The sequence below is a fragment of the Astyanax mexicanus genome, chromosome 1 (genome assembly GCF_023375975.1).
Source record: "Astyanax mexicanus isolate ESR-SI-001 chromosome 1, AstMex3_surface, whole genome shotgun sequence".
In the NCBI taxonomy this organism is placed as follows: Eukaryota; Metazoa; Chordata; class Actinopteri; order Characiformes; family Acestrorhamphidae; genus Astyanax; species Astyanax mexicanus.
Genome location: NC_064408.1, coordinates 9,365,170 through 9,577,476, shown reverse-complemented (window position 1 = coordinate 9,577,476; position 212,307 = coordinate 9,365,170). Strand labels below are relative to the sequence as shown.

At 37.8% G+C, this 212,307-nt stretch overlaps 1 protein-coding gene across 1 annotated transcript; it reads right to left on the bottom strand.

Moving 5' to 3' along the window:
* Positions 1-39,432: 39,432 nt before the first annotated feature.
* On the bottom strand, positions 39,433-160,996 carry trabd2a (TraB domain containing 2A). The gene is made up of 7 exons (XM_022668810.2): positions 160,392-160,996; positions 156,781-157,341; positions 116,399-116,545; positions 115,378-115,552; positions 61,034-61,124; positions 52,012-52,260; positions 39,433-41,202 (listed from the first exon to the last, which is right to left on the bottom strand). The coding sequence occupies exons 1-7, from the start codon at positions 160,497-160,499 to the stop codon at positions 41,007-41,009; spliced, it is 1,527 nt and encodes a 508-aa protein (XP_022524531.2). The 5' UTR covers positions 160,500-160,996; the 3' UTR covers positions 39,433-41,006.
* Between the last annotated feature and the right edge of the window lie 51,311 nt (positions 160,997-212,307).

Genomic DNA, 212,307 nt, shown 5'->3' with positions numbered 1-212,307 from the left:
ATCACTAATCCAATTTTTCTTAAACTCTGTAGAAATCTGTTCCATGTTGACCCAAACTACAGCATTAAGATTCAGGTTCAAAACTGACCTGAAATCTTCAGAAATTTGTTTAAAATTGGCCCAAACGTCATGACAATCTATTTTTTGCGTCAAAAACTGACCTGAACTCTACATAAATCTGTTCTCAAATGGCCCAAACCACATCACTGTGTTTGAGAAACTTACCTGAACTTAATATAACAAAATATCCAGTTTCAAAATGATCTTGAGCTTAAAATTCTAAACTAAATTTTAAGATCTAAACTGACATTTAGAGTTCAGTAAGTCCAAAAGTTTGCCTGAAAAGATCTCTCAGATCAAACACAACGCACATTATTGATTCCAAGGCTGACACAAACTTTACAAAATTCTGTCCAAACATGACCCGTGTCAGGTTCTGGAAATTTTAGCTTCTTTAGTTTTCTGGAATCTTGGAGCTTCTGGGTAGGTGGGGAGGTGCTTACCAATAGGGCTGCAACGATTAGTCGATATAGTCATCAATGTTGATTATTTAAATTTGTTGACTACAAATTTCATTGTTGACTAATTGTTCATTTGTAACAGTACCGCATTACACAAAGTGCTGGGGACAGGAGCGCAATAGCAGATGGGTAAATGGCTCACTCACACAGTTTATACTCAACTTATAGTCTCAGAAGTGTCTTCAAAAGTGCTCAAACACAACAGATTACATATTTACATTTAAATGGCTTAAAATAGCATGTTCAGCTGTTTCTGTCATTTTTACAGATGGAGAACATGACAGAAATAATCGTTGACTAATCGTCTAATCGAAAAAATAATCATTAGTTGTAGCCCTATTTACCAAGCATCTTAACCTCACTTATAGTGCTTTTTCACCAAAAGAACTCTGGTTCTTGAACCAGTTCTGTTCAGACTTGCAAGAACTGTGCTTTTAAATGAACCAGCTCATATTTCACCAGTTTTATTGGAACAGTCAAAAAACTTCACATATAAGTCATCAATAGAGGGCGCTACACAGCGGTGGTGCTCCTGTATAAATAGCCACGCACACAGATGTTGTCACGGTTCGTGCTTAAGAACCTAGTATGCTTTAGGTCCCGCAGTGAACGAACGTTCCAGGTCCTGGAGCCTACATTTGTTGGTGGGAACGCAGCAAACTGGTTCAAAATTAGGTTTGTGAACCAGACCAGTGCCGGTTCCAGGTTGGTGGAAAAGCTCTTTACCCTGAATGCAATAAAACCCTCACAGCAATGCTCTAAAATCTAGTGATGTTCGATACCACCAATTTCCTTTTCGATCCGATACAGAGTAAAATTCAGGCTGGTATCGGCAATACCGATCCAATACTTAGTGCAAATACACCTAATGTGTCTGGTAATTCTTAAAATTTAGTATATTTCAAATCATAGCTTCATAAAAAATAAAAGATATCCAAATTCTTTATTAATTTATTTTAAACTTAGAAGTGTGATTGGGGTTTTCTGCATGGAATGCTTAGTCCTTTTAGTACCTATATACAAACACATGCTGTTTTATAATACTGGGAGACTCAAATTGAAATTTCCAGTAAATATTTTAATTAAATAAATAAAAAAAATGCCACAATAACAATCAACATATTTTATGAATACCAAAAGTTCACCATGGTTGTTTTATCACAATTACTATAATTTAATGACACCTTGTACATGGATATGTATCTAGTAAATGATCAATTCTTTAGTAAACCTTAGCTAAAAAAAAAATCTCAGTGATACACATATTTTTACTCTAAGCTAAACTTTCACAGCTTTTTGTTAAAGCATGTATTTATTACACTATTTGTTTCATAACCATATTGACTAATTTGGACAGCTCTAACAGTGACAGTGCTCAGCACCGCTTAAAGCATTTTCTCCACATTTTCTCCCTCTATACCTGGATACAGTGCCTGAGTGAGTGACTGAGCAGCGTGACGCAGTGCTTACGCATTATACACTGACCCAGGCGGAAGAAAAAGTAGTTCCCACCAAGTAAATAGCATTTAGACAAGATCTCAATAGTTTAGTTACTTTCCACTGTGTTCCCTTTAGTGATATATATTGCCTCTACTGACTGAGGTATCAAAAGTATCAATATCTTGATTTGATAATCGATCTTAGAGCATAAAGATCTGGTATCTTTTCTGGACCAGTAGAGACAGTTACTCCAACAAAAGCCAGATAAACTCTCTTTAGTTCCCTTGATTTCAGAAGAAACCATGAGTGAGTAGATCTCCCGGATGTTCTGGAACTAATGGGTCACGGACAGTATGAAATGACAGAACATCCCATCTTCTGAACATCTCCTCCATGAACAAGTCTTCCCTCCATTAGCTAAATGTAGCACAGCACCGTTAGCATCCGCAGAGCAATCCCCAGTAGTGTTCCTGAGCTAAAAGCTAAATGTTCTGCAGATGAAGGCCCACCCGTTCCTCTTCCCCCCGCTCTGATTACTTTCACATGCGGTGGGCGGCTGGTCTTCATCAGGGACAGGTGTCCATGCCTGACAGAACCGTGACCTAATCATCATCTCCTGCCAGGTGAAGATGAGCCGGCTCTGATTAAGGGGGGGCGGCGGGTACACAACCAGAGCTCGACCCCGGGATCCGCGGGGGTCTCGCTGTAGCGGTCAGTGAGTTTCATGTGAGGGGTCTGAAATGTCAGTGGCTACGTGACCCGCTGAAGATATTTAGCAGCAGGTCAAGCTAATTACACCTGAGCTTCATTAGTGCAGGGTCAGATCACCTGACTGACTGAGTCACTGAGTCTCCATTCATTACACTCAGGAACAGCTTGTGGACATAGAAAACACTGTTCAAAAATATAGACTCAATTTAAACTGCTTAGGATTTAATTTATATTACAACCTCTATGGAAAACTGAATTTTCTAATTTATTGAAATGTAATTAATAATTGTATTAAAAATAATATATAAATAGCATTGTATCTTCAATATTGTATCTTGTATCTTTACATTCTGATACAATGTAAAGACCAACTTCAAGATTTGAATAATGAAAAAAAGGACAAGTTTTTTTTTGTGCAACAGTGACAATAAAATATTTCAACTAAACCCAACCTAACCAAACCATTCCAAAACCAAACCAAACCCAACTCAACTTAAACCAATCCAAACCCAACCTAAACCAATCTAAACAAAACCCAACTTAACTTAACCCAATCCAAACCCAATCTAAACCAAAAACAACTCACCTCAACTTAAAACAATCCAAAACCAACTCAACTCAGCATAAACCAATCCAAACCCAACTTTAACCAGTTCAAACCAGACCCAACTTAACTTAAACTAGTCCAAACCCAACCCAAATTAAACCAGTCCAGACCCAACTCAACTTAAACCAATCTAAACCAAATCCAACCCACCTTAATTTATAATAGGCCAAACCCAACCTAAACCAATCTAAACCAAACCCAACTTGACTTAAACCACTCCAAACTCAACCACAACACAACTCAACTCAAATTAATCCAATCCAAACTCAACCTAAACCAAACTACAACAATCCAAACCTAACCTAAACCAAAACAACCACAACACATCTCAACTCAAATTAAACCAATCCAAACCCAATCTAAACTAAACTAAACCAGTTCAACACAAAACAAGAGGAAACCCTAACAGGTCTGCACACTTGTTAACTGATTAACCACTCGTTAACCAGACAAGCGCAAACCAACACTAGGTGTGAAGCTACCTAGATATGATTCTGTTGAAGACGAGTGTAACCTGACTTTAGTCTGCCCTCACTTTCTCAGCCTCAGCGCTGATGTAATTTCAAAAACACACCAAACAAATTAGCCGCCGTCACTCAGAGCACACGGCTAACGGTTCCTCCGCTGCAACCTGCCGATCAGTGCAGCCCGAGAGAGACGGAGAACATCTGACCACACAATGCGCTCATTTATGAAACGCATCAGATTTTAATTTCAGACGACCTGCAGCCTGATGACAGCACAAAGTGCTCATTGACAGGGTTTCCTGAGCTGGACAGCCTGAGCTGGACCATGACTGAGCTTAGCCCGGACGGCCTGTCGGTTTTGGCGAGGCTTTAATTGGAAACACAGGTGATGCTGATGGAGCCATGGCAGAATTCACACCACCAGACTGTGGTAGGGGTGGAGGGAGGGGGATGCTACTGTTATGGTGTGTTTGAATAGTATTTGTGAGCTTATAAAACAATCATAACAATTATTGCTATTCCTGGATTGAATTAAAATTTAAACATAATTAAAATAGGGGCTCTGAGAGTTTTTTAGCAATAGCACAAATCGGGACTGTGCAATCTTATCCACAAAGAAATGAATTGGCTGCAGATTTCATTCTAAACAGTTAGCAGCACCTCTGATTCTATTTATCTAATCAAATCTTAAGTCTTAAAACAACCGGTACCATGAGCTTCTGCTTGGTTGGAATGAAAATCTGCAAACAATCTGACAACTTTTTCAAGGGAATATACTAGTGCATCTAAAAAAAATGTACTATCATTGAAAAGTTACTTAATTTCAGTAATCCAATCCAAAATGTGAAACTCATATATTATATATAGATATATTACACACAGAGACTCAATTAAACCAATTCAAACCCAACTCTACTTAATGTTAACCAATCCAAACAAAGTCTAAACCAAACCAAACCTACCTAAACTTAAATACAGCCAAACCCAACATTATTTGAATTTAACCAATCCAAACACAGCCTAAACCAAACCATATCCAACTCAATTAAAATCATTTCAAACTCAAACCCAACTCAGCTCAATTTAAACCAATCCAAACCTAACCTAAACAAAACCCAACTCAACTCAATTTAAACCAGTCCAAACCCAACCTAAACAAAACCCATCTCAACTCAGTTGAAACCAATCCAAACCCAACCTAAACAAAACCCATCTCAACTTAATTTAAACCAATCCAAACCCAGCCTAAACCAAACCCAACTCAATTAAGTTAAACCAATCCAAACCCAACCTATACAAAACCCAACTCAACTCAATTTAAACCAATCCAAACCCAGCCTTAACCAAATCAAACCCAACGCAACATATTTTAAATCCATCTAAACCAAACCCAACTCAACTCAATTTAAACCAATTCAAACCCAACCTAAACCAAACTGAACCCAACTCAACTCAATGTTAACCAGTCCAAACCCAGTCATAACCAAACCAGACCAAACCAAGGCATGTGCTATGTGCTTCAGCAGGTGGGTATAGGTCAGGTGCAGGCTTCAGATTAGTGATAATAGCCAGGGGAAATTAAATGTTCATGAACCCAATGAATGGAAAATCAGAATTACTGCCTCTTTCACAGTTAAATTTGTACATCAGCAACCTGATGAATTTGTTAGTAAATAATATAAAGATCTTTGTGCAGCTCTTCAAAGATCTGCTTTCTGAACTAGGCAACACACCACTGAGCACGACAGAAATAATCAAACGTACCAAACAGTGCTGGTTTATTTTGATCTGGCAATAAATTACAATTATGAGAAGATTATTTCTGAGGAAGGTGACTCACTTGTTGAGCGGCGTCCAGTGAACGAGTGTTTGAACAGCTGTACATCCCTCACGTAGCAGACGAGGCTAGAGTTACCGCCGCTATAGGAGTAATCCTGATTAATTGGGATACCTCTGCCTCACCAAACACAAATCTATCAGGAGAGGAGAGAGGAATGTGTAAAAGGAGGGAAAACAGCAGAAAGAAGAAAGATGGAGGAAAATTCAGTAACACGTCCAGACATTTCTGCTCATTTATTTCGTTAACCCAGACACAGCGCTGAAGCAGGATTGGTGTTTTATTGGCTTTAAAGCACTTTATTAGGTACACCTGTCCAACTGTTTATTAATGCAAATGTCGAATCAGCCAATCACGTGGCAGCAACTCAATGCATTTAGGCATGTAGACATGGCCAAGACGATCTGCTGCAGTTCAAACCATCAGAGCATCAGAATGGGGGAAGAAAGCTGATTTAAGGGATTTTAAACGTGGCATGGTTGGTTGTTGGTGCCAGACGGGCTGATCTGAGTATTTCAGTAACTGATACTGATCTACTGGGATTTTCACACAAAACCGTCTCTAGGGTTTTACAGAGAATGATCTGAAAAAGAGGAAATATCCAGTGAGCTGCAGTTCAGTTCTGTGGGTGCAAATGTCTTGTTGATGCAGGTCAGAGGTCAGAGGAAAACAGCCAGACTGGTTCCAGCTGATAGAACAGCAACAGTAACTTAAATAACCACTCGTTACAACCGAGGTCTGCAGAAGGAGAGCATCTCTGAATGTTAGCACAACACAATGTCCAATCTTGAGGCGATTGATGATGAGCTACAGCAGCAGAAGACCAAGACCACACCGGGTGCCACTCCTGCAGCTAAGAACAGGAAACTGAGGCAATAAAAGATTGGAAAAACCTGATTACCTGGTCTGATGAGTCTCTGATGATTTCTGCTGCGACATGCGGATGGTAGGGACAGAATTTGGCATTAACAACATTAAAAGAAGCATGGATCCATCCTGCCGTGTATCATCGGTTCAGGCTGGTGGTGGTGGTGCTAAAATGGTGTGGTGGATATTTTTTTACTGGCACACTTTGGGCCCAATTGATAGTACCAATTATGCATCGTATCAACTAGAGAAGATTAAAAGATTACTTGAGTAATTCAAGTTACTCGATTAAAAAACATTGATCGATTATTTTTCTGTGCCTCAAGTAATCGTTTAATTAATTTTAAAATGTAGAGCACGAAATTTAGCGCAGACTTTTAATGTGAAACAGCGCTACGTTAGCATTACGTCACCCACAAACAGGAAGCAGGAAGTGGAGGAGGCGGAGGTTTTTAGAGCGGAGAGCAGGTAAATATAACTCATAACAAATAAATAAGATTAACATTAATGTAGCTTAATAACAGAACGACAGCGCTGTGCAGTGCTGAATATTATTAATACTGTCTAATGTGTGTGTGATTAGTTTATAACAACAGAGACAAGTTCTAGACTTAATACAGGCTTTATGTAATCAGTAAACACAGCGCTGTGGAGTTTATAAATAAATACATGTTAAAGTTAGCTGGCCATGAACTTACTGTATTGTCATTTAGCTAAGATGCACAACATAAAGTCAATGTTTATGCCTTTATTATTGATTAATGCCCTATATTTAATGCTTACAAGAAATCCTAAGTTGATTTTTTTTTTATTTAACTTAATTTATTAAATTATTAATTATTAAATTATTACTTGTGATATTTATGTCTATTTTGTGTATTATTTATTTCTATTTGTGTTTGCAATGTGGAAATGATTTTTGTGAATTTAAAAATTAAACCAATTGGTCATTTATTATTAACCAAAATTTCGGTAACACTTTATTTTAAGGAACTCAAATTAGGTGCTTATTAATGTCTTATTATTTGCTCAATAAAGCCTTAATTAGACATTTGTAAATGAGTTATTCACTACTTATTAGGCTTCATTCTGTGTTAGTGGTCTGTACTGTGGAAAGGATTAATAATGGCTGTATTAGTTACTATGGTGCACATCTAACAGAAAATAAAACAGCTTGAATTGTTTTCTGTTATTTCATTAGGACAACAGCATTTTTGACATTGAACTTCTATACATGGGAAGTCAAACACATTTCTTTTTAGTGTCTAATTAGTGATGAACTGAACCTCACTTTAGACTATGATACACATCCTGGTCTATTAGTGACTAATTAACCCCTTATTAACTCAATATTAATAAACTCCAGCACAGCCATAACCTTACCAAACTCACATAGATCAAACTGCTACCAATTATAATAACACTAATAACATATAACGTAGAATTAGCTAATAGTTAATGCTTAATAATCTGCTTAACAGGGTGCTGACATAACTGTTTATTGTGCACTATAAGAACTAATACAGCCATTATTAATCATTTCCACATCATATACCCCTAATTAAGCACCAAAAACACTTAATAACACAGAATAAAGCCTAATAAGTTGTGAATAAATCATTTACAAATGTCTAATTAAGGCTTTATTAAGCAAATAATAAGACATTAATAAGCGCCTAATATGTGGTCCTTAAAATAAAGTGCTACCAAAATTTCTTATTTTATGAAATCTCTTATTTTATGTTTTATCCGATTAATCGAATCGATTTTTCAGTAGAGTACTCGATTACTAAAATAATCGATAGCTGCAGCCCTAGTGTAAACACCACAGCCTACCTGAGTATTGTTACTGACCACGTCCATCCCTTTATGACCACAGTGTTTACCCATTGTTTGATGGCTACTTTCAGCAGGATAAAAAACAAATAATTCAGTCTTATCCCTATCCCTGTCTCCCATCTAGTTCAGAAAATGGCTCTGCAATTTTTTAAGAGTAGTAGAACATTTCGTAAATATTGCAGTGAAGACTAAAATTGCATGTGAATCCAGGCCTTTCGGTAAAGCACGGAAAGCACGCCTTGTTCCAGCTTGGCACTCTAATATAAAAGAAGGCCATTTGTGATCAAGCCCTTGAGGTCATAAACTGCACTCATCCTCTCCTCCTGTTTGTCCTTACTTGCCTTCTTCTACCCATCAGCATGTTTTCGCTGACTTTATTTACTGTGTCCGTTCCCCCGTAAATGCGCCCGCAGAGCGAGGAAACCCAGGAAACTGAGGAAACTGACTGCAAGGCCGCAACCTGATTACAATTTCAGAACCTTAGCTTGGCTGCAGACCACGGCGTTCCTCAAGCTGAAGTATGGGAGTGCATTAGGAGTTGCATCCTTGGCCCCTGGTCCTACCGAGCTTGTCGTCTTCGTGCAGATTAACCAGAAAAATAATGGGCCTCGTGGCCCAATTCTGTCTGGCCGTAAAGTGAGTCATTGTGTCGGTGGGAGCTTAGAAATATATGTGTAAAAAAGACTAATGCTTCCCACCGACAGCCTCTGGGTTAGATGTATGGCAGCCAAGGTGTGGGAGAGTCCTGAACGGGAGGACAGAAGAGAGAGAGTGCAGGATAAAGAGAGGATGAGTCAGATTTAGTTCTTCTCTAGACTCTAGGCTAATCTCTGTGTACACAAGGGGTGGGCAGTACAATGGTATACCATATATCCAAATATATGTGGCATGGGCAAGTGGGGTAGAAACCCCCCAGCATTGAGCTTTGAGAACTGTGTTCCATCCAGTAAATTTGGGATGAGTTAGATGGTGATCATCCAACATCCTAACCTCACTAATGCTCTCGTTACCGAATGCAATCAACTTAAAGTACCTTAAGAAACCTACCAAAGGTTCGACTCACAGAGACACTGCAGAGTCTTGAGACTCAACTGGAATTTAAACTCAAGAGTGAACTCAGAGACTCAAAACTTAGAAACTTGATACTCAAGTTAAACTAATACCAACATATTAAAGACTGACAGGTTTGCACTTAAAGGTTTCAAGATTTAGCACAGACTCAAACCCAGAGGTTAGACTCTAACTCACAATCAGAGCCGCAACTTTTAATTCAGGCCGACACACTTGATATTTAATACTTACTGCATACTCACAATCAGAGACCCAAGACTCACAGACTCACAATCAGAGACCCAAGACTCACAGACTCACAATCAGAGACCCAATGTTAAAAATCTGTGGTGTGATTCAGAGTTGAGTCTTAAGGATGTCGGTGTGAGTTTGAATTGAATCTGAATTCAGTCTTAAATCCTTGGGTTACAGTCCGTATTGAGTCTTGAGTATCAAGAGTGTAAGTTCCAATTGAGTCTTCAGTTTCTGAATGTACGTCTGTATTGAGTCTTGAGTCTCTGAGTGTGATTCTGTACTGAGTCTTAAATATCAAGGGCGTCAGTTTGAATTGAGTCTTGAGTTTCTGAGTTTGAGTGTATTGAGTCTTGGGTCTCTGAGTGTGAGTCTCCAAAGACTTAATACAGACTCACAATCAGAGACCCAAGACTTAATACAGATTCACAATCAGACCCAAGACTTAATACAGACTCACAATCAGACCCAAGACTTAACACAGACTCACAATCAGAGACCCAAGACTCACAGACTCACAATCAGAGACCCAAGACTTAATACAGACTCACTTAATACAGACTCACAATCAGACCCAAGACGTAATACAGACTCAGTTAATACAGACTCACAATCAGACTCAAGACTTAATACAGACTCACTTATTACAGACTCACAATCAGACCAAAGACTTAATACAGACTCACTTATTACAGACTCACAATCCGACCCAAAACTTAATACAGACTCACTTAATACAAACTCACAATCAGACCCAAGACTTAATACAGACTCACTTATTACAAACTCACAATCAGACCCAAGACTTAATACAGACTCACTTATTACAGACTCACAATCAGACCCAAGACTTAATACAGACTCACTTATTACAGACTCACAATCAGACCCAAGACTTAATACAGACTAACTTAATACAAACTCACAATCAGACCCAACACTTAATACAGACTCACTTAATACAGACTCACAATCAGACCCAAGACTTAATACAGACTCACTTAATACAAACTCACAATCAGACCCAAGACTTAATACAGACTCACTTATTACAAACTCACAATCAGACCCAAGACTTAATACAGACTAACGTAATACAAACTCACAATCAGACCCAAGACTTAATACAGACTCACTTATTAAAGACTCACAATCAGACCCAAGAGTTAATACAGACTCACTTATTACAGACTCACAATCAGACCCAAGACTTAATACAGACTCACTTAATACAAACTCACAATCAGACCCAAGACTTAATATAGACTCACTTAATACAAACTCACAATCAGACCCAAGACTTAATACAGACTCACTTAATACAAACTCACAATCAGACCCAAGACTTAATACAGACTCACTTAATACAAACTCACAATCAGACCCAAGACTTAATACAGACTCACTTATTACAAACTCACAATCAGACCCAAGACTTAATACAGACTCACTTAATACAAACTCACAATCAGACCCAAGACTTAATACAGACTCACTTAATACAAACTCACAATCAGACCCAAGACTTAATACAGACTCACTTATTACAGACTCACAATCAGACCCAAGACTTAATACAGACTAACTTAATACAGAATCACAATCAGACCCAAAACTTAATACAGACTCACTTATTACAGACTCACAATCAGACCCAAGACTTAATACAGACTCACTTAATACAAACTCACAATCAGACCCAAGACTTAATACAGACTCACTTATTACAGACTCACAATCAGACCCAAGACTTAATACAGACTCACTTATTACAAACTCACAATCAGACCCAAGACTTAATACAGACTCACTTAATACAAACTCACAATCAGACCCAAGACTTAATACAGACTCACTTAATACAAACTCACAATCAGACCCAAGACTTAATACAGACTCACTTAATACAAACTCACAATCAGACCCAAGACTTAATACAGACTCACTTATTACAGACTCACAATCAGACCCAAGAGTTAATACAGACTCACTTAATACAAACTCACAATCAGACCCAAGACTTAATATAGACTCACTTAATACAAACTCACAATAAGACCCAAGACTTAATACAGACTCACTTAATACAAACTCACAATCAGACCCAAGACTTAATACAGACTCACTTAATACAAACTCACAATCAGACCCAAGACTTAATACAGACTCACTTAATACAAACTCACAATCAGACCCAAGACTTAATACAGACTCACTTAATACAAACTCACAATCAGACCCAAGACTTAATACAGACTCACTTAATACAAACTCACAATCAGACCCAAGACTTAATACAGACTCACTTAATACAAACTCACAATCAGACCCAAGACTTAATACAGACTCACTTAATACAAACTCACAATCAGACCCAAAACTTAATACAGACTCACTTATTACAGACTCACAATCAGACCCAAGAGTTAATACAGACTCACTTATTACAGACTCACAATCAGACCCAAGACTTAATACAGACTAACTTAATACAAACTCACAATCAGACCCAAGACTTAATACAGACTCACTTAATACAAACTCACAATCAGACCCAAGACTTAATACAGACTCACTTAATACAAACTCACAATCAGACCCAAGACTTAATACAGACTCACTTAATACAAACTCACAATCAGACCCAAGACTTAATACAGACTCACTTAATACAAACTCACAATCAGACCCAAGACTTAATACAGACTCACTTAATACAAACTCACAATCAGACCCAAGACTTAATACAGACTCACTTAATACAAACTCACAATCAGACCCACGACTAAAGACAGACTAACTTAATACAGAATCATAATCAGACCCAAGACTTAATACAGACTCACTTAATACAAACTCACAATCAGACCCAAGACTTAATACAGACTCACTTATTACAGACTCACAATCAGACCCAAGACTTAATACAGACTCACTTAATACAAACTCACAATCAGACCCAAGACTTAATACAGACTCACTTATTACAGACTCACAATCAGACCCAAGACTTAATACAGACTCACTTATTACAGACTCACAATCAGACCCAAGACTTAATACAGACTCACTTATTACAGACTCACAATCAGACCCAAGACTTAATACAGACTCACAATCAAGATATCCTTTTGCTGTTTTCCCTTTTAACACCCAAGACTTAATACAGAATCACACTCAAGAGGCCCAAGACTCAATACAAACACAATAAGGAATCACACTCAAGAGGCCCAAGACTCAAGACTCAATACAGACTCACACTCAGAGACCCAAGACTCAATACACTCACACTCAGAAACTCAAGACTCAATTCGAACTGACGCCCTTGATATTTAAGACTCAGTACAGAATCACACTCAGAGACTCAAGACTCAATACAGACGTACATTCAGAAACTGAAGACTCAATTGGAACTTACACTCTTGATACTCAAGACTCAATACGGACTGTAACCCAAGGATTTAAGACTGAATTCAGATTCAATTCAAACTCACACCGACATCCTTAAGACTCAACTCTGAATCACACCACAGATTTTTAACATTCAACACAGACTTCCACATAGAGACTGAACCTCAAATTTGAACTTAGAGACTTAATTCCTGAAGCTCAAATCCCAGAATCTCATGGTTTAACTTGCATTTGCCAGGATCTTAGACTTACACCCAAAAACTTTATACTTGAACCCAAAAATGTATTCAAAGACTTACATACCACAGATTAAGATTCAGACTTGCACTTTAGTAGCCAGAATAGACTTGCACCAAAATACTTGAGACTGATTTTGGGTTTAAATTAAAGAACTTAAGTCTTAAATAAGACCCAAAACCTGAGACTAAACTTTTTGCGTCTCAAAAACTAAAAATGTAAAGTTTGCTCAAACTCTGTAGCTGTGAGAATCACAACCCGGAGACTTAAAACTCACGATTTACCAACTGCATTTATGCATTATAAGGACAATTTGGATCAATTATAGGATGCAAACAACTATATCCAATTTACAGTAATTGCATTAATCATCATTGTAGCAAGTAGCTAATTGGACATCAGTTAATTTTGACTTTATCTCATATTTGATTAAATTATTTTAATCAGGTTTTTCCTCCTGTTCCTTTTTAAATTATTTACTTTTCTGCAATATTCTGACACCCTGCACTCAGTTTAATTCCCAAGTCCAAGCTCGGTCAATTCGTCTCCTCCCTGTACTCTTTCACAGTTTTGCAGCTTCAGCTAAAACCATAATCGGACACTAATTTGAGTTGAATTTCAGCTGTTACGATTCTGCTGATGCCCAGACCGGGCCTGCAGCCAAGACTGTCTATACAAGAAACGGAAAACCTGCCATAATAACATCCCAGAATCCTTCCGACAGCACTTTTATTATCTCATATTTATTATTTCACCTCATCCAGCAGGACACGCCGGTTTATTTTACCTTTCCACAGACATGTGCCTGACGGACCCACATCAGAGAGAGCTGGAACATGTTCTCGGCTAACGGTCCTGTATCCGGTGTTTATGGGCCGGTAGCGCCGGTCAGAACTTCTGAAAGGGGAAGAAAGAAGGAATAACGGGCAACCCGGTCCAGATCGTTCTCGACACCTCCAGAGCCGGTCTGAATATTGATCCAGGAATTTCTCCTGGCTTCCCATCAGCCGTGGTTGCCAAATCCCATGAAACCAAGCCTCGCCAGATTCCCACCACTGCGGGATCAGGCAGGAGGAGACGGCCTCCTCCACACGACTGCCCATCTGGCCGAACTGATTCAGACTGCTTACTGGAAGCCCGTTTCATGTGGTTGTCGGGGTCATTGTGGAGGTATGAGCGTCCGTGCACTGTCCTCGCGTGTAAAATATCCCTCATTTATCTGGATGAGTAATGTTTGGGTAATGCTATTCTGAGCTTTTACAACCGTGAGCTGCCACTCCCCATAGAATAACTCAGTTTGAGGAGTTAATGCTCAGCTTCCTCGACTAGACCTCAAACCATGACAAAGCAGATCTCAAGATCACATGATCACAAAATTAACCCTTGCAGACCTGAAGTTATTATTTTGTATTTATATTTTCCCAAAAATCATCAAATATGAATTTTACCAGTCAGGTATTAAGGAGGAGTAAAGCCACTCCGCTTATACAGGAGTATCAGTTTTGTTCTCCAGCACAGAGGCTGCAGTAGTATTAGCATTTGCCGCTAACTGCTATTTTCCCACTTAGAGGTGAGTATTATTGGTCTGTAGCCTGCTAGCATTAGCTGCTAACCTCGCTCTTCCTGTAAATAAAGCAAAGACCTTTACTCACCCAAATAAACAGTTTTCAGGAGTGAAATCTGTGTAGATTAACATCCAGAGCTTGTTTGTCTTTAAAAGGAAGTATTTTTTTATTACAGTTACAGGATCTAATACAACCATTAGAAACAACAGCATCTTATCAAACAACTTATTTTAGATCGAGCCCAAATTTCCAGCCTGACACAGCCAGAGCCTGTGCACGTCATTTTGCGCCTGAGCCTGAATTAAACCCAACATTTTTTGAATAAGTAGAACATTAAAACAGAGCTTTTAAATGAGTTTTGAATGAGCGAAATCTCTTCAGAATTATGTTAATTAACATTACAACCCTAAAGTAGACCTATTATTTAAAAAAAAAATAATAATAAGAACAACATGAGCAATGCAAACAATGATCCATCCATCTATCTGTCTGTCTGTCTGTCTGTCTGTCTGTCTGTCTGTCTATCTGTCTATCTATCTATCTATCTATCTATCTATCTATCTATCTATCTATCTATCTATCTATCTATCTATCTATCTACCAACCAACCAACCAACCAACCAACCAACCAACCAACCATATCTCAAGATAACAAACTCTTATTGGTCTGATGTTCTTATGCTGTTTTAGGATCAAATGCAACCATTAGTAACAACATCATTGATTTTGACCATGTATTTTAAATCTGTATTTTATTTTATAAAGCATTTATTCCATGTTTTGTTTGCTTTTAGGGTTATATTTTAATTTGCTCTTATATACATGTGTACATATATAGTGTACGTTAATGTGGACTTATATAGGTATATACATTTTAGTGTTGTGACATCAGATTTTTGAGCTTAACATGCTCGGAGAAGAACCCTCCAGTTAGTTACATAAGCTAACAGATGCTCCCACTGTACTTTTTTACAAATACGCATTTTATTTGTTAATTATTCTGTACTCCACATCATGCATTTATTATCTATAAATATGTAGATATGACAAAACTATTTAGATTTAAATGTTGCTATACTGTTTCTATTTAAGTAAAGATTTTGTCTTTTTCTACATAGTTGCAAATTTGGAGCAGGTTTGAGTTTTTGTGTGATGATCAGTGTAAAAAGATTTATTTCCAGATAATTTTGGAGCATTTCTTTTGGTTCATTCATCATGAAATTTGGACACAATGTAAAGAGCAATTGGCAAATTCACATTATGACAAAAAGCGAAAAAACAATGTTTTTACATGGCAGTCACGATATCTAAGTAGCGTATTTTTCGCATAATAAGTTGCACTTAAAAGCCTTTTATTTTTCCAAAAATCATCAAATATGAATTTTACCAGTCAGGTATTAAAGAGCAGTAAAGCCACTCTGCTTATACATGAGTATCAGTTTAGTTCTCCAACACAGAGGCTGGAGTATTATTAGCATTAGCCGCTAACGGCGCTCTCTATTTCCCCATTCAGAGGTAAGTATTATCGGTCTGTAGCCTGCTCCTAACCCCGGCTAGCATGGATGGAGCAGCATTAGCATTAGCCGCTAACTGCGCTCTCTATTTCCCCATTCAGAGAGGAGTATTTTTGGACTGTAGCAGGCTGCTAACCCCGGCTAGCACTGCTGGAGTGCTTAACCGCTATTGCTAAAGCTAATGCTCTAGCCTTAGTGCAGTAGAAATTTGATCAGCTAAGCTTCCTGTAAATAAACCAAAGAGCTTTACTTACCCAAATAAACAGTTTTCACAAGAGAAATCTGTGTAGATTAACATCTAGCGCTCGTTTGACTTTAAAAGAAAGTCTTTTTTATTACAGTTTTGTTTACTAAGCTTAGCTTTACTTAGCTTAGTTAGCTACCCCCCACCACTACCAATCACTGAGACCTGGTGAATTAGAAGTTGCTTATAGTGTTTCTTAAAATGCACCTTATAATCCAGTGCGCCTTATGTGTGAAAGTAGACCAGAAAAAAGACATTCATTGATTCAGTGTGCCTTATGATATGATGTGAAAAATACAGTATATAATACTATAAAACATTTTATACCAGTTTATATCATAACATGAATCTGGGAATTGGGCATCTGTAGTTTTGGTAGAATTTCTCTGCTTGGTTGAAGATCTCAGATCTCAGCTCTGAGAGATCAATAATTAATATGAAATTCTGACATGCTTTTTCATCTCCAGCAGAACTGGAGCTTCTGAGGGTGAGCCGCTGTCACTCTGCATGGTCAAACAGTGTTTAGAGAGTCAGTGAAGGAGCACATTTCTGCGCCTCTTGTTCCTCAGCCATGAGGATCAGCAGGGCTGTTTTTGCTTTGATGTATTAATATTCATGGTAACGGAATAGGCCCATAACTGAGGCGGCCTCCTCCTCTTCTCACCCCCATGCTGTGGCAGTCCTCTCCTGCGCCGGCTTTGAAGGGAAAGCCTATCCGCCTCGGCCCTGTTAGCGTGCCCGGGGCCCGCCGACGCTGCCCGGCACTCCTGCCGTCTTTTGGCCGCCACTTCAAGCGGCGCTGTCGGAGCGGGGGGTTAAGTGGGAGCGTCCTGCTCGGCGAGCGCGAGTGGCAGGAAAGGCCCGGGCCATGCGCTCCCAGAGCTTCAGAGACGCTGACATTTCCCTCTCAAAGGACCCGCGGAGGCCTCGGGTGGAAGCTGGAGAGCCGATACGGACTGGAGGGGTTCTTTCTCTACAAAGAAAACCAGAACAACATGCTGGTGGAGGTTCAGAAAACAGGCTGGAACTGGAAAACAGCCGCCTGGTTGCATGAGAACCGTTTGCCGCAGTAGATAAGACTGTCTTGGGGTCGTTTACATGGACAGATCGGATAAAAGAAAAGGATCGCTGCTTTCATAAGAAAACATTTTATCTCTTTTTTTTGGTAATGTACACCTGAAGGTAAGCCAGATGCTCTCAGAGCAGCAGGATTTGAATAGCGAAGCTTTCAAGCCTTTTTTAAAGAAAATGTTTGGTTTGGCATCAAATCAAATATACACAGTCTTCCACTGATTAAAACTATCTCCTGATATATAAATATATATAGTTACTGTTCATCTTATCAACTCCAGTGTAGTGTAGTTCTATAATTACTGTAGTAAGACTGTAGTTAATATTTTTTATTTTTCTCTGCAAAAGATCAGATACAGCAGTGCTGCTGGAGTTTACAAACTAAGAATAGTTTACCAACCAGAAATAGGACTAAGGGCATTAGCCCTATTATGCACCCTGCGCAAGACATGCTCTTTGCTATCTTACACCCCGTCAACAGTCTATTTTCACGCCTTGCGTCCATGCCATTTAAATAGCGTCAGAGTTCAGGAATAAAACTACACTGATGGTCTGGTGCAGTGGTCTGGAAGTGAGGTGTGTTCAGGTACATTTCTGGTGTGTTTATATCTTGACGTTGGAAAATACAGCTGCATCACTGACTGATTAAAACCCTGACAACAGTCAACAGTCAGCCGCCCAATCCTATCTTTGCCATGCAGGAGCGCTATGTGCACACTGTGCACCCTCAGTGTGTGTACACCCTTTTTGCAAAGCAATTGAAACAGTGTTGGGTAAACGGTGAGGTCTAAGTGAATAATAATTAAATGTAAAAGGTACAGATTTGAATAGGCTGCAGTTCCTGCAGAAGCTGCAAGTGCGATTGCAGAGCCTGGTTGCAGATTGCAGAGCCTGGTTGCTATTGTGTTGCTATGTTTTCTGTGTTGTTTGCTTTGTTGTTTCTAAGTGGTTAAAGGGGGGTTGCTAAGGTGTTGCTATGGTGTCCGTGGTGGTTGCCATGGTGTTGCTAGGTGTGGTTGCTAATGTGCAAACACTTGTCACGACTATGGATGCTAGTGTGCTCTGGATGTGTGGGGTGTCCAGACTATTGAGAAGTAGCTGGTTTATCCAGCAGCTCCTCCATACAAACACAGTACTGAAACCCCAGGCACACAAGGCATTCTGTGCACACCTTCAGCTGGTGTGTGAGACAGAACGTTGGGCCCCCATTCATTCCTATGGTGCAAATTTGTACAAAAATTGTCATATCATATTGTTTTTTTCATTGTAAGGTCTATAGGACTTCCAAATTAGGTCTTGTACATTTATTCCTATTCATTTTCAATGGACAAAAAATGAGACATTTATGAAGGTTTAACGAAAAACGTATGTCTAAACGAAAAGCTGTATAGAAGCCTACCATTCCTTATAAGGACACGCGTTTTTAGTCTATATCTCGCAAATTTTGGCCCAAGATAACCCGACAAAAAAATTGGTATTGGTTTCCTAGACAGGTATTAAGCCTTTTCCTGGGCAAAAAAAAAAATATTTTAATGGGAAATCTCCATTTAATTTCTGTATAGTACAAGACTATACTTAATCCCTGTTTGAGAAACCTCCCCAAAGTGTCCTTCTCAAAGGTATACCTGAAAAAAAGGTGGTTGAAAGTCTAAAATGATCCTCTTTGCTTGCTCTATATTTGCGTGCACTAAATATAAATGAAATTTACTGAGTGAAGAGATGTTCCAATTATCTTTGAAGCTCTTTAAGGGATTTATTGCGAATATAAACACCTGTCCTCCACTTTGCTTTTTAATTGCTTCACAGATCTTGAGTCTATATTGAGATCTCTCAGTGATATAATCAGTATTAGTAACTTTGCTGCACTTCAAGGAGGTGCTCTGATGTGAGTTCCCCAAAAACATGCTAAAGATTTTACTGGAGATAAACGACTGTCTCACAAACTAAGACTTTGAACTGTGTCTCTTCCTGTAATCTACAGTCATCTCCATCCTTTCTGATGTACCGAGCCGGAGGTCACAGACAGACGTCTGACTGCAGTCGTTTCCAGTTATTGCTCATCACAACACTCTGATTGCTTAATCAATGAGAGAGGAGAAGAAAGAGGAAAATAAATCTTTTATTTAAACTCAGCTGTGCTTATCGAGGCGTAGCACTTTTATATACAGCATATTCACCATACACTATTCACCATTCAGCAAAAACATTAAGACCACCTGTCTATAATTGTGTGGGCGGCCTTGTTTTGCCACTGTATCTGCCCAGTTAACAATTTTTGGTTATTAGAATGTTTTATGAATGTTAGAGTTAAAGTTCTTGGAATGTTCTGTCTGTCAAGTTTCTGCATTTTATTTAACATTTTTAAACATTCTGATAAAGTTGCTGCTATGTCACTTGTGTCAAAGTTTATATTTAAAATCTAAAATTTACTGATGATCAGTGATGGTTTGGAGAGACATGTCATCTGCTGGTGTTGATCCACTGTGTTTCATTTCAAGTCTGATATAAAAGTGAAAATCTTACAGCACTTCATGCTTCTTCCCTCTGCTGACAACATTTATAAAGGTGCGGATTTCATTTTCCAGCAGGACTTGGCACACTGCCCACACTGCCAAAAGTACCAATTGGTCTTATTTAATATTCTAATTTTCTAAAACACTGATTTTTTATTGGCTGTAAGCCACAATCATCAATAATAAAAGAAAATAAACGCTTAAAATAGATCACTCTGAGTGTAATACATTTATATAATATACGAGTTTCACATTTTGAACTGAAGTACTAATTTTGTGAAATGCCCTAGTGTGTATTTCTGTCCACCTCTTTGTATTTTTTGATGTTAATCTGAATTCTAATCACAGATTAAACCGAGTTTGTGTCTAAAGCAGTTCTGGACGGTGGAATGTGGACCAGGCCCGGCTTTATTGTTCTGGGAAAGCGTCGGTAAACTCTGAAGCGTGCGCCAAATGATGACCCTTCATGCACTATAAACAAGAGAACATATGTTTTGCCTATTTACTCTGGAATACATCCCGACAGATTGGCGGGGAGATTGGGGCTTGATGAAGATGCTCTCACATCTCTGCCAGTGAACCGTCTCGCCTGCCTTCACCGTAACAAAGACGGATTGACCCGAGGTTACACTCTGTTTGCGTGTGCAGATTTGTGAAGTTCGTTTACGTCCACCTGGCGTGTTCACTGACCCGTTTTACTCGGGTTTTGAAGTCTTCAGTGGCCATAAAGCAGTTCCATGTAAAGCTTTGTGGTTAATATACAGAACAGATGTGATCTGCGTATGAATTAAAAGTTCAATGATTCATTTATCTCACGATGGATGAAAGGAAAACAGGGATTCTGAGCCTCAAAGGAAGACGTGTAGTTTTTGATGTGTGTTCAAAAAAGTGAGACAGCACCAATAACATCGTAAATCGGATTCGAATCAGATAAAAAGCTATTGTGGCCTATTCTGTTTAATTTAATTAACATACAGCTAAATTTTACACTTATGTAGCCCGTGGAGAAAGAGAACATCCAGGACACAATATAAAATGTTGGAGTTCTTTTATTTGCAAGTTACTTTCAGGTGGTGATGAGTAACTCGTCCTTTCTAGCTTTTCTTTAGAGCTGAGCAGAGTAAAATATAAAGAAATAAAAATAAAAGTTTACATCAAAAATATACGGCAGTGGGTGAACGACTGTAAAACACAAAAATATAGAGATAGAAATTGACATTAGAAATTAAATACACAGCCATTACATCCGACTTAGTTTACAAAGTTCTGAAATAAAATTCAAAACTCACATCTCAGATCCCTTAGAGCACATGTGTCAAACACAAGGCCCGCGGGCCAGATGTGGCCCGCCACGTCCTTTTATGTGGCCCGCGAGACCTTGTAAGATCTTAGTGTCTATAATAAATAGGTCAGGAGCGTTCTTTGACCAAAAACTACATTTCCCACAATGCTTGTCGATTGTATTACCCGCAAAGTTACGGCTCTCTCTATGGCTCTGACTGCCACTACACGGCAGTGTAGTCATTGATGTGGAAAGGCGTAACTTCGCGGGTGGAATTGAGACATATAAATGTTTATCCCATAATGTCCAGAAAAAGAGAAGTTGATGCAGACGGACGGCTGTGCTTCAAGGCGAAAGACCGGTATGCCTTTTGTGTTACGAAGAGTGTTACTGACCAAAATAAACGCTTTTTAGGAGAGATATAAGTTATGTGTAAATATTTATAAGACAATACCTGACAAAATCTGTTTTAATGACAATAAACATCACTGTGACAGCGCTAGTCGCAGTTTCACCTCAGCAAAGTACGAGGACGTGAATCACTTATCTAACCAGCCTTTACTGATTTCTGCCCCCAATAACCCTTTCAATAACCTCCAATAAAAAAATATGAGGTTAGCAGCGCGCTAACTGACCTGTTTTTAATGTAATTCGAGCAGTGATTCCGTGACGCTGCTCTAAACTGCTGCTGTTAGCTGCTTGGGCTGAAAGATGAACTGCAGAGAGCTGTATTATCCGGTTAGTGGGGTTAAAAATCTTTATTTCATACACAGAAGAACTTAAACATTTTAAAAACGCTCCAGACTGGCTCAGCTGAGCTCTGTAGCCCGTGGCTGGCCTGTAGCTCTGACTTAGTAAAGACTGCGGGCTTGTGCTGCTGCTGCAGCTCCGACTAGTGGTTGGATGAGGAACTGCTATATTTATTAAGCCTTATTTCAGTATCAAACGTTTTGATCAAAGTTAATATAACTTGATGTCATTTCTATTCACTTGAATAGTTTGGTTCTTGATTGATGGAGTTTTTGGATTTCATAACATGACAAATTAAAAGGATTTATGTTAATAGAGCAACAAGCAAACATTTTTTCCATGCAACTGTAATATTTGATTGAATAAATAATATATTGAGAGTTATTTAACATTAAGGAGTAATTACATTCATTTAATATTACATTTGGTTACATTTTATTACATTTATAAGTTACATCTGGCCCTCAGAGGACAGCCAATATGCCAATGTGGCCCTCGGCCAAAATTAGTTTGACACCCCTGCCTTAGAGACTCCCCAAACACACCAGGCCTCTTTAGCCCTCAACCACCTGCTTACAGGTCATCTTCGAAATAAAATATAATAAAATAAAAATAAAATACAGATACACATGAATTTCGAGTTACAGTCTATCTTCTGTTTAAAACTAACACACTGTATCTGTCTCCAAAGATTCTATGGCTGAATGCAGCCCGCATGGCCTCACATTAAATCTAAATGCATCTTTGAAAATAATGATCAATTCACACAAAATATGGTCATCCTCAGTTTATGTATACTTTTAGGAACAGTTTTATACCTATATTAGAGATTATAAATGAAAGATGACTTATTTACCACAAGATTAACTTTTCTCCAGCCAATCTCTGCTCTGCCCAGGAGAACTGCTGCTCACAAAATGGCCTCAGATAAATAAATGGGAAATATAATCCCCCACAAGACCACTCCCTTAAAGAGACAGCATCCTTTTACCCAGTGCTTATATAAATGCACAGAAAATAAACATTTACACATTTTTAACATAATACATTGCTTGGAAACAAATGTATACATATGAAATAAACAAAACAAATAAAAAAACTCTCTTTAATAAACAAAAAGAGAACTTTTATTGCCACCTGGCTACACTTATAAAGATAAATTATTGATAAATTAGACAACAGTGATCAGCCTTATTACAGCAGTAACATTAGCACCACCTACCTACAGCAATGGATTTAATGCAGGCCCGTCTTCCAGGTCCTTTAAAGGTCTCCTTCCACTAAAATCCACTTTTTCTTTCTTTGTGAAAAGCTATAGGTCTCTCTGAGTTGTGTATGCATACAGCTTGTGAAACTCTTCCTCAGCCTCCATTTTCTGCAGTAACTAGTAAAAGAATATATTCAGAAAAAACGAGTCGATCAGGAAAAGCACGGTGTCTACATCAACCAGCGAATTAGTATTCATGGCCCCGCCCACCTTGGCTTGCGACCGCCCACAGGAAGCCCTGAAGCCGTGCAGCGACACCATCTCATTGGTAAAAAGATTTAAAAATTCAGTAAACAGTGTAAATTAGCTTATTAATACATTTTCATTTACTTTCCCTTTATCTCAATGTTTTATTATTTACTCATGAAATCAATGAAAGAGTTATTTTTAGACTAGTTACTTAGCTACCTTGTGTAAGCAGAGGTGAGAAGTCCAGGTAAAATCCACCGGAGATCCTATGTAAACCTATAGTTATGTAGACACGAAAGTAAAAATCCCTCCCGGGTTTTTGTTGGCTGAGGGGTGGATTTTTACTTTCTGGACCTGGGCTACCCACCTCTGTGTGTTTAAATAACTATAGGTTTACATAGGATCTTCGGTGGATTCCGTGTTTTACAAAGACTCTAAGACTAGGCCAGTGGCTGAACTGCACTTAGCAGGTAAATTAACATATGACATTGCAAAGACTGTTTTTAGTGTTAAAATGTCTTTATTTTGAAATGTTTCTAACTGTTGACCATCTCGCTGCCTCCTGGTGTCACATTGCTGTTAGCCAATCAGAGGCGATATGTTCGCATGTATGAATATTCATGAGCAAGAGCCAGAATCTTATCTTTCTTCCCCGCCCACTTTTTCACCGGACTAAAGCAGCGTTTAACCGGATCACCGGAGCACTTTTTTTCTATTATATTATTACACCATTAATAAGCTCATATTAGCTCCAGACTTCATTGGTAGAATTCTTATGGCACTGACATTTAAAATCAGTGGAACTGAGAAGTTTAAAAGTACACAGCATATTGAAATTAAGTCTTCATAAATTGACTGATTGATGAGGACAAATGAAACTACTGCTGTTAAGTTACGTAAATACTAGCATTAGTTTTGGACTTGAGTTTGCAAATATTTAATATACAGTATAATACATTATTGTTGCATTTCCACAGAATTATTTAATAATTTTTTTATCTGTTCCCCTCTCCTACTTATTTATTCACCTCATTCTGAAAAAAAATCTAGTAGAAATGATAACTGTGGTACCAGGTAGTCCAGCGGTCTAAAGCGCTGCCACTATGATCGGGAGATCGCTGGTTCGAATCCCGGGCATGCAGCTTGCCATCAGCTGCTTGAGCCCTGAGAGAGCACAATTGGCCATGCTCTCTCTGGGTGGGTGGATAGAGCTCTTTCTCCCCTCATCACTCCCAAGGGTGATGTTGATGAGCTGATGTATAGGAACCGAGTCGCTGTGCTTTCCTGCGAGCGATAGTGCTGTGATGCTACTCTGCAATGCTGCATCAGCAGCAGCTCAAAAAGAGGTGATGGCTGACTTCACATGTATCGGAGGAGGCATGTATTAGTCTTCACCCTCCTGGTGTTGGGTCAGCACTAGTGATTGGAGGAGTCCTAATGAAGTCTTGTAAAATGCAAGATACACCATTTTTAATACCCTTCTTCTTCCAGAAGAAACAGTAAAAGAGCAGGTGTCCTGATACTTTTGTCCATATACTCTATGTATAAATGAGACTCTTTTTTCTCACTATTGGGAGCAATTGAGGAATGCTAAATTAAACTACAGCAAAATGTGTCTTAAATCTTAAAAACTGCCATATATTATCGGCTTCACACAAAAATGGAAATCCATCATAAGTAGCCGATAACGAATGATGACAGGCTGTTCACAAATCAGCGGCTCATCTGTAGATGCTTTTGGACATTAAAGCTCCATACTGGTGCAGGTGTTTGCACTCAATCCCCTTCAAACAACCCCCAAACACACACACACACACACACACACACATACACACACACACATGCTCCTATTCTCTGTGTCTGTCCTTTTCTGGAGGGAAACCACTGGTCTGTTAACGACCATCACTTCATAGGGCCTTTGAAGTCCAGCTGTGGCTACAGGTGAAGAACATGCGTCCACAAAGAGGCTTGAGGTCCAGAGTAGGAGACTCTGTTTCATCCCACCATACAAATTTAAAGCAATATATATACAGAACAGAAGCCTTATGTTCACCATGACCACAAGCTCCGCCCACTTCTCTACTACAATACAGAGTTACTATATTCACTAATACCACTTACAACAGAAACATCACACCATGGAAACAGTGCATTGTGGTCAGGTGATTTCATTATTCCAGGAGGAAATAAACCAAGAACAGAAAGTACCATCCAGACTGTTATCAGCAACAGTTAAATCCAAAGGCCAGGGTCTGAGATCTTAGAAAAACATGAACTGCCTTAAAGATGACATCTTTTTTAGGAATATCTATTTTTTGATGATTGGGATAGCATTTGGTATCCTCAGTGCCAAAACATTTTTAAGTGATGTGAAAGGGAATGGCAACATTAAAAAGTACAGTAAATCCTTTGCTGTTCCATTTTGGTTGGAATTTGTGCTGTAAGTTAACCAGATGGATGAAATATCTTGGGGTAATCAATGGAAAAAAGCCTAACAACGACCCTCACTGACCCGAGATGCACCAGAATCAGCACAGTTCTGACACTCATTAGTGGTGTGGTACAGTGTTGAGTGATGGGGTACAACTTTATTAGAAACCCCTCCCTCTCTGATGTAGAGTTTAAGACTTTAGCTCATCTGCCGTTGAACAGTTTGTCCTCTAACCCGTCATCAGTGGTCAGTTCCAGACCACGAAGATGCTCTTGGCAGGACACTTTGTCTATTTTGGAACACATTCCTTCTGATTGATGACAATGTATGTATGGAAACATGAAGAGTGAGGTGTCGGGATGCAGAATCTCTGAAGACTTCCAGCAGTTTGGGAGCGGAATGTTCTTTTCCACTAATTTCCGTAACCAGGATCAGCATTTTTGTGACTTTCAAGTTTTGTGGACTTTCTTCTCTTTGGTTTTCCTCAGTAAAGTACCTTAAATACCATACCAAGCTCTTTCCCCTCACCACTCCTAGGGTGATGTCGATCACCACAAAGCATCTGTGAGCTGATGTATCAGAACCGAGTCACTTCACTTTCCTCTTTCGCTTTCCTTTATTTCATTTCATTCATCTCTTAGCTTTGATTGCTCTTCAGTGCTCTTTATTACCTTAGTATAATAAACTATACTAAATTCCTTTAGTAAAGTACAGGGGTTGTACAATGAAACTGAAACCCCTGTCATTTTAGTGTGTGAGGTTTCATGGCTAAATTGGAGCAGCCTGGTGGTCAATCTTTGCTAATTGCACATTGCACCAGCATCTGTGACCAAGACAGCAAGTCTTTGTGATGTATCAAGAGCCACGGTATCCAGGGTAATGTCAGCATACCACCAAGAAGGACCAACCACATCCAACAGGATTAACTGTGGATGCTGTAAGAGGAAGCTGTCTGAAAGGGATGTTCGGGTGCTAACCCAGATTGCATCCAAAAAACATAAAACCACGGCTGATCAAATCACGGCAGAATTTAATGTGCACCTCAACTCTCCTGTTTCCACCAGAACTGTCCGTCACCACAATAGATTATTGTGGTCTAAAACCAGGTGTTTCAGTTTCATTGTGCAACCCCTGTAACTATATTCTGATTAAATACCCCTCAGAATCAGTGAATGAGCTTTCGGAACTACTACCATCATGTTCCCATCAGAGAGGAGCCGACAGCAGTGACCACACTAACACTTTGCCTGTGTTACGACAAGCCGCACAGTGTGTCATGTGACTCGTAGGGAGTTAATAAGATGTGGCTTCGAACCGAGACCTACAAATATCAGTTAGCGTAGCTTTGAGGCACACATCGTCCATAAGCAGCTAATTACACGGCTCCAGATGGAATCCCCGGCTTAAATGGAAACAGAGCGGCGGGCTGGGGCGGGTGGGAGTCGGGAGGGGAGGCGGGGGGTGGTTGGGGGGGCTTGAGCTGCACATGATTTTTGATTCAGTGCAGACCTTTAACATGAGCCCCATTCAGCAGGCCGGTCCACTCTGCTCCTGATTACCCATCTGCTACGAAGACCAGGCCTGCTGGAAACGCCGATACATGTATATTCATCTTTTGTATTTTTCCATAGCCTATCAAAATAAACCCTGCACGCGTGTTCTGCAGCGCTGCCGAGCCGGCGCTCTCGCCTCCAGGAATGTAGCTCAAACAAATACCGAACACAACCCGCCGCTTCCCCCAGCCCAGACGCGAGCGGTGGCCCTCAGCAGCGCTAGTGCCACAGCACATGTGCTTTTGATTGATTAGAATGGCAAGGCTGGAATTAAGCTAAATGCAAAAACAATCAAGGCCCGGTAATTTTATAGCCAATTAATTATGTTATGACATCTGTAGCTCTGAAAAAGGAGCCGTGAGCCGGCCCTGTTGTTTAACTCTCCCGCCGTGAAATATAGACCTCGCACCCAGACCTCTGAGCAGAAGCAGAAAACGCTCTCTTTCAGCATCGCCATGCTCCACATCACCTCGCCGGCCAGCCACTCGCATTCAATTAAACCACCGAGATTCAGGGGAAAACTCAGCGCGGCAATGAATCTTAAATTCGCAGCCTAAACACACAGAAATTAATATTTAAATTGCCTCCCTGCTCTATATACCCTTTCTGTTGACGAACAATTAACAACTTTCCCACCAATTGCTCGATGATTGTTTCACATTGTACGCTTTGACTGAACTGGAGGAATAAAACAATCACAGTTCTCACAAGAAAACAAACAGATTTTAATAACAGTGCTAGAAAATGCAGACTGATCTATTCTACACTGTGTGAACGCTGTGAGTTTCATGTGGAGCAGAGTTTTAAATGAACTGTAGAAGAGGATCAGAAAACTGTACAGTATCTGTATACTGTAGTTATAACTGAATGAACTGTTATAGCTGCATAATAACTCCTATTTAGTCTTATATCTAATGCAAGCTATTATGTGAAGTGCAAAGTGAATGAGTGAGAAAAAAGTGGTAAATGAGTGAGTGAATAAGTGAGAGTAGATAAACGAGTGAGTGAATGAATGAGTGAGAGTGGATGAATGAGAGTAAATGAATGAGAATGAGTGAGTGAGTGAGTGAGTGAGAGTAAGTGAATGGGTGAATTAGAGTGAGTGAATGAGTGAGTGAATTAGTAAGAGAATGAGAGTGAGTGAATGAGAGTAAGTGAATGAGAGTGAGTGAGTGAGTGAGTGAGTGAATGAGAGTAAGTGAATGAGAGTGAGTGAGAGTGAGTGAATGGGTGAATTAGAGTGATTGAATGAGTGAGTGAATTAGTAAGAGAATGAGAGTGAGTGAGTGAGTGAGAGTGAGTGAGTGGGTGAATTAGAGTGAGTGAATGAGTGAGTGAATTAGTAAGAGAATGAGAGTGAGTGAGTGAGTGAGTGAGTGAGTGAGTGAGAGTGAGTGAATGGGTGAATTAGAGTGAGTGAATGAGTGAGTGAATTAGTAAGAGAATGAGAGTGAGTAAATGAGAGTAAATGAGAAGGAGTAAATAAATGATAGTGAGTGAGACTGAGTAAAAGTGAATAAGTGAGTGAATGAGAGTAAGTGAATGAGTGGGTGAAGGAAAGTGAGTGAATGGGAGAGAGTGAATGAGTAAGTGAATGACTGAATGATTGAGAGTGAGTGAATGAGAGCAAGTGAATGAGTGAGTAAATGAGAGTGAGTAGCAACATTAGTAAATGAGTGAAAATAAATGAATGTGAATGTGTGAGAGAGACAATAAGATAGTGAAAATAGTAAATGAATGAGATAAAGAATATGCATCTGTGAATGACTTAAAGTGAAAGAGTAAAGGTGGGTTAGTGAAAGTGAATGAGTGATAGTGATCAAATACTGTATGTAAGAGAGTGAGAGTTAATGACTGTGAGTTTTAGTGAATGAATGAGTGAATAAGTTAAAGAATGAGTGAGAGAAAAGGTTATACAATCCAGATTCATAAAGTTTTTTTTGCACCTTCAGTTGGTATAATAACATTCGGGTGTCATAAACCCATGATTTATTGGATTTAATCCATGAATTAAAGTTAAAGCTTTTTCATCCCAGATTACCCAGTATAGGAAAATATAAGAAAATTACTGGAATGTGTTCGATACCAACGTAATCATTACTGGACATTATTCCCACAAGAAAAATGCATTAGTGTGTGGACACCACTAATGCATACAGTACCAGTCACAAGTTTAGACACCTTAAACACCTTAAAACCTCAGTGTTTTTTTTTAATTATTATTTTTATGATGAAACTGGCTCTCATCAGGACCGCCCCAGGAAAGAAAGAGCAAGAGTTCCCTCTGTTGTACAGGATAAGTTCATCAGAGTTACCAGCCTCAGAAACCACAAATCAACAGCTCCCCAGATAAGAGCCTCGAAAAGCTTCATTATGTGTTCCTTTATAATCTGGTTGATGTTACTATTCATTTACAATGTAGGAAAAATAAAAGTGAATATTGGAATTATCTATATACAGATTATAATCTCTACAAAGAGATGGACATTTACTTTTTGCCAAAACTACATAAACTATAAGACACAATTAAGTGCAACTTCCTCATTTCTAGTGTCTCACGTATGTTAAAGTCAATGAATCTCTACAGTACATTGCAGGATACTCTACATGGGAATGCTCTGATCTTCCAAAGTCAACAGGCTGACCACAGTTTGAGTCATGTGCTGTAAGATGTTTGCCACCGATTCTCCGCGCATTACCGCCGTGCAGTACTCCGGCCTGCTGCAGCGTAACCCGCTTGGCATGCACTGAACGCTGGCCTCCCGACCGACGATACGGCTGACTGATCGCTTCAACACCGTTTTTAATGTTTATGAGCGAGTGGTGTTGGCATCGTCTGCTCCTTTGAACTCCAGGGCCTCTGTGATTCACCGCGCTGCAGCCGAAACGGACGTCACGCGCTGTCCTTCCCAGCAAGGCTGGAAAAAAAGAAGAAAAAAATATGATTCAAAGCTCCTCTTTCTCCCCCGCTACACCATTCATCACTCAACAAGCGCCGCCATTTGGCCCGCAGCCCTCGCCGCTCCGGGCCAAGGCGCGAGCATTCGTGAAGTGCTCAGCAGTAACTGCACATCAACACGTTTACGGGATTGACGGGATTTCTCCGGTGGAAACGAGGGGCGTTTCATATTCAGAGGAAAGCTTGGCGTCGCTAATAAAGACGTATGTGAGCTGTTACGCCAGCGGACAAGTGATGTATGTGAGCGTCTGCAAATTTGCCCAAAGTAATCACGCCGGCTTTCTTAAGCAATCTGGGGCACGGCAACGCAAATAAACAGCAGCAAATGAACTCAGTCAGTCCGACGGCCGATATGAGGGATATTTGTGTCTGGTGATAACAAACATGTAATAAATGTATCAGCGCCGCCTAATCAGGGGTAGGCCATGTGTTATAGAGGCTAGTAAACATGCAGTAAATCATAGCTACATGCCTCCTTTCAGAAGCTCTAACACTCTATTATACATCAGAACAGGAAAAGCAGGACAAGGCAGCTCTGTACATCCAGAAAATGCTGCAAAATGACCTTAATACTGGGTCAAATACAGGCCAATGAGCCTTATTCACCTCATTCACAAGCACAGTCCTAATAGTATCTATTCTAAAAGAAAAAAAGGAATTAAACCTGAACCCCAAATAAAAAAAAAGTTGGGACAGTATAAAAAGATAAGATAAGACAATCCTTTACCAATCCCACAATGGGGAAATTTGCAATGTTACAGCTGCACAGTAAAGTTAAAAAAAATCTGGTTTGTTTAATACTTTTTATTTACAGAATAATTAAGTTTTTGTATTTCTCTGTAGCATCAATATAGTCTTTATTATTAAATTTACAATGTAAAAAAAAATCATAAAAAAACCAAAACAAAACACTCCTAATGAGAAGAGGTGTGTCCAAACTTTTGACTGGTACTGTATATCCATTTTTTGCATTTCAGGCCTGCAACACATTCCACAAAAAGTTGGCACTGGGCAACAAAAAGTGGGAAAAGTAAGTTAGTTGGTACAAATGAAAACAGTACTAATAAAAACAGCAGCATTGGGAGCAATCATTCATTATTATAGAAATTATAGAACAGTTTTAAAAAAAAGTGTTTCTCAACCCAAAAGTGTGAATACTTTCAGATATTAAATCCAACTACAGTAACTTAAGATCATAAAAATATTCAGAGAATCTAGAGAAATCCCTGTGCACAAGGGACAATTCTATCAGTTAATAAAGGTTGCTGGTGATCCTTGGGCCCTCAGATGGCATTGTACTGTTTTTTTCAGACTATAAGGTGCATCTAAAAACCTTTAGTTTTCCCAAAAATCATCAGTGCTCCTTATAATCCGGTGCGTCTTATGTATGAATTCTACCAGTCAGGTATTAAGGAGCAGTAAAGCCACTTCACTGAAGTACAGTGTGATAAGGGAGAGTTTTCAGTGAAGTTTCTCCAGCACTAAGGCTGGGTGCAGCATCATTAGCATTAGCTGCTAACCACAGAGCTAGCTCTTTCGGTATTCAGAGGAGAGTTTACAGGACAGTAGTCTGTGTGTTTGCTGTGTTTAAACAAACTAAGTGGTACGAACCGCTAGCTGCTAGCCCTATCAGATGGCATTTTGGTCCTGCTGGCACTGAAGTTAGCAGCTAATGCTAATGCTGCGGCACCCAGCCTTAGTGCTGGAGAAACTTCACTGAAAACTCACCCTTAGTCAACATATTGGAAATCTAAGCTTACTGTAAATAAACAAAAGTGCTTTAATCATCCAAATAAACATTTTTCAGGAGATAAATCTGTGTAGATTAACTTAGAAAATGTGTAGAAAATGTTTTTTTACAGTTTTTTTTTACAGTTTTGTTTACTTTAGGTGTTACCTCCAGCTTCTCCATTAAAAGGGAAACATGGCGACACCCTTGCTCACTTCGATGTAGACATCCTTACTAGTGTCGCTTAATGTGCCTTATAATCCGGTGCACCTTGTCGGCACGGTGGCTTAGTGGTTAGCATGTTTGCCTCCCAGCACTGGGGTCTTGGGTTCAAGTCCCTATCTGGGTGGAGTTTCCATGTTCTCCCCATGTCTGCGTGGGTTTCGTCCAGGGACTCCGGTTTCCTCACACACACAGTCCAAAAACATGGAGATCAGGTAAATTGTTTACCCAGAAAAATACAATACTCTAAATTGATCTGGTGTGTAGTGAAAAAGTGTGTTGTATCTATGTAAGTCTGTGTGTGTGTAAATGTTTGTATGACTGGGTAAATGCTGTAGTGCCCGATGCAGTCCCCCAAGTGGACGGTGGTTTCCGGTTGAGAGTACGCTGTGTGCTATTGGCTGCCGCTTCTCATCGGTGTGTGGATGAGTGTTAATGTGTAAATTGTAAAGCGTCCTTGGGTTTCTAGAAAGGCGCTATATAAGTTGAATTTCATTCATTAATTCATATGAAAGTAGACCAGAAAATAGACGTTAATTTATAGAGCGCCTTATAATCCTCTATTATTGTATGCAATTTATAAATTATTATATATAAGTTAAATCTGTGTCTTGCAGAGAAGAAGCCGTAAATCAGCACCATCCAGAAACTCTTCTGTGTTCTCTTCTCCAAACTCCAGTGTTTAGGTTTAGTGATAATGGGCCAATTACAATAATTATGGTATTAAATTATCGTACAACATATAGACATGACCTAAATACTTACGTTTAGCTGATCTCAGTATTATCCAGTATGTTTATCTTAGAAAGAAAAGACCATAAATGTGAACGAGCTGATCATGTTAACTTGTTTTATTTCATTGGAATATTTAAATATATATAAAATGAAGTCTGTCTCATCTTTTCTGCTAGGAAGTGTGAATTCTGCTTGTATAAATATATGCTGGATAAAATTAGAGCTCTAATGGTGCGTGAAGTCTCGCTCGGATTCTCTGCTTATCAAATGATTTCACTGCGTCAGGTCCTGCCATCATAAATGTTGAGAGATAAAACACAAATACATCATTCCTCTTTACCCATGATCCCATCTGGCAGCAGCCCTCGGTGCTCTTTAGTTAAGATGAATATGTGGTCATTTGTGTTTATTATGAGGGTGTTTTAGTGGCCGATTCCCATTTTTTTTATTGGCCAAAAGCAACAGGCAGCAGACAGTAAGAGTGTTTATTGGAGCTTAACGTGGAGCTCACACTCTGAGGCCTAAATGAGTCACTAATCACTAATAAACACCAGAGCAGAGGTGTTAAAGTCCAGTCCTGGGAAACCACTACCCTCTGCAACTTATATGCACTATATGGATAAAAGTGCATAAGTGCACAAAGTGCGAAAGTGCACTATATGGATAAAAGTAACGGAACATCTGCCCATGCATTGTTTCTTCTGAAATGAAGGATATTAAAAAGAGTTTATCCTGCTTTTGTTTGAGTAACTGTCTCTACTGTCCAAAGAAGACTTTCTACTAGATTTTAAAGAGTTTTTGTTGTAAAGAGTGGATTGCATCACTAACAAGAGGATTAGTAAGCTCAGTGCATCACAATGGCCTATAACATGCCTATTTGAGTGTGTGGATGAGTGCTGAGTATAAATGGTTGTGTGTAAAATGTGTAAATTGTAAAGCGTCCTTGGGTTTCTAGAAAGGCCCTATATTAAACTTGTATCAAACTTTTTGTTGTTTGATACAAAAGGAAAATATAGATGTTCTCATTTATCATGGCATACTTATTTTACTTCAGTTTTCTATACATTGAGTGCATTTTTAATATGATTTCATGCTGGATAATTTAATTCTGGTACAATCTGATGAAAACTACTATATGTTTGTAATAGTGCAATACATATTACAGTATCCTGCAGCCCGTGTATGTCTGTACACTCAGATATGAATTGGAACTGGCTTGAGTCAGTGCCTTAGTGCCCGATCCAGTCCTGCAGGTGGAGGGTTGTTTCCGGTTGAGAGTATGCTGTGTGTGATTGCCTCCTGCTTCTTGCTGGTGTGTGTTGGTTGAATGCTGAGTGTGATTATTAAGCATTCTAGGGAGTCTAGAAAGACACCATATATGTGTAACTTTATTACCATCTTAATCACCATCCAAAGAAGCAGGAGTTCAACTGAGAAGGCAATAGAAGCATTGTGACCACAACAACACTCTTGCTGCTGAAAAGCAAATACTCACATCTAAAAAGACTTCTTTTCCTGGATGGTAGAGAAATTTACTTGAACACAATTACTAAAAACTTCAACAGTCTATTTTCACACCTTGTGCCCCCGCGCTGTTAAAATAGCGTCAGAGTTTAGGAATAAATCTACATTGATGAGTGTGGTGGTCTGGAAGTGAGGTGGCTTCAGGTACATTTCTGGTGTGTTTCGATATATTTTGGTGGTGGAAAACAGAGGAGCTCCACTGACTGATTAAAACCCTGACAACAGTCAATCACTAGAATGCATTCCTATAGGTGCTCCCCAGCACTCGTACACTCTCACTCATTAAACACTCACCAGAGCACTATAGACTGCTAAAATAGTGCCCCTGGTGTCCCAATACTTTTGTTCATTATACAGCTTTGTAAAAAAAAAAAAAAGAGACTTAAAAGACACTTAAAATTGACAAGTTTCTTTGATTTTACCAAATTGAAAACCTCTGCAATACAATCAAGAGTAAGATGGATGATCACAAACCATCAAACCAAGCTAAACTGCTTGAATTTTTGCACCAGGAGTAAAGGCATAAAGTTATCCAAAAGCAGTGTGTAAGACTGGTGGAGGAGAACATGATGCCAAGATGCATGAAAACTGTGATTAAAAACCACCAGGGTTATTCCACCAAATATTGATTTCTGAACTTATAAAACTACTTTATGAATATGAACTTGTTTTTGTCTTTGCATTATTGATTATCTAAAAGCTCTGCATCTTTTTTTTTTTGTTATTTCAGACTTATCTTATTTTCTGCAAAAAAATGCTGTAAATTACAATATTTTTATTTGAAATTTGGAAGAAATTGTTGTCTGTAGTTAATAGAATAAAACAACAAGGTTCATTTTACTCAAACATAAACCTATCAATAGCAAAATCAGAGAAACTTGTAAAGTCAAACGCAGAGTGTGTGTGCTTTGCTGGCTTACTTTCTATTGTTATAAAATTGCAAAAGCAGTTAAACGTGTCGACTGATCAGATCTTGAGAGCAATAATCTGGCGATTCTGCTTCTCGGATTCTTCTAGTAAAGCTGGCTGTAAAATTTCAGCCTCAGCTCTGTGTTGTCCGTTAGGTCAGAACGGTATGGCAGCCACATTTACAAGGGCAATGAAATGTTCACACATTACAGTGCAAACCACTGAGCCTGGACCTCCAGCTTGTGGTCAACAGGACGCACATGTCTCAGCGTCCACCCAAAGTCATACCCAATAAACCAGGCTGACCTAGAGGTATTCCAGCAGCTCTAAATCACATCACTCTTCCCAGCGCTGCCCGGGCGCCAGCATAACCCGCACAGAGAAAACATCTCACGAGTGTTGGTGGTCGAGTCTCAGGCACCCTACCCGGGCCGAACCGCGAGCTGAGCGGAGCGCTAAACCCAGATGAATACCTTCCCTTTTGGACTAAGCAGCAGATTATTGAAATGTACCCATAAAACATTATGGAGCATGGTTGCCAGATATCAAGTCCTTTGCATCATTTGCTGTCGGGAGAGCGAGTGGAAGAGTGTTTTTGAACAACATCTGGGTCCTCGTCTCCCACAAGCGAACCATGCAGAATGACTCGGGTTCTGCCGGGGAACGAAATGCGAGCCATCTGGTGCCTACCATCAATCCGTTAAACGTGCTGAAAATCAGAGCCGAGGAGCGCCGGGCTCCTATTCCCACGTGGAGAGAACTCAGAGCCCGGAGCGAGCACTCCGTGTTTCAGGGTTGGCTGAAGAAACCTGTGAAAAGTTGCCAGCGACATCGCTGTAAATCGTGCCCTGATCCGACACCTAGGGTGGCAGAACTATAAATAGGCTGAGCAGATGTTCACCAAAAAACACCCTACACCCTTTCGGATTGTCTACATTTCATCAGTGTTGGGCACGCTACTTTGAAAAAGTAATTAATTATAGCTACTAGTTACTTCTCCAAAACTTACTTACTGATGGGTGTGGTGTGTTCATTTAATTTTCTTGTGTGTTTCTATTTTGGTGGTGGAAAACACAGAAGCTCCACTGACTGATTAAAACCCTGACAACAGTCAACCACCAGTGTGCTATAGATTGCTAAAATAGGGCCCCTGGTGTCTTAATAGCTTTGTTCATTATACAACTCTGGAAAAAAATACGACTCCATTTCGACATTATGAGTTTCTTTGATTTGACCAAATTGAAAACCTCTGGAATATAATCAAGAGGAAGATGGATGATCACAAGCCCTCAAACCAAACTGAACTGCTTGAATTTTTGCACCAGGAGTAATAAAGGCATAAAGTTATCCAAAAGCAGTGTGTAAGACTGGTGGAGGAGAACATGCCGCAATGCATGAAAACTGAGTGATTAAAAACTGAGGTACTCCACTATAAAAGTAACTAGTTACCAGTAAAAGTAACTATTATGTTACTTTTGTGTTACTCGCCCCCATAACCCTCAACCCCCGGCCCCCACCTTCTCAGAGCGTGTTTTATAAGCCAGATGAATAGAGAGCACGACCTCAATGAGTTTGAAATAGTGTGGGTATTTCCATCTGGAAAAGGCTGTTTTGCCACTGGAGTCCTCCTCACTCGCCATCTCTCGCTATGCACTGTAAACACCCATCATTATGCATGCGCTCTAAACACCCACCAACCTACTCTCTCTGATTGGCTGAAGACGTAATCTTACTATACCTAAGCCAATCATTGCTTAGGCGGTTATCTCATCCTCCTCTCCCTTGTGACTCACACACACAACGCATACACACACACACACACACACACACACACACACTTGCGCCTTTGTCTGTATGCGCGAAGTAAAAAAAAAAGTTGATTGAGCGGCTTATAGTGACAGTCAGAGTAATTAGTTAGATTACTCCTTACTGAAAAAAGTATTTCAACACCGTTACTCCCATCACTGCATTTCTGCATTCATTTGACCTAAAACTGCTCCAGATTTTCACACGCAAGTTCTTAACATAGATGAGGAGAACAAAAGCAAGCAAATAAGACTATATAATAAAATAAAATAGACTTGGTCAAGTAATTATTGAGTAAAATGGTCCGATATTACATAAAAGAAGTAGAGTGTTACGTATGGGAACCTGATTACCAGATAATTTGAGTATTAAATTAAAATTAGATGAATTTCTTTTTTACTTAAAGAACCTTTTATCTAAAAAATTTGGATTACACCAATCCGTCAAACAGACTTTTTTCAAACAGAAAATGGAGGAAATTTAAGACCAATAGACATCTGTAAAACATGGTCGTGGTAGTATCATGTTTGAGACTGTTTTGCTGCATCTGGGACAGGATTGCTTAACATCATTGATTCCATCAACATCAATCAATTCTGAATTATATCAGATAATTCTGAAGAAAAAAAATATCAGGAAATCTGTACATGGTGGGTCACGCGCCAAGACAACGACCCTAACAAGTCATTCTACCACTAAATAGTCAAATAAGAAAAAAGTTAATGTTGTTTTGAAATGGGGTCAAAGTCAAAGTCCTGACCACAATTTGAGCAGAAATGTTGTGGGAGGAGCTGAAGCAACAGTTCATGGGAGGAAACCCACCAACATAACAGAGCTGAAGCTGTTTATTTATACAGAGGAATGGGCTGAAATTCCAGATACCAGAAATGTTTAGCAGTACTTATTGCTGCACAATGGAGACCACATACTCCAAGATATGTAATACTGGATCATTTTCCTCAATAAATAAATGACCATGTATAATATTGTTTCTCGTTAGTTTAAAATAGTTCTTCTTATCTGCTTTTAGGAAAATCTGATGAAGTTTAGGTCAAAACTTATCAATATATTGCATTACGTTCTTCTTAGTAAGAAGAGCACATGAATGTGAATGGGCCTGTTAATTGACGCTTTACAAAGAGCAGTTTTATTTTACTTTCGTTTTATTTATTTATTTTAAAAATATGAATATTTTATTAGCATTTTCAATATTATAATAATAGTAATAATAACATTATTTTACAATTAAAAAATTATTCTTGTGACAGGTGTAGCATTAAATAAACTTAATGGGCATACATAAGTACATAAAATGTACTTAGCTTCAAAATTATTCTGAAGTATTTATTTTGGAGAGATTCTATTGGTCCATTCTTTAATGCTCAACAAATATAACCCCCCCAAAATAACGGTTCTGTTATATTTTACCAGAATTTTGAAGACAAATTTAACCTTTTTGAAGATTAAATAACCATAACATATGGACCACATAAGGAAATACACTTTCAGTAATTATCATTTAAAAAATTGCAAAAAAAAAAAAGACCCATATATAACGGTTCATTAGGCCTCAATAATTTAAAACATGCTTGGGCCCCTGAATATTGCCGCTGGAAGCTCTACTTATTATCATTATTGCTGGTTTTATTGTTTTTACCTATACTAATCTTATAATATAACATAATATATAACATAATATAATCCTATAACAAGCGATTTTGGAGAAATATCATTGGTCCATTCTTTAAAGTTCCAACAAATATCCACCACCCCAAAAATAAAGGGTCTAAAATATATTTTACCAGAATTGTACAAAAAACAACTGTGACCTTTCTGTAGAAGTGAACAGCCTCAGATCTTAGTCATCTGATCCGCTCAGTAAACACCACAGTTCACTTTTAAACCCTTATCTGCACCTCATCCGGGAGCCTTCAACTAGATAAATAGTTTATTTCTTTAACAGCATAAACAAATCCCATGACTTTGTGCCACATACATGACTGGAATGCGTGCTAATGGATGACAGTGATAAGAGAGTCTTTTAAAAGCACAGAAAGACCCAGTCAAAACAATCACATTCCATAAAGAGCTGTCAAAATAATCACACTTAAAACAGGCTAAACGCTATATATTTAATAAATTAAATGAATAACCTCTATGTAATACAAAACAATTCAAACATATTAGGGCTTATTGACAATAGTGAGCATAAAACAAACCATTGTTTTTCCCCCATAAGTGAAATTCTAACACTTTACAATAAGGGTACATTAATTAACAGTACTTGAAGCTTATGAAGCTTTTTTCTATGCAATTTCTATATTAGAATTATGTTCACTTGGCTTTTAATAAACCTGAAATATGTAATGCCATAAATCATACTATTCAATTTGAATAGCTTTTCGTGTTTTTTTTTTATTTTAGGTGATGAAATCTGCTGTTGAAAATGAAAAAAAAAAAAAAAAAATATATATATATATATATATACATTTAAAAATAACTTTTATAGATTTTTAGACTTAAAATTAATATAAATTTACTCAAATCTATTACTGTATTTCTGAGTATTAAATCAGAAATAGATTTAAATGTATGAATCTGATTTGTATTATGTTTTAAACATTAATTTGGAACAATTTTAAGTAAAAAAAAACAAAAATAGCATTATATAAAAATTCTAATTTATGAATTACCCTATTCAATATTTTAATCAAAGTTTAATAAAAAATTAAGTACATCATAATTAGATTTAAATATATAAAATTCAGATTCATAACTTTTGCCAGCTTTTAACCTCTATATGCTCATTATTAATTGAAACAAGTTAAGACATTTTTTAATCATTACAACATTTTTTTATTTAATGTCTTAATTGCACTAATGATAATTAACATTATTTACAACGTATTAAAATGTATTAATGTTTTAATGTAATAATTAAACAAAGTCTTAACTAGTGTCATTTCATTACTGAGACGTATTCATCCTATAATGAACATTTTTAACAATGTTTATTACTACTAAGTGATGCTATAAGCTATATGTCAATTGATGTGCCCTTATTGTAATGTGTTAACAATGAAATACACGACAAAAACAATAGAACAAAACAAAACAAAACATTTGTTAGTACCTGATTTAGTCACAAAAATATAGTAAATCTTATTTACTGTAAATATATATAAAAACAAACAAAAAAACATAATTTTTTTCTTCACTTTTCTAAATTACATCTATGATACATTTGATATTTACATTAAAAAAAACATAATCTGCACTATAATGCAGTGTAGAAGCACAAATCCTTCAGGAACTGAAGAATATATTTAAAAGTTTAGATTTACAGTCTTTAACAGTCTTTTTTATATAAGGTTTTTCACCAAACCCACAGGCATAAATTAGCCCGCGGCGTTTAGTGTTTTAGTGGATGACCTCGGCACCTTCTCCAGTCCTTTTAAGCAGTTCAGGAGGTCCAGGGGTCGAGCCTGATGTCACACAGCTGGTCTAACGGTCAAGCAGCCACTGCATGATCATTCGAACCCACAGAATTAGCAGGCTGACAGAAGCCACGCCCCTGAAGGGGGCGGAGCCGGAGAACGTCCTGTCGTGGCTGTGCTTCCCGTGCTCGTGTGGGTGAGTCTGGACCGTGATGTAGCCGTTGATGATCCGGACGACGGCCGGCGCTGGCTCCACTGTGGTGCTGTGTGGAGAGGAGAGAGGATGGAGAGAGTTAATCAGGTCTGAGTTATGAAGGATTTATCAGTGTTTTGTCTGTGGTGGAGATTGAGAGACCCACACACGTCCTGCCTTTACAAATCATCTCACAATAGAGAAGAATAGCAGGGATGTGGGTTAAACAGAAACATCAGATAATCAGATAAGTTCAGCTCTATGAGGAGCTTCAGAACAGCGTGTTTGTTTAACAGCTAGAAGCGGGTGGTTACTTTTACTGTTTCTACTTTTCTTTCTGTGTTTCTTTCGCGTGCATGGCATGTTTTGCTATTACCGTATTTTTCATACTATAAGGTGCACCGGATTATAAGGCACATTTTAAGTGACACTATAAGGAACTTCTAATTCAGCAGGTCTCACTGCTGGGTGGTGGCAGTGGGTGGGGGATTAGCTAACTAAATTAAGTAAGCAAAACTGTAATTCTTAAAAAAAGACTTTCTTTTAAAGATAAACGAGTGCTAAAAGCTAATCTACACAAATTTCTCTACTGAAAATGTTTATTTGGGTGAGTAAAGCACTTCCGTTTATTTACAGTAAGCTTAGATTCACAAAGTTTCCCAGCACTAGTGGAGTAGGTTTACTGCTTCTTGATACCTGACTGATAAAATTCATACATAAAATGCACTGGATTAAAATGTTAGATTCTTCAAAGTAATGCCTCTTGCTTAGATTAGACAGTTTTGAACATCTTAGCTGGATTTTCTCAGTCAGCTTTATGATGTAGAGTCTCCTAGAATTCAGGCTTTCAGTTAACAGCTGTGCTGAACTCATCAAGAGTTAATTACCTGAATTTCTTGTCTCGTAATAAAGTGTTTGAGAGCATCAGTTGTAAAGTAGTGAAGAGGTGGAGTTACAGGTATACAGTGAATAGTGAATATTTGAGTAATGTTCTAATCCAGATTATGAGAAGCAAGAACTACTCAACTACCGTATTTTTCGGACTATAAGGCGCACCGTATTATAAGACGCACTATCAAAGAACGCCTATTTTCTGCTATTTTTCCATACATAGGGCGCATCGCATTATAAGGCGCGTTAAGTGACACTAGAAAGGGTGCCTATATCAAAGTGAACAGGGGTGGTGCCATGTTTCCCTTCCCCCACCGGGGGTGGTCGCTTGCCGGTGGAGCGTCTCAGTATACAAATCTAGCTATTTCAAAGTCAAACGAGTGCTGGATATTAATCTACACAGATTCCTCTCCTGAAAACTGTTTATTTGGGTGAGTAACGTGCTTCAGTTTATTTACAGTAAGCTTAGATTTCCAGATGTCCACTAAGGCTTGCTGCACCAGCGTTAGCATAGCTATCCGCTAGCACGCTAGCTAGTCACCTAAACTAGTAAAGTTAACCCAAACTTAAACGACAGCGTTACACTGAGTAATCCTGCGTGTTCTGGTAAGACAGTGAGATATTAGATATTCGTCCCCCGTAGCTTGTTTTAACACGGTAAACAAGCAGATTACAGGCTGATAAAACTCACCTCTGAGAGAGTTAGCGCTTAGCATCTAGCTAATGCTAGCCAGGCAAAGCAGCACAGACTTACAGGCCGATAACTCACCTCTGAACGGTGAACGCTTAGCGATTAGCATCTAACTCTAATAATACTGCTCCAGCAGTATTAAAAGTGCTAAATTTAGAAAATACTGATCTCTGAACAGTGAAAAAGCTAGCTAGCTAAGCGGTTAGCATCTAGCTAATGCTATTGCTGCTCCAGCCTCGGAGCGGCACGGCTCTGCACGGAGTGTGTGTTTACTGCTCCTTACACCTGACGGGTAAAATTTAGATAATACTGATCTCTGAACAGTGAATAAGCTAGCTAGCTTAGCGGTTAGCATCTAGCTAATGCTATTGCTGCTCAGCCTCGGAGCTGCACGGCTCTGGACTCTGTATAGCACTGAAACTCTCTATAACGCTGCACGGAGTGTGTGTTTACTGCTCCTTACAACCTGACGAGTAAAATCCATACAAAAGGCGCACCATATTATAAGACGCACTGTCAATTTTTGTGAAAATTAAAAGTTTTTAAGTGCGCCTTATAGTCCGAAAAATACGGTAAGTAAATAAATTAAGGTCAGTCAATTTGAGATATTTTAAGAACTTTATCAAGAAAATATTAAGTTCAGTTGCAAAGACCATCAAAAACGTTATGATGAACTGGCTCTCATCAGGACGGCCCATGAAAGGAAGAGCAAGAGTTTCCTCTTTTGTACAGGATAAGTTTGTCAGAGTTACCAGCCTCAGAAACCACAAGTTAACAGCACCCAGATAAGAGCATCTAAATGAGTATTTTGGTTTGTTTAACACTTTTAAGTTAAAAAATAAAAATATTGAATGAGAAGAGGTGTCTCCAAACTTTTACAAACTTCTGACTCTACCTACTTGGTGCCTGGCATTACTTTAATTGTATCACATGACTGTTTTGAAGTGACTTGTTTGGGTTTAGGAAAGGAGCTAAAGAAAATGAGACATTATTGGGGCTCCAATAACAAACCAGAGCTCTCACAGACATGAAGAAGCTTGATCAACAGGAAGTTGATCCCTCCTGCCTTTCGACACATGATATGAGCCCAACTGGCCAAGGTCAAAAGGTCAATTTGTGAAGCACTTGAAAAACACATTAATTGAAGGCCCCTGATCAATAACCACAACATATGGACCCTTTTGAGTCAATAAACTCAGACTACTTATCTTTTATCTTCTGTTTGCAAAAGGAGGCCCCATACTGTTTCATTAGGTCTCACTGAACTAAAGAGTGCTTGGGCCCCAAATATTGCCATTTGAAGCTAGATTTATTATCAGTACTGTTATTGCTGGTATTGTTACTTACAATAATTATGTATCTACAAGAAGAATAAATTAATCTCATCACTCGTCTGGCATTAAAGAAAAAAATAAAAAGAAAAACTTTTCATAAATACAGCTCTGGAAAAAAAATGAGACCACTTAAAAATGATGGGTTTCTTTTTAATTTTCTTGAATTTTTGCATCAGGAGTGGCATAAAGTTAACCAAAATCAGTGTGTATGACTGGTGGAGGAAAACATAATGCCAAGATTCATAAAAACTGTGATTAAAAACCACCAGGGTTATTGCACCAAATACTGATTTCTGAACTCCTAAAACTTTATTAATATAAACTAGTTTTCTTTGCATTATTTGAGGTCTGAAAGCTCTGCATCTTTTTTTTCAGCCATTTTTCATTTTCTACAAATAAATGCTCTAAATGGCAATATTTTTATTTTGAATTTGGGAAAAATGTTGTTTGCAGTTTATAGAATAAAAAAACAATTTTCACTTTATTTAAACATATAGCTATACATAGCAAAATCAGAGAAACTAATTCAGAAACTGAAGTGCTCTCTTAATTTCTCCAGATCTGTAAGCAATTTTGATTAATGGATACTTTGAACTTAATAAGTGCTTGAGCCCCCACATATTGTAGCTTAAAGCTATATTTATTATCAGTATTGTTATTGCTGTTGTTGTTACCTATAATCCCTTTTCTATAACTAAATTAAATACAATTATGGTCTTTTAAACTGTTTTAACTATTCTTTTTATATGAATGAATGAAAAGTTCTTTCACCATCTGAAATACTTTATACTTTGAACTTGTAATAATAGGGCCTGGTGGTCAGAAACATTGTCCTGAGGTTATCAGGCGTATAACACATGGTCGGGTTTGGCCTCACCAGACCCAGGCTGTGTTTCCAACCACTGAGCGGAGAGGTAGAGCATGGAAGGAAAAGGCATGGAAATAATAGTGTGATGTGGATACGTTTACAAAGAACCACATCCAGCTTGAGGAAAGAGAGAGAGAGAGAGAGAGAGAGAACAGGAAAGACTGTACTGGGCTGCTTTAAAACCAGCAAGCAAGAGAGCACAAAAATCAGCTCAACTTAAACTTTTAGAAGTGTAGTTACTGTCATTTACTGTCATAAACAGCATCACTGCAGTATTTAGCATGTAGTTAATGGTATAATGTTTTTATAGTTTTTAGTGGTTTTATATCTCCTTAATATTTGCTTTTTTCTACAAATCAATATATTTCAAGTTTAAATAAAGTTTAAATAACTGGTTGTAATGTAAAAAAAATCAGAAACACAAAAAATCACTTTCTTGTGACAAATCAAGACTGTATGGACATATTTCCATCAAATCCATAATATCATGATAAAATTATACTTTTTCCTTTTAAAAACTTGATATGGTTTGAAATAAGTATATTAGAATTCACAATTTTAACAGATTTATGTTTTTATTTAACTGATGTGGTGGTGAAAAAAGTGACAAAAAACATTAATATGACATAAGTCATATGAATATTTAATATAAAATCAAACTACAGCTCCAGAAAAGAGATAAACCCCACGGAACCCTTTTTTAATGGAATCAAGAGAAAGATTGATGATCAAAAGCTGAACTGCTTGAACGTTTCAGGCCAGGAGTATAAGGCATAAGGTCACCCAAAAGCAGTGTGTAAGACTGGTGGAGGAGAACCAAGGCGCATGAATGCTGTGATTACAAATCAGGGTTATTCCACCAAATATTGATTTCTGAACTCTTAAACATTAGTATTGTTGTTTCTAAATGAATTTGAACTTGAATTAATGATTTTTTGCATTATTTGAGGTCTAAAGGTGCATCTTTTTAATTACTTAGTTAATTTCTCATTTTCTTTAAAATTTAAACGTCTTTATTACAATAATTTAATTTGGAATTTGGGATGAATCTTGTCAGTAGTTTATAGAATAAAACAAGTATGTTTATTTTATTCAAACATAAACCTATAAATAGCAAAATCAGATCAGATCAGGTCTCTTACAATTTTTCAAAGCTGTATATGTTGTTTTTTTTCCTGCTATATAGTCTCACCCCACCAGTTTGCCCCCACATTCACCCCTCTACCTTCTTTCCATCCACCTTTCCTTCTCTCCATCTCTCTCTCTCTGGTTAATGCTGGGCCTCAGCCAGTAAAAACATTTCTACTGGTTCATTCTCTGCCTCCTGATTAGCTCCAGCAGACGCGACTCTCCTAAAAAACTTAGTTCTGTTTCTAAAGTGCATCCTGATGCCTTCATTAGCAAAACAAACAAGTGGGACCTGTGCTCTTAGTGTTTGATGTTTGAAATGAATTAGATGATAGGATTGAATAAATAGGGGACGGAATAAAGTGGTGGCCATTTATAGCTATCAGGCCTTCATATCTTCGAGGTGGGAAAAAACAAGCTGGGAGTTCAAAACAGGCTTGAATATTTGGGGGAAACCAGGCACGTTAATTTTCATCAGGCACATATGCTTGTAGTTAATAATATTTACTTTGCATTGATTGGCTTTGGCTGCAGAGAAGTTCCAAAACTTTCAAAGCTTATTTTCCACTTTTCCCTAAGTGTCTTTCCAATGTTTTCTCTTCTATTTTTCCCTTTAAAAATCTTTAAATCAAAACTCTGAATGAAAGTTTACTTAAGCCTGACCTCCATCACAAAATCATGCCAGGGAATTCAAGAGAAAGCCTCTTAATGCCCTCTGACAGACAACATTAGGCCATGCATCAAAGAAACGACGGAGAAAAAACACTATTTAACACCATCCGCCTGCAGACCACAGGGTTTAAATGGGTGGGTGGATGGGCCGAACGCTTTCGGAAGAATTCACCATATAAATATGCTGAGAAAAAAAAAAAAAAAGCAGAAGAAATTATAGCATCAAGATGATCGAGCAACATGTGCAAGCGTTCAGCGCTGACCTTGGTCAACAGTTTCCAGCTTAAATGTTTATAATAATCCGTCGTAGCGCTGTCAGGTTTGTGGACCATCTGAAATGCACGAGTTTATAAAATCTGCAGGCACAATAAACAGGCGTACGCATGCAGAGAGAGGAGGGGGGGGGGGGGGGGGGGTTGGGTGCTGGTAGAGTCTGGCGTGAGTCGAGGTTAGACAGATCTATACTTCAAGAAATGAAGGAAAATTACGAATAATTAGTTTCATTGTCTTTTTTTGTCCAAAAGTGAAATGACATCCACTTCCTGGAATTCTAATCTCCAGTTAGAGCTGGGTGATATTGTAAAAACTTAAAAATGATTTTACCAAATTGAAAACCTCTGAAATATAATCAAGAGGAAGATGGACGATCACAAGCCATCAAACCACCAAACTGAACTGCTTGAAATTTTGCACCAGGAGTGAAGGCATAAAGTCATTCAAAAGCAGTGTGTAAGACTGGTGGAGGAGAACATGATGCCAAGATGCCTGAAAACTGTGATTAAAAACCAGGGTTATTCCACCAAATATGATTGATTGAATATGAATGATTTCTGAACTCCGAAAACTTTTTCCTTGCATTATTTGAGGTCTGAAAGCTTTGCATCTTTCTTGCAAATAAATGCTCTAAGTGACAATACAATGTTAATTTTATTCAAACATAAACGTATAAATAGCAAAATCAATGAAACTGTTTCAGAAACATGAGTCACAGAGTCATTCTTGATTACGATTTTTTGTTCATACAGCACAATTTAAAATGATGCACAAGCTATTGTTTCCTTTACATTGTTTTCTACTTACAAGTAGTAAACCCCCTTCAACCATACACACAGCTTTTATATTAAACCATTATTTATTTGCAGAACATTAGAAATGGCTGAATAAACAAAAAAAGATGCAGAGCTTTCAAACCTCAAATAATGCAAAGAAAACAAGCTCATATTCATAAAGCGAAATTAATATTTGGTGGAATAACCCTGGTTTTAGTCACAGTTTTCATGCACATTGGCATGTTCTTCTCCACCAGTCTTACACACTGCTTTTGGATAACTTTATGCCACTCCTGGTGCAAAAATTCAAGCAGTTCAGTTTGGTTTGATGGCTTGTGATCATCTATCTTCCTCTTGTTTATATTCCAGAGGTTTTCAATTTGGTAAAATCAAAGAAACTCATCATTTTTAGGTGGTCTCTCTAGCTATTAGAGAACCTATACAGGGTTCAACCTTCGTGCTTTACCGATGGAACAAAGCATTGCTTCAGAAAGCAGATGGAACGGAATCACTATCTTGTCCGTGTGTGTTTTTGTGTGTATTTGTGAGACACGATAGTGAAGCTCGTGTAGCCTCGAGGAGCATCAGACAAAGTATCACCTCCGCCTGAGAGACAGTCCTTTCCGGTTTCCGCCGCTTCACCAACCTGCTGCAGCCTCAGGCTACCCACCACCCATCCATCCAGCTCCCCAACACTCTACACCGCACCGCGCTACACAACCCCGCTCACAACACCGACCCTGCGGGAGGAAAAGTCCTCACACCTGGAAGCTGGAACCTGATAGTGGACTGAGATTGTGTCACTTGCTAATGAAGTCTAGGACGGTCAAAAGGAAGGAAACTCTGAAATTTCAGCTGGAGGATTTCCAGAAACCTGTTCGCTTGTTACCCAAAATAACAAACATCCTGAAAGCTGAAGGTCTGAAGATGATACGTGCTATGCTTCCTGTAGAACATTGGATTCAGTCAAATGAAACTGTTTTGTTAGATGTTCTGCTAATTTCTGTCAAAGCCTGACCATAGACAGTGGAGATCATCACCCAGAACAACTGAGAGAAGAAAGACAGGTGAGAGCTCCTGAATCTAATACACTTCTGGAGTCTTGGGTTATGTTCATCTGATTACTGTATATTTTGTACTATAAGGTGCACTCATAATCCTTTAATTTTCCCAAAAATCATCAGTGGGCCTTATAATCCAGTGCTCCTTATGTATGAATTCTACCAGTCAGGTATTAAGGAGCAGTAAAGCCACTCTGCTGAAGTGCAGCGTTATACAGAAGTTTCAGTTTAGTTCTTAAGCAATATTAGCATTAGCCGCTAAGCATGCCAAGCTTACTAGCTCTTTTGTCATTTAGAGTTAAGTACTATCGGCCTGTACATTGAAATCTGGAAATCTAAGCTTACTGTGAATAAACGGAAGTGCATTACTCACCCAAATAAAAAGTTTTCCGGAGAAAAATCTGTGTAGATTAACATCCAGCGCTCGTTTGACTTTAAAGATTTTTTTTTTTTTTTTTAAGAATTACAGTTTTGTTTACTTAGCTTTATTTATTTATTAAAATAACTATCTGCACATGGTAAGATCAGATTTGGGTGTTTGGGAAAAAAAATCATTTCAGGTTCTACCTAATAAAGCCAGCTGAGAGAATTAGACAAGAGTGGGCAAATTTGGCATTAAAGAAAAAGATGCTACTTTGATAAAATATTAAATAAGAAGGGGCATGTAAACTTAATTTACATTAATTAATTAATTTGAGCGTCCAAAGCACCCAGACAAATCTGAATGCAAATGTATGTCAAATATCTTCCAAATGTGGTTTGGACCAGATTAAAAATAAAAAATCAATCTGGATACAATCTAAATATTTAAATAACTGTACCCTTATACCTGGGATGGCAGCCTAAATATAGTTTTTGTCTGTACAAATGTGGATGGATACAATAGAACACTAGCAGTTTACCTTCAAACATTTTGCAAGAAAATATATATAAAAAGAGAAAAAAGGTAATGCTTCCATCCACTAAAGTAAAGAGAAGAAATGTCTGTTGATGAGATTCACTATGATAAAGAGCACGTCTGAAACAGCAGAATGGAGGGGTTTAACTTGGTCTTTGCTTTCAGCAGAATCATCTACACAGAAACTAAGGGCTGAAATCTCCAACCCAACTAAACTGGGAGCACAAACCCACCAGACAGTTCTGGGAGAGCAGAACAGAGACATTTTTCAGACAAGCTACAGATTAGCCACTAATCACGCTAGCTCCTTTGCTGTTCAGAGGCGAGTATATCGGACTGTCGGGTGTCTAATGCTTTTACTCACCCAAATAAACAGTTTTCAGGAGAGAAATCTGTGTAGATTAACATCCAGCACTCGTTAAACTCGTCTGACTCGTCTGAAATGTTTTTTTTTTTTTTTAAGAATTACAGTTTTGTTTACTGTTTACTTAACTTAGCTTTAATGGATGCCTTATGTATGAAAATAGACCAAAAAATAGATGTTTATTGATCCGCCTTATAATCCAGTGCACCTTATAGTGCGAAAAATACGTTAAGATGTTTTTTTTTTCATTTTGAAAACATGCAAAAACTCAAAAACTATTTTTTTAGCTGCTGATCCCAGCAGGCCACCAACATCAATGTACATTAATTTCAGGTTAAATGTTGGTCATGACGTCAGATGACTAACATTTTATGTCAGGGTAATGTCTAATACTGTTACGTGCCTGCAGGGATCTTACAACTTGCCTAAAACGGTATGTTTCCAAGCATGAAAGTGTCTACTGAGTAGGCCTGGACAATAATTCGATATCGGTATTTATCGCGATAAGAAATGTTTCAATAACGGTGATATCAGTTTTGTGGTATATCGATATGTATTATTTACAGAATCACGGACAGGCGTTTTTTACTGGCGTCAGCTCGCCGCAGAGCTCAACACATTCAGCCCCCATAGCTGGGCTACGTCAGTGCGTGATGACGTAACCACACAGGCACGTAGCCAAACAGGCTAGGCTAGGCAAGGCTAGATTAAAATGGCTAGGCTCGGGTCCGCTTCGCTACGCAGCAAAAATGTCTCGCGCTGGAGCCAAACGGAGCCGGGACGAGCGGATCCAAGGCTAAGGTAGACTCGGTTCGGTCGGCCCCGGATCCTCGAGGCCGGCCGCGGGTCCGCTCGCTCGGCCGTGGGTCCTCGAGGCCGGCCGCGGGTCCGCTCGCTCGGCCGTGGGTCCGCTCGCTCGGCCGTGGGTCCGCTCGCGGGTCCTCGAGGCCGGCCGCGGGTCCGCTCGCGGGTCCTCGAGGCCGGCCGCGGGTCCGCTCGCTCGGCCGCGGGTCCTCGAGGCCGGCCGTGGGTCCGCTCGCGGGTCCTCAAGGCCGCTGCGGGTCCGCTCGCGGGTCCTCGAGGCCGGCCGCGGGTCCGCTCGCTCGCTCGCGGGTCCTCGAGGCCGGCCGCGGGTCCGCTCCCTTGCCGCTTTGCTGCAAATTGTGCCGGAGAGTGCAGCCGACCAGCAGCGGTAATGTTAATACATCTAATCTGTTCCACCACTTCAAGCAACTCTTGAAGCAATTTTTCTTATACTGACTCAAGCACTTTTATAGCTTATGTTGTAACTAAGTTATTCATAGTTGATAAAGCCTGTAGGTTTGTTTATTTGACGGGAAAATCTTGTTGCTTTTATGTATATAAAGGCTTCTTGTATTCTATATCCTAGTTGAAACACTTTTGTTTTAATCTGTTAAATTTGTTCACAAAGAATAAGAAGTTCTGCCTCTGTTGTAATTTATATTTTTATTGGTAATAGTTATATAGGCTTATGTTTGACAGGGATGTCATGTTATTATTTTGCTATATGCAAATAATATTGAGCATTGATTTATTTTGACTACTTTTATTTCTAAAGTATTAAAGTTTTTGTGAAAGGAGGTTTCAAAGACTTAAATAAAATTTTCAGACAGTAGTAGGTACAGATTTCCATTAGATAGATAGATAGATGTGCATATAATGAGGGTATCTGATGCCAGCAATACAAAAAGTGCAAATACACAGTTATATAATAATTTAAATCCGCAGTGCTGCAGGGATTGCAGGGCTTCTTAGCAGTTTTCTGAGGCCTTCAAAGTATTTATATCAATATCGAAATTATATCGTATCGACCGAAATTTAAGGAATATATCGTGATATAAATTTTGGCCATATCGTCCAGCACTACTACTGAGTATAATAAAGTAATTTATCTCAACCAACCTTTCCTCCATGCGAACCCAGAGGTCGTTGAACTGCCGGTGGCGCTGCTTCTTCTGCTTGTTGCGCCGTTTCTTCTTCAGCTTGCGCTCCACCTTCTCCAGCAGCTCCAAGCTGTCCGGGAGCAGCAAGTGGGGTAGAGGATCCTCCTCCTCCAGGGGGCGCCACTCTCGATCTTCATGCAGAAACTCTTCATTTTGAGACTCAGCATCAAACACGTCGCCCTCCTTGTTCGGGTTAGACCTGCGGCCGCTGTGGAGGGTGATGAAGAAGGATTAGAAACAGACAGAAGCGCTTTCAGAAGGTTTCAGAGAATGGGTTTTCCAAACAGAAATGAAGCATGGTCCTGAAGCTGATTACGCAATCACTGGGAATTTTCCTGTGGAAATCCTTTTTAATCTGGGAGTGTGTGTAATTGATCTCTGGAAAAAACTGGCATGGTATGTTCCAGTGTAATTGGAGTTGGTTGAACAGGAACTAGTTGAAGTGGAATGGATGGGGTTTGTGCAAGAGTCACTTAAACTACAGGTCAAAAGTTTTAGAACACCCCCAGGTCTTTTTCCCTGTTTATTTTTGCCATTTACACTGTTCAGGTAGAATAAATATCGTTGCTGTCCAATGAAAAACAAGTAAAACAGTAACTTTATAGGAGAGAAAAAAACCTTCTAAACTTTCAATGAAAGTCAGTGTAAAAAGTTGGTCCTTATCAAGAAATTTTGGAATTTTTGGAATTTTGGTTGGATGGTGACAATATTCTGGGATGGTACCAAATCTAGTGAATTTATATGGTACAAAAGTTAGCAGTAAACTTTAAAGAAATTATTTTACAAATTGAAAAATGAACTTCAAACGGCAAAAAACTGTACATTGTAAAAAAAGGCATGTTTTTTAGGAAACGAATCTAAAGGTATTTAACAATGAAAATGGACTGAGCTTTAGAAATGGATGAAAGACTTTTGTCTATTGTCTACTGCAGCATTCACAAACAGCACAATTTCATTATCTTTCATCATCATAATAACCATAAAAACACACAGAGAAACACAAAGAACTCTGTAACTAATAGAAGTAGAAGTATTTTCAGTGAGTACTGTTTTCTACACCTTTAAAAGACTCTTGGAAACTGGAGAAGGAAACTTCTACAGGAAGAGTCACGTCTGGCTGACCCACATGGAAACAGCTTTAGCCTTTAGCTCAGCTTAACATGACTGGACTAAGACTCAGTTTCAGGTGTGACAGGTGAAGTTAAAACTGCAATAAAGACATTGTTAAGATCACAAAATAAAAAAGCAGCAAAAAATAGGGGTGATCTAAAGCTTTTGACTATGGTAGTGTAGTGCGGTTGAGTTTCCAACCAGATATATATTTCAGTATTATTAGTTTGAGCGGAAACACTGAGAACATTCTCTCTCTTTCTCTCTGTCTCTTTCAACAATGCTGTGTGAATACGGACAGTATTATCTATTTTCTCCATTAAAAACATTAAGACTGCCTTAATTCTCTGAGGTTTGTATATTTTTACGCAGCGGGTTTGATGAAGCGGAATCTTGGTTTTCTGGAGATAAAACGGGAGCATCTGTTTCTGATGAAAGCTCAATCTGGCTCTGATAGACGTCTTCAATGACGCACATACATGTGGCTTCAAATAGTGTCTGAAACATTACAGGAATCTATTATAGCAGCAATGGTGCAAATAAGCTGGGAAGCCAAACCTCCTCCTCCGTCTTGCTGGTGCATTTTTATAATGGAACTTTCCGGACCTCAGGCTTCTAGTGTCTCCTCCAATCTGGCAACCCATCCATTTCATAAATATGTGTGTGTGTGTGTGTACTATATGTGTGTGTAATGTGTGTATGAGTAAGAGAGGGAGGAAAAGAGAGAAAAAAGAGAAAGAGAGAGGTGAGGTGAAACAGCCCTCCACCCTTGTCCACTGCCTGCATATTCTGCAGTATGACGGTTTGATAAAGTGAGAAGATTGTTTTTCTCGGGTGTGTAATCTCTCTGGCCTCCAGGCATATTGTGCGCGTGTTGATGAGCGAGGGGGGGATGAAACGGAGGAGAAAGCAGAACGGAGAGATGAACTGATTGCGTTATCTGATTACAAGGCAGAGATAGCCACCCAGAAGCAGGGAGAGAGAACGAGGCAGAGCGTGCAAATTCTCCCCAAAACACAAATTCCACGGCTTTACGACCTCCGAGATTTAAAGGAAGGTTCATGCTCTAAATGATACACTGAGATTTAAGCATCGCGCCCCAGTGCTTCCACTACTTTTTACGACCTTTAAGGACTTCACATTAAGATTTATTTGTTCCTTGTTGTAAACTTTATTTCCAGTGTGTAACAGCGGCTTTATTGTGTGAGTTAGGGTCTGTAGCCGGGTGCACTAAACCTGTCGCTCAGAGGGAGGAGTGAGAAACGAGATACGGCAGATAGAGCTGGACATCGCGTATAAGAAGGACATTGTGACAACCTTAATATACTGTATGTTTTTTTTTAAAACCTAGTTTCAGAATAAACAGCATTTTGAATGGAGAAAATTTTAAAGATTCAATTAAAAGAAAAATATAGGCCTTTCCTCAATACGGAGTACAGAAGTTTGGACTCCTATACTTCAACTCTCGAGGACAGGAAGACGCAGGACTTTTATTGTGTTATTGGAACAGCTGCGTACTTAATGACATCACTCTTTCAGGGGAACGAAAAGTGTTGTTCCAACAACATAGAGGCACATTTTAACATAGTCGCTTCTTTAACAAATAAAGCACATATCTGAAATTGAATCACTACATTTTGAAAATTACTTCAAACACCTCAGTGTGATGCATCAAAGTGTTTGGCTACTCTGTTTATATATATATATATATATATATATATATATATATATATATATATATATATATATATATATATTTTTTTTTTTTTTTTTTTTTTTTTTTATTTTACATTATTTTTGAATTTACATGATTTTAGAAGAAACTAGGAATAAGCAGGTGTCTTGGCAGGTGTCCACAATGTGGACAAATACCACATGGACATACCAATGTCCACATTGTGTCCATGTGTAATATCCCACAAACACTGTATCAACTGTTAAGCTTGGGGGTGGTAGTTACAAGTTTTCAGGCTCACCAGTTTTGGAACTGGTAGATAACACAAAATAGGTGTAATAATTTAAGTAGAAGAACAGATTTAGAATTATTCATTTATTAACTTCCAACCATCTGTTAGCTCTTGCTGCTAAATGAGATCAAATCCTCACAGTTCCAATGCTCAGAAAATATTTTTTAACCCTTGTGTGGTGTTCATATTTTTGTTACTCGTTTACTTTGTTACTTGTATTTAATTCAGAAAAATTAAGCAATTTTATATTAAAATGCTTTACACATGCTTGCTTTACCTAACTTGCAAGCAATATAAACAGCTTAGATGGTTAATATTTGCCCTTTACCTTTCTTATGTTACATTTCTTTCAAAAAGTGCTACTCTTTTTTATTAGTTTTTTAATAAAATGTAAAAGAAAATGAATTAAACTCAAGATATGAGTAGAAAATTTGTGTAGTTTCAAATTTACAAACGAAGCAATGTTTATTAGCCCTTGGCCAAACATACTGTATGTAATATAAATGTGCGTGTGTGTGTGTGGGGGGTGGGGTGTACAGTGTGTGTTTATCAAAAATGTGATTTGATATATGTTTTTCACAAAAAAATGAGCCAATGCCAATGAGTTTGAGTTAGAAAAAATATTGTGTTAGTATCATTTGATGAAAAATGAAAATGAACACCACACAAGGGTTAATCCATTTTAATGCCATTGATTTTGGAAGAAACAGTAATCAAGCAGGTGTCCCAATATTTTTGTCTATATATGTAACACAGCTCACAATGAGCATCCATCCCTGTCCTTCTGCCTTCTTTCCAGCATCTGTTCAACACAGAATATTAAAGTTACCTGCTAATAGATGCATCAGCTGCTGTTAGATCTGTAAGATTTACAGTAAAAACAGTTAGTAGTGATGTTTAACGACCTCCGTCCCTCACAGTCTGCCCTTTATTCCCCTGCTCTAAAATCAAGCAGCACGTTTCAGGTTGTGAAAGCTTTGTAAAGGAGTTATTGCGAGCGCTGTGCACAATGGCTCCATTCTGGCTCAGCACTGGAGACCCTGGGGACCCTCTGCAGTTGATTATGTGGACCGGCCTATTCAGGCAAGCATGGACTTGCTGGTCTGTACCCTCTGCCCACAAGGAGGCATTTTCATCCAGTCAGAGAGCGAGAGAGAGAGCGAGAGAGAGAGAGAGAGAGAGAGAGAGAGACTGCTGCCCTGAACCTGAGCTCACAGGGACTGTTTCAGGAGGGACAATAGCTCATACGAATATTAAACACCTAACATGTTAGAGACAGTTCAGAGCGGCGTATTAAACTAGTGTAACTATTAAAGAGATTAATAGAAATGTATATACAGTACTATGTAACTGTTTTAGGCACCTGTGGGAATTTCAGTAAAAGGAAAAGCTTCTTATATGTGCAGTAAGTGTTTATTAGCTCAGTAAAACACTAACTCAGCCTTACAATAAATACAAACAGCAATTTTACAAAAAGCAGACCTTTTACAGCCCTGTTTTCCTTAAAATATCTCCTAATGTCTCCTCATCTGAGTTTAATAGAGTTATTTCTAGTTCTCATCATATTAATCAACAACTGGTTTGGTAAATTGGTAAATCAGGTGAGCTGCTGATGGAACTGAACAGATACACATGCTGACTGAGGAGCATCCAGGAGAAATCTGGAACTACACTTTGTTCTACAGCTTCACAGGCTCACAGGATATAACATATTTAGTTAAAAATGAGAATTCCTTGTTATGTTTTACTGTATGTATGTTTTTTTGCATCTGTTCAAATCATATGTGATGCTTTTTTCAGGTTAAAACACTCATAATGCTGAGATAAATGGATTAGTATAATTTGCTTTGGTGCCTAAAACTTTTGCACAGTACTGTATATATATATATATATATATATATATATATATATATATATATATATATATATATATATATATAGTGCTGTGAACAAGTATTTGACCTGTTACAGATTTCTGTACCACTTTAAATGAAGACTATGTCATAAAAGGTTCATAAATAGTTTATAGAGCAGTTTATTAATGGTTGTAAATACTTAGTTGGAACACTTTTAATTGGCAACAGTGAGCTGCCATTCACCAAATAATAATTCCACATTCATTTATACTCCAAAACCTCAGGTTTTTCTGGATGCTGATCTTCCTTTGTCTTTTATATCAGTCAGCAAGTCAGCATTAACATATCTAATGAAATAATACGTAATCAGCCTGTTTAGTCATTTAATATGTTAGTATACACCACATTATGATTGCTGTGTAAATAAATAACATTATTAACAGATATGTTAATGATGACTGATGGGTTGCGTATCGTGCAGCTGGATCTAGGGCATGTTGGTGCCCTAGATCCATCTTTGATAGCTCAAAACCCACGAAAAGGCATGTACTAATTATCCTAAATAATCATAGGTGTGTTTTGGGCATAACATGAAATAAATCAGTGTGTCACTTGTCATTCTATTTAAGAGTCAGGTGCATCTGACTTTGGCGCTTTTGTATATTAACAGCGCAGCGCTTTGCCCGTCTCAGTAGGGTATACTGACCTGCACGTTCACGCTGTGAACGATGAGTTATATTTTACTAGACACACCCAGCCCTGATTACTGCCAGACCTGTGGAATTAAAAATCCCTTAAATACAACCTTTCTTAATACATGAAGAAGATAAAAGATCTCAAAAAGCAACTCAGTATGCCCTGATCTGAAGAAATGCAAGAATAAGTGAGATCTATCAGTCTGGAAAAGCTTTGTGACTCCATGGTGAACCATGGTGAGAGCTATTGTTTGGGACTGTCTCTTTAAGGTCAATCGTAATAATTCAACAATAATAAAGAAACTGGGTAAAAATGGTATCTATTAGAAAATACCAAGGCAAAAAACACAGCTCACATTTACCAACAAACAACCTGATTATCTCCAATAATTTTGGGAAAATAGGTTGTTATTAGGTTTAGGGGTCAATTTTCAACTTTCTCACATAGGGGCAGGTTGGTTTAAATAGCTTTTTTCCTTTAATAAATCAAATAAATAATTTTTTAAACACTTATTTGCTTTTTATATTTACTCATATTATCTTTGTCTGGTATTGAAATGTATTTGATCATCTGAAAAATGTAAAAATCTGTAAAAAGACAAATATTTTTTCACAGATCTGTATCTGTAAATGTCTATATGTCTTGCTTTGAAAAACTAAAAAACGTGAACTGTTGGCTATAAAGACTCTTTAAAGAAGTTAAACTCAGGCCCAGGACTCTGATCTCACTCTATAAATACTGCCACCCTGACACGCGGTTTATTTATGCAGCCGTATCTCCACCATCGCAGGTCCAAATGGCGCAATTAGGTGATTAGCGGATTACAGTTCGCTGCTGCCTTTAAACATTTGGCGGTTGACTTGCTGACTGGTCGACTCGAGCCAAGCCGGTTCAGCGAGTAATCGGTGGATCCAGCTCTGAGCTCGTCTTTGATGACGGACGGAGATGTGGACAACCGCGGAAAAACAAAAAGGGGCTTATTATCAGGCAAATTTTTCAATTATTCACAGGCCAAACGTTCTTCAGGCGAGCCTGAACATAACTCAACATCTGTTTCGGGCCTGCGGGATGAAATCGCATCAACATCAGCGCACACTTGCTCGCAAAAATGATTTCCATTTGATATCCAGTCGGCGAGGACGGAGAGGGAGGAGAAAATAAATAAACAAACTCGCAGGCCTTCGGGCGCCAGCTAGCAATGTAGTGGCACATGTAAGCTTACACCTTTTTTACAGGGATGAAATATGCCTGGAAATTTCACAGGACTAGATTTATAAATTAAATTTGTGGCATAAGTGTGGCTGCCCTCTTTTCTCCACCTCATTCTTTGTGCATTACCGCTGTAACAAGAGGAAGATGCAGTGCTCTGGATATTCTGTACAGATTTAATTGGCTAAAAACTATGAAGATGAATAAGTGACAAATTGAAAAGTAAAAACTACCATGAAAAAATGCATTGTATTCCCAAACTAACACGCAGAACAAGCGCCAAAATGAAATGCAAAACCACCATTACATTACATTTCACTGCACTTGATCTCTTTATTGAAAAACAATACACAAGAATTAATATTTTCCAATTTTAAATTACTGAATTGTGTGAAAATTGCACAGAAATTCCTTAAAATGCGATCAGCTCAATTGCATTGTATTCCACTGTGTGGCACTGTGAATATTCAAAAGCAAATCACAATGCACAGGATTGCATATAATCATGCATTTGATTTTAAAAATGTAAATTCTTGTTTATTTTTTTTCAATAAAGCGATCAAGTGCAGTGAAATGTAATATAATAGTGGTTTTGAATTTAATATATAAATTCTGACATGTATTCTGCATGTTAGTGAGGAAAAGTAATGCATCTTGTGGATTGCATTTCCTTTTTTCCATGATAGTGTTTTTCAATTTGGCACTAGGGGTGGGCAATATTATATCGTATACAATATATCGTGACACAGAAATATCATGATATTAAAAATCCATATCGTGATAATAGGGCTGTTCTGTCTTAAAAGTAGTCTATTATTTACTGTGAAGCTTTAGGTGTATTTAATGTATAATTGTTTCAGTTTGCAGTTTATATGCATGCACTAAATATTCTGCAATATTATTTGCTGCATTATATTATTTTATGCTATATTATTTATTTTGCCACATTATGATTATTCTATTATACTATAATCCTGAAATTAATTAATTATTTTAGTTTTCCTATATCGCCAGTAACATCGTTATCATACCCTGAAATATCGTGATATTATTTTAGAGCCATATCGCCCACCCCTACTTGGCACTAATTCCTCTCCATGAAAAAACACTAACATAGAAGCTCAACAAAATAGTATCAATGCTGCTCATACTGTTGCATCGTTTTTCTATAATATATGTTTCAGCAGTGGTGACAGGCCCACATTCACCCTCCCTCCTACTAATAAAAATAATACCATCAAGGAATCCAATGAAATAAAGTGCACATCGTGCTCTGTAAACTCAATTTAATCAGTTTATTACCTTTACACAAACTAGGTTACCCACAATGCTAACAGCCAGGCTCAGTAGTGTTGGAGCCTTGGGCTTGGTAAGGTTGGAGTGGGTTAGCCACTGCACTAAAAGTTTGGCTTAGTAGGGTTCGAGTCAGATAGCCAGTATGCTAACAGCTGGGCTCAATAGGGTGGTTGGAGCATATTAGCTGTGATGCTAACAGTTGGAATCAGCAGGGTTGGACCTGTGATGCTAACAAACACGGCATCTGGACTCAGCAGAGTTTGTAGCGAGTTCAATTGTACTTATAATGCTTGGAACCGTCTATTTTTCATCTTATGGATACAATCTGTACAGGACTACGATAGTAACATGAGCTTACGTGAGATCATTTGGCTGATGCATTCGTTTGTTCGTCAAAATATTGTCTGCCTTTCTCAGTGTAAAGTCTTTCTGTGGTCTCTAGATGCTTTTAATGTTATGTAGTCAGATTTCATGACATTTCCTTAATTGGAAAATGTATGTAGCGGAAAACGTTGTGCTGGAAAACATAAGAGCACAGCATGTTTGAAACAGCATACTCCCACTGCAGTGAGTTTAGGATTGGGACTTGGAACAAAAGCCAAACGCGAAACAAAGAGTTGTACAAAAGGGCGAACTTCAGGAACATTTGTTTTTAGCCCTGGAGCGCTGTAAGTGGAGGTCAGTAATAGGTGCTTTTCTGGAGAATATAACTTACATTAAAAGAAACCCATAGGCAATTGAAAAGCATACAGTGTCTTTAGAGCACCTTGTGGTGGTGGTGGAGCTCTGAAAGTGTGAGAGTGTGTGCGTGAGTGTGTGTATGAGCCGAGCGGTATCTCATTATTACCTGTAAATGGGCTGTCCGGCCGGTGTGTGCTCCACCTCATAGCCTTCGCTCCTCAGAACATCAATCACTGTGTTGTTCCCCAAGAAGTGACCTGCAATACAAACACTGTCCTGGTCAGTTTTCTTCTTTTCCGTACTCAAGAACTCCAACACACACACAAACTCACACACAAATAGCCTAAAGTGCACAAGGCGGCCCTGGCACGTCCTCTATTCCCCTGCGTAACTGGATACAGTGCATGAGCGATGACACACATTGGCTCAATATTTCACAATCCCGGCCTTAACAACCAGCCTGAATAAACACACGTTTGTGCTTGTCACTGTACAGGAAGTGAGTGTTTGACATGGGCGCCACAGTCAGAGCTGGCTCTAGCCTCCGATTCTCCTGGATACAATGGAGCAGGTAAATAACACCCAAAGCCCTTCAGCCTACCTGTCCATGGGAGATTCCCTACAATTCCAGCTATAGTATGGAGTAAGCTTTGTGTCCTTTTTAGCCAAATCCGGTCATACTGCAGAGAACGCAGAAAATTCACTTTTATAGTTAATATTCAATACCTCAGGTTGATATCGTTCATCATAGTGCTTAGGACAGTAATAAATATCATTATATGGTTCATTAATGTCTTAACTAATTATTAATTAGTTAATTAGACACAAGTAAAGACATTATTAGACATTACTCAATATAATGAATGGAGACATTCATTTATTAAAAAATATGTCCAAAATATGTCCACAAATTTGTGGACACTCCTTCTGTGAATGCTACATTTAGCTACTTTCAATGGCACGCATTGTTGACACAGATATGCTACTGCACTCACAGTTTGAAAAAGTCCATACTAGGCATGCACTGAATATTTGGCAACCAAAATTATTTAGACAAACATAGAAAGTGTTTTCTTTGTTTTTTTGCTTTTATTTAGGTTAATTTAGGTTACAGTGGTTGCAGTGATTGGTCTACAGTATTGACAATGTTGATTTTAAACATTTGTCAACTCCAAATTTCATTTTTGAAAAATCTGCTAATTCTGTTGGGGACAGAAACAACAAACTTCAATGGTAGAAAATGTGTCAAAATGAATAAAATACCTGGAAAATACTGTGTTTGCACAGTATCAATACTGTATCAATATAATACAATATCAATACTGCAAAATATTGATATTTGGTGTCCAGAATTTTAATTACGATGCATCCCTAGTCCTAGTCAAAATAACTCAGAACTCAGATAAACAGGAGTGTGTTATGGGTAATAAAACTGTGTTTTCTAGAACAGGGGTTCCCAGCCTTTTGCAAATATTTTTGCTGTTTAAAACCAAATACAGCAAATCAATCAGCTTCATAGCTTTCCGTTTCTGCGCACGTGAAGTGCTAGTAATAGGTACTCGCTGCTGTATTTTTTTTGTTCAGATTTATGCTTAATTTCTCGGCTTACTGTCAGAAATACAGTGGCTTTTAGATCCAGCTTTAGGTCTTTTGTTGTCAAAGACCCTGTTTTTAACCATTTATTATGTGTAAAATGAATAATACAGAACAACCATATTAATTCACTCAGACTCTTATTAATAATGGAACTAGCTTGTTAAGCTCTTGAGACCCTGTGTCCTCATATGTGTTCATTACATTCTTCCTCTCTGCACCATGATACCTAATTTTTTAAACGCTGAGATACTGGCCTCATATAGAGACACTGCCCGTACATCTAGTGGTCACATGACAACATTACACTCAATTGATTAAAAACAAGATAGTGGGAATCTCAGTCAAAAGTTTCTACAGCCAGTCTAGACCAAAACATGCGCCAGGTAAAAATTCTCTCCAATTTTTTATGTTTGAAACTAGAATATTTACTTACTGTAGAAAGACCCAAATGGCAAGAATCATTTTACAAAGGGTTAATGTAGGTCCCTCTAATCAGAAATAGCTACGGAAAATTTTAATGCACGCCATGCAAAAGTCAGAGTCTCAGGAGGTTAATCTACTAGCTAGCCTGCTCTGCTTGTCATGTGACTGAACTACACCAAACTAATCGATGAAAAATTAACTAAATGTCTGTCTTACAAAATAGAAAACAAACAAATAATGAGATACAGCTGCAAGTACTTCTAGTACTTTTGGGCTGAGTCTTTGGGGAGTTGAGGATAAGAAACATCTCAACCTCATTAATGCAATCAAATCCTTGCAGCAATGCTTCAGGATCTAATGAAGAAGTAAAGACAGTTACTCCATCAAAAGCAGAATATACTCTTTTGTTAATACCCATTTTCAGCATGTTCTTTTTTCGATTAGTCAACAATTATTTCTGCCATGTCCTGCATCTCTAAAAACAATAAAAACAGCTGAACATGAGGTTTAAAAGGCATTCAAATGTCTATACTTAGTTTAAACATGGGAAGTAGTAAATGTAGTAAGTAAATATGTAATCTGTTGTGTTTGGGCACTTTTGGAAACTGTGTTTAAACTTTTAAACTGTGTGAGTGAGCCATTTACCCATCTCCCATCGCCCTTCTGTCCCCAGCACTTTGTATATATAATGCAGTATTTTTACGAATTAACGATTAGTCGACAATGAAATTTGTAGTCAAATTTAAAATCAAAATTGTCGATTATATCGACTAATCGTTGCAGCCCTATGTAGATGGAGTGTTTAATTGCTACACCTTAAATAACTAGCGTGTGCACATATGGACATTAGAAAGAGGAGCAGAAGAATGAATAATACACTCAGACAAGTCAATTTATCTGAATAATAAACACCAGCCTAATCCCTGAGGGAAATAACTGCTGGTTTAATAATAAGCAGAGAAAGCTGTTTACAAAGCTCTACAAAGCTCTGAAGCTAAATCATCTCTGAGCAGAAGGGCCGCTGTGGCCCCGGCTGCAGTCTGCAGGCTCTGTACGGGGACGGTTCTGAGGGCCCGGCTGTGGCCCGGTTTGCGTGGGTCAGTCGGCAGGCCGGATGAAAGACTGGGCTTTTGTTTTCATGGCGCTGAGATGCACGGCTGATCTGCTCTGAACAAAGCAGCCCCCTTTCCTTTGTGTGGAGAAGGAGGGAGTGGAGACCCCTCCACACGGCAACCTGAACCCACAATGCATCACTTCACCTTGTGGAGCAACCGGGGGGGCCTTAACACAGGCCATACAGACCACTGGATTTACCCAACAAAACTTTCTCTCACTTCTTCTCTCTCTCTCTGTCTTTCTCTTGCTCTTCATTCTCTCAATATGCTTCCTTATCTTTCTTCTACTCTCTTTTTCAGTCTCTCTCTCTTTTCCACTGTCTCCCGCTTTCTCTCTCTACTCTCTCCCTATCCTTTCTTCTCTCACTTCTTCTCACTTACACTTTTCCATTACTTCTTCTCTCTATCTTGCTCACTATCTCTCTCTCTCTTTCAGTCTCTCTCTCCCTATCCTTTCTTTTCTCACTTCTTATCACTTACAATTTCCCATTACTTATCTTCTTTGTCTTGCTCACTATATCTCTCTCTCTCTTTCAGTCTCTCTCTTTCTATCCTTTCTTCTCTCACTTCTTCTCACTTCCACTTTTCCATTACTTCTTCTCTCTGTCTTGCTCACTGTCTCTCTCTCTCTTTCAGTCTCTCTCTCCCTATCCTTTCTTCTCTCACTTCTTCTCACTTACACTTTTCCATTACTTCTTCTCTCTGTCTCTCTCTCTCTTTCAGTCTCTCTCTCTCCCTATCCTTTCTTCTCTCACTTCTTCTCACTTCCACTTTTCCATTACTTCTTCTCTCTGTCTTGCTCACTGTCTCTCTCTCTCTTTCAGTCTCTCTCTCTCCCTATCCTTTCTTCTCTCACTTCTTCTCACTTACACTTTTCCATTACTTCTTCTCTCTGTCTCTCTCTCTCTCTCAGTCTCTCTCTCCCTATCCTATCATCTCTCACTTCTTCTCACTTACACTTTTCCATTACTTCTCTCTGTCTCTCTCTCTCTCAGTCTCTCTCTCCCTATCCTATCATCTCTCACTTCTTCTCACTTACACTTTTCCATTACTTCGTCTCTCTGTCTTGCTCACTATCTCTCTCTCTCTTTCAGTCTCTCTCTTTCTATCCTTTCTTCTCTCACTTCTTCTCACTTCCACTTTTCCATTACTTCTTCTCTCTGTCTTGCTCACTATCTCTCTCTCTCTCTTTCAGTCTCTCTCTCTCACACTCTCTCTCTTTATCCTTCCTTTTTTCTCTCCCTACCTTTCTTGCCCTATTCTCTCTCCACCATCTCACTATTCTTTCTTATCTCTCTCACACTCTCCTCCTCTCTCTCTCTCTCCTATTTTCTCTCTACCGTCTCACTATTCTTTCTCATCTCTCTCACTCTCTCTCCTCCTCCTCTCTCTCTCTCTTACTCTCTCTTGCTCCATACCCCTTATTTTCTCTCTCCTTCTCTCTCTCACTTTCTCTCCTCTCTCTCTCTCTCTCTCTCTCTCTCTCTCTATTTCTCAAACACACACTAATATTTGCAGCACTATTACAGCTCTGCTGTCCTGTTGACTGACCCACACCACACAGGCCACAACCTGGCTCTCAGCTCTTCACCCTGGAGCAGAGCGCACTGTGATGATGTGTGTCTAGAGAAGTTAGTGCTATTATAGATAAGCAAATATTGAAATCTTTAGGAGCTTTTAGTAGGACTGGGCAAAAAAAGCTTAAAAATATATATTTTTTATTGTAAAAAGATATAGAAAAAAACATATAGAAATGGTTGAAATATGATTACTCAATTATTGAATATTATACTAATATAATTCATTAGCTGATTGATTGACTATCATTAGGATTACAGTTTTGCCTCCTTTTCCTTTTCCACCACCACCATTCTAATTTGTTGTATGAAGCTCCATCCAGTACTTTTGGAGTTCAGGATGAGGTGGGGTTTTAAACAGCAAAAATTTTGACCTTACTAAAAGCTTATACACACAAAGTAAGAGTCTGACGTATTTTCTGCCTCCTGGGCTCTGTTTTTCTCCAAAATGTTGCCTACTTCATGCTCATTTGTTTGGTCTACAGAAATAATGGAAGATAATGGAGCTCTGATTCATCAGTCTGACGCATCTGGGCAATGGAGAAAGAGCAGGCTCAGATTTTGGTCAGTTTTGGACTCAGTGTGATTAGGTCTTTGTGCTCTCGTCACTGAGTGCAATCAAATTTTCACAGCAATGCTCTGGAATCTAGTAGAAATTCTTCTCTGGTCAGTAGAAGCAGTTACTCCAACAAAAGTTGGATAAACTCTTTTTTTTTAATACCCTTGATTTCTGTGGAAACAATGAATGAGCAGGTGGCCCAACAATTTTTTTTGTCCATGTAGAGTATTTTAAAGTTTATTGCTGTGTTTCTAATCACTGTTGCATAAGAATTCTACTTTTCTGTGTGAAATTCTGTATCTCTGAGTATTTTATTTTGTTTATTTATAAAATACTGTACAATGTAAAGAGTAATATTACACTCAACAACCACTCATACTCTGTTTTTAAAATGAATATATCATTTATTGCACATTTTAAGTGTATTTTCTATTTTTATTTTACTTTATGTTGTGTATATTCCATGTTCTTTCTGTATACTTATAGGGATCATGCAAGTTTTTAATATCAGTGCAATATTGCGTATTTTCAGCTGAGGGAACATTGAGAGATAAAGAATAGAGAGATAAAAACAAGAATATGGGTAACTCTCTCTCTACACACGGCAGCAAGAGATACATAGAGAGGAGTTGATGCAAAAGGGGACAAATAAGACCACAATTAACAGTATTTTTTTCCCTTTCCCATCTCTACTGCTTTCCAATACTACTGCTTTTAATTTAAAAGAGACAATCTTAGGTACTGCTGCTTTAATTACACAAAACATGCTGCGATTTTTTTCCCACAAATCCAGTGTGTGATGTTTATAAAAAAAGACGCTCCTGCTGCAGGTTTAATATCTGTATCTCGCTGCAGTTTGATCTAAGTGAATAATGAATACCACTTTCCCCCATTATAATGAGACTATAAAGTATTTGGGCTCCACACGCAGAGCACAGCTGATGCTGATTAATGAGGGGCTTTAGGTGAGTCAGACAGAAGGGAAGCTCCGAGCGTTTGTGCTTTGAGACTTATCCTTTAAGCCTTTTCTCTGTTACTGATCACTGACTGCTAGACCTCACACTTGCATTCCTGCAGCTTTCCCAGTGACAGATCAGAACAACACTATTCAAAGGCTGTTAGTGAAAGCTGCTTTTATAAGAACAACAGTTTGGCTGATTCTTTTATAGTAGTTAACATTAGGATTTGGGCAGCAGCTGGAGCTGGTTTCGGTTTAGTGCTGTAACACTATAAAAGGGCAACTTTCCACCTGAACCTACTGAAGGAGTCCAACGATAACACTGCTCATATCAAAGCATCACAAGCTACAATCTTAATCATTGTCACGCTTTTTCGGTGCTCATATTGGAAAGGCCCCTCGGTGACAGATATTTGGCACCAAATATCACACCCAAACCTTTAGTACATCCCAGAGCAGAAAGCTGATCTTCCATTAGTGAATAACGCGGGTCATGAATTCAACCGTTCGCTTTTTCCACTATTAATCTGGACACACAGGCCAAAGTGGATGGGTTGTTGGAGTGAAGGGAGGTAAAAGGGTGCCAATCAAAACGCTGCCTGTAGGGGGTGACAGAAGAGATATTTTCCCAATCAGTGGGAGCCTGAACTCGGCCACCGCTCACTCAACTATGACTGGCTCCTCCACGTTCAACACGCTCTCAGCTCCATCCAGGCCCATAACCAATAACCAACAAAGAAGCAGATACTGATTTCTTAGGCCACTCCAGGACTTCTTCCACTCTTCAGTCACTTCCATTCGTGTGTAACAACTCAGCTCAGCTTTGCATTTACTCAAAAGGCAGTGAAGGGTCTTGGAGTTCGTCTAGGACTTATTCTTCTAATCAGTTCTAATCAGGGCTTGAAATATAGTTTTCAAACTCAAATAAAGAGACAATTGAATCAGATTTGAACCTTATGGTTTGATATGCATATGATACAATGAAGGAAAGAACAGAACAGAACAATTCTTATAGAATTTAAACAGAAAGTTTAAATGAAAGCTACAATCTGCTCCATCTAGCACTGTATCGTGTGGTAGTGTTAATTATGCTACGTTCAATTTAGCAAAGTTACAAATCTCAGTTACAGGAGCATCTCAAAAAATGTGAATATCATTGAAAATTTTACAGCACTTCATGCTTCCCTCTGCTGACAACTTTTATAGAGATGCAGATTTCATTTTCCAGCAGTAGTTGGAAAACTTCCCACACTGTTAAAAGTACCCATTGGTCTTATTATATATAATATTCTAATTTTCTGAGATATTGATTTTTCGGTTTTCATTGGCTGTAAGCCATAATCAACAACAATAAACTAAATAAACATTTTAAAAAGATCACTCCGTGTTTAATACATCTATATAATATATGAGTTTCACATTTTGATCTGAATTACAGAAATTCAAATTGACTTATAGAAACAAATTGACAGAGATGGAGCATTTTCTAATGGTCAATTCATAATAAATAAATTTTGACACAATGTAAAGGTCAGGTCACTCTCTCTACACACAGTAGAGTCAATAAATACACTGTAAACCCATACATTGTTTGAACTCATTATTTAAGTCTGTTTTACATAAAATTGGATATTTCTAAACAATACTCAACTATTTTTAGTTAGTTAAACATTTGTGGGCACATATTATACTTTCAAACCGAGATCTTTGAGTTGAACCAACTTATAATAACTATGTGTCAAGTTTAGTCTGTTGCCATTGGCAACTTATTTTCCATTGGCTTCTGTCACAATCTATTTGCATACTGGGTGTGTCCAACAGTTTCTGACTAACACTCACCATCAGTGTGTAGTGATTCCCATGGGCTACCTTAGAAATAAGTCCTTTTATATCCTTTTAATATAAATAGTAATTTATGGTAACTCAAGTTTTCATTTCTTATTACTTAAAGTTAAGTAAACTCATTTTATCTGTTCTTACAGTATAACAAAAATAAAAAAGTTAAATCAACTTCCCCTTTAGTTGTAATAACTTGATGTTGTAAGTTATGCCAACTTAATTTTTCATTACCCATTACCCACTTAACTTTTTTAAGGCAACCGGTTTCCTCAATCTTTTTAAGTAAATTCAACTTATACAGCACCCTACAAAGCACAGTTCCACTTATTTAGCATGTAGGTCAATCTCTCTACACATGATAGCAAGCGTATATAGATACTACAAAGACTATAGAGGCACGGTGCTACAGTAGAGCACCCGACAGAGCAGCGGTCTACCTTAAATTAACACAGTCAGCTCTAATATTCAGCTGCTTCCACTCACATCTGATTAGAGTAATCAAGTATCTTCTTACACCAGGCTCGTAACTGAATAACTCTGCAGGGTAAATCCCCATGAACAGTGACTGCTGCTTTACACAGTCAGACTCAATCTGGGCCTGGAGCTCGTGAGTGTGTTTTTTAGGGGGGGAGCGTCTCACAGACACTTATCCGTCAGTAAACAGAGCAGAAGCCTTGGCACCAGGCTGCCCGGTAACACTCTGGAGAACCAACACTGTCACAGACCTCAGAAATGTGCTCGTCCTGGTGAGGAATGTGTGTATTATTAGGGGTATTTGAGATATATGAGTCAGGAACATTAGCGCATAATGAAACTTATTAAGTGAATTAGTTGGGTTTATTAAGTTACGCAGCAGAATCAGCTCGGTGACTCAGTTGTTTTGCTCAGGATGTAGTTTAGAGTGTATCTGAGTGAAACAGAGCGAACTGTCTGGGGTTTCAGTGCCGGTTTGACTCACGTTTGATTGTGGTGATAGTGCTGCAGGAGACGGGCCTGTGAACAGTAAACTAATCTCTACTGTTAGCCTAAGGAGACAGCGGCACTCCTGGACGTCTGGAGCCAGGGAGTGACCTGTAGGGTGACTCCAGCCTGTGGCTCCAGCCCATTACTGCTGAATATATTTTTATATATGTGTGTGTGTGAGTAGTTGTGTAGTTTTTCAGACCAGTCAGTTCAGAAATGTTCATATTTTTCAGTTAGAATGGCTAAAAAAAAGCAGATACCTGACAATATTTGCTTCTACAACCAACTATATGTGCTCTATTTTAGTGATCTTTAGGTAAGCCATTTACTGTGTGCCATGCAGCTTGATTTATGGAGTGTCAGTATGTCTTTGCTATCATAACGACAGGAAAAGTACACCTTGCGCATCGCAAAAGCCATGTTCTAATTCTCTTAATTTATCATGGGTGTGCTTTGGGAGTAACGTGAAATAAACCAATCAGCGTGTCTCTTGCCATTCCCTTTAAGAGCCATGAGTGCTCTGACTTGGGTGGATTGCTATTTTAATGGTGCAACGCTTCTGTGCTTCTTAGTAAGGGAAACTGACCTGCTTGTTCACTCTATCATTTAAGGAACAGCAATCCTGTTTTATCTTGTATTCTGTTTATCGTGGATGTAGAAGTTGGGTTTGTGCACTGTTCATTGTGCGATACAATATTATCATGATACACTTCTCACGATAATGATGATAAAATAATACAAAACTGAGATTCTGTAATACTCATTATATAACAATTGTCTAGGATGTTTATCAATTGGAGATCATGTTGTAAAATGTGTTTATTAGTATTTACAAATATGTTAGGAACTTTTTATTTGTTTGAAATGTAAAAAATAATAGCTATTAATTGTTAGTTAATGGTATATTAATAAAAGTTGTTCTAAAGTGTTACCCAACGAGCAAATTTTTCTAGTTAGCAGTGTCTCACATGACTCCTGATCTGAAACGAACCTGTACTACTACTACGTATCACCCAAATAACTACAATGAGGTCTTTCTTATTCCCAATAATACATCATAACATGCTCATAAAGTGTAACCACAGTCCAAGAGCAAGTATAACGCACCAATGTGTCAAAATCTATCCATATAAATCTATTCAGAAGCTCCTCACACACAATGGCATTCTGTCCTGAGGCTTGGACTCCCAGGCCTGAAGTGCCTGAAAGGCAATATTGATCCGTGACCGACTGCACTAAGTGGGCTGTTGACCGCTCGCCAGAGTGGGTCTAGAGAAAACACTCTCATGTGCCTGAAATCTGCAGAACCCCGGACCCTGCCCCGCTGCGTGAGCTTAGATGCTGGAGATAAGATCCCGCTGGCCTCCTAAAAGCTTTTATTCAAAACTTCCTCTGCTCTGGCTTTTAGCAGGCCTGAGCCATGTGGACACAGTTGTTTTCTTAAGGGGCCGCTTGCTGTACGCTTACTGAGTGCTATTCAGCCCGTCAGGTGCCCTGAGCTTCGTAGCACCCCGATTTCTTCGTTCCCTCTGTCCTTCACACTCTCACACACCCACCAGGAGCCCAGAAAGCCGCCAGTGTCCTCCAGACCCTCGCTCCAATTATTAGCGAGCGAGTGGCACGTCTTAAAATTGAGTTTCTTTTCCATAGCGGTGTAATATTTATATTAGGGCTTGTGAGCAGGGACTTAGAGAGCCATGCTAAATAAATAAACGGGGGAGCGGCGGGGGTGGCCTGCTTTTCTGGGTGTGCAGGCCAGCGCAGCTGTTTGTGTATACGTCTCCCTAACAGACCTGGACTCTTGACAGCCTATAATCGCCTGCTCCTGCAGGAACGCACTGCAGCCAGGGAGAGAAAGAATGAGAGATTTGTTGCAGAATGGTTGGAGTTGGAGAAAAGGGGAGATGAGGTGTAAAAAGGGTAAATTTAGAGAAATGTATGGGAGCATTGGCTGAGAACTGGCATCAGCCATGGTTTTTACTTGGCAACCGGGGTGTTGGCACTTGTAGCTTGGGCTGATTCCATATTACATTCAGCAACCGGGGTGATGGCACGTGTCTTGGGCCAATTTGCATATTATACTCAGCAACCGGGGTGTCAGCACATATGTCTCGGGCTGATTCCATATTATACTCAGCAACCGGGTTGTTGACACATTAATATTGGGCTGATTCCATATTATACTCAGCAACCGGGTTGTTGACACATTAATATTGGGCTGATTCCATATTATACTCAGCAACCGGGGTGTTGACACATTAATATTGGGCTGATTCCATATTATACTCAGCAACCGGGGTGTTGGCACATGCATATTGGGCTGATTCCATATCATACTCAGCAGCCAGGGCGATGGTACTTGAAGCTCAGGCTTATTCCATATTAACTAAGCAACCAGGCTTTTCCACAAGTAATGTAAATCAGTATTTAGTTAAATGGTTTACATGTGATAATTCCCAGCTCATAACAAGGCCATTATTGTGGTCTAATTTTGCATTTTTACTCTTCGCTTTTATATTCTACTGTCACAACTAAGGTCAAATTGCCCAAAGCAGCATGCGGATAATATATTTTCACATATTATCATACCTAATAAACACATTAAATAAAGGTGCAAAAAACGGTTTGATGCTCCAAAAAATAAATATGACCAACAACGTAACAGGACATCTCCTGTAACCGGACATCCCTTCATATCTTAACACTAAGTGTCAATGTGCATTTCTATTGGTCCATTAATCATGAAGACTTGACACAATGCAAATAAATACTGCCAGATTTACATTACTTCAAAAAAAGTAAAAAACAAGGTGTTTGCATTACAGTGATACTGCTGTATTGTAAACTATACAACTATACAGCTTTAGCTGTGCTGACTGTTTCTGTAACAGATGTATAGTGAGTGCGTCTACAGCTGTAATCTAAGCAGCTATTAGACGCCTATATTTTTGCTGCCTTTGCTGGAAACATTTCCTCTGTTGGAAGAAGGAAATCCACAAAAAAAGCTCTGAAATAAGTGTTGAGTGTGGAGGGAGGAGGGCTGAGGTGGGAGAGAAGCACAGAAAGTAGGGTTTAAGAAAAGAGTAACATTTATTATTATTATTGCTTCAGAATTATTAGTAGCCTAGTTTGAGCTCACTATTAAATAATTTAATGTAGTTAAATTACCAGCTTTACACCAAAGCGTGAAGGCACATTTATACACCTTTAATTACTCTGATTTTACCTTTAATCTTCTTTAATCTGGAATGAAGTAGAAGATGCTTGAACCTTTTTAAGTTCATTCAACTTAAATCAGTCAAGTTTTTATTTAGATTTGACTTAGTTAAGTTGTAAATACATGCAATTTTAAGTTTATTCAACTTAACTGACTTTTGTTCACACAATAATAGTTTAAGTTTTTAAAAGTATTGTGGTCTTAAATAATTTTGTTTATTTATTTTATACATATATATATATATATTTTTTTTTTAACATATTTAGCATATTTTTATAGAACTGCTAATACTGACAGCATAATACTAGGGCCGCATAAGAGTGCACTCTGTAAAGAGTGAAAATTGTAGGTCCAAGCCAGCATATACTGTCACAGCTAGGAACACAGAATAAAGGTAACTAGCTCTAACAGCCTACAACACTGAGACCTGGCAACCAACACATATATCACACTACTGCACGCCCAGGATAAGGTAGCTTTGGGCAACAGACAACACGAATATGGTAAGTAAGGGAGAGGCCACACCCAATATGCAAATATATGGTGCCAGAATCCTTATAGGAAAGCTGTATGATCCAACACTGTAGAGAAAGAGCATTGACGTGTAGTATACAGTACTAAATTTTGGTTCAAATCCCATTTTTTCATTGGCTCAACAAACATTTTTAGTTTTTTTAGGTTAAAAGGTTTCTGAACTCATTTTGCTGAGTTGTTCTGGCCAGTAAGTTCACTCCATAGACTGTATATAGCTGGACAGAGCATCGTCTCTTAAAAGTGAAGCCACCACAGGTCGGGCGCCCCCTGCTGTTCGGCTGCAGAAAGCTGCGTAACCCCACCCATCCCCATAGGTTTCAATGGCAAAACAGACAACTTTCAATCACGTTTTTTTCTAATATACTGTAATTCTACCTCCATTATTTAAATGCAGCAGCTAGTGTAACCTCTGCTTATATTGTTAAATTTTTATATCCCCACAGAATTCGGTTTTTAAAACTTTATTCAGCTCTATTCAAAAAAGGTGTGGTTATTGTAAAAGGGCTGGTTATGGGCGGGACCAATAACAGACCGTCAGCTCCGCTCCGCCCCGCTCTGCAGTCTGTGACCGCAAGGCAGCCCTCAGGGGCGGGGTTATTCAAATGAGTAGGCGGTCTCTCCACAGCCTTTCTCCCTCCTCTGGTCTCTACTGCGCAGACTCGGGTGTCAGGATCGCCAACATGGCGGAAGATTTTGGCTTCATTTTCATTGAATGAATGGGAACGGCGACACGGCGTCCATCTTTTTTTACAGTCTCTGGTTCACTCAAATTAATACTATTAGTTCTCCTGACTAAAACCCAAACTCACTTTTTACAGTCTGTAGTCTCTAATCAAATGAGTTGCTAATCTGAGTCATTGACAGTACTCCTCCTCTGTCCTCCTCTGATACTGGGTGACATGCTCACACACAAAGGCCCTGAGGCTGGAGGGGCCAGCACTTGAATTGGATTCACTTTCTGCAGGGGCCCCTGGCTCTGGAGGGTCAGCGGCGTCTAATCAGAGACCTGACGACCAAAAGGTCAATGAGCTCCCCTTCTGAGAGCAGGAGAGCTTGACAACTGTGTAAACACACTGAGAACACCCGCCTGTCCTGCTCAGTATCAGTACATACTTTTGGGTGTGTGTCAAAGAAAGTGTGTGTGTGTTTGGGCGGTCGAAATACTCTGAATACTTTTGACATTTGTTGCTGTAACTTTTAAAAAAGCGCGTTTTAATCTTCATTAGCGTTAAATAGTAAATTTACGACTTGTTTAGCTGTTGTAATGTTTAAGGCACACATATATTTTACTTTGGTTCCACTTTACTGAAGGGTTCTACTTTACAAAGTACTTGACTAGAGATAAAATAAACTACATTTATTTTCTTTTGAACAAAATTAAACATTTGGCCAAATACTGAAGATGGTTTTTCACAGGTTGTCATGTCATTCACAAAAATTAACATAAATGTATTTTTGTTATTTTTTCTTGAATTTTTAAAAGCAATTATATTTAAGTCTTGAAACCGAGTTGAAGTTACTTAAATTTACATGAAATTAAATTTACTTAAAAAAAGCAAATGCAGAAAGTTGTGAATTTTTTTTCAGACTACATAACCTAGAAATGTTTTATTTTTATTTTTTGTTTATATTGTTTCTATTTTTATGGACTCAATTTGTGAGAGAAAACCGTCTGTTAAGTTTGTGTTCAATGATTTTGTCAAATAAAACTTTATTTTTTCATTTTTGAAGTTTTCTTTAGAATATTTTAAAATCTCGTCTCGTGAGATCAGTGTCTCGTCACACCCCTATTATACAGATCACCCACATAAGCTTTTTACAGCAACTAGAAAAGGCTTATTTGATCAAGCACTAGCTGCAATAATATCAGCATGTTGAATTAAGCCTTTATAAATGTTTACATGGTTGTTATGTCAGTTATCACAAAAGGCTTACTTGGTGTTGCACGGCCTGTTGAATGCTGCTCTTCAGTAAAGCGTTATTCTTGTTTTGGTAAGTAAGTCTTTGTGCAGTGTAGGCTAAAGATGATTGATATATCCATCCCATTAACTCCAACTCTACTGCTGCACCAGCATTTTCTGCTACAGCTGCCGCTTCTGCAGCCCAGAGTGACGTGAAAATGAGTGTGTGTGTGTAGAAAGAGATTGTTAAGAGTATGTGTGAGTGTGTGTGTGTGTTTCTGGCATCTACAGGACAAAGGCCAGAACCAAAGACCTTCCCACACTGCAGGAAAACGCAACACAGAGAGAGCCAAGCAGAGAGATGAAGACACACACAGCCTCACAAACCCATGATTCACTTCTGTCAGTTTTACTGCCTCTTCCTACTGCTCCCACTTGTGTGGAATATACAGCCACATTTTCTTCAGCCTCTTATAAAGCCGGACTTGAATGGGAAGGATTTGAAAAGAGAAAGAAGGGATCAATCATAAGACCATGAGGAACTAATAGCTTCTGTTTTACCCATACAATACGGGTTAAACCCGCAAAAGTCTACTGAGGTATTGTCTGTAATAGCGGAAGCATGCTGTAATTCTATATTACTGCAGACTCAGACTATTATAAACCGACTTATTCCTGTCAAAAGTGGAAATTCTAAAATAACGTATTTTTTTGCACTATAAAGAGCAATTAAAATCCTTTCATTTTCCCAAAAAATCATCAGTGCACCTTTTGTATGAATTTTACCAGTAATTTATTAAGGAGCAGTAGAGTCACTCCGCTGAAGTCCAGCGTTATACAGTAGTTTCTGTGAAGTTTCTCCAGCACCAAGACTGGAGCAGTATTAGCATTAGCCACTGACCATGCTAAGCGCTATCTCTTTCGCCCTCCAGAGGTGAGTATTATCGGCCTTTAGCCTTCTGCTAACTACAGCTAGCACTGCTGGAACAAGACATTCAGAGGTGAGTATATTGGACTGTAGCCTGTAGGCTTACCGGAACACTCAGGGTTCCCTTAGTGCAGCGCTGTTGGGTGGCATTAGCTGCTAACCGTGGCTAGCGCTAGCACTTAGCTGCTAATGCTAAAGCTGCTGCACCCAGCCTTAGTGGAAATCTGGAAAGCTAAGCTTACTGTAAATAAACTGAAGCGCTTTACTCACCCAAATAAAGAATTATAATTTTGTTTACTTGACTTAGATTAGCTTTACAGGTGTCACTGACCAGCGGCTAAACCCCTGTTCCTTACTAGTAACGCTTATTGTGCCTTATAATCCAGTGTGCCTTATGTATGAATTTTAGCAGTCAGGTTGTAAGGAATAGTAAAACACCTCTGCAGAAGTACAGCCTTATACAGGAGTTTCAGTTTAGCTATGTATGAAAATAGACCAGAAAATATAGGTTATTAATAGTGTGCCTGGTGCACCATATAGTGCAAACAATACTGTACACTGACTTAACAATTGTATATCCAGGCAGGCATATTAAAACAGCAGAACACATTTACCTCAGCAGTGCTTTTCTAATCGCATATTTACCTCAGCAGTGCTTTTCTAATCGCATATTTACCTCAGTTGTGTTACCTCAGTCATAAATTTACCTCAGCAGTGCTACTCAAGCCACGTAGGTGAGTCTTCTGGTAAACAAACAAATGCTATGGCTAAGTTAGCTCAGATACAGCTCTTTTTTTTCAGATGGAAAATTAAAAAGTTTGTGAAGAGCTAATCAACTGATACCAAGCATGATAAGCGATGCTGAACCCCTAATTTTATTTAATTCATGTGAGTGGGGCTTTCAAATGAATTGAAACATACAATTTTTCTGATTGCACTTTCTGTGTTTGGCATGGGAGACAAGGGAAAGATGAATAAATGACTAATTTATAATCAGGTTATATTGTCATATTTTTTCTACCCTTATATTTTTTGAAGCAGCAGTGGCAAAACAGCTAAAAATCATACTGTTCGTTATTTGTTCTTCAGCCAAATAATTAATCTGTCCAAATTCAGTTTTTACCAAAAGTTTTTATTTTGGTGCATCACTTATATGTATTTGTCAATACAAATACAATACAATTGGGTCCCAACATTAAAAATACAAATTTCTTGCCATTTTCTCTTCTCTAAATTATTCTTATGTTTGTCAAACAAGTTTTTGCACACATTTGCAATATCGCCTAGTATTAACCAGTAGTATCACATCATGCCACTCCCACCCCTTCATCCACCTCTTCATCCAACATCATTCGGCATAAATATAGCCACAGAACTCTCAGAACTTGCAGAACAAAATCTCTTTTCCTACTTCAATCTGTATTTTATCCTCTTCCTCCAACACAAATACCAGAGTAGTTCTCATCTTTGGTTGACTGCAGACTCAATGGCTACAGATTTGTTAGGCTGTAACTTTTCATCATCGCTTCAAATCCTGACAGACATAATCATAATCAATCACATTCACTCTGAACTTGAGGAAGAAAAATGGTTTGTGATATCTGTTTCATGGTGACTCAGTTTTAAGGTTGCTTTCAGATCTACCTTGTTTGATCCAGACCTTCAGATTGAAACAGCATGTTTGAAATGTACCTTGGACCATAGTCCGGTCATAGAACAAATGACCAGAATTTGGTCTGACCACAAAACAAGATAAATTGAAGCACGGTTGGGTTCGCTGGCAGTGTGATTTCTTCTTTTTCTTTGGTTGTTTAAATTTCCAGACCAATTACAGGAAATTGAGGTGGGCTATCATCACCCAATAAAGCCAGCCAGCAGAAAAAGAACTGGAAAGGAGGCAAAACTGAGCAGGAGGAGAACATATGGGAGGATTTTATCTGTTGGTGATGATGGAGATACTGCAGGATGGGCATTTGTTCACTTGGTGAATTGAAAATGGTCTGGAATTCTGTGTTTGAAGCACAGAAATCGTAATATTAGCAGTTTAGTTTAGTAAATGAAGCCAAAGCCAGCTGAATCTTTAAATGAATTGACAGCAGACCAATATCAGAATCAGAACCATGCTTCTCGACAAAGCAGCGTTAAATACAGGGGGATTTTTGTTTAAGGATTCCTTCGAGAGGTTCTGACAGATGGACAGCGCTAATCGGTAGCTTAGAAACCAGCTGAGAAACTCATGTGTCAGTCAGAGCGTAATAACAGGCCAGAACGCATAGGAAATGGAGAACGTCCAGAACGTGTAATTGAAAAATCACTGCATGTGCTGGGAGCGCACTGACAGTTAAGAAAAGGTATGTGTTAAACTGGTATTAAGCAGATGCCACTTATTGTAATGGGTATTTTGGTACGTGGCAGAGAAACAGCAGCGAGGCCTGTTTTATTCATTGCCTTACCACCCACAAAGAGGGATTTCCAGCTAATGCATGTACCATGACTCCGCCGCCATCCCATATTCAGCCTCACGCTTACGGGCAGATTACGGACTTACTAAACCACGGCCGCTATTTTTCTTCACTGATGGACAGCTAAGGCTTTTTGAAATCTCTCAATGTTAAATTTAAGCTGTTGGAAAGCGAGGGATTAGAAATGACATGCAGGGGGGAATAGCTGTCCAAGATCCCCTGTCCAACAATCGGGAGAATAATCACATAAATAACACCTCCTTCTGCTTGTTCTGTCCTGGTTTCAACACTGACCAAATGTAGAGCTGCAGAGCTTTCAGACCTTAAATAACGCAAAGGGAACAAATTTCAATATTTGGTGGAATAACCCTGGTTTTTAATCACAGTTTTCATGCATCTTGGCATGTTCTCCTCCACCAGTCTTACACACTGCTTTTTGATAACTTTTTGCCTTTACTCCTGGTGCAAAAAATCAAGCAGTTCAGTTTGGTTCTTGGTAAAATCAAAGAAACTCATCATTTTTAAGTGTTTTTTTTTCCAGAGCTGTAAATACAATATAAATGTAACACATATTTATTATTTAAATAGCAATATTACATTAATATTGTTACACCTCAGCCCATGTCTGTCCTGTGTTTTTCCCTCTTTTGGTTTTCTGTGCTCCTGCCCTGTTTTCCTGTCTTGTGTTTCCAGCCATGTGCTTTTTTGAGCACATGGCATTGTTTTGTTATTGTTCTGTCTCCGCCCTAGCCCCGCCCTAGCCCTGCCCAAGCCATTAGTGTTGTCACCTTGTGTCTCATTTGTAACTCCGCCCCTCATTACTTCCACAGGTGTCCCTAGTGTGTGCCTGTGTATAAATACCTCATGTGATCCATTGTTCTCTGTCGCGCTTTTTGTTTGACCTTGTCCCGTGTGTTTGTTATTTTGGTCTACAGTTCTGGTTTGTTATCTTTATAGTGTTTTGTTCCTTGCTTCTCAAGACCTAGTTTATCTTTTGTTTTATAGTCTTTAAGTGTTTACTTTAAGTGTTTTCTTTGTCTCAGTTTTTGGTTTGCTTTTTTGTTATGTCTAAAAATAAATATGACTTGCATTTGCATCCGGCCTCCTCCTCCTTGTTACAAATATTACATTAATAAAGCTTGTATCCTTCAGCTGCAAAACTACAAAAAAGGCCAGTTTTTCGGCTCCCTGCCAGCTCTCTCCCTCACTCCCTGCACTGTATATCACAGCACTCAATTTTACAGGAAATACTGCCTTTTTACTTATTCCAGTTACCAAATATTCAGTGCATTCCTAGATCCAACATATGATGATCTCCGTATTGAAAGTAGTTTAATTGGTTCTGCTATTTTTCATACTAACTGCTGTAGAACTGCTTGGCTGCTCTAGAAAGTTGATACATAAAAAAACTGTGTGATAAGTGAGTGTGATAAGTGAAGCTGAATGCTATGTTTAGTTTAATATACGCGAGTATAGTGTAAAAATGAACTTAAACCTGTCGTTTTTCGGCTCCCTGCCAGCTCTCTCCCTCACTCCCTGCACTGTATATCTTATCACATCACTCAGACATGCAGCATACTGACGATGCTGAAAAAATCCTAATGTTTGAGCAAATACTGTCTTTTTGCTTATTTCGATTCAACATATAATAGATTAAACTCTTTACTGAAAGTAGTTTCACTGGTTTTACACCTCCTTCTGCTTATTTCTTTACCCCTTTTCCACACTCACTGTTATAGAACTGCTTGGCTGCTCTAGAAAGATGATACATAAATACATTTATTACATATTTATAATAGAGTATTAGATGAATATTACATTAACAAGGCTGGAATTACCTTTAAACGTGATCAGTGTTCCTAGCACTACCGAGCACTACCCAGTCTAAGAGGTCAGTCTTTGATATTTAACAGCTTGGACTGTCTGGCTCCTAGCTTAACCCTTAACTGACCTGGGATCAGGCTAACGACAGGTTGGAGGACCACCCGTCAATGATAGCTGGGCTAATGGGATATTATAGCCAGAGGAAACTAGCCACTAGGTCAAAATGACAGCCCTGGTGTCTGCACAACATACACTAATTGTTAGACCTCAGACAAGTGGGTCTGCACAGTCTACAATTTACAGCTTTCTAACTCGAGTACTTACGCGCTGAGGGTTTTTATTATTTAGGATTCGGCTGCCCAAAAAAAGGCATAGGCTTTAAGTAGCGGGCTGACGGTTGTGAAGGAACTCGGCAGAACTCAGCAGAAGTTGGTGGAACAAGGCTACAGAGAAGAGAGATCAGATTTATGTGCTTTTTTGCACATCCAACATCCACTTAAACATCTCAGGGAACTTGAGAGTACAAAAAAAATCAAGTCAAAGTCAATTGCTGTGCTGTTTTCGAGCTCCAGCCGAGCTAGACCAAATATTAATACACTTGTCGATTATGTTTTCCTGGGCTTGTATGACCGTGGAATAACAGAGTAGCTTCTCAGACTGGGATAGACTGAGGTCACCGTCTGAACAGATACTAATAATGAACTTAATGAAGCAAAATAAATCAACTTTTAATGCATCGGACTCACTCAGGCGTTATTAAGTTACTAGAATTAATACGATGCTATGGAAGAAGCTATCTCATCACCGTAAGTGGGCCAAGATGTGTATAAATCCAATAAAGCTCTATACAGAGGAAACGTGTGAGATACTCGCAGCTTCCAAAGCCACACCCACAGTCTTTGTGCTGCTGACTTTAATGGCTTAAAATGTCTTGTTGTTGTTGGAGCCTCCAGGCCTGGCATAAATATGATTTTTTTCTGCCTTGGCTTATTAGGAGTGTAGAGGTAAGCTCTGTACAAAGTCCAACAAAGAGCTGAAGCCAAAGAAACAGCCAAATAAAACCTCCTCAATGTTGTTTTAGTATTCTACTATGCACTCATTAATACCCTTTTGTGTCCCTGTCCAAATCTGAAGTCATGATTCCTTCAAGTAACAGGAAATTTCATAAGGCAAGGAGCATTTGAAATCTCATTACTGCAGAGCAATAATGCTTAAAGATACTTAAAACAGAGAGGAGAGAGGCGAAATGAATCAATGAATCAGTCGGGCAACTACTAGGAGAAGTAGAAGACAGGATAAACGCAGTGCAGAGCAAATTAGCCATGTGTTTATCTAATCGAGATTTATTTGTGTTGGCCTCTTACTTGTTAAGTATCTCCTGAACGGTTAAAGGAAGGAAATCTATCCTTGCTAACCTGCAGTGGATGGCGGTTAGCTAAAAAAAAAATAATAATAAAAATGAAGCGTTTTTGCAGGTCAAACAAACCACAGACAGCTCTGTGGTGTTGTGGTGTAAGCATCTGAGAGATCCTGTTTCTGGTTGAAAAAAGGGCTACAAGTTAATAATTCAGCTTGAATGGAAATGGAAGAATTCACAATAACTTGCATAGATCAGTAATGCTGTTCCAGTCAGTTTTTTGATGAAAAAAGGAAAATGCTATGGCTGAATCAGCTTAACGAACAACACTATCCCAGCCCTGCAGAAACCAGCTTGTTTGTTAAATCGTAGCACATGGACACTAAGCGTTATAAGTGATGCTAGATGCTTTATTTTGTTTAATTATTGTGAGCAGAGCAGTGCTGGGCAGTATGACCAAAATCATGGTATTTTGCAAGATCCTTCAAGCTACCGTGTTAATATATTTAAACAGGGCTATAGTTACTCATATTGCAAGTAGTAGCAGCAGAAGCTCCAGGAGTTCTGTTCGTATGTTTCTCCAGGCAGGACAGCATGAGGCTCCACAGAGCTGTGTTAGCTTGTTTTAGCGTTAGCTAGCGAGCTCTGCCACTGTGCTTTTTTGGCAGCGCCTCTAGCGGTATGACGGTTTGTGAAAAATGCGGTTCTAAATTCCCCTCTGGTATACCATGTGAACCGGTATACCGCTCAGCACTAGAGCAGAGTGTAAAAATGAACTTAAACCTGCCGTTTGTCAGCTCCCTGTCGACTCTCTCCCACACTCCCTGTATTGTGTACAGCAGCTCCGTGCTCCGATATACAGGAGAGAGAAATAGGTTTGCCAGTGACAAAAAAAATCCTAACATTAGAGGAATCACAGCCATATGACTTAAAATAATCTAGTCATTGTTCGGTTTAGGCCTGCAACTAATGATTATTTTGGTAGTCGACTAATCTGGCGATTATTTTTCCAATTAGTCGATTAGTTAACGGTTATTTCTGCTATGCCCATCTATGCTTGCTGTGGGCATGGCTGCTGTTTCTGCCTTCTCTGTCTTCACTTCCCATCGATAGAAACAGCTGAACAAGGGATTTGAATGCCCTTCAAATGTCCAGAACATCACCCTTTAAATGTGAAATGTGCTTCTATTTAGCCCTCCTAATTTCTTTGTGGTCAATTTAAACCCATGTAATGTTTAAAGCCTCTGAAAATGGGTTGACATTAGTTTTTTGATTCATATTTACTGTCTTCTTCTAATTTGATAAAGACAATAAGTAAAACATAAGATGTTTCAAATATATCAACCTCAATGTCTGTTTTATTTGGCTGTTTTATTGGCGTAAAACATAAGAAATCTCTATATTTTACACATATTTGTGTGGTAATAATGTCCAGTTCACTTTTACATTCAGTTGTATTATTTTTCTCTAAATTTACCTTCAGTTTCAGTCCTAATGTAACAACATAATACTTATAATACTTGTATAATAGTAATAAACCAATTATAATAATACCAAAACCACTAACAATTAGTCAAATAAACATAAAACATTTTTTGGAGGTACATTTAAACATAAAACATTTTTGCTGGGATCATACTGACCCAGAGAATAAAGGGTGTTACTAAATTGGAGCATAGCAGGAAGGTTAGTGAGGAAATGTTTTACTTGACTTTACTTGAGCACTTTTGGGGACTTTTTGGAGGCCAAAAAGTTGAGTGTAAACTGTGTAAGTGTCCCCAGTACTTTATGTAGTGCTGAAAATTAACAATTAGTCGACAATGAACATTTGGAGTCGACAAATGTTTATAATTGACATTGTTGCATCCCTAGTTTGGAGAGTACTGAAAGTAGATAAACTAGTTTTTGCTGAGAGACCTGAACGTTATAAATTTCTATGCAGAAAAAAGCAAGAAAATAAATAGATTACAACAAACTATGTAAGTAAATTCCTGCAAAGCTGCTCATACGTCCATTGCTCTGTCGTTGCCTGAATATATTTTTTCTTTTTCTCCTCAGAAACGCAAGGCAGAGAGCAGCAAGCTCAGATAGCATCTCTACACAATGCCAAAGCTAACCAGAGGTGCATTCCTTCCCCTGCCAATAAACAGGTTGTGCCGGAGAACCTGTGCCATGTCTGAATCCCAATGAAAGGCACAGAGAGTTCCAGAAACCCAAAGTAAACCCTGGGAGCATTCACTCGCGCGAAAAGCCTCAGTGCAAAAGCTGAATGTCTCAATCCTAAATCAGGTTTTTATCAGAAATGGCGACAGCTAGTAGTTCACCACCTTTTTAGCCCACTGATCCGTCCAACGCCTGCATTTTACAGCCAGTTAAAAAGCAAAAAAGATGCTGACAGGCTTTGATTTGATTTGGATTCAGTGGACGAGAAACGGCGAACAAAAGAGGGGATTTTTCTGATGCCAGAACGTGATATGGAAGTGCAGGGCTGAAAGGGAGGTCGATTTTTAAACTAAACACTCAGAAAGGACAAGTCAGACTTTACCTGGGCAAGATTTCAAACAAGAATCCGGCTAAAAAGAGGCAGCTTTCAAACAGCAGCCAGTATGAAAGGCAAAGATTAATTAGTGCACTTCCACTGAGAGCAAAATATCAAATGTCCTTCACAGGATTTCTCTTCCCAGAAAGGCTTCAGCATGAGGTTTCTCGCTGTGCCAGTTAAGTTTAAGGTCACTTGTGCGGTTAGTTAGAGTAATTACAGGCTTCTTCTGATGCTGCAAAAGGAGACGATGACTAATGCCAAAGTTTTAGAGCCACGGCTGCTCATCTTCAAACCACTATCTTCTTGGTTAACCCTTAGACTTTGCAGTTATTGCAGAAAAAGTACATAATAATTTAATTTGAGGCGTTTGTCAGCCATAGATGTACTGGTTTATAAGCTTAACAGTGTGTTCTGGGTGAATCTTACAGAATATATCAAATTGTAAAAGCCATTTTAGAGCAAATATCTGTTCAATTAAATCCAATGATCTATGCTTGACCATTAGAAATGCTATAGTCTGCTAATTAAACCTACAGTAAAATATTTTATCACTTTGTTTTATTTTTCAACTTTTAAGACTATTGCATTGCTTTTTATGCACATATTTCCAAAATTTAAACAGTCTTTTAAATACTCTTCTAGATTTTGGAATATTGCTGTGATTATTTGATTGTATTCATTGCATTCAGCAACAAGAGCACACATGATCTCAAGATAATCACCATCTCACCTCATCTCAAAAGGATTCTGTTTGATAATCAGCTCTAAAGTCTCTAAAGACCCTATCTGATTGGCTGTATGTCCCTAAAAGGACAAGACAAGCTGTATGTGTGTATTTGCACACCTGTGTCAGCAATGCATTTATTACTGGGGGTTCTTCACAAGCATTTTTTTACATACAGTAGTGCTGGGCGATATGGGAAAAATCATATATCACGATATGGATTTTTTTTTTTTATATCACGTTAACGATATATATCATGATATAGCACATTTAAGTATGTTTTCAGTTATTCTTCGACAAAATTCTTGACAAAATAATATAATTGCTCACTTTTTTCCAACTTTATTTCAAAGTGACATTAAACCAAACTTTCACAAATGAGAATTAGTACCTTTTAATGCAGCAATATATATGAATCAAATGAAAACAAATGAGGTAGATGCAGTAGCTATTTTTTTAAAAAATTATACAGGTATTTAGTTATCAAAATAAACTCAATTAACATTTTTTAAAGTGTCAGTCAAATAACGTAAAGCAGCGTCATGTCGCAAAACCACATTATGAAGCTTTTTTTAGGAAGATTACTTTATTATCACTTATATAACCCGAGTAAAAGTGACCACGCCAATACATTTCATCATATCCCACTTTATATATTTGCCTGAATAATTATTGAAATTACTGTAGAAACGATAGGGACGATAGAAGGTAAGTAGCACAACAGACACTTTTCTATCATCCCCATGATATTTATCATCGTATCGCACAACACTGACATACAGTGTGGGGATATCTGTGTCTGGAAGTGTGTAATAAAGCTGTGACACTGCAGTTGTTTCTTATTCACTGCAGACATTTTCACCGCTTTCTTACCTTGTGAGAGAGAGTTCATCTCACTGCTGCAGGCTGTGAATAATGCTGGGATATAGCGGCTCTACCACAGCAGCTCAGCATAAAACAGAAACATGGAAAAAGGTCGGGATGTGGATCAGGCTTGAAATAGACGCTACATGTTCTATTAAAACATGCACTGATCAGTCCTAAGGCTGATCCACTGGTTCTAGTAGAGCTGGACGATACAGAAAAAATTATATTTTTCTATATATCTCTAATTTTTACTTGATATAATCAATAATATATGCCTTTTATAATATAAGTTTCTGCCCTTGAACTTATGCCCTGTAATTAAAGTAATGTATTGACTAATGCTGTAAATAGAACAGGTCCTTCTCAAAAGAATTTAAATTTCATTGAAAAGTTACTTTATTTCACTAATTCACTTCATAATGTAATGTAAAGTGTGAAACCTTTTAATATGGGAAGCATGCTTCCCTTTGCTGAAAATGGAGTTGTATGGAGTTGCAGATTTCATTTTCCAGCAGGACTTGGCACACTGCTAAAACTACCAATTGGTCTTTTTTGGATCAATTTGATTTTTGGGTTTTCATTGGCTGTAAGACATAATCATCAACAATAAAAGAAAAAAAAAACACACTTAAAATAGATCACTCTGTGTTTAATACATCTATATAATATATGCATTTCACATTTTGAACTGAATTACTGAAATAAAGTTAATTTTCAATGTTATTCTTATTTTATTAGATGCACCTGTATGTTTAATTTTCCAGGAGATCCTAGTCTTCTCAAAACTCTCAAAAATATATAAAAAAATAGACATTCGCCAATTTGAAATAAGCCTGCTCATAAATTTGGAGATCTGCGCAAGTGTAGCAGCCATACCAAGCCAGAAAATCATGTATTTTTGTGCATTATTTAGCCACACACAACAAACTAATCATGGTCTTTTTATCAGATTTTATCAGTGATTTAAAATATGTTGTTTAATTAGAGCTTAAATTTAGATTATTTAGCTTTTTCCCTATTTAAACAAATGAAAGCCTGGTCTTAAATATGTTATGTAAGTTATTTAAGATATAACTGCCCAGTGGTGCTGTAAATATGACTGTCACATGAACAAACTTTGAATAGCCACAATACTAACAAGCAGCACTGTTGATGCTGTTTTTCCAAGCTGGATTATTCACTGATTGTTGCTAACAAAATTGTCATTGTACCTATTTATCTATGCTATTAGATAGGCTACATTCTGCCGTTTTATATTATCTGTGTATTATGTTTATAGTGTCCAAAAAACATATCACCATCATTGAAATGGCCCTAGTCACTACTGCAAGTAGTTGTATAATAATCATATATATATATATATATATATATATATATATATATATATAGAGAGAGAGAGAGAGAGAGAGAGAGAGTTAAACAATGCAAGGCTTATGCCTTTAGGGTTAATATCTCTACTCCTTCAGTAATGTGAATGTGTGTATAGCAGTAAGCGTGCAGAGACAGGGGTGTGAAGCCCTTGCTTAAATAAACTAAAGCGCTGCGAGTTTGCAGTGGCAAAGGCTGCTTTCTGAGTCTTTGTGGGATTACATATCTCTGGCACACACACACACACACACAGACGTGTACACACTGTTCTTCCTCTGCCAACCAAAGCAGAAAGAAATACAGAGCACAGTAAATGGAACGGTGGTCGTGGTGGAAGAGAGATCAGAGGAGGAACTAGCTCAATGTAAAGCATCCAGCACAAATAAACCAAGCAATGCATGCATATGTGTGTGTGTGTGTGCGCCGTCTCGTGTGTCAGCTCGTCCTGAGCCAAGGACATTGTTTTAATCAGCTTTAATCTCAGTTTCAGATCTGCAGAGTCAGGCTGATGGTGGCAACAGTGGTAACTGGACTCGAGCTGATGGACATAAATTCCATACACACTCAGGAAGCTGCCTTGGGTTTCCCTTACTGTCTGTGTGTATGTGTGTGTGTGTGTATAAGAGTATAAGAAAGTGTGTGGATATACATGTTTCTCCTTTAATACAGTTAAAACTATGAAAAAACTAACAATACTTGGCGAATTGGTACTACTTTATACTAAGTGCTTGTAATAACTGTGTAATTAAACATTAACAACCATCTAACTACAATGCAACTATGACATTGAACAGCATCAATTGTGATTACACATGTAATAACTTCAGACTTGTTTAAGTGCACAAGTGTATGTACCTCAATAGCTGTAACAAGAATACAGTTATATAAGGATATTCTTGTTACAGCTATTGAGGTACATACACTTGTGCACTTAAACAAATAAATACTGAAGTTACCTTATTACACATTTATAACCACATGAAAATGAGCATGCTATTACAGCTATTAAGATACAACTCTGTAATTAAAAACTGGAGTCAAAACTGAATTAATTTGGCACCTATGAGCATTAACTTAGGATCTGTAACAATCAAACCCTATCAGTACTTACTCTGTTGTTGCAGTTTAATTAATATGTAATAATGCAGTTATTACAGCTATTAATATAAATTGTGACAAAAAATATAATAAACATATTTGTTTTTTTAATTTCCAACTTTAGTAGTACAATACTTTCATGTTTGATTTAATACCAATGGAAGGTTTGATCTTCAGTACCGTATTATATGGACTATAAGCACACTGGATTATAGGGCGCACCGAATTGTAAGGCGAATTATAAGTGACAATAGTAAGGAACAAGGTGCCTAAGTAAAAAAATCTGTTATTCTTAAAATTACTTCTACACAGATTTCTCTCCTGAAAACGTTTTTTTTGGGTGAGTAAAGTGCTACTGTTTATTTACAGTAAGCTTAGATTTCCTGTATTTTAGCCATGGTTAGCAGCACTTAGTGCTAGTAAACGCCGCTCGACAGCGCCACACTGAGGTACCCTGAGTGTTCCAGAAAGCAAGGGCGATATCAGCGAGTGGTTTGTCCCACGTAGCTTGTTGTAACACGGGAAACATGCAGAATACAATCCGCCTCTGAACCGCAAAAGAGCTAGTGCTTAGCGTGGATAGCTGCTAATGCTAATACTGCTCCAACCTTGGTGCTGGAGAAATTACGCTGTATTTCAGCAGAGTGGCTTTACTGCTCCTTAATACCTGACTGGTAGAATTCATACATAAGGAGCATTAGATTATTAGGCAAACCGATTTTTGGGAAAATTAAAGGATTTTAAATGCAACTTATAATACCAAGTGACAGAGTGTACGATAAGAAATGTTCTGAAACAACAAACAACGATAGATTTCATACAAGAGACCAGGCTTTTAAATTGACATTCTATTGCAACATCAGAAATGCAGGTTAGTCCATTAAAAAAAGCTGTTACTTAAGAATCAAACGAAATGTATTTGCCTTATATGGCAAAGAAACAATAGATCTGTGGGTCCATGTTCTGTTGGAAAGGATCACAAAATATCACAAAGAATTTCCAGCACTAATAAAACGGTTAGTTTGATAGCAAGCAATTGAATTGCTGGATTGACCAAAAAAACAAAGAAAAGCTCAAGGAACTTGATACAGATCTGATAGAGATGATTAGATAGCTGTAAACAACTGCAGAGATCATCCAAGATCAGGAACAGTTAAAATTGATATTGGAAGCCATAGCTAGTGCTTTTCACCAAAACAACTTTGGTTCTTGAACCAGTTTCTTTCAGGCTTATAAGAACCATGGTGCTTTTCAGTGAACCAGCCTGCAATTCAACTAGTTTTAGTGGAACCGTCAAAATGTCACATCATATGTCATTAACAGAAGGCGCTGCACGGTCACGGTTTGCACTAAAGAACCTGTTTTCTTCCAAGTTTCTGCTGTTAACGTACGTTCCAGGTTCCAGAACCTACTTTTCTTGGTGGAAACACAGTGAACCGGTTAAAAATTAGGTTTGTGGGGCGCCGAGTGGTCCAGCGGTCTAAAGCGCTGCCACTATGAGCGGGAGGTTGCAGGTTTGAACCCCCGCTCATGCAGCTTTGCCATCAAGCTGCCGGCGCTCAGAGGGAGCACAATTGGCCCTGCTCCCTCCGGGTGGGTAGATGGCGCTCTCTCCCCACATCACTAAAGGGTAATGTCCACAGCACAGGGCGTCTGTGAGCTGATGTATCAGAACCAAGTCGCTGCCCTTTCCTCCGAGTGCGCTGTGATGCTGCTGGGCAATGCTGCATCAGCAGCAAAAGAAGCGGTGGCTGACTTCACATGTATCAGAGGAGGCATGTGTTAGTCTTCACCCTTCTGGTGTGTTGGGGCATTACTAGTAATAGGGGAGTCCTAATGAGTGGGTTGGGTAATTGGCTGTGTACATTGGGGAGAAAATGGGAAAAATTTGAAATAAAATTATATATATAAAAAAAAAAAATAGGTTTGTGAACTAGAACAAAGCTGGTTCCACATCGATGGAAAAGTGCTAATCCTGGAGAAAGACCCAACCTATCACCCTCAGCTTAGAGCACATTGCTTCAGTTCAGCTGGAAAAACCCAAGAACCACCAAAGAACACCAGGGTCAGTGCCTACAGTCCAGCACACTTTCCATCATCACGTTCTGAGAAGCTGCCATCTAAAAAAGAAGCTCCTGCTCCAAAACCGACACCTTCACGCCCATTAAAGCCTCTAACTGCCCACAGGGACACAGAACAGACCTTCTGAAGTAGGAGGAGGACTGCCTCACAATTCCACACACAGCCTCAAACCATCAGCTGGAGAGACTTCAGCTGAAACTTGGACACTGTTAAGTATTCCAAGAGTACAATGACCCCAAAACACACTCGCACAAAAAACGTGGCTGAGGAATTCTTGTTTTTATCTATTAACGATGTGTGCTGTAACTCATTCTGCCCCAAAAAAAAAAGAGTTCAAAGAAATCTCTGAAGATCCACTGTTGACCTGACATGACCTTCATGACCAAGAGGACTGTACGTAACCTTTTGACCACAGCTGTAAACTAGAGGCTATATAGTAAACCTAGATTGGGCCATAAATATTTAATTATGCAATAAAACAGTAATATTAGAGTATATAGCAATTTATACAAACATTAAAAAAAAAATGTATTTCCAAAGAACAAATGCTATTTTCTGCAATTGTTACATACATATGGTAACACTTTACAGTTAATACAATAATTTACACACGCATATTAAGACATTATTAATCATTCGATTTTTTAAATAATGTCTTTTATTCATTATTACGGTACTTACAAAATTCTCAAGCGTTAAAATGTTATACTGTCGATTAATTTCTTAACTAGTGGCAATTAATCATTAGTTTAGACATTAGTTAACCATATAACAATATTTTTTACTGTTGTAAGTACTTTTACTTGTCACACTTAATATATTTTTGTCTTCCTTTAATAGAAAATGTCACTGATAGGCATTTTTTTTGTTTTTTGGTTGCAAAATATTTGATGCATCCATAAAAACGAGATGCTACAGACTAGTAGCTCTCCAGCCCAGAGGGTTGTTGAACCCAATTGCAGAACAGTTGATCTTAAAGCATCTCAAACGCTCCTCACGCGGGATCAAATCTGCGTCATCAGGGTCAAGGTCCAATACACTACTGCTGCTCCGGCTAGTGAATTGAGACACAGCCAGGAAAAACCGTCCTTATAAGGATATAGGGAGCTCAAGAACAGGCGGAAAAACGAGAACATGCAGAAACTAAAGTCACGCCGAGCGCGACAGAGAGAGACAGGGGAGGAATGTAAACAAAAGCTCACCAGAGAAACATTTTATTATTTTATTATCTTTCATTATAGTTCAAACAACCTTACAGGCCAGATGTTTTATGCTTAAGGGCCACATCTGGCCTATTGGCCACCCCTGCTGTTTAGCTTTAATGTAGTCTTCAATTAATTAAATTTACTATGTAAAAAATCATGCTTGCCTCTAGAATGACCTGGTAGATCTACAGACGGCTCCATGGCCCAACAAGTACAAGTACAAGTCCAATGATCAACTGTATCAGAGGTGAAGTTTGGGGAAAAACTATCCATGCAGGCTGTAAACAGTGCAAATTATAAAGCAAAACAATACAGAAGATTGTTATGGCCACACTCTACGCTGCTATCTGCTTCCAACTTTCCAAGAGAACATACTTTTCTCATTAGGACGTGACTGTTCTGCATCCAGACTGGTCTGTTTTACTTTTGTTTTTGTACAAAAGTACAAATCTGCCCTCAGAAACCTCCATTATTAACCCTGCCTAACAGCCCACCAGCAATACATTCAGACTCCTGGCTTTATCCTTGTTTTACATATTCAAAAATAAGAGCTACTATCATATAAAAGCTATATATTCTGAGCAAACACAAGCATAATAATAAAGCAATTTTCTGTAGAAGCCTGATATGGCGAATTAAAAGATAATTTGTAACAGAACTTGAATATAAATCTTATTATTACTGGAGACGACTAGATCAAACAGCAAAAAAGGCTGTTTTTGCTCTCAGTAATGGAGGTTAACTAAAAAATAAATTGGATTGACACACTGTATTTATCTCATACAATGTTTACCATCAAACTATTCAAATCAATCTAAAAACATTTACGTTATTGTCAGCCTTTTCTGTTACTCTGTAACATCTAATAGCTGTCATTCTTATTCAATAATACAGTGATCTTTAGGTTAAACCCTTCAAACTTTGAAGATTAAAACTTTCACACTCTATTCCTATTGGCTCCTGGAAGCATCAATTTGCATATTGAGCGTGGCATGTCTTCTAGTCACTGATACTCATCGTCAATGTGTAGTCATTTCCCCATAGGGTCTGCCTTTTGTTGTAATGGTTGACTGCCAGCTCTCAGTGTTCAAGGCTGTAAGAGCAAGTTACCTATGAGTGATCCTATGTTGGCCACAACAACCTCTCATACACTGATGTAGAATTTTGCCAACAGAAAAGAAAAGGTAGCATCTGTTAATGCTTCGTCATTAAATGTCTAAGCGATTAGTAAACCCTAACTTACATCATTAAAAAAGAGCAACTACGCTTTCTGTAACTATTGGTGTGTACCGTATTTTTCACACTATAAGGTACACAGGGCTATTAGGCGCATTATCAATAAACGTCTATTTTCTGGTCTATTTTATACATAAGGCACACCAGATTATAAGGCGCATTTGACATTTTATGCAACACTAGTAAGAAACAGAGGTGTTGCCATTTTTTTCTTTTAATGTAGCAGGTGTCACCTGCTACAGACCTGTAAAGCTAAGCTAAGTAAACATTTTTTTTATTTGGGTAATTAAAGCGCTTTCGTTTATTAACAGTAAGCTTAGATTCCCTGATTTCTACTGAAGCTGAAGCATTAGCGGCTAACTGCTAGTGGGTAATGCTATTGCTGCTCCAGCAGTGCTAGCCAGGGTTAGCAGCAAACTACAGGGCAATAATACTCATCTTTGGACAGCCAAAGAGCTAGCGCTTAGTGTGGATAGTAATGCTAACACTACTGGACAACTAAACTGAAACTCCTTTTTTAACACTGCACTTCAGCAGGGGTGTCTTTATTGCTCCTTAAGACCTGACTGCGAAAAAATTCACAACGGATTAAAAGGCACACTGGTGATTTCGGGGGAAAATGAAAGGATTTTAAGTGCAGTAGTGAGAAAAATATAGCAGTCGTTCTTTCAAAGGCTACCTTCTCTTAGGTATACATGTATATCTTTTATACTAGTTGACTAGTTTATACTAGCTGGCCTCAGTGTTCAAGGCTGTAAGAGCAAGTTACCACTAACATAACTATAAAGGAAAAGCATGACAAATAAAAAATTTAAACCAACAAAGTTTGTGCAACCTAGTTTGGGGAACATCTACTTTTTTTTATTTATTTTTTTTTATTGAAGCATTAGTTTGTTTTTGCATGACTGGATAAAATGCTCATCACTATTGCATATATTAACAAACTTACAAATGAACACAATAGACAATATCACGATTATCAAAAATTGTTGAGAGCATGTCCATTTATTGTATGATAAGTCGATAATGTAATTATCGTGACAGAACTAACCTACACAGTATATTTCACCTGAAATTATAATTTGTTGTCTAAAATAGTGATTTTAATTACTCTGTCCTATGACAAAAAAGCATCTGAATAAATAAATAATCACTGTATACAGTTTTTTAAGCTAATTAAATTGTGCAAAAGTGTAATTAACTAGACTAAAAAGCATTGGTTACAACAATAAACACAATCTAATCCACTTTACCTGATTCCTTGTTTAAAGCAATGTAAACAGCTTGATTTTACAGTGTATCACCCACTCCTCATACAGTCATCTAATGACCCCCAAACTTGTTTCTCCAGCATTATGAATGTAACCCGAGCCTCTCCTCTGGACCAAACTGCTGGCGGGAGGGAAAGAAAGGGGTGAAAAGGTCTCTGCCATGTAAACAGGTCATAAACAGCTTCAGGAGCAGGGAGGTATAAATCACAGGGGTGGTGTTATCACACTGCTTTCCCCTCGCAGCTATTCAGCCCCCAGTGGCTGGAGACTTAAAAGGATCTGCAGGATCATTCTTCTTCCCCCGAATCAACAGTGGGCCACTAATAACTAGATATGCAATTCTTCCCCTCTTTCATAGGGGCTCAGCTATTCGGCAGCACAGTGGAAGTTGGCCACAGGCAAAAATATAAAACCCTGTTCCAGGTGCGTGCAGCCACAGTTACGGGTGGCGCAGGGGTCAAAGTGCATAGCTGAACTGGGTTCAGCTCATTCCATTTATCAAAGGGGATGTTGGGGCATGCTAGCTCTGCATAGTTTCACTGTTAATATAGTATAGTACCATGATGCAGAGGAGGTGTACGCAAGATCTGTGATGTGGGTGAATAAATGCTGTAGCCCTCACTGGAGGACCAATCAAAGTGGTGAACTATTGTTACATACAGAAGTAGTGTGTAATGGAGTTGCAGAGGTTCCTAATGGAGTCCATCCCATAATAATCCATCCCATACAGCTCCAATATTATCACACAGAATGAGTTGTTAATATACATATATATATAGTCCTCCAAAAGTATTGGAACAAGAAAACCATTTATTTCTGTTGTAGACTTGAAACATTTGGCTTTTACCTTAAAAGATGAATATGAGATAAAAGATCAACATTTCAGCTTTTATTTCCAGGTATTTACATCTGGATCTGATACACAGTTCAGAAGATTCAGCACCTTCTGCCTGAACCCATACATTGTTCTTTTGATTAAAGGTATCAGAACAGATAAAGTTGGTTTTCTTTGGTCTTCCTCCTGTTCATCATCTGTTATGTAGTACACCAGTGACGACTTTCTTCTTTAGGACATTCCAAATGGTTGGACTAAAATCTGAAACTTAATTAATGTTCCAATACGTTTAAAGGGCAATGTATATATGTGCCATATCGTATCGTACCTGATAGTATCGCCAAAAATTTTGAATATCGTGAACGATATTACACCCTGAAATATCGTGCCATATCACCCACTTCTTTTAGCTAAAGAAAAATTCACACTGTTCTCATTTCCCATTATATATCTACTAGAGACAGATTATATCTGTCCAGTATCATTTATTTTACTTTAATCCTGAATATATGGAGATATATGGAGTGCATTTTTAGAATCATGACTTTCTGGATCATTGACTTCTGTACAAATCTGATAATTTATTTTTTTAAATATATTAGTTAGCCATATCTTATTGCATGCAATAATAAAATTCAAAATAATTTTTCTAATTCAGTGTTTTGTAATATCGCTGAAAGTATCGTTATCGTGAAAATACCATGAAATATTGTGATTTTTTTTAGAGCCATATCGCCCACCCCTACTATATATATATATATATATATATATATATATATATATATATATATATATATATGATATTATCACAATACAATTTCCCTTGATAATGATATCAAGTAAGTCAAATTAGGAGAATTAAAATTCTGTGTTTAAATAAATTATCCATATTTTATACCACAAATTGCTCACAATATTGATATATTGTCCCACGTTCTAAACTCCCCCAATTTGACTTACTTGATATCTTTATCGTGGAAAAAGTATTGTGACAATATCATATCATTAGATGCCCTGTGATTCCCTCCTCTAGTACTGAATGCATCACATCTATATACCGAGCCCAGAATTGTACATGTTCAGACACAGATACCCGAGGCCAGTAAAAGACAGAGAAACCGTGACCCTGTTGGCACCCTACTGGCACCCCATCGGCGCCATGTTGCACCTTGTTGCCGTCAGTGGTGGGAGTGTTTCCAGGCTACGGCTGTCTGTACGCCGCGCTCATAAACGGTTTCACAGTCATTCACACAGCGATAAATCACAGCGACACAAAACACCTCCCCTCGTAAAGAGCCCGATCGCTGCAGCGCAGTGCAGCGCTGCCCCGGACCACTTCGCTTTAACGTCCATTTTGGGTCACTGGTGCGTCTGATGAGTTTTAGGACTACTCTAAATGCAAAGCCAGTGTGTGTGTGTGTGTGTGTGAGCATGTGTGTGTGTAAAACAGTTGTTTTGACATCTGTACCAGGTTTATGTGACAAGCTTGAGCAAAGCAGTTATAGAGCATTGTTTTATGAGGTCAAATGCTGAGAAAAGAATCATTTTGGGCTCATTTTCTTACCCTGGTATTTTAATATATAAAAGGGACACATAGCCTTGTTATAAAATATATACTTTTCTCATTTTTAACTATATGCCCAATCGTTAAATTGTAGAGCGTTGTAAGAGTACATTTTCACTGAAGTTTCTCCAGCACTAAGGCTGGGTGCACCAGCATTAGCATGAGCCGCTAATTGCAGCGCTAGCTCTTTCACTGTGCAGAGATTAGTATATTGGACTGTAGTCTGCGTGTTTACCATGTTAAAACAAGCTACGTGTGATGAACCGCTAGCTGAAACTAGCTGCAGTCTAGCGCTATAGACTTAGACTTTATTTATTTTCATTCTTAAAACACTCCTGTACCCAGAATGAAATTTCGTTGCATTGACTCTCAAAAATACAGAGAAAAAGAATAAATATAGCGTGTAAGTACGAATACAAAAATATATGTAAATTTAGCAGCATAAATATTAAGTATAGATATATCACATAGATACACAATGTACATCTTCAAAAATATACACACCTCTATGAAAGAATCATAAATATCTATAAATAAAGTGACTTGTGCAGTTAGGAATATGTAGAGTGTAAAAAAAAGTAAATAACTAATACTCAGTCAGAGTTTCCTTAAATTGACCAAGGTTTTAGGAGTTTAACAGTCTAATAGCTTGGGGGAAAAAAACTGTTACAGAACCAGGTGGTCCTGCATCAATGTTATCAATCGGCATTTACGTCCCGCTAAAGCTGGGATTAGCGGCTAATGCTAATGCTGCTGTACCCAGCCTTAGTGCTGGAGAAACTGTACTAAAAACTCACCTTTATACAAATTATTGGAAATCTAAGCTTACTGTAAATAAACAAAAGCACTTTAATCACCCAAATAAACAGTTTTCAGGAGAGAAATCTGTGTAGATTAAGATCCAGCACTCGATTAACTTTGTAAGAAAGTGTTTTTTTTAAGAATTACAGTTTTGCTTACTTAAGCGCTTCCTCGGCTTCCCCATTAGAAGAGAAACATGGCGACACCCATGCTCACTTGCTCACTCAATGTAGGCATTCTTAATAGTGTTGCTTAATGTGCTTTATGATTCGGTGCAACTTATGTATGAAAATAGACCAGAAAATAGATGTTCACTAATAGTGCACCTTGTAAACTAAATGTATAACTTAATTTATAACCAATAATAGACTATTTATAAACCTATTATAAAGGTGCCTTATTTTAAAGTGGTACCTTAAATCGTGTTTAAGACTATAATAGGGCTGCAACTAATGATTATTTTGGTAGTCGACTAATCTGACGATTTATTTATTTATTTATTTTTTTATTAGTCGATTAGTCAACGATTATTTCTGCCATCACTAAAAATGATAGAAACAGCAGAACAGGAGATTTAAATGGCATTTAAATATTTGAATGTCTGCATATGTAATGCAGTAATTTTACTAATAACGATTAGTCGACAATGAAATTTGTGGTCGACAAATTTAAATAATCTACATTTTCGATTATATCGACTAATTGTTGCAGCCCTACACTATAAGTTATCAAAATCTTCCCCCAGTCTGTATTAAAACATTATTACACATTATTATAAGCCAGGTGTCCCCCTGTTTTCTCAGGCCAGGTAATTGCAGGAGTACTCGAGTATCAAACGAGACCACCATCAAACGCTGGACCCAATCAGTAGAGTCTCTTTCTGCTGCTGTAACCCACCAAACCCACCCACCGACATGTCAAACTCCTGTACACTGCAGAAAGCCTTCAGCCAGCACCCCTGCCAGAGCTAACCAAACCTCCAGCTTAGCGCGTCCTTTGAGCCGAGATACCAAAGGGAATTTAATTGTGTGTGAAGAGAATAAAACATCCAAACGTAAACACTGGGGCTTACAACTGAAGTCGCAATTACACGCCCGCAAATATTTGAATTTGCGGTTTCGACTAAGCAGTCTGTGATGGAGCGAACAGCTGCGGAGCTACGCTCGCGTACGAGCGTGCCGAGAGCAGCCCCGAATAGCAGGACTCGGTAATATGTAAACAGATCGTGTTGGAGAGAAAACGAGAAATTAAACGGAACCGAGCCGCGGCGCAACTCAAATGAATGTGAGTATCTGCGCAGGTACCTGTATTGAGTTACTGTGATCTGCGCCAGGCCTTTAAACGCTTCCACATGTTCCTCACACACTACCATTTCTCAGCCATCAAAGCGCATGTAAATTAAAAAAGGCTAAAATAGTTTTAGTGGGTAACACTGAGGAGGCATGAATGAGAGCATTGTCAGCTCAGAGATGAAGTTTATACATGCTGCAGGATGTATTTGTATATGTATGTGTGAGCATGTACGTATGTATGTATATGACACCATTTCTCAAGTTATCTAAACAATCAACCAGTGTGTCCTTCATAAAAGGGCAAGAGGCCTGTAATTATTATCTAATAAATTACATCTAAAGTACAGGGTGAAGATAAACAGCTACGCAGGTCTAGGAAGCTAAGAACAAAAGAATGACTGCTTAAAAAGATGTAACTGGATTTAACTGTTACTAATAGTTTATACAGCCCACAGTAAAGTTGTGCCACTTTGTACAAGCTGGTCAAATTTCCAGGTGCAGACTGTACAGGGCTAAAGAGTCACATGACTATACATTTAAATGAGTATTAACACACTTGTTTTAATTAATAATAATGAGCATCATGATTCCAGTAAAAAAAATTCTGAAAGTTGGTCTCAATTCATTTTGCTACTGGAGACTTGGGTGAATGTTAGTTGAGTTGATTCATGTCTTGACTAGAACTGGGGTGAACCCACATAAAGTTTGCTAAATATTAAGTTGCGGCTAATAAAACTGGATGGTGGATATCTAAGTGTAGGAATATTTCGACACAGACAACTCAACTAACCGTCTCAGTCGACTCAATCAAAAAAACGACTTGGTTGACTCAACTAAACGTCTTGGTCAACTCAATTAATCAACTAATTTGACTCAACTAATCAAACTGGTCAACTCAACTAACCGACTTGGTCAACTCAACTAATCAACACAGTAGACTCAACTAATCGACGCAGGCAACTCAACTAATCGACTCAATCGACTAAAAAAAATTGACGTGGTTGACTCAGTTAATCATCTTGGTCAACTCAACTAATTAACTCAGTTGACTCAACTAACCAACTTGATCAACTCAATCAATTGACTCAGTAGATTCAACTAATCGACTTGGATGACTAAACTAATCAACATGGTCGACTCAACTAATCAACTTGCACGATCCAACAAATCGACATGGTTGACTCAACTAATCCATTCGGTCAACTATAATATTTAACTCGGTCGACTCAACTAATCAAACTGCTCAACTCAACTAATCAAGTAAGTAGACTCAATTAACCAACTCAACTGATACAATTAATCGACTTAGTAAATTAAACTAATCAAAAAATCATTGTTTCATTAACTGAGACAGAACAACCATTAGATCCAGCCCTAGTCTTCATTAATCAAATCTTTCATAAACTCTTATACGTGCCAGGTAAGGATGCACACTCACACATAACAAAAGCAGTACAAAAGAGATGGTGTGATTGGTTAAACTGCCCACGTTTATGCTACAGTTGTGACACTTATAATACAAAGAGCAATATTGCATATTTTTAACACCAATATTCTCCTATCATTCTACCATTCACATTAACTGTCACATTAAAAATCCTGTTTAAACCAGCTCACACTACTGCAGTTCTCCAAGGTTTGGCCACAAGCTGAGTAACTGAGATACTACTTCATGCACATTCGGGTGACACTGCGGACTGCTTCAAGTGAATGGTAAGATCTTTATATGCATGTTTGTGTGTGACAGATAGACAGACAGACAGATAGAGAGACAGACAGAAAGAGAGAGAGTGGAATAAAAAGCAGCAGAGAAAACAACCGCATTGGTTTTCGGGTTGTGCTGACTATCTTCAGAATGCATCATGAGAGAAATTCCAATGCACAAATAGCTCCAAATACCCAACAAATTCCATATTCATACGACCACAATTCCCATTATTTACACTGGAGTAAAAAGTCCGAGGCTCTGCTTACGTTCCCTCATGTGCTCGTCTTCTCTCTCTGTGTCAAATATGTATCTTTAATTGCGACTGGCGATCAGATAATGTGTGAGATGAGACTCTGGCTGGAGTTCAGAGCCGGTATGAATACTGTATGAGATTATGTGCAGACTGTGAGCTGAGCAGATTGGACGAGGCAGAGCCGCGAGCCGCCTGAGCGTGTCAGTGTGCTTCCGCAGATACTGGACGGAGTTCAGCTGATATAAAGAGTTTGGCACTGAAGCTGCTAGACATTCCAATAAGTAAAAATAGCCAAAATCATTTTACATGAGCTGAAGATTGAACAGACTGCAGTAGTTTTAGTTAAAAATGCTTTACTGGATGAGTTGATCGTTCGCTGAAAATTGTTAACTGTCAAATCTGGTTGTCAAATTTCTCTGATATATAAAAAGTGCTGTGGATGTGAGCTGCCTGGAACTTAACAGGATAAATCTAGTCAAAGATGCGATGTCTCAATTTTGTGTGAATATTCCTAAATGTTACAGGGTTATTCAACTCATTTCTAACTATTTGAAATAGTTATTTTAAAAAGTAATTTAACAAAGGTCGACTCAAACAATTAACTCAACTAATCAATTCTGTAGACTTAACTAATCAAATTGACCAACTCAATTAATTAATTGGGTCGACTCAACTAATCAACTCGGTCACCTCAACTAATCAAACAGACCATCTCAACTATCTGACTCTGTCAGTTCAACTAGTCAACTCGGACGACTCAGCTAATCAAACTGACCAATTCAACCAATCAACTCAGTTGACTCAACTAATTAAACGGAGCAACTCAACTAACTGACTTGATCAACTCAACTAATCAAACGGATCAACTCAACCTCAGTCAGTTCAACTAATCAACACGGGTGACTCAACTAATCAAATGGATCAACTCAACTAACAGACATGGTCAACTGAACTAATTAACTCGGCTGACTCAACCAATCAAATTGACCAACTCAACTAATCAGCTCGGTCACCTCAACTAATCAAACTGACCAACTTAACTAACTGACTTGGTCAACTCAACTAATTGACTCGGTTGACTCAGCTAATCTAACAGACCAACTGATTTAATCAACTTGTTCGACTCAACTAATCAAAAGGACCAACTTAACTAACTGACTTGGTCAACTCAACTAATCCACTTGGTCGACTCAACTAATCAAATTGACCAAATCAATTAACTGACTTGGTTACTTCAACAAATCAACTCGGTCGGCTCAATTAATCAAACTGACTGACTCAACTAATTGACTTGGTCAACTCAAATATTTAACTCGATCGACTTAACTAGTGAAACTGACCAACTCAACTAATCAACTCGGTTGACTCAACTAATCAACTCAGTTGACTAAACTAATCAAATAGATCAACTCAACTAACTCACTTGGTTAACTCAACTAATTAACATGGTCGACTCAACTTATCAAATTGTCTAACTCAACTAACTGACTTGGTCAACTCAACTAATCGACTTGGTCGACTCAACTAATCAAATTAGGCCATATCAGCTTCCACTAGTTTTTAGTATTGCAGCTGAATGGTTCAGGACGTATTTCAGTACCTGTGCACATCCCTGTACTGTAATCAGTGCTTGTAAACTGAAGCGGTGAGCTGGTATAGTGAATGTTAGTGCATATTTCTCAGCACTGTGAAAGAGAGAGAGAGTGTAAAGGAGCAGGGCTGAATCAGGATGCTATGCTTCAGGGCAAGTGGGAGGAGATCACTTTCCCTCACCTCTCTCTACCCAAAGCCTTGTAAAGAAATCCCCACTGGAGGAGAGCATGAAACGTAGCCCTTGTTAGGCCTTTGGAGCAGCAGGCAGGGACTGCCCTATTAGCCCTGTCTCTGTTTTCACTCACACACTTCCTGTAGCCACTGAGCTCAGCAGACTGTGAAGCTCTGCTGCTACCGCCACATCTCACACACATAAACACCAACACACACAGATGCCCTCCGTGCAGGCATGCCCACCAGCCACCATATAAAGATACACACAGCCATACGGCAGCTACTGAAGCCAGAGCGGGGACACCTACCATAGTTGTAGTTATATGATATATAGTATAGAACAGTGTTAGTGGTAATCGTGATTAGCGATGTTAGTGTTAAAGAGTTTATGCACATGATTAACCGTGGAAAATTTAACACTTTACTTTTTAAAATGTATTTTAAAAGCATTTTTCCCATTTTAACCTCAACACCCTGCCATAAAGCACCATTTTTACAAAGACTGATAAATAATTAGCGTTTTGTTTCGTATTTTTAACAGCTTTTCCAGCAGTATTTGGAGTGTCTAGATCTGGCCAATTTTTTTAATTGAGTGACACTTTCTGACGTATTTATTGTATTGTATGCCAGAAAAGAACCAAGCGCCATTGCTTCTACAACTGGTCAACACTTTAAAATAAACTGATTTATTACAGATCTAATATATATTACTGACTGAACCATTGTTTAATTTATCCTGTAAATTTTAAAGTAAAAACTTGTGTAATAATTGGATATCGGCACCACTTATATTGGTGCATTCTTAGTATTTAGCCATGTTCACTTTTATCAGAAGTTCATTTATATTGAAATATGTTTTAAATATATTCATTCCCCACTTCTCTCTCTCTCTCTCTCTTGCTTTCTCACACATGCAAACATATTGCTTCTATTAATAGTTGTTTCAATCTAGTTGTTTTTATATAATTAACTGCATTTAGATTGTTAAAAAGAGTATAAAAAATACAAAAAAAGTCATAAGAATTAATAATGCTTTTTACAATAGCTGGCAAAAGCTGAAGTATCTGTCATGCCTTAAATTAGACAAAAATTAACTTGTTACTAACTTATTTTTACTTTTTACTTTAATAAGGTATGATCACGTAAAACAAGTAAATATAAGTTTTTAAAAATTAGTTAATTTCTTATTTATCTTTATTTTACAATAAATACATATTTCTATAACTCAAAAAGAAGAAATAGTATATATTTATACCGCATTTAAGAGAATTACAGTTGCTAAAGCATCAGTTTTGTGCTTGTATGTTAATGTTGCACTCTCCAGTCTGTTTACGGAGAGTCTGTCCTGTCTTTTCTACATATTTACTGTACTGTTTCTTTGCTCTATTTATAGATTCACACTTCATGCAGTCTTGTGTTGAGCTGTAAATGTTTAAAATAACAAATAAACCTAATTTCAAAGCGATATTTAGTATAAAAGTTCAACAGAACATGAATAAACCTATAACTGTATGTTTTTTAATATATTTTTAGTATGCTCCTATTAAAAATGTAATAATTGTAGTTAAAAGCATTATTTAAGACAGTAGTTTAATATAAAAGAATAGGAAAAGACTGAAAAGAGGGAAGTTGAGCCACTCTGGCTGCTCCACAGTCGCCTACTGAGTCTGAGAAAGCGTGCAGCCTGCTTAAACACCATCAAACCACTTTACGATTTCCTCACTCCGTCATTTTCCCTCTCCTCCCCCTCTCTAAATATCCCCTCCTCTTTATATCTCTCCTTCAGCTGCTCCCTCCATCTCTCCCGTGTGTTTTTCTCAGAGTCCTGAAGGGCGCTAAACTCTCCTCTGCACACATTCCGGCGTGACAGCGCTGAATTAGGAGCTTGTTATCCGCGGCTGCTTATCAGACTCTTACTAAATCACACAGTCAATTACTAAATCACACTGTCACACTAATCACACTAAATCTGACCCGCAGGGTAACTGGCCTCATAGCTCACCTCTGATTGTGTGCGGAGTCATCGGCAGGTCAGGTTAACCTCTATTCACACGCCATCACTCCTAATCCCAGTCCTAATCTCACACCAGTTTAACTACAGTCACTACAGAGAGGTCAGACTGAGTAAACCACTGATAACCAGCTGATACTGACCACTGCTCTGCTTTAAAGCTCTTTAAATATACTAAATGCTTCTTATAATGGTTAACAACAGCTGAATTACCAGTCATACCGTAAATTAGGCAAAAATGTACTTATTTCTAACTTATTTTTTAGTTTTTAGTTTTTGCACCTAAACCTAAAAGTCTAACCTTAACCATGAATCATCTCTAAAACCTAACCCTAACCCTTAACTCTAAACCTGGTTTTAATATGTTAAGATTGGGTTTGGATTCAATCTGGATGTAGAGTTACGTTCAATACGTCCAATCATTTACTCTCAACTTAAGAATTAAGTTCATTTAATAGACATGCAATTAGTTGAGCATATATGAGGCATATATAATGGACCAAATAAAGTGATACTGATATTTCTCATTTCGAGACTATGAAAGTAATATTATATGATTTAATAACTGTTTTCTTAATATGTTTTGATCTTATTTCGTTTTACTAAGAATTTTCACCTTGTAACTTAAAATAAACTAATTTGAAATAAGCACAAAAAATCACCAGTCAAGTTATTCTTATCCTTGTGTAAACATTTTAGAATTGATTTACACATTTTAAGAAATCTTGGGACACTTTCAGTAGATAAAATGTCTTAAAACAAGAAAATAAGATGGAAATTCTGATCACAATGCAAAATTGAGAAATTTAACATATGTGATTTAGAAGCATTCAAGATTTCAATTTTATCTATTGTCATTTTGCTTCACATTTTAACTGGATTGAGAATTTTAAATACTCACTTTTATATTTATATTATATTCACTAATTAAAGATAATTATAATTACAGAAAAAAAGGATAAAATGTAAAATTAATTTAAAAACTGTAGCCCAGAGATAAAGTAAGCTGTACTTTATCTCTGGTAATGCTGTAGTGCTTTGTGTAGTGCAACAATTCTATTGGCCAATCTGTAGAGCTTTCATATGGTAAAAAGTCTCAAAATGTGTAAAGTAAGACTTAAATCAAGCCAAAATCACATTTGATTTTATTTAATTGTGTTAAATTTGGACAGAATAACTTAACTGGTATTTTTTTGTGCTTATTTTAAGTCAAGTGATTTTTAATAAGGTGAAAAATCGAAGTTAAACTGACTAAGATCATTATTCCTAAAACAACACTTAGTAAGACAAAAATACAGATAAAAAAAATGTATAACCTTGAAAAAAGATAATTTTACTTGAAAAAATATCGTTTTTTTGCAGTGCACTATACAGTAAGCATTATACAGCAAACAGACACAGATTTAGCTTTTGAATGAACCATCTGGAACATTAAACACATTCCCAATTTCTACATTTCTACACAGCTACTACAGAAATACACTGAACCTCAGTCTACTCCTCACTCCTAAAGGGACATGAATGAGCCAGTGTCCTCACAGATACGCTCTGGGTGTGTCCCTAAAATCCAATCATGTTTACGGATGCCATTCTCCTTATCTCTGCCCATTGAGTGTCAACAGCCCAGGTAATGTGACAAAGAGGCGTAATGGCTTCACTGAGGAGGTGCTAACAATATCTCCACTGACGAGGTTCACTCAGGAGTTCCTCAGCGTTTGCTTATGTACACAGAGCTTCAGAAACACGCTCAGATTCCTGCCAGAGCTCAGTAATGAGGCAGATCACCCTCAGTGATGGTGTTCGGTTACATCGTCACCACAGCATTCCTCCCTGTCTTCCACCCGGCATCCGTAAACACGGCCCGGCCTCTGGAGGAGTGGGGGCTTATCTTATCAGCGTTTGTGTTTCTGCAGAGATAAACAGATGCTTCAGGGGGGAGATGCTCAGACTGCCAGGCTGACCGCACTCTGAAAACTGGGAAATCCCAGAGACAGAGCAGAGCAGAGCTGCACAATATATTGTTTCAGCATCTGTATCATATATTATTTTATTTTTGAGCAATATCAAATAAAAGTTTTTATTTTAAAATTACTTAATACAAAGAAAAACTGACATTGATCTCATGTAACATGAAAGTATCTACCAGATTAATGATTATATATATATACCATTTTACTCAAATATTCCTGATATTTAAAAAATATCAGGAATTTTTTATTCAAGTTTTACTTAAATACTACCCCATTGGCCATTGGAGTCTTGTGTTTAATGCGTCTATTTTTTATATACTGTATTTTACAAGCTATAAGGCGCACCATGTCAATGAACATCTGTTTTCTGGTCTATTTTCATACATAAGGTGCACTGGATTTAAAGGAGCATTTTAAGAGACAATAGTAAGGAACAAAGGTGTCACCATGTTTTCCTTCCTAAAGCAAAACTGTAATTAAAAAAAAAAACATTTTATTTTAAATTCAAATGAGCACTGGAAGTTAATCTACACAGGTTCCTCTCCTGAAAACTGTTTATTTGGGTGAGTAAAGTGCTTTCGATTATTATCAGTAAGCTTAGATTTCCAATATTTTAGCGCAGTTAGCTGCAATGCTAGCTGTGGTTAGCAGTGCTTAGGGCTAGTAAATGCCACCCGATAGCCGATAGCGCTACACTAAGGAACCCTGAGTGTTCCGGTAAATCCCACGTAGCTGGTTTTAACAAAAATGCGTAGGCTACAGTCCAATATACTCACCTCTGTACTGTCGAAAGAGCTAGTGCTGCGGTTAGAGGCTAATGCTAATACTGCTCCAGCCTTGGTGCTGGAGAAACTTTACTGAAACTTCTGTATAATGCTGTACTTCAGAAGAGTGACTTTACTGCTCCTTTATACCTGACAGGTAAAATTCATACATAAGGTGCACTGCATTATAAAATAAAATGATTTTAAGTGCAACTTATAGTGCAAGAAGAACACGATTTCCTTGCTTTTATAATCAGCAGGTAACAGCAGATTCTGCGGCAGTAGACAACAACAGCCACTGGCCTATTAAAGCTTTGGTGTTCTGGGCCTTAATCATAAACACACTGGCTTTGTGATCTGTTTCCTGGCTATAGTAATTCTACTGTTTTTTTTACAGTGAGCCCCAACATATTCTCAGTGATAAGCCCAGCTGTCAGCCACTGGAACTCCTTGATAGCTCCTGTGATGCTGGACAAGATGAAACTGAAACTTCACGTGAAGCACTGCTCTGTAGTGCAGGAGTTTAGGAGAATGAACTGTTCAGACAAATTTAAGTGATGTGAACAGCCTTAAGAAAAAGGCAAATTTTATAAGATTTATTATTTAGCTATTAATTCTTAAACAAAAACAACTGAAATCGGTTTGTACCCTTTCAGTTTATCATATTCACATATGTGGAGTCCCACAGGGTTCAATTCACTTCAAAAATAAAAAACAAAACTGCAGTGTCATAATTGGAAGTGTGGGCTTTCATACAGGATTTAAGGGGTTAAACATGTATGTCTACATCTATTCATGACAATTAAGAACATACATATTCTAGGTCTTCTGTTAAAATAAGCATGTTTATTTGATTAACTGTTTTAAGCATGCCCTATAATAAGTCTATAATGATATAAAGAGATATTTATTACATTATTATTATTATATCTGTGTGAAATGTGTTTGGAATGACCAGCAAAATCCTTAAAAAATTGTACTGTGGATTTTTCCAGAGTTAAACTGTAGGACAGAACACATGTTCACACTTCCGCTGGCTGATTATACAGTATTTGCAGCAACATTACAAGGTGTGCAACCCTAAAAAAATAATCCACTGACTTCATTTTTCTCTCAGGGCATCTGAAGAGGGCATTCCTCTAAACCTGGAGATTTTACTGCATGCGTGTGTGTGTGTGTGTGTGTGTGTGCAGACTCTCTACACACAATCGTTAACAGTAGAAGTGAAGTCATGCTTTGGAGGACTGGGAAAACTACTAAGACACTTTAAAAGCTTTTTTACACCCACCTACATAAAATACACACTACAGCTGCATTACAGACTGCAGCAGAGGGGGAGGCCGTGGTTTTAGCACTATTTCAGCTGGATTAGTTTCACCAAAGGAGACTGTGTAATGCACTTTGTCTGGATTCTACTGGTCGGTCAATTGTGTTATTTGATTGGCTACGTACACACAGAAGGGAAAACTGCTTGTCATGTTCTTGTCCTGTTCTGTGTCTCTCCTGTCTGTCTCTGGGTTTTTCCTGCCCTCCTGCTTGTTTGTCTCCTCCATGTGCTCAGCTGTGTCTTCTTCCGTGTCTCGAGCCCTGTTTAGTGCTTAACCTGTCTTTCCTTTGTAGCCCCGCCCCCTCATTACCCTCTCCATGTGTCTTCAGTGTTAGTTTGTCGGTTTTTGTATGTGTTTTCTCGTTTGTTAAGGTTGCATTTTCTTTTTTCTTTGTTTCAACAAGTTCTAGCTCCTCTGTTCTGTTTTGTTTAATAAATAACTTTTTTGTGTCCCCCTCTGCATCTCCTTGCTGCATACCTGACACTGCTAAATTTTATTTGACACATGTGTGTGTGACTATGTAAACAGCACAATCACATTGAAAGTTCCATTTTCATTTTTTACTCATATTTAATATGTGCTATTGAAATCTGATTTATATCCAATTCACAGAAAATGCGATGTGACTCTTATGCAAATTTTTACATCAAAGGGAAAGAAAAAAGGCCTTGTGGAGAAGAAAAAATGAACTTGAGAATAAGGAAAAATGGACGTCAGCAGTGAGTGAGGGGTTTCAATGATGCAATATTAAGGTAACAGATCTAATAAATATTTGGAATTATATTATGTCTCTGTTTCAATGACATTAAAAGTCTTGGGTTCCAATGTTCTAGTGCTGCAACTAATGATCATTTTGGTAGTTGACTAATCTGATGATTATTTTTTTGATTAGTCGATTAGTCAACGATTATTTCTGCCATGTCCTCCATATTTAAAAACAATAGAAACAGCTGAATATGAGGTTTAAAAAGGCATTTAAATGTTTAAAAAAGATTTTTTTTATGTTTAAATGTTTAACAACAGAAAGTACTGATATTTAGTGAGTAAATATGTAAACTGTTGTGTTTGCGCAATGTTACAAATTAACGATTTGTGGACAATGAAATTTGTAGTCGACAAATTTAAATAATCAACATTGTCATTTACTTCAACTAATTGTTGCAGCCCTAGTTCCAACCGCTCAGTGTTTCTAATGGAATGGCTGAATATAACAAAATAAAGAGCAAACCAAAGCACATAACATGCTGTTTTTACACTGTGCTGGAATGCAGGAATAGCTCCTGTGATTCTGGCAAGAATGAAACTGAAACTTCACTTGAAGCGCTGCACTATTTTGCTCAGACATGCATTTCATTAAAATTATTGTGTAAACAGCTTAAAATACACAAAAAATCAGAAAATCAGATCTGGGCCACTTTGACCTGCTGTGTGAACGTAGACTTAAAGCATCCAGTAACAAAAGAATAAGCATAACAATCACAGACAGCAATCCTCTGTTCGCTAATAACAACAAACATTAGCAGCGAGCCGCATAACAAGCCCTGTGCTGAGCTCATTAGCAGGTTTTGTTATTTAATTAGTCTGAGGTGGACTAGATCAGGGCTACTGGCACTGAGGGAGCTGCAGGTCCAGCCAATTCCAGAAGGTCACTGCCCACAACTATTAGTGCCAGACTATAAAAACCAGGCTTCAGTTAAAAAATCAAGGATCTTTAAGGTCAGTAGTCCCTTAAATCACACCAGCTCCCCAGGTAAAATTTAATCCACTCCTCCAGCAGGGCTTTTCTCAGGGACTGACTCCTACACTCCACCTCTCCACTCCACATATATATATATATATATATGAACTCTCCAAAGTTCAGAGGGTCCACTGGCTTTTATAATCCTCCAGCTTCCAGTCTGGCGTCAAATGAAGCAGACGATGCAGCAATAAACAGACTGCAGGAGCCTGTAAGTGCTCTGCTTTCTTCCTGGATCACTGGTGGACCCGGTCAGGGAGCCACCAGGCCACTTATTAGTCCCTCGCCCGCCACAGAGTTTCAGATATTCTGAGTCAAACGTCAAACGCTCAGCGCTAAGCACTCTCCTCCTTGCATGAGTGCACTGCTCACAATGAAAAGAATTTAAGTCATTTGTTCTAAGTAGCTATAATCAGATTTGGAGCTCAGTTCATTTAATGCTGGCTCCACCGATGATGTACAGGTGACCTCACACTGAACTGTAGATGATGTGGAGCTGGAGAAAGGTGCTGGATAGAACCTCATGTACAGTGCAACAAGTATGTAATACACTGAATAAAATTATAAAGAGTATATTAACATTAAAGGAAAATATAAAGCAAAGCACAGCGTCTTTGGGTGAATAATGTGCCATTTTTACAGTGCGCTGGAATTCTGTAATAGCTCCTGTGATTCTAGCAAGAATGAAACTGAAACTTGATGCGAAGTGCTGCACTATTTTGCCCATTCACTTCAGCAACACACCATAAACTATAAAAATATTGTGAGAACAGCTTAGAATAACAGCTCTTAATAAAATAGCAGATTCTTTTTAGCAATGTGTCAAAACTTCACAATGAATGGGCCAATAGAACTGCTCCAAAATTACTTCTATTTAAAGATAATGAAGCCTTTCACTTCTCCTGCATTGTTGCCATTTTGGAGTTACAAGGTTTATAATATACTGTATAACAGATGCTCTTTGAATACTATCTAGAAAAGCAGAAGTGATTTTCTAGACATTCGAAGTGCTTTTGAGGGCGCAACTGATGTATCCTTCCATGCCCTCGTTTGTGCACAATTTTCTGTGCTAGCGAATCGCAAAATGACAAAACAAAAAACAACAATGCACCAAAAAATTTCAGCTGTCATAAATATTTGGGCAAAAATGGTGAAAATTACTTTCGATGTTCAGCTGAATAAGTTAAGCAAGCGAGTAATTTATACAGAGTAATGACTATTATTTTAGGTCATATTTGAGTGTTTTAACAGATCTACACTCGTTGCTCTAAAATATTGGAAACAAAATCTGTAAAGCAGAGATTGTTCTAAATCTTATTTTCTTTATATAATTTTATGATTTCTAGGGCTGGACCCGAATATTCGGGTATTCGGATATTCGTTCGTTGAGTAGGTATTCGGTTTTTAATTTTGGTATTCGGATATTCGTTTTTTTTCTCCTTTCCAGAGTTCCACCTCACTCTAACCACTTCTGTTCTCGCGGGTCCCGTCAGAATATCTTGCGCGCGGGACAGAACTGAACTGTTATTGGCTGGAGCGGGAGTTTAATCCAGACGATGCGGGAGCAAATTAATAAATAGTTAAGAAAACTGTAATAATTGTAAAAAAAAAACCTAAAAAAAAACTCTCAACGCGCAGGATGGACCGACACACACACGCACACACCGATGGTGTTTGGACTGGGGTAAGGAACGGGACCGCACTATTCAGCGCTGCTGTTTTAATAAATATATAAGTAAATTTCAAGCATTAAATGTAGTTTATTTAATTTATATTAGGAACGTGGGGTGGGAGTGGCAGAAATGTGTATGTGGCGGGCGGGCGCGGGATTAAAAGAAGCAATTTTTTTGCGGAGCGGTAACGAGACAGAAACGCGGGAGCGTGGAAGAGTGGGTTTAAAAATCAGTCTCGCGCAGACCTCTATTATACATGATAAAAAAAATGCAGGCTCTTCGAAACTGATTTATATAATAAAACGTAAGGGGTAATGTGGCAACAGTAGGGGCTAAATCGGTTACAAAAGCCTGGCCTACAAAAATGATGTCTGAACGAATTTCCTCTTATCTAATATAATTTAAAATGGTTTAAAAATATAAAATAATTTCTAAGCAAACGAAATATTTAATATTGAGCTTATAGCCCAAGTGCAAAAATACAAAATCAGTAATACGGCTATGCCCTGCACAATCCTTAAACCGAAATAGACCAAGTACAATAACGTCATTAACAATGACTTTCCTCTACTCTAATATAATTTAACATGGTTTAAAATATAAAATAATTTCTAAACAAACGAAATATTTAATATTGAGCTTATAGCCCAAGTGCAAAAATACAAAATCAGTAATATGCCCTGCACAATCCTTTAACCGAAATAGACCAAGTACAGTTTACAATGACTGTCCTCTAATATAATTAACAATGTTTAAGAATATAAAATACTTCCTGAACAAACGTTTTTTTGTTTGTTTTTTTAAGCAAATAGCCTAAGTGTGAAAACACAAACAGCAATTTACTGGGCTGGCTTGCGCAGCGGAGAAACCGTGCAGCAGCAGCCTCCTAGCCTGCTTACGCAGCGGATAAGCCGCTGTGTAGGGCAGCAGAAATTCCGGGATGAAAACACAAAGAAATCTGGGCTAAAAACACAGAAAAAATATGGGGTGAAAACACAAAAATCCGGGATAAAAACACCAAAAATCCGGGGTGAATATGTCTCGTCGGTCAGAGCAAATTGAACATTTTTCAGTGGATTAAAGGGGCCGTGATTTGCTTTTTTTTTTTTTTTACCTCTTTTTTTAAAAAACGAATATTCGAATATTCGCTTCGAATCAGTGCCGAATATCCGGAGCTCAAAAAACGCTATTCGGGCCAGCCCTAATGATTTCCATGAAAAATTAGAAAAGTAAGAGACACATGGCACTTAATGATAAAGTATAGTATACTTGTCTTCAGATATCACAGTTCTGACTGGATAAAATGTTAAATTTCCTTTACTCAGATACTATAAATATGATAGTGTGTTCGGTTTAAACAATAGCAATGTATTACCTTGCTTACAGTATCGCAATATATTGTGATATATTGATATACTGAATCGTAAGCCTAGCATTGTGATATATATTGTATAGTATACGTTCTTACCAACACAGAGCTCTACAGTCTTTATAGGACCGAAACTACGTCGACCACAGACTGAGCTTTGGAGTGCAGCACACATCAACAGGAAATGTCAAAAATAATATTAATATTGTCAAACAGAATGTATTTACACATTGTTACTTTACTTTTAAATGTAAGGAAAGTGTTCAAGAATTGAAAAAAGCAGAGGATTGAAGTGCTTCTCACTCTTTCTTCACAGAATGTTTCTACTGTAAAGTGTCCCTGAAGGGAAGCAAATACAGACGGATCCAGCCCAGCCACCACATAATCTCAGTTAATCTGTGTGACGTGACCGCAGGAGGCTGTTTCAGCAGCAGTGTTTGCGTTGGGGCTGAGAGTTATTTTCTCAGGAACACCCTGTAACACTTAAAATCCGCAGGTGGATGTTTCTTTTGATGTATTAAATCACAGGTGCTGCTGTAGCACATCTTAAAAAAGCGTGCACCACAAGAGCTCGGGGCAGAGCCAATTCCACGCTGAATTCACTTCCTCTGATATGTTTCCTCTTTCATTAAAACCGAATTTAAAACACAGCGGCTGAAACTCTCCGAACGCTGAAGCACTACACGAGCTGGATTAGTTTAACCAGAGGAGGCTCTGCTCTGTAACTCATAATGGGTTCAACTGGCAAAGTCTTAAAGTTTCGGTCTAACTTCTCAAAATTCACACAGATAGTTTGAAATGAAATAGAAAATAAGAGAGCACTTAATGATGATGTTTTTCCTTGATTTTACCAAATTGAAAACCTCTGGAATATAATCAAGAGGAAGATGGATGATCACAAGCCATCAAACCAAACTGAACTGCTTACATTTTTGCACCAGGAGTAAAGGCATAAAGTTACCCAAAAGCAGTGTGTAAGACTGGTGGAGGAGAACATGATGCCAAGATGCATAAAAACTGTGATTAAAAACCAGTGTTATTCCACCAAATATTAACTCTGAACTCTTAAAACTTCATGAATATGAACTTGTTTTCTTAGCATTATTTAAAGGTCTGAAAACTCTTTTCTGCAAATAAATGCTATAAATGAGCTCTGATTCAGAAACTAAAGTGTTCTCTTAGTTTTTTTTTCCAGAGCTGTACAGGTTATATTAAAACTGTTATAGACCAAGACAGGGATACACTCTATTGGCAAAAGTATTCACTCATATTCCCATATCATTGAACTCAGGCTTTAATCCAGTCACTTCCATGGCCACAGGTTTATAATAAAAAACAGCAGCAGCTAGGCATGCTGGGACTGCTTCTACAAACATTAGTGAAAGAACGGGTCTCTGGCTCTCAGGAGCTCAGTGAACTCCAGCACTGTGGTAGAGTGATAGGATGCAGCATCTGTGCAACAACAAGTCCAGTCGTGAAATTTCACTACTCACTACTAAATATTCCACAGCCAACTGTCAGTGATATTATAACACAGTGGAAGAGACTGGGAACGACAGCGACTCTGTGCTCTGTCAGTGTAAAATAACAGAGTGATATCGGCGGATGCTGACGAGCATAGTGCACAGAGTTCACCAACTTTCTGCAGAGTCACTACATCACTACACACCTCCATACTTCTCACAAATGTTTGAAATTCAATAATATATTGGCTACAATTGAGAGTCTAGAGTGAGGACTGCATCAAAAGTGCTTTAGACTGACTGTAAATCTAAAGAAAGAATGACTGACCTGCTCCAAAGGCGAAAAAGAAGCTTTTGTCGGGGTGCTCCTCCATCAGAGCTTTGACCCTCTTGCCCATCCTCTCGTTGCGCTTGTAGATGAGCTCCTGCCGGAAGTAGCTGTCGATCTCCTGGGCTGTGATTTGCTCGCTGGGGGGCAGCGTGACGTTGTTGAAGTTGGGGACCTTCAGTAATCATAAAATAATAAGTAAGCATTATTTTTAGAAGACCAATTAGAACACCAATTGGTACTTTATACTTTATTGGTACTTTATTTATCAGTGTGGGCAGTGTGCCAAGTCCTGCTGGAAAATGAAATCAGCATCTCTATAAAAGTTGTCAGTAGCAGAGGGAAGCATGGAGTGCTGTAAGATTTTGTGGGAAAACAAAACTGCACTGACTTTAGACTTGATAATAAAACACAGTGGATCAACACCAGCAGATGACATGTCTCTCCAAACCATCACTGATTGGTGGAAACTTCACACTAGACCTCAATCAGTTTGGACTGTGTGTCTCTCCACTCTTCCTCCAGACTCTGATCCCTTGATTTACAAATGAAACGTAAAATTTACTGATGATCAGTGATGGTTTGGAGAGACATGTCATCTGCTGGTGTACAGTTCACAGAAAATCTTACAGCACTTCATTCTTCCCTCTGCTGACAACTTTTATGAAGATGCAGATTTCATTTTCCAGCAGGACTTGGTACACTTCTCACACTGCCAAAAGTACAAGTTGTTCTATTATATATTCCTATTTTCTAAAACACTGATTTTTGGGGTTTCATTGGCTGTAAACCATAATCATCAACAATAAAATAAATAAATGCTTAAAATAGATCACTCTGTGTGTAATACATCTATATAATATATGAGTTTCTCATTTTGAACTCATAACCACATCCACATTAAATAAAAATACCAAAAAATCCCAAAAATACCCCACAGATCATTGTAATGTTCTCTAGCTTAACATAAGTTTTATACTTTAATTATAGATCAAATTATAGATTATCTTTGGTGATTTACCTGTGAAGTGTCGTGGTTGAAAATGATGGAGTTGAGGTCTCCACAGTTGTAGTGCTTGATGAGATCTTCGGTGGTGTAGGGGACCTGCAGACTCCCGGCCCGCAGGCTCTCCTGCTGAAGCAGAGTCTGATTCAGAGCAAAAATCACCTACAAGAGACAGTAAAGGTGGACAGATTAGTACGGAAACCAGAAACTGGCAATACAACATGTCTAAATACTAATAAACCACTCTGAGTATTGAAAGATCCTATGATATACTGTAGCGTTTGATAAAATAATTAAGATCATGTTTTTTTTTAATTAATGTCATTTTTTTCAATGATGGTATTTCCCTTTCCAGTGTTTATGGTGTGACGGATATGCCATTGAAAATACTCGCACCCATGTTTATTAGATTGTAAAAGAAGATCCACCTCTACTGCCTTGCTACAACACAGACTCAAGTTTTTGGAGACAAATTTCATTTGTTTTGTTATGTTCTTTACTTTGGTGCCGTCCTGAGTTTTTGCTTTTAGTTTGAGTGTTTTTAAGAAACTCGCTTTGTATATTTGTAGGTATTGGATCTGGATCTGGAGTTGTGGCTTCAGTAAATGGTTAAAATGGCAATTTCTCTTGTCTGTGTTTTACACACACCCATACACTTATTTTATCCATCCACAATGTTATACGCCCCTCTTTCTCCTGGACAAACCAAAGGTGCTGTAACACTGTAACATATGATACACCACATAATATGAATACATCATGCTATGACTATATGAGTGACTGAAAATAAACTTTGTAACTGCTTTTATTCAGAATCAACCGAAAGAAACTCAAATTAAAACTGTTTAAAGGTCTTTTAATACGATATGACTCTCGGTACTATTTCTACAGAACCAACTAAGCAGTTTTATCAGTCATAATAATGATAATAATAATGTTTTCTTTTCTTGTTGCTGCTCAATGTTACTCTGAACAATGTTAGTTAATTAATTAACGCAGGCAAAAGAAGTGTTTCATCGTTAAATCGGCGACACAGAGAATTAATACATGAAAGCAATAACATCAATTAGCATCGGGTCTTTCTCAAAAGGGGCTTTTGATAAATCTGCGATAAGAAATGACCTGAAAACTCTCAGATCTAAACAGTATTCATTTGCTTTTTCTCTGATTTCTTTTCTGGCGTCCAAAAAAGCTTAGCTCGGGAACAAAAGCTGCAAACTCTCCCTCTCGCTCGCACTCTCGCTCTCTTCAAAGTGCTAACATCGGGGAGTCTTCTCGCAGATCAAAGGCAATGCGCTGCGTTTCTTTCAATTAGTTCTACTTCTCCTCTTTTTGTTGGTTCTGTTTCGGGAGCTCGCTCTTGTCTCACCATGAAATTCTCCTGTGTTTACCCACTGGCCCAGCCTGTGCTCGTAGGGCCTGATTACATACACACAAATCCACCCCCCCCCCCTCCATCATTCCATCCCTTTAAACCCCCACAAACCCCCCACTCAGACCCACTCTTCAGATCCCTACTGACTGATCACTCACAATGGCTCTCCCCTCACCCAAATAACAAGTTTATTTGTTTCTCGACGGGGAAAAATCAATCAAGCCGCCTCCCGCCCTGGAGAACAGTGCCGCCGCTCTCTGAGGAGCATTCAGCTCATGATTTTAACAGAGTGTGTGTGTGTATTAGTACAAAAAACACACACACACACACTCTAACACACACACACACACACTCTCCCGTACAGCCAGGAACCTTTTCATGCGCTGTGATGACACTCTCCGGCCCTGGCTGTCATTGTTTCAGGGCTTGGTCCTGGAGAAGAGGGCAAAGCCCAGCAGATGCCTTCTCATCTGGAACAAAGAAGCAAAGAAGCGACCCCCCCCCCCGCCCCACCACCTCCTCCGCCCTCCTCCGTCGGCCTCTCCTCCACTCGCACTTTCATCCCCGGCCCATCAAAGCGTCCTGCTCTGCATTTGAAAGGGGGCCGGCTTTATGCCACTCAAATTAGCCTATCGCCACCCCGCCAGCCTCTGCAAACGCCGCAACAAAAAAACTTTCCCCATCTGCTCCGGGGATGAGGGTCCATCTTCAAGACTCTTTTTTTTTCTTCTTCACTCTCTCTCTCTCTCCTCAGAACCCCCACCTTTCCCGCCCTGAGCCCTTTTCAGCGCCTTAAATCACGGTACTGGGTCCTGAGGGTTTGCTGTGTGAAGGGGGGGTGCGCACTCTTTTAAAGAGAGAGAGAGAGAGAGAGAGTGAAAGAGTGAGTGAGTGAAAGAGATAGAAAGTGAGGGGGTGGGAGCTGAACTGAACTGAGTTGAGTGAGTGAGAAGAAGAAGTAGTAGAAGGAGAAGAAGAAGGAACAGATGAAGAAGATGAAGAGGAAAGGTCGAGCTGGACTAATTACATTTCTTCCTGTGATCCTGCTCAGTTGTGTTCACGCCATGGGTCACGACACACACACACACATGGCCACTCTCTCACACTCTATCACACATTTACGTCACCCTCATGCACCAAAAAGAAAACTTTACTCTGCAAAAAAAGAAAACTCATGTTAACCAATCCAGTCCAGAAGCAACTTTAACTCAACTTCAAAGCTCTGGGCTCAGAGGAATCTGGGATGTGTGTATTATATTGTGGTCAGATCAATATATAAAAGCAAAAAGGACCATCCAGACTGTTATCAACAACAAGTCCAAAAACAGGCACGGTCTGCCATGATATGAGGTTGTGTCAGTACAACACTATTGTGATGCAGCAGGGGTATTTAAAAAAAGTTTATCCTACTCCAGATAGGATTTTCTACTAGATTCTAGTGAGGCCAGGATGTTCAATGATGATCACCCACCTCATCCACAAATGTTTGGAAATACAGGGATGTAAGATAAGGGATGTAAGACAACATCAGTAACGATTAAAGATGGACAATATTACAATATTTTGCTTTGCAATACAGTATCGATTATTAAAAACTTTAAAAATTAAGTTTTATTTATTAGTTTAGATGTAAAAATTGGTGTCAGAAGTGGTTTATATAGTGTTTTGTTAAAATCCCCCCGACCAGACAGCAGTGTTGTACTCTTTCATTTGATTCCACTGTTCTGACTGGATGAAAAGTCAACTATTTATTAATTCAGATGTTTTTCCTGTTTGCTTACAGTATCACATTATATTGTCATATACTAAATCGTAAGCCCTCTATTGCAATCTGATATGAATCGTGTCACCCAGTACCTGCCAACCATCCCTTGTCTACATTTTATCCAAGAAACCCCAGAATCCATCCCATTCGACCTTGCAATCATACTGGATCTTTATGGTATGCAACAGTTTGGGGAGTTTGAGGACAGTTCAGGACTGCAGGAAACAGGCCTTCTTCAGCAGCCATGCCTTAGTCATTTGTGCAGAAAGTGCTTCTGCATTGTCTTGTCTCCATGCCTACACGTCTTCATGAAAGACAAATGGCTTATCTTTCAACATTGGCCGGCAATGCTCTTCAAAAACCTCAACGCTGTTTGAACAAGCTGTCCTCAGGTTTGCATTACAGAGAACCTCCACAGACCAGCAGTGGTAGCACTAATGGATGGACCATCCCATCTGTCAACATCTCCACTGATGGACAACTTCACAGTTCCATGCTAATGGACGTATTTTAAGGACATTAGCCTGTTTTTTCTCATTACATCACTTCGTGAAGTGTTTTCCCAGCAGTTAGGAAACACAAACAGCCCTTTAGGACGAGAAAAAAGCCTTGCACACACACACACATGCTTTGCTAATGTTGCACATGCTCGCCCAGCTGGTGACATCACTGCGCCTCTAAACCAGCTCCTGCCGTCCGGTCGGGCAGTGTGTGAACGGCGTTTGATAAAGCCGGTGTTCCCACAGACAGACGCAGGCAGGTTCTGAGACTCAGCTATAAGAGAGTACAGGAGCAGCTAATTTAAACCAGACCCATGTGGTTAGGAAGAGAGGATAAATAAGATGAAAGGGAAGAAGCAGAAAGAGAGAGACCCTCTCTCTGTCGTTAATGGGCTGGGTTATTTATTATACGCATTGTGTGATAGTGCAGGTTAAAGATTAACTGGGAGAAAGGGGTGTTTTACAGCAGTGGGAGTTAGCTGAAGCATGACTATTGGGGTCGGGGTGAACTCTTCTGTGGAAGAGCCTCGTTGGACCTTTGCTAATGTCTAGACTAGAGGGATTCAAACTCAAACACATACTGGGCCATGTATAGGTATGCTTTAGTTTGATTTTGAAATAATATTTTACTATATAAACCAAAGTGTCCATGGTTTATTTAAAATATGCTACAAATACAGATACTTAAAATAGACATTAAAATATAACATTAACATTTCATGATGCTCAGCAACTGAGCTTATAAATACATCTACAACCATAGGCGTGGTGGTCTGGAAGTGAGGTGTTTTCAGGTAAATTTCTTTCTTGTGCATTAATATCTTAGCAACGGAAAACACAGTTGCGCCACTAACTGAATAAAACCTAGACAACCGTCAGACGTTCACATTTCGAGTTGCGCAAGGTATGCTTTTCCTGTCATTTTGATAGCAAAGACACACAATAGGTTCCTAGCACTTAAGTTATGAAAATTAATTAAAGATATACATTTGTACAAGTTAAAAAATAAAGATAGAAAGATAGAGAGATAGAGAGAAAGGGACATCGATGTAGGGTTGTACAAAAAGTGGATAATTTTGTTGCTATTCGCTAAAAGAGTACATAACTGAGCAGTCAATGTTTAAGTAGCTTATTTGGCAACGCAGCGTGTAACTGCAGTTGCTGAGGGGTCCAAATTGGTCTGAGCCCATATTTTGCTGTAGTGCATATTTTAAATAAATATGAAAGAAACATGGAGTCTAGATTCTCAAAACTAAAGGCTCCTACAGGATTCTTGACTTCTAGATTAACAAGTAACAACCTTGTAACTGATGCCCTTATCTAGAGCAACTTACAAGGTTACTGGTATTACAGAGGAAGGCCAATATGGCCTTAGGAGTCTCACCCAAGGACTCGTATTGGTGCAATGCAATACACAGCTCTGGAAAAAATAAGTGACCACTTAAAAAATATGAGATTCTTTGATTTCACCAAATTTAAAACCTTATAATCAAGAATATAATCAAGAGGAAGATGGATGATCACAATTAATTTGAATTTAAATTGTTGCACCAGGAGTGGCATAAAGTTATCCAAAAACAGGGTGTAAGACTGGTGGAGGAGAACATGCCAAGATGCATGAAAACTGTGATTAAAAACCAGGGTTATTCCACCAAATATTGATTTCTGAACTCTTAAAACTTTATGAGTATGAACTTGTTTTCTTTGCATTATTTTGGGGTCTGACAGCTCTTCATCTTTTTTGTTATTTCAGCCATTTCTCACGTTCTGCAAATAAATGCTCTAAATGACAATATTTTTATTCGGAATTTTGGAGAAATTGTGTCCGTAGTTTATAGAATAAAACAGTAATGTTTATTTTACTTAAACATATACCTATAAAAATAGCAAAATCAGAGAAACTGATTCAGAAACTGAAGTGGTCTCTTAATTTTTTCCAAAGCTGTAGTCACCCAGACCAGGAATTGAACCCTAGTTATTCTAGGCATCATTAAGTTAAACCTGTTGGTAAATATCAGCTGTTGGCAGACTGGCATTAGCTTCAGTTCTCATACAGTTAAAGGTGCCAGCGGCATTAGCCAGACTTTTCTGATCTGTCTATTCTGGCAGAAGATCAGCTAAACCAACCACTGGTCTGCGGTTAGCTGTTCCTCTTAAGAAAATTACTGCTGTTTTCTTTTGCGCTGAGCGTTATTAGTCCAAGCTATTGCTTGACAACCAGCTCTCAGCTCTCATGCAGATCCAGGGTCAGAGTCTACAGGCCAAAAAACACCATCCCACCCAGGAGGGTAGGAGAGCTGAAACCCTGCCTGTTTACCGTCCTCATCCTGACCAGTCTGCCTACAGCTTCCCAGCACAGCCCGCCTCAAAGCAGAACCATTTAGAGGATGGATGGCCGTGCCAGAAGCCCTGAGGGAGACGAATGGGTTTCTCCTCCAGTCTGGAGCGTCTTAAAGCCTAAAAAGCTTTGAAAAACCTTCAGCCTTCCTGACTTCATAATGCTTACACAGTAATTAAACATAACTTTGTACCATTGTTGTAGTTTTGTTGTGTTTTTTGAGTATGTCAAGGTAGCTGCTGGATAAAAAAAGCTTTATTTAATTACATAGATTAGAACTGAGAACCTGGTTCTATTAAATAAAGAAAACACATTTTTTTATGATTGCATGTCTGAGTAAATGAATATATATTAAGGTCAGTGCTTTTAGTTATCTTGAAGCAAACTTATAAGTAGTGATGGGATGATCCACTTCTTTCAGCTCCAAATCGATTCCGATATAAAACTGATATTAAAACAGCCGATACCGATACAAATACAGATAAAAGGGCTCTTTTAGTTTATTCTAAGTACTATGATTAAGGTTATATAATGAGACTGAAACAGACCACACAGCCTTTGAAAAGAAAGTTTACTCAGTCAGCCGCAGACTGAAGCTGCTGGAGGTTCAGGGTAAACTGTGGAACTGGAATCCGGATCAGTGATGTGTTTCGTGTTAAAGTTATGGCGGGTTTACTGTCCAGCTCAAGCTGTGGACTGGAATATGGATCAGTAAGAAGATCGGCCTCGCTCCCCCCGATATCCGACACGTTAAATTACATCAATATCAGCTCCGATACCGATATTGTATCGGATCGGCCCCATCTCTACTCATAAGAACAAATAATCTTCTTTCTATTCTGTCAATTAGAGTGTTTTCTGTAGAATTTATCTTCACCAGGTCCACACTCTTCCCCCTTTTCCCTAATTCTACAGGAAAAGCTGGTAAACGGCAGGTTTAAGTTCATTTTTACGCTCTAATTGAAATAAAGCATTCTGCATCACTTATATTGCTTGGCATCAATTTAAAAGTGTCTATTTTCCAGCTGAAAGATTTGAGCTGTACAGGACTAGTATAGTAGTATAATCAGCTGAGGTAATTCATCCTCAGCATTTGTTTGTTCAGCAAAATACAGCTTTTTCCAATAAGGCTTTAATGTGATGGAGTACCGCCAAAATGGTGAAACGCATTAAGCAATCAAACTGAATTGTTGATGTTTTTTTTCAAGTGTAAAGCTTGGTTATCCAATGTAACCTTGATTAGTTTAATCTACCTTGGTCTCTTCACTCCTTTCACTGTCCCTAACATTTCCTACATCTCTTGTTTTAAATTAAAAGCCCTCTACAGAGTTTTGTAACTGTGATTTCATGATGCATTCTGGAGCAACTTACAAAGTATATGTAGGAGAAACACTGAGGTTTAATTTAGTATAGTCTATTTTAGTCTATTCTGTTGGGTCGGCTCCTGAACCATGTAACTCATAGTACATAGTTGCATAGTACATCTCATCACAATGAGGCACTTTAGCATGTTAAAGTTAACCAAAATGATTCCAAAATAAAAGAAATAACACATTTATTTTCTATTCAGCTGAATAGTCTGCCATTATTTCAGTTCTACTCAGGCTTTGGCGAGTTCTTGAAGGTTCTGACCGCTCTACCCACCCTAGCTTAAGATTAATAACTCAATAATAAGTTTAAGGTGATCTCCACAAAGCGACTGCAATCTCCGGCGTCATCTGATCCGCTCTTAGAAAGGATGTCTTGGAGGGAGAGTTGAGATTTATATCTGTTCTCACATGCGTCTTCAAAGCGGAGCGAGGCCGTTAAAAGACCTGCAGATAGAGCGAGCAGCCGAGAACGGTGAAAGCACTCCATCACTCTTAAAAGTGCGCAGAGTGTGCACTTTCCCTTCTGCAGCTGAACAGAAAGGCCTGTCATCGCTGTTTGGAGGATAGAGGCTGGCAGACACAGAAGACAGGTCAGCAGTAGTGTGGAGGTTTGTTATCTCTGTCCACTCTGGGCTTTGATCCTCCAGACACTCTGCAGGGCCTCTGAAAGCTGACCTGTGCATTCCACTGGAAAACACTGGTGGCACCAGGCTGATTCTCTAGAGTCTGGAGTCTGACTGCATTATCCTACACACTCACACACACAGATATCACCGCACTCTAACAGATACCTACCTGAAGCTGTGTTTAAAAACAGACATCAGAACAGAAACATCTGTGGCCACGATTTCTGGAGAGTGCAGTTGTCTTGGTTGGCTTGGTTGGTTGGATGGCCCTTCCCCCTTCCCTATTATACTATATGACCCTAGTCAATGTGGGCATGTGTTAGCTTAGTGTTCTCCTCCAAGCATGTTTAACTGTAAAGGCTCTGCGACTTCAGCGATCCTTGGCAGCGGAAAACACAGACGCACCACTGACTGAAAACAACCAAGACAGACGTCAACTGTCAGACGTTCATTGCTATCTTGGCAATGCAGACGCACCATGTGTACACTCCCACTCCTTCCATACACACAAGGACATGAAGCAGTGCACAAAGCCAACTTTTACATGGAAAGTAAACAGAATACAAAATAAAATAACATTGCTGAGCAAGCAGGTCAGTTTCCTCTGCTGAGAAGCGCAGAAGCACTGCACCGTTTAACTACCAATCCATCAGAGCACACCTGGCTCTTAAAGGAGAATGGCACATGACACACTAATCAGTCTGTTTCACATTACATCCAAAAGACACCCATGATTAATTCATCTAATTAGTAAATGCCTTTTGCACATTTCGATGCACACAATGTGTACTTTTCCTGTTGTTACAATAGCAAAGACACACTGACACGCTCTAAATCAAGCTGGGTGTTGAGTAATTGAAGGCTCGCCTTAAGATCTAAACTAAAATAGGACACATAGTCATAAAAAGTGAAGGCAAGAAAACTGCAACTGTAAAGGAGTTCAGTACGAATTTAGACCAGCAGGTTTGATTTTTGTGTGTTTTAGAGATTTGCTCAGAATAAAAATGAAACTCCTTCAACTGCATAATTCATTTACATTTTCAGAGTCTCTTATTGTTAAGACTTCGGAGTGAAGCTTCTTTTTGTAGAGGACAAAGGAAAATATTACCTGCAAGCCAGAGCATGCAATAATAAATAACTACACATATTATACACAATTTTGGTGTATTACTATTTTGGCAACGGTCAACACAGGTGAGTAACTGACTGCAAAACTCCCAAGACAGACATCAACAGTCAGATGTTCATTGCTATCTTGGCAATGCAGACACACTCGTTATTCTGATTTGCTCAAAATAACAATTACGTTCTTTTAACTGTATCATTTATTGCTATTTTCAGAGTCTCTTATTGTTAAGATTTTGAAGTGAGGCTTCTTTTTGTAGAGGAAAAGAGAAATTATTTCCTGCTCCAAGCCAGAGCACGCAATATTAAATAAATACACACATTATACACATAATCAAATATCAGCCTGCTGTTCTACTCAGCTCTATTTGATCATTTCCCCGTGTAATCCCTGTGAGAGTGGGTGCGTAAACATTCACACACGGCTATAAATAAACAACTCAGCTTTTTTTAGTTGGTGAGTAAATTTCAGTCTGTCTGAAGTGTAGGTGCGCTGGGTGGTTTAGAACATCTGTCTCAGGCCAGAGACAATATAAACATACAGAAAGACCCAAACAGAGTGAGTCCTGTGAGCACGCCCCGTCTGTATAGTCGGTAGCTGTTAGCAGAACTGCAGTAATCGCTGTGTTTGTGCACCACAGGCAGATTCGTCTGTCAGTGTGTGCCACACAGAGTAAACAGTGGCGCTGGCAGACTGGGAGAGGAGGCAGCGCTGCTGTGTCTGGGAGACGGAGAGAGAGACAGACGTTTGTTTAAGTTTGTCACAGCACTCATCAAGCAGGCAGAAAGCGGCGTTTTAGAACTGGAGAACTGTCAGGTGGCGTAAAAGAGAGACATCAGCCTGGCTGTGTGACTGTCTTTCAGACAGATGAATCGCTTCGTCTCTAAACTCAACACACTGAACAGAGAGAGAGAGAGAGGGAAAGAGAGAGAGAGAGAGAGACTTCAGTCGCTGTTTTTATCTTTACAATCCTCCTAAAGCTTTATACAGCTTCATCACACACACTCAAATGAGCTCTATCTTCCCTATGCAAGGCACGTCGTGATGCTAAGGCTGCACGATTTGGGCAAAATAACTAATTGCGATTTTTACACAGAATATTGCGATTGAAATTGTGATTATTTGTAATCCATTAAACCCTAAACCTGTATTAGCGGTTAACATATCTATCAAATATAATTATAATTTTTTTTCCACATTAAATATTCCTCTGATTTTTAGATTAAATATCCAATGAAAAACACTTATCTCTAAAATAACAATGTTGCAGAAGAGAGAAAAAATGGAATTCAATGGAAGTCAATGTAAAAAGATTTTATTTCAGGTCATTTTGAAGAGTTTTTATTGGTCCGTTCATCAAGAAATTTTGGGTTGTGTAAAGGACAGTTTGTCTGTTCAAATTATGTAGTAAACTAAAAATCGACAAAAATGGAGATAAGTGTTTTTCATAGGACAGCGACAAAATATATATATTTTTTGCATGTATATACATATCTTTGCATGTATATACACAATACGCACTTGTGTTTAATCTTTATTTTCTTTCTCTTCAAACCACATTTATCAAAGTGTCACAGCTTTTATTTATTACTGGACAGAACTAAATGATAAGACAAATATTTCGCCACGGCTGATTCTGCGCCTCCTGTGAGCCCAAAGACTACAATCCCCAGCACTCTACGGACTACAAACTTTGTGACGTCACAGCACACGTTCCGCAACATTGTGACGTGTCTCCAAAAGAGCAGGCTACATCTTCAAAGACACACCTGCAGGCATACTTTTCCCACCGTTACGATAGCAAAGACACAGTGACACAGTGCCCTAAATCAAGCTGCATGGTGCACGATTGATGGCTTGCCTAAAGATCACTAAAATAGGGCCCAATACATAATTTCGTCATCGCAATCTCATGCTACTACATACTGTAAATTAATGGAAAATGAAAATTCATATTTTTCTATGTACCAGAAGTAGAGCTGAGCAATATGGTAAAAAAAATATATATAGTATTATTATATTTAAAGTTATTTTCACAATATGCATTATTCATCTCAATGTTCTGACATCTCAAAGTAGACAAAATACTATTTAAATACTCTCTCATTTATAGTACAGTGATTTTTATTCAGTTTTTGCTTTTAAACACTTGATCCTGCAGTATACTGAACCCATCATTCGGCTAACAGCTTCTCTACTGTACTAGATGTTAAACAGAAGGCTACCCACAGCTATGTATTAGCTAATGGCCAGAGGCTACAGGATGTGGTTTTGCCACTTATTCCACCAAACCTTAGTGCTGTAGATTCCTATTAACCCTGAATCTGATGTAGCAATCAGATATTCCACACGTTACACAAACACACATGTATACATGCACTCAAACTCCACTCCTTCAGGCTCCTTCAGACCCTCAAACACTCTCACTCTCATCTCTCCTCCTCTCCCATCCTTTCAAGCCTCAAGCCTACCTTGGTGCTCGGCTGTGGGCAAATATTTAGCTTGTCAAAAGGAATCAGTATCAAATACAAAGGGCTGGCAGCGGTACTTGGGCTGACACCGTCACCCAGCCAACGCCGAGAGTCTTGGCCAATCAGCTGGTAGCAAACCAGACTCGCTGGACTGGGGGGTAAAGAGGTGTCGGCAACCGACAAGACCTCCACTGTTTCCTTCTGCCTACCTGCAGCAGGACCAGACCAGAACACAGCCGACATTGTGGACGTCTTCATCCGCCAGCCAAAGAACAGCCTACGCACTGCTGTAGATACACACTCATCATAAACGGACCTACAGGTACAGAACCCAACAAAACCCAACAGAAACCAACAGGAAACAAAATCCAGCTGCTGTAACATTAACCCTGCCTTCACATCTGTAATACTGAGACTGATGGGCAAACATTAATGCCACCAATGCATGAATGAATGAATCAAATTACGCTTATATAGCGCCTTTCTAGAAACCCAAGGACGCTTTACAACCACGTTTTTACACACAACCATTCATACTTAACACTCATCCACACACTGGTGAGAAGCAGCAGCCAATGCCGCACAGAATACTCTCAACCGGAAACAACTGTCCACCTGGAGGACTACATCAGACACAATAGCATTTATCCTATACAATACAAATACTATACCTATACAAATCAATTTTGTAATTATATAATTTATCTACTGAAAAATGCTTCTTTCAATGTGTGTGTTCATGCATTGTCACCTTAACCCTTAGAACCCCATTGACGCAAATTGCATCAAAAAATGTGCATTGTTTATACAGCTTAATTACTCAGGAATGCGTTAATGCACAAACATAATTCATACAATGTGACAAACAGGGAAACCTATTGTTTCTAAAAATAGCACCGACCTCGAGCTGAACTGAAGTGTTTTTGAGAAATCTATTGTGAAATACTAAAGAATAAACTTACCTTCATATTTTCATGCTTAATTATTTCAACTATTTTATAAGCAACTGATAGTAAATATCCAATGTACTAAATCACTTTCATTAGGTAGGAGTATTGGCCATATTGGCCCAAATTACTCAAACTCTTAGCCTGCTATGACTCTCAATGTCTTATTAATCTGCATCCTAGAGGTGGAAATATCAAGAAAAATGAATCTGCCTGGTGCTACTCATGTATTTTGTCACAGTAATAAGCCATATAATGTACTAATTCAACTAATATACGCTTTAATACTATTTAAAACTATTACTGAAAAGAAAACACTTGTGTGAATTGATGTCTGTACATTAAAAAAAATCAGGTGCTGAGTAAAATATTCATCAAAACATGATAAATTCCATGAAGATAACACCATTAACAAGATCAGAATAGCTCCAAACTTTATTGGTAGAATTATGAGGGTCCTGATATTTAAAACAAGGCACTGAGAACTTTAAAAGTGCACAGAAAGATTACTAAAAACACTGTTTAGACACACAGTACCTTCAGGTAGAAGTGCACGAACAAATAGTTTTTTGCCAAATTAATGGAAATCAGAGGAAATGCATGAAAATATCTTTGTAATATTCATGCATTTTCACTAAATTAATTAATCTGAAGCGCCCAGAGAACTACCTGAAGGTACTGTGTGTATAAACAGTGTTTTTTTTTTAATAAACTACCTGTGCACAAACAGTTCAACCCCACACCGAAATGCTATCCTGTCCCAAACCAAACGAGTGTGTGACTATCTGCTGGAAATGCTTCTATAATGAAAACACTTGTATGCGCTGTGAAAGCTGAGAGATTGTGGTGTGCGTAGTGGAAAAACTGTGTGGAGAGGCTCTCGGCCCCCCTCGGATTCAGACCTGCACGCGGTGGAAAACGATCAGCCTGTCGCGGTTTCTCAACCAACTGCAAAACTAATGTAGACATCGCTGAGCTGCCTGCCTAGCAAACCGCTAATGCCACTCAACAGCACATAAATACAGCCCTCCACACACACACACACACACACACACACACACACACACACACACACACACACACACAGATATGCACACAATTCAGTCAGCCACTGGATTCTAGTCATACTTGAAACACACTTGAAATAGTTTGCTGCATAAAATCCACATAAACAAGGAAACAGGGAGGATAAGGAGGGCTAGACTTTTAGCTCTAAGGGCTAAAGGGTAAAGACTGTTCAATCACTCAGTTCACACTCAGCTCAATCACCAAAAGTGACCAAACACAACAGATTACATATTTTTCTCTATAAATATCAGAACATCTCATATCTAGACATATTCTTGGCATTTAAAAGTCACATAAATCCCACTTTCAGCTGTTTCTGTCAGGATCCATGCAAAGAAATACTGGTTGAATAATCAACTAATCTGAATAATAATCGTCAAATTGGTTGATAACAAAAAAATATTACTTGCAGTTGTTTTAAGAATGAGTATCATTACCTTCCTAAAATAATCACATAATTTTTTTTGGCACAATTATTATTTTTTTTGTTTGCCTAAATCATCTCCCTCATGATGCTGCAAATCTTTACACCATCAGCTAATTGGATCATATTATTCCACCCCTTTAAGATAACGGTCTATATTAAGAGATAAGACTTATTTATTATGCTTAACTCAAAATAAAATGTGATTTAGGTCATTTAAACAGCTTTCCAAGACCAGACAACCTTCAGTACACTAATCTTCACCATTCAGGGCCACCGTTCAGTAAGAGACGAGATTTTTTCTATTATATAAAATGTATTAAAAATATATTTTATTAATAAAGGCTATACACTATAAATGGCTATAAAAGGCTATAAAATGTTAAATTAGGAATAAGGTTTCTCTGGTTGGTTCTGCTGCTCGACTGTATGATAAACGATCATCTTAAGCCACTGATCATTATAAACATCCATAAAAACTGTTATATATTTTTGGGGACGGTTGTGACACAATTATAACAGATTTGAATATTTTGTTCTCTCCCATCCCAGGAATAAAACTAGTTACACAGCTTTCAAATTAAACTATTAAACAAATTAAACTTAAATCAAACTAATTTTAGAGACTAAGAAAAACATGTAGCTCAAAAAAAACAAAGCAACTTTACAGGAAAGAGATGAAACCTTCTTAATTTTCAATGTAAGTCAATGTAAAGTGAGTTTATTTCAGGTGATTTTCTATTGGAAAATTTCTATTGGTCTGTTCTTTAAGAAATGTTGACACAGTTTGTGTGTTTAGATTTTTTAGTTAACAAAAAATCTACTAAAAAGGAGATGCTTCTTTTTCATTGGACAGCCATGATATACTATATGTAAAGACTTAGCCATTTTGAAATTGTACAAAAACAAACCTGTGCATGTGTGTGTGTGTGTGTGTGTGTTAGTCACCCCCCACCCCCCGCGGGAGCCCCTCTCCCCCTGTATTGTTTACTTTTTGTCCCGGGTTAGAGGGAATTCCTTATGGCCAGATGAAACGGCGGCGTTTTCAGGGTCATTTACACCCCGAGTGTTTGTCTTTGGGGATGGGGTGCTTTTGTCTGTCTCCGTGCGCTGACCTCATAAAAGCTGCACAAAACCCACCGACAAGAAGCCCACTGTTCTCCCCCTCTCCACTCCTCCTCTCCTCTCACTCCTGCAGAACACACAACTGCATCTCTACCGTTGTCTCCTCTTATTCCTTCTGTTCTGTCTTTCTTTTGTGACGTTTTAATTGTTGTTTTATGTCTGAAGTACATTTTTTCTTATAAAATATAAAACCTTTGTTTTTGTATCCTCAGTTTTCTCAGTGGTCGGGTTTGTGAAGTTTGACTAAAACACTCGCTTATCCTCCAACATTTACTTATTTATTTGGATTTTATGCAGCAAACAATTTTAAGTGTGTTTTAAATATGACTAGGATCCAGCAGCTGAATGATTAAATGTCTTAATTATTTTAATTCTTGACTAATCTGAAGATTATTTCCTCGATTAATCAATTAGTTAATTGATTACAATTACAATTATTTCTGCCCTTTATCTCTGCTTCCTGTGGATGCAGTTCTTATTCCTAGCTTTCTCTATAGCTCCAGAAGGATACAAATAGTAAAATGTGTGATTTAAATGCTATTTGAATGGTCAGAAAGTGTGTAAATGTTGAAAGCATTTTTTATTTAGTGAGAAAATGTGTAATACTGTTGTGTTTGTGCACTTTTGGTGTGAACTGTGGCTGTGAAATTTTATATCCCCCTGTTTCATAGCATTATGGTCCCTCAATTTTTTTATAATTTAGATGTATTAATTGCTTACATCAACTAATCATTAAATAAATGAACAAAATGAATATAACAATTTCCTCAAATCCATATAAATTTTCACACAGCAACTTATTTACATTAGCCTGCATTAAAAGTAATCTTCCACATGCTCTGTGCAATTACACATTCTCACCAGAGAGGTCTCCAAATCCCCAAATCTTAAAAACTTACAGACTGTCACTTTAAATGTAAAACCAATATCTGAATATTCTTAATAATAAAAGGAGTGTAATTGCATTTTGCTATTACTCTACTGTATCATTGTATCAGTGCCTAACATTATAATAATAATATTAATATGTAATGTATTGTCCAATAGAAAATCGTAAGTCTTACTCTAATCTTAATAATGTCAGTAACCAAAAATAATTGTTTTTAGCTTAACAAACTGTACATATTTAATAATATTAAAAATAATATTAAAAATATAAAGAAAAAAAATATATAATATCAATGTTCTGCAAATATATGAGTTATTTTATAGTATATTTTAGTTATTCATGCTACATAACAACTGATAAGACTTATTGTTAAGTTTTATTGAGTTTTCAAATGTTTTCAAGTAAACATTTATGTTTAGGTGAGTCAAAACTGTGAAAACACAATGGAACTCGAATGAAAACAATATAAAAACAAAATATAATTTTGGCTATTTATATTAAGAATAGCAAGCAGACCCTTTTATACTTATAAGCAGCTTTTATAAAACACAAGGTAAACTTCACCTTTCAGTTAAAGAAAACGGAAATACAGGTGCTGGTCAACGAATTAGAATAATTTGAAATAGTGCAATCATGAAATTCTTTGAATGCATTTTTTGTGCAGAAAGCAAATCAGGTGTTCACCGCACCTGTCCTACTCGTTAGACTAATCACAGAACTCGTTACCTGGAAAATTTGCTCAGCTGAGCTTTCCAAAAGGCCCATTTAGGCCATTTAACTGTGACACTGTTGTTTTATTGAATTAGAATAATGGAGAAACCGTTTCATTGAATTAGAATAAATGCTCGAATTTTTGTTTTCTGTGAAGAGTGTTCACTGTGCAGTATAAAGTCAGGGTTGAGTAGAATTTCTAAGTTGTAAAATCAATCATGGGTAAGCAGCGCGACCTCTCAACCGGAATAGTGGCTCAAATTCAAGCCCTTCGCCAACAAGGCTTGACCCAAACTAAAATTGCTGAGCAGCTCGGCATCAGCCAGTCTTCCGTCTGCAAAGCTCTCAAGAAAAACTGCAGCAAGCGCACCAACTGTTCCGGCGTCCGAAAAACTTCTGCTCGCGACAACAAGCAGCTGAGAAAGATCGCAGTCAGCAACCGGTTCAAGTCCACTTCCGAGCTCACCGACTTGTGGAACAAGCAGACTCGGCTTCAAATCTCGTGTTCCAGCAGTAAAACCGATGCTGAACAAGAAACAAATGGAGAAACGGCTGAAGTGGGCCAAAGAACACGGCGAGTGGACTGCTGAAGACTGGCAGAAAGTGGTCTTCAGTGACGAATCACGCTTCTGCATCTCCTTCGGTGACCAAGGTCCTCGTGTCTGGCGTCGTGGTGGCGAAACCTACAACCACGAGTGCGTGAAAAGATCCGTCAAGTTTCCCCAGAGCGTTATGGTCTGGGGATGCATGTCCGCTCGAGGTGTAGGGAAACTCTACTTCCTCAAGAAGACTGTCAATGCTGCCGTATATCAAGATGTTCTGGAAACGTTCCTGATTCCGACTGTTGAGGAACAGTTCGGCGAAGAAGACTTCATATTTCAACAGGATCTTGCACCGGCTCATGCGGCAAAGTCGACCAAAGATTGGTTCACTAAAAAACAGCTTGAAGTTTTGGCATGGCCGGCCAACTCGCCTGACCTCAATGTCATTGAAAACCTTTGGGCCATCGTCAAGCGGAAAATTCGCGACAGAAAGCCTACTACGCTGGACCAACTGAAGCAGAACATCGCCACTGCCTGGGAAGCTGTGAGTGCGGAAACTTGCGACAAGCTGGTCAAATCGATGCCGCGGAGACTTCAGGCAGTCATACAAGCCAAGGGGGCAGCCACAAAATACTGAGAAAGTGATGATTGTAATTATAATAAAAATTATTCTAATTCAATGAAACGGTTTCTCCATTATTCTAATTCAATAAAACAACAGTGTCACAGTTAAATGGCCTAAATGGGCCTTTTGGAAAGCTCAGCTGAGCAAATTTTTTTCCAGGTAACGAGTTCTGTGATTAGTCTAACGAGTAGGACAGGTGCTTTCTGCACAAAAAAATGCATTCAAAGAATTTCATGATTGCACTATTTCAAATTATTCTAAAACTGCATTAAAACAGAAATTCGATGAATCAAATTTATTTGAGTATTTTCCGTCTGTACAGGTTCTCTATAGCTGGCAGGCAGCGTGCACCAGCAGCCCAGCACGGCGCTGCAGGAGAAACCCGACGACACTTGTTTGATTCCCTGTACATGTGTTAGAGCTGGAGCGAGAGCAGAAAGGAAGACTTCAAAAGAAGGGCAGCGGGACTGAGTGGCAGCGTGAAAGCAGCTCCGACAGCAGCGTCTTTCAGGCGGCCGGCGTACGCATGCATGAGCTTTGGGGCCTGGGGAGAAGGCCATTGTGCGGCCGGCGCGGTGCAGCGGACAGTGTGAGCGCATCACTGAGCCCAACTCTGCACAGGAGGAATGCACTGAGGGGAACAGAGCTCAGTAACTGTACAGTAACTCACACAGTTACAGGAACAGGGTTTATCAGTCAATTATATTTAAAAAAAGAGTGTTTGCAGAAGCTTTTAGGTAAAACACTTCCTGCCTAGTTAAAAAAGAGCTGATTGAGACATTATAACTGAGGTAAATTCAGTCACTATGCTATTAGGGATGAAATGAATGATTATTTTAGTATTTGACTAATCTGACGATTATGTTTTCCATCAGAATCCATTAGTCTGACATAATTCCTGCCATTCCGCCCTCCATCACTTTAACTATACACTATATGACAAGTTTTGGAATCTTTCTTTCATTTTACAACAAAAAACATCACATAAAATAAAAAAGGTACCATAGATGACCCTATACAAAAATCAGAAACAATATTGAAAAATCAGGTAATCCTTAACAAGTAATGTCCTAACAAAAAAAAAACAATAATGCTGCTGGGAACTTGGTCTTTGTTCCAGATACAGAGCTGAGTGTACTCTTTAATCCTTTCTCACTGTGTTTCTGTCTCCAGCACTTTGTGTAGTGCACAGCGGTTACAAACTTAATAATAGACAGCACTGAAATATGTAAAAAAGTTGATGTCATTCAGCCATTGTGTTTTTTTCTCTCTAAATGAAAAAAAGTAAATATGACTAAAGCCATTAGAGTAAACTCATCAAAACTCAAGACATGATAGAAAACATTCTAATATCTCCAATTTACAAACAAATTATGACTGAAGGTGCATTCACACCTACTTGGTGTTGGTTGGTGTGGACTTTCTGTGAATCTCAGACTGGTCCAAACCAATTTAGCATGTTTGAAATGCTGTTGATCATGATCCGGACCAAATGACCAAGATTTGTTTGGTCTACTGAACCATGGCTGAATAACCATAGCGTCCATTAAAGTTAACTCTGCTGTAAAATTTACTTATCTCAGAGGGCCGCCATTTTAAGGTAAAGGTAAAAGATGGTGGCACCCAGAGAGTTGGTTACATTATGGGTTGTAAAAAGTGTTTTTTAATAGGCTTCTTGCTCACTTTTAAAGTTATTAATGGCTTGTTTTAAATGTCATGGCTCTCCGGATTCTACCAATGAGGTGTGGAGCTACTTTGATCCTGGATAATCGTGTAAAAAGTGATTTATCTGCAGGAAGGCAAACTATGCCCCATATCATCCATTCTGAAGCATGTTTGGACAAACTGTAAAAAATTACTGGATCTCAGAAAGCTGTGGGAGAGCAGAGATGGGCTATTTAACAGAGGTTGGTACCAAAAGGTAGAAAAGGTACCAAACTGCTTTCTACAGTGGGTGGGATAATATAAATGTTGCATCAAATACCAAAATTATTTATTGAATGCTTCATTACTCCACGTGAAGGTACCAATCATATGAATATATATATATATATATTAAGATGAAGGACACTGGTTGTCTATGTAGCTATAATTCCTGGTATTTGCTTATTTAGGAGTATTGGATCCTCTTCAGTTACACCCCTAATAACAAAAAGAAACAAAAACTGAATCAAATCTAAGAAAATGTGACAAAAAACATGAACCTCGGACTCTAAGCTGTAAAAACACCTTTTTCAAAAGGCTTCTTTAGCATGTTTCAATGAGTTATGACTGAGAAACAGCTCAACAAAGTGTAAGAACAGGTGTTTCCAGGTGTATTTATCATACATGGAGGTTAAAGGAGGGTCAGAACATTTCCTAGGGCAAAGAAGATAAAACTTTATAGTGACGTTTGTCTGACGTTTATCTTATAAACTTCAGCACTGGATTTTACCATAATAATCACAGAATTTACCAACAAACAGCAGATTTTTACTTAGTTAATGACAGCATGTCAGTGTGTCGATGTGTGTGTGTGTGTGTGTGTGTGTGTGTCTGTCAGGAAGTCTCTTCAGTGCTAGAGGTGCGAATCCACCATCTGCCTTTGGCTGCACATAAGACATGAAACACGCACACACACACACACACACACACACACACACACACTCACTCTTCTCACTCTCTCTTTGCTGTGAGTATTTCTCTGCTTGTCCTATTAATCATGTTGAGTGAGTTGGCTGTTTAGAGTGGAGCAGAGTGCCAGAAGTCAGGGAACGCTGGCCTGGTTCAGTCTGTTAGCAGCAGCAGCAGCAGCTCTGGAGCTCTGGAGCCCTGGGGATCTGCAGCCTCTGCTGAAGGTAATATGGAGAGGTATGGAGAGGTATAGTAAGGTAAGGTACCGACAGCCCAGAACTCTCCCCACAGTCTAAACAACTGCACTTAACTCAGGCCTGCAGGGACAGAGTGGTAAAGTCCAGATGAGGGGTAGGAGCGCTCTCAGGCTGAGTAAGCCTGCGGTTTGTTTGTACAGTCCCTCCATCACATGAACACAGATGTCCTCTTGGGTAAGAGAAGCATTAAGATGCATCATAAGAAACAAGCACAGGAACGGCATGCTCAGTCTGTAGTGCCGTATTTTTTTGCACTGTAAGGCGTACTTGAAATCCTTTCATTTTCCCGAAAATCGACAGGGTGCCTTATAATCTGGTACACCTTATGTATAAATTCTACCAGTCAGGTATTAGGGAGCAGTAAAGCCACCTCGCTGAAGTACAGCATTATACAGGAGTTTCAGTTTAGCTCTCCAGCACAGAAGCTGATGCAGTATTAGCATTACCCGCTAACCACTATTTTCGCACTCAAAACGGAGTATAATAGACCTGTAGCCTGCTGCTAACCCCGACCAGCACTGCTGGAGCAGCATTAGCATTACCCACTAAACGTGCTAGTATTTTCACTGTTCAGAGGTCACTATTATTGGTCTGTAGCCTGCTGCTAACCCTGGCTAGCACTACTGGAGCAGCATTAGCACTACCTGCTCACAGTAAACCGCTAATGCTAATGCTCCAGCCTTAATGCTGGAGCAATTTGGGAATAAAAAAGAGCCCAAACACAACAGTATTACATATTGTCTCACTAAATATCAGAACATTTCACATTTACATTTTTGATAAAGTGCATTTAAAAAGTAAAACAGGAGCCACACGCACAGAAAGCAAAGACAGAGCGCGGAAATAATTGTTGATTAATTAACTAATTGGAAAAATAATCGCTAGATTAGTCGACTACCAATATAGTGTATAATAAGTTCCACTCATCCAGTTTTATCAATTCTGAACCTGTTTTTCTGTTTTTTAAATTTTTTAAATCCCTATTATAGTATGTTTTGAGACAGTTTTAGCCTAGTCTACCCACCTCCAAATCCAACTCAAGACCAAGCCGTTTTGTATGTTTAGAGCACAGCCGCTCCCTGTATTCCTGAAGCTCCAGTCTGACATCAGCTAACCTCAATACTGGTCACTTTCAGAGCAAAACCAACAGGTTAAAATCCCACTACAGCCAGTTAACACTTGCAGGGCACTAACACATTAGCATGCTAAAGACTGGTGCGTATCTGCCAATGGAGAGACAATGGAGGCCATAATTACTGATGAACGCAGCACACACACATGGTAATTGGGGGGTGTCGCTGCGGGTCGGCACAAATGAGCCCCTCAGCAGTTGTCTCAGTAAAGAATGGGAAGAACAATGGGGAAAGATGATGGAGTTTACAGAGCTTACGCTGCTACTGGATCACAGGCTAATGCAGTCGGCTGAGAATAAATTAATGTTTTTTTTTGCAATATGACAAAACATTTAACTTATTTTACATTTTCAAGAATATACTACTGCAACAAAATATTATCATTATAGTATGTATAATCTATTTTATAAACAGCTACCTTTTAATACTTTTGTATTTAATAATAGTAGTGTGACAAAATTCTAAAAGTAACAAAAATAAAGTAATGTAACAAAAAACACATAAAAAGTGCAGCATACTTAATGTAAAAAATACAAAATAGAATATCACAATTATAACAATTAAACTTATCATAATTGTATACAATAAAATATATCCCATCTGTAACAGACAGTATGCAGCAGTCTTTAAGATTTTTTTTTACAAATTAAAAGCAGTAATATTTCTGAGTGAGGAGAGGACAGTGTGAGCAGCCATTGTGATGCTAATGGTGCTGATACAAGAGCTACTGCAAACACAGAGACATCAGAACAGCAAATGCAGTTTTTATTTGCTCAATCACACCTCATTATTCCAAAGAAACAGACAAACAGAACTGAAGAGAGCTGGAGAGATAAAAAAAGAGCTTTGATAAAAGTCCTTGATAAAATCACCAGTTTTCCCTGTGCTGAGAAGTGCACGTTTTAAAAGTACTCTTCAGCATGCTCAGTGCATGCTTCAGCATGCTCACCAAAAATGTATGTACTGTACTAGGGCTGCACAATATATAATTTCAGCATTACTATTGGACGTTGAGTGAGCAATAATTACATTGCAAGATGTGTAATGTAACTTAATGCAAATTAAACACATAAGGGTATTTGGAAAAAAATGGAAATTTAAACTGCTCTTACAGAGGAATTTTATATCAGGAAAATAGCATTTATTGTATTTTAGTTTTCGATATATGGAGTGTTGCCACACTCTAAAAAACAGAGGTACGATATGAGTACTTTTTTGTGCTCAAAGGTACACTTTTCATAATTATACCCTCAAAGGTACAATGTTGGTCTTTACAGGGTCAAATTTGTTCCCTCTGAAGTATAAAGTCATTTCTAACAGCAATAAGTACAGATTTGTACCATTTAACCAGCCAAAAGGTACATTCAGTATTCTGTATCACTGTAATAACAAACAATATATATTTAAATTGGACATTTTTTATTTGAAAGCCAGACAATTTTTGATTATCAAGTTTTTGAGCCATATTTAGTTGATGCTAATGTTTATAATTTTTATAATTTTTACTTGCACAGAAACCATGGGTACAAAAAAGGACTTTCACTGAAAGGTATTTTTTTGTACCTCAATATAAGGTACAGCCCCAGCGACAAGTTTTGTACTCTTTTAAGTACAAATCTGTACTTACTTTTCTTAGTGTGCATGCATGATACATTGTTTTAGCATCAGCATCACAATGTGTATTAATGTGCAATAGCCACATTGCAGGATGTATATAAAAATAACTAAGCCTTTCTGCTGCTTGATACAAAAGAAAAAATTAGGACTTAACTCATTACCACTGACATATATTTTACTCCAATATTGGATACTCAATGGCCTTATTAATACCATGATATATGGTTGATCATTGATTTCTGGTGAAATTGGGAGAAAATATCAATATATTCCAGAACGAAGTATTGTTTTTTCTAATATCGTACAGCCCTAATGGATTAGGCACTATTGGTATCAGCACATGTTGGATTATAGACTACTTTTTTAATGAATTCTGGTATTTTTTCCTGTATACAAAAATATATTTTTGCCAATATAGTGCAACCCTTGACTGTATGTTTAAATATTTAAATAAAAATCAAACTATTTGTAAAAAAATATATGATTAAAGTAATATCAAATCAGCTACTTCTTACTTCAGAGTTTTTTAAAAACACCCAGCACATACTCAGAAGCACACATACACTCTTCTTCGAGCTATCTTATATGTGTTTAGAAAGGAGAAATGGTAAGAAAAACACTCTCTCGTTAGTGCCCAGACACACAAACACAAACAGCCGTGGAAAACCAGAGCGTTGCCAGTTATTCCGAAATGAAGTTATTGTATAACGACTCTGGAAACATTCCATTTAATGCTTGAAGGGGAAAAGTCGTAAATCAGAGCCAGAATAAACAGCATTGCTAAATAGAGACCTATTTTCATAATATATATATATTAAGCTTTTGAAAGGGAATGGACTCGAAATATCTTTTAATTGCATCTGCATTGGCCTGGATGAGGCAGTTTAGTCCTGCTCCATTAGAACCAGTCTACTTTAATCTAGGTTTTATCAAAGGGCTGATCTTGGTCAGTGCTAACAACCCTCAGCTCGCCGGTTCTTTTACACTGTGCAGCCAGACGCTGCTTTGATGGCCTATCTCTGAACATTTCATTCTGCACCTCTTGATTAATCGCGTTTCTGTAAATTTAAATGAAAAGCAGACTTTGTTTCATTCAAAGGATTATATTTAGCTATTTAGTTAAAGTGGATTTTGGGGCATATTTTTGCTATTTCTGTTGATATGTATATTTTTATTCCTTTTACAGAAGTAATTTAAGAGATTTGTGTTGATTTGTATCATTAAGTCTGTCTCTTTTAATGCTCTTTCGGCCTATTCTTGGCATAATTACCCCATTTACACCTGCTGACTTTATGTATACTGAGAAACACAATTATATCAGGATATGTGGAAGGTTACAGCACATAAAAGGTGGTCTGAGACTCACTTAAAACAGATACAAACTCGATCACTCAAACAAACCACTTCAGGAGGTGGTCTGAGACACACTTCGAACAAATAACTACAGGAGGTGATCTGAGATGCACTAAAAACAGAGAAATACCCGTTTGCTCAAATCACTTTAGTAGGTGGTCTGAGACGCACTTAAAACAGATACAAATTTGATAACTCAAAAAAAGAAAATGCTTCAGTAAGCAGTCTGAGACACACTTCAAACAAAACACTTCAGAAAGTGGTCTGAGAAACACTTAAAACAGCTAAATACCAGATCACTCAAACGACTTTAGAAGGTGGTCTGAGATAAACTTAAAACAGATTCAAATCCAATCACTCAAACAAAAAAAACTTTAGGAGGTTGTCTGAGGTAAACTTAAAACAGATACAAATCTGATCACTCAAACAAATCACTTTAGGAGATGGTCTAAGACACACTTCTAACAAAAAAACTACTGGAGATCATCTGAGATGCATTTAAAACATTTTCAAACCTGATTACTCAAACAAATTACTTCAAGACGTGATCTGATACACACTTAAAACAGCTAAATACCAGATTACTCAAATCACTTTAGAAGGTGATCTGAGATAAATTTAAACAGACTCAAATCTGATTACTAATACAAATCACTTCAGAAGATGGTTTGGGGTGCACTTAAAACAGATACAAATTTGATTATTTAAACAAATCACTTCAGAATGTCCTCTAAGACGCACTTAAAACAGACTTAAATCTGATCACGCAAACAAAATGCTTTAGGATGTGCTCTGAAACGCACTTAAAACATATAAAAATCCGTTCACTTAAACAAAACGATTCAGGAGAGCGTTTGAGATGCATTTAAAGCAGTTCAAAGCCGATCACTCAAGCAAATAACTTCAGGAAGTGGTCTGAGACACACTTAAAACAGACAGAAATCTGATCACTTAGTCAAATAACTTCAGGAGGTGGTCTGAGACACACTTAAAACAGATACAAATCCGATCACTTAGTCAAATAACTTCAGGAGGTGGTCTGAGACATACTTAAAACAGATACAAATCCGGTCTCTCATACAAAAAAGCTTTAGAAGATGGTCTGAGACGCACTTAAAACAGATACAAATCCGATCACTTAGTCAAATAACTTCAGGAGGTGGTCTGAGACATACTTAAAACAGATACAAATCCAGTCTCTCAAGCAAAAAAGCTTTAGAAGATGGTCTGAGACGCACTTAAAACAGATACAAATCTGTTCACTTAAAATAACTTCAGAAGATGGTTTTGATACACTTAAAACAAATAGGATCAATCACACAAATCACTTCAGAAGGTGGTATAGGTGCTTTAAAACAGATACAAATCCGATCACTCAAACAAAACGCTTCAGGAGGTGGTCTGAGACGCACCTCAAACTAATCACTTAATTAGGTGATATATGTATCTATAAGTTATATCTAAATACGTCTAGAGTCATTTTAGAGATTTGTGTAGTGTTTTTATAATTTATTCGTTTAGTTTTTCCCTCTTTCAGCTCAGCAGTAGATTAGATCAGTGAAGGCCACCTGAGGACTCGGATCCGTGAGGCAGCTCCTGGCTCTGATGACCTGCTGTTAAAATACGGAACAAACTGCTGGTTTTTGACTGCAGGCAGACACACAATACTGTTTCACAGCCTATAGAGCCTCTGGCTGCAGAAAGACTGTGGAAAGATCTAGAATATCAAGCCTCCTCTAATCTTCCACAGACATCAGTAAACGGAGACATCCCATAAATCTCCACTGATCTGGGACCATCAACAAATGAGCAGAATCGCAGCATGCTGACGGGAACGCAACAGGGTAAATAAGCGGAGTGGGTCGAGGATTTTACTGCAGGTTGATTTTTTGAACCCCCTGAAGATTCTGAAAGAGACTGTGATGATTGTGGATAAAATAAAAGATCACTTAAAAATGATACGGTTCTTTGATTTGAAAACGTCTGGAATATAATTAAGAGGAAGCTGGATGATCACAAGCCATTAAACCAAACTGAACTGCCTGAATTTCTGCACCAGGAGTAAAGCAGCATAAAGTTATCCAAAAGCAGTGTGTAAGACTGGTGGAGTTATTCCACCAAATATTGATTTCTGAACTCTTAAAACTTTATGAATATGAACTTGTTTTCTTTGCATTATTTGAGGTCTGAAAGCTCTGCATCTTTTTTTGTTATTTCAGCCATTTCTCATTTTCTGCAAATAACTGCTCTAAATGACAATATTTTTATTTGGAATTTGGAAGAAATGTTGTCTGTAGTTTATAGAATAAAACAACAATGTTCATTTTACTCAAACATAAACCTATAAATAGCAAAATCAGAGAAACTGATTCAGAAATTGAAGAGGTCTCTTAATTTTTAACAGAGCTGTATAAACTTAGAATTAATCTAATTGGAAATCCGAATAAAATGTAACTCTTGCTCTTCATTTCCTGAGGTGGTGAGAGCCAGTTTCATCATAACATGTTTGATGTTTTTTAAAATTTTTCTTGATTTAAAAAGTTTTCTTGATTTAATGACCTTCATTTGTTAAAGTTTTTTTTCTTTACTTAGGTGAGTAGTTCTTGCTTTTCTATTTACTAAATAATTCCATGTGATTTTCTTCAAATTTGGATGCAGATTTTTTTTTTAATATTGAATATTTAACTCCTGATAAGTATATATCATTATAGGGGCAAAGTTAATTACTGCATTATTAACTTATTATATAATATTTGGTTGCAGTACAATAGAATACATGTATCTCCAAAACAGCAACAATGGAAGTCAATGTAAAAATAGTTTATTTTACGTAACTTTGAAGGATTCCTATTGGGCCATCCATTAAGAAATTTTGACAAAGTGTAAAGGACAGTTTGTGTATTTAAATTATGTAGTAAACTAAAAATCAGCAAAAAATGGGTATACTTGTCTTTTGTTAAAAAAAGTGAAAATATGGACATAAGCTCAATAATTCTGTCTGACCTTAATATTGTTGATTATCTAGTCAACCCTCCAATTAAATTTCTGCTTTTTGAAAGTGAATAAATACATTACTATGCAACTATATAATTATTATACCAGTGTCAAAAAAAGGTAAAATAGTGACAATAGTATCGTTTGTAGCAATGTGTTGCAATGCAATGTCCAAAAAAGTGAGTAGTGAGTAGCGCCAAATCAACAAAAACTGTTTTACTCTGTCATTAATGAAGCTTATAGAAGACATTTAAACCTCATTCTGGGTTTACAGCACTACAGACTGATCACTGGGGCATATCTGCCATTTCAACACAGCACTTAACCCCTAAACTACAACACGGACCCCCAGCTTCTCCCCTTATTTAAACCCTATAGAGTGCTGAAAAGACTGGTTGATGCCTCCAGACCATGGTTGAGTGGAGGATTTATTTCAATGGCTCCATTGACGCTGTTATGGACAGACGCCACCTGAGGAATCTGAGGTATCTGATACCTGTCTGTTTGGTCAACAGGATTGTGGTAACCAAGCACTCGAGTGTTCTGGAAGGAAGGAGGTAAATGAAGAAGATATGCTTACAGACCGTGTAAAGGGAACAGGGCAGAGGTTCAATATCAGGACCAACGCTGGAACACTGCTCAAAAATCACATATCGTCGCTGTCCAATGAAACAAATGAAATGAAAACAAATATCTCCATTTCTGTTGATTTTTAGTTTATTACATAATTATAACACACAACCTGTCCTTTACATTGTGTTAAAGTTTCTTGATGAATGGACCAGGTTTTCAAAATGACCTGAAATAAACTCTTATTACGTTGTCTTCCATTGAAAGTTTGGACAGTGATAATATTTTCTCAAATTACTCTAATTAATATTATATATACAGCTCTAGAAAAGATTAAGAGAGCACTTCAGTTTCTGAATCAGTTTCTCTGATTTTGCTATTTATAGGTATATGTTAGAGTAAAATTAACATTGTTGTTTTATTCTATAAACTACAGACAACATTTCTCCCAAATTCCAAATAAAAATGTTGTCATTTCGATCATTTATTTGCGAAAATGAGAAATGGCTGAAATAGCAAAAAAGAAATGCAAAGAAAACAAGTTCATATTCATAAAGATTTAAGAGTTCAAAAATCAATATTTGGTGGAATAATCCTGGTTTTTAATCACAGTTTTCATGTATCTTGGCATGTTCTTCTCCACCAGTCTTACACACTGCTTTTGGATAACTTTATGCCACTCCTGGTGCAAAAATTCAGGTTTTCAATTTAGCAAAATCAAAGAAACTCATCATTTTTAAGTGGTCTCTTATTTTTTTTCAGAGCTGTATATTACTAGATAAATTACCAATGTTGTATCTAGATAAGGCCAAGCAAGAAATATATAATTTTTTTTTTATTTATTGTAGTAAAAAAACAAATGGGATTGATCGTCTTTTGCAAACACAATTCAGGCAAGTTTTTTTTCCCCATTCCACTTCTAATTGTACGATTCAACTTAAGGAGCAGCAGAGACAGGGTTTGTTCATACCTATGGTAATTCCCTGGGTAATTAATCAGGTTAAACTGCACCTGAACAGCCATTTAGTTCAAATATAAGGAGTATATTTCACTGTCGATTCAGATCAAGAGTGTATTATGTTTTCACCAAGACCACAGAGATTGTATTTGTATTGGTTTTAGTCCACATAAAAATGTGATTATAGATTTTTTACACCTGCCAAATGGTCCATTTTCACAGAAACAAATAGTACTGGTGTAAAACACATTAAGAAGAGTCTTTCTGCTCTATAAATGATCATAAATAAAGGTATTTCTTCACTTTGTCTAAGCCCCTGAACCCAGACTGATCGAAAATCCCTCCTCTCCGGCTATAGTCTTGGCTGGCTGTGACTTTAAGCGATGGTCTATTTGTCAAAGTCTTTCTCACTATAAGTTAACTTTGACACTATAAGTCAAAGTTAATCTCACTATAAACTCTCCAGCATCAATCTCTGTGCGTTCGCTCAAAATCTCAGAATTGAGAACACCTGTTACTCCGTGTCTCGGTGTGTGAGATATTTCTCTTTGTTTAAATCTGGCTGGTGCAAATTGAGATTATTCTGTGGACATGCTTTACTGCTGCTGGCTGTGTATCCGTTCAGAACTATCTCCTGAAAAAACTCTAATTGTGTCCTGACTCTTTACTTGCCATGTGATTCTGAAGTAAAATAAATGATATTGGTCAGGTATATTTGCCTCTGATTGAGATATCATGGAAAATAGCAACAGTGTGCTTTTTATTCTGCATTAAGCAGCATTATGAAAATGTGTTGCAAAGTTTTAGCTTCAATAATATATATAAAATATAAAATATGCTTGTATTAATGCATACTGTCCATTAGGGTTGTGTCACATTGTGTATTTTTAAATATAATAAACAATATTATACCCTAAAATTTCATGCCATACCACCCATCCCTAATTATCCCATCAGGGTGATACTTCTTGGCAGTTTTTAGCTAAATTTAGAAAAATTCACACTGTTCTCCTTTCTCATTATATATATATACTAGAGGCAGATTTTAATATTTATTTACTTTAAACCTGGATATATGGAGATATTTAAAGTGCATTATTAGTATCATGACATTCTGGATCATTGACTTCTGTTACAAATCTGATAAAATTCTTTAATATCTTAGTTAGGGTGTGCCATATCATATTGTATGCAATATTTCATTTTGTTGCAGTAGTGTAGTTTTGATTTTATTTTTTTATTCATTCTTTTGTCATATCGCCAAGAGTATCGTTATTGTGAAAATACCATGAAATATTGTGATATTATTTTAGGGTCATATCGCCCACCCCTACTGTTTATGCATCCTAAATGACGTGTGTTTATTTGGGCTCTGTATTGGCAAGAACTTGATATGATACACAACATGATTCAGGGGTTACAATTCAATATACAATATTGCTTTGTATTGTGATATGTACTGTATTGTAAGCAAGGTGATATATTTCAATCACATTTTAGAAAAAAAAACTGTCACAGTATAATCAACACACTATCATATTTATAAACTTGTTAACTTTTCATCCAATCAGAACAGTGGGATCTGAAGACAATGCTATGTAATGGGTGGGGTTTAAACACAAGACTATATGAACCACTTCTGACACATCTTTATTTTTTTTACTAATCATTCAAAATCGATACTGTGTTTTGTTTTTTTAATATGGTATATACGATATTTTCTCATATTCTTAGTGTATATTTTGTTATTGCAAATCAGATAAATACTTCTTTTAAAGTGACTCATGACACAAATCATTTTAGCGCTGAAGCTTTTAAGCATGTGGTTCATCTCGTTCTCTCTGTCTCTCTTTACTCTGTTAAATGAACCCAAAGGACTATTTCCATCTCTTTTTCCATGGAAAATGAAACAGCTCGAATTTCGTAGTGTAACAGAACATCACAATTAAGGCCGAGCTGATGACTGCTATCACAGCTCAGGAGATTGTTCAGTCAGATCAGAGGAAATACCTTCATATCTGAAGCGCTCGGACTCGTTCCAAAACAAGTGTGGGCAGAAGAAGAGGGCAATTTAATCTTTCCTTTAAGGAGCACCATCTGTGCAAACGTAATTTATCATTATTGAGAGTGTTTTTCTAATGCCTCACAATTTGGCCTCCAGATTATTTTCTCAGAGTCGTGGAGTTATGCTTAATTCTGCAAACTGGTAAATATTAAAAACAGTTGTGGAATTTAAAACGTGCAGCTCCAGAGCCAAAACCTATTAAAGGCTCTGGCTGCTCGCTGCATTTCTAATACTGTCAAAGGAGGACTGTTTCAAGATTAGCTAAAGCAGCTAAAGCTAAAGTACAGGCATTAAATCGAGAGCATTCAGATATTTCACCTCAATATTTAAAGTGTTGTAGAAAAGAAAATGAAAGGTGGGCTACTCCCACCTCTCGTCCGGGGTACAACTCCCCTGCGTGTTCGTTTGATAGAGAGAGTCAGACAGGTGGAGTGAAGCTGAAAGCAAACCAAGTATTTATTACAAAGTACTGAATATTCAGGAGAACCCACACATGAAAGACCGTCTAACAGCCGTCCCAGCATAAGTTCTGACCCCCCTCTCACTATGTACAGTTTATTTAAAACTGTTTTTTATTTAAAATGATTAAAGCTATGAATATGTAATTATCAGGATGCAGATTCCAAGAATAATATAATTACAGTATTACAATGTTCAAATGGGTGCACAATATTTAACATAGCTGAAAACACAATAACTTGTCAATTGTCAATTTATTTTTTTTGATGCTTAATACAAAACTTTTTCAATACACCTGCCAGTGGCATAATATCTCATAATATATATTTAATTAAATCTTCTATGCACATACTGAATTATTAGTATCATGCTACGTTGGATCACTTATTTATGTTGAAATCTAAAACACCCATAATTGTGATGCATTTGCAAGTATTTTTACTAGATTCTAGCATATATATATATACAGCTCTGAAAAAATAAGAGACCACTTAAAAAGGATTAGTGTCTTTGATGTTATCAAATTGAAAACCTCTGTAATATAATCAAGAGGAACAAGCTGAACTGCTTGCATTTCTGCACCAAAAGCAGTGTGTGGAGGAGAAAATGCCAAGATGCATACAAAAATGTGATTAAAAAACAGTGTTATTCCACCAAATATTGATTTCTTAACTCTTAAAACTTTATTATTATGAACTTGTTTTCTTTGCATTAATTGAGGTCTGAAAGCTCTGAATCTTTTTTGGTAATTTGACCATTTCTCATTTTCTGCAAATAAATGCTCTAAATGACAATATTTTTACTTGGAATTTGGGAGAAATGTTGTCTGTAGTTTATAGAATAAAACAACAATGTTCATTTTACTCAAACATATACCTATAAATACCTAACGTACAAAGTTCAGAAATAAAGAATTATATAGTCAGCAACAACACTTATAAAATATATTTAAACAGCTCTCCACTCATTAACAAGAGCAGAAACAGTGCTTTATAACACTAGGCTTTATTTTCAGGTGGTCTGAGTCTGTAGGAATATTGGAGAGCAGTGTTGGATCGCTGCCATCTCTAATACATGTGTAACTTTCTTTCATTTGCCTCCTGCGTTTAATCAGCGCTGATCTGATTCATGTGATAAAAGCCGGGCACAGGTGTCTCCATTGAACATGTTCCAGGTGGAGATCCTGACAGATCTCCCTCTTCCTTATTTGCACATCTTAGTCACACACCATTGAGCAGTGAAGCAGGAGCGTGAGGGCGGGGGGTTTGGAGGGGTGGAGGAGGAGTAGGAAGCTCTGGTGGACGCTGGCTGGAACGATGACAGGGCAGCACGGGTGCGCATCACTACGCCAGTCAGCCAGAACTCGGCTAATGAACCTGGACTCAACATTCCTCTGTGTCCCTGTTAGAGACGGATGAAGACTAGAGGCATTCATCATCCCGTGTACGGATCATTACCCTCACTGACGCTGCCGAGACCAGCACTTCCTCTACCCACCTCACTCCACCCTCTCACACTGCCCTGACTGGAGATAGGGCTGGGCGATATTGTAAAAAAAAAAAAAAAAAATTATATATTCTTCAAATATCGATAATTAAGATAATTTAATAGACATTTAATTTCAATTATTTATTTAATGTAGTTTTTTATATTAATAAACTGTTAAACTCTCAATATTATTCAAATATCGAATATAGATAATTGATAATTAAATATACATTTAATTTAAATTATTTACATAATGTAGTTATCTATACTAATAAACTGTTAAACTAAGATATTTAACCAATCACCAATTGAAAAAAAAGTTGTTTGTTTGGAGATATTTTAGTGTAGAAACTAGGGCTGCCACGATTAGTCGACTAGTCACGATTATGTCGACTATTAAAATAGTCGACGACTAATTTAATAGTCGATTAGTCGTTTTTTTTTTTCTTTGTTTTTCTCTCCAAACTGCTGCGACTGCCTTTCTGTCCTGGACGCACATGCGCAGTAGTGGAAACCGGGGTAGGTAGTGGACGACATCTCAGGACATTATACAGACAGGCTCTGGTTTCATGGCTACCCCACTACAGAACTCAAAAGTGTGGGATCACCAAGAAAATAAAAGTGAAACGCGTGCAATGCAATATCTGCAATGAAGAACTTGCCTTCCTAGGCAGCACAACCGCGATGCACGAGCACCTGAAAAGGAGGCATGTTGTGGCTGATTAAATGACGAAGAAGCTAAATTGCTATTTAGCTGCTAAAATTAGCGTAAACAGAGCGTTAACTTAGTACTTAACTTACTCATCTTGATAGCTTTAAAACAGAGGTCACTAATAGGCGGACCGCGATCCGGATCCAGACCCAGACGTTGTCACAAATGCCGTCCCAAACCGATAAACTACAGAGAAGGATTTCATTCTGACAGTGGCTTCTGTTTTCAGTGCTTTTCGGTGCAGTAAACTCACAGATCAGTCATGTGTGGTGTAAAATCACCAAACGCTCTCCTCTGCCAATCAGATCTGTGCAGACCGCTGCCCTGGCTAGTGAATTGGGACGCGGACGGGGAAAAACGCCTTTATAAAGAGATAGGGAGCCCAAGAACTGGCAGAAAAACAAGATCGGGCAGAAACTAAAGACACACTGAGTGCGACAGAGAGACGGTAATGTACACAATATCTGGACAGAGAGGCATTTTTTATTAATATACTTTTTTTTCATAATAGTTCAAACAACCTCACAGTTGAGATGTTTCATAAATGCCAGTGCCTTATCCTTATTTTACACAGTTGTTTACACTTTATGCTAAACAGTAAAATAATTGTCTGTTACAACAAGCTGCATATTTCATTAAAGGTTTAATGAACTATGATTTTAATTGTTTTTATTTTTAGTTAGCATATAGCTGAAATCTAATGATGGTTGTATAATAGCAGCTGCATTCTATTGTGATAAACTGTGTTTTATATTCAATTAACGTATGATCCGATTAGTCGACTAATCATAAAAAATAATCGGTGATTAGTCGACTATAAAAATAATCGTTTGTGGCAGCCCTAGTAGAAACGCAGATGCAGCCGAGACCAGCACTTCCTCTACCCACCTCACTCCACCTCTCACACTGCCCTGACTGGAGATAGAGCTGGGCGATATTGAAAAAAAAAAATCTTAATATTCTTCAAATATATGAGTGAATTTTTTCGAGATTCCTATTTCGATTTTTAGTTCTAACATAACAACTTCAGTTTTTATTTTATTTGCAAACAAAGAATACACTTTAAAGTGTGGCCCAAGCTATTGATTTCTTAGCATTTAATTTTAAATATCAATGTTATTTACTAGTACTAACTTGCCTAATATTTAGTTATTTATTAACTATTTATATTAACAAACTATTAAACTAAGCCATTTAAACTGATCACCAATTTACCAAAAGTTGTTTGTTTGGAGATATTTTAGTGTTGAAACACATAAAAAAATAAAAATAATAATAAATAAATAAATATATATATATATATATATATATATATATATATATATATATATATATATATATATATACACATCTCGATATTCTTTAAATATATAAGTGTTTTTTTTTTACTAAAAGCAAGCGGCTGGTGGAGCAGTGGAGACTTCAGAAGGGGAAACTACTCAAAGCTCAGTAGCTCATTCACTCATAGTAAAACCAAAGAAACGAAGGAGTGAAGATTCTGACTGAGCTCTCTCTCTCTCTCTCTGACTGAACATAACCTGAAATTGGATTCATCCTGTCTGAAAGGAGACCGCATCACACCCACCCAGTTTAAAATGATTCTTTTTTTGCATGCTTGGTGCAACTACCCATTTTTAACAGAGAGGGCCCTAAATCCCCCAAATCCCAAAACTTACGAACATCAACTTTAAATATACAGGAACTAAAATCTCGTGTATCGGCTCATCATAAAAAGAAAGCATTGGATGTAGGTCAGTTTATCCTTCAAATCATACTGGCTGAGGTTAGTGTGGTCCAAGAAAAGCCTGATCCAAGATCAGCACCATTTTGGAGCACTGCTGGGATTTTTGGATGGACCAGTCTGGCCTTCTTTGACAAGTTAATCATTCTCTCAAATTGGCTTTGAGATCCAGCACACCACAAAGTCTGTTTGGGAAGTCCAGTATTTTCCGAGGGAGATGAAAGCTCAGTCTCGAGAACTTTCAGAGGGATAGATGTCCGCCTCAACCGTGGGCTGAGATTTCCACTGAAGGGTAAGGTCTGCGAGTCAACGTCAGCTTTCATCAAGTGCTCGTTTTCATGTAAGTGATAATTTTCTGCGAGTATATCATTTCACAGTGGACTCTAATTATGACACAAAGCCACTTACACTGAAATTACACTGTCGTTACCGTATGATCAGCGGGTGATTAATGTATTATGATAACTCATTCCAATCCTTATGATGAATTGTCTCCATTAAAAGACATAAACTCTGCACTGTTGCGAAACCAGTACTGAAAGTGAGCAGAAAGTCTGGATTAGTCCTGCAAGAACAAATCTGCTGGCCTGAGTTTCAGGGACTGCCTTCATTAAAATTATGGAAATTGAAATTAATGGACTGTTTTAATGGCTTTAGTCATACAGACATGGCAAACAGCTGTGAATATGCAACTATGCCTTATATCAACTGTATTATTACAGTTCAACCACGTATTCTGTGGTTCTTCTAACCAACTGCAAAGTCTTAACCAAACACAGTTCCAAATATGTCTTCTGCGGTTCTTCTAATCAAATCACCAATCATTGTGATTGGTTCTTCTAACCCAGGGGTGTCCAAACTACGGCCCACGGGCCATTTGCGGCCCGTTTCCTTTTTGGAGCGGCCCGCGAGGTATTTTAGAAATAGAATAAAAGTTGAGTTTTTATAATGTGAGATTCAAAGTTTGAACGCTAGGTGTCAGAAACGGACCAAAGAGTCTAAAAGCGGAAAGAGTGAAGTTGTAGCGCAGAAAAAACGGGCCAAAGAGTCTAAACGCGGAGAAGGTGCGCAGTTTTCTAAAAGTTCTAAGAGTCTAAAAGTTGCCGTAATTAAGGAGTTTAATATTAAGAGACATCATGAAATTAAACATCAATTTGAAAAATCTTAGTTTACACAACACTGTCAAAGATAGATAAATATAGTACGTCAAGTAAAATGGTGTGTAAATGAAAGTAATCAGGAAAATGTATTATTTAAAGTGGTATATTTCATTATTTGTTTTATTATAGAGTCTGTGGCCCGTGACTTCAAATATATTTCTCCTTTTGGCCCCCAACAAAAAAAGGTTTGGACACCCCTGTTCTAACCAATCACAGTTCAAAATATGTGTTCTGAGGTTCTTTTAACCAAACTAAGACATTTACACCAATTACAATTCCAGACTGCAGAATATTATCCGATCACAGTTCCAGACTGCCAAATCCTAACCAATTACAGATTTGACAGCAAAATCGTAACCAATCACAGATCCGACTGCAAAGTCTTAACCAATCACAGTTCCATATATGTGTTCTGTGGTTCTTTTAACCAAATAAGACATCTAAACCAATCACAGTTCCAGACAGTAGACTCTTAACCAATCACAGTTTCAGACAGTAGAATCTTAAAAGAAAACCTGCAAAAGAAAACCTGAAAAAGTAAAGTTTAAGATTTGGTATTTGGCTTTCATCCATATGTTCCCTTTTATTCTGTTTCAACTTTGGCCAAAATCTTCACTTTGGTGCATCCCTAATGTTTTCCAGATGAGCATTCTGTGGTTGTTTTAACCAACTGCAGCATCTTAACCAACAACCACAGTTCCTAACTAATGCACAGTTATAATAATTGCATTCATAACCTATTGCAAACCACATCTCAATGCATAGCAACATTACAACACAAGATGCAGCTCTGGAAAAAAAATAAGAGACCACTTCAATTTGTGAATCAGTTTATCTGATTTTGCTATTTATAGGTTTATGTTTGAGTAAAATGAACATTGTTGTGTTATTCTATAAACTACAGACAACATTTCTCCCAAATTCCAAATAAAAATATCGTCATTTAGAGCATTTATTTGCAGAAAATGAGAAACGGCTGAAAGAACAAAAAAGATGCAGAGCTTTTAGACCTCAAATAATGCAAAGAAAATAAGTTCATATTCAGTTTTAAGTTTTAAGAGTTCAGAAATCAATTTGGATTAATAACCCACACTTTTCATGCATCTTAGCATGTTCTCCTCCACCAGTCTTACACACTGCTTTTGGATAACTTTATGCTGCTTTACTCCTGGTGCAAAAATTCAAGCAGTTCAGTTTGGTTTGATGGCTTGTGATCATCCATCTTCCTCTTGATTATATTCCAGAGGTTTACAATTTGGTAAAATCAATTTGGTGGTCTCTTATTTTTTCCAGAGCTGTATCAGCAAGCTTAAAGTTTTCATACTATGCAACATCAATATGTAGCAAGTTTTGCGAAGTATTTGCAAATTAGTCATCATATAAGATCAATCTGATGATCATACCATATCATAAGAGCATCAGTTGTAAGGGCCCAGAACAGCATGCTGACTCTGAAAGGCCTGGTGTGTACGGGCTCTGGTGTCTGGCTCTGTATTTAGCTGCTGTGCCTCCTGAGTGTTAGCTAAAATTGCCATGAGTAATCCCCTTAGTTCCGTCGCAGTATTAGCACAAATTCCAGCAGCCGCTACATGATTTCAGAGTGGCTCTGTGTGCTTTGAAGGACACTCATAATTGCGGCGGCCTAATAGGCCCGCTCTCGCCTCCTGCTCCAACAAGGGGGTTTTCAGTCCGATTCAGACGAAAACCATTACTCTCAAATTTATCTTAATAACAGAAGACACACCAAAAGCAGACTATTTGTTCAGCTGATAGAAACCTACACCCGCTGTGCTGCTACACCGCTATGCTACTGCGGCCCAAGCCCAGCAAATCCTGGCCACTCATCTCATACTTTAAAGCCTTAACTGCAGCGTTTTCCTGCACAATTTCTCGCCTATGATGCAGATGCAGCACTTTAAGCCATAAATGTCTTTTACACAGGTTTCTGTTTGCTCTGTGGAAAAGACCCCTAGTTCTGTGACAGTATCACCAGTGTTTTACAGCTATGCTGGACTAGGGGTGGGCGATATGGCCCTAAAACAATATCACGATATTTCATGGTATTTTCGCGATAACTTTGCGATATGATGAAATGAATGCACTACTGCACCAAAATAATATATATATATATATATATATATATATATATATATATATATATATATATATATATATATATATTTTTTTTTTTTTTTTTTTTTGCATACGATATTTTTACAAATACAAGAAATTTATTCAGATTTATAACAGATGTCAATGGTCCAGAATGTCATGGTACTAATAATAATGCACTCCAAATATCTCCATACATCCAGGATTAAAGTAAAATAAATTATACTGGACAGATATAATCTGTCTCTCGTAGATATATAATGGGAAATGAGAACAGTGTATTTTTCTTTTCTTTTGCTAAAACAGCAAAAAAGTAGAACCCTGATGTGATAATTAGAGGTACGTAATATGACACAATATTTCAGGTTATAATATCGTTAGGATACGATATGGCACACCCCTATGCTGGACTGAATCTGCTAAACACAGAAGCTCAGAAGTTCTTGACTGTCCGGTATTTTCTGCCACAGCCAAAGCTTGACCAGGACAGAAGCCCAGCAATTTGTGAGGATAAAGTTAAATGTGCAGTAATCAGGCGATTCAGTAAACCACTGGATTCCTGTGTAAACCCCTTTGGCTCTTTTCTTACTAGATCTGGGGATCTTTAAGGATAGAATTAATCCTAGGAATATTACTATTGGTACAAAAGTTTCTTGAAATTCTTTATGGGTATGCGCTTCTCTACAAAACAATGCTTATTTCACTCTACGAAACTTCAAGAACACACCCAAGTTTCCGAAAATGCACCTTGGCAGAGAAAATGCTCTAAATTTCACAACTTGTGGGCTACAGACCACCAATAGATTGTGAAGCACACTCTGGTGGTCCGAAGGCTCATACATTTTTACAGTTTTTGCCTTTATCTGTCCACATACTCAACATATTACAAGACAATTTTCTACGATATATGACTGCATCTGTGTTACTGAAGAGGATAAAATACTCATAAATATGCAAATACCAGAAATGATGGATTTTTTGGATGTCAGATTCACAGAATTTAAGGTTTTCCCTATATATTTGATTAGCCCCACCATTGTGGAGTAGAATGAAGCAGTAACTTTAAAACGTTTAATTGGGGGGGGGAGTCTTAGGCAGTTTAGAGGGCATATGTTTCAATAAAACTACTGCTGTTTTAATACAATATGATATAATCGAAACAATATATGATATGTGATATACATCACAACATCAATAAGAAGCTTTTGGGAAACCAACCCCATTTCATCTGTCCAAGAAAGAAGAAAACTTAAAAACACCTACCTGGGAGAAGTTGAGTCCGTTGAGTGGATGGCACTGCTCCTCCACCTTCTCCACAGCTCCTGTCTTCTTCCTCATCCTCTCTGCCTCCTGGGCCAGGTACAAGTCCAGCACAGGTACGCCCCGAGTCTTAATGTCTGCCTCGGTCAGCGAGTTCACCATCAGCATGACCCACACGGGTCTTTTGCGCTCCCAGTTCCCAGCGATGGCGTTAAACAGGTAGTCGGCGTACAGGCCCTTCCCCCTCTGATCAGGAGTCATCCAGGAGGGCATCATGAGCTTGACGTACTCCAGGTGTCTCTTGAGGCGACGGTAGATGTCCCTGGGCAAAACGTCCTGCAGGTTTTCTCCCTGTGGGAGGAGCTGGCAGCTGGTGAGAGCTGAAATGGTGTAAGGGTCTGTGAGGTCCAGCTCAAAGTATACAATGTTGCTCTCCTGGAAGGCCTTCTTGGAGTTTTCTGGAATGTAGTCCCACACCCTGGTGTAAGGAACGTGAATGGTGCCGTAGAAGTACGAGGGTGGGTCTCGTTTTATCGTCCACAGGAAGGAGTTCAGCTCACTTTGCTGTGAAATAAATGAGAGTTTTAGTTAGTGCTGGCAACAGTGATCAAATTCAAGTTGCAATATGCAGGCAAGGCATATCACGAGACAGGATTAATTCTTTTCAATTTATTGTGATATACTGCGACACTGTAATAACAAAAAAAGTATTTAAAGTAGGTGTTAGAGCCATAAATAAGATTTCATATTTGTTTTATTTGTTCATAAGTATTTTGTAATATTTGTGTTATTTCATGCAAGTAATCTTAATGTCAGTTCAATTGAACAGTAGGGCTGCAGTGATTAGTCGATATAATCGACAATGTGGATTATTTATATTTGTCGACTACAAATATCATTGTCGACTAATTGGTAATTTGTAATAGTACCACATTACACAAAGTTTTGGAGACATTTAAATTTAAATCTCATGTTCAGCTGTTTCTATTGGTTTTAGAGATGGAGGAAAGATGGTAAAGATTGATAAAGATGCAGAAAAAAATGTTGACGAATCGACTAATCGAGAAAATAATCATCAGATGAGATAATCATTAGTTTTAGCCCTATTGAACAGAAATTTAACATGGGACTCTTATTTTGATAGTGTGCAAAAAAGATGATCTTGATCTTGTAGAGCACTAGCTGAGTGAGTAAAGGTTTTGAGAGCACTTATATAAAGACTTATTTTTGTTGAACTCATGGTTTCACGCGTCCATTACTTTTATGAGTGCTCTTAAATCCTGAAGGACACAAATACTGGATCTGCTGCCATAACAGTAGGCATTTAGAGTATTTAGTATTAAGAACAGACATCTCTGACTACATATCACCTCTGACACCAATCTTTGCATATAAACTAATAATTAAAAATCAATACTGTTTTGGAAAATGGAACAAAATATCACAGTGCAATACAATTTTAATATTTTCTTACACCATGATTTCTTCTCATAAATGACACCAAACAGCAATAGCAGGACTTGGAAGGACTAAGGAGTCCAGCTTGATATAAGTAAAGCTGTTTTAACTCTTCAGCCTGGTACTATTCATATGGCCAGATGGAGCAGCTGAAGATTTACTTAAATTAAGTAAAATCAGCATCCTGTCCATTACTGCAGATTAGAGCCCTCACCGGTCAAGATTAAACACTCCATGTCCCTGTGATGTTTTGTGAAACATGCAGGCTGTTGATGTAGCGACTTTTATTGTATTATTTATATGGTGCCCACATATTAAACCGAAAGAGTTAAAAGTTTGTCTCCTCTGAAAGCAATCAAACACAATGAGGCTAATGCAATTTCATTTAATGTGAAGCACTTAAGTGAAATGGGTTTATTAGGATGTCGGTGTTCTCACTGCTCCAGTGTGTATTGCTGCTTTAATGACATATTAGCGGCCCATTACGCCAGTTATCAGCTTTTGAATAAACACCCACTAAAGTGTTATTTCCTATTGGCCTCTTTTAGTGCTTTTAGGTTGAGCTTTGCATTGAAATAACAATTTTATTCATCAGGTTTATTTGTAATAGAACCACTTAAACTTTTGCAATTCACTTTGAGACTTGAGAGAGACTTGTTTGTATGTGTAACGAATTACTTATTACTTAATTATTATGCTATTTATGGCATGTTAGTGAACAAAACTGCATACAGTTCATCTTGAAATATGGTTAAAATAATGTATTGATTCATTGATAATGATACAATTGCATTAAATGCCAAAAAAGGGTTCTTTTGCTGACATTTGTCCAGCAAAACATCAAAACTAACAGAACAAAGTATATTGCAAGTTATTTATTGATGCATCTGTGTTTTTTAGACTAATGCATTTATATGCTCTACACTTGAAAGTAAAGGTGCTTCAAAAGATTCTTAGAGATTCTATGAGGTTGTTTGATGTTCTTTTTGGACCCAACAACGGTTAATCAGTGGCATCCATCAAACAACCATTTGAAGCACCTTTATGTGTACTAGTGTGCTTTGTTGAATTAATTGTTTGATACCAGATATGAAAACATGTCAAATGTGAGGGATCTGTGAATGTACAGCTCTGGAAAAAAGAGTTTCTTTGATTTTCCCTAATTGAAAACCTCTGGAACAAAATCAAGAGGAAGATGGATGATCACCACCATCAAACCAAACTGAACTACTTGAATTCAGGTTTGGCGTAAAGTTATCCAAAAGCAGTGTGTAAGACTGGTGGAGGAGAACATGCCCACATACATGAAAACTGTGATTAAAAAACAGGGTTATTCCACCAAATATTGATTTTTAAACTCTTCAAACTTTAGGAATATGAACTTGTTTTCTTTGCATTATTTTGATATTCCTGCGTCTTTTTTGTTATTTCAGACATTTCTCATTTTCTGCAAATAAATGCTCTAAATTACAATATTTTTATTTGGAACTTGGGAGAAATGTCTTCCGTAGTTTATAGAATAAAAACAATGTTCATTTTACTCAAACATAAACCTATAATAGCAAAATCAGAGAAACTAATTCAGAAACTGAAGTGGTCTCTTATTTTTTTGTAGAGCTGTATATTACATCACTTTTAATTTTTTTTTACATAATTTCACTTGACAATAATTGTCTTAGATCGTGACAGGGCTTCTGCAGAGCCTGAACATTCCTTAAAGTCACTTCTTTTAAAGCTTTTTTAAGTCACATGGTCTTCAGTGAAAACTCAAAATCGCTCAAAACTATAGTACCATGATATAATATCACTTTTACAGCTTTTAACATAAAGCACTTTTCATTCATTAAAAGGTCACTTGTTGAAACTAAAGCATGTATGAATCCCTTATGTAATCCAAAACTTGATATTTGCTTAACTTAATATTTCTATTTACTTTTAAAGTTATACAAAGTCATGAGTTCTTTAATGAAAACTTAAATCTGCTTAAAAAAACAACTATACTACACTGTAGTTCATTTTCAGGGTAATTTACTCTTCTGTTGAGGCCACAGACGGACTTTTTAAGAAGACTGATGGTAGTTAAACAGTGCTGCTTCCACTTTTTCCACATCTAGTGTTTAAGCTCAGTAAGAAAGTGAGATTCTCCAGGGGTTTACCTTCCTGTTGAGGTCGCAGCTGGCCGGCTCCCTCAGGCTCCGCTGGCTGGCCTCCACCACCAGGGCGAGGCAGGCTTGGAGTATCGCTCCCCAGGCCAGCAGCAGCATCTCTCCGCGTGTATCTTCAGTCTGCGTGGTTCTGATTTCTGCTGCTTTCACTCATGATTCATCTCCAAACTCCACTTCTTTTAACAGCACGTCCAGCAGGTGGGGGTTCGCCATACTGGGAGGGAGGGCATGAACGTGGTGACGTTATAGGGTTAACGTACCTGTTAAGTTAACGTTATTACCTTAACGTTACTACCTGTCCAAGAATCTCCAAGGACTGAGGAATTCCACGTTTTGGACGGAGTTAAAAAAGTTAAAGTAAGCATGTAAAAATGTGTTTATACCAATATTAACGTGTTTTTGTGGGTAAGAAATTAGAAATTTGCTAGTTAGTCAAGTTACACTGCTAACGCTAACCAAGTTAACCTAACCTTGTTAGCTATATTGTAACTGTGCGCTAACTAGTAACAATGTAACCGTAAAAACGTAGCCATAACATGGCTTAAACCGAGCACACGCACATCCTTTACACCTTTACACGCTAGATTTAGTCGTGAGTTCACTTAAATTCAAAATTCGAACCGTAAAGTGAGTTTAAAAGTCCAAACCGTCACTTAAATTCAAAATTCCCACAGTAACGCGAGTTAAAAAGTCCAAACCGTCACTTAAATTCAAAATTCCCACCGTAACGTGAGTTTAAAAGTCCAAAATTCAAAATTAAAACCGAAAAGCAAGTTTAAAAAGTCCAAACCGTCACTTAAATTCAAAATTCCCACCGTAACGCAAGTTTAAAAGTCCAAACCGTCACTTAAATCCAAAATTCAAACCGTAACGCTCGCCTCAACGAACTTTAACCGACTCCAGCCTGTTACTTGTTACTGTCAGTGTAACAGGACGTCTTCTGAACCCAGTTAAGCCACTTTCCCGTCTCTAATCCGAGCAGGAGCGGCTCTGAAAGCGCACTGAAGCCGAGTGAGTGAGCATCTCTGACAGAGCTGCACTTTTTACCCCCTCATGCCCCCCAAACTACCCCACTCCCACCCCCATGCCTCCTCCACGCGCTCCCATACTGCGCCCGCAATCATCTGATTGAAGCGCGCATTCTGGAGGAGGAGCGTGAGGGTCCGCGTGCTCTCTCTCTCTCTCCAGCAAAACACACACTTTTCTTTTCCTGCACTTTTCTCCGTTTAAAGGGGAATTCACACGTTTTCACAACGTGCATGCATTTCATTAAACTAGCGAGATGTAAACAATGCCAAAGCCAGAGTGAATGGGGTTAGATGTAGCTTTTACACGTGCACGGAGAGAAAGTGTAAAAAAACAAAACAATGGTGAACATGTACAAACTCATGTAGCCTACTTGAGTTATACAGATATCCAGGGTGAAAAAGTAAATGTAGTAAAAGTCCTACATGGGCCAATTCACAGAATGGGTGCCATTTGCTTGATGTAACTCTTTTTAAAACAAGTAGTAGTAGTAGTAGACTTCAACTTTTTTTTTTCAACTCTGAATCCAATAACACATACATTTAACTATCTAAAACATGTACTGGTTAGTCTCAGGCAGCTTTACTTAAGTTTTACAAGGTTTCTAAAATGAATATGGTTACATTTTTCTCAGTCCTGTTAACAAAAACTATGTAAGTCCACTAATTTCTTTGATTTTCTCTCAAGAAAGTCTTTATTTTAAAGAAAAGGTTCTCTGCATATTTAAATAATTGATACTGATGACAAAATTATCACCATATATGCATGCACGTTGTGTTTTTCTAAGAGATGCAAAGCTTTTTTATATTTTAAAAGAGAACCCAAACCTGAAATTGATCAAATGTATTATCATGCAATTTGTTAAACAAATGAATAACTGATAAACTAAAAAAAGTGAAAAAAGGTATTTACCTTTACTTTTTCTAAAAAAATATATTATCAAGTAACATGAATGAATACTGGGTAACAGGAATGAACACTTGGTAACAAGAATGAACATTCAGTAACAGATATGCTGTGTGTGTGTGCATGTGTGTGTTTTGAAACCAAACTTCTTTGGCTTTTACTTCAGTAATTTTATCTGAAAAACCTAAAAAGATGAATAGTATTACATTAACTAAAATGTACACTAATAAAAATATGTTGTAGATGTGACTTTGAGAATGTTGCAGATTTTTGTGTAGTAATGTGGTAATGTGGTAATGTGTTATGGTAACAGGACTGAGTGACTAAACTAAACTAAAATTTTAATTTTAAGAAAAATATTTTTAAAGCATATATTGGATTTAAAAGCATATATTGGAGTCACACAACAATGCAAAAAATACATCTCTGGAGGATTTTAATAATTATATTTGTACATCATGGTAAAGTTTATAGTTAGAGAGTGGGGGCAGGTAACAAATGCTATTTCTTCAGTGTTTTAAGCAGTTTTTATTAACATTTTTAATAGTTTTTCTTACTTTTGCAATTAGGTCAACGTACAAGACACTATATTTAATAATAAAATGTATTTTAAAGTTATTTTGTGTGCACATTTATACATGTAATTTGCTGGGGGTGCAAATGGCACAGATTCAGCGGAATATGCAACATTTAGATCTGCACTTGAGTAAAAGTACAAAAGAAACTGTCTGTATTGAATGTAAAAGTACCATGATGTGACATGTGGCATCTGAGTTGCTTAACAATCTCAAATAATTTGATGGATATATTTTGGTGTAACTCTTAGTTCAGTAATCTTTTAAAACAATCTCATTAATTAGTCAGAGATTGATGTCTATTAACAAAACGCTGAAGACAAGCCATTTCCACTGGGTAGAACCAAGTGGCTATACATACCATACATACCATACTTCACAGCTTAGTTAAATAACAGCTTATTTACAAGTTTAGGTTAATAAAATATTGATTTAATCACAGGTTCACTATGTATTTTTCATATACTCCATAATTTATACATGCATAGACACCCCTTTATTTAACGCTGTTGTACTGAGCAGTCATATACTTGCCCTGGGCACTGGGAAACTGGGAAGCTGGAGAGCTGGGTGTCCAACAGGTCAAAACAAGTCCAGACTAAAGTGCCCTCTGCTCCCTGATTGGTTTGTTGGTTTGTGGTTCTTTTGTTTTGACATGATACATTTTCACAAATACATGAACCAAAGGAAGGACATATTTAGTATAATGTTATGGAGTAAAAATTAAGATAAAAATAATTTAGAAACATGTCAATTAGATTCAATTAGAGTCTGTTTACACCCACTTAATGGTCTGATAACTGAAGAACCAACAGACTTTGTCAGTAATCCGATCAGCACGTTTACTTGCACTTGGGTAATCAGATAACTTTGGATTTCATACTTCAAAGGTTCTGTAAATATGTAGGTTACATACTTCAAAAATACTGTAATATACAACTGTAAAATAAATCCAATAAAAAAATAACAAATGTATTTTTTTTTTTTTTCAAATTAAAAGTTAATCATTTGGTCAAATGGGATAATAAATTGGCAAAACACTGGAAAATACATATTTTGTTATATAAAAAGTATAAATTATTAGTAATTACAAGAAACAAAAACTAATGGAAACTAATCATGGACACATTCCGGGCGGGTTGCGAACAGCTTGTAAAAAATAAATACATTATTTTTTTAAATTAATGATTAATGCTCATCTGATTTGTACTCATCTATTATATTGGAGGAAACAGACAGAAATATGCAGAGAAGTAAAACATCAAATTGTGTTGCCTTATTTATTTTGTGCACTTTTTGAAGGCTTTAAAAAAAAATTAAATCTGTTTGGTTTGTATTCTGTAACACTTTACAATAAGGGTACATTAATTAACAGTACTTACAACAGAACATCTCAAAAAAGTATTAATTGACATTAGTTAAGACATTATTAAAATTACAAAATCATTTAGCTAATGTCTTAATTTATTATAATGTATAACATATGAAGCATTCAAATTTAACAATGTTTAATACTGTCTTAACTAGTACCAAATTTGTAATTAATTGAGCCATTACTTTACTAATTATCAGTGTTTTTTACTGTCATTAGTACTGGTTTAAGTAATTTGTGACCATAATTGTTAAGTGTTACCTTATATTCTATAAGTCTATAAGTGGGTGACGACTTAATGACCATGAGATCATGAGAGACTTAATGACAATGTGGATCCCGGGCTGAGACCAGATGAAAGCCCATGTTATAGAGGGTTATAGAAGAGTAGCAAGACCAATAATAAGCTGGACATACATATATAGTTTCTCTGATTTTGCTATTTATATGTAAATGTTTGAGTTAAATGAACATTGTTGTTTTATTCTATAAACTACAGACAACATTTCAAATTGCATGTATTTGCAGAAAATGAGAAATGGCTGAAATAACAAAAAAGATGCAGAACTTTCAGACCTCAAATAATGCAAAGAAAACAAGTTCATATTCATAAAGTTTTATGAGTTCAAAAATCAATATTTGGTGGAATAACCCTGTTTTTTAATCACAGTTTTCATGCATCTTGGCATCATGTTCTCCTCCACCAGTCTTACACACTGCTTTTGGATAACTTTATGCTGCTTTACTCCTGGTGCAAAAATTCAAGCAGTTCAGTTTGGTTTGATGGCTTGTGATCATCCACCTTCCTCTTGATTATATTCCAGAGGTTTTCAATTTGTTAAAATCAAACAAACTTTTTCAGAGCTGTATATATGTGTGTGTGTGTGTGTGTGTGTGTGCTGACAGGATTTGGTAGTTAATGGAATGCACTAATTAGTGAAGTGGTAAGGCTAACAGACTGGGCTGAGTGCGGGACATCCTGTAGCTACATTATTCTGGTAATGTGCCCCAAACCCACATATCATTTACATCCCAATGCAGCCTGTTAGGAGACTGTTGAGGCCCAGGCTGTGTGTGTGTGTGTGTGTGTGTGCTGGTGCAGGTTTCACACGCCGTAGAGATACACCTCTCTGGAGGACGGGTGCAGACGTCTGAGCAAACAACATGTTAGGGGTGAAGTGCTGGGGGGGGGGGGGGGGGTGGGTAATTTGTGAGACGGGAGGGGCAAAACGTAACAGCATAATCTGCACCTGGTAAATGATGGAGACACACTGTGAAACCTCATTAGCTGCTTTAAAAGCTGCTAAACTGCTTGCCTTACAACACCACTGACTTACAACCAAAAAAACACTGGAAAAAAAGTCAATTATAACAACAGAAACATGAGCTATAATATCTGATTATCATCTGATCACACTGTCGAATCTAAACTGGACTGACAAAATAAACAAAAATAAACAAAAACTGATTATTTTTAGTTTGTAAATTAAATCTGAATTTTCATAATTAATGAATAAAATGAATAACCTGTCACTGAATCATTTATATCAGTCACCATTCACCAAATCACCAAACCACGACCAAATAATCTTTCATAGTTTCACAGTTTATGGTAGTTACTGAACGGTTTGCAGTAATAGCAGATAATAAATGATGAACTTAAATATTTATAATATCCACTGAATAACTTCCTGAAATAAGCTACTAAACAGTTTATACCAATAGCATAGTTTCAAGAAATTAATAAATCATTAATTAAATATTATATAGTAGTAGTAGTACACTTAATAACAGTAATTATTTTTATATGCATCGAATACTTTGTCACACGTACTTATCAATGTATAATAGTTACTAAACGATTATTTGTAATTACTGGACAATTTAGTAAGTAAAAATATATGGCTCCTATATAAAGGCTTTAAAAATAGCTTGTAGTACTTATAAGGAGTTTATTAATGGTTGTAAATACTTTAAAAACATTAATAAGCAGGCACAACACATAGATAGAAAGGGAAACAGTGGCCTGTTGTTTGACAAATAGTGATTTCACATTTATTAATACTCTTAAACCTCAGATCTTTGTATATACTTATCTTACTTTGTCTTTTCCATCAGTCATATAACATAACTAATGTTATATAACAGGCCTAATTTAGGAAATGGCAGCTTACTATTTATGTGTGATTACTGCTTATAACTGTTTTTTTGACTACTTACAACCTAATTAATACCTATTAATAGACTTATACAGTCTTACACACTGTTTTTGGATACTTTTATTCCTGCACTCCTGGTGCAAAAATGTAAGCAGTTCAGTTTGGTTTGATGGCTTGTGATCATCCATCTTCCTCTTGATTATATTCTAGAGGTTTTTAATTTGGTAAAATAAAAAAAAAAACTCATAATTTTTAAACTGTTTATGACAAAGCCTTATTTTAAAGGTACCAAATTATGTACTGTCGTTTTTGACTAATTTATTGTAGGTATTAAAAAATGTATAGAAGCTGTTACTGAATAATATATATATATATATATATATATATATATATATATATATATATATATATATATATATATATATATATATATCAGTTACTGCTTATATTACATTAATAATTGTTGCACTTATTGTATATGTTTTATTTTGTATATAGCCTATGAGAGATTTCTCTCATCTGACTCCCTAATCTTAAACCCACGACTACATCTGCTGTTAGCTCCATCTAGTGGTGATGAGAAATTGCCCCAGACCATTGTTCCTCAGTTCTAGAGCTGCTGGAGTTCCCACTGCTGTACATTATTCACAATTTACCATCTTACCTCCTCCCAACAACATATCTAATCAGCTCATTAACCAGCCTTTCCTGAGTTTGTGTTTTAAAGTAAAGTTTTTTTTACATAAATAATTGCTCTATATAATATTATTGTCATTTAAGACATTGTATTTTTATTCCACTGATATAATGACAATAAAATAGATTAATAATGCAGTTTATAGAGTTTAAAAAGCAATTAATTATTTTATATTATTAAGACTATTAAAAGTATTTAAATATTTAAAAATCCGTTTGTAAACATTTGACATGCCATCTCATTCATGATAACAGGCTCTCCTTGTTAGGGAAACAGTGTCCAAAATCTAGGCCAGCAATGTATTTTAAAATTGCTTTTAGAAAATATACAATTCAGAGGAAATGTGGCTGTGTACTACACACTAATAGTATATGACATACACTATATACATATTTAAATGAATATTAAAAAGTTTAAAAATCAAAGATTTGGACACACCTTAAATTCAGTTGGTCATTATTTTAAACTGTTCCGCATTAAACAGAATATCTTTTATATTTTTTCTTCAAAGTAGCACCTCTTGCTTAGATTAGACAGTTTTGCACATCTCTGCTGTTTTTTTCTCAGTCAGTTTTATGAGGTAGAGTCACCTGGAATTCAGGCTTTCAGTTAACAGCTGTGCTGAACTCATCAAGAGTTAATTACCTAAATATACTTAAGTATACAGTGAATATCTCTATTTGAGTAATGCTCTAATACATATTATGAGAAGCAAGAACTACTCAACTAAGTGAAGACAATATACTTTAATAAATGAGTCAGTTCGAAACACAGTCATAAATGTTATGATGAAACTGGCTCTCATCAGGACCACCCCAAGAAAGGAAGAGCAAGAGTTTAGTTTGTTTAACACTTTAAGGTTCAGTAAATTATTATGTATGTGTCCATTTATAGTTATCTAGTTCCTGTAAACAAGTGTGACAGCATGTAAGCTCTTGGCTCTGAATGCAATCAGTTTCTTACAGTAATGCTCCAAAATCAGGTAGAACACTTTCCTGTACAGTAGATACAGTTACTCCAACAAAAGCAGGATAAACTCTTTTCAATACCCTTGATTTCAGATAAAACAATGGTTAAGCAGGTGTCCCAATACTTTTGTCCATATAGTATATAATGAATCTACACTTAAGGGTTTTAAGCTGTATTTAATATGTTCTTCACTGTAGAATGAAAGATTTTGCAAAACAACCATCAAAGTTGCTTCACAAACTGTGAAAACCTTTTTAAACTCTGTTTCTGCGTAAAACTGCTGGACATTTTCCTTCAATCTCTGTCAGACTCAGCTCAGCCGCTCAGCTGACAGTTCAACCGGGCATCTTTCACTTCCATCTGTGGAAAGAGGAAAATAATCCCGCAGCAAATCAGAGCTCCACACATCCCGCAGTGTGTGTTTACGGACCTTTACTGCAGTGAAATGCTTTTTACCCTGCTGAGACCCGCGTGGCCTCTGTGTTTAGTGGATTTTTTATTTCTGCTCACTGTCTGTAACTAGTGCTCCCGCTAAGCAAGTAAAACGAACAACATCCTTGAACAGGATTCAGTTTGACAGAGAGTTTTATTGTTTGTCCTCCAGCGAGTTTTACATGAACTGAGATTTGACATATAATAGAAGTCTATCAATCATAAAGAAAAACTGAGGAACATTCTGCATGGGATGCTGTTGCTTGGGTGATGCAGGTCAGTTCAGCAGATCGATCTGGTTAAATCAGAGACTGTAAAAAAGATGGACGCCGTGTCGGCGTTCCCATTCATTTAATGAAAATGAAGCTAAAATCTTCCGCCATGTTGGCGATCCTGAAACCCGAGTCTGTGCAGTAGAGACTAGAGGAGGGAGAAAGACTGGAGAGACAGCCTACTCATTTAAATAACCCCGCCACTGAGGGCTGCCTCCACAGAGCTATACACACAGTCTATGGTCCCGCCCATATACTCATTGGTCCACCATTGAAACCTATGGGGATGGCTGGGGTTACACAGCTTTCTGAAACCGAACAGCAGGGGGCGCCCGACCTGTGGTGGCTTCACTTTTGAGAGACGATGCTCTGTCCACATATACACAGTCTATGGGTTTAACTAATATCAAAAGTTAAATTTGGGCCTGTTTTATCTGTATTGTGAATGCAGCATTAGCTACTCTGTAAGGTTATATATACACAGCAGATAAACTGGCCTAATTCAGATTTTCTGTTCTTTAGACCAAGAGGAAGAGATGAAGAGACAATGAAAGAGAGAAGAAAGAGAATGAGAGAGAGACAGAGAAAGAGAAGGAAAAGAGTATGAGAACGAGAGACAGAAAAGAAAGGAGAGAGAAGGAAAAGAGAGAGGAAAAAGAATAGAGAGTAATAGAGAGAACGAGAGAGAGGAGAGAGAAAGAAATAAGAGAGAGGGAGAGATAATCAGAGAGAAGAGAGAGAAAGAAAAGTGGAAGAGAGAGAATAAGAGAGAGGAGAGAAAAAAAGAGAGGAGAGGGAGAAAGAATAGGACAGAGAAAGAACAGAGAGAGGCGAGAAAGAAAAGAGAGACAAAGACAGCGAGAGAGAAGGAAACGAGAGAAAAATATAGAATGAAAAAGAGAGAGGAGAGAGAATAACAGAAAGAGATAGACAGAAAGAAGGGAGAGAGGAAGAGAGAGCAAGAGTTAATAAAAGAGAAAGAGGGAAAGAGAATGAGAGAGAGAGGAGAAAAAGAGAGTGATAGAGAAAGACGAAGGTTAAACAGACTTTTGCAGCCCTATAGAGGATGGAGCTGTTTGTGGAGTGTCTTGTTTAAATGGTGCATAACAGACTGGCTGTGTGTGTAGTGTGTGTGTGTGTGTGTGGTGTGTGTGTGTGTGTATGTGTTGTGTGTGTGTGGTGTGTGTGTGTGTGGCCTGTAGCAGTGAGTTGAGTGGTGTCCTGCTGTGGAGAGCCTCTGTGAGCTCCAGCACAGTCAGGGAAGTATAAACACACTTAAGAATACATATGAACACTCACACTGTATTGCAGGACTGTTGCCTGAGTTGACATATAGAGTTTTTTTGATAAACTGTATCTCTGAAAATGCTCATGGACACACACAGCTTGTCTGCTTCCTGTAGAGAACTATTGCCAATGGAATAGGACTCTCTAAACATTGACCTATTGGTGGCATACCTAATGACAGGTGAGGGCTGGAGCGATACAAAAGGAAATGTATGCTTCTGTGGTGAATTTATGCTGTAGATTTAGCGTAGCCTGATGCTCACCTCTGCAGAAATGTAACTACACTTTAAATAGATAGCTACAGCAGTGATTGATCCGCTAAACATCCTATTGCTGCCTTCACATTACTGCTTTCGTGGTTAAATTGCAGACTGATGCAGACACACCAATGCACATCAAGTACATATTCTTATGTACTTAAAACAAGTATCTCCATTTTTGTCAATTTTTAGTTTACTACATAATTTGAACAGACAAACTGTCCCTTACACTGTGCCAAAAATTCTTGATGAAGAGACCAATAGAAACTCTTTAAAATGACCTGAAATTAACTCCTTTTTCATTGACTTCCATTTAAAGTTTAAAAGTTTTTTTATTCTCCCCATGTAAAGTTGCTGTTCTGGAGAAACTTCTTTTTCATTGGACAGCAACGATATGTACATCATATTAAGCTCCATAGAAAATTAAGGGAACACTTCAAAATGATCAGTTTCTCTTATTTTGCTCTTTATAGGTATATCTTTGAGTAATATGAATTTTGCTGTTTTATTGCTCTTCTATGAACTACGGACAATAGTTTTTAATAGGCCTTAAATAATGCAAAGAATTCAAGTTCATACTCATTAAGAAACAACAATACTAGTGTTTTACTATACTAAAGAGTACATAATTCAGTATGTGGAGGAATAATACTGATTTCATGGCTTTCATGCATTTTGGCATGCTCTCCACCAGTCTTACACACTGCTTTTGGGTAAACTAATGCTACCTCTGTAAATTGGATACACTAAAATTACCCAGAAAAAAATTATGATTGTGTGACCAGATATGGATTGGCACTGTCCTGGGTAAATGCTATAGTGCCTAATGCAGTCCTCCAGGTGGATGGTGGTTTTCGGTTGAGAGTACGCTGTGCGCTATTGGCTGCTGCTGCTCACTGGTGTGTGAATGAGTGATGAGTATAAATGGTTGTGTGTTAAAACATGAGTGTAAAGTGCCCTTGGGTTTCTAGAAAGGCGCTACATAAGTTGAACTTCATTCATTAATTCATTCATGATGACAGGACATTAGGATAAACCAGGACTCCCACTCACAAGTTGTTCCACAATTTTATAAATAAAAAGGACTGATTGTGGCTATATGATGTATTTTTTCCAGATTTTGCGACAGCAGTGCAATCAGGGATAGATCTAACATAGTATCTGTAGTGTCTTCAAGGTAAGCTCTTTAGATGGCAGCAGTATGTGGATGAGCATTGTCCTGTTGGAATAGCACACGAGTGTGTGTTTTAAAAAAAATGTATAGTCTTTAAACCAAGCTCTTTAAAGCAAGCTCTTGAAATGACAGCAGCAGTATGTTGACAAGCATTGGCCTGTTGGAAGAAGACTCCAGATTGGACAGGACTGCTGGTTTCACCATGTGCTGAATATTAAAATAGAATTGTAGTGTAAAATTGAATTGTAGTGTAGTAAAACTTGATGAACAGCACACCTCCGTTCTCCCACAGCGTTCCGAGATTCAGAAATTTTAACAGTTTGTCCAAACACTCTTCAGACTGGGTAATGGGGCATAATTTTCCCAGATAAATCACTTTTTCCCACCGTTATCCAGCTTAAAGTTGCTCCACAACTTCTAGAAGAAGCTAGAATCCAGAGAGCACTGAAATCCTGGTGCCGGCTGCTATGCTATGCGGAGTCTATGTATATATATGTCTATGTTATTATCAGTACAGTGATGGCGGCGCTCGGAGCTGAAGCTATCGTTATAGGATGTAAACAGTGGATTTTAATAAGCTTCTTGTGCACTTTTTAAGTTATTAATGCCTCGTTTTAAATGTCAGGGCTCTCCAGATTCTAGCAAGGAGGTGTGGAGCTACTTTGAGCTGGATAACGGTGAAAAAAGCAATTTATCAAGGCAAATTATTCCCGTGTCTCCCAGTCTGAAGGGTGTTTGGACAAACTGTTAAAATTTCTGGATCTCTGAGATGTGCTATTCATCAAAGGTAAGTACTTTTTATCATGTTTTACTACAACAAAAGTCCATTTTACACCAGAGTTCTCCTTTAAGGACTGATTCTGCCTGAAGTTAGCAGCTCTACCTGCTTTAGAGCTGTTTTTTTAGAACCATATATAAACCTTTTTTCCTTTATCATTCATTAGGAACGTGCAATACTCCGTCATAAACAATAGCAATAACATCAGAACCCCAAGAGCACCGCAGGCCGCCTGTAAGGGAAGCTTTTAAAATCCACAATCATGATTCATACCAGGAGACAACCTTGGCAAAGCCCAGAATGTGTTTCTTCCCTCCTCAGTGCCTTCCATCCACTTCATTACCTCGCTATTGATGTGTTTTTGTACGGCGTCACGTTTGCTTTAGTAATGTGCTCTACGCATTTGTGGGACTGAATCGATCATGTATCTGTTTTCTCAGCTGTTAGGCCAGGGCAGAGGCTTGTTTTTAAGAGTGGTCTTGGGCGGGGGCGGGCAGTGGGGTGGTTTAACTATCGTTTAACAGATAGATAATGCCGCTGAATGGCCGTCTGTGGACGTCTCCCGCTGCCAAAACAGGACCAAAGGTAAGAAACTTAAGCCGTTAGAAAAACGGCGGCGTGCGTCTAAAGTTCCCAAATGCTCACCAGTCAGCTCGGAATAAATAAATTGATCTGAATCAAATCCAGATGCTAGGCCGCACAGCGGCGCTCTGTTAGGAGCAAGAGGCCAAGGATAAAAAAATGCAGATATACACATGGGCACAGATGGAATGCAGTTAGAGAAAACCAGGTCAGGCTTTTTGTGGGTCTGACATTAAACAAAATCTTATTTTATACTGCTGTGGCTTTTCTTCAGACTTTCAGTCAACGTAGGAATATTTCAAACAGCTACAGTGGCTTGCAAAAGTATTCATAACCCTTGAACTTTCACATTTTCTGACCATACAACCACAAACGCGTTTTAAATGCATTTTATTGAGATTTTAAGTGATAAACAAACACAAAGTATTGCATATGTGTGAAGTGGAACGAAAATTACAAATGGTTCTGAAAAGTCTGAAAAGTGTGACGTGCAAAAGTATTCATCCCCCCTATATCAGTACTTAGTAGAGCCACTCTTCGCTGCAATCACTACTGTAAGTGCTTTTGGGGTTTGTCTTTACCAGCTTTGCGCATCTAGAGACTTTGATATTTTTGCCCCATTCTTCTTTATAAAACAGCTCAAGCTCAGCCAAGTTGGATGGAGAGCGTCTGTGAACAGCAATTTTTCCATAAAGGGATTATTTGTGGAGTGCATGACTTATAGTAGTCCTGTTAACAGATTCTCCCACCTGAGCCATGGATTTCTGCAGCTCCTCCAGAGTGACCATGGGCCTCTTGGCTGCTTCTCTGATTAGTGCTCTCCTTGCTCAATCTGTCAGTTCATGGCATGGCCATGTCTTGTTAGGCAGTTGTAGAATACATTTTCCTATTTTGAATGGTCAATTAAACAGTGCTCCATGGGATGCTTAAAGCTTTGGAAAAAACATTTTTATAACATAACTCTGCTTTAAACTTCTTCTCCACAACTTTATCTCTGACCTTTCTGGTGAGTTCTTTGGTCTTCATGATGCTGTTTGTTGACTAGTGTTCTCTAACAAACCACTGAGGTCTTCACAGAACAGGTGTTTATATATTTATATTGAGACTAAATTTCACACAGCTGCACTCTATTAACTTATTCAGTAACTTCTGAAGGCAATTTACTGCACTGGATTTTATTTAGGGGGATTTATATTAAGGGGGATCAATACTTTTGCACATCGCACTTTTCAGATTTTTATTTTATAAACATTTTGAAAACAATGTATCATTTTCATTTCACTTAACAATTATGTGCTATTTTGTGTTGGTTTAACAATTAAAATCTCTATAAAATACATTTAAGTTTGTTGTTGTAATGTGACAAAATGTGAAAAATTATAATACTGCTCCAGCCTTAGTGCTGGAGAACTAAACTGAAACTCCTGCACTTCAGCACAGTGGATTTACTGCTACTTAATACCTGACTGGTAGAATTCATACATAAGGCACACTGGATTATAAGAAGCAATGATGATTTCTGGGAAAATTAAAGGATTTTAAGCACTCTTTATAGTGCGAAAAATACAATGAATGCAACTTAAATTAGCTGGAGGCATTCATTAGTACGAGTGCCCCCAAATATTTGGATCTCCATTTTTATTGATTTTAAGTTAAATACATAATTGATAAAACTTTATTTTAAGGAACACAAATTAGGCGCTTATTAATGTCTTATTATTTGCTTAATAAAGCCTTAATTAGACATGTGTAAATGATTTATTCACTACTTATTAGGCTTTATTCTGTGTTATTAAGTGTTATTGGTGCTTAATTAGGGGTATATGATGTGGAAATGATTAATAATGTCTGTATTAGTTCTTATAGTGCACAATAAACAGTTATGTCAGCACCCTGTTAAACAGATTAGATTATTAAGCATTAACTATTATCTAATTCTACATGTTATTAGTGTTATTATAATTGGTAGCAGTTTGATCTATGTGAGTTTGGAAAGGTTATGGCTGTGCTGGAGTTTGTTAATATTGAGTTAATAAGGGCTTAATTAGTCACTAATAGACCAAGATGTGACTAAAGTACCATATTCTAAAGTAAAGGGTTTTGTTCATCACTAATTAGACACTAAAAAGAACTGAATAAATACTTAATCAACCACAGACCCCTAATTAAGCACCAATAGCACTTAATAACACCTAATAACGCCCAATAAGTAGTTAATAAATAATTTACAAATGTCTAATTAAGGCTTTATTAAGCAAATAATAAGACATTAATAAGCACCTAATTTGTGTTCCTTAAAATAAAGTGTTACCACATAATTTGAACACACAAACTGTCCTTTACACTGTTTCAACATTTATTTGTTGAATGAACCAATAGAAACTCTCCTCGATGACCTGAAATAAACTCTTTTTACATTGACCTTCATTAAAAGTTAAGAAGTTTTTATCTCTCTCATGTTAAGTTGATGTTTTGGAGATAAATGTTTTATGGTTGCTATGCCCGTGTTAAATTCGTGTTTAGCAGGTGATATGCTGTAAATTGTCAGGAGAAATGTTTTATGAGCTTTATTTGGATTAGTCGTGGTTAACATGGGAAATAAACGAGATATTGTTTGATAAATATTTGATGTCAGATTGATTTAATGATGAAGGCTCGACAGCTGCAGCCGTCAGTTGAGGATAAATGTAATGAAGATTCTGAGGGACGCTTGTTCTTAGACTGACAGTGGCAATCTGTCTAATTTTGCTTTATTATCGTTTTCTTAATGCTCTCTCTCTCTCTATTTCTCTCTCTCTCTCTCTCTCTCTCTCTCTCTCTCTCTCTGTAATTGGCTGGATGGTACAGATCGTTCTTTCATTCTGATTAATGTGTAATTGTGCCCTAAGGCTTCTAGTTTCAGTGGAAAAAACAGAAACCAACAGTCTCAAAAAACTTCTTTCGCTCTTCTTTTATTCTTACTTTTTTACTTCAACATACAATGGCATGTTGAAAACAATTGGATAGCAGTCTGTAAATTGATCATGTAGGGCCCTATTCTAGTAATCTATAGCACACTGGTCAATTGCGGATATTGCAACTGGATTTAGGGCGTTTTGGTGTGTCTTTGGTATTGTGAGCGCGCAAAGAGTTCAGATACGCTGTGAAGATACACCAGCAACTCATATAAGAGAACAGTAATGTTATTTTATTCTTTATTCTGTTTATTGGTGACGTAAATATTGGATTTGTGCTCTGCAGCACATTTATTTGTGTGTGGAGATGTACACGCGCTAAGATTGGGCGGCTGACTGTTGATTGTTGTCAGGGTTTTAATCAGTCAGTGGAGCTCCTGTATTTCTCACTGCCAACATAGAAACATGCCAGAAGTTTAACTGAACACACCTCACTTCCAGACCACCACACCCATGAGTGTAAATTTATTCCTAAACTCTGACGCTATTTTAATGGTGCAGGTGCAAGGCGTGGAAATAGACTGTTGACAGAGTGTAAGGTAGCAATGAGCATTCAGAAGCGCCTATAGGGCCTGTAATATGTTGCCTTAGGGTTCAGCTAAGAAACACCCACACCTGTAAAAGTTGTTAATTCCTCCTTTCTTCCTGTATTTATTCTTCTTTCAAACTCTTATTCTTTTTTTTGTTGTTTATGTATTGCTATTGTATTTTTTCTTTGTTTCTTTTTTCTCTTGTGTATTTTTTAGATGTTCTTTTTTCCCACCACTGTCTACCTTTCTCTTTTTTCTGTTTATATCCTTGAGAAATTAAAGCCTAATTGAATACAAGTTATATTTGTTAAATTGAAGCAAATCATTTTTCGAATGTAAAGCCCCCACTCTTTCTACCCCCTGCAGAAACAATGTGCACTTACAGGCTAATCCACCAGGGGGCAACTGCAGCTGACCATCAACCAATCAGGAGCTCAGACTGGAGAGAAACCCACAGACAGAACTACACATATACACTATATCACACCCATCTCTCACTCATTTACCAAAAATCACTCCTCTCTCACTCTGAATCACTCCCTTACCGTTAATTATTTCAATCACTCCTTTACTATTAATCACTCCCATCTCACTCCTCTCTTATTCTGTAACCATGATGACTGAGTTCAGCTTAACTCTTATTAATGTAACCTGGATTTCTACACACACACACACACACACAAACACCTGTCTACAGGTACAGGTAGAGTTCTCATCTGCTCTATACAATCTTTTTTTCTTTCTTTCTTACTTTCTTTCTTTCTTTCTTTTTTCCTGTTTAATTTTCTTAATTACTTTTATTTACTTTTACTTTTTTTCTTCCTCACTTCACCTTCCTTTTTCTTTCTTTCTATTTTTCTTTCTTTCTTTCTTGTTTAATTTCCTTCATTCATTTTATTTACTATTTCTTTTTTTTTCTTCCTCACTTCAACTTAATTTTCCTTTCTTTCTTTCTTTGTTCATTTTCCTCTTTCTTTCTTACCTTATTTCTTTCTTTCTCTCTTTCTTTGTTACAGTGTAGAATGAGGATGTTGTTTGGTGGTTCAGAAGGTTCAGTTTAGTCAGAACGGCGGGAGATCGAGCGACGTCTCGGGGTGTTTGGAGTAAACACGCTATCACCAACATCAAATAGCTTTTAGCTGTTAGCCTCCAGACACACACACACACACACACACTTACTTATACCACGCCAGGTCTGACCCAGCATAGCGGGAAACACATTCACATACGATAACCAGCCCAGCAGGCCCACTGACAAAGAGCACACATTTCACCACCATCGCACATCAAACCCTGTGTGTGTGTGTGTGTGTGTGTGTGTGTGATCCCTATGTGTTTAAACTAATATTTCTCCACAGCTGGAGGCAGAGTGGCTGTGGACAGGGCTTCCCTCAGCAATGGTCAGATCAAACACACACACACACACACACACACACACATACACACACACATTCACTCAAGCCCTCACCCTTGGCACAGAGCTATAGTCTGTCAATCATTGGGAAATGGGTCAGTGTTCCTGGTACCGTGGAGCTTTCTGTAATCGAGGTCTTTCATGTTGAACTGTATAAAATCACACATGGTGACATATGTGGAACAGGGTACGCCACTTTCATATCAACTTTCATCCGGTTCTATTCATTTGGAAACACAGACTGGACTGTCCTCCACAGTGTGTGGACATATCATGATGGATGACTCAAAGAAAGTGGACTCAAAGTGGTTCAAATAAAAAATAAATCAAATGATATATGGAGAGAGAACTAGTATAGTGTTCCATGACTTTTATCATTTGTTTTATCCAATGGATAATTCTAGCCATTCAACATGTATTTTTTACCTTTTGTGATTTTTTACATTGTAAATGTTATACTAAAGACTATATTAAAGCTATACAGAAACACATGCTGAATTAATAAAGTGTTAAACAACCAGAATACGTTTGATCTACTTTAGATTCTTAAAAGTATCACATTTATCTTTGAGGACAGATCTGCACACTCTTGGTTTTAATTTTAATCTCAGTGTCTTCATGAGGGAGAGTCACCTGGAATAGTTTTCTCAGCGTCTTGAAGGAAGGAGTTCCTGGAGGTGCTGAACAATAGCTACTGCTTTTCCTTTACGCTGTGAAGCTCCAGCTCATCCCAATTAAATCACCTCAAATCACCATCTCAGTTCATCAGGTTTAAATCAGGAGATTAATGTGGAGAACCAACACTTTTTTTGTTACTGTTTACTACAAAATTCCATAGTGTCCCTCAATTGTTTTCATTTGTTTACTATTAATCTACAATGTAGAAAATAAATTAAATGAAGAAATAAGGTTAAACATTGAATGAGAAGATGTGTCCAAAACTTTGACTTGTACTGTAAATGTGAAATCTGCTACAAAACATATATGATGATATATAAGTTGTTATTTTAAGTGACTTTGCGAATGAAGAAATAAAAATAAGTCTAAATAAAACTCATTTTTGTTTATTACGTGTAATAGGTGTTAAAAAAGTAAGAAAAATAACTGTTTTCTTTCAAAATGGAAGAAATGGTTAATATATGTTTTAATATATGTTTTAATAATGCTGGACCTTTTTATATTGACCAGACAAAATAAAAATGAGCTGCTCAATGAATTCAACTCTATTAAATTATTCTAAATAAAAATATCGAATACATGAAAACTCTTTTTGATTAAATTCATTTAAACAGAAGTTAATTTTTTAAGTTAATTTTTTATTTTTATTTTTTCAACTGAATTTAAAGCCACACTAAAATAATTTACTCTTGAAACTTAAAGCTTTAAAGGTTTTGAGATAATTAAATATAGAATTATGGAATTTCAATCATTATTATATGAGAGTTAAAATGTACACCTAAATTCTGTATATAAGAAAACACAAAGACTTAAACACTGACACTCTTTGCCCTTTTTGCTCTGGTGTAATTTCGCTCAGGAGCCGACAGGGGGCAATGTTGCCCTGCGGCCGGTCCGGGACCTGAACCCTCAGCCTCACCTTTACAGTGTCCACTCCACATAAATTGCAGCTGCAGGTTAATTGGCTGCTGGGACCCTTAATTGGACTGGCTTTCATCGATTGTGCTTTAACTAGTGGAGCTGATGGTTGTGCCGGAAAATGCTTAATGAATTTTCATGGCTGGGGTAGCATGTCCTCCAGGAGCTCTGCGCTTAACACCGCCGCCCTTCCGCTTCATTGCAGCTGGCGTGGAGACCTGCTGAAGGATACTTTCGGTTAGCAGTGAATTTGGAGTGTTCTCCTCAGAGCAGCTGTATCCGAGACTGCTTCTGACTGCTGTGCAGTTTATTGAGGGTTTATTACTGATCAGCAAGACCCCAACCTGAAAACCAGTGGATATAATAATGTCTGGAATACAGGGCTACTCAATGGCTTGCAAAAGTATTCAGACCCTTTGTACTTTTTCACATTTTTTGAGATTTAAGTGATAGACCAACACAAAGTAGCACATAATTGTAAAGTGGAACGAAAATTATAGCGTGGTGGCCTCTATTATCGGCCTTTTCAATCAAAACATTGGGAATCTAAGCCCACTGTAAATAAACAGAAGTTCTTTCCTTACACAAATAAATGGTTTTCAGGAGAGAAATGTGTGTAGATTAAAATCCAGGATTAAAATGACATTTTTGGCTTCTTAGGCCAGCGTTTCTCAACCTTTTTTCTATCACGACACATTACCTTTAAAAGTATGCAAAACGTCAAGGCACCCCAGTTTACAATGTATTAAAAACATATACCCTGCATTATTTATTAGAGGGAGCTAAACGGGATGGGGGGGGGGGGGGATGTGCTGGCGCAATACTTCAGGTGAGAACGAGGGGTGTTGCTGGGGGAAATTTTTTTTAAGGTAAGAAAGGGGGGGGGGGGGGGATTTACAATTAGCGGGAAACCTGCTGACTTTTCAAACTAGTGAAATACTCTGCTACACTCACTGCTGAACTACCTACCACTGGATGAAGAAGTTAATGGCTCCGATTCAGAGTTATCTGAATCTGCAGTCTTCTTTTTAAAAAACATTCCATGCTAGCTTGAGTGCTTCACACAACTCTCGCAGTGCATCACGTGGGGGAAAAAACTTTACAGTGTGTCCCAATATAGGGGCCGAATCCTTCGGAGACTGTATTCGAAGGCAGATTGCGTCACAGCTGCGCAGTAATACACCGCCTATCTCTGTGGGTCGCATCCTTCAGAGTATGCTGCCTGTGAATTGGGACACACCCCGACACGCGCTGACTCTGGAAAGGAAATATGCACGTGAGGCGCATTATTTGAAGGCACCCCTGATGAAGCCAGATGGCACCCTGGTTGAGAAACACTGTCTTAGGCAATGCCAAGCAGCAAGACCTGCAGAATTACAAGGGTCCCCTATCATCGGCCACCTTACTTTCTGCTTAAAATACCCTAAATTATGTATTATGATAATGTGTGTGATAATGTGTGTTTTCGAATTGCACAACCGGGGTACAGCTGATAATACAGGACCACACGTTTCCAGATTGTTGTTTGATTAAAATTTTGAAAGCCATGTATCATTTTTGTTGCGCTTCACAGTTATGTGCTACTTTGTGTTGATTTAACACTCCAATCTCAAAAGTTTGTGGTTAGATGGCAAAATGTGAAAATGTTCAAGGGGTATGAATACTTTTGCAAGTCACTGTAGGTGGTGTGTATGTGATGCACACCAACAATACCACCAGAACTGTAATTGTTTTGGGGAACATGGAGTACATTTAATTCAATGTCTATTTTAGAGTCAGACACAGCTCCCTTGTCAGCAGCTCTAAGCCCTGTGCAGCTCACTGGGCTATCCAGAAACACAGTAAACTTAGCTAAGCAAACTTTTACCACATTTAATCATTTAATAACACATCATACTTTAGCACTACTGAGTTAGCTAGCAACCAAATACACATAGTTTTGGCTAGCGTTCAACAACAGAGCCCCACAGCATATATATATATATATATGCTGTGGGGCTCTGTTGTTGAACGCTAGCCAAAACTATGTGTATTTGCTATATATATATATATATAAAATGAATAATTATGAAATGTAAACTGCTGGAAATGCATGTCTCATGCCTAATGCTAGATACTCGAGGGCCCTTTTTATCCTATATTTTCAGCAGGAGTGATACAGTATAAGCCTATTCACATGATGCTAATGCTACGTTGCTAATTTGAAGAGTACAGAAAAGATTGAAACAGTTAAGAATACATACAGATGGTGTGCAGACAATTTCTCAGTAAACCCTCACCTCACTGTCTCTCAGCTTTCTTCTCACATTTATTCACAGGCAGGGGATTAAAATTCATTTTCTTTTCATCTCTCTCAGAACAGATCAGCCCCATATATAGAATAATGGCTCTTAACCTCTGCCAGCAAACGACTATTTAAAGAGCTCCTTATCCCGCGGCTAAAGCACAAGCTAATTCACTCTCCAGCGCTAACACCATACGGTGTTAGCCCTGAAGACTACCTGCTTTATTTCTCTGCTTTCTTGTGTTTGTAGAGAGTAGTTTGCTAAATGCTAAATGTCCACCATGCCTTCAGTAGTCAACAACAAAGCCTCTCTACCTGAATGCAAGAACCCTGGCTAAGACAGCTCTAGCTGATAAAGATGGCCGACCAGTATTGATCCTTGCCCAGTATAGCAGTATAGCGTATAATTGTAATGGCTTGAGATTGATGGTTTGGCTGGTCTACAAGCATAATCAACCTGATCACACTGGTGTACCAGTTCAACTAGCATAACCAAAATCATATGCATCACACACTATGGGCCTTAATTTTCATGCCTTCCATCTGCTTAGTTTCAATAGCAACAGTGCTTCTGATTATACCTATGCCAATGGGCATGGTAGCCTAAAAAAAAATAAGGTGTGTTTAGGTACCTTTCTGGTGTATTGCTATCTTGGCAATGGAAAACACAGGTGCACCACTGACTGATCACGACAGTGTTTTGTACACCCCCACTTGTTATGCACAAATGGACACGCAGCAGGGCACAAACCCATAGCATGTGCCTATTGGGAGCTAAGCAAACTTTTACATAATTTTTTAACAGGATGCAAAATAAAATTATATTATTCTACATCTACACAAAATATGTCACAGTCATGTTTGCTAATTCATGTTTGCTAATTCATGAGTGGAATTTATTTATTTTCTTCTGAGAAGTGTTGGACACGTCCAGGTAGCTGTGCCATGGAAATAGCAATCTGCCAGATCAAGTCAGAGCACACTTGGATTTTAAAGGGAATTGCAAGTGGAAAACTTCTAGTGTTCTATCAGCTCCATGTGCTTTGTGTGTCTCCTGCCCCAAAGCTCACTATCTGGGTCGGAGCTGGGACTCTGAACCAACACCGGCTCCAGAGAGTTACAGCTGGACACCAAAAAACTGGCATTGTGTTGTCCATGTTGGAGCTTTTTAGGCCCCATCTACATGAATCCACACATTTGTAAAAATGTAGGATTTTGTCTCCGACATTTTTGTTCACAGAAAACAGAGCTTTTCGAAAATGCCTTCCAAGGTGGAGATTTAAAAAAAAAAAACTCCAACGGAGCCATGTGGACGGTAAAACAGAACTTTCTGAAAATGCTGATGTCGCACAGTGAGTCTGCGCATGTCTGTGTTACGTTTACATTAGCTTAGCATAGCTTACATTAGCTTATTAATAACTAATTTAATGTTACTCTCACAGTACCTAACGCAGTGAAGGCACCGAAATGCACTGCATGCTGTTTATTCAATCCTCCTGTCCAGAGGTACAAACCTTACCGCAAACAGAAATTCTTGACCAGGTCTGGTAGAACAAGCACCTGGTGGGACAATTTTGAAAATTAAGTAGTTGTGACTGAGGAGTGGCGAGAAAACTTACAAATATTAGAGAATCCCTGTTCATTTCTGTGTTTTTGAGTGGTATGGTGTTTCCATGTGGGTGGGGATATTTTCTTTAAAACGCTGCTCATGTGGACGAAGATATTTTTAAAAACGGAGACAAAAACAGATATTTGTGGAAGGGGCCTTAGTCATTCAGCCAGAAAAAAATATCAGCACATTGGGCAGGGGCTCAGCAGATTATAGAGGGATGTTGGGGTCACATTTGGTGGCGTAATTAATTTGCATGAAAAAAAAAAAGCAATACTGATTCCAAATATATTGTGTGCGATGAAGTTTTAATGTTAAAAGCCCTAATAAAAATCTCACGTTCATTATACTCAGTATCAGTACCCTACTCTTTCCTATTAGCTATTTATCATTTATTAGCTATGAATTCACTTCTACAGCCTCTAAAAGCTCCTCAAAACTATCTAGTGCTAATCAGACGCTGAGCACATCAGGTCACCCTCAGAGCTGACAACAAAGGAGAAGAAAGGACAAGGTTGAGCAGATTTTACCAAACCGTCAGCAACCCAGAGAGAACAGCTCGCTTCAGCATATCAGCCGGAATAAGCAGATTGAAGAAGAGATACAGAAGAAGAAGATAAAGAAGAACACTGTAAACCCTAATCAGTTAAGTCTACTTAAACAATTTGAGGTAATTCGTTGTTTTAAATGAATTAAGTTTTCAAAACTCTTTTTTTTAGTAATTTATAATTAACTTTAACTTTTTTTAATTTGAAGTAACTATTGTACAATTGGTCTATCTTACTTGTTTAAGTTTATTGCAATGATTACATTAAGTTGTTTTCTCTCAACACTTGCATATTGTAGTTGTTTTTTAGCCAAAAAAAAAAAAAATTAAAAAGGACAACACAAACAAAAAAACAATAAAAAAAAAACAACATCAAAGTTAAGTTGAACTAACATATACTCTTAACGGGACACAGCGGACAAAACAAGCTTACATAAATACTCTTTTCTCAAAATCATTAATTCACATAAATTAGCTACAGAGGAAACAATATTGAGAGCAAAGCCAACAAAGAGCTGCAACAGCTCAGGAAATGATGCTTGTTCTTAAAGCCTACAACACAGAGACCAAGCAGTTTACCTAAGGGAGCCCGGGGCGGGGGGGGGGGGATCACTACACACTGATGGTAAATGTGATAGAAAATGCAAATAGATTGTGCCAGAAGCCAATGGAAAAGAAGCTGCCAATGGCAACAAATTAAACTTATTGTAAGTTGGTTAAACTCAAAGATTTCTATTTGAATGTAAAGCTCGGAAAAAAAATAAGAGACCAATTAAAAATGATGAGTTTCTTTGATTTTACCAAATTGAAAACCTCTGGAATATAATCAAGAGGAAGATGGATGATCACAAGCTATCAAACCAAACTGAACTGCTTGAATTTTTGCACCAGGAGTAAAGGCATACAGTTATCCAAAAGCAGTGTGTAAGACTGGTGGAGGAGAACATGATGCCAAGACGCATGAAAACTGTGATTAAAAACCAGGGTTATTCCACCAAATATTGATTTCTGAACTCTTAAAACTTTATGAATTTTTCTGCTAATAAATGCTCTAAATGACAATATTTTTATTTGGAATTTGGGAGAAATGTTGTCCGTAGTTTATAGAATAAAACAACAATGTTCATTTTACTCAAACATAAACCTATAAATGGCAAAATCCAAGAAACTGATTCAGTGGTCTCTTAATGTTTTCCAGAGCTGTACAGTATATATGCCCACAAATGTTCAGCTAAATTAAAATAGTTGAGGAAAGTTTAGAAATATCCAGTTTTTATAAAAACAGACTTCATTCATTTGAGTTCAAACAACGTATAGGTTTACAGCGGAGAGAAGAGCCAGGCTAATGAAGGAGGCTAAAGCCGTGGCTGGCATGAAATGTCAGTGTTTGAGTCGAGGCAGAAAACGGAGGCAGTGCTTGATTGTGTTGGGGAAGGCGATAGACACACACTGTTATTAAACACCACTCTAAACACTGAGGAGAGCTAATTAGCATGCTGCCGCTAATATCCTCTACTTCATTAAGGCACAGAAAGCAGTCGTCCCTCTCCAGAACGCCCACCATGCCAGCTCCTCCTCGCTTCCTGGCACCGAGCTGGCCTGTCAGCTCCAGATCCTCGCCGTGTCACAGACGGTTTCATGTGTCTGATTAATTTCCTGCTCAACAAAATGCTAAATGCTAATTCTCTACCACACATAAGTTTGTATGTGTGTTGGTTTTAATAATTACTCATGATCAAACTGTTCCAACAGCATCAGCAGCTTAAAAACTAGTTGGTATCATCCCCTATCAGTTATCAGTAAACACCCAGTATACTATGTCTACCTCCTAGCAACACCTTAGCAACCAACAGCTATACTTTAAACACCCTCCCTGTATTCCATAATAACCTCAAAGGAACACCTTAGTAGCCAATCCCCTCTCATGGCAACCACCTAGCAAGACCATAGCAACCAAGAGCTTTACAACAGCAATACCTTAGCAACCACCTACCAACACCTTAAGAGCACCTCTTTCACAGTTAAAATTTGCATCTTAAAGCAACCTTAGCAACCAACTACTATACTATAAACACCCTCCCTGTATTCCATAATAACCTCAAAGGAACATCTTAGTAGCCAATACAGGTTAATGGCAACCACCTAGCAACACCATAGCAACCAACAGCTTTACAATAGCAATACCTCAGCAACCACCTACCAACACCTAAGAACACCTCTTTCACAGCAACACTGCAGTTAAAGTTTGCATCTTAAAGCAACCAAAAACTATACTATAAACACCCTCCCTGTATTCCATAACAACCTCATAGGAACACCTTAGTAGCTAATCCCCTTTCATGGCAACCACATAGCAACACCAAAGCAACCAACAGCTTTAGAATAGCAATACCTCAGCAACCACCTACCAACACCTTAAGAACATCTCTTTCACAGCAACACTGCATGCAGTTAAAGTTTTCAGTCTGTACATATTTGGGATTTGGGGATTTAGAGACCTCTCTGGTGAGAACATTATTAAACACCCAGCACAATGTTAACCACCTAGAAAACAACATACTTCATAGCAATGCCTTACCAACCACCTACCAATACCGTATAAACACCTATCTTACAGCAACACTGCTGATCTGCACAGTCTAGTTGCAGGTTACTAATTTATACTAAAAATAATGTGGAGTTCCACTTTCCTCTTCATTCATTCTGCAGTAAACATAAATCAAACCATATTAACTGGTCATGTTGGTGGACAAGCTAAACCCTTAAACACAAGCAACAATGCCTGTTCCCATTACACTTTTTTTAGTGTCCAGGTCAATTAAAAACAATTCTTTAGTCCTGTAAACAATGCTATTTTTTTTTACCAAAATTGATGTTTTTTGATGTTTGCTTAATTAAGTTTATTTGTTTATTTTGTTGATAAAAACTACATATAAATTTGAGTAAAGTTAAAGGTACTTTAGCCCAGTAACAGTTGCTCATTAAACTAGACAATTTTACCTAAATTTATATTTTTAGTTTTTTGCTTTATTAAAACAACAAGTACAGCCCAAAATGTTGTGTTTATTTTATTTAGAAATTTGTAGAAACATTGCATATTAAACTTAAACTTAAAGAGACTTGAACCAAGTTATGTTTGCTGATCAAAATCAAACCTTTTACACTTTGCATAATTATGCTAGTAAATTCATCCCAATACACTGTGTGTACATTATGTTCAGAATTTAGCAGAAACATTGATACAAAAACATAAAACACTGCAGTGGATTACCTTATTTTTTATATACCTATAATTATTATTTTTTTAATCGTCAGTGTGTCTTATAATCCAGTCCACCTTATGTATGAATTTTATCAGTCAGGTATTAAAGAGCAGTAAAGCCACTCTGCTGAAGTTCAGTGATATACAGGAGTTTCAGTGAAGTTTCTTCAGCACTAAGACTGGAGAAGCATTAGCAATTGCCGCTAACAGCAGCGCTAGCTCTTTCGTCATTCAGAGGTGCTGCTGATAAAGAGAGAACTGCTAGCTGATAACCATAACATGCAGGGTTCCTCAGTGTAGCGCCAAGGGCGTAGGAGCGGGTTTGATATTGGGGGGGACACTTTTGCTAATGCACCAAATATAGTTTCTTAGAACAACATAGGAATTACTTTTAATCACAAATAATCCCTTTTTTCTGTACTCTGTTTATTATTAGTTACATCCAAGTAAAGGTGACTTTACAACCACCATGTTACTCCACATTACATTTAAACAAATATGCGTGAAATGTCTGAATTATATACATATATGACAAAAACTGATCAGTTATCATCTGCGCTTTTAGTTGTTTCTACTGAAAGCACTTCTTATGATGGTGTCCTTTTTTGAAAAAAGAATGTAACTTTACGTTTCATAGAGATTTTTGACAGAAGTTAATATAAATATTAGACTAAAGAAAAAAACATTTGGATTCACCTGGAATCCCTCTATTTACTCAGGATTTAGTCTTACTGTGAACTACAAATGAACAGAAGTCAGGTTAGAGCAGTGTTTCTCAACCCTGTTCCTACACATTCTACTGCATATCCCCACTGCCTTCTCTGCTTTAAAGGCACTTAATAAAGTAAGTTGAGGTATGATGTGTCTAATACACTGCTGACATACATAATGAAAAGGATTTAAACAGGTAAACTCAGTAAAGGACTGTTTATTAACGCAATTTTAGGGCAGAGATCAGGGTTAATAAACTGCTTTAAACTACCAACATAAAGTACTGTTCTAAATTCTGACTATCCACTACATCTGGCTTCTAGCTAACTATTTTTTTCGTTTACTATAGCTTACAGTAAGTCCTGCAATCCTAAATTAATAAACACAATTTGAAAATGAAATAGTGATTAGATGATCAGGGCAAGCTGAACATAACATATATGTTTTTTTTTTTAAGCCTTGACTCCCTGTCTAGCTAATTCCAAAGTTAAGCTAACTGACTAACACAGCTGCAGTTTATTATCACACGGTGGGTTTAATCTGTGTGTTTTGATTTGGAGAGTCTTTTTAACCAGCTATCAGAAATAATCTCAACACAGGCCACATGGTTAGCTCCGTTACCTCTTAGAAAAATCGCCGTATATCCAGATTTACTTCAACACCAGCTGATGCTGGACACCGCTTCTAAATCTCACAGCGAGGGGGAGGGGCTTCTCCTCCACCAGCACGCTAACTCTTCTCGCAAGACCAGCGAGCTGATTGGCTGTTTCTCCTGAAAGGCGGGACTTTCTCCCTGAACCGGCACCGTGATTGGTTTCCCAGCGCTTAGCGGTCGGTCTCTTCATTAACAGTACGACTGAGCTGAGCGAAACTATTTGATTTTTGGGGGGGACAAATCCACCTGTTTCTAATATTGGGTGGGACATGTCCCACCCATCCCCCCCGGTTCCTACGCCAATGTGTAGCGCTATCGGGCAGAATTTAGTAGCCGTGAGCGCTGCTAACTGCGGCTAGGACTGGTGCTAACTGTGGCTAAATATTGTAAATCTAAGCTTATCGTTAATAAACAGAAGCATTTGCTCAACCAAATAAACATGGTGTGTGTTTTCAGGAGAGAATCTGTGTAGATAATTTTTAATATTTACAGTACAATATTTTCTTTACTTTAGTCGCTTCCCCCCCGCTTCCTCATTAGAAGGGATATATGGCGAAACCATATTCAAATCCAGGAAACTGACCATTGATGACAAATCCTGCATTCATAGTTTCTAATAAAGTGGCCGCTGCAAGCTGCATGAACCGATTTGACTGAAGAAGCGAGTCATTTCTTGTCCTGATAAAAGGGCTGAAACTTTGCATTGATTGATACAGTATCAATATATCATGCATCAGCACACTGTACATCAATCCCTGTTATTTCCATCTTCTCATTAAAATGAATCTGCAAAAAAATCAATCTGTATCTTTGATCTTAAAAGGATCATTTATTTGCCTAAAGGAATCACATTTATCACTGTGATCTGAGACGGTCAGTAAGTCAGTTCAACATAAAATAAAAATAGCTGTAGATGTTTTGTGGATATGTATTAGTAGATGTTGGTTAATAAATAGCTTGAGAATCTTCTCAGGACCTCCACATATCTTCCTCTCCAGCTTCCTCCAGAGCGAACCTCCATCAGCGCCTTTGTGCTGGAGTCTGCCCCCCACACCGTGATTCATCAAACGCCTCCAAAAACTTTCCGAGCTGGAAACTTCCACACTTCAGGAGAGCAGCCCTCGTTCCAAACTTTCACTCAAATTCTACCAGGTCTGACTACTCAGAAAATGTGCCAAATTTCATACTGAAAAAATATGACATAATGCACCTGGAACTACAGGCAGAAAGTTCCTGAACAAACTGTAGAAAAAGTAAAAGTAAGATTGGCAAAACTGGCTAATACAATGCTTGAATTTTTAGTGCCTGCTAGGGTACCTTAGATTGCTTTATTTGCTTTTGGTTCTACCAAAAAAAGGTGGTCCAATTCTGGATCAATTATTGTTCAAATTCAAAAGATGGTCGTCAACCGTACACTGTGCAACTTTAGATTTAGGGCGTCAGTGTGTCTTATCAATATCTGAATGGGATTAGTTTCTCAGGGGGTCCTGGGGTAATTTTCTCTTTTATGGTGGGGTCCTCTGTGATTTTATTCCCATCCAGAACGACCATGTACGTGTTTTTTTCTCAAATGTCCTCTGAGAAAATTACAGGCTGAAATATCTACTGATTTTTGCTCCGTGGTCCTCCAGTAATTTTATTCCCGTCCAGATCCACATCTCTGAGTTTCGTCAGCTCACGTTTAATAAAATAGCTATTTGTCCACTGTCGCCCAGCGTAATTACACTTTGGGCACACGTTTCTACAGAGATCCGTGTTAAAAACACAACAGCGAGTGGAAATGGAGGAGCTACTGAACGTGATGTTACGTGACTGAAAAAGGCTAAAAAAAAAACTCTCCGGTCCTCCTGTTTTTTCAATTGCAGTCTGGATGCAAGAGTTTTGTCACTGATTAGAAGTGTGAAATACAATCAAAAGGAATGTACTAATTTTCTGAACTAATAAAGTGTGTGCTTTGGGTGTAATGTGAAATGAATCAATCAGCATGTCACTTGCTGTTCCCTTTAAGAAGCAGGTGCACTCTGACTTTGGCAGATTGCTATTTTAAGGGCGCAGCGCTTCTGTGCTTCTCAGCAGAAGAAACTGACCTGCATGTTCACACTGTGAAGGTATGTGAGAAGGTCATTTATGAGAACAGCAATGTTATTTAAGTTAGTATTCCAGACATCCAGACCTGGACTCACCTGATTTACCAAATTGACCAATTTACCAGACCAGGTGTTGATATGATGAGAACTAGAAATAACTCCGATGAGGAGATTAGGAGAAAAAGCTGTAAAAGCTCTGATTTTTGTAAAATTTCTGTTTGTATTTATTGTAATTCTAGTGTTTTAATGAGATAATAAACACTTACTTCACAGATATGAAGCTTTATCTTTACTGAAGTATATATATATATATATATATATATATATATATATATATATATATATATATATATATATATATATATATATATCAGTTTTAGATAGATAGTCACATTAACTCTCCTTAACATGCCTTTTGCAATCATTTAGTACTATTACTAACTGTAGAGTGGTCAAAACTTTCAGTGTTTTTTACTTTTACCAGAAGTGGATATACTTTAGAGTAGTGAGAGGTGACATGAGTTTTGATGGGAGCCATGATGCTCCTGAACGCATCCCTTTCAGGAGGGAAACAAACACTGCCCGCCCACACTAAAACTGATTGGCTGACTCACAGACTCTTTGTAGAGAACAGGCCAATCAGAACACTCTCTGTTTTGCATGTGCTTCATGAATATGCACACAAGGAGAGCGCCTGCATTGCTAAGATAGCAATTAACATCTGACGGTTTATATTGCCAAGATTTCCAGACCTCCACATTCACCACAGCATACCGTAGATATATTCAGAAGCTCAGTTGCTATTTAAACGATGCAGGTGAAAGGAGGGAAACTAATTATGAGACTGTTGATAAGTTGTAAGATAGCAATGAGCATCATGACAGGACTTGTGCAGAGTGTAAGATAGGGTCCTTTTGACTGTGACGAGTTTAATGGGTTCACTCTAGTGCGGAACGGTACGGCATGGGCTTAATAAGCATTGTTTCTCTTGTAACTGTGTCTCATTAGTCATCAGTGAGTCTGCATGGCTGAGGAAGTGTGGTGTGGTGTGGTGTGGAGGGATGGAGGAAATGCTACAGAGAAATAAACACAGAAATCAGAGCATAAGATATGTGGGCAGCACACAGCAGACCTCCATCTTAAAGGTGGAATCAAATTATCAGGAGAATGATCACACACACACACACACACACACACACAACCAAACACACACACACTCCAAGCCTTCAAGCTGTGAGGAGGATTTGCGATGGCCTGAGAAGAGAATTCTCCTAATTACATCTGACACCTCGTGTTACGTAAGTGTACAGCTGCAGGGCAGAGCACCTTTTATTAAATTGATGTTTACACCACAACCAACCCAACTGCGGCCGCTGCCGCTGCTGCTGCCAGAGGAGGCCTGTGGATGCTTCAACAACAACAACAACAACAACAGGTTTTCAGCGAGGTCACCTGGTCTTCCTGTACCCAAACACATTACAGAGCCGAGTGCACCGTCCCACTACTTTTATCTGACCCGGATTTGTCCGTGGAATGACTTCTCCAAATCTAGATGGCAGCCTTAAAAGCAATCTCTACAGTGGGACCAGCTTTGGAAGACAGTAAACACTTATCCTCAAAATAATAATGGTTACACCCAGAAGAAATGACTGAAGGAGTAACTCAGAGTGGCAGCAGATCGTCTTCAGTGATGAGTTCTGCCTCTGTCTTGGTGGAGGCGACCAACGGATCTGTATGGAGGCAAGATTTAGGGCAAAAGGTGCGTCTCGATGCTTATAGCTAACTTACACCCCGTCAACAGTTTATTTTCACGGCTTGCGCCTGCACCATTAAAATAGCGTCAGAGTTTAGGAATAAATCTACACTGATGGGTGTGGTAGTCTGGAAGTGAGGTGTGTTCAGGTAAATTTCTGTCGTGTTTCTATCTTGACCAGAAAAAATACAGGAGCTCCACCGACTGATTAAAACCCTGACAACCGTCAACAGTCAGCCACCCAATCCTATCTTGTGTACACCCCGCTCATTGCATATACACATAAATGTGCCTCAGGAGCGCAAACCCGACTTTTATCTCAACAATAAACAGAATAAAGAATAAAAAAACGTTGCTGTTCCCTAAAACGAGCTGTGTGAACGCGCAGGTCAGTATCCTCTGCTGAGTGCAAAAGTGCTGCACTGTTAAGATATGAATGTGCCAAAGTCAGAGCACATCTGGTTCTCAAAGAGAAGGACGACTGCACGCTGATTGGTTTATTTCATGTTACGACCAAAATTAACCACACCCATGATTAATTAAGAAAACTAGTATATGCCTTTTGTGTGTTTCGAGATATGCAAGGCATATTTTTTGAGCTGTCATGATACCAAAGATGACACCATAGTGCATACTTGACCGATGCACTAAAGATTGCTAAAATAGGGCCCTTAGTGTGATGGTGTGGAGTACATTTCTAACAATGCCAGATCCCTTTTTTGCTCTTAATTATAGGTACAGCCCAACATAACATTAATGAGGTCCTGCAACCAGTGTCTTTATCTTCTGTGATTCAACAGGACAAAGAGCTTGTCTTGAAGACACAACAGATACTATGTTCAGCTGCACCTCCAGACCCTACCCCTGATCTCTGAAAATGTCTGGGATGCTATTGGACACTCTATCAACACTCCAAACCACCCCTACCACACAATCTAATGCAGGAACTGTGTGAGATTATTGGAGCTGCATGAGTCTGATAGATTATCTCAGGACTCCATTAGGAACCTCTACAACTCTCTACATGCTGAGACGTCTGGCATGTTGCAGTGTTAAACACTACTTCTGTATGTATAGCTTAATAAATTTGACCAAGAGTTTCCATATCAATTTAAATGTTTAATAATTTATTGTTTCTGGTAACTTATCGTCCTTATCGTCTTCTGTATAACATAGCAATCCAACCTATCCTTCTGAGTGCAATAATCTTTTTTGATGATAAGTGTAAAAAAGAACTGTCTCTCCCATTTTTCTCCCAATCGCTAGTGATCCCACAACACAAGGAGTGTGAAGACAAGCACATGCCTCCTTCTATACTATATTATATCTCTTTTTGAACTGCTGCTGATGCATCACAGCATGTTTGGAGGAAAGCACAGCGACTCGGTTCTGATACATCAGCTCACAGACGCAGCCTTGTGCTGATCGACATCACCCTTAGAAATGATGTGGTGAGAGAACGCCATCTACTCACCCAGAGAGAGCAAAGCCAATTGTGCTCTTTTAGGGCTCTGGCCGCTGATGGCAAGCTGCATGACCGAGATTCAAACCAGCGGTCTCCTGATCATAGTGGCAGCGCTTAGCCCGCTGGACCATTCAGAGCCCCAAAATATACTTTTTTAAGCTAAAAAAGCAGCAATTTGCTCAATTTACTCAGTTGTATGCACTAAAGGTACAAATTTATTAATTTCCTCTTATTTACAGTGTGTGTTGAAATGCTAATATTTTTAGACTTGCTTAAATTGGGCTAATTGTCATAATTATTGTAATTACTTAAAAAGTAGTAGTAGTTTAGTTTAATTTACTCAGTTATAGGAACTAAAAATGTTTTATTTATTTATTGATTGGTTTGCTCTTTTTTACAGTGTTTGTTGAAATGCAGATATTTTGAGACCTTTGCTTTAATTAACGGTTAATTAACTTGTCCATTTTGATTGGCTGAGATTAAAGTGAGAGTGCTGTAAACTAGACTATTTGTGAAAGACATGAGTTTTATTATGTTGCTAGGAATCCTGGTATTGATACAGAACTTACGATGGATTTTTTGAATCAGGATTTTTGAATACCACAGGGTTCTATTTTAGGGTCTATGAAATTCCCTTATTAATTATGAGAATTATTTAATTATAAGGGTGGAAAACAAAGGTGTAGCTCTACATACAGGGTTTAGGGATAAAATAGAACACTATTATTACTGTGTTATATAAACGTGATCTTTATAAATATGATGTATGATAGGATTTCTAATTATTTAGACTCTAAAATCAAATGCAGTGTACTGCCTTCAGTTTAATATCTCAGAAGCCTCTCTCAGCTCTGTATCGGATCAGTGTGAAACGCTCGAGTCATCATCATGCTAAACACTCCCTCTACCATTTAAGATGATCTTAAAGCCAGTGGAGACGAGCCAGAGCCCAGGGGCTTCTGACGAGCGAGGGCCTGGGGGGGACCGTGGCCTGAGGCGGTGTGGAGGGGACGGTCCTCTGCAGGAAAAAGACGTTAGATAAAGAAATCCTGAATGAGCTGTTGAATAGTTAATGACTGAATAAATGAAATATAGTCTCTCAGCCTGTACTCCCTCACCTCACGCTAATGTAAAGTAAACACGCCTGTCAGCCCTGTACAAATAACTCAAATTACTACACTCATCCACAATCAGGCTTCTACACATGTTCAGAATATGAATTATTGTCTAATATAAAAAGTTTAAATAATTAAAAGCGACAAAAAAATACGACACTCGTTGAAAATAATAGATTTGTTTGTGTACATTAATTCTGCTCAGTGAACAAACAAACAGAAGCTCTTTATTAAAGTTATTTTTCAGGCTGTTCCAGTTGCTGAGTGTGCACGTGGAATACCTTTTTAGAATATTTGTTCCTAAGGGTTTTATGAGATCATGACTGGACCATGATTGAAGTTAACTCTGGACTTATGTTTTCTTTCCCATACATTTTGATTGGTTTAACAACAGGGTTTTGGTTGGTTCTGCCATTGGGATTTAAAGTTTTAGGGTTGGACAATGAAACTGAAACACCTGGTTTTAGAGCACAATAATTTATTGTGGTGACGGACAGTTTTTGTGGAAACAGGAGAGTTGAGGAGCACATTGAATTCTGCGTGATTTGTTCAGCCGTGGTTTTATGTTTTTTGGATACAATCCGGGTTAGCACCCAAACATCCCTTTCAGACAGCTTCCTCTTACAGCGTCCACAGTTAATCCTGTTGGATGTGGTTGGTCCTTCTTGGTGGTATGCTGACATTACCCTGGATACCGTGGCTCTTGATGCATCACAAAGACTTGCTGTCTTGGTCACAGATGCTCCAGCAAGACGTGCACCAACAATTTGTCCTCTTTTGAACTCTGGTATGTCACCCATAATAATGTTGTGTGCATTGCAATATTTTGAGCAAAACTGTGCTCTTACCCTGCTAATTGAACCTTCACACTCTGCTCTTACTGGTGCAATAATGTGCAATTAATGAAGATTGGCCACCAGGCTGCTCCAATTTAGCCATGAAACCTCCCACACTAAAATGACAGGTGTTTCAGTTTCATTGTCCAACCCCTGTATGTTTTATTTCTAGATAAACCTCAAGCAGGGTTGTTTTTCTCCCCAGCATTTTTTTTTTTGGCTGGACCATTACAGGTCCACTGTACAGATTGCAGCTCATTGGCTGTCAGCAGGCCTCTGCCTCATTCATCACTGCTCACTTTCTGACACCAGCTCTTGATGTCAGGGTGGAGAGATGAGGCCGAGGGCCGGTTCTGAGGCTGAAAGGGGCGTACAGAGGGGGAATTTATTCATTTGAAGCTGCACTCTGCCACGCTGCTCTTCAGCTGAAGTTAGACGACTGCAATCTCATTACACAGCTGCTGCGCCCTCACCGCGCCGGCCCCTGCGGCTAGAGGCCACCGCCCGCCCTGCAGGAGCATGAGCTCAGTGCACATCCACATCAGCATGCCGAGTCTCACCGCATTATTTAGGATATTCAGCGGCAGCTCCGAGCATTTCTCTCAAATGCTAATATATTGTAAAGGCTCTCCTCTAACGGAAGGATTACAGAAATCCACAAAAAATAACACAATACAATCACTTAGCGGATGAATATAAAACCCAGAATTTCACTGTGCTGGCATTCACAATGGCATTGGTTCTGATACTGAATTTTAATATTGTCTACCCCTAGTCTAAATAAAGTTTTTTTTTGTTTGTTTTTTTACGAATGGTTTTAAGGTTTTGGTTGTTTTTTGACAGTGAATTTAAGGTTTTGTTTGTATTTTCCATTAGGGTTTTAGGTTTTGGTTGTAAGGTTTTCATTGGTTTTGCAACAGGGATTTGGTTGGTTTTGCATTAGGTTTAGGTTTTGGTTGGTTTTGTCATTTGGTTTAAGGTTTTCATGGGTTTTGCAACAGGGTTTTGGTTGTTTTTGTCATTGGGGTTTAAGGTTTTGGTTGGTTTTGCAACAGGGTTTGGTTTGGTTTTGCCATTAGGTTTAAGGTTTTGGTTGGTCTTGCCAGTTAATTCAAGGTTTTGTTTGTTTTTCGCACCCTTTGGTTTAAGGTTTTCTTTAGTTTTGCAACAGGGTTTTGGTTGGTTCTGCCATTGGGTGTAAGGTTTTGATTGGTTTTGCAATTGGGCTTTAAGATTTTCATTGGTTTTGCAATTGGGCTTTAAGGTTTTCATTAGTTTTGCAACAGGATTTTTGTTGATTTTGCCATTAGGGTTTAGTTTTTTTGGTTGGTTTTACCAGTGTATTCAAGGATTGATTGGTTTTGTCATTGGGTTTAAGATTTTGTTTGGTTTTGGTTTAGAGATTTGAATTAGCTCTAGCCACTGGATTTCAGAGTGGCACCATTAGGAACATGAATACTCCAGTGCTAACAAGTTCATGTGTATCTGCTCTAGACAGTCATATTGTATTGGCAGTACGTCTCTACGGAGACTTCCTCAAAGCTGTAGGAAGAAACCATCAGAGGAAGCAGATATATATGGTATAAATCTATTTTTATCATTTATATGCTTAAACATAGTAATAGAAATAATAATACACATCCGATAGAATAATGTATTAATAAATTCATGTTTTCCTGTATTGTGATGATTAGTTGAAGCCTATTACAGGGGAACAGCTGTAAGGCCAGCTGGCCCTGGTTTGTTGAGGGTGAGGTCAGTGCAGAACACCAGACAACCCTGATACTATTTACCTCCTCTCTCTATCCCCAGCGCGAGAGAGAGAGAGACAGAGAGAGAGAGCTTATGAATAAGTCATAAGGTTGCGTACTCGCTCGACGTGGCCTGTAGGACAGAGAGAAGCTAATTAAGGCCAGATTGTGTCACCTGGTTGTCCTGGCCTTGGTCCAGAGCTTGCAGGGTCATTATCCAGCGTGACACATTCCAGACCTGCAGCAGGCTGGACATCCCCCTGCTGACCAGCTCCAACACTCGGGCACGGAAACCAGGTCCTCGACATATGGATCTTTCTAAAAGAAAAATAAAGAAATGCCTAAAATACACTGAAAGAAATGATGCGTAAAATTTACTTTAAAAAGTTTCACAACTTTCTGCATTTGCTTTATTTTAAGTAAACTTAATTTCAGATAAATTTAATTAACTTCAACTCGGTTTCAAGACTTAAACGTTACATAGAGTAAAAAAGTGAACTGATAAGTAAGTAAATAAGTAAATAAGTAAGTAAATAGGTAAATAAGTAAGTAAGTAAATAAGTAATTAAGTAAGTAATTAAGTAAGTAAATAGGTAAATAAGTAAGTAAGTAAGTAAATAAATAAGTAAGTAATTAGGTAAGTAAGTAAGCAAATTACTAAATAATTAAGTAAGTAAATAAGTAAGTAAATAAGTAAATTGGTAATTAATAAGTAGATAAATAAATAAATAAATAAATAATTAAATAAACATTTTCCTAAACTTTTCAACATTGGCTTATACATTAACCAACCACACCTGTGACAAACTTTAAAATGAAGCCTTAAATCGGCCACCACTGGTCTACCCATAAAAAATAAACATATACCAAAGCAAAAAAAGGAGAATTTAAACCTTACAAACCCCAAAGAACTCCTCTCTAAATGGTATGGCCCAAAATGGCGCCTACTGAGCATGCCTCATTTTGCTCAGGCACTATTTAAGGGCAGCTAAAACAGTGCTAGGGCCTTTTGCCAGACCAGACAGGGAACACAAGAGCACAGGTAAGCATGGAAGTGTAATCTTTTTTACATGCAGCTATTAAAAACAGAAATGTAGAGCCCAGTAGCTTTCTTAAACTGTAAGATGTTTTGTTGGTAAATGTGAGATGGGTGGTTTTTTGGTCAGCAGTGTTATTTTCTTTTTCTTTTTATCTTGAAATTCTCCCATGGAGACCATTTTCACCCAGTCTCTTAATCATTATTGAATCATTAACACTCATTAACCTTAACTGAGGCTTTAAGTGAGACCTGCAGTTCTTTAAATGTTGTTCTGGTTCTTTTGTGACCTCCTGGATGAGTTGTTTATGCCCTTTTGGAGTAATTTCAGTTGGTCGGCCGGCCACTCCTGGGAAGGTTCACCAGTGTTCCATGTTTTCTCCATTAGTGAATAATGGCTATAACTGTGGCTTAAGTCTTAAGATGTGGAAATGACTTTATAATTAATATAATTATTTTCCAGGCTGATGGATGATCAATGACTTTTGTTTCTCATCTGTTTTTTTTTTATTTCTTCAGATTGGAGCATAATTTGATGTTTTTGACGTTTTTTATCTGCTTCATGTTGTCAAACAGGTTCTATTTAAGTGATTTCTCGATTCTACAGGTCTGGCTGTAATCAGGGCTGGTTGTGGTTAATAGTGAATTTGTGATTAATCACATTTCATTTATATGGAGAAAACACTTTTTCACACAGAACTAGATTGGTTTGGAATATTCTTTTTTTTTCTTTTCTCTTTAATGAATGAAATCATTATTTAAAAGTGTTTTTTTTATATTTACTCAGGTTATATTTGTCTGATATCAAAATTAGTTTGATCTTTAAAATGTAAGTATGACAAAAATGCAGAAACAAAAGAAGTCTGTATTTTGTGGGCTAGATTGATTTGGATATTATTTTTCCCCTTAATGAATTAAGAGACATTCCAGGAGTTTGGTACATTTCCTGTCCCACCACTTACATTTCAAATGTACGTATCCAAAATATCTAAATGACTATTTTTTGTGAACAATGTACTTGTTATAAGACAAACTGTAAAATATGGTGGAAAAATCAGCTCCTTAGATATTATTCAAAAGACCGAATACCTTTGGACCACCTCAAAAAATGGCCGTTTTCTCTTGTCCCACACATTGGGTGACCAACTCCTTTGGCAAATTTAACAATTAAAATAAGCTCTAAATAAATGACTTTCTCTTGTATATTGTTGATCTGCATCTCCTTTACTTATGACAACAACTGCTTTGGTCTACATTGTTTTGCATGTTACAGTTTTTATGCTATTAAGTTGTGTCCCACAACATGCGCGCAACCCTGTTACCATAAGGAATTTTCCCTGCAGAGAAAGAGTTAAAAATATTTGTCTACTGGCACAAAGGAAGTGACATCACAAGTACTGTTTCTGCCCACATGGCAAGACCAAGAGTAAGTGCTCTCACAATTTTCAAGTTTTTTTTCCAAATATGTTTGTCCAGGTTGTGTGTGTCACTCAGTGAACGCAACCCTGTTACTTATATTTTAAGACTAATAATGAGTAGAGTCAAATTTTACTTTATATACTTATATAACCACGTTTGTCCTTGATCTTGTAAACATAGCTACATTTTACAGTTAGCATCTGTTCCTGGGGTAAACCACAACTTAGCCTAGATTTGCAACCCTGTTACTCACAACCCTGTTACTGTAAGTTACCAAACATATTTCATAATCTAATTTAAAAAACTGCTTTGATACCTGAGCTTGACAAATCAAACTTTCTGATAGTCTGTTACCTGTATTTAATAAATATATGACTAAAAATGATCAAATTGAAGATCAAATTTTCAGAAGTGACCACCCCTGAAATGTACCAAAATCCTAGAATGTCCCTTAAATCTTTATTTTAAAAAGTTGTTTTTTATATTTATTTAGCTTATATTTGTCTGATATTGATGTTTGTTTGAATCTTTAAAATGTAAGTATGACAAAAATGCAAAAAACTAAAGAAATCTGTATTTCGTGGGCTTCAGACGATATTACGCTGAAAGTAAAGTATGTCTTTGATATCCCTTAAGAGTTTTGAGATAAAGAAGTGCTTATGTGGTACAATAGGCAGCCCTGGAGTTTGCGCATTACTAAAATAGCTATTGTGAGGCTATTATGTAATTTCTTGACTAGAACATTATCCCAAATGGTGCTATTTAACAACAACAGTCTGCCACAAGAGTTCTCCCACCCTACAAATGAACCTCTATCAGCCGTTAAAAGTCCTCATTCTGAGCTTGAATAGCACTAGAGCTTTTCAGAAGCTGTTTGGAGTGTCCAAGGCTGTGATAATTAATTTATAGTGTGAATCTATGACTGCTTATAATGGATGAAGAAAGTCATACAAAACTGAAAGGTCAGGCTGAGTTATGGTCAGTGATTGTCTGGCAGAATCTCTTAAAATGAGATTATTGGATTAATAATGAGGTTTATATTCACAGATAAAAGCTACTCTTGGCTGCTTGATTAGAAACACTGATTTTATTGGTCCCCTATAGAAGTAAACAGATAGTGTTCAGTCAAAAAGACACAGTGCAGGCTGTTTAAGACCTTCAGTTCCCCAAGTCTACACCAACTGTTATGGTTGCACATAGTAGATTAATAGTACAGTCACCCAAACTATGAAGAAATTGGTTTTATATTTTAGATTCTTCTATAAAGTAGCTCCTCTTGCTTACATAGAGACAGTTTTGCACATCTTGTCTGGATTTTCTCAGCCAGTTGTATGAGGTAGAGTCACCTGGAATTCAGGCTTTCAGTTAACAGCTGTGCTGAACTCGTCAAGAGTTACTCACTTGAATTTCTTGTCTCTTAATAAAGTGTTTGAGAGCATCAGTTGTAAAGTAGTGAAGAGGTAGAGTTACAGGTATACAGTGAATAATAGCTCTATTTGAGTAATGTTCTAATCCAGATTATGGCAAGTACTACTCAACTAAATAAAGAATTAAAAAGTTTCAAGAAAGTATTCTCAAGTGCAGTCACAAAGACATCAACATTGTTATGATGAAACTGGCTCTCATCAGGATTGCAGAGTAAGGTTTAAAAATGTATTTATTTTCTAAAGAAGTGGCAGTTTAATGTTTAATTTAATGTTATGTAACAGAATAAGGTTTAAAAATGTTTTTTTTTTTTTTTTTTTTTTCCCTATGGCTACTCATTCACCAGGCAGTCAGACTCCTCAACGCACATAGACAGAGCTGACCCCCTCCTCACCCACCACAAAAAACTGAACTCTACCCCCCACCCCCTTACACACAAAGACTGAACTTCACCCATACAGCACACAGAGGCTGACATGTCTTTATTCCTATCAGCAATATTTGGTGCCACTCTCAATAACCATAAACTCTCTACCTCAGTAACTGCTGTGATTATATATGTTCTAAATGTTACAGTATGTTACACATCTCTGCACCTTATCCTCACTATACACTTTACTATACTGTATCGGTACTGCACTGTCCTGTCTTTAAATTGTCTCGTCTTTTGTATTTATTGTATTTATTGCTACTTAGTGTTATAGTTTCATGTTGCACTGTCGTCACTCCTGCACTTTATGTTGTCTATTGCTTGTGGTTCCATGTTGCACCATGGTTCCGGAGGAACGTAATTTCATTACATTGTGTACCTGTACTGAGTTGTACTGACAATAAAAGCCTCTTGACTATTGACTTGCTGCAACCAGCCAGCAGGGGCACTAGACCCGTAGTAGCTTCACCATACAGGACTTTATACAGTCATAGGTTAGTGAGGTTGACTGTTTTCTCATTATTTAGCTATACAGAGTAAAAAAAAAAAAAAAAAACACACTTTTTCTGTTTCTGCACGCTCTCTTTAAATCTGTCAGTTTTCAGGCGGCACTCGTCACCTCCTCGTCTTCTGCTCGGGTACGACATTGCAGAACACAGTGCATCAGACTTGAGTTAGAACAGAAGAGCTACAGGGCTGCAGATACTCCCACACAGCCCAGGCCTGCAGTGAGTGGCTGGGTGAAGATGTGTGTGGGGTTCTGGGTGAATGAGCGGCTGTCATGGTGCCTCCGTCAGGAGCTCGCCAGAGTGGCAGGTGAACACAATACTGTCTCTGCTGACTGTGTGTGTGTGTGTGTGTGTGTGTGTGTGTGTGTGTAGGCAGCTGTCACATGTGTCTTCAGAGGGAAACAGGAAGAGGTTGGCTGAAACTCCTGGGACGATGAGTCAGGGGGGGACATGTTATCCCCCTTCAGACACGACCCCACAGGCAGCAGCAAAATCAATCACCCTCAACATACTGCCACCCACCTGAACACACACACACACACACTCTCACACACAGTCCAATGTCCAGTACATGTCTCCCACAGGTCCTAGCTGACCAACTGAGCCTGCAATTGGAACAGATAGCACATACAGTACAGGCCAAAAGTTTGGACACACCTTCTCTTTTCAATGCGTTTTCTTTATTTCATGACTGAAATTTACATTGTAGATTCTCACTGAAGCATCAAAACTATGAATGAACACATGTGGAGTTTTATTTACTTAATAAAAAAGGTGAAATAACTGAAAAAATCAGTCAAAATAGTCACCCTTTGCTCTGATTACTGCTTTGCACACTCTTGGCATCATTCTCTCAATGAGCTTCAAGAGGTGGCCACCTGAAATAGTGACTGTTTTCCAACAGTCTTGAAGGAAGGAGTTCCCAGAGGTGATTATTAGCAATTGTTGCCCCTTTGCCTTATTCACTCTGTGCTCCAGCTCACCCCAAACCTCAAACCATCTGGATTGGGTTCAGGTCCGGTGACTGTGGAGGTTCAGCTCATTTTTTGTTAAGAACATAAAACTCCACATGTGTTCATTCATAGTTTTGATGCCTTCAGTGAGAATCTACAATGTAAAGAGTCATGAAAAAACAAAACGCATTGAATGAAAAGGTGTGTCCAAACTTTTGGCCTGTACTGTATACTACCATAGGGATTTCTGTACTGACGGTTTGATTGCATATATGATCATGATGCTCATTGCTATCTTACACCACAGCAACAGTCTATTTTTAAATAGCATCGATACTTTTAAATAAATCTACACCGATGGGCATGGTGCCCCTAGTTAAAAAAAAATAAAAATAAAGTAGACTAAAGTATACTAAGCATTATTAACCTTATTAGTGCACTAAAGTGTTCTTGTAGACACATTAATAATCAGTATATTTAAAGAGTGATAAAATGGAACAACTTTTTGTATACTTATTATACTTTAACTGTATAAAAATAGTACAATTATGCTTAAAATTGTGCTTAACTGTATTAAAATGGAAGTATTTTAAATATACTTAAGCAACATTTAAACATTTAAACTACTTCATGTATAAACGCCATATTATGCATATTTAAATATGCTAACAATAACATTTCAATACATTTAATGAGTATTACAACTGTATCTCTTATACACAGAGTATATTAGGAAAGTACTAAGAATTAATGTTAAATATGTGCTTTGATTTGCATTAGAGTACAAATACGCTTCTTGTTCCTGTCTTTTGTAACTTGCACACTTCTTGTATACTTCGTTGGGTATAAAAATGTTTATTTTAATATACTTTACTACAATTTTTGCATTATACACATTTAGTAAACTTTTTATAAATGTAGTAATTTAATTTACTTTCTAAAAAGTTATATGATACATTGTACTTTGAGTGAACTAGTGTAACAGTTTGCTAAAAAGGTACAAAAGCATATTTGTAAATAAGTATTTTAGAAGTATATTGAATTAGTTTATTTATTTAAAATACACTATATTGTACTTTTTAAAAAGTATGATCAAAGTTTACTTTCAAACATTTAAATTAAAGCATAATATTAATGTACTTTTAATATATTTTAAGTAAGTGCATAAATCTTTTAGCATATTTACAGCATGCTTAGACATTTCTCAATATGTTTTAAGTACAATTAAGTATTTTTTTTTTTTACCAGGGTGGTCTGGAAGTGAGGTGTGTTCTGGGTCAAGTTTGGATGACCAGCATTAATCTACAGTGCATAGTAGGGGTGTGACAAGATCTCGTGAGATTAAACATGATGATATTTCTCGTCAAGCTTTAATCTGTCTCGTGGGAAAAAAATAGTTTAATGTGGAGTTTTTAAGCAGGATCTGGCAACACAGCAGGAGTGCAAATATGTACTGTGTGTGTACTGTGTGTGTACTGTGTGTGGTGTATGCAAACGTAGTATCAGCGTCCCCAGGGGGAGGGGGTGGAGGAGATATGTTCTGTCATTACTAGCCCACCGCGCTCCGCAAAACCAGCAAGCTGATTGGCTGTTTCTCCTGAGAGAAAATTTATTTGGGGCTTTCATTTGGCGCCCCCTGTAGTGCAGCGCCCCTATGCGTCGCATAGGCTGCATACCCCCTTTTTAAGTTGTATGTCTGGCTGCATTTTGGCTCCAGTGGAAACAATAAACGGTAACAGAGTGACCAACAAGCACAAACCATATATAAATACTGTAAGTAAATCCTACACGTGACTGTTTCATACGCAGTTGTACTAATCCCTTAGCTCTGTACTGTATTTAAAAAAAATGTTCTGTCACTTCAAGCATAGTCTTAATATGACTGGTTATGGTTATGAATAGTTAAATTACAAGAGATTAAGGAGAAAAAACACAAACCATAGTCTTAATATGACTGGTTATGGTTATGAATAGTTAAATTACAAGAGATTAAGGAGAAAAAAACACAAACCATAGTCTTAATGACTGCTTGTGGTTTGCACTTATTGTTTGCACTATATAAGACCCAGAAAAGTTTTATTTTTATTTTTTATTCTTATTCTTATTTCTATTTCTTATAAAATCAATATTTGAGAGGAACCAATCTGTTAAATTTGCGTTATATGATTTTGTCAAATAAAACTCTAGTGTTAAAGGCATTTTTCATTTTTGAGGTTTTCTTTAAAAATTTTATTTTTAAATCTCATCTCGTCTCGTTCTCGTGAACCCAGTATCGTGTCTCGTCTCGTGATATTAGTGTCTCGTCACACCCCTAGTGCATAACATTTAAAAAAATGATAAAAACAAAGTGAACCAGCAGAGCGTAAGTGTGTTATAAAGTGTGTTTGCCGCTGGTTATATTATGGGGTGTGAAAGTGAAGTGTACACTGCTGCTGCTGCTGCAGCGATGGTGGTGGTGGTGGTGAGTTGAGGTCAGTGTGAGAGCACTCAGATAGAAAGCTTTCTGCAGGCCAGCCTGCCATTACCCCGTCATCTCACGCAGACTGAAGGATGCTCCCAACTCAGACTGAGGCCTCCGGGTGAATCTTCAGCTCCAACCACTATCTGACAGTGTAGAACAGAGCGCTCATACTAAAAACATCCCTCTGTTCATCTGAACTGTTCATCAACACTTTATTCACAATCACCTTTATTACGCCAGCATTACTATAAATATCATTACTATCACATTATCACCATCATTACATTGCCATTATCATCCCCATTATCTTCACCATCAACATTAACCTCTCCATTATCCTTACCATCATCATAATTACATTTATCTTCATCATTACCACCACCCTTTACATCATTACATTATCCTCATAGTCATCCTCCTCATTATCACGATTATTTCATTATCCTCATAGTCATTATCATAAATCCCCTCATGATTCCATCATCCTATCAGTATCGACTATTATCCTCACAGTCACCATTACCATTATCAATAGCATCATTATCATCACCACATTCACCATTATTACTATTGTCACCCCATCATTACCACCATCGTTGCCATTACCATCATAATCACCATTACAAAATCATAATTGCCAATTTTATTATCCTTGTCCTCAGCATTGTCATTATCAGTATCATTTTTCACGCCATTATCATTATCTTTACTGTCATCACTATCATCATTCACCATAATCATTGTCATTATCCACCCCATCAACATAATTACCTTTATGCTTATTACTAGTGCTGTGCAATATGACGATAAATATCGTGGGGGCAATAGAAAAGTGTCTATCATGCTACTTACCTTCTATCATCCCTACAGTAAATGCATCAATTATTCAAGCAAATATATAAAGTAGGCTACGATAAAATTTATTGGTGTGGTCACTTTGCATAAACTCGGTTTATATAAGGGATAATAAAGTAATCTTTGTAAAAAAAAAAAAAGCTTCATAATTTTGTGACATGGCCATGCTTTAAGTTATTTGACGTATATTGTATATCATTATATCGTTATATAAAATATTCAATATTGTGATATATGATTTTTCCCATATCGCCCAGCACTACTTTTTACCTTTATCCTCACATCACCATAATCTGCCATCATAATTTCCGTTATACAACACCATCTTTATTAGTATCATCACCACTTGTCCTCAGCATTTTTCATTATCAATACCATTATTATTATCCACACCATCATTATCATTGTAATTATTCTCACTGTCACCACTACCCTAATTCACTATCATTACCATTATCCACACCAACTCCACAATCAACATTATCATTTCCATTATCATTATCATCAACTTCATTAACATCATCATTATCCCCACTCTCTTCATCACTGTCATCATCAATCAACATCATTATTAACAAAATTGCCATGATCACCACCATCATTACTATCATTATTACTTACTATTACCCTCAACGTTACCTGCACAATTATCCCCACTATTATCATTATTATCACCATTATCCTCATCTCCATCACCATTATCCTCACCATCACCATCATCATTATTACCATTATCCTCACCATCACCATCATTATCACTATTATCCTCACCATCACCATTATTACCATTATCCTCACCATCATCATTATTACCATTATCCTCACCATCACTATCATCATTATCACTATTATCCTCACCATCATCATTATCACCATTATCCCCACCATCACCATCATTATTACCATTATCCCCCTCATCACCATCATCATTATTACCATTATCCTCACCATCACCATTATTACCATTTTCCTCACCATCACCATTATTACCATTATCCTCACCATCATCATCATTGCCATTATCCTCACAATCAACATCATTTTTAACATTATCCTCACCATCATCATCATTGCCATTATCCTCAACATCATCATTATTACCATTATCCTCACCATCATCATTATTACCATTATCCTCACATCATCATTGTTACCATTATCCTCACCGTCAACATCATTGCCATTATCCTCACCGTCACCATCATTGCCATTATCCTCACCATCAACATCGTCATTATTACCATTATCCTCACCGTCATCATTATTACCATTATCCTCACCATCATCATTATTACCATTATCCTCACCATCATCATTATTACCATTATCCTCACCATCATCATTATTATCATTATCCTCACCATCATTGGCATTATCATTACCATTATCCTTACTATAATCAACATCTCCATCTTTATTACATCACATTATATCAGTGGATTATTATCTTTTTTTCTAGAAGCAATCCTCTTTTAAGCGTCAGTATTGAAATTCGTGGTTTATCATCCATATTTTGCTGAAATTCTGTAGAATCTCACATTCTTCGTAAGACTAAAGATAGCACATGTGTTTATGTAAATATGAATGGAATTATTTTAGGACTACACTTCAGTTCAAAATATGAAATGTAAACATCATTACTTATAAAATGTGTAATTTTAAGGAACAGAAAGCATTAGGGGTTTAAAGTGAGTTGAGCTGAAACAGTCTGCAGTGAAGCTGTGTGTGGAGGAGAGCACTCGGCAGGTGAAGAGTGATAAGTGAAATAAATAGGACAGACTGGGTCTATTCAGGAAGCTCAGATAAGCGGCCCTCTTTATTTATATATGATTACTGAATCTATCAACTTCAAGATAATGCAGGAACAATAACACAGCTTCATAACATCTACCTGTGCTGGGTTTAGACCCTGATGTAGCAACACATATTACCATGGCCGTGCAAAAAGCATGCATCTTAAAAACTGCAACTTTATGTAGAGAAGAATATCCTTCTTAAAGGAGAAAGCTGGTGTGAAATGTGCAACATGATAACGAGTACAAATTTTGTCGAATAGTCCACCTCCATTCACCCCCAGCATTTCTGTTTTACACAAAATTGGATATTTCTAAACATTATTCAACTATTTTGAGTTAGCTGAACATTTATGGGCACATACACATTCAAACGAAGACCTTTGAATTGAACCAACTAATAATAACTGTTTGTTTCCATTGGCAGCTTCTTTTCCATTGGTTTCTGGCACACTCTATTTGCATAGTGGGTGTGTCCCTCCATTTTCTGACCCTCACCATCAGTGTGTAGTAATTCCCCCAGGCAACCTTAGGTAAACTTTTAGATCATACAGTCATGTGAAAAGTTTGGGCACCCCTATTAATCTTAATCATTTTTAGTTCTAAATATTTGGAACAATATCAGTTTGATATATCTAATAACTGATGGACACTGTAATATTTCAGGATTGAAATGAGGTTTATTGTACAGAAAATGTGCAATATGCATTAAACTAAAATTTGACCGGTGCAAAAGTATGGGCACCCTTATCATTTTATTGATTTGAATACTCCTAACTACTTTTTACTGACTTACTGAAGCACAGAATTGGTTTGGTAACCTCATTGAGCTTTAAACTTCATAGCCAGGTGTATCCAATCATGAGAAAAGGTATTTAAGGTGGCCAATTGCAAGTTGTTCTCCTATTTGAATCTCCTCTGAAGAGTGGCATCATGGGTTCTTCAAAACAACTCTCAAATGATCTAAAAACAAAGACTGTTCAACATAGTTGTTCAGGGGAAGGATACAAAAAGTTGTCTCAGAGATTTAACCTGTCAGTTTCCACTGTGAGGAACATAGTAAGGAAATGGAAGACCACAGGGACAGTTCTTGTTAAGCCCAGAAGTGGCAGGCCAAGAAAAATATCAGAAAGGCAGAGAAGAAGAATGGTGAGAACAGTCAAGGACAATCCACAGACCACCTCCAAAGAGCTGCAGCATCATCTTGCTGCAGACGGTGTCACTGTGCATCGGTCAACAATACAGCACACTTTACACAAGGAGAAGCTGTATGGGAAGAAGCGTGGAGAAGCTGTATTTAGCGACTGTATTTAGCGACTGGGGTGCTTGCAGAAATGGCTTCTTTCACATCACTCAACCATACATCTCTATCTATCTATCTATCTATCTATCTATCTATCTATCTATCTATCTATCTATCTATCTATCTATCTATCTATCTATCTATCTATCTATCTATCTATCTATCTAATACTGTTCACTCTAATTTACGTAATTTATGTAAATTAATAATTTTGAGAAAAGACTACTAATGTGAGCTTATTTTGTCCCGTGCATTCCGTTAAGAGTCTATAATAATTCAACTAAACTTTGATGTCATTGTTTATTTGGATTTTTTTTGTGTTGCCCCATTTAGAATTAGAATTTAGAATTTAGAATTATTGGCAATAAAAAAAAATCTACAATATGTAAATGTTGAGATAAAACAAAATAATGTAATCATCGCAATAAACATAAACTAGTAAAATAGACCAGTTGTGCAATAGTTACTTTAACTTAAAATGTTTCAGGTACACAACATTTTCCTAATTAATTTGAGGCAACAGATTACCTTTAATGATTTGAGTAGACTTAACTCATTAGTGTACTGCAGTGTACAGCACCTTTAGCCGATGCTTCCAACAGGCTTACAATGCTAGAGATAGGGGCATAGTGTTTCCCATGCACAGAAATGACTGATTTTACACCATTAACAAGTTAATACTACTAATAATAATAATAATAATAATAATAATAATAATAATAATAATAATAATAATAATAATAATAATAATAATAAACATTATTTATATAGCACCTTTCATACCTTAAAATGCCGCTCAAAGTGCTGTACATAGAAAAAGGCAATCAAAACACTAATTAAAAAATAGGAAAATGGAAAAGGAAAGAACATTAAAATTAAAAATAAAAAGAACGTTCAGATAAGATGTAATAGAAAACAAAATAATATAAAATAAAAATTATAAAACTGTAAAAGGACAAAAATAATAATAAAATAAAAATTACAAAAGATTGTGACTGTGAAATAAAACAATTAAAACATAAAACAAATGGATTAATTATTTTAAAAAGTTAAAATAAGACTACCTCTATAAAGGGTTTATAAATGGTTTACAATTAGTTTATTAAGGGTTAATAATTATGTTGTAAATGCCTTAAAATCATTAATAATCAGTTATAACACAGACGTAGAAAGGGCAACAATTACCTCTTGTTTGCCAAATAGTGAATCCACAGCCATCTATATTGTTGTTATTTCTATGTATTTGTTACAACTGATTATTAATGATTTTCAAGGCATTTACAACCTACTTAGTAACCATTAATAAACTAATTGTAAACTATTTATAAACCCTTTATAAAGGTAGTCTTATTTTAAAGTGGTACCGAAATATGTCTTAAGCTGCTTTTTGAAACTATAAAAACAAAAAGCTGCTTCCCCACTTCTCTAAGTTAAGAGTAGCTCCGCACTTCACTGGTAGAATTCTGAAGACCCTGACATTTAAAAAGAGGCGCAGATAACTTTACACTATGCCCATATCACTAGCATTGTAAGCCTGTTGGCTAAAAGTGCTGTATTTCAGAATGCTGGGGGGGTGAATGAAAGTGGGCTATTTGACAAAAGTTTGTACTCATCATCATGTTTCACTACATAGGAAGTTCATTTCACGCTGGACTTTGAATAGAAAATATAAAGTCGTTTTAAGTCATTTTAAAGCTTCTTTCTATTGGTCCATTCCCCATAAGAACATCTGATTAATTTACAGTGAAAATCATGGGACAGCAGTAAGTTAACTTGAAATGAGTATATGAAGGGGATGGCTTTATAAGTTGTGAGGTGTTATTTTGTGAGGTTGAATGCTGGGCCAACGTGCTCATGCTAAGGCGGTGTGAACAGAAGGAACAAGTGTGAATGAGCTGGTAAGTTTCCTTTGCTAAGAAGCATTGGACACGTCCAGGTAGCTGCGCCATTAAAATAGCAATCCGCCAAAGTACGAGCGCAAGTGACACTGTGAATCTTATTTCACATTAGTAGATGCCTTTAGTAGGTGTACTTTTCTCGTCGTTACGATAGCAAAGAGACACTGACACACCCTAAACTCCCAAACTGCATAGTTTATGACTAAAGTTTGCCAAGATAGGCTCCTGAATGTTTACATCATTGTGATTATATTCAAATGCATGTTCCTAATGCAAAAGTAATGTAAACCTTCAGATCACTGCTGTTCAGATTTCACTCCTGAGAAACAGGGGTGGGTTGGAGTTCCTAGAAAGTTCCTAGAAAGCCCTGGGCTCTGAATCAGGGTCACTTCGACAGTACAGCACGGCCACACGGGATATCAAAAATACAACTTGTATCTCTTCCAAAAACAATGAGTCCTGCTTCACAGGAATAAACAGACAGATGATTCTGGGAACACACAGAGCCAATTAAAGAACTGGAGAGGAGTCTTTGCAGCTGCTGAGTATAAACAGTGTGCATCATTCCACTCTGAATTAGCCTAAAAGGTGTAGTACTGTACATCATCTGGGTGTTGGTTTTATGTTGTGTTACAGTAGGAAAACAATGATACTTCTGTGACCAGGAGAACTAAATTTTACATATATGCAAAGACATTTTTCCATTAATAGTTTTATATATATATATATATATATATATATATATATATATATATATATATATATAT

Bases quoted from the DNA above. Each gene is read 5' to 3' on its own strand.
- trabd2a (XM_022668810.2), bottom strand. From the start codon at position 160,499: ATGCTGCTGCTGGCCTGGGGAGCGATACTCCAAGCCTGCCTCGCCCTG. The intron at 115,553-116,398 runs GTAAATCACCAA...TGATTACTGAAG, and splicing joins TCAACCACGACACTTCACAG to GTCCCCAACTTCAACAACGT. The intron at 61,125-115,377 runs GTCAGTCATTCT...TTTGTATTGCAG, and splicing joins CTTTTTCGCCTTTGGAGCAG to GTCACTTCTTGGGGAACAAC.